The 246,365-nt window shown below is 43.4% G+C and overlaps 12 protein-coding genes, 1 long non-coding RNA gene, 1 other non-coding gene and 3 pseudogenes across 19 annotated transcripts; 12 read left to right on the plus strand and 5 right to left on the minus strand.

Annotated features, from left to right (window-relative positions):
- The first annotated feature begins 96 nt into the window (after positions 1-96).
- Positions 97-7,297, plus strand: heatr1 (HEAT repeat containing 1). The gene is made up of 9 exons (XM_056577514.1): positions 97-245; positions 790-948; positions 1,079-1,213; positions 1,535-1,639; positions 1,804-1,972; positions 2,378-2,532; positions 3,039-3,197; positions 3,517-3,625; positions 4,193-7,297. Exons 1-9 carry the CDS (start codon positions 99-101, stop codon positions 4,279-4,281), a joined length of 1,227 nt encoding a protein of 408 aa, XP_056433489.1. The 5' UTR covers positions 97-98; the 3' UTR covers positions 4,282-7,297.
- A 3,641-nt stretch (positions 7,298-10,938) lies between these two features.
- Positions 10,939-20,984, plus strand: LOC130371637 (monocarboxylate transporter 9-like). The gene is made up of 9 exons (XM_056577476.1): positions 10,939-11,421; positions 12,366-12,692; positions 13,493-13,636; positions 14,545-14,640; positions 15,356-15,725; positions 15,998-16,077; positions 16,699-16,924; positions 17,384-17,556; positions 17,874-20,984. Exons 2-9 carry the CDS (start codon positions 12,422-12,424, stop codon positions 18,110-18,112), a joined length of 1,599 nt encoding a protein of 532 aa, XP_056433451.1. The 5' UTR covers positions 10,939-11,421; positions 12,366-12,421; the 3' UTR covers positions 18,113-20,984.
- Positions 20,985-30,240: 9,256 nt separating this feature from the next.
- On the plus strand, positions 30,241-60,876 carry LOC130371008 (sacsin-like). 5 transcript variants are annotated; one of them, XM_056576602.1, is made up of 9 exons: positions 33,845-33,907; positions 34,026-34,139; positions 36,517-36,553; positions 39,585-39,672; positions 42,123-42,234; positions 44,004-44,150; positions 44,272-45,703; positions 46,210-46,298; positions 46,388-60,876. In XM_056576602.1, the coding sequence occupies exons 3-9, from the start codon at positions 36,534-36,536 to the stop codon at positions 57,253-57,255; spliced, it is 12,756 nt and encodes a 4,251-aa protein (XP_056432577.1). In that variant the 5' UTR covers positions 33,845-33,907; positions 34,026-34,139; positions 36,517-36,533; the 3' UTR covers positions 57,256-60,876. The 5 variants fall into 5 exon arrangements, with proteins under 5 accessions (XP_056432576.1, XP_056432577.1, XP_056432574.1 ...); XM_056576599.1 differs by having other exon boundaries at positions 33,851-33,907; positions 33,995-34,139; XM_056576601.1 differs by lacking the exons at positions 33,845-33,907; positions 34,026-34,139 and adding an exon at positions 30,241-30,301 and having other exon boundaries at positions 46,388-59,290.
- Positions 60,877-62,131: 1,255 nt separating this feature from the next.
- On the minus strand, positions 62,132-68,288 carry bbs1 (Bardet-Biedl syndrome 1). Its single transcript, XM_056577729.1, has 6 exons — positions 67,504-68,288; positions 66,407-66,589; positions 65,918-66,049; positions 65,096-65,202; positions 64,268-64,388; positions 62,132-63,942 (listed from the first exon to the last, which is right to left on the minus strand). The coding sequence occupies exons 1-6, from the start codon at positions 67,882-67,884 to the stop codon at positions 63,112-63,114; spliced, it is 1,755 nt and encodes a 584-aa protein (XP_056433704.1). The 5' UTR covers positions 67,885-68,288; the 3' UTR covers positions 62,132-63,111.
- An 8,666-nt stretch (positions 68,289-76,954) lies between these two features.
- LOC130371989 (U6 spliceosomal RNA) lies at positions 76,955-77,060 on the plus strand. The gene has a single exon (XR_008893298.1). It is a non-coding gene; the product is annotated as a U6 spliceosomal RNA (small nuclear RNA).
- A 6,898-nt stretch (positions 77,061-83,958) lies between these two features.
- On the minus strand, positions 83,959-84,901 carry LOC130370840 (uncharacterized). Its single transcript, XR_008893114.1, has 3 exons — positions 84,807-84,901; positions 84,363-84,490; positions 83,959-84,074 (listed from the first exon to the last, which is right to left on the minus strand). It is a non-coding gene; the product is annotated as an uncharacterized LOC130370840 (long non-coding RNA).
- Positions 84,902-88,302: 3,401 nt separating this feature from the next.
- Positions 88,303-89,103, plus strand: LOC130371491 (60S ribosomal protein L9-like; annotated as a pseudogene).
- A 3,699-nt stretch (positions 89,104-92,802) lies between these two features.
- On the plus strand, positions 92,803-93,988 carry LOC130371492 (60S ribosomal protein L9-like; annotated as a pseudogene).
- A 100-nt stretch (positions 93,989-94,088) lies between these two features.
- On the plus strand, positions 94,089-95,219 carry LOC130371493 (60S ribosomal protein L9-like; annotated as a pseudogene).
- Positions 95,220-98,529: 3,310 nt separating this feature from the next.
- Positions 98,530-98,957, plus strand: LOC130371494 (60S ribosomal protein L9-like). The gene has a single exon (XM_056577283.1). It carries the CDS (start codon positions 98,552-98,554, stop codon positions 98,855-98,857), a length of 306 nt encoding a protein of 101 aa, XP_056433258.1. The 5' UTR covers positions 98,530-98,551; the 3' UTR covers positions 98,858-98,957.
- Positions 98,958-108,110: 9,153 nt separating this feature from the next.
- Positions 108,111-123,548, plus strand: fam13c (family with sequence similarity 13 member C). The gene is made up of 12 exons (XM_056577683.1): positions 108,111-109,090; positions 113,129-113,216; positions 113,298-113,579; positions 114,907-115,045; positions 115,605-115,686; positions 117,173-117,254; positions 117,723-117,846; positions 118,289-118,372; positions 118,731-118,829; positions 119,108-119,307; positions 119,715-119,816; positions 120,492-123,548. Exons 1-12 carry the CDS (start codon positions 108,874-108,876, stop codon positions 120,604-120,606), a joined length of 1,614 nt encoding a protein of 537 aa, XP_056433658.1. The 5' UTR covers positions 108,111-108,873; the 3' UTR covers positions 120,607-123,548.
- Positions 123,549-123,695: 147 nt separating this feature from the next.
- On the minus strand, positions 123,696-140,567 carry LOC130371502 (phytanoyl-CoA hydroxylase-interacting protein-like). Of its 2 annotated transcripts, XM_056577297.1 has the most exons (7): positions 140,471-140,567; positions 130,754-130,950; positions 129,269-129,443; positions 127,823-127,940; positions 125,442-125,604; positions 124,491-124,904; positions 123,696-124,306 (listed from the first exon to the last, which is right to left on the minus strand). In XM_056577297.1, exons 1-6 carry the CDS (start codon positions 140,565-140,567, stop codon positions 124,530-124,532), a joined length of 1,125 nt encoding a protein of 374 aa, XP_056433272.1. In that variant the 3' UTR covers positions 123,696-124,306; positions 124,491-124,529. The 2 variants fall into 2 exon arrangements, with proteins under 2 accessions (XP_056433272.1, XP_056433271.1); XM_056577296.1 differs by having other exon boundaries at positions 123,696-124,904.
- A 5,114-nt stretch (positions 140,568-145,681) lies between these two features.
- On the plus strand, positions 145,682-156,015 carry LOC130371818 (transient receptor potential cation channel subfamily V member 1-like). Its single transcript, XM_056577684.1, has 17 exons — positions 145,682-145,706; positions 146,134-146,587; positions 147,101-147,228; positions 147,673-147,825; positions 148,140-148,280; positions 149,496-149,788; positions 150,067-150,246; positions 150,546-150,698; positions 151,126-151,221; positions 151,499-151,569; positions 151,881-152,046; positions 152,781-152,847; positions 153,440-153,611; positions 153,905-154,049; positions 154,393-154,523; positions 155,060-155,169; positions 155,914-156,015. The coding sequence occupies exons 1-17, from the start codon at positions 145,682-145,684 to the stop codon at positions 155,988-155,990; spliced, it is 2,562 nt and encodes an 853-aa protein (XP_056433659.1). The 3' UTR covers positions 155,991-156,015.
- A 24,132-nt stretch (positions 156,016-180,147) lies between these two features.
- Positions 180,148-199,215, plus strand: LOC130371819 (transient receptor potential cation channel subfamily V member 1-like). The gene is made up of 19 exons (XM_056577685.1): positions 180,148-180,161; positions 180,970-181,072; positions 181,617-181,796; positions 183,210-183,261; positions 186,415-186,859; positions 187,404-187,531; positions 187,771-187,923; positions 188,104-188,244; positions 188,761-189,053; positions 191,276-191,455; positions 191,942-192,091; positions 192,409-192,498; positions 192,779-192,849; positions 193,164-193,344; positions 194,007-194,073; positions 194,501-194,663; positions 194,959-195,103; positions 196,220-196,350; positions 199,089-199,215. The coding sequence occupies exons 1-19, from the start codon at positions 180,148-180,150 to the stop codon at positions 199,213-199,215; spliced, it is 2,814 nt and encodes a 937-aa protein (XP_056433660.1).
- Positions 199,216-200,866: 1,651 nt separating this feature from the next.
- LOC130371820 (chromobox protein homolog 2-like) lies at positions 200,867-205,393 on the plus strand. The gene is made up of 5 exons (XM_056577686.1): positions 200,867-200,969; positions 201,067-201,110; positions 201,876-201,941; positions 202,372-202,441; positions 202,800-205,393. Exons 1-5 carry the CDS (start codon positions 200,904-200,906, stop codon positions 204,483-204,485), a joined length of 1,932 nt encoding a protein of 643 aa, XP_056433661.1. The 5' UTR covers positions 200,867-200,903; the 3' UTR covers positions 204,486-205,393.
- An 11,324-nt stretch (positions 205,394-216,717) lies between these two features.
- Positions 216,718-218,644, minus strand: LOC130371439 (noggin-3-like). Its single transcript, XM_056577213.1, has one exon. It carries the CDS (start codon positions 218,023-218,025, stop codon positions 217,345-217,347), a length of 681 nt encoding a protein of 226 aa, XP_056433188.1. The 5' UTR covers positions 218,026-218,644; the 3' UTR covers positions 216,718-217,344.
- Positions 218,645-224,073: 5,429 nt separating this feature from the next.
- Positions 224,074-242,656, minus strand: LOC130371821 (ankyrin repeat and fibronectin type-III domain-containing protein 1-like). Its single transcript, XM_056577687.1, has 6 exons — positions 242,626-242,656; positions 241,855-242,021; positions 233,362-233,584; positions 232,238-232,430; positions 230,469-230,923; positions 224,074-224,276 (listed from the first exon to the last, which is right to left on the minus strand). The coding sequence occupies exons 1-6, from the start codon at positions 242,654-242,656 to the stop codon at positions 224,074-224,076; spliced, it is 1,272 nt and encodes a 423-aa protein (XP_056433662.1).
- Positions 242,657-246,365: the final 3,709 nt, after the last annotated feature.

Raw genomic sequence — 246,365 nt, forward strand, 5'->3', positions numbered from 1 at the left:
AACGTTCCCATGCATAATGCAATGTGTAACGATTAGTTAAAATGGGAGGAATGGAGAAAAGAAGTATCAATAAAGTTGTGTGTGTCTGTTCCAGCCTGATGCCGGCGGTGCTGCAGACGATGGAGGAGAGGAAGGACCTGCTGTCCAACGAGATCTACCTGCTGAGCGCCGTCACGGCCCTGCAGCGCGTGTCGGAGACGCTGCCCCACTTCATCAGCCCCTACCTGCACGCCACCGTCTCACAGGTCAGCAGCCACGCCTCCCCACTCACCTGAAAACGCTGCGTTGCAGGAAGGGGCAGCACACGATTATGACTTGTTGATAGAAAAAATCGATGCACAACGTTTGTTCGAATATGACTGACAGTGGTGGCGAGAACGGAAGGGTGAAGATTTTTTGGGGTGTTTAGGCGTCGTTGTTATGGCAGTGCTTCTCAGCCCAATGGGATTTCACTTAATAATAACTTCATTCATACAACTTGTAGAGTGATAATTATCACATGAGGTTTGTCTTTAGGTCTTCAAAATGTGTGAATCCTTATAGTGGAAGTCATTACGATTTCAGTTTTTTTGTATTTTTGAACTTAATACTTATACTTAATATACATTTTTATTTACATCCTTGCGATTGCTAACTTAATTTGCCACACAACTAACTATATCTTCAGAGTCTTTAATCATCTTGAAAGTGAAAGAAAATATCGTCATTATTACAAGTGCTTTCCCATAAATGCTGTGTGCCCTGCGACGACATGTCCTCAACACGTTCTTCATCGGTTCTCATCATCAGGTGTGTCGGATATCCCGGCTAGCAGAGACCTCTGCCACGTCCCCCCAGCTCTCCGCCCGCCTCACCTCCCTCAGCTCCACCCTGGCCACCAAGGTGCCCCCCAGGGTCCTGCTGCCCACCCTCACAAAGTGCTACAACGACATGGTCCCCGCAAAGCAGGTGTGTGAAACGAGTGTGACGGTGCTCGAAGGTTCATTGCTCTGATCTAAAAACGTTTGCGTCATTGTGCATTGTAATCCAATATTATAACCAAAACGCTGAGTTTAAATTGGTTTCTTTGTTTCTGCAGAGCCATCTAGGTCCCCTCATGTCAATTTTGAAGGCACACATCACTCACATGGAGAAGGATCAGCTGAACACCCACCAGTCAGAGCTCACCTCCTTCTTCCTCACTGCACTGGACTTCCGGGCCCAGCACTGTCAGGTAGTGGCAGGCCCTGTCCTCTGTCTGTCTTTACCCCTCACTTCTGTTGGTCCAGCGGGGAATCCCCGTTGGTCCAGGAGTACCTTGATTGTCCTGTTTTGTATAGTGTTCTCGTTCATAGGTTATTGTCTAAAGTCTATTGTTACAGGACTAGCAGTGCAGTTTGTTCTGAAGTGGGTGGGGTCTAGTGTAGTAGTTTTAAGCGCTCATACTCCTCAACACCCGAGGATACCATTCATAATACAACTGCAAAGACCCGTTGCCATTCCGGGGTGCTGTCACTAAGCATCCGAGCGGCCATGTTTTTTCCTCTCCTGACAGGGTGATCTGCCGAAGACGGCGGAGGTGGAGGGCTTCACTATCGACTGTCTCCTCGCCATGGTGATGAAGCTCTCGGAGATCACCTTCAGACCGCTCTTCTTCAAGGTAACAAGGAAAAACTTGATTGGTTCCAATGTGTTGAAAGCTTGCTGTTTCACCCCCATGTGTGCTGATATCGTTTTAGATTGTGCTATGTTTTACCCGGGTCCAGTGGTCAGACATCTCCTACCCTTCTATAACCTGTGGTCCTCTGGCTCCTCCTGCTGCAGCTGTTTGACTGGAGCAAGACGGAGACGGAGGGGAAGCAGAGGCTGCTGACCTTCTACCGGCTGGCCGACCGCATCGCAGACCGCCTCAAGGGGCTCTTCGTGCTGTTCGCCGGCAACCTCGTCAAGCCCTTCTCCGACCTCCTCCAGCAGACCAACGTCGCAAAGACAGGTGGGTCCGCTCTCCACGTTTTGGATTGGCCGCTTTTAATGGTCATGTGATCAGAAGACAGAATGTGCTGACTAGCCACTAGCTTCTTCTTACTTTTTTTTTGGCCAAGCGCAAACTTGTAGCAACAAACACTGAGTTATAGTTTATTGCTGAATTATAAATGACATTGATTTCTGAGTTGTGTGACAGATTGATTAACCCTGTTTTATAGAATAGCTAACAAGGAGGTTTGAGCTTTTCATCGACAACCTCCACTCATATTTGCATACAACACATTTCAATTTTCCTAACTTGTTTAAATTCTCCAGTTTTAAAGAGCTAAGGCAGGTCACAGATTCAGGGAATGTTTGGTCCGAAATGACTTCTATGTCAAATAACACGGTTGCCCCCGCTCCCTCCGGCCAGACGAGGCGCTGTTTGACTCGGCGGACGGGGTGGACAAGAGCACCATGCTGCTGCACCACGTGCTGGACTGCATGTTCAAGATCTTCATGTACGACACGCACCACTTCCTGAGCAAGGACCGCGCCGAGGCCCTCATGGGGCCCCTAGTGGATCAGGTGGGTCCGAGCATCACAGCTGGAAGACGCACGCCCAAAGTCAAACGTGAATTCAGCCAAACGTGGAGGGGAAGTAGGTAAAGCCTAAATGGGAGGTAGGATCTAGGTGAAGCTAGCCAAACTCTTTTTAGGAAACCCGATTGGCAGGTCATATAAGGTTTGCTCTACCGGTTTCTGCACTCCTTTGCAAGGTGAAACGTAACGACAGTAAAGTAAGTCGCTAAGTGAAGCAAGGGGTAAAGAAATGTGGACTGAATTCCCGGTGAATTCTGTGATGCCTTTTGAGCAAGGCAGGTCTCGCATTCATTTTGAGAATAGTTTATGAGATGGATGGGGAGAGCAGTAATTCCTCTAGTTATATTCTCTTGCTCTCCAATAGAAATATATATGGCATAATGTTTAAAATAGTAAGAAATAAGTAGGTGCACGAACAAGGGCCCAGTTATGCTTTCTAAAGCGATGAACCTATTTCGGTTGTCATGGTTATCATAAACGTTGTTCTTCAGTTGGAGAACACCCTCGGGGGGGAGAAGTCGTACCAGCTCCGGGTGACCCAGCACCTGGTGCCCTGCCTGGGCCAGTTCTCCGTTGCCATGGGTGACGACACGCAGTGGAAGACCCTCAACTACCAGGTCCTGCTCAAGACCCGGCACAGCTCGTCTAAGGTAGGAGTCCTACACAGGCGCACACCAAGTACAGGGAATGAATCTCCCTGTGGGGAATAATAAAAATATCAGAAGTTTAAATAAATACCTGCTCCTTAATAACCTGAATCTGAAATCACCTCAGATGAATTCTACATGACCACAATAGTACATCGTATTTTTCTTCTTAACAATGAATAGGAATGTTGCCGAGGTCGTTTGCTTCAGGGAAAATCAGCGTGTGTTTTTAATGTATGAAGCCAGCCAGGAGTAAATGTCAAAGTGACATTGGCTCACATCTCTGGTCACCTCCACTCACCCCCTGCTCTCCACACCTTAGGTGCGCTTCTCCGCTCTGCTGATGGTGATGGAGCTGGCCCGCAAGCTGAGGGAGAACTACATGGTGCTGCTGCCCGAGACCATCCCTTTCCTGGCCGAACTCATGGAGGGTAAGATAGCCCACCCCAGTCCCTTTGGGTCCAACGTAGGGATGCTCCAGTCCCATACCGGCCTAATATGTTAACATGTGGTGCCGGTATTGGAAGCTGAGGTCATGAGTAGCGCCGATCTGAACTTCCTAAGTCGTTAAATCGAAGCTGCTCTTCCGCCAAATGAGAGAGTGCAATAGTACATTTTGTAAGTTCATTGTCAGTTCAAAGCTTACCTTTGGAATGTGTGTGCAGGTCTATAGGATCAATACTAATGCATCTAGTAGTAAATACCCTTGTCATTTCTCACCTTTCATAAAAGTCTGTCCAACAGTGCACAGATCGCATAATTTTCATGATTCCTCCAAAAACATTTCAGATCATGTAATATTTTTCGTGCTCGCCTAAAAATTGCTGCAAAACTTTGCACAATACAAAATGATGTTAAATAATTAAAACGTTGTGTGTCCCACATAAATACATGCACGTTCTCCTTTCACGTTGAATATATGATGTTGCTTTGGGTGCCCTATAGCGCCTGCCTGTAGGATTTGGGTTGAACTACCTATGTCTGTTTCCCTTGTCCAGATGAATCCGAGGAGGTGGAACATCAGGTCCAGAAGGTCATCCAGGAGATGGAGAACATCCTGGGGGAACCTCTGCAGAGCTACTTCTAACTCACACACCACCCCATAGCACACTACACACACACATAACTCCACCTTCGGTACTTCCAGTTAGCAGTTATTGCTATATGGGTGTCCACCCCATAGCACACTACACACACACATAACTCCACCTTCGGTACTTCCAGTTAGCAGTTATTGCTATATGGGTGTCTATACTTTAAATGCCTTTAGAAGGACTTAAACAGCGGCTTGACTATATTTGCACGGCTCCTTAGCGAATATATAAATCTCTGCCGCAGCCACAAATATCTAGGTGGCCGTTTTGGAAAGACTCACCATTCCCAAGCATCATCTCAAACGTACACAAGTCTCATTGTGTATGTCTGATCACTTTCACCAACCAACAAGTAATTTTTACCTGAATGCCATTTTTCAGGTCAGTGCTGTGGTTGCATTCAGGCCTACGTATTGGTCATTTGTTTTTGGCCAACTCAAAGTTAGGTAATATTTTGTATTTTGGGTTGAATCAGTGTGACTGAGTATTTTTAATCTTTAATCAAACTATTTGTTTGCTTAAAAGGTAACTTTTTTTTTCTTAGACATATCGAAGGAATGGAGTAGGAATCATTAATTAAGAACTTTTCTTGTACCTTCCAGATGATGTATACATTTTATGTGTTTCTGTATTTGTTATATGTGAAGATGTCATTCATCATTAAATGTATGCATCTATTGGCTAAGAAACGTCTTATAGTAGCCTATAATTGTCTTTATTCAAATAATTGGATCCCATCTATACAATCCCAATTATTGTTAAAGTGGTGATTAGGCCACCAGGTGTGTGAGTATCCACCAACGTGAATGCTGGATAGATCAGTTTACCAGCCTACCCAGTGGACTAACAGATGTTGCTTAATATCTAGCCAACATACATCTAGGTGGACACTCCCACTCATGTTGTCACTAAACACAGGAAAAGGCCGATTTTCAAACGGCCTGTAATGGCTTATCACATCACATCAGGGGGCATAATATCACCTCTTTAAAGAAGTTGTTGTTCACATGAATGTGGTCTTGTTCTACCAGCCTACTAATTGACTGCCTATACATTCAATTGTGTGTCCACTAGATGGCATCCAACTACCCTAAAAAGTTGGCTGCCACACATTCACGGTAATAGTCTGCAACACACGCAGTCTAGTAAAGCCACATTATGAGCGGTCAAACAAATGTTCTTGCAACCTTGGGGAGGTTGCTCCTCCATCCCGCTCTTATGTAGAGGCTGCCCATTCGGGATGATTGAGGTTTGTGTGCAATTTAACTGATAGGCTATATAAAGAGCAATAATCCTCCTCACCAGATCCTGCTTTCAGCGAGTGTGATAAGCGATATGTTATTTATATTAAAAGATGATAAAATATTAACATTAATTACGTCAGCTTCATCCCGAATTAACAACCCCCGCATGCAAGGTTAGGATATAAGGGAACTTTAGGAATGTATATTACCATATTTGGTGGCATGTTGGAGGCGCGCACGGACGCAGCGGCTCTTGGCTCTATGATTAGTGTATTATGCTCTTGTTTGTCTTTTTAGTGTGTCTTAGGACGTGGTGTCAAGCTAAACATATTTACAGCCACACACAGCTCCTGAACATCGGGTTGCGTTGTCAGGTTGCAGTCACGAGCGACTTCCAGCGGAATCACAACATCCCGCTCGACATAGCGAGGATACCGGAGTCCCCTTGGATTGTTGTCGGCCCCGGGCCGGCAAACGGCGTAGGCGGCGCAGGGAGCGCAACCAGGAGCGGGGTTGCCGAGCGGGTCTTCTAGCCCGGCTACGGAAACAGCCACTCAAAACCCCGTTACCAAGCATATTCCTGACTAACGCAAGATTCATCGTTCACAAAATCTAGCAGCCAACAGCTTTGTTCGCGATTGCTGTGTTATGATCATCATCACGGAGACAATCAGCTGATCCCGGATGCGTCAGTTCTACTAGCGGGACGCACTATCCGCCGCTCCGACAGGAACAAGAACTCCGGTGAGAGCAGAGGAGGGGGACTGTGTGTTTATGTGCACAATGATTGGTGCGCAAGCAGTAAGAGCACAGTCACTCACTGCTCCCCGGAAACAGAAGCAATGACAGTAGTTTGCAGACCCTTCTATCTGCCCAGAGAGCTGACAGTGGTAATTATCACTGCTGTTTATATTCAACCAAATGTTAGCATAGCTCTTACCTACCTACATGATAGTGTCAATAAACAGCAGCAAGCTCATCCTGATGGGTATCATCGCTGCGGATTTTAATCAAGCATGCCTAAAGACAGTCCTTCCCAGATTTGTACAGTATGTACGGTGCTCCACCAGAGGAAACAACACACTGCCGTGTCTATTCTAACATAAAGCATGCTTATGGAGCAGTCCACCTCCCACGTCTGGGCCTGTCTGACCATCTTTCGCTGCTCCTCATCCCAGCATACACTCCTCTTAGGAGGAAAACCAAGCCGGTCACAAAGACTGTAAAAACCTGACCAGAGGGTGCACTCTCCCAACTGCAGTGCTGCTTCGCTCATACAGATTAGAGTATCCTTGAACAACAGGATCTACAGGGCTTCACTGACACCATATTGTCATACATCAAATACTGCACTGACAATGTGACGGTTGATAAGAACATCAAAGTCTATCCAAACCGTAAACCCTGGATTACAAGTGAAGTCCAGTCACTCCTGAGAGCGTTCAAAACAAAGGACAATACCCTGTACAGCATAGCGAGAGCGGACCTGAGGAGAGGCATTAAAGGTGCGAAGGAGGCCTACAAAAGGAAGGTTGAGGGCCATCTGACAAACAACAACCCACGTCAAGTGTGGCAGGGATTAAAACGTATCACAAACTACAAAAGCAGCCCCTCAGTGACCATCAGTGCCAACGCCTCGCTGGCAGAGGAATTAAACCATTTCTTTGCCCGCTTTGAGGCAACAAGGCCCAACACAGACATGCTGACCCCTCCGACCACAAGCCAACACACACTCACTATCCAGGAACATCAAGTGAGTCGTGTATTCAGGTCAGTGAACAAAAGAAAAGCCACTGGACCTGATGGAGTGCCTGGCGAAGTAATCAAAGCTTGTGCTGATCAGCTGGCAGTGATCTTCAACGTGCTGCTTTAGCGCGTGTAACGCGTCTACGCGCCTTAACCAATAGTTCCCTATGCAAAAATGCAGATTTTCAACGCCTCTAACGCACGTAACGCGTTCAGTGTGGCCGTACCATAAGATCTTCAACCTGTCCCTGACACATGCCACCGTCCTACCATGTCTCAAGTCGGCTACCATAATCCCTGTTCCCAAAAATGCAACTATCAATAACCTCAGTGACTACAGACCCATTGCACTACCACCAGTGGTTGCAAATTTTTTGTCAACCAAAATCCTACACACACACACACACACACACACACACACACACACACACACACACACACACACACACATACACAAACACACACAATCTGCCCCAGGCACACAGAAAGGGACACAATATATGGAATGATCCCATGCTGCCCTCCAACCTAGGACACAGAATATACCTTTTCATCCAAAATAGTGAGCCAACTAAAATAACTGTCAGCTGTCTGAGATAATGGGTGGTAATGAGAGTTGTAGTGTTTGGGCCATAAAGGGAAGATAATACATAAGAATGTAATGACCTTTCCTCAACAATAGCATGCAGATGACTATCATAGGAAAGTGAGAGTGCTTTGTCGGCTATTGTCGGCTGAGTTGCAGTTTTGTGTTGTGTTGTGAGCCGTCTCTTGAATGGAAGCTTTGGAAATCTGAGCTATTTGGTTCACGGCAATCGGCCACTCGATCTCTCTGACACTGCTTACGTGTCAGAGAGATAGAGTGGCCCACACACGTATGTGTGTGTGTGTGTGTGTGTGTATATGTGAGTCTCTATCTCTCTCGCTCACACACACACACACACACACACACACACACACATATCCACCAAACATAAAGACACAAAGCAAAGTGTAACTAATCATTACAGATATCTTGGGGTATCTCTTTAAGCACTGTGCAGGTGTACAGTCACATTTGTCTTTGACAATATATGAACAAAAGGAAAAATCTCAGTCAGTGTTCATGTCCATCACCAAGGAAACAGCAACAATCTTTAATTTGAGAGTTGATAAGAGTGGAGTGTTAGGGTGATAGTCATTAGGGCACTACAACAGTCAAGTCAATATCAAAAAGGAGTTGCGAGAACCAGTTAGGAGATCCTTGGAGAATGGGATGCAATAACTGGCTTGCCGAAGGAGAGGGAGGGGCTCAGAGTACAAAGAGTACATGTCACAGGTAGATGTAACACAGGTGGCAAAGGAGGCGGCACTGTGTGATATAAAATGGACACACACACAGACCCTAGATCACTGTTTCCAAAACAGTTGAGCAAGGCCTTGAGGCGAGGTGAGGTGAGAATATGTTGGAATTCAATCCATATTCCTGGCACTGGTTTCCGCAACAACACTGAGCTAGTCAACATGAATGGAAGTCGTTTTTATTGACATTATTACTAGGCCTACTAGTGCCTACTAGTATGTGCTTCATCATTTACAAATGATCCACAAATGAAGCCTACTTCATTATTTATTTTGAACAGAACCAGTAGGAAATTGTTTCCTGCAGTGATTTGAATGATCTTTCTGTGTAAAAGCGGTAATAACAATGCAGAGTTAAATACTATTAAGCTTTTTCACATTTATGGATTAAGGCTGTTTCGTCTTCACATCTCTGCTTGAAATATCTTTTCTCCCTGCATTCAAACAACAGAGACGATCCAGAGGTCTTGAGCTCTCGTGCAACTGAGGTGACAGTTGTAGACGATTCAGCTGTGTAGACAGCAGTACTGGACATAAAATTCCTAGAAAAAAAAAATAGCCTCTACCCATGACACCACCTAGGTCTAATTGTGCAAATGATGTTAGGGCCAGCATAGATTAACCAGGACAACATTATACAATATTCTGTGTCAAAATATTGTTTATCATATGTGTATTAGTTTAAAATTTGAGTTTATTAGAGTAACTCGTCAGGGGCCAAACTATTTGAAACTTAGCACTTTATTTTTATCTTTTGCCCATGACCGTTATTAATATTTGAGTCATGAAGAACTGAGCCACTTTGCAACTTTTTCCAAGGTTAGTGACAATTTGGCAACAAGTTGTTCATTCTCTTTCCAGTGTGTAAGACCAAGTCGTCTGCGTACATCAGGGTCCCACAGATGGGAGATCATTGACGGATGCACTTTACAACAGTGGTGGAACGATGAGTGGTATCCTCTGGGTAGACCTATTAACCTACACTCCCCATTTCGGGTTATTCAATTTCCCCAAGATGTAGCATAAATTTGTATATTGTGGTGATTAACATAATTCACCCACGTAACTATTGATGGGGGGGGGGGGACTTGTTTAGCACGGACACTTTAGGCAGACGGAACGACCGTCTCAGTTGTCAGTTCAGTCCTCATTGGCTTACGAATGTGCTGGTTTAAGTGGTGTTAATAAAATCTCAGTTCTGGATAGTACTCCGCCTCCCGTCTCTTGGCAATACCGATCTTTGCAATTGGTTCTCAATCGCTCTGGAATGGACACATTCTCTATTAAATTATATGATTCCATCGCTTAAAAGTTTCTTGTTCCCCTATAGCGGCGACATTTCACATGTATGCGTGTTACGTGTTGTCGGAGAAACAAGAGGAATGTCCTGAATTTCACCGTAGGCCTATAATTCGCAACCGGCCAGCTTGATTCATTACATAGGCTTCTTTTTTTACGCCTATATGTCAAATACGGCCGATGTAAAAAGCAGAAATATTAGACTCTCCTGACGACAATGATGTCATGTGTTTGGGGTTTCCTCGTGAGTGGACGACGCGCGCCCCCGCGTTGTTTTTGTTTCAAATCGTCCATATGTCGATCTTTTTAGAAAACCGCCTTCAGTCATTGTTTATTATGGTTGCACATAGTTAGAATACACTTTCAGCCCCTTTACAAATCGTATCGTCTGTTTAAGGTCACTATAGCATAACCCACGATACTCAGGTGTGAGTGGTTCATCAAGCTAGTTATATAGCTTGATGTCGCCCTCACAAGTTGCTTTAAATGAATGGGAGCGCGCACTCAGCATCTTCCCCCAGCACACGTGTGCAAGTCACCGTTGTAAAGGACTGGGAACCGGTTCAGGCTGGCAGGGATCATTGTGTTCTATGTTTTAGTCTATTATGAAATAGGGCACTCAGTGTACTCCGTATGGTTATCAAACGTCTCATTCCCAACAAACAATGTTAATATTTGTTGTGTCTTCTGAAGATTTAACTTCGTATATTTGACAATTTACATTTGACAAAACACCATAAACTAAGGAAACAAGCCCGAAGGACATGCTGTTGATGTTTGAAACAGCTGCCTATTTGACACCCACTCTTTCTCACACAGACACACACGCACGCAAACACACTGACTCACCCCGAGAGAGAGAGAGAGAGAGAGAGAGAGAGAGAGAGAGAGAGAGAGAGAGAGAGAGAGAGAGAGAGAGAGAGAGAGAGAGAGAGAGAGAGAGAGAGAGAGATGATGATGATGACAACACATCTACTCCGATGACATAATTGTTCTACAATTGCCTCCTTTTTAACCGTTTTTTAACCTTTTCACTGGGAGAGGGGGGGGGGTCAACGAGTGAGAGATATAGAGGGAGAGAGATACATAGAGATAGATAGAAAGAAGAAAGAGAGTGAGACACGGACAGACAGGCAGACAGAGCGCGCGAGACACAAGGAAGTGGCCACCTCTGTGGATCAACGCTCTGGCAAACGAAGAGAAGACCAGCGAGAACAGCTTCAAACCGGTTCACTCCCCTCTCCGTCTCTGCTAGGCAACACAATAGCGCTGCCTTCCTTCTGCCGGCTTTCTCATTCAGACAGATGATGCCACAACAGCACTGCACCTCCGCCGCGTTTCAGCGCTACCGAGGCCGATACAGCAGATTTATCGTGGTGGAAATGTGCGTGGGGCTATGATAGTTGTGTTCGGGGGGGGGCTACCGCATCTCCAGTGCGAAAAATTGGCTGGTTTATAGAGACGCCCTGAATAGAGCATCTTGCAGGTGTCTAGTTTAACTAGGTAAGTTATGTCCTTAATTTATTCCATATTGCCTAATAAGGTTCAATATTATTGTTAATGGTAACGAATAGTATCCTAATTGGCCTATCTCTCCCTCTGTAACGTTATATATATACATATAGGCCCGCTGAACGTTACTATTCTGTTGTCTATTGATGATATATATTTGAATATCAATATATTTTATACAGCTTGCTATGTTTGTGTAACGGTTAGGCAGAATCAACCGTTTCCGATTTTTTGGACACCGATATAACATGTGGAAGTGACGCTTATGTTTACCATTGAAGTTTGATTGTCATCGATGCGCAGCATGCCCTGGTGAATCCGACCACGCGCATGTTCGCGGTTGCTATCACGTGCGCCTGGTTGCGTGTAGCAGACACGCATCGAGGCGGCTGCCTCCCGTCGCTTTGTACAGCAAGCTTTTTCCATTTCATTAGTCAAATATCGTCGAAGGATTTGTTAGTTATTCTAAATAACAATGGATGAATTGAAACATATTGCGGTATTCTTATCAACGTATTACACAATTGTGTCGTGAATCGGTACGGAAACATTTCAGACAAAGAACAACTTTAACTTGAATGTTATTTTTGAAGTTATGATTGTCACAAACCAGACATAATATAAACACACCGGTTTCCTTGACTTTGTTCTGGTAACCTCTTTTTCCTTCCCTTTCACTGACTATTTTTCCGCACTCTCCTCCCCCCCCTCTTTTTCCCATTCCTCCCTCCCCCTCCCTTTATTTTCCCCCTTCTCTCTAATTCTCCCCCCTTTTTGAAAACCCTCCCATTACCCTCACCCTGTTCTCCTTTCATCTCCTCTCCACCTCCTCATCCTCTTCCTTCCCTTCCCCCCTCTTTCTTATAAAATGACCTGCACCTTTCTCTGCCATCAATTTGACATGTATTGTGCATGTAACATTCCTCTCATTACAGCCAATCAGTGGAGGCGCTTGATTCTCCCCACTCAGCCACTTTTGTCGGAAAGCAACATGGCTTCCTCAGACACCACCACCACCACCGGCACCACCACCGGCAACACCTCCAAAGGCAGCAGGAGCTCAGAGACCAGAGCCCAGCAGCCCCTGGACGGCGGGTGGGGCTGGGTCATTGTCGTGGCCTGCTTCATGGCTCAGTTCCTGGCCTACGGGTCTCCCCTGTCTGTGGGAGTCCTGTTCCCAGAGTGGCTGCACGTCTTCCAGGAAGGAAAGGGCTTGACTGCCTGGGTGGGCTCGCTGGTCTCTGGACTGGGCCTCATCGTCAGTAAGTCAGCCTCGGAGTGGGTGTGGGTGTGTGTGTGTGTGTGTGTGTGTGTGTGTGGGTGTGGGTGGGTGAGAGAGACACACTTTTTATGTATTGAGATATAAGTTGTAAAAATGCAGTGAGGGATATGGAAATAAATACCATGTTTTTTCCCCCCTGAAACGCCCTGGTCTCACCACGAGGGCGTCCCCCTTGCTCTTTCCTTCCCCACATCGCGGGTCTCTTGGCCACAGGAGTAACACATGACAACATCAATGCCTGTTTCCTTGGGCTCTTTGATACGACACATTGAGGTTGAGGAATAGGTCAGGGACTCACACACCAATGAATACACACACACACACACACACACACACACACACATAAAAACATCTTATTCAATGTCTAGGGAATCGTGAATGTACAAGTTATAATGGTCCTAGCCTCCTAGAGATATATTGCTGGTCAGGTAATCCCAGTACAAACACCATTGGTTATATTTTCTGTGCTTTTTTATTCTGTTCTATTGTATTTGCTCTAGTCATCATACGCCAGTCATGCCGAGTCATCATCTCCCTCTGTTCCTTTCTGTCTCTCCCGCTCTCTCTCTTTCTTGCTCCCTCCCCCTCCCTCTAACTCCAACTTTTTTCTCACCCACATTAGGTCTCTATATCTCTCCCCCCTTTTCTCTCCATCTCTCCCTCTGTATCTCCATCCCTCTCTTCTTCCGCCCTTTTATCTTTATATTCTTTGTCTCGCCCTCAACCCTCTTTTCTGCTCTCCCACATTAACATGGTCTCTCGTGTGTGTCTTTCTCTCAGGTCCCATTTGCAGTGCAAGTGTGGAGCACTTTGGGGCGCGTCCGGTCACTGTTTTCAGCGGGGTGATGGTGGCGGGGGGGCTTATGCTGAGCGCGTTCGCTCCAAACATCCCCTTCCTCATCTTCTCCTTCGGCATCGTTGTCGGTGAGTTTCGGAAGCAAAAGCTAAATTTGTTGCTGAGTTGAGATATTTTTAAATGTTGAGGTAAATTCAAAGGAAGGATGAACTGAAGATAACACAGGATGAAGAAAGGGAAGGAGCCCAGATTACAGTGTAGTCAGCGGAAATGAAACACACACACACAAGACCGTTTATAACTGTCAGAGAAGCCATCACAGGCAACTGTACTCAACACTGCAACACGATGAATAAGAAAGCCCAAAAAAAAAATTACTCGGTTGAAAGACTAAGACTAAGACTGTAAACGGAAATGAACATGTTCACTCACACACAATCCCACCAGTTCCAATGACTCAGTCGGTCATTTTGGAAGCGCTGACTCATAATGAATGAGCCCTCTTGATTGGAGCAGGAAGCGTGTGTCATGTGACCGGGCCATGAAAATATTCCTCTGGATCAGATGTGGGTCAGTCGGCTAAGTACGGATCAAATTCTTTAACCGCTAGACTGATCTCTTGTTAACGGCTGAACGGAAAGGCATCCCCTCTATTCCTCCGCCAAAGATATATTTGGCTATCTGTGTATTTGTTCTGTTTCTAATCCATGGTCATGGTGACTTGTTATTCTAGGATGAGAGACACGGTAATCAAATACATAGTGCCCTTGAAAAAACAGTCAAATGCTTGATAGATAAAGTAATTTTTTCTTGCCTTCTTTCTTTCATTCACTCCTTTCTGGTGCCAATGTGTCTCTGCCCCGAGCTTATGCCGGAGAGCCCCCCTCTCTCTCTCTCTCTCTCTCTCTCTCTCTCTCTCTCTCTCTCGCTCTCTCGCTCTCTCTCAAATGAACCCCAGCTAATATTGACTTTAGCTAACAGTGATTTTGTCCTGGTGGTAATTATTTTACATTTTCTCCCTCTCTCTGTCCCCAAGGTGTGGGATGCGGACTGGTGTACGCAGCCACGCTCACCATTACCTGCCTGTACTTTGACAAGAAGAAGGGCCTTGCGCTGGGAATTGTGGGCACAGGTAGATAATGTCCATACTGCAGTACCACTGTCGAACAAACAACACCAAGTCACACATAAAGTGTTGCCACTTGATCCATTTAGAAGTAATCATTCCTTCCTGGAGGTTTTTCCTCTAGATTGAGGGAGTTTTTCCTTAGGGGTAAGGGGGTTTTGTACCATGTGGGCATGTGAAGCCCCCTGAGGCAGTCAGTCTGTGGAGGGGCTATTCAAATTAGATTGCATTCTCAGCTTTTTCCCACAGACTATCACACCTCAACTCACTCAAGAACATTCCATGAACATTCTGTACTATGCCCTTCATATGCACGATAACTTATATGCAGAATAACGTATAACTGTAACTCTATGCTGCTATTCAGCAGTTTTGCACTTTACTATATTGCACCTTTATTTGGACCTCAACAACTACCTACAAACACTGTGAATATTATACTATGTACTGTCTGTATATGTTGTGATTATTTGTTGTCTTTTTGCACTATTACGTTATTATGTTATATGTAATATGTTGGTAAATATATTAATAGCACATTTGGAGAATTGGGAAACCCATTTTTGGTCCTCTGTGTCAGTCTGACACAAAGTCAAAATGTGGAGTTCAGTTGAGTTTGTATTCAATAAATCCATCGCCTTTTACCGATACTCAGACCAAAGTGGATTGGCTTATTTGGCTTGTCAATCAACGGTGCGTGCGCCAATGTCTCGTGGGCTAGGTTCCAGCATGGGCGGCTTCCTCTACGCCACGCTGCAGACCAAGCTGATCGAGCTGCTGGGCGTCAGCGGCTGCCTACTCATCGTGGGCGCCGTGTCCCTCAACATCATCGCCTGCGCCGGCCCCATGCGACCCCTGACCCCGCCCAAGTACTACCTCAAGCAGCGCGCGGCCCTCCTGGAGAGGGCCGAGGCCGCGAGGCTGTCGGAGAAGCCGGGCCCAGACGAGGCCCCGGCCAATCAGAAGCCTCTGCTGACCAAGGACGCAGTGATGCTCACCGTGGAGACGAAGGAGCCGTTCCAGAGGAGGAGGGCTCGCGACTTTGCGGACCTGGTCCGGCAGATAAAGAGCAGGCTGAGGGATTATTCAAGGTATGTGTGAGGCCGACTTCCAGTTCATGTGACACACGATCCCGCCACGCGTACAATGCTCCTTCCCCTCAGCAACTAACCACCAGGAGCACGTTTAACCCGGTGACCTCACAGTGTGGCATGGGTCACTTTTTCAGTTCACCCTCTCTGTGTTCTATGAAATGAGTTATCGTTCCCTGACATTGGTTTCCTCTGGCACTTCGCTCGCCCACACTCCTCACTCTCGCTTCATATCTCTCTATTTATGTCTCTCGAATTCTCTCTCTCTCTAGATGCATGTCCTCTACATCAGCGGTGTTCCAGAACCGAGTCTTCATGGCCCTGTGTATCTCCTTCTTCCTCTTCGCCCTTGGTAAGTCTTATTCAAAATGTTCTATGTTTTCCAGCAATGACAAAACGTTTACAAACCAAATATATTTCACATATTTTTGTGCATAAATGTTTTTGTTTGGCCGTTGTCATTGGTGGTGAATTATATTGAGGTCACAGACACTCACAGGCGTTGTTGTAGTGCGTAACCGAGAGCAAGGTGGCAGCTGGTCGTCTTCACACTTGCATGCTTAAGCTGCCATCCGGTGAACCAGTAAACCACAACCACACCCCCACCCCCACACATGTGAACAGACAAAGGGACAGGAACAAATCCTTGATCATGTGACCTTTTTCGTTACGTTCTTTATTTTGTAAGGTACCTTGACAGGCGGTGAAGGTAATTCAGCCTAAAAACAAATAAGGAGGGGCCCATCCCGGTCCAAAAACAATACTGTGTCTATACAAACTTCCTTAAACCTACCAGGTCATGGAACGGTTATCCAGATACTGCCCGGTGTGTCAATAGAAGCCACTAAATAACCGACAACAGAAAACAAACAAAAACAAATTCTAACCGCTTTCCTCCCCCCCACCCCCCACAGCTGCCCGGCGCTGTCAGTCATCGGTGGCCCGCTAAACTGCTCACCCCCCCACTCCATAGGTGCCTTCCCCACCCTGCTCTTCATGGAGGACGTAGCCCGGAGCCAGGGGCTCATGGAGGAGGGCACCGCCACCTTCCCGCTGGTGTCGCTGGTCGCCATCGCCAGCGGCTTTGGCAAGCTGGGCCTGGGAGCGATGGTGGACCTGCCCTTCGTCCACAGCATCCCCCTCTTCATCTTCACCATGGTGGGCAGCGGGCTGGGCCTGCTGCTCATACCGTTCACCAAGTAAGCACACAGACTGGTCTGGAAGCTTGGTTGTTTTTTGATGTTTGTTTGTTTCCTGCTAGCATATTGACCTTCTTTTCTTTTTTCCTTTAGTAACCTCAACTTGATAATAATCTGGGAAAAAAAATCTGCTTTTATTTTACATGAATGCTTAGTGTTAGTAAATGTGGAATTGTTTTTAATGTGATTGATTTGTCGCTGCCATGCTAATGAACGGTAGGTGCTCCAAAGCCACCATCCACACGATTGTCCACTCGTAAACGATGACATCAATCTTTATACCTCCGGGATACTTCCTGTCCACACATTAGTGGCACAGCGTTGACATGCCAATAATGGCGACGCAACCCAGCATTTTCAGAGGAGCTCTGTTCTGAGAATACCTCGGGGGCGTACATTCTCAGCATGCAAAAAATGCATGCTCAGAATGCTGAGTGACCTCTTGACCTCTGCGTGCAGGTTCTACCTGGGGCTGCAGATCCTGGCTGTGTGGATGGGCTTCCTGGGCGGCAACTGGTCGCTGACCCCGTACATCACCAACGAGATAGTGGGCAAGGAGAAGCTCTCTGAAGCCCACGGCGTCCTCATGTTCTTCGGAGGCCTGGGAATCACCCTGGGGCCTCCAGTCGTAGGTAGGCCATGGACCAATTATCTCACTCATTTGTTGACAACAACGGCGGCCCTTCCCCAGAGGGATAATAGACGGTATAGTTTGAATGTGTTCTTTTCCTAAAGCGCAGCTAGTTAACAGCTGGTTGCGGGTAATGATTGTTACGTGTTAGGATTTTATATGTTACTTTGTATGCATTATTGATGACAGTAAAACACAATAATGTTGTGTTATCAAGCTCCGTTAAATGATTTAATATTAACCCGGGATAATATTGACCTTAGCTATCTGTGTGATTTTGTCTCTCTGACGCTCATGCTTTCTCTCTCTCTTTTCTAGGTTGCTTCTACGACCTGACCCTCTCCTTTGACATTGCATTCTACTTCAGCGGGGGGTGCGTGCTCCTGGGTGGCATGATCCTGTTTACCTGTACCCTGCCATGCCTGGGTCGTACCACTTTTGAAACCCCCCTCCCAACCCTAGAAGCCGTGCAGACGGAACACATTGAGTGTGTTATTCCCGACGCAACTGATGGGTCGTACACGCCGGCGACCCTCATGGTAACGTTCGCGGCCTGACAGATATATATCATTAAATAGTGTGCATTCTTGTTCAGTTTTGACAATTGAACCACAAACCATATCCCAAATTCCTGAATCAGCTGTTTAGTTTATCAGATGTTCCTCATTCAGGATTCTGAGGGAGATAGAAATGTAAAAAAGGGTTGAGAGGTGCCATTTGTGCAACCTCAACATTGAAGCTATTTCCTTGTTTTATAGTTTCTGGTTATGCGGTCGCCTAGAAACGACATACAAATAAACAACATCCCCCACATTTCAGACAGCTTACACCACGTTTTACTTATAGAGGTGTAGCTCTCCCAAAGAACCAGTTCTAGCAATAATTAGTCATATTTTTTTACGTGGAATTTGTGTTTTACAATTGAATTGTTTTGTTCAAATATACTGCCGTCAAAAGTTACTAGTAATTATATATTAGATATTATTATAATAACTTTATATCTATACATATATATATAATAAATATCTTCGGCAAACCGTAACTGTACGGGGTTCACACACAGATATTACTGACGGACACATTAGTAAAGCATTTGAAACCGAGAAATAAATCAAACATTTATTTATAGGCTATTGTCTATGTCTAAAGTGAAGTCGAATATGTAGTTTGGTTCTATGGAGTCTGGTTACGATTTTTTGTTATGCAAAGTTTAGCCGTCCAAATAATTATTTCTTATTTCGTTCCTTATGACTTGTTTGTAACTGTTTATTATTGTTGATGATTTGATTTGTAATCATTTTTTATCCAAGTATATCCCTTTATAGTGGAAGGCTTTATATCTGTCCTATCATTTAGCTGCTATGCTGTTTTACCACTATGCTTTTTTATTTATATTCCTTTTCTTGATAGGGGTTTTTGATGTAAGATCCGCACTTAAGCCAGAGGCAACATTGATCCATATTATTTTTCTTTCTTTTTTTATAAATGTTACAAAAGTAAATAATAATAATTGAAAATACCTTTTTAAAATTAAATTGATTTAACTTTTTAAGTGCAAACCTGCCAAATTCGAACTGCCATACAACACTTTTACTTTAAAATCCTACACATAACACAAAATGCTTTTTTTGTGTATTCTCAAGTTAAGTTTTACGGAGTAATGGTTATAGAGGGATATTCAACATCAAGACTTTTATACTAGTACATTTTTTGTAAGTGTTATTTTGTTTGAGACTGTACTGTATGACAATTCTTCATTTTTTTCCACTGTGTGGGTTTACAAGGAAAACAATATGGCTGTCTTAAACAAATCTCTGTCTGTGTATTTGGAATTGAACCAAAGTTCCCGGCGTCATACACTACTGTTTTATAAAGCGCATTTCCTAAAGGTTGTATAGACCTTACTGGGGAACAAAATGAAAATCATTAACAATCGAAATAAAAATATAAAGGCTGGTCCTACAGTTAAAACGTTTTTTCATACATTTTTCATTTATATATATATATATATATATATATATATATATATATATATATATATATATGTGTGTATATGTGCATGTTTTTGTACCATATCTACCCCACCGTGGTAATTGTGACAGGGTTGGATATGAGGCATCATGTCTTGGAGTAGAAATTAGTCTTTATATCTTCTGAAAAAGGTCTCTCAGACGTAGTTTGGAAGAAAGGAAAAAAGTGTGATTATGTACAATATATTCTGTTTAATTGTTCAACTCACAAATCTTCTCAGAGTGTTCAAAAAGTGGTCAAGACTGAACTTTATGATGGATTGAAATCAAACAACTCAACAGATGAGGAGAGCCTCTTTGTCTGTGTGTGCCTGTGTTCTATTCTGCTCTGTTCTTTGGGGGTCCTAAAGTTCATTGAGTTGGTTGTGAGTTTGACAGTGTGTCAACGAGGGCACGTTTACCATCTCACACAGACAAAGAGCAATAGGGGCCACTAGTTATCTGTTGGTTGTTTGATAAAGGAATCCCAAGGTGTTACTTGAAATAAAAACGGAACTATACCTACTATGATGCTATGACACACATTGGCAATATATTTGTTTGTTTTTTGTTTAGGGGTTTCAGCATTCTTTTTTTAAATAAAAAGTTGTACTACATTATGAAGTAAATCTCTCTTTCCCGGGGATAATGGACACTGTTTTTTTGTGTGATTAGTGATGATCATCTGGAGAAGCAGAACTGAACACCTTTTGAACGGATGTTAATCCCAACCTCCCCAAACAGACGTAAACAAAGAGTCAGTCGGTTTTAATTTGGGGTCCTTGGATGTTCCATGCGTACAGGAAGTGGGCTGATGTAATCCTCACCACACTCCTAAAATCTAGAGCCAACGGCACCGCAGAGTTGAGAGGGACCGGTGAGTTCATGTCGTCAGTTCTTTGAAGCACGTGTGTGGGATTCAGAGGGGGCTTTCATGTCGTTGTTTATGTATTTTTTATGACTGGTTTAAAGTTTCAGAATTTCCGTTTGAAGAATACTATATTTAGATAATATGGGTAACACACCCAGCTCAAGGGAAGCCCTTTTTATCCAAGCTTCATTGCTTGTATACTGCAACTATGAAAAGATCACTTGAATAGGAGAATAGATTATTAATATTCCAACAGCATTACTGGACTAATAATATTTAACTTAATAATGAAACATGACATGGGTAAGTTATGAATGAAGTAAAACCAAAGTTGGGCTAAACTTTTTGTCTTTGGCAGTCTTGGGGCGCAGTAGTCGCCATAGGCAAAGTTGCCCTCTACCGTACTCAAGTATGATTGCCCCCCCCCAACTGGGCCTGATGCTGCCTTCAAAACAGCTCGGAGGTTCGGAAGCTGTTATGTGTCTTTACGCAAACCTTCCCTTCTTCCAAAATAAGAGTGTTCAGGAAACGCCCCTCAGAAGTTCGTAGGCTATGACATAAAACCGGAAAACAGATCGGTCTGGAGACTAGACTTCATAACAACTTCAAGTATGGATGCCCGCAGGGACCTCTTTGGGGGGGGGGGGGGGGTCCAGCGGGGTGTGGCGCTGCTGGGCCGTGGGGATGGACCCCGGTCGGGGCGCAGCCGGCTGGGGGGACTCCTGCGCTTTATGGCCCAGCAGGTTGGACAGGGAGCGGAAGGCATGCCCACACCTGTCACACTTGTAAGGGGAATTCCCCTGTGTGCAGGTGAACGTGCGCCATCAGCCCAGCCTTCTGAGAGAAGGCTGGGCTGCAGTAGGAGCACGTGTACGGCTTCTCCCCCATGTGGAGCCGCTGGTGGGTCTTGAGGTGCGAGGCCCGGCCAAAGCTCTTCCCACACACCGGGCTCTTAAAGGGCCGATCCCCGCTGATGATCGTTTTGTGAGCAACCAGGTGGGAGGACTGATGGAAGGACTTTCCACAGGTCCCACATCTGAACTTCCTCACCTTGCTGTGAGAAGCGAGGTGAACAGTCAAGTGGGTCAGGGAAATGAAGGTCTTGTCACAGTCAGGGCAGCTGTGAGGGTGGGCGGCGTCCCGGTGGTATAATATGTCCCCTTTAAGCTGCCAGTTGAAACGGGAGTAACCTGTAGACCGCTGTCAACGACCCCATCCCTATTGACAACGAGATCCAAGAGGAACCACGAACAGCAGAGATCTGACACCCGGGACACAGAGAAGAACGACCACAGCCCCGTCTGGTGGAACGAGCTCCCTCCAATATCAGGACCGCAGAGTCGCTCACAAGCTTCCGCAAAAGACTCAATTCTCACTTCTTGTTCAGAGTTCACGTAGACCAGGGGTCGGCAACCCGCAGCCCACAGGCCGCCCTTTGGCGCCGCCCTTATGGCGCTTTGGCCATAACCCGAAATTAACATTCATGGGATTAATTTTCCTATGATTGTTGTAGGCCTAAAGTCAACCATACATTATCAATGTGTAAAATATATATTGCTTGTATAGGGCATGAAAAATGTTTTTTCAGCATGAAATGTGCATCGCGATACTATCCTGGTGCCTATTTTCTGAGCGGGTAGCTTGCTAAAATCTTCTAGCTATGGATCCAAAGAAGGCAAAACATATATAAGATGAAAACAACACCATACAGCCCTTATATTCAGAAGCTCTGCAATTTAATTTCAGAAACAAAAATCCCATGAAACTGGATGAGAAAGTTAGGGGGTGTTTGATTATCTCATTCATTATAGCAAGTTGTAACCCTGTGTTAATATAGATTTTTGCTCATGCATGCCCCAAGTGTTGCTGGGAATCAATGCAAAAGACTACTTAGCACTGAACTGGACAGTCATAATTCAATTGTTTGAAATGTTTAACAGTGTTGTTATTTTCTATGATGCAATGATATTCATTTCATTTGCACAAACATGGACTGAAAAGAGCTAGGCCTACTCAATTTCAACTTTAAAACCTGAGTTGATTTTTCCTGCATTCCTCCATCATTTATTGTTAGATGTAACATCCACTCAAAGGCTTGTTTTGTAGCCTGTTTTTGTAGTATGTTTTATTGCAATTGCATGTATTCATTGCATAAATCCTATTGTTGTACATGCCTATACCGGCTATTTAATTGCTAAAGTAGCTAAATAGCCTATCACCACAAAAATGCAGCCCCATACAGCTATCCACACCCCATTTCTAACCAAAAATGGCCCTTACTGTACCGACAGCGTATATTGTTTTTCGTTCTTCTGACAAATGTACTCATTGTAAGTGTCTTTGGATAGCATTTAGCGTCTGCTAAATGCCCTAATGTGAATGTAGTGTTTTCTCTTCTCTTCCATTTACCCCCGATAAAAACACTAGACGAGTCTCTGAAGACAGACCAAGTTCCCTGGGCAGTGGGCTGTGTCGCCTGTGTGGAGATGGTTTGAAATGTGGCTGTTCCTATGGGCCTCATCATGGGGGATTAGGAGGACAAGGAGGACTAGAGGGACCAGGAGGACTAGGGGGACTTTAGGAGGACTAGGGGGACTTTAGGAGGACTAGGGGGACTTTAGGAGGACTAGGGGGACTAGGACGACTAGAGGGACTAGGAGGACCAGGGGGACTAGGAGGTAAGTAAGTACAATATATTTATAAGTACAACAGTTTTCACTGGCCAAAGTGCCGTACATTGTGCAAAAAAGGCATATAAAAGAACACATACCACATACATAGACAGTACATTAAAACATAAAAATAACAACATACCACAAAAGGGGAGGAAAGGCCAGGGAGAAGAAGTAAGTTTTGAGCCTAGATTTAAAACTGGTGACGGAAGGAGCGTCTCTAATTGAAGGCGGCAGTTCGTTCTAAAGGCGGGGGCCACAGCAAAAGCCCTGTCACCCCTCTGTTTTAATCTAGTGCGTGGAACGTGCAGGAGACCCATGCTACATGATCTAAGGGACCTGGGAGCTGAGTGGTGATGGATGAGCTCTGTAATGTAGGGCGGGGCCAGGCCATTTAGGGCTTTAAAAACCATAAGTAGGGTTTTAAAATTAATTCTGTGCTGGATGGGCAACCAGTGGAGGGATGCTGCCCCCGGCAGGTGTGGGAGGGCGTCAGGGCAATCACGGACTACAAGGGAAGAACACCCCCCCATGTCAACAGCAGCGCCCCTCGGTGTCGCCCCCTCTCCCCTATGATGGCTCCACCCTAGTCCTGAGCACTCATGAGGTCAGACTCAGCCTACGCAACATCAACATCAGGAAGGCGGCAGGCCCAGATGGAGTCCAGGGATGGGTGCTCAAGGACTGTGCGGCTGAACTAGCTCCAGTTCTTACCACCATCTTTAACCTGTCTCTGGCCTCATCCTGGGTTCCACTATGTCTCAAAGCAGCAACAATATTCCCGGTTCCCAAGAAACCGAATGTTTGAGGTCTGAACAACTACAGGCCTGTAGTAGCACTCACTCCTACCATCGCAAAATGCTTTGAGAAACTGGTCATGAAACACATTCAAGCCTCCATACCGCCATCATTAAATCAAAATCAGTTTGCTTACCGGAAGAACAGGTCTACAGAGGATGCCATTGCCATTGTGTTACACACTCTACTAGAATATCTTGAGCACAGGGAACACATATGGGAGACGCCTTTTTGTTGACTTTAGTTCAGCCTTCAACACTATCCTGCCAAACAAGCTACACAGCAAATTACTTTATGGTCGTATTTTGATTAACTTTAGCCTGGTTAACCTTGACCTATGCTTCTTAAAATTAAATACACCTAGTTTGGTGGGGATTGACTCAAGTTAACCCGGCATTTTGTTACAGGTTCTGTCCCCTTTAATGTCCCCTTTAAGCTGCCAGTTGAAACGGGAGTAACCTGTAGACCGCTGTCAACGACCCCATCCCTATTGACAACGAGATCCAAGAGGAACCACGAACAGCAGAGATCTGACACCCGGGACACAGAGAAGAACGACCACAGCCCCGTCTGGTGGAACGAGCTCCCTCCAATATCAGGACCGCAGAGTCGCTCACAAGCTTCCGCAAAAGACTCAATACTCACTTCTTGTTCAGAGTTCACGTAGACCAGGGGTCGGCAACCCGCAGCCCACAGGCCGCCCTTTGGCGCCGCCCTTATGGCGCTTTGGCCATAACCCGAAATTAACATTCATGGGATTAATTTTCCTATGATTGTTGTAGGCCTAAAGTCAACCATACATTATCAATGTGTAAAATATATATTGCTTGTATAGGGCATGAAAAATGTTTTTTCAGCATGAAATGTGCATCGCGATACTATCCTGGTGCCTATTTTCTGAGCGGTAGCTTGCTAAAATCTTCTAGCTATGGATCCAAAGAAGGCAAAACATATATAAGATGAAAACAACACCATACAGCCCTTATATTCAGAAGCTCTGCAATTTAATTTCAGAAACAAAAATCCCATGAAACTGGATGAGAAAGGTAGGGGGTGTTTGATTATCTCATTCATTATAGCAATGTTAATATGTTAATATAGATTTTTGCTCATGCATGCCCCAAGTGTTGCTGGGAATCAATGCAAAAGACTACTTAGCACTGAACTGGACAGTCATAATTCAATTGTATGAAATGTTTAACAGTGTTGTTATTTTCTATGATGCAATGATATTCATTTCATTTGCACAAACATGGACTGAAAAGAGCTAGGCCTACTCAATTTCAACTTTAAAACCTGAGTTGATTTTTCCTGCATTCCTCCCTCATTTATTGTTAGATGTAACATCCACTCAAAGGCTTGTTTTGTAGCCTATGTTTTATTGCAATTGCATGTATTCATTGCATAAATCCTATTGTTGTACATGCCTATACTGGCTATTTAATTGCTAAAGTAGCTAAATAGCCTATCACCACAAAAATGCAGCCCCATACAGCTATCCACACCCCATTTCTAACCAAAAATGGCCCTTACTGTACCGACAGCGTATATTGTTTTTCGTTCTTCTGACAAATGTACTCATTGTAAGTGTCTTTGGATAGCATTTAGCGTCTGCTAAATGCCCTAATGTGAATGTAGTGTTTTCTCTTCTCTTCCATTTACCCCCGATAAAAACACTAGACGAGTCTCTGAAGACAGACCAAGTTCCCTGGGCAGTGGGCTGTGTGGAGATGGTTTGAAATGTGGCTGTTCCTATGGGCCTCATCATGGGGGATTAGGAGGACAAGGAGGACTAGAGGGACCAGGAGGACTAGGGGGACTTTAGGAGGACTAGGGGGACTAGGAGGACTAGAGGGACTAGGAGGACCAGGGGGACTAGGAGGTAAGTAAGTACAATATATTTATAAGCACAGTTTTCACTGGCCAAAGTGCCGTACATTGTGCAAAAAAGGCATATAAAAGAACACATACCACATACATAGACAGTACATTAAAACATAAAAATAACAACATACCACAAAAGGGGAGGAAAGGTCAGGGAGAAGAAGTACGTTTTGAGCCTAGATTTAAAACTGGTGACGGAAGGAACGTCTCTAATTGAAGGCGGCAGTTCGTTCTAAAGGCGGGGGCCACAGCAAAAGCCCTGTCACCCCTCTGTTTTAATCTAGTGCGTGGAACGTGCAGGAGACCCATGCTACATGATCTAAGGGACCTGGGAGCTGAGTGGTGATGGATGAGCTCTGTGATGTAGGGCGGGGCCAGGCCATTTAGGGCTTTAAAAACCATAAGTAGGGTTTTAAAATGAATTCTGTGCTGGATGAGCAACCAGTGGAGGGATGCTGCCCCCGGCAGGTGTGGGAGGGCGTCAGGGCAATCACGGACTACAAGGGAAGAACACCCCCCCATGTCAACAGCAGCGCCCCTCGGTGTCGCCCCCTCTCCCCTATGATGGCTCCACCCTAGTCCTGAGCACTCATGAGGTCAGACTCAGCCTACGCAACATCAACATCAGGAAGGCGGCAGGCCCAGATGGAGTCCAGGGATGGGTGCTCAAGGACTGTGCGGCTGAACTAGCTCCAGTTCTTACCACCATCTTTAACCTGTCTCTGGCCTCATCCTGGGTTCCACTATGTCTCAAAGCAGCAACAATATTCCCGGTTCCCAAGAAACCGAATGTTTGAGGTCTGAACAACTACAGGCCTGTAGTAGCACTCACTCCTACCATCGCAAAATGCTTTGAGAAACTGGTCATGAAACACATTCAAGCCTCCATACCGCCATCATTAAATCAAAATCAGTTTGCTTACCGGAAGAACAGGTCTACAGAGGATGCCATTGCCATTGTGTTACACACTCTACTAGAATATCTTGAGCACAGGGAACACATATGGGAGACGCCTTTTTGTTGACTTTAGTTCAGCCTTCAACACTATCCTGCCAAACAAGCTACACAGCAAATTACTTTATGGTCGTATTTTGATTAACTTTAGCCTGGTTAACCTTGACCTATGCTTCTTAAAATTAAATACACCTAGTTTGGTGGGGATTGACTCAAGTTAACCCGGCATTTTGTTACAGGTTCTGGGTTTCTCAAAAATGAGGAAAGAAAATTCTCAACCCGAGGAGATACAAATGGCTACAGGATTTCATGACTGTAGAAGAACGGGTCAGAAAATATGTCTGTCCAAATTCTGCATTTTCTGTTCATTGTTATAGCTCCCCCTATGGCCCAATCTGGGTACAAATTGGAAAGGTTTCATTTTCAGTTAATTGTTTAACCACTCCCTAAAGCCCGATATGGATACAATTTGGCGGGGTTCATCTTGACCCATCTGCCTTTGACTACATCAAGTTTGATGAGGATTGGTTTAAGTTAACCTTGCCTTTTGGCATTAACTTAATTTTGGACGATTTTAAGCCTCTGGCGGCCATGTTGTTCTGTCAATCAACTTCATTTTACTTGAGCAGTTGCAACTTTGGTCCCCAACAGCAATTAAGTTGGCTCGCTCAAATCAAACATTCAATGTACAGACTTCGCTTTATGTCAGATTGCAGACATTGGTCCATAGATGATATGTGCTAAACAGATTTTTGTCTAAGTCAAAAACCTAGGATCCTTAGTGAATTGGGTGTTTTTAACAAAGTTCAAGATAGTCGTAAATCTATCAAAATAAAGTCATAGATTCTTGAGGCATATTTGTTCACCATGAGGATATGCATGTGTTTGCATTTTTGGCTGTTACTATAGCGCCACCTTTGGGCCAATCAGTGTAATATTTGCTCTCTGTTGATCTTGAGTCAGCCTTTACAGCTGTTTCTTAAAAAGCGTGCGAGCGGTTTAGGCTGTGTAAGTCAAAATAATAATAATGAATATAGCTGCGAGCACCGATGTGGGGATCAAGCAGAATAGGACTCCATAAACTAATTTCTGTGGACAGACATAATCGGTTAGTTGGCTACATGATGACCGTCTAAGTAATTTCCATTACAACGAAAGCTATTGGCAAATGGTTATCACATTGAAAATACATTATAGTTGATTTCTAAGGGCCGGAATAGACTTGCTGCTAACAACACCCCCCTAGAGGTCAAATGTCACCGATTTATTTGGGCATCATCCGGATAGGGTCATACGACTATGAGCCAAGTTTGGTTTGGATACATGAAGCCTTGCAGAGATATGAGATCACTTCCTGTTTGACGTCCCCCTGAGGTCAAAGGTCACCAAATTGTTTGGGTGTCATGAGGATGATGATGTTATGAGTCTATGTAACAAGTTTGGCTATGATATGTTAAAGAGTTGCTGAGAATAGGCTTACTTCCTGTTTGGCGGCTTTGCCGCAAAGTTTGATTGGCTGTCACAGCCAAATGGTTTTGAATTTGAAAAAGCTGTTAGATAGATTTGTTCAGCTTGGTCTGAAGATTATAAATGGCAAGTTTCATGAAGATTGGACAGAATTTGTTGCCTGTGGATATGTACTATTGATTTTGACAACTTTCAACATGGCAGCCAAATTCTGATGTTTCCATGAGAAATAATTTAGTAGCTATATGAAGAGGTCTGACAGTAACACCAGACATTGAAACTTAGTTTGAAATATACTCATGTGAAGAGAGAGTAGTTAAAACACATCTTAATTAATTACAGAGCCTACTAGAGGTCAAAGGTAATGAGTGTTCCCATGATAATGTCATGGGTCTATGTACCAAGTTTGCTTATGATATGTCAAAGGGCTGCTGAGAAATGGGCTTACTTCCTGTTTGGCACCTTCAAGGTCAAATTTGATTGGCTGTCGCGACCAAACGGTTTTGAATTTGAATAATCTATTTCATGATTTTTGTGGCCCATGGTCTGCCCATCATCTGTGCCAAGATTCAAGATGATTGGACGAAATTTGTGATAGGAAATGCAATTTGAAGGTTTTTGACATAAACCAAGATGGCGAAAAAATCCATCACAGCGCAACACAACGATTTGCCAAAGTCTTCAAGAGTTTTCGACTTACGGTATAGGCTGCAGTATGTCTTTGACAGAATTTGAGGAAAAAAAACACGTTACAGAAACAATAGGGGGCAAGCAGCTTCGCTGCTCGGACCCCTAATAATAGGAAAACGTAGAATAACAATGGTTGTCTCGCAGCTTCGCAGCTTGATCCCCAATAAAAACACTCACAATTACAATAGGTTGCCTTCGCACTTTGTGCTTGGCACCCTAATTAGCCGTCAAACAACTTGGCCCAGACAGACCGGATATTAGCATCATCCAACAAACGAAGGAAATGGGGAAATCGTACCACAGAACTTTCTCCCGATCATGGTATGAGAAGAAAAAATTGCTATGTGGTTGCTCAAAAGGTATGTATGGACCACAGTTTGAGTGACGTGAGAGACACTTTTCAGAACGAGCTAAGAAGCATGAATCAAGCAAAACACATATACATTGTTCAATGAAACTTGCCCTTCTAGGTCAAGTTAATAATGCTGCGCAGCTGGACGAGGGCTATGATGTCAGTGTGAGGAATCACAATAAGGAGGTCGACAATAACCGACACATTCTGTCAAAGCTCGAAATGTAATTCTGCAACAGTTGGGTGTTGTTTGTTCAGCGGAGAATGAGGTGGACAGAGACAGGCTGATAGCACAAACATGATGGAGCGAGTGTGATGCGAGGAGCAAGAGGTGGAGTGAGGAGGAAGGTTCAGGATGTGGTGACCCACAACTACAATGATAAGACATTCACCAAGGGACTGTACATTTTAAGGAAAAGGGTTTTGGGATAACAGTTCCGGTTTACGGCAGTTACGTTTTGAACTCATCATATGACGAGTGTTGCGGATGACACTTCAAAAGCTTGCAGTAACATTAGGCTATTTGTGTATTCTTAATTCTTACTCATAATTAGTTTAGTGAACATGTTTTAATGTAGCTCAAAATATATGTTAAAGAAACATATCAATTTTGTCTGTGGTCATACGCCCGTAGTTTCTGCCCCACTGAAATGTAGGGTCACTGCACGCTACTGTGGAGGACTATAGGAGGACTATGGGGACTAGGGGGACTATGTGGACCAGTAGGAATAGGAGGACCAAAAAAATCCTTGTGTCGATATATATATATTCCTTTTTTTTTTTTACAAAAAACAAAGACCGCCAATACAAACAAATCACACATATAATACGACAATATAAGTGCATATTGGCCTGTATTTAGGACTTACCTGTTCAAATTAGATGGGGCATTTCTAAGTTTAGTTTTTGGTTCAGTTTTGAGTTTCGTTTTTCTTTGGTTCTGTTTCATCAGTAAAAGGGAGGGGCTCAACGCTCCCTCTGTATAAAGGGACGGCGAGTCTTATCCTCTAACAGTTCACTCTTCTGCACTCCTACAACCCGGAATGAGGTAGGCTACACATATTCAACCAAACTTATCCTATTATAATAGTGCAGTTATTTTTGTATTATATTGTCATGTTCACCTTTAAGCTGCGTTCACACCAAAAGACACATTTGTCGCCCGTTTGAGTTGTCGCCCAAGTTTTGTTGCGCGACAAATCATAATCCGTCGCTATGTACATTTTACCAGGCGCATTTGTCGCGCCACATCTTCCCGCCAACAGTGCTTCATGCAAATCCATTCTCAACCATGGACGAGTAACCACCATTGCATGTCTTTACCTGTTGTGGAAGGGGGAGAGACGTAGGAGAACCCGACGCAGTCTATTCATAATATTGCAATGACCACGGAAGAGGCAGTGAATGAAGTATTGATTAGACAGCGATTTATTAGATACCATGGTGGTATCTACCTACATTAGCGGTGGTATTACGCTAATAAACCGTTGGAACACACAAGACCGGTAAGTTGGTAACCACAGCAACGCCGGTAACCTGGGGTGGACTGGGAGAAAAATTCAGCCCTGACATGTTCTCTCCAGACCAGCCCACTACATTATTAGCACTAGGGGTGGGACGAGACGAATGGGAAGAACCCTGTATATCCGAATAATAGTACAGTTTTTTGTTTTTCAAGTTTGTGTTTCTTGTGCTGCTGACAAGAAAGTTGTCAAACCCGAACAGGAAGTTAACAGACATCCTGTGGTTGCTGCATCTCCACCCGCCATATCTACTACAAAACCCTCTCTTGCAGTTATAAGTCTGTGACTGTGAAAATCGTTTGGTGTAAGCCCAGCATCGGTTAAAACCAGACTCGGACAATAATAACAAAATCTCCTGACAAATAATCTAAATAGAAACATATTACAGACAGTAACAGCATTAGAGCTGAAACCAATTTGTTTTAACGGTGACTCAGTCATTATGAAACCATAAATAGAGAATTTAATTTTTTTTCTCATATACTTCTCATATTCTCATACACGTGTATGTGCACATGTATGTATACATGTGCACATACATGTATATGAGAATGCATATCTATTCAGACCTGTAATTCGGCCTACCTGCATAACTGTTAATCATATAAAAGATATGCAAATGTTTGAAATTAAAATCAATGTGAAAATCTTCAACCAGGAAATAATCATAATCAAACCTTTTGTTTCAATCTGAGGCAAAACAAGTTGCATAATAAACTCACAAAGTCAAGAGAAGCTCTCTCTCTCTCTCTCTCTCTCTCTCTCTCTCTCTCTCTCTCTCTCTCTCTCTCTCTCTCTAACTTCTAGCAGGTGAGGAAAACCTGTTTGACAGGAGATGATGGTAGCAGAGAATATAAAGACATTTATGAATAACCAATTGTCATTTTATCACACATATAGTATGTTTCTTCACATAAACCTTTAAACATACACATATTGCATTCCTCTCGAAATAGTCATCACCACAGTAAACAATAAATTAATTGAAAGATTACAATAAATTCAAGGGCAAATATTGCAAATTAAACTGATTATTTCCAATAGGTTTACTTGTATTTTGTGCTAAAATTCAAAGTGTCACATCCGTATTTACAATACAGCTTGATTCTGCATCTCTATTTACAGCTCATTAGTCCGTTGCTATGGCAACAAGAGACTGCTAACGTTAGCAGCTGTTAGCTAGCTTAGCCAAATCATCTGAACAATAATAACCAATAATATCACAATTCGGCCTATTTAAACAAAATCAACCACAACTACCAACAGTCACAGCCCTTCAACTCTGGGCTAATATGTTGTCACAAGTATGCAGTTAATTAGGTCACATCACATTCAATGTAAAAACGTTTTCTACTTTGTTTTGGACATGTCTCAAAATGTAGCCTAGCTAGCCCTAGGCTAACGTTACTTAGCATATATGCCTCCACTCGCTCGTCTCCTGGCGCAGCAGCACCTGCTGGGGTGTGGACCCCGGCACCAAATAGGTCTGTCAATTTTGAACATTTAACTTCCATCTCCAGAGGCTTAAGTCGCCGTTTTTCAGCACCACCCGGGCGTTTTCAGCTCCGTACCGGCTCCCGCGACTCCGGCCCATGCCATGAGGTCAATAAAATAGGAATCTAATTGCGTACGTGAGTACTGAAAACAATGAAACAGGTAATGCATAAATGAAAACATGAGTTGAACTAGGTACAGACTCTCTGTACAGTGAAATGAAATGAAGTGAAGTACGAGAGTCTGGTAGAACCAGGCTAGGTGCAACCGGTAAAACCGGTAATCTCCTAGGGCGGCAAATGTGTCAGGGGCGCCCTCTGGTGGCGTCCAATTAATTAACTAAATTATACGAAACCCTCACCGTAGCAAGCAGGACAACGCGATTAGGGTTTTTTCCAAACCCCCCCCCCCCGGAATTCCTGTCCAGGGGCACAAAATAAATGTGTGCACCGGGGCATATCAACATGATGTTACGCCACTGGCCGTGATATTATATATTATAGTATATTTAAGCATAGTGGTAAAATAATAATAATATAATAATAATACATTTAATTTAGAGGCGCCTTTCAAGACACCCAAGGTCACCTTACAGAGCATATAGTCATCATAAATCGTTTTAAAAAAAACAAGACATTGTGGAAAAAAATAAATAAATAAATAAACATAATAAATAAATAAAACAAAAACAAGACAAAACAAAACAAACAAACAATCAAAACAGTGATCAGTTAGACGTTGTGTGCGAGTTTGAACAGGTGAGTTTTGAGTTGTGACTTGAAGGTTGTAATGGTGTCTGACTGTTTTATGTGTGGGGGGAGGGAGTTCCAGAGCCTGGGTGCTGAACAGCTGAATGACCGGGCACCCATTGTAGTGAGTCGTGATGTGGGGATACATAGTAGTCCAGCAGAGGTTGAGCGGAGGGAGCGGGAGGGAGTATATTCTTGGAGGAGGTCGCAGAGATAACTGGGGGCTAGGTTGTGGAGAGCTTTGTAGGTGAGGAGTAGGGTTTTGTATTGGATGCGGTAGTGTACTGGGAGCCAGTGAAGTTGGATGAGGACAGGGGTGATGTGGTCAGATGATTTGGTGCGGGTGATAATCCGGGCGGCTGAGTTCTGAATGATCTGCAGTCTGTTGATGAGTTTGGTGGGGAGTCCGGTGAGGAGGGCGTTGCAGTAGTCTATGCGTGATGTGACAAATGAGTGAACTAGGATTTCAGTGCTGGATTGGGTCAGTGATGGGCGGAGTCTGGCGATGTTGCGGAGGTGGAAGAATGCAGTCCGGGTGATGTTGTGAATATGGGGTGCGAATGAGAGGGTGTTGTCCAGGATGACGCCGAGGCTCTTGACTTTGGAGGAGAAGGGTACTGGGAATCCATCGATAATTATGAGTGGAGCTGGGGTGTGTTGTGATTTAGTGAGGGTGGATTTGGATCCGATGAGCAGGGCCTCGGTCTTGTTTCCATTGAGTTTCAGGAAGTTCCTGCTCAACCAGCTCCGGATCTCTTCCAGGCACGTGATGAGGGAGGTGGGGGGGATGGCAGCGGTGGGTTTAGTGGAGATGTAGACCTGTGTGTCGTCAGCGTAGCAGTGAAAATGGACCCCATGGTGACGGAGGAGTGTGCCCAGCGGGAGGAGGTAAGTGGTGAACAGGAGTGGACCCAAGACTGACCCCTGGGGGACACCCAGTGAGACACCTGAACACCCAGACTTGTGGTTGCTTAGTTGAACAAATTGTTGACGGCCGGTGAGGTAGGATGTAAACCAGGAGAGTGCAGCACCAGTGATCCCAATGCCAGCCAGGCGGTCCAGGAGCAGAGGGTGGGAGATGGTGTTGAATGCTGCGCTGAGATCGAGGAGGATGAGAATGGTGAGTAATCCAGAGTCGGCTGCAAGTCGTTGGTGATTTTGACTAGGGCTGTTTCAGTGCTGTGTTTTGGACGGAAGCCAGATTGGAACGGTTCGTGGAGATTGTTAGTGTCGAGGTGGGACTGTAGTTGTGCGGCAACCACCCTTTCAAGTGTTTTGGAGATGAAAGGGAGATTGGAGATGGGCCGGTAATGGTTAAGGTCAGTTGGGTCAGCACCAGGTTTTTTCAGGATGGGAGTGATGGCAGCCAGCTTGAGAGTGGGGGGTACAGTACCAGTAGTGAGGGAGGAGTTAATTATGTTGGTGATCATGGGGGAGATGGACGGAAGACATGCTTTGACAAGGGAGGTGGGAAGAGGATCGAGCTGACAGGTGGTGGTTTTGGCTTTGCGGATGAGTTCTGAAACGGTCTGTTCTGTTACTGGGGTGAAGTCAGAGAGGGAGCTGATGAGAGGTTGGCCAGAGGTGATCATCCAGGGTGGGTCATCAGAGGGGGTGCGAGATGAGGCCAGTTGTTGGTGAATGGTGTTGATTTTAGAGCTGAAGAAGTCAAGGAACGCAGTGCATTGGGTGGTGGAAATGTCTGGAGGGAGGGATTTAGGAAGCTGAAGTAAGTGGCTGACTGTTGAGAAGAGGACTCTGCTAATGTATAATGAGCACATACCACTGACTGAAGTGATCTATTGCTTTTATACAACGGTTACTATTATGGCAAAACGAAAGTCATAGACACACTACATTTAAAAAAAAAACAAGAAAGTCAAAGTAGCTGTTTTAATAAAGAATACAAAAAAGTAGTCCCTCCTGGCTGCCTTCAAAATGCACAACGGTCGCTATGCAACACACTTTAGCGTCCCTCCGAGAGAAGGCTCGGCTAGAGCGGTTCGCCGCCAATTTATCCTATGGAGCAGTTCACTCGCCGTGTGCCTCAGCTTTCGTTAGTCTCTCCATCGCCTTGCTCACTCCCGGAGTAACAACATTTACACCCTCTCCAATATCCATCATTCAACATATTTTTTACTTTGTAACTGTTACTACTTCCAGGCGCGGAGTGATATGCACAAAATGATCGGGCGTCATAGCAGTTATGTATACGCTCATTATACAACAGTTAGGAACCAATCAGATCGCTGGATTTAGGCCCCCCGTTGTATAAAAGCAATAGATCACTTCAGTCAGTGGCATGTGCTCATTATACCACTGTTTTTTTTTATACAACGGGGGGCCTAAATCCAGCAATCTGATTGGTTCCTAACTGTTGTATAATAATGTTATTTATACAACGGGGGGCCTGAATCCTGCGATCTGATTGGTTCCTAACTGTTGTATAATGAGCGTATACATAACTGCTATGACGCCCAATCATTTTGTGAAAGTATCACCCTTGAAGTGGAAAGTGTCAAAGAATACAACCGTGTTTTTACTAGTGTGTGTGTGTGAAGTCATTTTGACATAATTTTAGCAGTTGTATAAAAGCAATAGCACAGTTCACTGAAGTCTAAAATCGCTGAGTGAACTGCTCCATAGGATAAATTGCCGGCGAACCGCTCTATCGGAGCCTTCTCTCGGAGGGACGCTAAAGTGTGTCGATGCATAGCGGTAGCCAGGAGGGACTACTTTTTGGTAGTCTTTAATAAAACGTCTACTTTGACTTTCTTGGTTTCTTTTTAAATGTAGTGTGTCTATGAATTTCGTTTCGCCATAACAGTAACCGTTGTATAAAAGCAATAGATCACTTCAGTCAGTGGCATGTGCTCATTATATACCACTGTGAAGGGGGTCGCCGGCCCTCCGTTGCGCGTCGGGGCCGGACAACGCCCCTTAACAGTGGTATAAAGAGCACATACCACAGCCTGGCGTGATCTATTGCTTAAATATAGAGCTCCGGGAGCCGCAAACGGCAGCAATCACTTTCTCCTCCATGCTGCGTTTCACCCCGGACTGCACCTCTCTCAGGGAACGGTTGGCCGGTTGAACGCTTGTACTCAACGTCCCAGGCTGGGCGTAGTCCTATAATAAACTACCGATTAGAACACTACCTAGACCCTATAGGCTTGTCATAAACATATATATGTGTTTGTGCGTGGGTGGGTGCATGTGTGATTTTAAACTGTTTAAAATCAGCCATCACTTAATTCTGAAGGAAAAATTAGGAAACAATAAATCAGAATCGGACACTAAGCTAACTTGTAGCATTAATCCATTAGGATTTGGTCACATGACATGTCGGAGTCCGACGCTCCTATTGGCTCGTGTTGGAGTCATCTGTCCATAGATGTTCCCGCCAAGATCGCTAATTGCAACAAGGTTATCCTATTGGTTGATTGACCTCATCAACCATAACACTGGCTGTCTCTTTATTCTGTTCCTTTTTACAGGAATCTCGACAGAAACCATGAGTTCGACAGAAACTCGGTAAGTTCGATCTGTTATCTTCCGAAAAATAAGTAAGTGGCCTGAAAACGCAATGCATCTTACAATTCAATTACAGTACACATCACGTATCGCTGTGGTGGTGCTTAAGGGGGGAGCGATGAATTCTCATATACGTGAAGAGTTTTCAGGATATTTAACTGGGCATTAGAAAGATAGTTTAAAAGTTTGAAAACTAAATGGAATAATCATTCAAATCTGATATGATTAGAAAAACACAATTTACATTTCCATATATAATATAAATGAAAACACAATGAATAGGTTGCAACTCAGAATACCTTAAATTCATTGATTCTAAACATTATAACCCATGATCGATCAATGCACACAACCTACAAACCCATCCTGAGAATTCAGTTTTACACAACCACTTATCAATGTCTGAAGGATGGTTAATTCTTCATGTCAGATCCGTCACCTCCAGTTATTCAGTGGGGTAGTGCAAGGATAGGTTACTCCTGTGTGTTTACTCTAGAGTACAGGCTACATTCAGATTCTGCTCTCTGCACCACCTCATTCCTTCCCATCATACATGCCCCAATACATGACCTCATACACCACCTTATACACCCCCTCTACACCACCTCTACACAACCTCATACACCACCTCGCACACTACCTCATACATGACCTCTACACCACCTCGTACACCACCTGTACATGACCTCATACACCACCTTTACACAACCTCATACACCACCTCGTACAGTACCTCATACACCACCTCGTACACTACCTCATACATGACCTCTACACCACCTCGTACACCACCTGTACATGACCTCATACACCACCTTTACACAACCTCATACACCACCTCGTACATCACTTCATACATGACCTCATACACCACCTCCAGTGTTGGGTTAGCTACTCAAAAAAGTAATTAGTTACTTATTACTAGTTACTTCTGTAAATTGTAATGAGATTACTTTACTAGTTACTGCATTTACAAAGTAACTTCACTACTTATTACTTTCCCATTTCTTAATTTACTGTAGATACATGGACAAACATCATAGCCATATCATTACTGAGTGTTTTTTGTATACATCTATACAAAATAGCATATTAGATTAGATTAGATTAGAAATACTTTATTGATCCCCGGGGGGAAATTGCCGCTCCATACAACAGAAACACAAAAACAAATACCCTACAAGCATAGAAGAAAAGACAAGATTATAAACAAATAAATAAACAAATAAATAAACACAATACAACTAAACAAAAAATAAAATAAAAGTAAGAAGTGGACATCTCCCAGTGGGCTATATCCACAATTACAACCTACAATTACAATTACAATTCAACAATCACATTGCAAATAGCAATGAAAATTAAGAGTGAAAGAATAAAGTATAGTGTGTTTATTTAAATAGTAATTTGTCTGATTTTTAGAGGGAGGAGTTATAGAGTTTAATGGCCACAGGCAGGAATGACTTCCTGTGGCGCTCAGTGGTGCATTTAGGAGCAATGAGTCTCTCGCTGAAGGAGCTCCTCTGTTTGACCACAGCGTTGTGGAGAGGGTGAGAGCCATACTGCAGGATTGCCCGCAACTTCAACAGCATCCTCCTGTCAGACACTGCTGTCAAAGTGTCCAGATCCACCCCCACAACGTCGCTGGCCTTCCTGATCAGTTTGTTGAGTCTGTTGGCATCTGCTACTCTTAGTCTGCTGCCCCAGCACACAACAGCAAACAGAATAGCACTGGCCACCACAGACTCATTAAACATCCTCAGCATAGTCCGGAAGATGTTAAAAGAGCGGAGCCTCCTTAGAAAATAGAGGCGGCTCTGTCCCTTCTTGTAAAGGACTTCCGTGTTCTTAGTCAAGTCCAGTTTGTTATCAATGAACACCCCCAGATATTTGTAATGTTCAACGATGTCCACATTATGACCCTGGATGGAAACTGGGGTCATTGGTGACTTAGATCTCCTCAGATCCACCACCAGCTCTTTGGTTTTAGTAGATAGTTTAGTAGATGGTTTTAGTATATGAAACCATATGAAACAAAGAAATATTTGTTTCATATGGTGTCATATGTTTCAAGTTTCAAAACACAGGCCTTGGGAAAGATGAGAACAAAAATTAAGTGGTCAATGAAAAACATTAAAATAAAGGTTACTTTATCACATAAAATTAAAACAGAAATGCACTTAAGCGGCGGTGACACATGCTGTTACTTTATGTGATAGTCCAAAGGGTGAATGAACCTGATCTATTTCGCAAGCTATGAAATCGAAAGTGTGTCTTCCTATCACCCTCTTACAGGCAAGAGCAGCCTTCTCACGTTTAAAACTAATGCTGTCTATCCAGTGCACCGTCATTCCTAAGTAACTTTTGTTGTTGGCGGACCAAATGTCCGTGGTGGGGGACACATGATCCAGGGACTCGAAAGTTATTTTGAGCTTCGATTCCATGTCGGAATAACACTTGTCCAGGTAATGGGAAAATGTTTTCCTGTCGGATGTTGGCTTGCGAGTTGCGGGTATTTTATATAGTATTTTTCTAAATGTGGGCAATTCAATAGTCGACAGGGCAAGCATGTATTCTACAATGAACCCTGCAACCAGCCTGTGAATGTATTTCTGTGCTACCTGCTTCTGCGCTCCAACACTTAAACACTCCTTCGCACATGCAGCTACGTCACTCAAATCGATCGCTATGGCAACGTGCCGAGGCAAGCAGGCGCAGCACACACACAGGCAGCACGCATACAAGCACCATTTAAACAAATCAGAACTTTACACACAGGCAAAGCGCGTTCATATAATCTAGTAAAGTAGTGTACAGTTCCAAAAAAGTAATATTGTAACTGTAATCCGTTACTGTAATCCGTTACTTTGTAACTCGTTACCCCCAACACTAGATTTTAGTTAATCGTCACACGGGTTACCTGTTGCTTCGATTTTAATATATAATTCCTTAATATAAATTCTTCAGCTCAATCATTAATTAAGATCCATTTTGTCATCATGCCACATGAAGTTTGTGATTTTTGTTGCAGAAATTCCTTTGGGGCAACAGCGCCACCATTCATTGACTACCTGAAAGATATTCTGAGAGGATATCCAGATGGTGGACAAATTCTGAAGGTAAGTTTGAATTTATTGTAGTGTTTCAGTTGTATTTACGCAAGACTGACAACCATCTTTCCAGAAGGGGAGTATGCTGGTTAGCATTTGTATTTATTATCATCTTATCCTGTCTGGTCGTCTACACTCAGTACGTTTACATGCACAGCTTAATCCGATTAAAACAATAGTTTTACTATGCTCCTCAATCGGACAACTGCAATTGTCCGAGTATACATGGTTTCAAGATAATCGATTCATTGGCCGAAGCATTTCATACCCCGGTACGATAGATGGCGCTGTGCCCATTTCAACTAGTGGTAATAGAGACACCGGTTGACCTCTTTATGTAACTATGAACAACAAACAAATAAACCGCTATTAGCGGTGCTTCAGCGGCAGTTCAGCTCCCAGAGTACACCTGCCAGAGCTGCCGGACTGCCGCCGAAACTGCGGCGGCAGTCCGGCAGCTCCGGCGGGGGGAGCTCGGCGGCAGTCCGGCAGCTCAGCACCTTGAGTACAATCCCTTTCTCCTCCATATCTCGGTTCAATATGGAGTTCAGAGACTCAAGGCCAAAGTTCCTTTCCCCCAATTCTTCTCAACCATGGCCGAGATAACCCCCACTACGTGTCTTTACTTGTTGTGGAAGTACCAGAGACGTCAGATGCAGACTTTATGAATCATAATATCATCCGAGGCGCATATAGCTTTTGGCCATGATATTAGATATAATATTACATAAATACCTATATATTATATAATAGTATTATTATATTATATTATATTATATTATATTATATTATATTATATTATATTATATAGATATAGAGCTCCAGGAGTCCGCACAATGCAACAATAACTTTCCCCCCCATGCTGTGGTTCACTCTGAAAGCTCATTAGTCAATGTGCAGCAGCTTATTTGAATTAAAGCTAAAGAGCAATAACAGCGCATTCTGAAGGGACTGAAACAGAGGGGAATAGCGTTAGGCGATTTTCTTTTCTAAAAGCTATTTCCAGCAAACAGCTTCAAAAACATGTTTTCTGGAACTCTAATACTATGTTTAATTGTTGAGAAAATACCATAAAATGTCTCCTTTAACCAACGTCAGAGAGCGTCGTTTGAGCTTAGAGAAAGAAAATTGTGTCCGAACGGAATATATGATTCGTATGCCGTGGAAGACCATCTTCCCAGCCGTTTGATGGATGAGTCCGACCGCCCTCGTTCGGCGGCTTTAGTTGCCGCTCCTATCCGGAAGGAGTGACCAGTGTAGAGGGGAGATGGTAGGCCGCAGCCTTCTACCACCTTAGCGAAATGGACTCTGAACCACTCTTTTTTCATTGGCAAAATAAATGGTTAGGCAAAATAAACAGAGGTGATTAGGGGGACGTACGTTGCCGAAGCTTAAGAGAGTGAAGCATTGAAGCATAAGGACAGAATGAATTGTTGATCTCGTTCATCCTGTTGTTTGTGGATTCTCGAGATAATGATAGTTACACCTGCCCCCCTAAGCTATCGCTTTTAGACCGTTTTAAGAAGATAGAAAAGTGCCTAGAAGAGAAAGTGATGTCGGGGAAAGCATGGACCTATAAAGAAAAGGACAGCGGATTATTATTATTATTGCAAAAACCCATGGGAGTGTTTATATTAATGTTACAGATAGTGAAGCCTTTGTCACAATGACATATACACTGCTGCATGGGAAATTGTCAGCCACATCAATTCCATTCAGGTGAGTTTCTCGGCAGGCAGCAAAGACCACCAGTAATCCTGCCTAAATTACTTTTGCATGGGCATTGAATCCCAGACGACCGCGTGCAAGTCTGACACGTTACCTCGAGACTATCCCCCTGTTTATGAATCCATGGTCATTATTCAATTAAAGTGTGTTACGCTTAATACTACTTATGCATTCAACAGATCGACAGATTTTTTGCCAGATAGCCTCCCTGTATTTATTAATGGTTACGGTGTTCCATTTTTGAATTATAATATGCTTGTACTCCTCATAGACCTCTGCAAGCAGCTTCTGTTCGCCGCTGGAAAAGATGCCGCTCGGTTATTTTCGGACATTTGATCCATGATTCGACATTCACGGTTCTGGGCTGGTTACATATCTCGTGATCGAGCATAATCTACGATAACGTAAGCTTGGCTTGAACTATCCTGAGCAAGGCGCGGCTGAACTGCGTTGATGGAATGGCTTTAGCCTCAAGTGGAAGTTGGCGTTAGTTCCAACCGGGCTTAATAAACTAAGCAACGCCTTTGTTAGCGACTTTGATTGAATACCCCTCTGGGCTGCTTGTATCTCTAGAATTGATACGGGGTATGAATGAATGGCTCCTTGTATGAGCCGTACGCCTCCCTAGGCTCTTCACATGAGCCGGAAGCCTCTGTAGTCGCCAAAGATATATGTGGCCTGTTAGTATGAATGTGTGAATGTATGTCACACTATCGCCCATCTTTACACAGGAGCTGATCCAAAATGCTGATGATGCCGGAGCCACAAGAGTTGTTTTCATCCATGATGAGAGGAATTATGGTCACGAGAGTATTTTGACTGATGAATTTGGAAAATATCAAGGTATGTTTCATTTTTATCCATTATTAATTAGGGGCCCATGCACAATGTGCGAGGCACCCTACTGTAAGTGTTTTCATTATAAACCCGCCACTCTCTCTGGTTTGAGCATAACCACTCTGTCGCCTACCACATGGTAGAGCGCAGTTTTTCAATTATTCCTAAAACAATTTTAATGTATGAGACAAATATGAGAATGAGATGAATAAGAAAAATAAATCATTGAGCAGTTTTCTACCAATTGTGCTGTTGCCATGTAATCATAATAAAATTATCATATTAGATTGACTTAACAAGGGTTGTAGTAGGACACCTGTTCCGAACGAGTAGTGTGGTCTGAAGCCTAGGCCCTTCACCGGGGTGGCCCAACCTTTTCTGAACCACTATCATCTTTTACATTCTGCTAAGATCTACCAGTCCAAATAGGTAGCAATATTACTGATAGCCCACCAGTGATGCCGGTAACGCGTTACTGGCCTCGGAACACTTTTTTCAATAACGAGTAATCTAACGCGTTACTTTTTCCAAACCAGCAATCAGATTAAAGTTACTTATCAAAGTCTATGTGCGTTACTATTTAAAAAAAAAAAAATTGGATCACCGATTGGCGTTGGGAGCGATGGAGTGGTGTGTGTGTGTGTGTGTGTCTGTCTAGCTGCCTGTCTGTCTGTTGTTGTGAGAGTGCGTGTGCGTGTGAAGAGTAAGTCTCCAAAGACTTCAATCTATCAGAGGCAAGTGTCGACCTTGACTCTCCAGAGTCCGCGCCACCAGTTTTTATTAGCGGTGGAATTAGTCGCGTGGTGCTGCGTGTGTGTGTGTGTGTGTGTGTGTGTGTGTGTGTGTGTGTGTGTGTGTGTGTGTGTGTGTGTGTGTGTGTGTGTGTGTGTGTGTGTGTGTGTGTGTGTGTGTGTGTGTGTGTGTGTGTGTGTGTGTGTGGAGCTGCGTCCGGTGATCGCCCCGTAAAGCGCACAGTGATATTTTGTCTATGCATTAAATGTTGGCGGAAGCGGAAGCAGTTGCCGTGTGTTAGTGAGTGCACTCGGACATTCAGGGCTATTAGTACGAGCCAGAATACAGGAAGAATTGACACAAATAGAGGAGGAGGCTGCTGCGGCTGCAGCTGAACCAGCCTTGCCTGTTGCCGAGGACGAGGAGCCGGAGCGCGCCGGTTTGCTCTGTTCGCCCATAGACACTAACACAGAGTCCCTGTGCTGCAGCGAATTTCAGCGATGCCAGTTTCTTCTAGAATAAATGGCTAAATCTGGCGAGGACCGGGCCATGTGTGTACAAATCGAGGCACGGGTCCCTCGATTCAAGGGGCCCAGATGGAGCCATCTCCGTTCACTCCAATACAAGTGGGGAACAGGAATGTGTCCCCACAAAAAATTACTGGATATCAATCAAAGGCTCATAATTATCTTTATGCCATGTGCTAAGAAAATTTTACGTTTTCTCATCATTCACTATTTCCAAATGAGGGCTGCATGCCAGACACTCGCAGCTGCATTTATTTATTATTATTATTATTATTAGGCTGCAATGCACAAAGTGTGAGGCACCCTGTTTTAATTGTAAATGTTTTTTTAAGTATTATTCCTCAGCGTTTTCATGGTCGCACCGATAGACTGAAACTGCAAACTTTAAACAAGCAGCTCTCCCTTTGCCCTAGATTCATGGAACTTTGCGCACATGTGTGTGTATCTTTATTGTTATTATGATGAGAGCTATATAATGGAACATTGCTTTATTCATTTAATTATTTTGTCGTTTAGGTCCTGCTCTCTTTGCCTTCAACGATGCAAGGTTCACTTCAGAGGACTGGCAAGGTATTCAAGCTACAGGAAGAAGCGTCAAGCGCAAGGACCCAAACAAAGTTGGGCGCTTTGGGATCGGCTTCAACTCTGTGTACCACATCACAGGTACAACAAATCAAATGTGCTAAATTAGCCCCACAACTTCTGCAGGGTCAGCAGTGTTTCTCATGCATTCTACAGTATATTCTATTTCTATCTAAACTATATAATTTAATTTCATTCTCAGATGTGCCATGGATCTTAAGCTCAGACCATCTGGCCGTGCTAGATCCCCATGAAAAACTTTTTGGACAAGGACATGGGGGTTATCAGTGGTCTTTAGCCGATAATAAAGACCAGGAATCTTTGAAGACTTTCGAGGATCAATTCAGGCCATTTCAAAATATTGTCGAACATCTAGTCCAAAAACAGTGGACGGAGGTCCTCGAAGACCAGCAATTTGATGGGACACTTTTCAGATTTCCTTTGCGCAAAGAGATATCTAAAATCTCAGATAATTTGTATAATTCAGACAAAGTTGCCGAGCTTTTTGTCAGCTTCATTGCAGATGCAGAGTTATGTCTATTGTTTTTAAAAAATGTGCAATCCGTGTCTTTAATTCACGTCATGACAGACAGCTCTGTCAGTGTTATGCTTGAAGTGACTAGCTCATGTTCTGAAGGAGCAGTTTTGGAGTCAAGGGATGGATCAATCATCAAGAGCTCAACAAACTTTAAAGACATAACTGTCACATCAGAAGATCGAGAAGAAACCAAAAATTGGCTCTTGACTACTTGTTGTCTGAAAGAGGGCAATGTGCAGAAAGTGGATTCACTGGCAGAGAAGCTGTGTTTTCTACCACAAGTTGACTTGGCGTTTCCATGTGGTCAGAATAATGACAGTGGGAACAGTAGATTGAGTTGCTTTCTCCCACTTCCTAACAATGAATCACACAAGACTGGACTTCCACTTTATGTCAACGCATCCTTTGGCCTCACAAACAACCGAAGAGAAATCAAGTGGCAAGAAGAAGATCAGAAACAAGACGAGTGTGCCATGTGGAATGAATTGCTGGTCAAAGAGGTGCTTCCACAAGCATATCTCGTGATCCTTAAAGATGCCATTGAATTATCCAAAAACTCTGAGCTCCCTCTCTCCTCTGTGTATGATATTTGGCCTGACTTTACACAACTTGAGCATAAAGAAAAATGGCATTCAGTTGCCAAGAATGTTTTACAATGCTTATTTAGGGAGAATATTGCTGTGCTCTCTCTTGCTGCAGATGAAAGAATATTTGTCTGCCCTTTAGAAGCTGTGCTGCCCTGCGATTCTTCAACATGCCCTAAAGTATCAGCTGCCATTCAAAACATTTTGATTTCCTGTGGAGATAACCTTGTGAAAATCCCAGAAAGGGTGGAAAGAGCGATTGAGATGGCATACCCACATCCTGAATCCCTGAAACGAGTCACTCCAACCTTTCTCCGGACCATTCTCCACAAAACAGATTTGCAGAATGTAACAAAAGAGGAGAAGGTATCTCTTTTAGAATATGTTTTAAGCGATGGAACTTACGAAGAACTCCAAGGCCTTCCACTGCTTCCTCTCAGTGATGGCACTTTCAGATCCTTTACGAACAAGGCGGAAGACGTTGCTTTCATCGATAGCCAAGACTTTCCAAGGTAAAATAGCCGCTTTGCTTGATAACCAATCTATAACCTTCCCCTGTGTCTGTAATGAGTATGGTTTGATTATTTTTTGAAATAGCACATATATAAACCATTTTAACAGCATTCTTCCACCAGTGTTTATTTAGAGCATATTAATAACTTCAATTAAATCATTAACCCCTTTCACACTTGCAGCCACATGCTGGTAATTAACGGCAGCCGAGCATTAAATTGGACATATATTATTTTCAAATTGCAGTGATTCAGTGATGGTAAAAATTAATTTCCGGGAAATGACAACAGAGGTTTATAACTGCATTGTCAGTGCTGTTTGAATGATAGCATTCCGCTAAAAAGAGAGGTGTGTCTTACGCGAACGCAGACACTGCTATCATTTAGCGGAAATCCTTATCCGTTAATGTTACGTCATCTATGTGTGGAAAGGGCTAGTGTGCTGTTGGTAGCTGTCATCTATACTCTTAGATAGTTAACATGAAAGTCAACTCATTCCTCGACAGGTCCCTGCTGCCTGGTTGCAAACACTTGTTCATCCCTCAGGACCTGAGCACCACCTGCCAAACACATCTGAAAACGCTTGCCACAAGAGGTAGGCATGTTGTTTTTTTGTATCATGTAATTACATTAACATCCAATTTGCATGCATTTAATGCTGTTTTCCAATGGTCTATTTTCCAGATATATTCAACGTCATCAACATTGACGCAGACAAGGTCACTGAACTGGCAAAGAGGTATTTGCCTACGGATTGGAAACAGGGAATGGAGCATGTCACCTGGGAAATTGGAAGCTGCCGGCATCCACCAGCCGGATGGCTTCAAGAGTTCTGGAAATTCCTTAACACTCATTTCAGAGAGTTAATTGATTTCACTGGCATGCCTTTAATATCCATTGAGTCCCAATTGGAGCCCACGCAGCCCATGTTACTCGCAAGAATACAACAGAATACAACCCTAATTTTTCAGAGAAGCAAACAGGATAGCTTGCCACAGCAGATTGCTGAATTGGTGAGAAAAGTTGGCGGCACTGTTGTGAGAGGAGCTGAGTGGCTTAAACATGAAGACATAGGCTCTTATGTGCTGCCCCCTTCTCCACGGAGTGTCCTTCAGGTCATCGTGAACACAGATTCTGATCATCTCATCAAAGTAATTCAGGCAGTTTCTCGTGATGACAGAGAGGGACTTAAGAATTATCTATGTTGCCTGGATTCTCTCTCAGCCAGAGAGCAAGATGTTCTCTCAGAGTTACCTTTGTTCCAGACCATGAAGGGATCATGTGTTGATTCTCAATCAAAGCAGGCTGTAATTTTGGATTCCTGGTTAACGATCCCAACAGAACTCCTTATGCCTGACAATGTCATACAGTGTGTCACTGAGGCCGACCGCAGACTCCTACAACAACTCAACATTGATATCCTTGATACACCTCAAGCAGCTAGTCTACTGATTGATTGTGTTCAGTGTGATGCTTTCGGAAAGGATGCTACAGAGAAAACAATGACATGGATTTTAGAACATGGTGGTAACCTGTTCTCTCAAAATAAAGCTTTAAAAGCCAAATGTAAGGAGCTGAACTTCATTCAACTCAATGAAGGCTGGAAAAAGGCATCACAATTATTTGATCCCAGAATTGAAACCTTCAAGGATCTTTTTCCTTTGAACTTCTTCCCACCAGCCATGTACACACAAACAGCACAAATGCTTCAGAGTTTAACAGAACTTGGATTGCTAAACAAGGAAGCAGATCTCACTACTTTGCATTTGTTGGATGCTGTCAAACAGATTGAGAATTTGCAACTTAACTTTTACAAGAAGGCTGTCAAAAGGGCTGAGGTCATTCTTAGCCTGCTCAATACAAATGATGTGTTGTCCAAATTCTCTAAACCACAGCTCAGAAGCCTGTTGATGATGAAATGGGTGCCATGTGTTAAACCAGGACAACAAAACAAGGAGAGACTTTGCTTCTTCTGTCCACATGAAATAGGACATTCAAAGTATGAGGACATTGTTGGGCATGTAATGCCCCTGAAAAAAGAGCTTAGTGAGGTGGTACGCAATAAACTTGGCATCGAACACTTGCCCCCACCGCTCAAAGTGTTGGAAAACATGTCAGTGATATCATCAATTGCACATACACTAATCGATCCAGATACAGATGTGGATTTCAACAGGAAGCTGCATAGTACTTACACGTACATGCAAGGTCACATTCATGAGTTTGCAGAAATTGTGACCAAGGACACAAAGTGGCTGTGGGCACACAACAAGTTTGTTTCTCCTGTGGATCTAGTTCTTCAGTACCCTCAAAATCTAGATCTAAGTTCGTACATTGGGAAAATTCCAAAAGAATTTCTTCCATACCAGAAGTTGCTCATCCATTTTGGATTAAGGAAGTGCCTTTCAATGGAAGAAATAGTTGGAATTCTTAATCAGATCAAAGGCTCCATTGAAGAAAGGCAGATACCAGTTGGGAGTCCTGGTGAACTGAAAATGGCGATTGAAATACTCAACTGGATGGGGAGAGAGAAAAGAGTTGTTGAAGAAGACATCCCTGTTCCAGTCATTACCGATGATGAACATTTTACCTTAAAGCCACTGTCAACAACAGTCTTCTGTGACATCAGCAGAGATGGTTTGGAGGCACTCAATAATCATCAGGAAGAATTCTATGTCATTCATGCAGAGATACCAAGAGCCACTGCTGAGTGGCTGAAGATCCCACTGCTCAGCACACGGATACTTAGCCCTGAGATGTTAGGAATACAACAGTGTGGACAGTCGGAACCGATAACAATGCGCATTAAAAACATTCTGAATGAATATGACGAGGAACATGATATCTTTAAAGAGCTGATTCAAAATGCTGAGGATGCTAGAGCAAAGGCATGTAGGTTCATGGTCGATTTCAGAGTGCACAAAGAACCGCCAGAAAGTCTTTTTGACCCTGGAATGACTGCTTGTCAGGGACCCTGTCTTTGGTCGTATAATGATGAGCAATTCACGGAGGCTGATTGGACCAATATAATCAGAGTAGGATCCGCCTCAAAAGAAAACATGGTTGATAAAATTGGAAAGTTTGGCCTCGGATTCAATACAGTTTATCATGTGACGGACTGTCCCTCCATCCTTAGTGGCAGTCATCTCCTCATGCTGGATCCAAATGTAACCCACCTGAAGAAGCACATAAAGGAAAAAACGAATCCTGGAATTAAGCTGGACCTAACCCACCATGATCTCTTCAAGTGGTTTCCAGGGCAGTTCAAATCGTATGAAAACATCTTTGATTGTCATTTTAGCAGGCTCAGCACTGATAAACCCTACAAAGGTACTCTCATCAAACTACCCTTCCGAACACAAGAAGAGGCTTTCAAGTCAGAAATAAGCACTAAAGTGTATGACAGGGTCAATATTGTTGGTTTGCAAAATAATTTCATGAGCAATTCACAAATTTACCTGCTCTTTCTAAAAAATGTAAATACAGTTTCTCTACAAAATATCACAGAAAATGCCTCAACTCCTCCACAAGATGACCATATACAGACTCAATCTTATGTCTCAAAGTCCATTGTGAGTAGCATTAAGATACCAGACCAAATTGAAGGAGTTGAAAGGCTGGTCAGTGAAAATAAAAAATGCTACGAATTAATTGACTGTAACACAGCACAAATTGTCCAAATTGAACAACAAGAAAGTGGATCAGTCCATTTCTGGCTCTTATACAATTGCTTTGGAACACAAGAGTGCCTCAAAATGATTCATGACAAAAACAAGGAAGCCAAGTTCACTCTGCCTGTTAGCGGAATTGCTGTGCCTCTCGACAAAAATCCCAATTCAGAGAAATGGAGGCCATCAAAAACAGAACTAATTGGTCAAGCCTTTTGCTTCCTTCCTCTCTCCATTCAAACAGGTCTTCCAGTGAATCTGAATGGGCCATTTGCAGTGACTTCGAATCGGAAGGCTCTATGGGCAAGGGGAGTGAAAAATGAGTGGAACAAGGCTCTCCTTCAGGACCCTGCAAAATCAGCATATATCACTGTGCTCTCTGTATTGAAGAACATGTCTGAAGAAAAAGACTTGGAAGGCTACTGTTACTTCATCTATTGGCCTGATCGGGAAAAAGTGACAAAACCATTTCAACCGTTGGTGGATGCTTTTTACTCTGCTGTTGTCCATCAAAATGCACCAGAGATCTTCAGTGATGGCGAGCACTGGTGTTGCTTCAACAAGGCTATCTTTTTACATGAAAGCATTGAAGAGAACGAGGAAATTGGTGGACTTGCAATGAGAGTAGCGCAAAGCCATGTGAAACAGCCCAACCATGTGGTTCCTCTTCCAATTTGGCTGAGAAACAGCTTCAAAAAGGCTGGCTTACAAAAAGATATAGAGAGCAGAACATGGAACTGGGAGAGATTTTATGAAGAAGCTGTGTTTAGGAATCTGGCTACCATGGATGCTGAAAGTAGGAATGCTCTTGTGCTGCATGCCATTGACCTCGACTTGACTGAAATTGATGATCTACTGATGCTCCATCCATGCATTCCTACAAAGGGTGGACAACTTCAATGCATCAAGAAAGTCGTTAATCCTACTGGAAAAGTGGCCTGTCTTTTTCAACAGACAGAAGGTCGCTTGCTTGAGGGGACCGAAAATGACTTTAGTGCCCCTAGAAGAGTGCAACGCTTGTTGGAACTTGGAATGTTGAGTGACCATATCCCATTGGAAGAAATTGCACACAAAGTTGGCAGCATAAATTATGTGTGGAATAAAGACCAAAACAAAGCATGCGTACAATTGAAATGTGTTATGGAACAGTTGTGTGTTAATCTGCATGACAAGGACTCGCTCTACTGGGAATCAATCAGGAACACTGCCTTTCTTCCAGCCTTTTCTCCAGAGTCGGAAAGGGTCACACTTCAGAAGCCCATTGATGTTTTTAATGAGAAATACCGCCACCTTGTGAACATGACAGAGCATGTGCTTGATCACACCAACTTGGAAACATACGAAGTTTATACAGTCTTAAACGTTTTGAAAGTTCGTCAGAGTCCACCACTTGAGACAGTGCTGCAACAGCTGGAAAGCACTAGTTTAAAAAAACAGAGCTCCAACGAAACAAGGCTTCACGAGATAGCCAATAAATGCTATACATTTCTCAATCAGTGGCTCGAGCAGTATGGAGATACCCCACTAATTTCAGAAAGGGCACATTCATTTCCGTTCATTCTTGTTGGCTGCAAGTTTGTACATGCACAATATGTGGCAGAACAAGAGGACTTTGAGGCAAAGCCATACCTTCATGTACTTCCATCGGTCTTTGCATGTTTCAAGAGCCTATGGGAGACTGTTGGCGTTCAAAAGAAATTCACAAAAAGTCAGTATCTCACGGTTATCGAGGAATTACATGCCTCACATGGACAGAAGCCCCTTTCCAAGTCCAATCTCAATATCTGCCTCACAGTATTGAGGGGTTTGCATGAGAAGAAAGAAAAAATAAAAGACTGTCTCATCCCCAATGAGCATGGGGTTCTGCAACCTGCAGCAGAGTTATCCTTCAATGACAGTCCCTGGATGCCGCTCAATTTAGGAGTGACACTTTGCCATGAGGATATTACTCGAGTGATGGCACGCCATTTTGGAATCAAGACAACCAAACATCAAACTCTGGAAAATTCCGTAGTTGCAAACATGTCACCATTTGACTTTGAGTTTGAGCAGCGAGAGGAACTGACAGTGAGAATTAAAAACATTATTGCGGCCTATCCATCCAAGAAAGATATTCTGAAAGAGCTAATTCAAAATGCTGATGATGCAGAAGCCACAGAAATCCAACTGGTCTGGGACAAAAGACACCACGGAACAGAAAAAACCTTTGGAAAGAAGTGGAACAATCTGCAGGGCCCTGCATTGTGTGTCTACAACAACAAGGTGTTCTCTGATGCAGATCTGAAAGGCATCCAGCAGCTGGGAGAAGGTGGCAAACACAACACTCCAGGCAAAACAGGAAAATATGGAATTGGATTCAACTCTGTGTATAACATAACGGATTGCCCATCTATCTTAACTGGAGATAAAATACTCTGCATTTCTGATCCAAATCAAACATACATTGAAAGCCCATCAGGGAAAACATCTGGGTGTGGGTACAACCTTGATTCAGCTTTTAAGGAGACATACCTTGATGTCTACGAGTCATTTCTGCCCAAGGAATTTTCTCTTGAAGAGGGAACAATGTTCAGATTACCGCTGCGAATTGGTACAATGGCAAACAACTCTAAAATCTCCGCCCAGGGTATCACTGACCAAGACATTGAAGGTTTGTTCTCTGCCCTTCTTGATGACCCAGAGGGGTTGATTCTCTTCTCAAAAAATATCCAGAAAATACAACTCCATAAAATTGAAGACTCTGGAAAACTAGAAAATGTCTTCAAAGTTGAAAAATATGAAAAGGAAGAAAGAAAGGAAAGAAAAGACAAAAGCTTCAGGGAAAAAACTCAATTTCAAATGAAACTAAAAAATGCCTTGAAATCGGATGGTTCAGTAACACCATACCAGGCCATTTACAGAATACAGATTTCAACGTCCTCCAAGAGCAAAAGTGAATGGGTAATTGCTGATCAGTTTGGATCATTTAAAGGTGACACTGGTAGACGGTTCGACAAGCTGCCTCAAGCATCAGTTGCTGCATGTGTGGACTGCAAGCCTTACATAAAGGAGAATTTCAAAGGTGGAACCTTTTGTACCCTTCCTCTACCTGTTCAAACTGGCCTTCCAGTCCATGTGAATGGGAACTTTGAAGTAGACTCATCCAGGAGGGACCTATGGAAAGAGGATGGAAAAAGTTTGAAAGTAGATTGGAATTTACTTTTGAAAATCGATGTCATAGCTCCCCTGTACGCAGACCTGCTTTATAACATCTGTCGTAACATTCCAAAGAGTATCATCCGTTCCACACCTGGAGACAGTAATTTTCTCCATGATTATCTACGTTTTTTCCCATCTGTATCAGAAGGTATTGCTCCGGACTGGCAAGAAATGATCCATGAAGTTTACAGATCAATTTGCAACAAGGCTTTTGATGTCATTCCAGTGTCGAAGGGAACAGTTCGAAACCCCTCATATGTGTCATTTAGGGAGTACTCTTTTGAATGGTGTAATGTCAAAGAGGCAGAGCAAACTGATTCACCACATTTGTCACTAGAGGAAGAGACACCATCCATCAACCCCATGTTGGAGAGGCTTGGAATGAAATTGGTTCCTTTTTCTACCGATATGGCAAACATTTGGGAAAGTTTCAAAGCTGCTGGGGTGAAAGTTAGGTCTGTAAGCCCTTCAACTGTGAACGATTTTCTTCGAGAAAAGCCACTCAATGATCCTACCAAAACCACGAAGGGTTTACCATTGCCAATCAAACAAACACTAATTCAAGATAGAAAAACATGCGCCAAACTGTTGAGTTTCTGCTTGAAAGACAAGGGCTTGAATGTTGAGAAGAACAAACCTTGTTCAATTAGTGGACTCCCTCTTCTTCTAACAAATGACCACGTTTTGAGGGTGTTTGATCCCAGCGATCCTAAACTATTCACCAGATATCATTCTCTGTTTTGCGGATATGAGAAGGATTTTGTTGATTATCGGACAATTGAAATGCACATTGAAGTTCTACAACCCAAATATGTTAAAAAGTTAACAATTCCTCATGCAGAGAAGTATCTGAAAGCTATACTTCCCAGTCTCCTCAAAGACTGTGAGGTTGATCCACTTTTTGGTTTCCATGTACCAAATGCAGCAATAGAGGAGTGGTTGATAAGTGCTTGGAAGTTTTTCGCAAGTCAATTATCCCAACGTGAACACGGCAAGCAAAGTATGACATTAAGTATAGTTCGGGAGCTTTTTGATGGCTGTCAAATGCTGCCTGTTGTGTGCCAAAGGTCAAATAACAAACACTTCTTGCAAACAATGATGAGCATGCCAAGTGTGATTCAATTTAAGTCGAATGAGGGCATACAAAGCATTCTGTTTAACCTTGGATGCATGAGGCTTGACATTTCACTATTCTTAAGTCCTGAATCACAGGTACTGACAGTGCCTCACTCTGAATTTTTGAATACAAGTGATAAAAGTGCTGTGTTGGACTTTGTTTTAAAACTAAATCCTTCCGAGTTTTGCAACCTTTCTAATTACGAGCTAAATGAGCTACAGAGGTTTCTACAGTGTGGATTATTGAAATCAATGGACAGGAGTCAGTATCAGAGAAAAGTCAAATCTTTGCCAATATTTGAAACACCAGATGGAAAGCGAGTCAGGATTGATGGACCTGGACAGGTATTCATTGTCAACGGCATGTCAAACTTTCGAGACTTGTTCAATCTGAAAGAGAGCAGCAGCACTTTTCTTAAACAAAGTTCAGAAAATGAGCAACTCTCTGAAGTATTCCAGATCCCTATCCTTTCTGATCTTCAGTATTTTGTTATGTTCGTCCTGCCTGTCATGCATGCACTCACAGAGGAACAGATTCTTCGCTCCATCAAAATGTTGTTGTCACTGCAAATCGATTCAGAGTATCCTAAACATGAAGCAAACATCATCTCCTCAATGAAGGGAGTGAAGCTGATCCGCAGTGTCGAAGGAAATTTAGAGATGGCATCATTCTACTTTGATGACCATGTGGGGTTGTACACCATAATGTTGCCTCAAGGGAAATTTGTGCCTCCAAGATTTTGGAAGGCAATTTGTAACACATCCATGACAATACAAGCAAGAGAATTGGTTAAGAAACTGGGAATGAAGCATTCTGTATCAAACGATGAAATAATTGCTTTTGCATACCAAATCGAATCTGAGTCTAAAGGGAACTGTGAACTGGAAGACTTACAACTAAAAGCAACTGAACTGCTGAGTACTGCAATGAAAAAGGCAGGAAATAACAAGGCACAAGAAATTGACAAAGAATTGATCAAGTCCTTGGCTGACATCAAATTTATTTTACCAGTGCAAATAAGAAAAGATCTGTGCACCTTTCAAAGTCCAGCTGTGGTTGGGAGAACTTTAGCTCTCAGGGGGTCATTGATTGGACATCATCATCAGCATTTGATTTGGACTTCAATGCCAATCATAGCTCTCAAGCCAAATGACATCAAAGAAATTATAAAAATATCTGGAGCCTTTGAAGAACCACCCATGCTGTCTGTCACCACAAACATGGTGAACATCTGCCAGTTACCTTGTCAGTCTGATGATCTTAACAAAATCAGGGCTGTTGTTTTCAGGCATTCATATGCCTACTTACAAAACACCTCATTTCCAGTTAATAGATTTACTGGCCTGCCTGTTGTGTTAGTTGAAAATGACACACAACTTGTAAATGCTGAAGAGACTTCCCTTGGACTGCCCAACCACTTGGACTTCAGGCCCTACTTGTACAAAATCCAGCCAAAGGATGCAATGTATGCAGAGTTCTTTAAGAGAATTGGTGTGACTCAGGAACCAACAGTAGAGCAGTATTGTCACGCTCTCACAGCGGTTTTCCATGATTCCTGTGAAAAAGAAACACTAAACTCAAATCAAAAGAAAACCATCAGGCGGGCTGTTGAGCAGATATTCCTCCTACTTAAGAGACAGGAAAAGGGATCCCCCCTCATATTTTCGGAGATGTTGTACCTCCCGTCAAAAGATGGCAAACTTTACCCCTCAGATAAACTCTACTTTAATGACACAGTATTTCAGGCAAGCAGGTTGGAGAAAGCATTGGCAAATAAGCTGCCGCTACTTGAGAGCCTTAGCATATGCCATTTGGGGGACGATATGTATGAGCATCGTCAACTGGTACAAATGTTGCCAGAAAATCTTCAGCCCAAAATGCTCTCTCAGTGTACCGAGGAGCGTTTGGGAAAATCAAACATGCACATTTGTCAGGACGGAAATAGCTGTGAATTCCGTATATGGTTTGAGAAACATCTGTCATCGAGAGCCTTCCGACATGGACTTATCTGTCTCCTGAGAGAACAGTCAAAAGGCGAAATCACAAAAGAAGAGGCTGGCGACATGTGTGACCAGACGTTTGGCAGTATTCAAATCATCTGCTGCAGGAGCCTTGAAACAGAGCTTTGTTTGGATCAACAGCCACTCAATGATACAGTGGCGGAGGCTGACGTCTACGTCAAAAAAGGACAACAAGAATGTACCTTTTATTTGAAACACAACGATGACAGGGCTCCAAAATTGATGATTGAAATAAACTTGACCATGTCCAAAGAGATAAACGCTCTATTAGGGAACAAACTTGCCTCCAATCATCTACCTGTCCTTGGGCTTCTTTTGATGTGTGACAGCCTGCCGGAGGTCCAGCAAAAGCTTGCAAAGCACGGAATTCATGACAGCGCAGAAGCGGACAACTCTGCTCTCTACCCAGCAGAACCTGGGAGTGTTATCCCAGATGAATGGCTTGACTGCCTTGATATGAACATGCTCAATAACTTTGAAGAAGGCGAATATGTAGGCTATTTGAGCAATGAATTGAACATTTATGCAGTTATTGTCAAGAAAATGCCTGGAGCCACTGGACAACTATCACGCCGGTATAAAATCCAAACCAACATCAACGAGCTCATCGAAGTGAGTTCGCTTGAGCTCTATCAGTTCATACGAGAAAAGAAGCCCAAATTGAAAAAGATGAGCATTAAATCAGGAGCATCCTGCATGGAACTGGAGCTACATGAAGGATCAGAGTGGAATGGAAAAGAGGAGTTCTCTGAGGAAACATCCTCACCTGGCAGGACGTTGCCAGCATCTTTAGATGAAGCCAAAAGGGAAATTGACAATTGTTTGGAAGAAATCTGGACCCTTTCCAAGGAGGAGAAACATACAGCCATAAAAAGACTGTACCTCAGATGGCACCCTGACAAAAACCAAGAGTGCATTGATATTTCCACTGAGGCATTTAAATACCTGAAGAACAGAATTGATGAACTGACAAACGGTAAAACTTCAGAATCCTCAAAGCCTAAATGGAGCGGAAACTTCAGGGATTTCTTTGAAAATTGGAACCAGGAGGCCAGGCGGCACAGGAAGGGCCGGGAGCGATTTCATAAACAGTATCCCTCCTATAGTTACAACTTCTGGACACATCAAGAAAACGTCCCAACGCCAGATCGAGCAGAGGCCCAGCGTTGGCTGCGGCAGGCACGCTGTGATTTAGCGGCAGCTGAGAATGACATTGCCAGCGGGAGCACAGAATGGTGTTTGTTCAAGGTTCACCAAATCATGGAAAAGGCTCTCATCGCTGCAGAGTACAAAAGAAATGGGAAACGTTCTGCTAACTGCACCATCTCCATCATGGCGGCACGAGTTGCTTGCTTCGATCCTCGATTAAGGGAGCTCACTCAAATAGTGAACAGTGTAAAGTTGCTTGGAGTGGATGCAAAGAAAACTCAATACCCTGACTATGCTTCCCTTAACATTCCTCACGAACAGTTCAAGGAATGCGACGAGCGGCCAGCTGTGGATATGGCTTCAGAGCTTCTCTGCATGATAGAGGCTTATGTTCATTAAGAATTTGTGATTAAATGCTGTTTTATCTTACTTTTTAAAATAATTTTATCTTAAAATTCCATAAACAAAAGGTGGAAAAAAATCCAGAGAGTAGGATCAGATATCTTTTTTATATTTTAGATCTTTTTTATATATATAGGTATCATTTAATTAGGATAATTTTATAGTTCTATGCATCATTGTATGTTGTGTTATGGTTATGTGAACAAACTTTTCACTCTTTATTGAACAAACCTGTCGAACAAACTTAATGATTCCTTAATGACGAGTGAAATAATTTACTGTTTTGCAGTTTTTGTTTCCATATACTCCTCTTTTATTTTACCGTTAATGTCAACATTGTTATGTTTGATGCATCTTTTGTTTTTATTAAATCCTTTGAGGATAAATGAAGTGCTCTGTATACACATTGTAATGGGTGCATTACCTTTTAAATCGTCCTCGATATGCACTCTAGTGAAACATTCCAATTCGTCTTTCTATAAATGTTACTATGAATAATAAAGGGAAATAAACAAAGGATTCCCATCACATTGTGTATTTGAGCACTCTTTCTTCAACAGCTCATTGGAATAGAAATACTAGAAATGATGAATATTCATATGTTTCAAAAAGAGGAATTATCTAACATCTTGAGGCTCAGGTTCCTAGCAATACCAAGTCAATACACACAAATGAAACAAAAAAAACATTTAAACTTGTATAAGTAAAGTTTTCTTTTAAGAAGAAATTATGGTATGAAAATAATGATAACCAACCACACACCAGACAATTGCCTCTTCTCAATGAGGAGTAAGTCCTCGAGGAGCAGAAGCATTCCAGAGTCTGCGTGGGCTCTTCTTTATTTGACTGAAGCAACAGGAAGCAGCCCAAAGGTCATTCACTAGAAAAACACTCCAACCAAGTCTGCAGTTCAGGTGAGCAGGCAGTTCATGGTTCACTAGATCCAGTCTTTGTTATGAACCCAGACAATTCATGTTCATACTTACAGCAGGCCTGAAGCCTATCTTCAAGGTGGATTTCAAATATAAAATAAAAGTTATCTTACATATTACATATTAACATAACAGAACAAATAACAGAACAAAATCAAACTTTGTTGGCAACATCCAGAATGACTGATGACGGTTGAGACATCCACAACATATCCGTGACAAACCAAGTGGGACGAGGTTAACAAGAAGAAGAAATAACAGTGTTGTACACAATGATTCTTATATATAAATATATATCATCTTTATACTGTGGCAACCCATCTCTGGCACAGCGCCCCTGGAGGCCAAGGGGGCAGGTTGTGGAGGCGGTGTTCCACAGATTTCCGACAGATGGCGCCAGTAAGAACATCGGTGCCAATCATTGAAATGCGGAGCACCTGAGGAGCAGGTGGGAAGCATGCTTTAAAAAGCATGCTTCCACACTCATTCAGGGCTCTCCTGGTTCGCGTGTGCGGAGAGACCAGTCTCGTGGGTGATGGGATTCCACCCGGAGGAAAAAGACTGTTGATTCCTCCAAAGCTGAGTTTTTTGGTTTGCTTTGTTAGATATATCATTTATGAATGAATAAAAGTGCCATTTTGGCTTTAAGCAAGCTCCAGTTGGTGTGCTTATTGGAAGGAGGTGGATCACTCACCAAGCCGGGTTGCCACAATAAATCCTTATATAATGGATTATGGCAATGAATGCATTGCTGTGATTCTACAACTTCCAAATTGGTTCTATTGCATTTTATTTGATAAAATCATGGGACTATAGGTAATAATATGGAGCAGGGTCTGACGACCCGCAGCCCTCCTAACCTCGTCCTCCTGCAACGCTGGACTTCACGAAGGAGCACAGGTCTCTACCGGTGGCGCCGCACTGCCCCACGCCTCACATGTTGTAGGCCACGTCAATGGGGTCCAGCTGGTCGGCCAGGAAGCCGTTCCGGAGGTGCATGCACGTCTTCTCCCCGCGGGAGCTGATGGGGATGACGCCGGAGCCCATCACCACCACGCCCACGATCAGGTAGTGCTCCTTCAGCACCACGTTGGTGACCAGGGCCACCAGGTCCAGGGCCTCCTGCTCAGAGCCCTCCAGCTCCCCCAACACCACAAGCAGGTTGGTGCAGGTGAACACCGCGCTGGGGAGATGGATACATACATTATGAATAAACTCATCTTGCCAAAAGGCATATTTACCCCTCCACCCATCTACTGATAGTAAACCAGTTCCTACAAGCTACTACCACACCCCCCTGATGTGGATCTCCCTCCCTGGGAGCGTTCCAGAGCGTGGGCGCTCCTCACGGCGCAGATCGGCTTCCGTGCATCACCCAAGTGGGTGCTACTGGTGGTGTTGGTGAGGTCCCCCCCTTCACTGTAAAGCGTCTTTGAGTGTCTAGAAAAGCGCTCTATAAATTCAAATCATTATTATTATTAGTGTACAGAGTGGACCACACACCTCCTTCTGAAGCCCCTCATCAGCCTCTCTACAGCGCTAGTATTCAGAGTGGACCACACACCTCCACTGGCATCGGTCAGCTCCGTGTGCCGCAGGAAGCCCAGGTAGCCCGTCCTGGCCCAGTTGGTGACCGTGTCTCCAAAGCAGAGTCTGGTGATGAAGTGGTCCGTGTGCAGCGCCTCCTGTCCGTACACGGTGTAGTACCCCGTCGCATTGTGGGGGCTGCTCACCCAAATCTGTCCAACTAAACAAACACACACCCAGGCTGCTTCAGGGCTTACTCAGGGACAGACCCTTATCTCAGATGACCTGGGCCCTTCTCATTTAACATAGTACCGCTTAGTTATACTTTAACGACAGTAAATCACATACAGGTGCATCTCAATAAATTTGAATGTTGTGGAGAATGTACTTCATTTCAATAATTCAACTTTAAAATTGAAAGTCATATATTATATAGATTCATTACACCCAACGTCAAATATTTCAAGCCTTTATTTGTATTAATCTTGATGTTTATGGCTTACAGCTCAATATTTCAGGATATTAGAATATTGTTTTAAAGGTCAATATTGTAGACTCAAGGTGTCACACTAATCAGCTAATTACCTCAAAATACCAACAAAGGTTCAGTAGGCTTCACAATCATGGGGAAGACTGCTGACTTGAAAGTTGTGCAGAAGACATTGACAGCCTCCACAAGGAGGTTATGCATCCAAGCATATTAATAGAAAGTTGAATGGAATTGGCATCTTGGCACCTGCCCACACTGCACAAAGTACCAATTCCTGGTTTATTGTCCATAGGATTACTGTGCTTGATTGGCCAGCAAACTTGCCTGTTTTGAACCCCACAGAAAATGTATGGGGTATTGTCAAGAGGAAGATGATACACGAGACCCAACAATGCAGACGAGCTGAAGGCCGCTATCGAAGCAATCTGGGCTTCCATAGCAACTCAGCAGGGCCAAAGGCTGATCGACTCCATGCCACTGATGCAGTAATTCATGCAAAAGGAGCCTCAACCAAGTACTGAGTGCATATAAAATAACCTACTTTCATATCTGTTTTTTTTATGTCTTATGTAATATTCAATTTTTTTGAGATACTGAATTTGGGTGTTACTTGAGCTGTAAGCCATAATCAAAGATTAGTACAAATAGGCTTGAAATATTTCATTGTTGGTGGAATGAATCAATATAATACATGAGATTCACTTTTTAAATGGAATTATTGAAATTATTTAACTTTTCCACAATATTCTAATTGATTGTGATGCACCTGTAGTTTTGTCATTTTTAGCAGAGAAATCAAAGTATGTGAGGCTGGACTGACCTCAGAGTCCCCGAGGAGCCCCTTGGTCTCTGTGTTGGCCACGATCACCTTAACGCCAGGCAGGATCTGAGGACCCCAGGGAGGGGGGCACCAGTTAGTGGAGCCGCCGTTTAATAGAGTTGGTTGTTAAATGACATTTCCTGGTATGAAAAGGTGTGTGTATGAGGTGGTGTGACCACGCATGTACCTTCCCAGACTCCATCAGTGGAAGGCTGTGAGGTGACCCCCTCTCCACCAGACGGACCCTGCAGGTCATGCGTCCAATCAGAACTAAAACACTCCTCACCCATTCCATATCATAACGGACTGCTGATATCAATGCTAAACATAAGGAAACAGAAACATGAATCCTGATATGTTTTGAAAGCCACCGAGTTAGGATATAAACTGTATGGATTTATGTTGTAATACATTATTCTGCTGCTATACAGTATTTGTTCTGAAAGTCGATGATCACCACAGAGTTCTCCATGGAGGCGAGGGGCACTACCTGTCACGCCGGAGGGCGTGTCCACGTAAACCGTGTTGGAGTCCGGTCCTGCCGTGCCTTGGAGGTCAGACAGGGGACAGTCAGGGGTCAGACAGGGGACAGAGTGAGACCTGGATCCACCCCGACGCTCGTGTGTGTGTGTGTGTGTGTGTGTGTGTGTGTGTGTGTCTCTACAGTCCGCATGTATGGCTGGTTATATGCTTTCACACATTAAGGGACATATTGCTGAGGCTCGAGCCAACGGTTCAAAGGTTCAAAGATAAGAGTCTCCCTAATTAATTAGTTCAGGCAAAAATGGAATCGAAACACAACCCTGCAAAAAGGCCCCAGTGCTTAGAAGCCCTTTTAGATGGCACGTGGCTCATCCAATTTCCCCCCCGGAGGCGTCCACGATCCTCTCATTCTGTCGTCACTGGGGATTCGTCCTAATATATGTAGAGGTTCCACTGCTTGTTGACAGGCACCAGAAAGCAGATGGAAGAGCAGCTCTGCTATTGGCTAACCAGCTTACAGCTTGCGGTAGGGTTAGGAATCATGGTACTCGCATGACTAAAACACTTTATTTTGTATGTAATGAAAACCAATAGTTTATAATTCATCACCAAATAGCTCATGTTAAGCTTTACCAACCAGGCTACTCGCTGTGATTCTCGCCCATGTGTTATTGCCACGTGTTGAGATTGCCTAGTGTGAGGGCGTCCTTAGAAAAGGAGAAAGTTGCAAAAATAGCATTTTCAAATAGACTCTCGGAATGTGTTTAAATAGATTTATTTTATTTAATTTTTCAATAGCAGTATTTATTCCCTGAGTTTTTGGTCGCAAAACAAACTATTATACTTTGGTTGTGCGCTTCTACACAACAAATTTAATGAATAATTTTCGTTAACCTAATATACCGTATATTGACATATAGAATAACAATACATCACCTATTTATGGATTTTTCAAAAATACTAGATCCATCACATACAAATGTTGATTCTAAAACAAAAAACATAACTTCTTTCATATTGATAAAACCTTCCTATACTCAAAGTTATGATATTATTGAAATGTAATAAGATTACGATAATTATATTTTCTGCTTCTATATAGAAACTTTACATACGGTTTCACAGTGATTTTGGAAGAGTAGGGGTTCATCAGGTAGAATTACATTCAACAGTAAGCTCTCAATGGTGCAAATAAGGACCTTTCCAAAGTCTGGCTTGTCAATTTTTAGAATAGAGAAAAGCAACTGAATCAAATAAATAAGAAATAATGAATGTAGTGTATTCAACACAACTGAAATGTCATGTTTTGTCCAAATGTGTATAGTGTGAATCGTGTTTGACAATTATTAACAAAATGTATTGATTTGACGTTAAACGTCTACGCGTTGGATGCAACACTTCAAAGCAATCATGAGGACATCAAACCAGTGGCGTCAAGTCACTGCAATTTGAGTATCAGACGGCCCTGATCCTTGGAGGTGCTGGAATACCTAATACCCATAAGCATCGACCAGGTGGGCTGGCTGGCAGGTGTGTGTGTGCGTGTGTGTGTGTGTGCGTGTGTGTGTGCGCGTGAGTGTGTGCGCGTACGTGGTTCCCTCTCACTCCAGCGCCAGCCCCTCGCTGACGGGCATGTTGATGTGCGCGGTCAGCAGCGGCGCCGTCTTCCCGTCATGCAGGACAAACACCTTGATGACGTCCGAGATGCCCTTGTCGCTGGTGCACTCCACCAGCGTCTCGAAGGGGTACACCAGGCCCGGCACCAGCAGCGGGATCCGGAAGTAGGGCGTCCGCATGCTGTACAGCCCGCCGTCGTACAGGAAGCTCACCGTCAGGTTCAGGATGGGCCGGCTGGCGGCCGTGTTCTGCACGTTGAGCGTGAGCTTGAACGCCGGGCCCAGCCCCTGCACCACGGCGTTGAGCTTGAGCGGCGCCGCCGGGTTGGCCGACATGGGCGTCAGGCTGGCCTCCAGGGCCCTGACGTAGGCCTGGGCCGCCGCCAGACGCACGCGGCTCAGGTCCATCTGGAAGGCGCGGTGCATGGCGGTGGCGTGCTCGCGCTCCCGCAGCGTCTGGTCCACGTACAGCTTGGTCTTCTTGGGCACGTTGAGCCGCACGCTCTGGGCCGGCGGCGGGCCCGGGGCTGCGTCGCGCTCGTCGAACGCCGCCGTGCGCTTCAGGATCTTCACCGCCAGGCCGCCGCCCTTGGTGGTCATGACCAGCGCCCCGTCCTCGCGGCCGTAGCGGCCGAAGCGCAGGCCGGTGACCACGTCGGGGCTCTTGATGGTGCTGACCAGGTTCTTGTCCCGGTAAAGGTGCACCTCGCAGTTGGCCAGGCCCACCAGCACGGCCTGGAAGCCCCGGGTGGGGAGGTCCATGGTGGCCATGGTGGTGATGGGGGCCGGGAGCTGGGCCGTCCACAGCTTCTTACCCTGGAGAGAGGAGGAGGAGGAGGAGGAGGAGGAGGTGGAGACGTCTCTGGTTACAACCATCAGCCGCCGGGTGACACACGCTTCCGCTGTCTCTCTGCGTGTGTCTGTGTGGTCTACATGCTACAGCTTGTGATTAGAGAAACCAAATGTTTGTTAAATGTTGACGTGACGCTTGGCTGGTCGCTCCACACTCCACAACAAACTCTGGATAACACTAACATGTTGAGCAAACAGAGCTTTGCATTAATGCTAAAAAATAAGTACAGAAGCCTTGCTAAGGTTTCCATGCAGTTTTTCTGTTCAGTGCCGTCCAAAGTGTCGTTACCTTCTGTGTGAAGCCGTATAGTCGTTCTTCGGCACAGCCCACCACCACGTTCTTGCCGACCCTCACCAGCCCCACGGGGTGGGAGGACAGCTCGATGCAGTACTTGGGTTTGGATGACTCCCTGCAGAGGGGGGGGGGGGAACCTCATAATGGGCACAGGAGGTAGAGCTATCGTCTGAAATGCTGCTGGTGCGCTGCCCAGCTACTCTTAGCTACAGGTCAGGGGGGCTGCAGAGGAACTCGTTGATCCCATCCTTTCACTTTCTGGCAAAGAGCCCTGAGGGCAGACTTTGCTGCATTCTGTAGTTTGCATATTTTTATTGTGCGAACTAGCGACCTGCATAAAACCCACGTGCACACTGCACACACTGCTTTTAAAATTGTAATAGTGATGCGAGTGGCCTCACTGGTAAGATAAGCGCTGTATAAATGCAGGTCATATACCATCAAAAGCCTTTGATGGTAGTTACAAAGCGCCTGTCAAACTGGATTTACGTACCCGATAAACGATAAAACAGCAATAATATTGTACTCAAGTTTTGCATGTACTGTACGTTATGAAGGTCATTATGAAAGAGCGAACATGATCACATACGGGATCATGTTCTGCTGAAGAACACTTAACAAGCAGCGTGGTAAAATATAAAAGTGAATACAGTACTGAACTCACAGCATAATGTCATCATCTTACCAATGACACAGGGTGAATCGGGCTACTAAACGTCTGCCTTCCAGTACCTATGTATTTATTTGTCTCTCTCCTCTGCCATGATAAATCTTTACATGCGCCTACACAGGGGTTTGTGAGTGATAAAGTGACGGGTTTACCTGCGGAGGATGTAGATGTTTCCATTGCGGCAGGCCACCGTGATGCGGAACTCCACGTCAAACTGGCCCGTCACGTCCATCATGGTGGGAGCGCTGGGCAGCGACAGCTGGAGAGCAACACAAAAGCAAGAGAATACGACTACTTCTAAAAAGGCTCTTTAGCAACCAAGAAGCACGGGACAAACCAATATGCGACTGAAAGGGGAATGGGAAAATATACCCAGAACCCAGACAGACCCAGACCCCAGACAGACCCAGACCCCAGACAGACCCAGACCCCAGAGAGACCCAGACCCCAGACAGACCCAGACCCCCGATAGACCCAGACCCCCGATAGACCCAGACCCCAGACAGACCCAGACCCCAGACAGACCCAGACCCCAGACAGACCCAGACCCCAGATAGACCCAGACCCCAGACAGACCCAGACCCCAGACAGACCCAGACCCCAGACAGACCCAGACCCCAGAGAGACCCAGACCCCAGACAGACCCAGACCCCCGATAGACCCAGACCCCCGATAGACCCAGACCCCAGACAGACCCAGACCCCAGACAGACCCAGACCCCAGACAGACCCAGACCCCAGACAGACCCAGACCCCAGACAGACCCAGACCCCAGAGAGACCCAGACCCCAGACAGACCCAGACCCCCGATAGACCCAGACCCCCGATAGACCCAGACCCCAGACAGACCCAGACCCCAGACAGACCCAGACCCCAGAGAGACCCAGACCCCAGACAGACCCAGACCTCAGACAGACCCCCAACAGACACAGACCCTAGGCAGACCCATACCCCCCACAGACCCAGAGCGCCTACCTTAGAGAGGATGGTGAAGGCCTCGGGGTCCAGGATGTACACGTCGTTGCTCTCCGTGCCGATCACCAGACAGCTGACCCCGTCCTCGTCCGCCGAGCTCTTCTTCAGCGTCCCGATGCACGTGATCACAGTCTGCACACACACACACACACACACACACACACACACACACACACACACACACACACACACACACACACACACACACACACACACACACACACACACACACACAGAAACACACACAGGAGGTACTTTCAATTGTACTTCTTCCCATGGTTCCAGTTCCTGCAATGCATTGAAAGTTTAAAACACCACTTTACTGACACCCAGAAAACAGTATGACTGGTTGCAGTCTTTTGGCTAAAATGTGAAGAGGATAAGTTACAATTAAGTCCATAAATACAGCTTGTTGTATCTAAAGGGATCGGGCTTCGAACGCTGATCGGTTCACTCAATAGAGCGAATAGATAATGCTATTGTCATTACCTGTCTTCGTATGGGTTGCTGCTTGTGCAGGCTCACAAACTCCTCCATGTCCTGTGTCTCCAGACCCAGGTACCGCAGGGAGCGCACCGAGAGCGGGACGTCGGCCGTGTCGCGTATGCCCTCCAGCAGCTCCTTCAACGCCAGCGGATCGATCTGCCCCTCCCTCGCCTGCTGCCACACGTCCTGCAGGCGGCGGAGGTCGGAGGTGAAAGGAACGCGGTTTGTTGACATGCAATGAGAGACAGTTAAAGAGTAAAATGTTATTCAGGTCGTTTTCTCTGTAAAACAGCAATATAACGGGTTCAGTGTTTCCCCCAGTAAATGTCTCAGTCAAGGTGGTAAGCAGTCGGTGGTGTTGTTGGCGCGGCGAAAAATTTTGGGGGTATTTTGCTCAAAGATGCCAGTACGCATGAATGAAATAAACGACTGTTTATTTCCATATAAATAAACAACAGTAGGTACAAATGTTGTGCAAACATGCAGACACTACAAAATAAAATTAAAGAAAAGTGCAAATTAAATACAAATAATGGACAATACACTTAACTTTTGTATGCAAATTCAACTATTTACAGTTCCTTTTTTGGATCTTATTTGCGGCACAGCTGACAAGAGGCATCAGTGCATGCAATTCTGCGTGGCTGTGCAAAGAACAGTTCTAGCGCCCTGCTGTAATTGAACTTAGACACTGGTGGGCCATTGATGCTGATCTTCATGCAGGCTGTAAGACTCTTGCCCTGCAGTTTCGCAGGTCTGTCTTTATCTACACATAGAGTGAATGAAGTCAATGTTGTATATTTAATATTTTAAATTTTGAACTAAGATAGTGAGAAGATGATGGGCTTACCCTATTCATGGCAGAAAAATCTCGCTTTTTTTTTTTTTTTTTTTTTTTTTCCAACTTTTTTTTTTTTTTTTTTTTTTTAATACATTGGTAGTCAAGGCGGGGCCCTAGTCTTGTTAAGGCGGCCGCCTTAACAAGACAGTGCTGGGGGAAACCCTGGGGTTAAACCAGGGAACCAGACACAAGTACAAGAAATGATTGAACACAAACCAGATTAGAGGTTACTCAATAGGTGTAGTGTGTAGTCACGCACCTGTTCCAGAGCATTGATCTCAAGGCTTGGTAGTGTGAATTTGAAGTAGGGTCTGAGGTTCTTGTACACATAGATAAAAGGACCAGAGGCAACAGCAATAGCAGGGATACGAGGTTCGTGCAGGTCCATGAGAAATGACACCAAGCCAGTGGGCAGATCCAGTAGCGTGCTCTCATTCATCAGCGCTGTTCCGCGGTACACCTTCAGCTTCATGTTGGAGGAGCCCGTGCCCAGATCTCCAATAACAAGTCTGTTCTCTCCGTCCCCGTTTAGGTCCGCAAGGTCTATACATGATGAGAATGTGTAGAGATTCGCCACCGGATCGTAATGAGCGTCCAGCCACTTGCTCGATTCGGCGTTCATCTCGGTCCCTGAAGACATGTTTTGAGTCTGACCGTAATGTGTGTTTATCCTTTTATAAACTCGAAAACTTGTGTCTCAAAGAATGCCAATGAATAAATGTATTGTAACGTTATCTCTATATTAGAATTGTAGAGCTTCCGCGCCGTTGTCAAGGGAACCAGGGTTGTTGTGTCGTCGTCGTTGTTGTCAAGTGCTAGCGATCCGCCTAATTACATGCTAGTTCTTTTATATTAGCCAATTACATTTTCTCGAAATTCTTTAGACATATTTCGTGGATGTTATATTTAAACAGATTCGGTATTTTAAAGCCCCAAGCAATGTGCTTTTAGCTGTAATCCTACTGTTTAATCCTGAAATCGGCTTTCCCTCCGCCTTTCTCCCAAGGTCGCATACTGATGACGTTGTACTCGTCGCTGTTTACACCACCACTGGCTCCAAGATAAATCGCTCATCTCAGGGAAGACATTTGCTACTGTTACAGTACGACGAAGCTGCTTGAATTCAAATTCAAAGTACATTTTATATATAAGGTTGATATTATTTACGCTGGGGCTTTCCTGCCGTCACTTGATTTGTGCTTGGTCAAGTTGCCAAAATGGCTAAAATAAGGAAATACGTTTCCTAAAATGGGGTTACAGGGAAATAAATGTGGTCGACCCATGAATTAGAAATTAGTCGTATATTGGTGATAAGGCACCCTATAGAATGATGTGCCCCGAAATTGTGATTTTTCTTATTTTCATAAATGATGGGATGTATATTGAATTGACATAATTTAACATAAATTTGATTCACATTTAAAGCTTTCGCACTTGTATTTAATTATAATGCAAACAACGTATGTTTATGTGACTTTTGTTAGCCACATGGCCAGGCCAACAAATGTGCCCAGTGGGCTTTACAAACACACAAACCTAGCCAATCCCTTATAGTTCTGCACAATATAGATTGGTTCTCATCCTTTTTTGAGCAAACGCCCCCCTGACCTTATCCTGATCCTCTGGCGCCCCCCCAATAAAAAATGAATAAATTTACTAACAACCCCACTCACACTCGTGTTATACTGCTTAAAGGCGTCAATGCATCGTTTTTCATTGATTTTGCGGTGGTCACTAATTAATGAATGCCCTCTGAGTCATGACAGGCAAATGTCTCACCTCTGATTGGACAGCACTGTCCATCAATGTGATAAACCCAATTAAACTTCCAGAGCGACACAGGTGAGAGCGCGAGAGTGAGAGCGAGAGAGAGAGAGAGAGAGAGATAGAATGGCCCGGGCACCGCAAAAACAGATCGCGGTGCCTATATATTTTGTACGTTTTTTCACCTTTTTTTTTTGAAAACCATGAAAGTTTCACATCCTAAAAATGTTAGAAAAAAAAAAACGTTCCAAGCACCCCCCGAGGTTGTGCGAACGCCCTCCAGGGGGCGGTACCGTCCTAGTTGAGAAACCATGAAAGAACATGTACTGGAACAGTAGAGAAAAGTATGGGGTGCCGTTTGTGAAAACTCTGTTACAATTTTTTAGCTGATACATTTTCAACATTTAGCTCACTTTCCTCACATTTAGCGCATTTTCCTGACATCTGAGAGAAAAATTCATGTAAAACAACACGTTATATTATATGTAATTGTCAACAATATGTTCAAATGTACAAAATCCATGTTAGAAATGATATATACATTTTATGTCTAAATGTAAATGTTATATCTAAATATAAAGCGTCTTAGAGTATCATATTAAGCGCTATATAAATTTCATTTATTATTATTATAAATGTTAAATATAAATGTTACATTTATATCTAAATGTTACATTTTAAATGTTAAATCTATATCTAAATGTTAAATCTAAATCTAAATGATAAATCTAAATGTTAAATCTATATCTAAATGTTAAATGTTAAATCTAAATCTAAATGTTAAATCTAAATCTAAATGTTAAATCTAAATCTAAATGTGACATATAAATCTAAATGTTAAATGTGAATCTAAATGTTAAATGTTAAATGTGTCGCCAAGTGTAAAGCTAAATATTTAGAAAATATTCAAATCCCCAGGGAAACCACGCCCACTGCAGACTGCAATGGCTTCAAATCGCGCGGCAAAGATCGCAGGCCAGGCATGGCCGGTTCGTCCTAGACATCGAACGGGCGAGCAGCTGTACGGGCTGCACTCCAGGGTGTAGCTCCCCCGGTCCAGTCCACAACAGCAACGGTAAGTTAAGTTGTTTTAATTTGAGTTCTTTATGCATACTGGACGAGGGCGTTAGCCGCTGTTAGCTAACCCAGCCAGTTAGCTGTGTGACATATGCTAGCTGAAGTTTTGTTATCCACTCCACTGTAAGGACTTTCTGTAGCATAGTGGTTGCCAACTTACCAGTGACAAAACCACGTCACAAATACACGAGTGTATTACTCGGTGTGAAAATGTCCACACCGCGGCATACGTTGGGCCGAATTGAAAAAGGAAACCGCTTTAACGAAATACCGGTAATATTTCCACATTAATTGACGACGCTGAAGTTGGCATCCGATTCGCAGCATCCGATTCAGCAGCTGGTCCACTTTAAATCGGTCCTGATTTAAAACCACTACACCTAGACTCTTCAGATCTGGACTAAATTATCACAGTGAGGCTATACATTATAATAAACATAGTTACCGATTTGTGAAACCTTTTTTCTATTTGTGAAAATGCAATACAGGCTCATTTTAATGCTTTTTAGGGGTCCAGACTGCATTAGAACGGGTCCTGATTGAAAACCACTCCACCTAGACTCTTCAAATCTAGACTAAATTATCACAGTGAGGCTATACATTATGTAAAACATAGTTTCAGATTTGTGAAACCTTTACCCTATTTGTGAAAATGCAATAAAGGCACATTTTAATGCTTTTTTGGGGTCCAGACTGCATTAGAACGGGTCCTGATTGAAAACCACTACACCTAGACTCTTCAAATCTAGACTAAATTATCACAGTGAGGCTATACATTATGTAAAACATAGTTTCAGATTTGTGAAACCTTTAACCTATTTGTGAAAATGCAATGCGGTCTGGACCCCTAAAAAGCATTCAAATAAGCCTGTATTGCATTTTCACAAATAGGGTAAAGGTTTCACAAATCTGAAACTATGTTTTACATAATGTATAGCCTCACTGTGATAATGTAGTCCAGATTTGCAGAGTCTAGGTGTAGTGGTTTTCAATCAGGACCGATTTGAAGATTCTAAGTGGTTTTCAAGCCGAATCGGATGCCAACTTCAGCGTCGTCATTAATTGATATAATAACAGGGGATGGGAAGGGGGAATGGTTGTTTCAGGAGGGGGATGATTTTGATCATTTTAATTCCACAGGGGGGTGCCATGATCCCCCCCTCATTCGCCCTCAACTCGAGTGCTGTTGTATACAACAGTTAGTTCCGACCAAGTTATTTGATTGGACAAGAGGCATTCCATGAGTGCTGGCTCCATAGACATCTTATAGATAGACGGAGCATTGGCTGCTGGGACGCGAGAAATACGGCCGCCATCTTGGAGTGGTCAACCGGGAGCAGCAACAGCAGCAGAAACAGGATGCCGGGCTGTTGTTCAGCGTATTCCTGCTCAAATCGGCGGACAATCCATAATAGGAATCGGGGGATTACTTTTCACAAGCAAGATTTAACATTACCGTACTATTGGTATAATTAGTATTGAATAATACAACACGCCAAACCATGTGGCCTTTATCATAGCTACACGTATGACAAAAAAACGCATGAAAATCAGTGGTATTCAGTGAGGTATGATTAATTAAATGCGCTGACAGTTCATTGCTCCAGCCAAACGGATTACACTGAGTGGAGCGGATGACCACTCCAAGATGGCGGCCCCGCGTCTCGTCAGCGCCAGTAGGCAGTAGCATTCGATGCTCCGTCTATCATACAAGATGTCTATGGCTGGCTCCGCTGTTTATGTTCTAGCTAGCTAGTGTGTGTTAGTGTTGCTTGGCAACAGTTCAGTCCCAGTCCAGTTGCGGATCTATTTGTGTTGGCGGAGCCAAATAAATCATTAAATAAACAAACAAATGTTAACTAATTAATGGTGCTTGTAGAACTGTGCTATATTTTCCTTTAATTTTCTTTAAGTTAAAAGGTGTTAATAAATGTTTAATGGTTTTGAGTGCATTATGCCGAATGTTTATTTTCCTATGGCCTGTATTTTATTTTCATTTGAGTATGTACGTTTTGGTTGTTTTCTTAATGTGACCTTTGAACCGGAGGGTTAAAAGGTCGGCAGCTCGGCAGCTGGGTGGGAAGGAGGTGTGAACCAGGAAGAGTACGGACGGCTAGTGCGAGCTTGTGAACCATTTATACCGGCTTAGATCTATACATGCGATAATACTCTGTCTAGGATATAGACTAGAGGTATACTGTTTAGGTTGTCGGATAGATAACCACCAGATCAGTGATCGTGTATGTATTGATGTTCTTCTCATCACGAAGATCACAGGCTGCCCACTGCCCTCCCTGGAAGAGCTTGCCAGCTCCCGCTGCCGAAACAGGACCAGATCCATTCTAAAAGACGCTGCGCACCCTGCTCACCACCTGTTCGTTCTGCTTCCCTCTGGCAGGTGATACAGTTCAATGAAATCACGCACCATCAGACTAACCAACAGCTTCTTCCCCTGGGCCATACGTACGCTAAACAAAAAATAACCCCTGTGCAATACATAGACAACCACATGAACGATCACCACTACCTCTGGACATTCCTCATTATGCTTACCTTCCTGGACCTGCTGCTATATAGATATATGTGGGCAGAAGGGGTTGTTGTCTGGGAGGGAGGGGAGGGTGTAGGACACTTAAATGTGCCTTAAGTGGAAGGCAGGGGGAGGGGTTATTGGGGTTATTGTTATTGTTGTATATTTATTAATATTTCGTACTGTATTCTATTTATTATTTTTATTTTATTTTTAAAAAGCACTGAACAAGGTCTGCACCTTAATTTCGTTGTGTAAATACACTGTATTTAACCCAATGACAAATAAAGATTCCATTCTATTCTGAGGTTTACAGGAGATGCTGAACCTGCATCCAGACGTGGACGCGGCGGAGCCTGAGTGCGGTTAAGTGGGATATGTGCCCAAATAAGGATCTTGCCGGTAGTTTGGATAAGACGCCAGCATAAGGATCTTGCCGGTCGTTTTGGATAAAACGCCAGCTTGGACCAGTCGACACGAGGACCGCGACCGTCCGCTCGCTTCCACACACACACACACACGCACTCCTCCAAGTGAGGTGAAAGGTACATTTGTTGTTTGTTTGCTCCTGTGAGTGAAGCGGCCGTTCTGTTTTTGGCCTCCACGTACCCAAGCGACGACACAGGCCTGCAACGTGGGGATAAATAGTTCGTGCCGGCATAGGACTTTATATTGCTTTGTACATTATCTTTCCAAAATGCATTTGATTCCTTGTGTGAATTGGTTTACTTGTGGGTCGATGCACAGAATGATTCATGTTGATGTTTAACGTGTTAATACAATGAAACCTATCTTTCATAGTAAATTATGTGTGTTTTTATTGTAATTACCAGGCCAGTGATTCCTGTTTATTAGGGGTTTAGTTCTACAATACTCTACGAGACACTACAATACAACTAAACATAAAAAAGACGAAGCCAAGCGAAACCGGGTAGATCTGTAGAAACGCTGTAGTACACATTCCAGGCCCATAAGGGGCGCTGCTTCTGCTACAGAAATCCTTGTTGTGAGTTCTGAGACTCCGCGGGCTTAACAGTCATTGGCTAGAGGGTCGAGGGGTGGGGTGATGACGTCATGGTTTACGGTTTCAGTCGGTTTCAGGCGGCCACACGAAACCGGGTAGATTTGAAACCACCTCCGAGGGTGGTATCAGAAGTTTGCGGTTTCGGTCAGCGGATTCGCCGGCTTCGTGTGGACGGAAGGCCGAACCGTACAAGACCTTTGCGGTTTCGCCATGAAATCGGCTTCGTGTGGACGGGGCCTTAATGTGAACTTGGGAGCGTCCCAGTTAACTTTTGGGTTAATTAGAAGATCATGTCCATAGCCATGGCATGGGGGCGCTACATATATATAAGCAATATCACTCTCGAGGTCGTGCTGTTGTAGTGCTGATATTAGTGATTTTACTGATATATTGGGCAGGCGGAGTCAGACGAGACGTTTAGAAGTTGAGCCTCTGCGTGCTGCAGCCCGGACTCGTAAAAACCGCCCAATCTGGCAGCGCCGGCTGCACGTCCATGTTCTGACCTCAGCTAATCACTGAGACCAACTGAAACGAAGCCGATACGGAACGTAAACTGTGATTCTGAAAAAAGTATAAAGGTAATCGAAATTAGGTCTTCCGATAATTTAAGATACAAGTGTGTTATTTGTTAAATAGTTTGAACGAAGGTTAACGTTACGATGTCAGAGAAGGCGACGGCGTCCGCCCATTGACTCAGCCGACATTGTAAAAAAAATAAAAATGCCGAAAAAGCGTAATAGTTTAAAAAGTTGAAAGAGTTGAAAAACGCCGAGGTAGCCATCATGCGGGCAAAGAGCTGGACGTTTTCATAGTTTAATAGTTTCTGTAGCTGAAAGCATAAGAAGTATGCTTAAAAAGAACGGTAGCCTAGACGTGTTTGCAGTAGCAAACACACTTATAAGTTGGACCAATACAATATGTTGAACATTGTTACAGGCGACCAACGCAGTAACCCAGAACGAGGCAAGACGACAGAGGGGAAGATTTTCATCAGTAGCCTATTCGGTGAGTAGGCTACTACGGTTCACTTGTGTGTTCCTTATATGCACCCCCTTGATAAGCCAAGGGGTATTTAGATATAAAATATATATCTCTTTTAAGTGGTGCATTAGAAAATGTCTTGAGTGTTATAAAAGAAACAGTTAATATTATGGTACTCTATATACATTTTCTAAAGTCTGGATGATGGGATTTCAGTTGTATGGGTTTTGTCCGATGATACAACTGAAATCTCAACATCCAAACTTTAGAGACATTCTTCAAATCAGCTTATTTCAGTAGCAGTCACATTAAATGGCATAGATTACTATGTTGACGATCATATAAGACAAATGACCAAGTTTAAAATGGATCGTAAAATAAAAGTAGGCCTATGCATCTTGTCTTCACGAGGTTCAGTTGATACGGGATCAGTCCATCGCTCAGAGCCGGAAGCGGGTTCGATGTTCGGTTTTCATTTAGCCCGCAATCGGATTGATCAACAGAATTTAACTTCATCACGGGTGTCTGTACGTATGTTGAGGACAGTATAGGACACCGTATCGACCAAACTTCACGGCTGCTATCTGTTTTAGGGACCGTCTACAAAGTACACCCCACAGACTGATGGCATACACGTTACCATGGAATTGTCTCAGGAAAGAAATCACCACAAATCAACAAATATACATGTTCCGATTCCCGTAGTAGTTGCCAATGGTGCGCTTATACTTTGAAGTTGAATTTAATAATTTTTTTACGGAAGCTCATAGCATCCACAGGAGTAAAAATAGCTCTGTCTCTTAATGACGAGATAATTATCTCCATAATTACGAAATACTATCATTATTACGAGATAGTATGTCATTATTTATTCGAATTGGATCTGCTGTTTAAGTCTTGATACAGCTCTAATTGCAGGTTTGTGGTGTAGGTTTCCAACGTTTTTAATGAACCTATCCCTAGTATTCTTCAGAATTCCATTTTAAAGAGGCCAGAATCTTTCAAACACGCACAAAAAAAATCATTTCTATCATCTGTTCCAAAGATGAATATTATTTTTACATTTGCATTTTAATTCCCATCACTAATTGTTTTGATTTATTTTATTTGAATATTTGTAATTTGTTTCGCCATCATGCAAGATATAAGCAAAATGTTACCTGCAGCAAGTAGCCGCCCACCGTTGGCAAGTAGCCTACTACAGCATCAGAATGAGAACAATTGTAGAGGCTCCCTAAAACAGAACGTAGATGAAATCAGTCGGAACGTAGATACAAGTGCTGCTTTCGCACAGGTGTCGATAACAAAAACTAAATGTCTGATATTTGGTCAATACAGTGTCCTACACTGTACTCAACAAACTACACCCGTAATGAATTGCAATTGTGTTGATCAATCCGATTGCAAAACCGAATATCCGGCGAATATCAAACCTGCTGCTAACCAGCTCAGAGCCATAATAGGTCGCATGCTGACACCTAGCGGTAGCTTTTTGAATATCACTCTTAAAATGTAAAAACATTGAACAATCAAAAAGCTAATGTTAGGGGTCAGCATGGGACCTCTCTTCTGGCCAATACTGCTCAGTAATCAAATTACAATTGATCCAATTATGTATTTTATGTTTTTATACATTTGATTTTTATCATGTGTAGAATTAGATCACAGTATTAGTCCATCTATAACTGTATGTGTTCTTGTTTGGCAACAGTGTTCTGACTTGTATTCAGGGCTAGACTCACTGTATCCCTAAACAGGTTGTGATCTAGGGAGTTTGAATCGTTCCTTCTTCACCCTAGACCAGCGCCACCTCTTCCACCAACACCAGGTTGGAGCTGTGGGCTGCGCTGCCTGTTGAGAGGAACAGTCCCCCAGGGGACGGCAGCCGCGGCACCAGGAAGCAGCAAGCAGGAGGGGGAGGGGGGATTGATCCCCAGACGGCCCCACACACATTAGCGTTAAACCAACACTGTTCTCTTCTGGGTCTATAGCAGCCAGAGGGAGGGGGGAGGAATGCAGAGGGGGGGGGGGCTGGCGAGGGGGTCATGTGACGCAGCCATAGGCTTGTCTTTTGTCTGCCTCTACCAATCCCATAGCCCAGAGTCCCGTCATGTCCTACCCAGAGTGCCTCGCGCGGTGGCTTTCCAGAATAGTCTCAACAACCATACCCATAACGTCCTCTCTCCTCACACCACGTAGTGGAGCGGTGCGTGGGTCGGCTACGGCCGGGTAATGCAGCGTTAGTCTGTCTGGGTCTTTTGTTGCTCCACACCAACACAGACCCTTCGGTGTCTGAGCGGACGTATATCACTAACCCAGGATCAGGCAGTATTTGTGTTACTTCGGTATCACATATACTAAAATTGGAACGATACAGAGAAGATTAGCATGGCCCCTGCGCAAGGATGACACGCAAATTCGTGAAGCGTTCTATCTTTTAAGTTTTATTTCATATCGTAACTCTTATTATTTAATATTTAGTTTTGGTTTTGGGCGAAACAGCGACCCCTAGTGGCGGAGTGTGCCGCTACAGCGGTGAAACGCCGCCCCCTGGTGGCATAGTAGACCGCTAAAGCGCTCCTCCGCGGTCCTGGACCACCGTTTACCAGGAGGATTTACGCCAAGAGGAGTTTAACTGCTCTTTCGGAATTACTCAAATGGCCCATTTTATCATTAACTTTATCCAGTCTGTAAAAACCAAAGATAAAACAATAAAATGTGTGATAATCATAACAGTAATAACAATGATAATGTAGGCTAGAAGTCGCCACAATGCAATGAATAAATGCAATCAGGATCAAAAGACTAAAAGATGAGATAAAAATGAGGTAAAAGAAAGGTTATACTGAATTAAAGGCAATAGAGTAGAGATGGGTATTAAGATTATTATTGATTTCTTCCTTGCTAATTTCAAGGGAGTTTTTCTTGCCCTGGTGGGGGCTTGGGTAAATGGGGGTAAACCATTCCAGGGGACTACCTCATGAAACTGATCGAAAGGATGCCAAGAGTGTGCAAATCTGTCATCAAAGCATAAGGTGGCTACTTTGAAGAATGTAAAATATAAAACATTCTGGTCTGTTGAGCATTTTCTTGTTTCCCACATAATTCCATGTGTTTCTTAGTTTGGATGACTTAATGACATTAATCTGAAATGTTAAAATAAAAACATTGAATGAGAAGGTGTCCAAACTTTTGACTGGTACTGTATATCTTAAAAGTCACTTTAATGGAGTAACCTGTAATGCTTGTTTAATGCAGTGCTCGTTTAATGCTGTGTCGTGTCATTTGTTGTCATTGTAGATAGAGATGTCTTTCGCCAAGATAAGGATTACGCCGTCGTTCCTGCGGGCCTCCGATGTGGCGGCAGCCTTCACCGCCGCCATGGGGCCACGCGGGACCCAGGCTACCGCCAGGGCCAAGAAGCCGGGGGAGGTGGAGAAGGAGGCCCGAGCCCGCGTCGTCTCCGAGGGTGGTGACCCTGGGAACCCCATGCTGGTGCTGGGCTGCCACAGCATCCAGCTGGGCAAGTACCAGGGTCAGGCTCTCAGATGGCCCCTGGAGAACGACGTGGGCTACGCCTGCCATGTGGTCGCCTGTCACCAGCGGGATCGGGAGACAAGTGCCTCGGACAACCCGCTGATATTCCTGATTCTCCCGGTATTCCTGCGCCCAACCCGCTTTTGCTGAGCATCTCTATTTCCGCCGGGAGCAGGAGGAGGCCCGGCCTCGTGCCACTCTGCCCGGGCGGGGGGGGCGAGGCGCTTGTTGGCTTCGGGCTGTTCAAGGAGGACACCCTGAAGGACCAGCGCCCTTCGGTTCCGCCGCCCCCCACAGAGGTGACGGACGAGGAGCTGGTCCGGATGCTCACTGACGTTGAAATGGGTAACTGGCACCACACCGGACGTGTCGCACTGTAACATTTGCCTTCGATATCTATTCTTTAGGTATTTTTTCATTTATTCATTGCATTGTGGCGACTTCTAGCCTACATTATCATTGTTATTACTGTTATGATTATCACTCATTTTATTGTTTTTTCTTTGGTTTTTACAGACTGGATAAAGTTAATGATAAAATGGGCCATTTGAGTAATTCCGAAAGAGCAGTTAAACTCCTCTTGGCGTAAATCCTCCTGGTAAACGGTGGTCCAGGACCGCGGAGGAGCGCTTTAGCGGTCTACTCCGCCACCAGGGGGCGGCGTTTCACCGCTGTAGCGGCACACTCCGCCACAAGGGGTCGCTGTTTCGCCCAAAACCAAAACTAAATATTAAATAATAAGAGTTACGATATGAAATAAAACTTAAAAGATAGAACGCTTCACGAATTTGCGTGTCATCCTTGCGCCACCGGAATGTTGTTGTGCTCTACACCTGTGTTTCACTTGTTTCACTTGCTCCCCCGCCCTCGCGGAAAAACCACTCCTGTCTGATTGGTCTGTTTCATTTACTGGGCCAAAACCACGCATGGTTTGATTGGACTGTTTCATTTGCGTCCTGAGACGTGATTGGCTGCCGGTGGGGAGCGCAAGTTATCATAAGCTCCTCCAGCCGAAAAATGGCCACTACTTTGAAAGTTTTCAACCGTCACTGGTGTTCGACCATCACTTAAGTAAATTAATCGTGGAAACTGCATTAAAATGTGAGAGGACGATTTGGTTATATGCTATAGACCCTAGTGTGTATGTGGTATAAATGCTGGGACGAATTTCGAATTATAAATATGTTAAACTTAATGTTGAAATTACGGAGTAGCGATCCCCATTGAAAGTGGTGGCGCGGCGGTTAGCATTCACAACGAGTGCTGTTAAATCTTGAGAAATGCATTAAAATGTGAGAGGACGACTCGGTTATATGCTATAGACCCTAGTGTGTATGTGGTATAAATGCTGGGACGAATTTCGAATTATAAATATGTTAAACTTAATGTTGAAATTACGGAGTAGCGATCCCCATTGAAAGTGGTGGCGCGGCGGTTAGCATTCACAACGAGTGCTGTTAAATCTTGAGAAATGCATTAAAATGTGAGAGGACGACTCGGTTATATGCTATAGACCCTAGTGTGTATGTGGTATAAATGCTGGGACGAATTTCGAATTATAAATATGTTAAACTTAATGTTGAAATTACGGAGAGTAGCGATCCCCATTGAAAGTGGTGGCGCGGCGGTTAGCATTCACAACGAGTGCTGTTAAATCTTGAAAAATGCATTAAAATGTGAGAGGGCGACTCGGTTATATGCTATAGACCCTAGTGTGTATGTGGTATAAATGCTGGGACGAATTTCGAATTATAAATATGTTAAACTTAATGTTGAAATTACGGAGTAGCGATCCCCATTGAAAGTGGTGGCGCGGCGGTTAGCATTCACAACGAGTGCTGTTAAATCTTGAGAAATGCATTAAAATGTGAGAGGACGACTCGGTTATATGCTATAGACCCTAGTGTGTATGTGGTATAAATGCTGGGACGAATTTCGAATTATAAATATGTTAAACTTAATGTTGAAATTACGGAGAGTAGCGATCCCCATTGAAGTGGTGGCGCGGCGGTTAGCATTCACAACGAGTGCTGTTAAATCTTGAAAAATGCATTAAAATGTGAGAGGGCGACTCGGTTATATGCTATAGACCCTAGTGTGTATGTGGTATAAATGCTGGGAGGAATTTCGAATCATAAATATGTTAAACTTAATGTTGAAATTACGGAGTAGCGATCCCCATTGAAAGTGGTGGCGCGGCGGTTAGCATTCACAACGAGTGCTGTTAAATCTTGAGAAATGCATTAAAATGTGAGAGGACGACTCGGTTATATGCTATAGACCCTAGTGTGTATGTGGTATAAATGCTGGGACGAATTTCGAATTATAAATATGTTAAACTTAATGTTGAAATTACGGAGTAGCGATCCCCATTGAAAGTGGTGGCGGGGCGGTTAGCATTCACAACGAGTGCTGTTAAATCTTGAGAAATGCATTAAAATGTGAGAGGACGACTCGGTTATATGCTATAGACCCTAGTGTGTATGTGGTATAAATGCTGGGACGAATTTCGAATTATAAATATGTTAAACTTAATGTTGAAATTACGGAGTAGCGATCCCCATTGAAAGTGGTGGCGCGGCGGTTAGCATTCACAACGAGTGCTGTTAAATCTTGAGAAATGCATTAAAATGTGAGGGACGACTCGGTTATATGCTATAGACCCTAGTGTGTATGTGGTATAAATGCTGGGACGAATTTCGAATTATAAATATGTTAAACTTAATGTTGAAATTACGGAGAGTAGCGATCCCCATTGAAAGTGGTGGTAAACGTGGTCCTATTTTGGATAACATTTGGTCCCTCTCTAAAAAGAGTTAAGTTAACTCTTTCGATAGAGTTGTTTAATCTGAGTAATTTCTCTTCAATTTAGAGTAAAAATTCTACTCTTTAATAGTACAATTCACTCTATGTAGAGAGAATTTCAAATGACTCTCACTCTATTTTTACTCCTACTAGAGGAACTACAAATTTACTCCACAGCAATTTACTCCCTTAAAAAGAGTTAACATTCCTCAATTTTGAGTAATTGTTTCTCTGTAAGGAGTCCAATTTAGAAATTGCACAATTCAATATTAAGCTCGTACGATTGTTAAAAATGACAAGATCAATTATTCCACATGTCTTTATTTGGCACCAAATATTTGCTCTCAATAGAAAATTATCCTCATCACAAAAAGCATTACATGAAAAAAGAAGGGATTATAAACAAATCTGAATCAAGACCACATGACATTAAAATATCAAAACACTTGTGGTGCAAAAGGTCTTTAATTCCAAAACAATGGGTGCTTCTGTGGTGTGCATAACCTTGAAAGCATGGACATGTTCCTCTAAATAAAGAGTTTTCATAGCAGTCGTTATAAAAAGAACACACTCATCTCTTACAACAATATTCTGGATTACATGAAACACAGGCATCTCATTCTCCACTCCTATGCAAACAGCCAGCCCAGGCCGATACAAATTCCCAAAACTCTTTATCCATTTTACATTGTAGATCGTTGTCCAAACGGGAACATTGAGCTTAACAGCGATTTCTGTGTAGGATTCTAGTCTATTCAAGGGGACCATTTTGCCAGGGCCTAATTTCAATTAATTTGGATTAAATGTTTGCCACAAATATGCCACATGACATTGGTGTTTTTTGGCCAATGTTTTTGTAATGTTTTTAAAACTTTTTATTTGTCTTTTGAAGTAATTGTGTTTTCCTTCGTAGCGCATGCACCAGCTATGTATCAAAGGGCCAAGTTTCTGCATCGACGTCGGGTAGTGGATTAAGAAATGATGTTTGGGCAATAATTTCTTGTGGGGATATAGATACTTGAATAGACTGTGGTGTTCAGAAATCAGATGCTTCAAATATATAGTTATGCCACTCGATATGGCTGGAGACAAAACTATGCTGACTATTTGAAGCAGTAAAATGAATAGATACCAGTTTTGGTCACTTGAACAAACAAGATCCCTGAATATAATCGGGAGGTGGCGCAGCAAACACCAGCTTTGTGTAGCATTAAGGCTTAAGTCATTAGAACCCTCAACTAAATTAACACCTGGAGGTTTGTTGCACTGTTCCAAGCGACCATATTGAAACTCTGAATTCGTCTGTGTATTTCTGCCGGTGTTGTGTAATTCTGACCCAAGTGTTGCAGAAGGAGCTTCATCTCAAATTGGGCAACCCCTTCAAATATGTCGTGCATGATATCGACTGAAAAATTTGTCGCCGTATGAAAATATTGCAAGGAATTTAAAAGGCACGCCTTTTTCACGCCCATAACATAAGGAAGTTGAGGGTTACTCTTGATAACCTCACAATGTTCTGCGTGAAGTTCTTTGGTTCGAAGTGAGATCTTACTGCTATCTTCACTGAACTCCGTTTGAAATCTTCCTTCTCAAGTAGGCAAAAACGACAACATAACGAGCACTGAACGATTCTACAAACCAAATAAAGAATGGATACCAAGGTTGTCTCCTGTAACTTGAATGATGGTTCCGTAAACAGCATGATCATAAAGGGGAATCTGAACTCCTTCAGTTTCAAGACGAGATATATCCTTGACCAGTGGCTCAAGGATCTTATCAAATCCATACGTTTTGATGTCTTGTGCGTGAAATAATGAAACCAAATGGATGGCAAGTAATTTGAGTTATATTTTGGAGAAATATTTCTCAACGTAAAATAGATGGCTCCTAACTTGTGTATTCCACGCTTGGACCCAAGGGGTTTGAACACTCAAACTCATCAAAAAAGAGCTGGATCTGAAACGCATGGTTTTGCTTCAAGAAAAGGGCATGACTTTTAAAGAATTCTCCATCCTGTATATCATAGAGAAACGTTTCTTTCTTTTCCCAATCTCTACTTAAAAAGTCATTAATATTAGGATGCTTACAAATGAACCGCAAAGTCTCAAGAATGGGAATATATGTAAACTTATCTCGGACAACAACTTGAGAAAATGACCCATGTGTTGTATTACGTCTGGTAGCAAACCTTGTCCCAAGGACATATTCGACTGGATCAATTTTCCCCCATTGCTCAGAAAGTACTGCATTCTCTTGCTTTCAGAGTTGAATGCCAAGAATGGATTTTCAATTTTTGGAATGACTGATCAATTTGAGATTCCACAACACTTTTCATTGGTTCCTGTAAAGATAAACCGTTTTTCACTGACACTAGAGTTTCGTTTTGTATGTCATCAATAACTTCCCCAACAGAGTTGACAACATTATTAATGGTGGTCTCTGCTACCCCAGCAACTTTCAGTTCTGCAACAATTGTCGCACAACTTTTTACTATATTTTTTGGAAGGAGTTCAGATTCACAAGCTACATTTTCATGTGGAAAGGTCTACATCCCTAACTGAAACGGAACTGGCTGAAGATGAACTTTCATTAACACTTGAACTGTCACGCAAAGAACACTTAGTGAGATGCTTTCGTAATCCAGAAAAACTATTATATACATGTGCACAACCCTTTGAGCACATTTTAACCTTAGAGTTTTTCCGGGACAAAGACCATGAACCAATTTAAAGTGCTTAATCAAGGCATTGACACTGGCATGACATCTTGCACAAATGAAGCAGATCATAGGAGTTTACTTCTGCATCCTGGGCCCTCAACTCTGCAACTCTAGGATTTACCTTGGTGTTTTCCACATCTATGTCATAGACAGTGGTTTGCAGAAAGGTGTACACATGGTCAATTCCTGACAGTATCTTGTGCCAAAGACGAAATGTTGCTTTGAAAAGTTCATCAACACAGCCAATGAAGTTGAGGTCTTACAGGGTAGAGCATGTTTGTCGATCACGATGTAGTAAGACTCGATCATGCTCTTCTTGGCACCAACAGCAAGTAGGTATGGCTGGAGACTCCCAGAGATGTTGTCCAGGTGTCCTTGGATGCTGGTCCCAATCTGTGGTTGAATAAGGAGGCATGGTCATTTATTATGTTTTGGATTCTTACAAAGTTACAATAAGAGTAAAAAGGAAGAGGGCACACTATGCATAACACTTATTAGCACATACGCTGTAAAGCACTCTGAAGACAACGCCAAAACACGTAAATGCAAATAAGGTCAGTGTTATGCAACGTGTGTGGCCACCTTTTGTTAGTTATTCAAGCGTTACCCAATGGCCCAGCACTATTAGCATAATAAAAGAGGAAGTATTTTCCAACCCTTTTTGTTCCACACAAAGCTCACCTTGATGAATTTTACAAGACTGTCGCATGCTTGTCTGGCTGAGATTTTCCCTGGTCTTTTTCGGCCTTGGCTTGAAGGTGGCAGAAGGTGAACCAGCAACAGCATTGATGACATGTCACTGTCCCAGCCTGGGGAATATATAACAAAACAGAACAGTTAAGCATTTCATATTGATTCAGATTTACAGACGGAGCAGCAGACGGATTATCCATAACCAATAAAGCCTGCAAAAGGATCAATGACATGAGTTTTGAGTAGGAAACTATAAAAAACAACTTTGTGCAGTTCAATTACTGTATTCCCAGTGATTTCACATGTGAATGACGCCCCTTCCGTTTCTCAAGGCAACAGGTTGATATGTACATATAACAAAATGTGCCTTAATGCACAATAAAATGGTTATCACCCATTCCATCTAGAATAGGTCGAAGGAGAAGACATTACCATCATCTACTTCAGTGGCTTCAGCATTTTGGATGAGGTCTTGTACATCTCCAGTCAGTGTAAGCCCACGACACTGAGTAACAACCTTTGCTTGAAAGTTGGTGGTCCAATTCTCCAACATCTTTGCAGAGGTTGCGTCACCAAAAGACTCCTGACATCTTGATCAATCTACAAGACATGGCAAAGACATTTAGTGTAAGTCCCACAGTAGATGGTCAAAGTAGCTACAGAGATCATTTCTGAAGTCTGATCAGGTTCGGCAGATAGCAATCAAAACATGTAAAAGCAAACAAAGATAAATGTACATTCTGTCCTGACGAAAACAAACAATAACAAACTACACAAAACATTACTTTGTAGTTCTTTACTCACCAAACCTGGAATGTCCAAGAAACAAGGAAAAACAGATAGGATGTCGGCTGAGTTCTCAGGATCGTGCAGCAACTTCTGACGATAGGCCAGGGTTAGCCTCATTTTCCTCCTTCACTACAACTTCATCCGTGGAATGCTTCATCAGGGCAATTGCTTCTTGACACTGCTGTCCGTCCCACTGGATGTCTTCTTTCAATGGATCCCTGTGTGAAGTTGGCCCACCTAAAGGTTTGGGACAACATGCCAGTTTAATACTCAAAAGAAAACTAGACCAAATAAACTAGTGGTCATGTTCCAAATTAATCACTGGCCTGTTTGAAGTTGTCGTGACCGTTTCATTCGCCCCTCGGACACCTCTTTCTGCAGAGTTTTGATTCTCCAAGCCAAATACCCACTTCCATCTTCAGCATTATAAAAATGTTCCTTTGAAAATAAGGGGAAAAACATGTAATAAAATATACTTTTCACCCTAAAACGTGACTGATTTGAAACCATTTCACCAGAAAGCAGCAGTAACTTACATAGCCCAAGCTTGCTCAGGGGTCAGCCAAGTAAGGAAAAAGGCAGATGAGTCCTTTGGCGTATTCCTCCTTCAATCTCCTAGGGGGGCTTGTGCTATACACACAAATCAAAATTACCATCCTGTCCAAAATACAACTAAGATTAATTTAATATCAGTCTTGTGAGTTTATGAAAAAACTACCCATGCTCATTTGTCAGATGTGCAACTATATTTTCACTAGGTCACGTCTTCTGACATCTGACAATGTTTTTGTGCGAGCATACTCATGTGTTGATCTTATCACCTCCAGGCTACTCTTGAGGATGTCCTCAATCATCTTGGGAGAGGGGATTGACAGTAACACAGAGAACACACAGAGTACACAGATTAACAAGAGCATATAGATGGTTGCAACAAAGTTACAAAAGGACATAAACATCTATTGATCTTACTCGACCAGACGACGATCCTCTGCATCTCTTTTTTCTGAGGGATTTCTGATCACTATTGCTGTGTCATCAGATCCTGATGAAGGCTCACCATCGCCAATCAAACTAGAACTGAAGGAATCTACAAATAATGTTTCATGGGACACAAATGTTTACAGCATGAGCTGCACAACTCAGAAAGGTAAATGTGAACGATATGTCATTGCGGAGATGAGTAAAAAACTCATATCTAGAAGTTAAAACGTAAGTTATTTTACCATCAACGCTTGCTGTTGGATCACAATTTCTAAACCCAATATCCTGTTGTTTTAGAATGTATTCGAATGCCTCATCATCGATTTCGGTCCTGGGTTTCATCATAGACTTTATATCCAGGGTGGGTAGATCAAACTTCTTGGCAACTTAAAAGACATTTAAGTCATATTAACCCTGAACATGATATAGCCTACATAAGTAGTGGCAACACACAACCAAATGCATTGGTAACAATAGTTTATAATAAAGGCTGCATATGCAATGTTTTCTCTTACCACTTTCCAAAATACTTTGAATTGAAAAGGTGATGTTAGGGAAGAAGGTACTTACTTTCTGTCCTTATATTTCACCCTAACGTTGCCTCCATCCTAAAGGAACAGGAAAAATAGGTTAGTTAGTTTGGTTTGATTACTTGTTTTGAACTAATTAATATGAAAAACATATCAACAGTAACAGAGATTTGAGAAACTGCAGTCAGAAGAACGCAGGGATGTGAACGTTTACAAAAATGTCTAAACCGTGTTGACGGATTTTTTTTTCTTGTAAATGGTTAACCGTGACTTCATTGTCCTCGGTGTGTGTGGAGTGAGTGGTGCGCCGATACACACTCACTCACACACACTCGCCGAGGGACAGACAGATTCGGCACACTAGCTTTTATCCTCCCCAATTAGTTTATTAGTGATGTAAAATCAATAAATGCGTGTCTCCAGAACATAATTAATTTGAAGATTTTTGTTTAAAAACTGTTTTCGTTTATTGTTTTTTCCTAAACGGTTATGATTTTAACGGTTACACGTGTACACGTGAACACGTGCCACACCAGCTGCATTCATCATGAAGTACGACCCGTTCACTCTTTTAAGAGTAGAGTACACGCGGTGCACCAGAACAGAATCACAATTCTCACTTAAAATGAGTCTCCCACATTGAACAATGTGTACTGGACACAAACCACCAAAGACGATGTTCCATCTAGTCTACTTACCAAGTTTCCTAAAAGCACAAACGTGAATTGCACTGCATCGGTGTGGCGCACAAACTCTGTTGACTCTTTCCAGAGTTAAGTCCATGTGGTGCTAAATCATGCTAACGAACCAGTCAATGATACACTATGGTTAACAAAATTCTCCGCAGTCGACTAATGTGTGCATTAACAAAAAAAAAGTGTAACATATACTTATAAATGTTCCCAATTTAAAGAACAAAAAACGTGAATTGGTCAAATGACTGGCAAGCTAACGTGATACCTTGGCAGCATCTACTGTAGCAGCTGCATATAGCAATGACTAGCGTAACTTACATAATATGTTTAAATCGCGCGGCTTTGTTGAGCTCTGGACGGAATCTACATCAGCAAAAAGACAACGGTGGTCGCACAAGAGAATAATTAAATCTGTTCCTTGACAAATAAAACCCCTTTTCCCGAAACATTATGATAACCCTATTACCCAGACTCCCCGGGGGTAGGAGTCGCCACAATACTTTTATTTTTACGATCCATTTAACTTGGTCATTTGTCTTATATGATCGTCAACATAGTAATCTATGCAATTTATGTGACTGCTACTGAAATAAGCTGATTTAAAGAATTTCTCTAAAGTTTGGATGTTGAGATTTCAGTTGTATCATCAGACTAAACCCGGCATGGGTTTAGTCCGACGATACAACTGAGAATCCCAACATCCAAACTTTAGAGAAATTATTAGATTACCAGAATATTACCTGTTTCTTTTATAACACTAAAGACATTTCTAATGCGCCACTTAAAAGAGATAGATATTTTATATCTATATACCCCCTTGGCTTATCAAGGGGGTGCATATAAGGAACACACAAGTGAACCGTAGTAGCCTACTCACCGAATACTGATGAAAATCTTCCCTCTGTCGTCTTGCCTCGTTCTGGGTTACTGCGTTGGTCGCCTGCAACAATGTTCAACATATTGTATAGGTCCAATAAGTGTCCGGACCCGGCCCTTCCGCTGCCTGGACATGACCTCCACGTTCTTTGTGCCGGGGGCGGCCGCTGCCCCAGCCGTGTCCACGGATGCACCATCAGGAGTCGTCACACAGACTCCCCGGGGGTAGGAGTCGCCACACACTTTCCTCCACCACCGGCGAGAATGAAGACCATTCTCAGTAACCAGACTGTCGACATTCCTGACACTGTCGAGATTAAGCTGAAGGGCCGGGACGGTCATCGTCAAAGGACCCTGGGGCACACTCCGCAGGGAGTTCAACCACATCAACCTGGAGCTCAGCCTCCTGGGATAGAAGAACAAGAAGCTTCGTGTGGATAAATGGTGGGGAAACAGAAAGGAGTTGGCCACGGTCCGCACCATCTGCAGTCAGTCCAGAACATGGTCAAGGGTGTCACAATGGGCTTCAGGTACAAGATGCGCTCTGTGTACGCCCATTTCCCCATCAACGTGGTCATCCAGGAGGGAGGCGCGTTGGTCGGGATCAGGAACTTCCTGGGAGACAAGTACATCCGCCGGGTTCGCATGAGAGCTGGTGTGGGATGTGCTCTGTCGACGGCCCAGAAGGACGAGTTGGTGCTGGAGGGCAATGATGTGGAGCTTGTGTCCAACTCAGCGGCTCTGATTCGACAGGCCACCACAGTCAAAAATAAGGATATCAGAAAGTTCTTGGATGGTATTTATGTTTCTGAGAAAGGAACAGTATTGGAACGTCAGGATTGAAGGCAAGAAACAACTAGAGCTGCCTTGATCCAGCAGGCCACCACCGTCAAGAAGAAGGACATCAGGAATTTTCTGGACGGAATCTACATCAGCAAAAAGACAACGGTGGTCGCACAAGAGAATAATTAAATCTGTTCCTTGACAAATAAAACCCCTTTTCCCGAAACATTATGATTACCCTATTACCCAGACTCCCCGGGGGTAGGAGTCGCCACACACTTGCGCCACCTGTTACGCACCTGGCCTAGGGGCGCCAGGCTACACAACAAAAACACGGGAGACAACAGTTTCCCAATCAAAATAAGTATTTTAAATCAAACCAATCCAATCCAAGTGCTCACATTATAATAAAAGTATGGGATGTGGAAGTCAGTAAGTCCGTAGGTGTGGAGTGTGTATGCATGAGTGGATTATAGGTGTGTGTTGTTTTAACATAAGTGTTGAAAGGTGGCATGGCTATGGAGCTGAAAAGAACAGAGAGGGAAGGACTGGGGAAGCAGACTCTTATAGGCGTTGGCACCCGGGGCCCAGGTGCACGCCAATCACTTCCTAATGACCAATTAAGTAGGCCTAGGTCTCTGCTCCCCAGTCCTAAGAAACAAATGGAAGACACAACATACAGGGAACCGTCACACCCCCCCCCTAAAGACGGAGTCCCAAAGGGATCACCGGCAACCCATTTAACATAGATAAATATACATCTACTCTCTATCATACCCAACCTCTACTCCAATGGCCGCCCTGCCCACTGTCACAGGCCTCCACCCCAGCAACCGGTACCACGGAAGCACTTTAAGGGGTGCAAGACAGACAGAGGCCAAAAAGGACCAACGGAGACCGGACCTCAACTTTTGTATTAGTTTGTCAGTTAACTGGCATTATGACAAGTTTTGACAAATGCTGACACATCTCTCCTCATACGAGGCCAAAAGGAAATGCCTAAGTAGTCTATCATAAGTTTTTCTCACACCAGCATGTCCAGATTCATTATACGCTACTTTTAACACTGACTGGCGAAGTTTCTTCTCTGGCAACACAATTTGGAACACTGGTTCACCCACAAACCTTCCTTTATGTGACAGCCCTTTTCTCACCAACAATGAGTCCTTCAGAAATACCCACAAGCACTGTCAAACTAGCTCCTCCTCTGCGGTCCGTACCAATGGAAATATCTCCTTCAGATAGGCATCAGCCTGCTGTTCCGCAACCAGATCTGAACGGTGTTATGGACAATGGAAAATCAGAAAGAGGTATCGAAACTTTTCAGATACTTTTGCCTTAATGATCATTTAAATGAGATTTCTCTTTTAACTTAGCCATTGCACGGGTCACCGTACACGCTGTAAAAACCTCTGGGAAAGTCATGTCACATTCATCAGCTCCTCCGTTACCAAGGGCATAAGCAGAGGTCACCACTGCCGGCGGCGGCTGGACCCCAGCCCAGACCTTTAGCAACCCACAGGGTCGTGGCCAGGATCAGCGTCACAACCGAATAGGCAGTGCTGGGCGTCACAGCGAGCCTTTGCTTCTCCCTGGAACAGTTCACATTTTAGGACACATTATGCAAGGGAACCAACAAAATATTCATGTCTAAGCCCCGGATAGGACCTTATCACCAGTGTCAGAAACATTAGTCAAAGGGAGAATCCAGGCTTGAATGGAATGAATCAAAAGCCCCAGTGTCCCTCAAAATAGTTACCGGTACTTCTTCCCACCCTGCACCAAAGACACAGTCCCCCTGCATGATAAATGGACGGTAAGAAATTCAGAGCTATCAACCGATGTATCCTCAGTTGAACCGAAAGTAGGTGTAACACAAGTGGACACCGGACGAACTGGAGCTGCCGTAGCAACCCCTTTTGGTTCCCATGACCGCCCTGAGGGGAATTTAACAAGAAGCAATCTTTTTTCCAGTGCCCCATTTGTTACCGTGATGGCAAACCTTCCCCGAGTGCCGCACATCATCCCTACTGTTGTTTGGCGTTAGCTCTGGAATCGACAGGCAGAGGTTTATTAAATCGGCCATGCGACTCACTGGCAGCAACATAATTGCCACCGCCCGCTCTTAACCTTCCACGGTGCGTTAAAACAAAGTTCATCTGCGGAGCGCCGCCGCATCTGCTGCGTTGCGTGCTTTCTGCTCACTGATATATGTTGCCACAACGAGCTGGAACAGAATCTTTGAACTGCTCCAAAATCATCAAATCTTGTAAGCCTTCGAAATCTTCCACCTCCGAGGCGTTACACCAGCGGTTAAAGCTCGTCGTCAATCACGTGCAAATTCCAATGACTTTGTCTGTCATGTTTCTTCCAAATCGAAACCGCTGCCTATACGCCTCAGGAACGAGCTCGTATGACTTCCAGTACCACCGCCTTAACACGGGCATACTCTTGACTGTCAGCCGCATTCATAGCCGAAAAAACCTCTTGCACCCTGCCTGTTAAGACGCACTGCAGCATCAATGTGCGCGCCGAGTCAGGCCATTACGCACATCTGCCACCCTCTCAAACATGGCAAGAATGCCTCAGGATCACGTTCGGAAAACTTGGGCCACAGACGTAGATGCCACTAATGTCAAAACCCCCCTGCCGACCGTTTCTGCAGGTTCTGAAAACACTTGTGCAGCCGCTGAAATCTTGCCATCCCCTATCCAAGTCCAGTCTATTTGCTCTACCTGCAACTTAGCCAGTTCTGTCTGCTGTTTCATTTTTTCAATAGCATACTCACTATCTAGCCTAAGTTGTTCCAGATCAGTTGTAATTTCGCTTGCAAAATTATTAATTCTTTTGTTGGTCGACGTCAACCCTGACATAGCTGCTGTGAAGCACCTCCATTGCGGCACCTACTGCGGGAGAAGAGACGCCTCTTCTTTCTTATCCCGTTCCTCAGTTGAAACCGCTATCCACATAGCTCTCTTTTCAAAACTTTCCACAATTGTCTCCTTTAACCCTCTATACTAGCTCTAGCTCATTTTCCACCAACCAAACGATCTGACACGTTCAGCAATTTGGTCCTTTGGTGCATTGATTTAAGAGCTCCCCGGGAGACTGAACAACGTCATCCACTGACACCATCCTGGGTATTGTGCCTTTAAGAGCACTTAGCTTGGCAAACCAACAAACTAAATCAATAAAGTGTCCCCCTACCTATATAAACCCCAGCTAACTCCACCCTCTTCGGTGCCGGTTGCGGAGGATTTCTACGCACTGAAGGCCACCGCAAAGGCCTAGCTCATACCAAAGGGGAGGAAAGGCAACCAATAACTGGCGACCCGCATGCCCCCCTTAGCCGTGCCCCCGAGTCGAGATATTCAGTACGAACTTCTCGCTACTGCCGCACCTGACGCACCTAGCCACCCCCCGGCCTAAACCAACGAGCTATTTTACCCAGGCAGCTAAGCGCACCTACCAGGGACACTCGTATCAAACAAATACAAAAAAATAAATAAAAAATAAACAACCAGCCAGGCAACTGTTGGCGTCCCAAATGATGTTTACTTAGCTGCACAACTACCAGAAATAAACAAGTCTCCAACCGCACAAAATGAACCAAACAGCTACCGTACTGTACTGAAATAACCAAACCTAATCAAATTAACTCAAATTTAAACAGATTAATTCAACTCATAACAATTAACTGCATCTCCCCAAAGTCTGAATAACAAGCCTGTAACATTGCTTTGTCTACTCACCGGACTGTTGACCAAACAATGGAACGACGGAACCTCCCGGAAAGATTCCCAACTAACGTCACTCCATTCACAAATCCAATACAGGAGGGAGACTAAATCGACGCTCCAAACTCACTGTACAAACAATTTATTGGACGAGCCCCCACTTTGTTACGCACCTGGCCTAGGGGCGCCAGGCTACACAACAAAAACACGGGAGACAACAGTTTCCCAATCAAAATAAGTATTTTAATCAAACCAATCCAATCCAAGTGCTCACATTATAATAAAAGTATGGGATGTGGAAGTCAGTAAGTCCGTAGTGTGGAGTGTGTATGCATGAGTGGATTATAGGTGTGTGTTGTTTTAACATAAGTGTTGAAAGGTGTGCATGGCTATGGAGCTGAAAAGAACAGAGAGGGAAGGACTGGGGAAGCAGACTCTTATAGGGCGTTGGCACCCGGGCCCAGGTGCACGCCAATCACTCCTAATGACCAATTAAGTAGGCCTAGGTCTCTGCTCCCCAGTCCTAGAAACAAATGGAAGACACAACATACAGGGAACCGTCACACTTTCCTCCACCACCGGCGAGAATGAAGACCATTCTCAGTAACCAGACTGTTGACATTCCTGACAATGTCGAGATTAAGCTGAAGGGCCGGACGGTCATCGTCAAAGGACCCTGGGGCACACTCCGCAGGGAGTTCAACCACATCAACCTGGAGCTCAGCCTCCTGGGATAGAAGAACAAGAAGCTTCGTGTGGATAAATGGTGGGGAAACAGAAAGGAGTTGGCCACGGTCCGCACCATCTGCAGTCACGTCCAGAACATGGTCAAGGGTGTCACAATGGGCTTCAGGTACAAGATGCGCTCTGTGTACGCCCATTTCCCCATCAACGTGGTCATCCAGGAGGGATGACAAGTACTGCCCCCCATATCTCTCTGATCTTCTCTCCCTCTACCAACCCCCCCGGGCCCTCAGATCCTCCTCAGCTGGTCTCCTCTCCACCCTGGGAGACAAGTACTGCCTTGATTCGACAGGCCACCACAGTCAAAAATAAGGATATCAGAAAGTTCTTGGATGGTATTTATGTTTCTGAGAAAGGAACAGTATTGGAATGTCAGGATTGAAGGCAGAAACAACTAGAGCTGCCTTGATCCAGCAGGCCACCACCGTCAAGAAGAAGGACATCAGGAATTTTCTGGACGGAATCTACATCAGCAAAAAGACAACGGTGGTCGCACAAGAGAATAATTAAATCTGTTCCTTGACAAATAAACCCCTTTTCCCGAAACATTATGATTACCCTATTACCCAGACTCCCCGGGGGTAGGAGTCGCCACACACTTTCCTCCACCACCGGCGAGAATGAAGACCATTCTCAGTAACCAGACTGTCGACATTCCTGACAATGTCGAGATTAAGCTGAAGGGCCGGACGGTCATCGTCAAAGGACCCTGGGGCACACTCCGCAGGGAGTTCAACCACATCAACCTGGAGCTCAGCCTCCTGGGATAGAAGAACAAGAAGCTTCGTGTGGATAAATGGTGGGGAAACAGAAAGGAGTTGGCCACGGTCCGCACCATCTGCAGTCACGTCCAGAACATGGTCAAGGGTGTCACAATGGGCTTCAGGTACAAGATGCGCTCTGTGTACGCCCATTTCCCCATCAACGTGGTCATCCAGGAGGGATGACAAGTACTGCCCCCCATATCTCTCTGATCTTCTCTCCCTCTACCAACCCCCCGGGCCCTCAGATCCTCCTCAGCTGGTCTCCTCTCCACCCTGGGAGACAAGTACTGCCTTGATTCGACAGGCCACCACAGTCAAAAATAAGGATATCAGAAAGTTCTTGGATGGTATTTATGTTTCTGAGAAAGGAACAGTATTGGAATGTCAGGATTGAAGGCAGAAACAACTAGAGCTGCCTTGATCCAGCAGGCCACCACCGTCAAGAAGAAGGACATCAGGAATTTTCTGGACGGAATCTACATCAGCAAAAAGACAACGCTGGTCGCACAAGAGAATAATTAAATCTGTTCCTTGACAAATAAAACCCCTTTTCCCGAAACATTATGATTACCCTATTACCCAGACTCCCCGGGGGTAGGAGTCGCCACACACTTTCCTCCACCACCGGCGAGAATGAAGACCATTCTCAGTAACCAGACTGTCGACATTCCTGACAATGTCGAGATTAAGCTGAAGGGCCGGACGGTCATCGTCAAAGGACCCTGGGGCACACTCCGCAGGGAGTTCAACCACATCAACCTGGAGCTCAGCCTCCTGGGATAGAAGAACAAGAAGCTTCGTGTGGATAAATGGTGGGGAAACAGAAAGGAGTTGGCCACGGTCACGTCCAGAACATGATCAAGGGTGTCACAATGGGCTTCAGGTACAAGATGATGATAATAATAATAATAATAGATTCAATTTATATAGCGCTTTTCACGTACTCAAAGCGCTTTACATAGGGGCACAAAAATAGATAAACAAGAGAAAAAAAAGTTGATGGGGCTAGAGATAGTGAGTGATCTAGGGGTAGGCAGAGGAGAAGAGATGAGTCTTAAGGCGGGACTGGAAGATGGCGAGGGACTCAGAGTCACGAATATGTTGGGGGAGGGAGTTCCAGAGCCTGGGATGTCCTGGAGAAGGCTCTGTCACCTAGGCTGTGGCGTTTTGATGTGTGGGTGGAGAAGACCAGCTGAGGAGGATCTGAGGGCCCGGGGGGGTTGGTAGAGGGAGAGAAGATCAGAGAGATATGGGGGGGCCATATGGTGGAGAGCTTTGTAGGTGAGGACCAGGAGTTTGTAGTGGATCCGATGTGAGATGGGGCCAGTGGAGATTCTTGAGGACTGGGGTGATGTGGTGCCACGCTTTAGTATGAGTGAGGAGACGGGCTGCTGCCTTCTGGACCAGTTGGAGTCTGTTGATGGAGGTGGTGGAGATGCCGGCGAGGAGTGAATTGCAATAATCAAGGCGGGAGGAGATGAAGGCATGGATGAGTCTTTCTGCAGCGTGAGGTGTGAGGGAGGATCTGATCTTTGCAATATTACGGAGGTGATAGAAGGAGGTTTTGACAGTGTGGCGGATGTGGGGTTCAAGGGAGAGGGTGGAATCAAAGATTACGCCAAGGTTGCGGGCCTTGGGGGAGGGGGAGACCAAGGTGCCGTCGATAGTGAGTGTGGGGGGGTTTGCGAGTTTACTGAGGGTGGATTTGGAGCCAATGAGGAGGAGTTCAGTTTTGTTGCTGTTAAGTTTCAGGAAGTTATTTTGCATCCAGAGAGTGAGTGAAGACAGGCAGGTTTCAATGTGGGAGAGGGGGGGGTTGTGGGGGGATTTGGTGCTGAGGTAAATCTGGGTGTCGTCGGCGTAGCAATGGAAGTCCATGAAGAAATGGCGGAGTAATTGACCAAGGGGGAGGAGGTAGATGATGAAGAGGAGGGGGCCAAGTACAGAACCTTGGGGAACACCTTGTGTGACGGTGGCTGTGGCAGATGTGTGGTTGTGGAGGGAGATGAAGTGAGATCTGTCGGAGAGGTAGGAGTGAAGCCAGCTAAGTGCAGTTCCTTCGATTCCGAGGTTGCTGAGTCTGGTGAGCAGGATGGTGTGGTTTACAGTATCGAAGGCTGCACTCAGGTCAAGGAGGATGAGGAAGTTGAGGGAACCAGAGTCGGCAGAGATGAGGAGGTCATTGAGGACTTTGAGGAGAGCGGTTTCTGTGCTGTGGAGGGGGCGGAAGCCAGATTGGAGGGATTCAAAAGGTTATTGGCGTGGAGATGGGATTGGAGTTGTGTGGTGACGATGCGTTCAAGGGTTTTGGAGAGGAAAGAGAGGTTGGAGATTGGGCGGTAGTTACTGAGGGGGAGGGTCGAGACCAGGTTTCTTGAGGGTGGGGGTGACAGCAGCAGATTTGAAGGCAGAGGGGACAGTTCCATGTGACAGTGAGGAGTTGAAGAGCTGAGTGAGGTAAGGGCAGAGAACGGGGAGGCAGGACTTGAGCAGGGGAGTGGGGAGGGGATCAAGGGAGCAGGTAGTAGGTTTGGAGGAGCCTATAAGTTTGGAGAGTGCAGGAGGGGTAATCAGGTCAAAGTGGGTGAGACGGCAATGGGGAGGAGGTGTTGGGAGGTCCAGAGAGATGGGTAGGGGAGAGGCCATTGAGTGTGCAGGGGGGTTATGTACAGGGAATAGTGAATGGTTGATTGCAGTGATTTTGTCGGCGAGGAATGAGTTGCAGAGATCTGGGGTGGAGGTGGAGAGGGTGCTGGTCCGCGGTTTGAGGAGGTTGCTCACTGTGGAGAAGAGGGTTCTGGGGTTTTGACAGGGGTCAGAAAAGATGGCGGAGAGGTATGCAGACTTGGCGGCGGTGAGGGCGTCTTTGTAGGCAGTGAGGTGGAGTTTGTAGGCTTGATGGTGGACTGTGAGTGAGGTTTTTTTGGAGAGTCGTTCGAGTTTGCGGCCGGTTTGTTTCAATTTGCGGAGTGCAGGTGTAAACCAGGGTGAGGAGGTATTAAAGACAGTTTTGGTTTTGAGGGGGGCCAGAGTGTTGAGGGAGGAAGACAGGGTAGCATTAAGGTGGTTTGTGAGCTCATCAGGTGAGATGAGGGTTGAGTCCAGAGGGAGGGTGGAGGAGAGCAGGTCAGAGAGATGGTGGGGGTCAATGGATTTTAGGTTACGGAAGGTTTCTCTAAGGGGGAGGGGGCGGGAGATGGGGGAGAGGATGGAGAACCGTAAAAGGTTGTGATCAGAGAGGGGAAAGGGGTATGGGCGGAGGTCAAGTACAGGGAGATTAATGGAGCAGACAAGGTCAAGGATGTGTCCTTTGTCATGGGTGGGGAAGGTGACATGTTGGGCGAGAGAGACATTTTCCAATAAAGTGGTGAATTCAAAAGAGAGCTTGCAAGTGGGGGAGTCCATGTGGATATTAAAATCTCCAAGTAACAGCAGACGTGGAGAGAGGGTTGATGCTAGTGTGAGGAGTTCAGTGAGGTCAGAGAGGAATGAGGGATTAGGTTTGGGTGGCCGGTAGATGAGGATAACTGTTGTGGCGGAGGGGGCTTTAAAAGCAATGAATTCAAAGGATGATATTACTAAAGGGAGGGTGAGTTCTTTAATCAAATAGGTATCTTTATGTATGATGGCGAGACCACCTCCACGGCGAGAGGGGCGGGGTTTGGCGATGTAGCTGAAACCAGGGGGAGATGCTTGGTTGAGGGAGAAAAATTCATTGGGTTGTTGCCAGGTTTCAGTAAGTAGAAGGAGGTCGAGGTTATTATCAAGGATGAGTTCATGTATGATGGGGGCTTTATTGGTGAGTGAACGAGTGTTGAGGAGGGCAAAGTTGACACAGCCAGAGGGGGGTGGGATCGGGGCAGGTTGGAGAGGTCTGAGGTTAGTCAGGATAGCTGTGCGGGAGGACAGAGGGGAGCTCACCTGCCTGGTGAGCTGCTGCCTAACGGCAGCGTTGAAAGGTCCGGAAGCAGCTGAGTCCTGATGACGTGGTAGGGGCGTGACGGAGCGTGCAGTTGACCGGGTGAATGGGACGCAGAGACCGTGCTGGGACAAAACAAATCTACGGCGGGAGCTCCTGTGGATGTAACGGCGACGACGTCGGTGAGGCTAAAAATCAATGTCCCGAAAAACTGGAAGGGCTCGTGACAATAGCTTGTTAAGAATGAAAAAATAAAAGTGAAAAAAAGCACAGGAAAACTATTTTATCAGTCACAAAAATCGAAAAAAGTCGTGATCAGAGAAGCGGCGAACAAACAACGCCTGCGTCCTCTCTGGACGATGCGCTCTGTGTACGCCCATTTCCCCATCAACGTGGTCATCCAGGAGGGAGGCGCGTTGGTCGGGATCAGGAACTTCCTGGGAGACAAGTACATCCGCCGTGTTCGCATGAGAGCTGGTGTGGGATGTGCTCTGTCGACGGCCCAGAAGGACGAGTTGGTGCTGGAGGGCAATGATGTGGAGCTTGTGTCCAACTCAGCGGCTCTGATTCGACAGGCCACCACAGTCAAAAATAAGGATATCAGAAAGTTCTTGGATGGTATTTATGTTTCTGAGAAAGGAACAGTATTGGAACGTCAGGATTGAAGGCAGAAACAACTAGAGCTGCCTTGATCCAGCAGGCCACCACCGTCAAGAAGAAGGACATCAGGAATTTTCTGGACGGAATCTACATCAGCAAAAAGACAACGGTGGTCGCACAAGAGAATAATTAAATCTGTTCCTTGACAAATAAAACCCCTTTTCCCGAAACATTATGATTACCCTATTACCCAGACTCCCCGGGGGTAGGAGTCGCCACAATACTTTTATTTTACGATCCATTTTAAACTTGGTCATTTGTCTTATATGATCGTCAACATAGTAATCTATGCAATTTATGTGACTGCTACTGAAATAAGATGATTTAAAGAATTTCTCTAAAGTTTGGATGTTGAGATTTCAGTTGTATCATCAGACTAAACCCGGCATGGGTTTAGTCCGACGATACAACTGAAATCCCAACATCCAAACTTTAGAAAAATGATATAGAGTACCATAATATTACCTGTTTCTTTTATAACACTAAAGACATTTTCTAATGCGCCACTTAAAAGAGATATATTTTATATCTATATACCCCCTTGGCTTATCAAGGGGGTGCATATAAGGAACACACAAGTGAACCGTAGTAGCCTACTCACCGAATACTGATGAAAATCTTCCCCTCTGTCGTCTTGCCTCGTTCTGGGTTACTGCGTTGGTCGCCTGCAACAATGTTCAACATATTGTATAGGTCCAATAAGTGTGTTTGCTACTGCAAACACATCTAGGCTACCGTTCTTTTTAAGCATACTTATACTTTCAGCTACAGAAACTATTCAACTATGAAAACGTCAAGCTCTTTGACCGCATGATGGCTACCTCTCTGCGTTTTTCAACTCTTTCAACTTTTTAAACTACTTTTTTTTTTTTTTACAATGTCGGCTGAGTCAATGGGCGGACGCCGTCGACTTCTCTGACATCGTAACGTTAACCTTCGTTCAAACTATTTAACAAATAACACACTTGTATCCTAAATAATCGGAAAACCTAATTTCGATTACCTTTATACTTTTTTCAGAATCACATCGGCTTCGTTTCAGTTGGTCTCGGTGATTAGCTGAGGTCAGAACATGGAGGACGTGCAGGCGGCTTTCCGTCTCGTAAACGGTCGTTGCCATTTGAAACGGTCGATGCCATTTCCGACCATGTCCGATTGCGTCCGCTCTTGGAGTCAGTTAAAAACAGCACAGGGTGTAATGTTTTTTTCCGCTCAGTTGCCGTGAGTAATTATGAAACTATCTATGCCAGTCATACATAATGATTGATTGAATAGAGGAGACCTGGGACAGTTGCAACACTTTTTGCTATAATGGCTCTTTTGCTTAGCAACTATTTGAATTTAAGGGATGATATTTGAATAAAATAAACTTACATCTGTCAGCTATTCATCAATACAATTTAAGGATGATTACCTTAAGTACATTATTCACAGTTGGCCTTTGAATGTAAGATGCCAACAGCAACTGTCCCCGTAAAGACACCCATGATAAAGACTGATATGCTCGGATATAAATAACAATAATCGGGTTAAATAACTTCACATGGTGTGTCTGGTGTGTTTCCAGCATTCGTAGTGTTGATCAGCAGATATATAGTCCGCCAAGACGTTGAGGTTGCTTAGCAACCAGAGACTCTGTCCATGTAAGTGAACGGAGCGTTCCCTCTTCGTCATAACTATCAAACCAAACATCCTTCACATTCACCGAGCGAACATTATGAAAGTAAAATGCACATTTCTCGTTAAAAATGTTTCCATAAAAGCATTTAATGGCGTAACTATGTTACTATTTCCACACAGAATAAAGAAAGATGTCGGCCGTATGCTTCTGTCTAAGCTCACTACTCTCTGCCAGTGACGTCGGGTCAAGCTCAACGCTGATTGGGCAACGCGGCTAATCAATTCAAGATCGGAGAGCGGACGCAATCGGAAATGTTCGGAAATGGCATCGACCGTTTCAAATGGCAACGACCGTTTACGAGACGGAAAGTCGCGGCGGCGCTGCCAGATTGGGCGGTTTTTACGAGTCCTGGCTGCAGCACGCAGAGGCTCAACTTCTAAACGTCTCGTCTGACTCCGCCTGCCCAATATATCAGTAAAATCACTAATATGAATGAAATAAGCTGATTTAAAGAATTTCTCTAAAGTTTGGATGTTGAGATTTCAGTTGTATCATCAGACTAAACCCGGCATGGGTTTAGTCCGACGATACAACTGAAATCCCAACATCCAAACTTTAGAAAAATGATATAGAGTACCATAATATTACCTGTTTCTTTTATAACACTAAAGACATTTTCTAATGCGCCACTTAAAAGAGATAGATATTTTATATCTATATACCCCCTTGGCTTATCAAGGGGGTGCATATAAGGAACACACAAGTGAACCGTAGTAGCCTACTCACCGAATACTGATGAAAATCTTCCCCTCTGTCGTCTTGCCTCGTTCTGGGTTACTGCGTTGGTCGCCTGCAACAATGTTCAACATATTGTATAGGTCCAATAAGTGTGTTTGCTACTGCAAACACATCTAGGCTACCGTTCTTTTTAAGCATACTTATACTTTCAGCTACAGAAACTATTCAACTATGAAAACGTCAAGCTCTTTGACCGCATGATGGCTACCTCTCTGCGTTTTTCAACTCTTTCAACTTTTAAACTACTTTTTTTTTTTTTACAATGTCGGCTGAGTCAATGGGCGGACGCCGTCGACTTCTCTGACATCGTAACGTTAACCTTCGTTCAAACTATTTAACAAATAACACACTTGTATCCTAAATAATCGGAAAACCTAATTTCGATTACCTTTATACTTTTTTCAGAATCACATCGGCTTCGTTTCAGTTGGTCTCGGTGATTAGCTGAGGTCAGAACATGGAGGACGTGCAGGCGGCTTTCCGTCTCGTAAACGGTCGTTGCCATTTGAAACGGTCGATGCCATTTCCGACCATGTCCGATTGCGTCCGCTCTTGGAGTCAGTTAAAAACAGCACAGGGTGTAATGTTTTTTTCCGCTCAGTTGCCGTGAGTAATTATGAAACTATCTATGCCAGTCATACATAATGATTGATTGAATAGAGGAGACCTGGGACAGTTGCAACACTTTTTGCTATAATGGCTCTTTTGCTTAGCAACTATTTGAATTTAAGGGATGATATTTGAATAAAATAAACTTACATCTGTCAGCTATTCATCAATACAATTTAAGGATGATTACCTTAAGTACATTATTCACAGTTGGCCTTTGAATGTAAGATGCCAACAGCAACTGTCCCCGTAAAGACACCCATGATAAAGACTGATATGCTCGGATATAAATAACAATAATCGGGTTAAATAACTTCACATGGTGTGTCTGGTGTGTTTCCAGCATTCGTAGTGTTGATCAGCAGGGGCCGGTTGCACCAACTGGGCGTAAGCCTGGTCGTAACTACGCCTGGTCGTAACTTGGCGTTCTAAGTCCAACCTAACCGTTACGCCGGTTGCACCAACTGGGCTTAGCGTTCTTTTCACTAAGACCAGGCGTAAATCCTACGCCTGGTCAGGGGCAGGCGTAGAGTTGAAATTCCAGGCTGTTTCTATAGCAATTACATCCAATCCAATGCAGCTTTACTACCATCCTTGCAACGCTTCACTAAACTGCATTTCAAAGCACAGCCGGCGATATGATCAGTGTTCACAGATCGACTGCCTGTCGGGAAGATATCGCTGGCCGATTAGTCCTTCTCAACTTATAATCAGTTGTGAATGTTGTTTTAACTATTTTTATATATTTTATACAGGCCGACACATTAAACAAATCTCTCCTACAGAAACATTCCCGTCTAAATGCCTGCTCGTCGTAAACCAGACATTACAAATACATATTTTAATTATATTCGTTTGCAGTGTTTTATTGTTAGGCATTAACACAATTGATGAATGACAATGAGTGAACGAATGAATTATTTATTTCGGTGTCCAACAGCATGTCAAATAAAATAGTAAACAGCTGTTGTCACGAGGTATCCTAGCAACGCGGTGATATGCGCATACCATGGAACATTCACATGGCCGCGCATGGCTAAGACCGGGCGTAGTTAAGACCAGGCGTAAGTCCCGTTGGTGCAACCGGCGTTAGTTCCATTCTAACGCCAGGTCGTAACTAAGACCTACTTAGCAGTTACGACCAGTCTTAGTTACGCCCAGTTGGTGCAACCGGCCCCAGATATATAGTCCGCCAAGACGTTGAGGTTGCTTAGCAACCAGAGACTCTGTCCATGTAAGTGAACGGAGCGTTCCCTCTTCGTCATAACTATCAAACCAAACATCCTTCACATTCACCGAGCGAACATTATGAAAGTAAAATGCACATTTCTCGTTAAAAATGTTTCCATAAAAGCATTTAATGGCGTAACTATGTTACTATTTCCACACAGAATAAAGAAAGATGTCGGCCGTATGCTTCTGTCTAAGGCCCCGTCCACACGAAGCCGAAACTGGCGAAACCGTTACGGTTTCGATCTATCCGGTTTCGGAAGTATCTCCGTAAAGACGAAGCCAAGCGAAACCGGGTAGATCTGTAGAAATGCTGTAGTACACATTCCAGGCCCCATAAGGGGCGCTGCTTCTGGTACAGAAATCCTGAAGGAAATGAAATAAGAAGAAGAGGCGAGCATGCGCATAAAGGCTGCCCTTATGCGCATGCTCGCATGTGATTTCTGAGACTCTGCGGGCTTAAGAGCCATTGGCTAGGAGGTCGAGGGGTGGGGCGATGACGTCATGGTTTGCGGTTTCAGTCGGTTTCAGCCGTACACACGAATCCAAAACGAAACCGGGTAGATTTGAAACCACCTCCGAGGGTGGTTTACAGAAGTTTGCAGTTTTCGGTCAGCGGATTCGCCGGCTTTGTGTGTACGGAAGGCCGAACCGTACAAGACCTTTGCGGTTTCGCCATGAAATCGGCTTCGTGTGGACGGGGCCTAAGCTCACTACTCTCTGCCAGTGACGTCGGGTCAAGCTCAACGCTGATTGGGCAACGCGGCTAATCAATTCAAGATCGGAGAGCGGACGCAATCGGAAATGTTCGGAAATGGCATCGACCGTTTCAAATGGCAACGACCGTTTACGAGACGGAAAGTCGCGGCGGCGCTGCCAGATTGGGCGGTTTTTACGAGTCCTGGCTGCAGCACGCAGAGGCTCAACTTCTAAACGTCTCGTCTGACTCCGCCTGCCCAATATATCAGTAAAATCACTAATATGAATGAAATAAGCTGATTTAAAGAATTTCTCTAAAGTTTGGATGTTGAGATTTCAGTTGTATCATCAGACTAAACCCGGCATGGGTTTAGTCCGACGATACAACTGAAATCCCAACATCCAAACTTTAGAAAAATGATATAGAGTACCATATATTACCTGTTTCTTTTATAACCTAAAGACATTTTCTAATGCGCCACTTAAAAGAGATAGATATTTTATATCTATACCCCCTTGGCTTATCAAGGGGGTGCATATAAGGAACACACAAGTGAACCGTAGTAGCCTACTCACCGAATACTGATGAAAATCTTCCCCTCTGTCGTCTTGCCTCGTTCTGGGTTACTGCGTTGGTCGCCTGCAACAATGTTCAACATATTGTATAGGTCCAATAAGTGTGTTTGCTACTGCAAACACATCTAGGCTACCGTTCTTTTTAAGCATACTTATACTTTCAGCTACAGAAACTATTCAACTATGAAAACGTCCAGCTCTTTGACCGCATGATGGCTACCTCTCTGCGTTTTTCAACTCTTTCAACTTTTTAAACTACTTTTTTTTTTTTTTTACAATGTCGGCTGAGTCAATGGGCGGACGCCGTCGACTTCTCTGACATCGTAACGTTAACCTTCGTTCAAACTATTTAACAAATAACACACTTGTATCCTAAATAATCGGAAAACCTAATTTCGATTACCTTTATACTTTTTCAGAATCACAGTTTACGTTCCGTATCGGCTTCGTTTCAGTTGGTCTCGGTGATTAGCTGAGGTCAGAACATGGAGGACGCTACCAGATTGGGCGGTTTTTACGAGTCCTGGCTGCAGCACGCAGAGGCTCAACTTCTAAACGTCTCGTCTGACTCCGCCTGCCCAATATATCAGTAAAATCACTAATATCAGCACTACAACAGCACGACCTCGAGTGCGATCTATGCCGCGCGATTTGAAGCCATTGCAGTCTGCAGTGGGCGTGGTTTCCTTGGGGATTTGAATATTTTCTAAATATTTAGCTTTACACTTGGCGTTGGCGACACATTTAGAGTTGATTTAGATTTAATATTTTGATTTATAGATAGCATTTAGATTTATAGATAGCATTTAGATTTATATTTAACATTTAGAGATAAATTTAACATTTATATTTATATTTAACATTTTGATTTAGATATAACATTTATATTTAGATACAAAATGTATATATAATTTCTAACATGGATTTTGTACATTTCAACATATTGTTGACAATTGCATGTAACGTTTTGTTTTACCTGAATTTTCCTCAAATGTGAGGAAAATGTGCTAAATGTGGGGAAAGTGAGCTAAATGTATCAGCTAAAAGTTTTAGCTGATGGCACCCCATAGAAAGAAAGGGAATTCAATTAACATAACACACACAAGAACATACACACACCACACGCATATGCAACAAACATTAACACACACACACACACACACACACACACACACACACACACACACACACACACACACACACACACACACACACACACACACACACACACACACACACCTGGCAGAAATAAATAAGTAACCGCAATTTATTTGAGGTCAAAAGTCTGCATTTTTCTCTCAGTGAGGGTTAGTACTCTCTTCTAGTCCCTCTCTTCAAATCCCCATCATTTACAGCAGACATATGTGAGTCACGGTAGAACTGGGTCAGGGGAGAAGTCAATAAAAAATCCATTAGGCTACATTGTATACATTTATGCCATCTTGCACCGTGCCTGCCGGGTTTTAGTTTTCAATCCAGAGTGACCGTCTGAAGCCATTTTAATCAAAAGTGGCAAATCCGAATTAGATCAGGGATTGGGAAACGTAATTCCTCGATACATTTATTGCGCATATGTTCTTTTAACAGTGATTTTATTCAGCTGTGACGGCGCAGAATAGGATATTAGGATATTACCTTACATGCCAATAGATCCCTTTTATTACTTTTAACTTGTGTTTAGTCTCTTAGTGCCATTGTAACCTAACAATATCTCAAAAATATTCACGTACATTCCTTTGCAATTGCCCCTGCACATTTTGTTTGAGACATTGGTTTGTTCACTGCATTATTACTTATTCTGTAAACAAAGTATTGTTTAAAGTATGTTATATTTCATCACATATATTGCATCCCTTCTGAATAATATCAGCAAACAATGCTATATTATGTGAGAGTGTAGACAGAGGAACGGTTCTTTCTATTGGTTCTCTCTCCTTTGCATCTGCATGCGGGCGTCTCTGCCTTGCTCTCTCCCTCATTCTGAAAGATAGGATAACATGATGGGGGGAAAGAAGGATGATGAGGTTCTCTGTTCTAATTTAGTCGTCTCGTATCCAGTTCCCACTATCACCTCCACCGCAGGGGTGTGTGTGTGTGTGTGTGTGTGTGTGTGTGTGTGTGTGTGTGTGTGTGTGTGGTGTGTGTGTGTGTGTGTGTGTGTGTGTGTGTGTGTGTGTGTGTGTGTGTGTGTGTGCTTGCGTGCATGGACAGTAGCTCTGTTTTATCCTGTGGATTTGATTTAGTGCACGTGCATGCAAGTGTGTAGCTAGCTATGTATTGGCATGTGTGCTAGGCTGATATCTCTGTGTACTCCAGGATGTGCTTTAGTGTGTGTGAATGTGCAGTGTGGGTGTCTGTGGGTGAGTGTGTGTGTGCTCTCGTGTGTGTGTTCGCGGCAGCAGCTTGCGTCGACCTGCGTCAGCGAGGAGGAGGAGGAGGAGGAGGAGGAGGAGGAGGGAGGCAGATCGCCCAGAGGAAAGCAGTGTGCTGGGCGATGACTCATCCCGACATATGTGGGATACGGGAGGATGTTTTCTCCATCACACAGCGACTCCACTCTGCACCACATCAATATTCATGTCCCTGATACGGCCAGTCTGCTGGGGTGTTCCCCCTGATACCCCTGTTAAATAGGTAATAGAACCCCATTTAACCACATGAATTAAGATCGTATAGCTCTTTGAAAAGAATAAATACAATTAAAAGCAACACAGGCATACACACATTCATTAGAAGGGTGCCCCCTTGCAACAGATGCTAATGAAAGATGATTGTCTTATGAAAGGAGGATGTCATGTCCATTGTAGGCTTTGAGCTCAGCAATATAAGTCCCATATCGCACCTCCATTGATCCATCGACACGGCCATGAAGAATGGCCCTTGAGCAGGGAATTCAATAACTCCCCTGATTATTTGCTTGTGTCACATGACATATGGGAATCGTCACACACACACACACACACACACACACACACACACACACACACACACACACACACACACACACACACACACACACACAGGCACACAGGCACAGGAAACACGCATAAACGATATGGAATGTGTAGGCGTCGGTCATATACCGTCTTCTGCCTTCTATCTCCTATCGACCCTGTGTGTGGGTGTGTGAGCGTGACTGTGTGTGTAGTGTAGTAAAGGGTGTGGGCTAGGGTTGCAGCTTCATTCATAAAAAAAAAGAGCGAGCTCAAATGGGGGGAGTAAGCGAGAGAGACGATGAGCGAAGGAGCCAGGGCGGGGCATTACTCATCTAACACACACACACACACACACACGTCGAGAAGCACCCAGCTCCCACTGATGTTGGTAACATTCACACCAAAATAAAATCAGAGAATCCTTCAATCTTTCCCACGCATCTTTTTATGGAATAGCTCTTCCGTATCTCAATTTATTCCTTCGTCATGTTAGTAATTTCATAATTTCCACATTCCTTCACACTCTAGAACGATTCAATCCTATTTTGCACTCACTCACTACCTATACATTACGTACATACCATTACCTTACAGCCCCCTTCCTCACACACTGCAACTTTACCCACTCCCAGCCCTTCGCCTATCAGAGGAGTCAGACCTACGTAGATCCTCGGTGGACAGTGTGCGTGACGCCAAACTTGTCTCCGCCCCCTCCTCTCGCCTCTGCAAACCGGTGTATAAATAATCAAGGACCGAGGGGGGAGAGAGAGGGACACGATGGTAGAGATAGGTAGGGAGAGGCTGGATAGAAAGAGAGAGAGGGTGGTAGGGAGAAGAGCGATGCAGCATTAGCATCATCAGTAGCCCCATACGCGCAGTCACACGAAGGCAACCAGAGAAGACGCAAGCATTCATTTGGCGAGCGTGCGTCAGGAAAACGGATATCTTTAATGTGCATTCCAGATTCCACCCGATGGTTTTCAGAATAGAATTGAAGACTGCAATTCGTTCATGAAGGACAGAGGGGATGCAATGCGCGATATTTAGATTTGTGTAATTGGAGCGAGAGGATCTGGCAACGGCGTCTTTGACGCAAATGCGATGGAGCTGCATTGGAACTGGTTGGTGGCTTGAGTGATTTATTGGAAGCGCGCTTGCTGGATTTTTACTGCGAATGAATTTCCATTTGGGGGATTATTCTTGGCTCGACTAAAATGATTTTTTACTTCGCTTCGCGTAGGATTTAGTAATAATAAAAAATAAGTAACGTAATGACCAGCGGAGACGAACCCGTCGTGATCAGCAAATGAAAAAAATCCACATGCTCGTTTTTTCCCCGCGTGTTCTGTCAAGCCAAGGCATAAGCATCGGAAGCTTCAACAATTGAAATATTAAACCACAAAAAAATCCGAGATTGCTGCAGCCACTTTGCCTTACTGCCCTAGTTTCCGTGACAATGTGGGAACAAAACTGATTCCAAGACCGAGACCCCCACACCCCCTCCAGCAGTTCACTGGCTAGCTTATTGGCGTCGTGTGGACTCTCTAAAAGCATGTTCTGCTTTTGCCTACAAAGTTCCCTGTTGAAGCTCCAGGCGCTGGAGGTAGAAGGCGGCCCGTCGTTAGGGTCGTCTCCAGAGAATAGCCCCCCTCCCCTAGGAAGCAAAGAGCAGGGACGCTCTTCGTGTGCTATGGGCGTTCGCGGAGAGAAGGAAGGCAATACTCTGGCTCTGTGTCATAGCTGTCCTGCAGACGAAAACAGCCCTCCAGGTAGGCTACTACAGCGTGTCATGACACGGTGTCTTTTGATGTGTGGTGTTCCTCGCTGTAACGTACTTCTGTTTCTCCATCACATCGCTCCTTAACCTCTGCTCGTCAAGACTGCTCTGCTTTTGCCAGAAAACATCCAATCAGTTATTCAGTGCGTTTACGTTTCGGCTATTCGCTCATTCCTCCAGCTATGACCACCCACACCACCGCCATCAACACCACGCAAACCACCAGCACCTCCTCCCCCTGGCTCTTATTCACGTCACTAGTTTCATTGAATCATCTCTTTTTATAAATACAGATCTATGTGGATGTGGATTCTTTTTATTCAAGCCACTGGGTGTAGAAAGAAAATCTGTTGGTGTTAGCTCTTGTAACATTTGGGCTGTAGTGATGGTTTGAACTTATTGAACTTTGACCTTCCATTAGTTTATTTAGTCTTGAATCACATTTTGGTTAAAGCAATTACGTCATCCAGCCATTGACCTGTATATTGAATTGACTTGGTGTATGACTCACACCCACACAGACACCCACAGACACACGCACACACACCTACGCACACAACCACATGCACACACACAACCCTACACACACAAATACACACCCACACACCTTCACACAGACCTTTCCCCACACACACACACACACACACACAAATACACACGTACACACACAAACACACAAAGAACACACACGTACACAAACACGCACACACATATGCACACATCTAAACACACACACACACACAAACACAAAAAGCAGACACACACAGACGCACATACACAATCACGCAGACACACACGCATACATCTACACACACAAACGGCCCACATCTATACACGTCTACACACACACACAAACACAAACAGGCACACATCTACACACGCACGCACGCACGTGCACACACACACACACAGACCCACCTACAGACATGCACTGGAGATTTGAAATGCAGCCTGTAGAGTAGACATTGGGCTTCATCCCAAAACATTTCAAACAGCCTAACCAGAAGTCACCTATCTTTTCCTATCCACTCATTCTATTTCAGCCCACAGTTGACATGTTGCCAGTTCATCCGTTCATTTCTATGTTATTTACAACATATAGGCAGCCATCTGCATCACACATATAATATCACCATGCTCCTCCTAAAGACCCCACAACGCTCCATAGCACTGGTTATCCTGTTGCCCTGGGTGACCGAAGTTGGGCAAACTGCCATTCATCCATGTGGTTTTGGTTCAGCTCCTTGCTCGGGCCAGACCATTCAATCCCCTCTGAGATCAGATAGGACATCGTTTCACCGCGCCGAACACTGTTTGTTAGCTGCTTTTGAATTATTTAAATATGGTTTATGATGATTACTTGAGAGCAGTATCACTATTATAGGAGACAGTTCAATATGACGGGCGTTTGTGTTAATCCACTTAACCAGCCATATCGTCTTTATTGGTAGTTTGTCTATTTCAATCCTTCAGTTCACTAACTTCCTGTGACCATTAATTGTATCCCTGTACCCATAGGGTTCTGCTGCTGGTCTTTCCTTCTCTCTCTCGCTCTCTCCCACTCCGCTTTCACTCACTCTTTCTCTTCTGTTAGCATGGTGTGCCACTTATTTCTTCAGCGTTTTAAAATCAACAGCTTCACCCAGACGAAACAGCTGTTTCTGCTTCTGCATGGCTCTCACTAGTGTGTCATCATTACTGAGTGTCATTATATCGTGGCTAGCTGCGTTACATAGCGCTTGTTAGCAAGGCCGCGTAGCACATAAAGGCACCGACACACTTGAGTATACGGTAGCCTACATTCTGAAGGTCTGCGTGCAATACGTACAATACCACAACCTCCTTTCTTTGATAAACTCTGGTTGGCAGCGTCTGTGGTTGACCTTAATACATAATATATCACCTATGCCATTTTTTTTATATGGAACAAACAGATTTGCTTCATCTGAATTTTATAATAAGAAAGGGTTATCGAACGCATTTTAACTCCCTATTATTCACTTGACTACCCGGAAAAATAAAACCTCTGCTAGCTTTGTATGCTTATTCCTATACCCACTCTGCACTCTGTCTTTTTTAGGAACTAGCAACTTTGGTAGCTGCTCTAATGTTGATTATATGCTTTGATTGTACTTCTCTCCATCGCTTTGGATGAAAGCAAATTGACTAAATGCAAATGTGGTTTGTTTTAAAGTTAAGCAAAACCTTGAAGGAGAAAATTTGCAAATGCATTAAAAACCAAACGCTATATAAATATTTTGGTAATTATGTAAATCACATCTAGTTCAATCATTATCATTACACTCTGTAAATTAAGTGACGTTATCACACCCTCTTGGGTATGACTGAGAATTTAATTATAAAAGAATGTAAAGAATGTACGGAATGTGCAGTAAAAAAAAGTTGAATCACATCACAGCCGTACCTGGGGGACATACAAGTAGTTAAGTGTGCGGACACGATTTCGGGCACTTATTTATCGCGGCCATGAAAGCAGAGACTAAATGTCATCATTATTTCAGGTTTCAGGAAGCATGGCGCGTGCGCCGCTATGCCCCTCTCTCACGCAAGACCCACCACCTGCCTGTGCCCACCGCAGTATGCACTCTGCTGAGCCATGCCTACTCTGCTATTTATAGAACACACACACACACACACACACACACACACACACACACACACACACACACACACACACACACACACACACACAGAGTAGACAGACACACACACACACAGAGTAGACAGTCACAAAGACAGACACACACACACAGACAGACACACACATACATAGAGAGACACACACGCACACACACTCTGACTCTAAGGCTGGCACGTGAGGGCTGGCTGCTGATTGCACAGCACAGGCGCTAACGGTAGATCCTCTGAGGAGCCTTTCTCTACAAGGCTCAACACTGCTTCTTTATAGCCACTGCAAGGCTCACCGCTTGATGACGGAGCCTTTCCAATGTGCCCAACAGCTCAGTCTCCCCTCTATACCTATACCTTCCTCCTGTCTTCCTTATTCTGTCACTGTGTTATGAACGTCATCTTGTAAAGCACCATGTGCCAAACAGTTCAGTGGTCTTTCGGTTTTCTATGTATATATATATATATTTTTTTTTTTATGATGATATATATTTATATTTATATATATTTGATCTTATCTAACATGCAATATATTTGGCTCATATCTGATTATTTTTTTCAACGCTTTTCTAAGGTTGCTTTCTATGTACGGCTTTTCCATAATCATCATTATGAATACATGTGTCATTTATGTCTATATTTTCCCTTGGCATAAAGCGGCTATTGTTATGGGACAGTCAGCCATGCAGGTTAACTCTATATGTGACAGATTACACAGAATATTGTTTTCATAGCAAATTCCAAGTGAGGCTGAGAGCAGCTAATATCGGAGCAACTGCCAGATTTGCTGCTGCATGATCTTGTTTCCATAGAAAACAAGCAAATACATGCCACGGATGTCTGTAGGAGTTCTATGCCCATTTTTTTTTAATAAAAAGTACTGCCTTAATCCACTCAATTAGACTGCCGTCCGTTAGACCTCACCAACCTGCTCCCTGTTTACTTTTGATTCGGTAACTCTGAAGGGCGTCTCAGGGGGTTCATCCCGTGCTGACGGCAGTCTGCTCACATCAGTGGCTGCTGCTAATATGCGCCATTGGAATCGATGCTTCCTTCCAAAGCATCTTGCAGCATTGTGAGTGCATACATGTTGTAGCATGGCATGGCTCCGGTGGGAATCCAACGCCTTTGTGCTAAACGTGATGAGATGTGCTACATACCGGGGTAACAATAGGGTAGCCCGCGACATGGATGTCCTACTCCTGACTCCCACCCGAGAGGTTCTCGGTTCGATCCCCTGTATCTGCAGCCTCCCTAGCCTAACCTCTATGACCTGTATCTGAATTATGCAGATGCTTACGACAGAAGCATCCTCTGAAGACTAATGGGGATTAACAGCAACACTGTCTCTGTGTGTTGTGCCGTGTCTCCTCCACCTCAGAGTCGCTGAGGGTCTACACCAGACCCCCACAGTCCACCAAGCACCAGCCCTTGGCGCCTCTGCATGCCCACCAGCAGCAGCAGCACCAGCAGCACCAGCTGGACCTCAACCACCACCACCACCACCACCCGTCCCTCCAGCCTCTGCACCCCCTCACCCCCCCGCCCAGCCCCCACCCCTCGCCCTACTCCCCCCAGCGTGGCGGCGGCGGCGGCGGCGGCGGCGTCCCCGGGGCGAGCGGCGACTTCGGGGGGGCGCTGGCGCTCTACGGAGGGGAGGACGGGCGGGAAGGGGGAGGAGGGGAGGCGGACGGAGGGGCGGGGGCCCTCCTCCACCTGATTGGTGGGGGCCACAGCCCACTGCCGTCGCCGCGCTGCTCTGGCCACAGCCTGAGGTTCAACTCGGACCCCGAGGCCGCGCCATCGCCGCCCTGCGCCCAGCAGTACATGCTGTGAGTGTCTGGCAGCCTGTCTGTCTGCCGGTCCAACCTGTCTTTCTTTCTGTCTGTCCTTGTATTTTGTCTGAATATCTGTCTACTGTCTAGCTACCTTTCGGTCTCTCCTTCACTCTCGCTGTCTCTCTTTCGATTCCCTCTGTCTGTTTGTCTGCCTGTCTGTCTCATTGCCTGACTTTCTGGTGGTTTGTCTGTCTGTCTGTCTGGTGTCTGTATGTAAATCTATGCGGTCTGAAATCTCTCTCTCTCTGTCTGAAATCTCTCTCTCTCACCCTCTCTCTCTCGCTCTCTTTCTCTCTTTCTCTCTTTCTCTCTGTCTCTCTGTCTCTGTCTCTGTCTCTCTCTTTCTCTCTGTCTCTCTGTCTCTGTCTCTCTCTTTGTCTCTGTCTCTCTCTCTCTCTCTCTCTCTCTCTTTCTCTCTTTCTCTTTCTCTCTCTCTCTCTCTCTCTCTCCCTTTCTCTCTGCTCTTTGTCTGTCTGTCCGTCTGTGTATTTCCGGTACTGCCAGAGGCCATGTCTGGCGGATAACAGGTTCATCACAATGAGTGTTCAGAACAGCCCCTCAGGTCATCGGATGACTTTCCGCTCCAACGCAGCAACCAAAGAAATTCAGTTTCATTGCGATTGCCCCCATGGCGTGATATTTCATGTTCTATTTTCATCTTTGGTTCCTCTTGTCTATGTGAATTTTAATTCACTGCGTTACAGCTCATTTCTTTCGACCAGTTATAACAGGATTTTAGTTTGTAGATCTGAGTGTGTGTGGTTGTGTCCGTCCCTGTGTTTGTGTGTCTCCGTGTCTGTCCGCCTTTTCTGTGTGTGTGTGTGTGTGTGTGTGTGTGTGTGTGTGGTGTGTGTGTGTGTGTGTGTGTGTGTGTGTGTGTGTGTGTGTGTGTGTGTGTGTGTGTGTGTGTGTCTCTCTCGCTAATTTTGCACACATGCCCTATAGTCCGGAGTCATCTGTGCATGAAATGCAGTGACACTAATTAAGGCTAACTGACATTCATGATAAAGAGTATGAATAGCTTTCATCTCTTCCATTGCAGCCATGTATATACTCAGATTCTTCTTAATAAAAGTCTGAATAGAAGAGTATAATAAAAATACCAGACTTTTATTATGCTCCCTAACCCAATTCATATTAGTTTGAATAAATGACATCTTATATTTCACTGATTGTATTTATACTTTTCTGGTATATATTTAACTAGCTGCAGCCCAAGCTATCTTCATAACAGTGGTGAGATGAAGAGGAAGAGACGAGAGGAAGAGCAGGAGTGGTAGAACTATGACGACCCCTGACCTCTGACCTCCTTTCTCTTCAGGGCAAGAGGTCGCGAGCGGACCGAGGGACCAGCGGTGGCGTCTCCTTCCTCCGTACCTCTCCTCACTCGACACATCGGCACCCTGAAGAAGAAAGTCCGCCGTTTCGAGGAGCGCTTCGAACAGGAAATGAACTACAAGGTGTGCAGTCTTTGAACACAGAGCTGTGGCGTCAACAGGTTCATGCTCGAGGGAATCCCCAACAAACGCTGTGTTTATTTCTGAATGCATGTATTTTAACCGTTGTTTTAGCACCCTCTACTGGGAATGTGATGGTAGTGCTAGAAGACTGCGTTTAGAATGGAAATACATATAAATAATATATGTATACTGTACAAATAACAATGATAGTATTGGATGACACAGATGATCAGGGTAATTACAAACATAATTAGTAATTGAGAAATACATTGTGTATTCAGTTATTATACAGCAAGAAGCACACTACTACCACACAGATGCATAGGGTTCCTTTAAGAAAAGGGTGAGTTGCCTGGTGATAGTACTTTCAAGTGTGCTATTTCAAATGTGTCAAATACTGTTTTATATGTAGAGAGTTCGCTGTCCTTGTTTATTTTATAAATAAATTCAATATGTTTCAGTATTGTATTTAAATCTTAATATAAATAGTAGCAGAGTAGTCTCCCGCTTTGTTTTTCTGTTTCATTCATTTGCTTATGCTGATGTTTTTATGTTTCAGCCGTCTTACAACGACAAGAACGCCAACCCTGAGATGGTAAAAGTGATGTTGGACCTGGCCAAGTCACGCAAACAGCTCAAAGGTTAGAATGAGTCATTACTCATCAACACAGTCAAAGTCACTAGTCACGTTTCCTGCTAAAGGTGAAGCGAATCTTTAGAAAGTTCGCAAAAAAGAAATTCGAATTAGGTGCGTTTCCATCAATTAGTTGGAGCGGAAAACTACACACATTCCAGGGCTTGTCGTATCCTTCTGATAACATGCTCTCTTAGGTCCTGATATATAGCGGAATTGTGTTGTTGTTTTCCATCTAAAATAGCTGTAATGTTTTTTTCTTCGATGTGAGCAAGGAAAAGTTTTACCTCTTCAGCGGTCCACACACATATCTATTATTCTCATTGGCCATCTGTTCCATGGATGTATTTAAAGGATACATTGTAGCTACATATTTATAATTCCAAATTCGTCCCAGCCTTTATACCACAGATACTATATGGTCTATGGCATATAACCGCGTTTTCTGATTACAGTTGAATTCATTTTTCACAATTTACCAGCTCTCGTTTTTAAGGCTGAACAGACAATTTGACTGGAACTTCTTAGTAGGAGTCTATATATCACGGAATAATGGACACTGTATAATTAAAGGATATACAAACATAGACATCCTATATCATATGTATGTATATGTATGTATGTATGTATGTATGTATGTATGTATGTATGTATGTATGTATGTATGTATGTATTTATGTATGTATGTAAGTATGTATGTATGTATATATATATGTCTATGTATACGCTTAAAAATATATATATATTGGTGCTACAAGTTGATGTCGGCAGGGTTGCTATGGCCGGTGAGGGTGTCGGATTGACTCGGCTGCCAGATCGACTCGGGGTCCTAGATGCGCAATAATGACGCACTTCCTGTAAACGCTGTCTTTTAAATGCGTATGCGCGTTTCATTCATTCCCATGTTATTCCCAAGTATTAAAGAACTCCTTTTTTTTTTAATCTATGGTCGTTATGCGGAAATCGAAAAGACGTTGTCAGTCCTGTGTGTTCAATGTTCGCTACGTCACAGCTGTTTCGAAAGGTGTGTTTCCATCTTTTCGCATGAGTCAAAAACCACCTCAAGCGAGCGGATAAACCTTTCTGCGAATTAGAGGATTTTTATGCAAATGTTGGTGTTTCAATTACCGTTTACTGATTCAATGCTTCAAAATTCGCATAAAAGCAGGGGGATGGAAACACAGCTATTAAAAACAAGCATTAAAAACTGTATTTTATGGAAAAAATAAAATAAAAAGGATATTATGGCTTTTTTTACTCTAATTGAATAACAAAGTAATGACCATGAATTATTGTGGTTTGGTAGAATTCTTGTTTAATTGCTATGTGAAGCATTTATTATCCATATTTGAGATATTTATATGAAAGCAGAGTATGATATGATTATTTGACTTGCTTGACTGCTGTATTTATTTGAATCAATTGTAATAATGCATCATGAATAACACAATGTTATCTTCCATCTGTCCTCTTGGGGTGCTATATCTTCCTAGAGATGAAGCTGAGACACTCTGTGTTTGATTCAAACGACCTGGGCCCGGAGGGAACAACTGGGGACTCCAATCAGCTGTCCAGGTACCCCTCGTGTTATTAAAGGGCTTGCAAATCGCACCTCGTAATGACCACCTCCAATTTGGAAGCTTAAAAGCTTTGGAAGGATACTTAATTTGACTTATGTTGTTGTGTTTGAAACTGCCAATGCGTTTCTTACGTGAGACCAATTTTAATTAGCCTGGGTTATGTTATGGTAAAATAGGTATCACCAACAAAAAATCTCATGATGCATTTTTCTGTCCAACAATTGCTTCTTACATAGATGATTCAAATCTTTTACTATTTATCATGTTCTATTTTAATAAATAATTTTAAAATTATATTTTAAACCTGCTCTAAGTGCAGCAGACAATTTATTATTTTAGTTTTATCCGTTTCGTAATTTTAACTTTGATCAGTACACCACTGGCAGACTTTAATTGAATGTGACTCCTGAATTTAACGTTAAACTTTATTCATTGTTGATTCACTTTCGATCTTGTGTTGCAGGGGCGGTTCTAGCCAGCAGGGGGAGCCAGAGCAACACGAACCCACATTAGAGGAAACAGTTGAGTCACTATTCGGGAGGCTACGAGAAAAGAGACAAACATTAGGCTTGCCTGACAATATGAAGGTAAAGAACCAAACAAAATATGCATGTGTGTTTTTTGTGTGTGACACAGCTTGAGTTTGTATGTAGTCTGTAGTAAACGCTTACGTACATTTCTATATGTGTGTTTGTGTGTGTGTGTGTCTTTGTGTCTGTGTATGTTCTGTGCGAGTGCTGTGTGTCTTTTGTGTGCCTCTATCTGTGTGTATGTGTGCTTGTGTGTGTGTGATTTTCTATGTGCTTGTGTTTGCGTTATATTTGTTTCTGTCTACATGTTATGTGCGTGCCGTGTGTGTGTGTCCCATGTGTATGCCCCGAGTACCATGTGTGCTCCAAATGCGTGCTATGTGTGTGTCCCATGTGTATGCTTTCAGTACTGTGTGTGCTCCTACTGCGTGTGTGTGTGTGTATACCTGCTCATAGTGTCCCTGTCTCCGGGCTGACCCTGTGTGTGCTGGGTCCCTAGGAGATGACTCAGGGCCAGATGGTGCTGGAGAAGATCACGCTGCAGAAATGTCTGCTGTACTTCGAGAGTCTCCACGGACGGCCGGTGAGGGAGACCTGCAGTCCTCACATCACAATAACATTGAGTCATTTAGTCAGACAATCAAAACAACAACACAGATGCATTCAAACCCAAACCTGAAGACAAATGTCTGCGTATCTAATTTTTTTACTTAATATTATTATTTTGTTACGTTTATGTCATTTCTTCCCATCCTTTTTACTTTCGCTGTTTCCCTCTTCGCTTTCTTCTCAAATGGATATCGGTTTTTCCTGCTATATACCTCATATTGACATCCTCTCTCTCTCTCCTCTCTCTCTCTCTCTCTCTCTCTCCTCTCTCTCTCTCTCTCTCTCTCTCTCTCTCTCTCTCTCTCCCCCCCCCCCCCTCCCCTCCCCTCCAGGGTTCTAAGCAGGGGAGGAACCTGGTGAAGCCTCTCTATGACAGGTACCAGATGATCAAGCGTCTCCTGTGTGCCAGCCCCACCACCATCACAACCATAGTAAGAGGCTCATTGGACCCTTATAGCTCTTATGGGACTTGGAAATTATTATTATGTGTAATAAATGTTTTCTAAGTGTCGTCTGCGAGTTCTGTCACTTCATGCAACTAAATGTCACTTCCTTTCAACCATGTAACATCCTTTGTGACAATAAAAACAAAAAATTACCTTCAACTTGTCAATGGGTAAAAACATTGGATTGAGAATCCTATACATGTGAATGTAAATGCATTTTAACTATAAAACAAATAATGTGTCATCTTTTCCGTCATGGTAAGGAGGAAGAAGAGGGCTCAGATGAAGATTACACCAACCACCATCAACCGGCCCCGCCCCCTTGCAGAGTGACGTGGCAAGCAGCCAATGAGGAGGACAGTGACCGGGACAGTGACCCGGCCTTAGTGTCTCCCATAGTGGAGGTGAAGGACGTCCGCGAGAAGTCTCCCATCACGGTCATAAATCTCCATGAAGCGTCCAGGTACACATCATGTCACCATGGAGACACCTTACTGGAAAAAGCCAAAAGCCAAAATCTATTGGTTTTCCCTAACGAGGAAACCAATCAGAATTGATCTACCATCTATAACAGCTCTTACCATGACACAGACACATACATAATATGCATGTAGTAACACGTTAGCAGAGATATCCTTGGGTTTACATACATTTGTCTTATTGTACTGAAACAAGTGAAACAATGTTTTGTTTCGCATGAATAATATTGGAATATAACCTGAAAAATAAATGACAAAACCCACTATGATAATTTATTATCGATACATTGAAAGGACCCACATAAAATTCGGATTTACTGGATAGTAGATTGTCTCTACATCGGATTACTTCATTTCAGGAGTTTTTCTAAAACAATTTCTGACCGCGCAGGTCGGAGCTGGTGCTGAGCTTGCGTGAGACGCGGGTGGAGAAGAAGAGGATCCGTAAAGGCCTGAGGGAGTTTGAGGACGAGTTCTACAGACAGACCGGAAGGTGAGCGACCGCTTAATGCTGGACTGCTCCCAGAAGCACTGACCTCAAAGCAGAGTGCTCTGAAGCATGATTTGTCAGATTAGTTTGCCATACCATGGTTCTTAGCTTAAAGCCCATATCTTACTGAGACCAAACCACGGTTTGTAGTGCGTTTTCTTGTTTTGAAAAATGCATATATTTCGAGCCATCCGATTGGTTGAAAAAAAATTAACCCATTTTATTGGTTAGAAAAAAAAAAGTTAGTTCAAGCGATCTGATTGGTCAAAAAAAGTATTAATTTATAAGATGAAAATATATAATTATTTCAAGCAATAAAATAAATTATTTTATTTTTAGGTTATTAAAAAAATTACTTAAGTTGCAGAAAGTCTTGTAGAAAGATAAACATTAATTTAGCGCTATTGTTACAGTTAACTTATTCATAAAAACAAGTACCAAGCACAATTACTAGGTTAACCCGTTCCCTGTTTTCAACAAAGATAGCTAAGATAAGGTGCTACACAATGCTTAGTCCTATGTTGTGTGCTCTCTGAGATCAACATCTTCTGTTCATCCTTTTTTCATGCAAACAACATAGATATGTTGTTTGCGACATCGACAACGGATCTACTATTCTTTTGTGGCCGAGAACTGTTGGTTCTGAGCGACCTGTGTCTGTGTGTTTATTGTTCACAGAACGTGCCAGAAGGAGGACCGCACGCCCATGTCGGAGGAGTACCAGGAGTACAAACAGCTCAAGGCTAAGCTCCGCCTCCTGGAGATCCTCATCAGCAAACAGGAAGTGAACTAGCCAGCGACAGCAACGCTACTCCCTGGTCTTCTTTTGTAATTAAAGTACCGTACATATACAAATAGTTCATTTTTGTGCCACCAAAGTGTGCACCCTGAAAAGTGTGAATGGCATAAATGTACACTAAGTCGACTCAATAAGTGTACACTAAATAGACTCAAGTGTACTCACTTGCTGTGAATACGCAGGAAGCGTAAACGTAAAGCGACTTTATCCTCATGTCCTGTCCTCCAAGTCTTCTCCCAAGTGTACTCACCGAGATGCATACCTGCATACGTGTGAGGGGCTAAGTCAACAATTTTAATGATAGAAGTGATTTAAGGTGTATATTGATTCTCTTTAGGTGGACTCAGCAACAATGATACCTATCAACTGATCAACTCAAAAATGCCTTTGACCTTTCAACAGATTCTATTTCAGACACCAAAACCTTGGCCTAGACTTTTCTATCTATTGTGATGACCTTGAGTGTCTATGTGTGCACATGCTCAACTTCAACGTTCGATTTGTATACTCGTTATTTTCTAACATGACATTTGTTCCCGCTCCTATATACAGTATGTAGTTCATGGGCGAGTAGGGATCCATCGCTATGATTAATTTGAGCAAATCAAACCTTTTTCTGTGGTGTAAATAACATTGTGATTTATAACCCCCCTAAAAAAATGAATCCAGAGGGTGGGATTAGGTGAGGGGTGCGTTCAACACTGACACTAGAATGCACTTTAATACCGAGGAGCAGGCATGAGAAGAACAAAGGACCGCAGAGGGCTGCTCAACACATAGAAGCACTTTGTCAAGTGGAAACTTAATGTGTGATAAGTGTCGACCATTTATTGTTGTTGCTGTTGAACGTGTTGGCGCTGGTTATAGTGGGGTTCAAAGAGCAAACAAGTTTCAGTTGGACTAGTTTATTCAGAAAATTTGATCATATTGCATCAATATCACCTCTTTTTATCAACCGTCATCTAAACTACGCGGTAAATTCGCCCCCTTGATCGATTGATTGAAGGCGTTCAGTAGAAGTGTGCCTACAGAATCTGAATGATCCTGAATGAAATGGATCTGTATTCACATCACTTTGGAGAAAAGCTTCTGCTCAATGACAAGATAGAAAAGAGTTTATCCTTGTTTCACTTTAGAATGGCTCAGATTATGTTTAAGTGGAAATTAGTCAAAGGATATCTTCCTAGAATGATGGGCAAAGGTGCAATGACATGTTGATAACTTGTATATGAATCTTCAAATTATTCACTTTATTGTGGAAACTACTCTTTGTGATAGTTCCAGACAAAAAAAGGAAAAATAACCGTTCCTTATGCCATACGGGGCACATTAAAGGAGATGATATTATATTTTGCCAAAGCCTAAGAGTATTATGCATTATAATCCATATTTTTCCTTTGGATTCATATGCAATATGTGTATTCATACATACTCCTCTATACATGTTAATCTGTTTACATTTGCACACAATGTATGCAAACCATACAAATAGCAGCTAATAAATGTCTACTGTTAAATATAATTGATATAATTTAAAACTGTTAAGTAAACGGATCACATGTGACAATGAGGAAGTTTGTAAAAGTGTTTTGTTTTAACTTTTATCTTCAGGACCTAATTGACACATAGGTGTCACACACGAGGAAGAACCTGGTCTCAAACAGGCCCTTTGTGCGTTTAGTGAGGAGGCTTCCTTTATCTCCAATGTATTGCAGGGTTGGTAAAAATCTTGTGTTGCATGTGATTCTTCAGGATGGTACAGTTCACTGAAAAGTCCAACTGTTTCAACACATTGGACTGCGGTTTGTTTTATTTTATTTTTTTGTATTGTATTGTATTCTTTTATATCCATAAATGAATGTGAATGATTTATGATCACAAATCCATCCCATTTTTCTTTCTGCACGTGTGTTTTTCAGTGAAATCAGTGAAGCGTCATCACTGTGTATTATTATTATTATTATTAAGTATATATATATATATAGAATCACAATTATTGCATACTTGTCTGTGAGCTTAAAGCTGGTCGCAGGGAAGCATGTTTAAAAACCCAACGTTTAAAAAAATAAAAGCATTTTAAGTAGTGTATAAGTGAAATGTGTAAATGTACCTTTGATAACTCTTGACTTCTGGTGTGAGGTATCAGTTAAGGACTAACCATACACATTATACAAGACAGAGGTCTCAATAACCCTTATGATCCCATCCAAAATAGACCACAACCTGACCTGAAGGGAGATAGGGGATCCCTGGCACTGGCTAGACGGCTCTAGCTTGACCCATCATGTAGGAGGTGGACACACTGTGCTATATATGTCAACACATATTAGGTTGGTTGGTTGAGGTCACTGAGGGCCCTGTATACATGTGTAGAATCTACATTCCCTGGACCACTCGGAGTGGGGCTTCTTATTGGCTGGCTCAGAGACCAAAATGGCAAAAAAACAATTCAAAATGTTCATTACACCTCTATTTATGAAGAGTATTGGGGTCATTTGTAGAAAACAAGTCTTTACATTAATGACGGTCCATACTTACGTTTTTCAGTGTAAATGCAGTATATCTCAGAGGGTTTGAGGGAGAACTGAAAGTATGATTACACTGTGTGTAATTGAACATATCTGGGATTGTACAAACTACTAACAGACTTAAAAATTCCAGCAAGATTGTGTTGTAGTTTCGTAGTGGTTGGTTGTTTACTTTTTCTGTGCATGTCTGTATGTGTTGGTGTTGGTATGTTATGTTTATTTAAATAGAAAATCCGCTCTCGTAAATGACAAATGGTTGATATGACAACAAAAAATGACTTCCAGTTCATTGTGCAACAACTTTTTTTATGACTTGAAATTAAATATTTTGCAAAAAAAAACTTTTATTTTACCTGTTTATTTTGTTAGATAAGCACACCGTATTTGATATGTTCAAAAATAATTAACACTGCACCAAGCAGACAAACAGAAAAACAGAAAAATATGCTGCACCAATGCCACAACCCTACTGCAGTTATTCCAGATTGTACCGCATTCAAGTTTTAACCAAGAAAGATTCTCAATAAAACTTGGTTCTGCAGGCCTATTCCGGGTTCCGAAGATGAAGTGCTCATGTAGGTGTTAGAATTTCTATGTGTAACCATGTTATCGAAGAAGACACTTTATACTGAGGAAGGTTAGCAGTCACCCATCTCATATCTGCCTGCAGCCATTGGTCAAAAACTCAATAAAACGACAGGACCCATGGTCATTTTAATTGTAGATTAAATTTGATTCAAATCATTGAGGCAACCGATAAATGATGGTTCGGTGTTAAGCATGTGACAAATTCTTTACGTGGTTAAGGGACTGAGCATCAGAAAAATATGACATCTGATATAGGCTACACATACTGGCTAACTAGAGAAAAGCTATTTCTACACAGTGCCAAACACTTAAATCAACTCATCATGCACCTTTGAAAAGGACTTACTGACTTATATTCCTAAAATCCTAATTTTGCTTTGCTAGTAAGAAGCAGTCATCGTTCAGTCACAGTGCAGTAAAGAGTAACATGGTCGCTGCAAGATAATCCAGAAAGTCACTATGGTATGCTACATTTGGCATCAAAATGGGTAAAATACACAAATGAATGTGCAAGAACATTTATTTAGATCTCAATTTTTACATACAGCAGTTGAATATCTGGACTGCAAATTGACCCGCTGAAAATAAAGTTTATGGTTAGCAAATTAAGTTAAAACACTGGTGAACATGATAACTTTTGGGAGGGTTCAGTTAGATTGCTTGCTAACCAATATTAGCAAAGGAGTTGTTGGTTAGCTTTCGAGATAACCGATGTTAGCTTGGGATTGTTTGAGTTAGCTTGATATAGCTGACCGATGTTACCTTGGGAGTGTTCGGGTTAGCTTGATAAGCTCATCAAAATTAGCGTCCAACGCTAATATTACAGATCTTGCAGCTGGGATCCTTCTTAGCGTTGACAGTGGATGAGCTACGAAGTTGGTGGCCGCTTATTGCCGCTACCGTTCCGAGCGACAAGTCCACTGGTTCCGTGTAGACCAACTCCAGAGTGACGTCTTGTGCATGTTGGAAACTCAGAGTGCCGTCTTCCCCTTCCACACAGGTCAGGAACCTGTTGTTGGATCTGTCCAGAGCAGGCAACCGTCCTTTACAGAACAAGTCTCCTTTGGAGCCCTCAGGGGCCAAGACCAGGATGACGTAGTGATATGCCGTGTACATGCAGTAGAAATCCCCAAAGTAGAGGTTGGTGTTTTGGTTGAACAGCACCTCTGCCTGCACCTGTAAGGGACATTCTGCGGTTAATAACTTTACGTTGCCGTTTCCTGCCACCTATTGTCTTGCGCAGTTACAGTGATGCAACAGATATTTTCGACAACTAAGAAAAGGGATGGATGGATGGATGGATGGATGGACGTTTGGATGGATGGATGGATGGATGGATGGATGGATGGATGGATGGATGGATGGATGGATGGATGGATGGATGGATGGATGGATGGATGGATGGATGTGGATGATGACTTCAGTGACATTTCTCTATAAATCAGTCTTGAGATTATACCACATCAGAGATATTGATCGTAAACTATTGGAAGTACTCCGTGCTAATTCTGCATGATTGTGCGTGCGTGTGCGTGCGTGCGTGCGTGTCGGTGTATGTGTGTTTGTGTGTGTGTGTGTGTGTGTGTGTGTGTGTGTGTGTGTGTGTGTGTGTGTGTGTGTGTGTGTGTGTGTGTGTGTGTGTGTGTGTGTGTGTGTGTGTGTGTGTGTGTGTTTGTGCGTGCGTGCGTGTGTGTGTGTCCATGTGTGGGATACCTGGAAGCGGTAGGGTCCGTAGGGGGAGTCCTGGGGGGGCTTGCCCGTGTTGAACTCTGTGTTGCAGCTGAAGAAGACGCCCTCCAGCTTGCCGCTGATGGGTGAGCCGTGGCTGCCGCTGTTGTCCTTGACGGCCGGCAGCATGCGGTGACACTGGGAGTCCCTGGAACGATAGGAGGGGCTGTCACAACAACCCCGGGTTACTGCACAGAGGGCATGCCGGCGGACAGAGAGACAGGCATGCACACAGGTAGACAGACAGAGAGACAGGCATGCACACAGGTAGAGACATGGAGACAGACAGAGACATGGAGACATGCATGGAACAGAAATGCAGATAGAGACATGCAGACAGATATTGGCAGGGAGACAGACAAGGGCCTGCAGCCAGGTGTGCAGTCATGCTGATACAGACACGCAGACAGACACACACGGACAGGCATGACTGAAAGGCTTTCACACACGTACATCATTGAAACAGACAGACATGCAGACAGACGGGTATGCAGACAGACATGCATGCAGAGAAGACATGAAGGCAGGAATCAAACTGACAGATCATCAGATGGATATTACATGGATAAAGAGAAGTACAGATAGGAGGGAAGGCAGGAAGTGACAGACAGACAGACAGACAGACAGACAGACAGACAGACAGACAGACAGACAGACAGACAGACAGACAGACAGACAGACAGACAGACAGACAGACAGACAGACAGACAGACAGACAGACAGACAGACAGACAGACAGACAGACAGACAGACAGACACAGACAGACAGATAGACGAGACAGATAGATAGATAGATAGATAGATAGATAGATAGATAGATAGATAGATAGATAGATAGATAGATAGATAGATGGAAGCACTTTTTAATTTATTTATGCTCATGGTTCAGAGCTACTATTAAATGATAAAACATTAACAGAAACACTTACAGAATACAGAATGAAGCTGACACTATAGGTTAATTGCAGCTTTTGCTTTTTGACTTGTTGAAAATATAATACTCCCTTGGTGATACTGAAAAGCACTTTAAACAATTTCCACTGCTAAAAGCTAATGAGCGTCCAGCCAATTATTCCATTCAATAGAAATGATGGATAGCTTGGTTAAACTTTCCTGTGTTTCTGGGAAACTAGCCGAACACCAGCCTAGGAACCAGACAAATCCACAAGCGCACATAAGCCTCTGGCCTATGTGTCTGGCCCTCTCCCGTTCTGATAGGTTTCCAGCTGTCCTGGCCCGGGTCGGGCCAGTAACCACCGTTCATCTAATAGTGGGCGGGTCTAATACGATGTCTGAACCGAGGAGTGCCTTATGGGAGCGTTAACAACTAAGATGGCTGACACTGTTGTGGCAAACTCGTTCTGTTGCTGTGAATGGTTGTAGGTCTATCCAATTTGATCCAGAGCCAATGAACTGAGATCGAAAATAAACTGGGCGGTTCCAGACTGATACAATTTGAGTACCTGAGCACTTTGGAGCAAATTAGTTCAGCCTCTCTTAAATGCCGTGATGGATAAAAATTGAAAGCCTATCATCAAATAAATAAACTGCATGGTGGACCAATTAACCAATCAAACAACGTTGATTTGGATGAATCAAAAAAACCAAAGACGTTATCGACCAGTTTACCAATGAATTGAACCCAAGATCAGACAAGGAGCAGGCACACTATCAACATTTGTCTGAGCTTAGTTGCCGACCACTTGGGATTCTTCTCATTTTTTTTCTGTGTAATGTAATGTTGGGTAGAGTCCTGTTCAGACTAAGGTATTTATGTACCTTAGTGTGAACAGGACCCTGTCTGTAGGTGAAAGCGAGGTCCAAGTCGGAATTTTGCCAACATTTGCATTACACATTATTTCCCCAATCAAATATTTGGAAAAAAGGGAAATGGGTTAACGTCTGATGTAGCCAAAGTCAACGTGTTGAACAAGGAAAATAAGACGGAGGGTACATCTTCAAACAAGGAATGAGTCAACGACGTAGAAAGAATTCAATCATCCACAAAGAGCAGTAATAATAGAAGTAACCCAAGGTCATCATTAAGTCTCTCCAGACTTTGAACAATGTGTGAGCCTTGCCTGTACACTGCTCATAAATTCTGTAAGTGTCCTTGCACAAGTGGTTTGTAAACGAAGACAAAGGTAATCTCAGAGACAGTGGGCCTCATGCATCTCTGTCCACAGCAAGGTACTCGGACTCCTGATTTAATACCAGAAATAACTCATCAATAATACATGGATCATGTTGCCGCCAAAAAACTGCACGCACGAACGCACACACGCACACACGCACACACACGTACACACACATTCACACACACGCACCTATACTGTACATTACATCGACACACCTCCATCTTTTACCTAGCCTGGTTGAAGTATTCCTCCTCCTGGTTTCTGTAGAGGACTGTTAAGGGGAGCATCCTACCAGCGATGACCTCTGCCTTCTGCAGCAGCTGATTCAGATGCACCGAGGAGTAGTCTGGTAGGAGAGAGAGAGAGGGAGAGGGAGAGAGAGAGAGAGAGAGAGAGAGAGAGAGGGAGAGAGAGAGAGAGAGAGAGAGAGAGATAGAGAGAGAGAGTGAGAGAGACAGAGAGCAATAATAATTTGTTAAAAATTAGGAAGACAAGAGTCAGAGAAATCAACTGAAGGAAGAAAGAAGTTATAAAAGAAACATCTGGGAGACAACGTTCATAAGAAACTAGCACTTTTACTTTGTGTTTGGTATTTTCTTCAGCTTGAGGTTGGACGTCACATCTAACTTGACCTTCCAGCTTCCTGTTGCTCGTTAGAAGCTGAGTGGTGGCTGGCAGGCACTGTCTGACGTTCCAATTTACTCTCCATCACAAACACTACCTCAGTCTGACACCCGATGCCGTCTCTGTCTCTTTCAGTGTCTCTCCAACCTATAAGTCTGTCACTCTCTCTCTCTGTCAAAACAATATTATTTGAGTTCTTGTTCGAACAAATAAGATGCAAAATTCTCGCTCCTTGTTTTACTTGGGCTTCACCCTCTTTCACCTTTTCCAATCTGACATTATCTCCTAGGTGCACTCTATCACTCAGTCTCACCCTCGACTCATGACTCATCTCTCCATCAGGGCCAGTCTCGTGGCGGAGAGAGTCCCAGGTGGACACAGCCATCAAGCACCATCCGTCTCCCCAAAATGGCTGCCCGAAAAACCGCTTATCATTCTGAGCTTATCTTTACCCCTTCACACCCTGGTCTGTTGCCTGCATAATGCAGCAAATCCCAAACTGAACTCGGAAAACCAGGGAGGAGATACCCTCCCACACGGCATCCTATCTGCATATGTTTCAGCAGTTGATTGTCTTTCTTCCATTTGCTTTCTGTGAATGTCTGTATACTGTCTCCATTGTCTGTACCCTTTGAGTTGTCTGTATCATTTGTATTGTCTTTATGCTTTGCATTTTCTGTATCGTCTGTATCTTCTATATTGTCTGTATAGTCAGTAATGTTTGTACCCTTTTTTATTGTCTGTATCGACTGTATCGTCTGTACTCTTGTATCATCAGTACTGTTTGAATTTTCTGTACTGTCTGTACTGTCTCTATCATCTATAATAAGTGTACCATCTGTAACGTCTGTGATGTCTGTACTGTCTGGACCATCTATATTATGACTGTACCGTCTGTAACGTCTGTGATGTCTGTATTGTGTTGTAAGCGTGTGAGGCTGCCAACCAGGTGGCCCTCGTCGTGAGAGGAGTCTGGCCTCAACCACTCCAACCTGTGTGGATGGGGGTCCCCCATCACCCAGACCCTGACCCCGTGCATGTGGTCCCCACCTGCCGTGCAGAACTCGATGACCTGGCTCCACTCGGACACGGCGTAGTCCCCGTCCGCCTGCTTGGTGGCCGTCTGCACAGCCACCGTGTAGTCGGTGCGCGGGCTCAGGAACCAATGGCCTCGCACCGTCATGGGCAGGGGGACGGCCCTCGCCACCAGCTTGGTGGGGACGTCCTGGAGGCATAAGAAGCACACACGCACATCACACTTCACATTTGGTGGCAGTGGTGGGATATTCCTCTAGCCGAGTGGAGGGGACCCACATTTCGAAAAACATTGTTCGAGGAGCTTCGTGGTTGGAGCGCAGTGAAGAAGAGCAGGTAGACGAAGAGGTCCGCTAGGAGAGGAGATCACTGGGGAAGTTGAACTGCTCTCTCCTGTGGGGTTGGCCAAAGCCTGAAGGAGGAATAGCTCGGGAACTCCTTGTTGCTGACGTGAGCCGGTGGGGAGCTAATTGCCAAGCCTTGGCAGAACAGCAGTGGCGGAGGACATACTGCGAAGAGTGCAGTGTTTGGCCAAGAAGGAGGGATCGTTGAATGAAGATTGGCCGTCACCAGAGACTTTTTGAACTGTTTATTTAGCACAAATGAGTGTCTTGCACAATATTTTACCTTTTATCTAATGCGCTTGTAACTGTGTTTACAAGCGTAAAGAGGGGGAAGGTAAATGTGAAGATGTGAATGCATCTACACTGTTTTTAAACATGTTTTAAAAGATTCACCGTGCTCCTGTCTGGCTGGTTTAGCCGTGATAGCCGCAGCTGTGGCTCATAGGCTAATTGAGCCACACCCATTCTGGTGCTCTTTAAGAGGGCCAGAGTTTTAGACTAGTTGTGCAAGTGACTTGACAGTTGTGCTGTGTTTTAAGTAAAGAGATGCTTTTTAACAACAACAATGTGCGTGAAGAAAGCTAGTTTGTTGAATTTATCCTTAAAAAGACTAGAAAATGAGAAGCAAAGAGTAGGCTAGGACTACTGCTGGGACTGTTTGTTTGGTCCACAGCAGTGATTAAGTCGGCTGATTGCTTTTAGGGCAGACAAATTGTTTCATAAAGGGAAGCGGGGAGAGTGCTGAATTTATTAAATCATTGAGTCATCAAATCCCTGCTGTGGTAAAAACATCAGCATTAATGCGAGAAATAAAAGTGTATGAAAGAGCTTCTGAATAATAAAGAGAGATTACTGTTGGTTGTGTTTGGCCTTTAGTCTGGCTTTTGTCGTTAAAGTTAGCACTAGTACAAAAGTAATAAAAGGTTTTAGGAATTGTGTATTCCTGTAGTTGTAGTAAAAGTAGTAGTAGTAATAGTAGTTCATGATCATGGTCATGGGTAAGATTTAAGAGCTGTGCCCTCTTGTGCACTTTTCTGCTCCCTCTCATACAACTCTCAAATCATACCTATAGCAGCCTTAACTTAGGCCTACTCAAAGTGTAATTAGTGGGAGCGAATATAAAACAATGTAGTCGTCACAATGTGTATGGGTCTACCTTGTGTTTGAACTTGTTCTCCTTCTTGTTCTCCTTCTTGTTCAGGTCTATGAAGTAGTGCGTGATCCTCTCCTTCCCGCGTGCGTCTGAGTCCCAGCTGATCTTGAAGGAGTCGCAGGTGATGTTGCTGATGCTGATCTGGTGGGGGACCGGCAGGTCGTCCAGCTCCCCGACCCCGCTGTCTGCCGACTGGGTTCCTGGGAGAGGGAGCAGGGGTAAGGGTCATTCATTGATACCATGCGATGTCCTTGGTATTATCTTCACGGCTTTCGTTGTTGTTTGTTAATCTGTTGAAGGCCATTACGATGCATTAAGCTCATGGGTTTGCATTCACTCTTAATGTAATACATTGTTAAAAATGTTTTTAACTTAAGGAACAATATAAATATTTGCACACCTTCTTTCCCTGAAAGACAGAATGAAGGATTTAGTTCTCTATTTTTTTTTGTCATTAACCCACAAGATCTTGTTGCCACATTTTGACCCACTATGATTAGAAAAAAGATGAAATGTTTTAGACATTTGCTTCACTTTGTTTAGGACCATTTAACCACATAGGCAGCATTTCTTTTTTCAAATGTATACAGAAAAGAGATGGCTATGGTTTATGTGGTGCCCTCAATGTGTGAACATTTTGTTTTCATCATTACATATTTTCGCATTAAGTCTTTTAGGACATTGCCAATATCACACACACGCCAGTAAAACACACACATGCCAGTAAAGCACAATAAAATAGGCTTTCCTTTCCTTTAGTATTTGGGTCACAAAATGTGCAACTGGATGGAAGGATTGCCCGCAAACTGTTGTGTGTGTGATTGTGTGTGTGTGTTCAGGAGTTAAAGGGTTCCTCTATCTAACTGTTTATAATTTTAAAACATCTTAAAGCAATGAATCTTTAATCTATAGTAAAACAATGTGGGTCAATGAATCATCTGTAGGGCCAAATAATGTCCTGAAGTAATCCTCCTTCCCTGAAAAAAGTTACATTTTAGTGGATATTTCTTTCAAACCACTCTCTACTTTATGATTGGTCTTTCAGAGAGATTGTACAACGATTTCTACTCTTTTGGGGTGGAAATGGCTTCAACCCCGACATCTTGGAATTGCCTTTACGCATAAAGTACTGATGCTAGTTATCTGGATCATTTTATAGGCCTAGAGCATGAAAAGCTTGGCTCAGGAGAACCATTAACTATGTCACTTATGTGACAAATAAAATTGGCCACATTTTCTTGGGAGCAATTTTACGGCAGCACTTCAGAGGTTTAAATGTCTCACCATTCTGTAACTTTCTCGAATTACCTACTCATGCGTGCAAGGGCAGGGAATAAGGATTCATACTAAAGGACCCCTTTAAAAGGATTAGATAGGTATAAGTAGTTGCGTAGTCAGACTTATTGACTCACTGAAGCAAGGAGGGCTCTTACAAGCAGTATCTGACCTTACAATACAACACTGGTCGCTTAAATATGTGAAAAGGTTTTGGAGGAACCAAGAATGTCAATACAATCCATGGAGCTCACATTGAAACCACAGCGCACAGCGACCATACAGACTGGAGTGATGCATTTTACTTACATTGTTCACAATGCATGATATCATTAGCTCTGCAAATAACATTCTCATATACTCCGTAATCACTCTGATGGGATATTTGTTCTTTTGCATGAGCCCCATTGTGGCGGTTAGAAAGAAGCAGTTGGCCCGACCCAAACCTATTTGCATAGAAAACTGCTGGAGAACCACAGGCTAGCCAGTGTCGGGCTTACTATTAGCATAGGACTGAGTGGTGTGTTCACAACACGCACTATAGAAGCCTCTAATTGGTTCATCACAGGAAACAGAAGACAACAAAAAATTTGCTCTGAGCTATTATTGGAGCTCCAGCTTTGGTTAGTGGTTATGTGTATTTTCTCTGTGGCATCTGGGGGGGGGGGGTGGGGGGGGGGGGGGGGTGTGTGTGTGTGTGTGTGTGTGTGTGTGTGTGTGTGTGTGTGTGTGTGTGTGTACGGGTGTGGTTTGTTAAAAAAAACCACCTCAATCTCTTGTTCTATATGGTAAGCATGTGCTTTGCTTATGTTTTTTATGTACTCAAATGGTTCTTGCACTTTTTCGGTTATATCATCATTGTTCAATTCGCTTACTCTAAGTCACTTCAGACAAAAAAAACACTGCTAAATAAAAGGATGGTAATGTGAATCTTGTGTGTGTGTGTGGTTGTGTCTAACCACGTCACAGATAATACACACTTTATCTCCTGTCAGGTGGATTCTATTAATTTGACAGAGACACAATGCCCTCACTGTGACTTAACCAGGCTACCATAATCTATCGCTTACACAAGTCACATGTCTACTGGAGTGTTAGCCTTTACCTCAGTGAGATAGGTTACGAGGAAATGTGTCTCTGTCTGGGTTTATCCTGGCCTTTCAAACACACTCAGATTATTGAATATATCCTGGGGAAAGTAGTTTTTGTTTGACATATAATCTGTTCAAAATAATAGAAAAGAGAATACATTAAAGTCACAACACAAACACAAGTAGAGTATAGGACAATAGAAATAAAGAAAATATAGACTTACAAGAAGTATGCAAATAAAGAATGTGCAGATCTATACAAAAAACCCTCCATATGCATACACTTAAAATAGACAGAACTATCAGGGGGGTCAGGTTAATGCTGAGTCTGGTGCTCTTTAGCATAGGATCATTTGTTCCTCTGTATTCTACGACATCTTAACACCCCTGTTTACTTATTGATCTAAAGAAGAAGGTGAGGCAGCTGGGAGGGCCATAAGCCTGCTGTTAAGTGGCCATAAGGAACGATATCAGCTGAATGTTGCTACTATACTCTGCATTATAAGGTCCAAAGTCTGTGCTGTTAAATGTTGTGATCTAGCACAAATGTAGTTCTGGAAACGCCTTTGTCACTGCCTCAGGGGACAACTCTTATGCCAAATGTGACAGTGGTAATAATATTTTTTTTATATTAGCTTTGTATTTCTTGTATTCATATTTTATATTGTTTTTTGATTATATCTGTTGTTAGTTTGAGACAAATACAAAATGGTTTGATTTTACTCTATTTTATTTCATGGTGCACCAAAATATTCACCTGGTGGCTACCAAAACAACCATAACATCCTGACCAAGAAAAAACTATTTATTCATAACTCTGATCTTCTATAAGCCTGAAATACAACCATGTTACAAAGTCATTATCCAATAAACTACATTCTGAAAAGAGGACACTAACTATGCAGTCGTCTAATCTTTAAATTCAGCAAAGAGGATGACAGAAAAACAGTCTGCTGCACCAAACAACACAACATACAGGATAAACTCACATGCCCGGTAGGTAATCTGATGGCGGAATACGGTAGCGTGTATCATAATCTCATTGAAACCCTGTCACCAGAATATAATCTGTAGATTAATGTTTCACCATTTTTTCCTGATTGATAGTTTATCCTTTGATACTTGATAGTATAAACATTATACTTGAACTCATATCCAACCGTCGATCCATCTATGTGTGTCTATTTATATGTCTATATATATTCATCCATCCATGAAATTATTTATCATTCACCTTTCTATTCATCTCTCCATATTCCATCCATCAATCCGTCTATTTATCTATCCATTCATCCATCCATCAATGCGTCCTTTTATCTATCCGTATGTCTTTCCATCAATCCATCTATCTATTCATCCCTCCATCCATCTATCTATCTATTTATCTATCCATCCCTCCATCCATCTATCTATTTATACATCCATCACTCTGTCTATTTATCTATTCATCCCTCCATCCATCCATCCATTCATCCCTCCATCCATCTATCAATCTATCCATTCATCCTCCATCCATCTATCTATCTATCCATTCATCCCTCCATCCATCTATCAATCTATCCATTCATCCTCCATCCATCTATCTATCTATCCATTCATCCTCCATCCATCTATCTGTTTATCTATCCATCTGTCAGTCCATCTACACGTCCCTCCATCCATCTATCTGTTTATCTATCCATCTGTCAGTCCATCTACACGTCCCTCCATCCATCTATCTGTTTATCTATCCATCTGTCAGTCCATCTACACGTCCCTCCATCCATCCATCTATCTGTTTATCTATCCATCTGTCAGTCCATCTACACGTCCCTCCATCCATCCATCTATCTATTTATCCCTCCGTCCAGGAGGAAGGAGCAGAGTGCAGATGATGTAAGAGGATCACAACCTGCTAAAGATTAACTCTAAAAGTGTTCTGTGTTTACAGTTGAGAGGTCCGTATCCGCCTCCTTAATCCCTATACACAATAGTATATTTATTCTAGATACCATTACCAATATAGAATATACTATATCAATATATATATATATACACTAGTATATTTATGCTAGCATATACTAGTATCATTTACTTTATATACCAGTATTATTAACTTTAAATACTAGTATATTCAATGAATGCATATTGTTGTATATGATTAAAATGCCAGTGAAAGTGAAATTTGCCAGTATGTCCGTTTGTCTATGTGTATGTGTGTTCGTGTGTGTGTGTTCGTGTGTGTGTGTGTGTGTGTGTGTGTGTGTGTGTGTGTGTGTGTGTGTGTGTGTGTGTGTGTGTGTGTGTGTGTGTGTGTGCGTGTTTGTGTGTTCACTGTATAGTGTATCAATTTAGTTAAGTCAAGTCTGTGTGTATAAGCCTTAATCAGTTACAGTCTCACAGGATTTCACAGACCACGTTAAACTGCTACAGACTACAACAAACCACACAATTGGATTGATGCTGATTTTATGTGTTAAAAATTGTATCTTCCAATTCCCCGCTCTCTCAAGTCATTGATCATTTCCACCCTCCCTCACTCTCTCTTTACTCATCCCCATTTCTCCCCCTCTGAATATTGCTCTCTCTCTCTCTCTCTCTCTCTCTCTCTCTCTCTCTCTCTCTCTCTCTCTCTCTCTCTCTCTCTCTCTCTCTCTCTCTCTCTCTCTCTCTCTCTCTCTCTCTCTGTGTATATATATATATATATATGTATACATCTTTCTCTCTTATGTAAAGTCCGGCCAGCTACACAGCCATCCCAGGACAGACATTAGTCTGAAACAAGATCCAGTAGATCGAATGTGCTTTGAAAACAATATATATATTTAAAACGGAATATGATAAGCATGAAGGACAACATGGGGCAACGAAGACTATTTAATGTTAGCTTTAACTCTCTGACATACATATAACTCTCTCTCTCTCTCTCTCTCTCTCTCTCTCTCTCTCTCTCTCTCTCTCTCTCTCTCTCTCTCTCTCTCTCTCTCTGTGTATATATATGTATACATCTTTCTCTCTCTCTCTCTCACACACACTCTCACACACAGCAGCGTCCACCACGCAGGCCCTGCCCCCCATTATGCATGCTGTTCTACACCCAGCAGCCCATCAGAGGGGGGCCTTCTGGGCCAGAGGACAGAGTGCGTCTTCACTACACACACAGGGGCCACTCACACAAGGGCCGTACAAGGGGCCCATTGAGACGACTGAGAGAGGGGAGACAAAGAGGGGGATGGAGATAGAAGGAGGAAATAGAGGACAAGGGGGAGAGGGCAGGGATGGAGAGAGGAGGAGAAGAGAGGGATGGATAGTCAGACAGACGGCTAAAGAGAGAGAGAGCGAAAGAGAGAAAGACTTAGAAATACACACACACACACTCACCATATCCACACATCCCAAATGTTGCTTTTATTGTTGCTTTTTATTTCTTGAAAAACACATTTATTATATTATTAATTATTTAGATAACACTTTGACAGGTTTGTGAACCACAGAAAATAAAGATTAATCGCCAAGGCCATGCAATCACCAGAAGCAGCGTGTTGTGACATTATAAAACGAAAGAAGTACCTTTCCGAAACCACTTTGTGTCGCCGGCGTTATTTTAAGCACTAGGATTAGCATCTATTGATTGAAAGTAATTTGGGAGCCATCTTTTTGCTATTGCGCTGTATTTTCGTGATATTATAGGGCAGGTATGAGGGCTGCATTTCTGCGTTTATTTTCCGAGTCAAGAATATGCTAACGAGTTGCTGAGTTCACTTTATGCTAATCGTCTGTTGGTGATTGGAGGTCTAACGACCTGCAGTTTTGGCCCTCAATTAATCTGCAGATGGAAATACGCCAACGCACACACACACACACACGCAAACAGCTGCCCAGACATAAACATGCATATTTATGCCAATTTAGGCATATGTTCACACACACACACACACACACACACACACACACACACACACACACACACACACACACACACACACACACACACACACACACACACACACACACACACACACACACACGCACAAACACTCTCTCACACACACACACACACAAACTACTCACAGATGGAATTAAATTAAGATTGTATTTTATGCCAATTTTGATCATTTAATGTTTGGTTTTAATGCTTTTATTACACAGACTATCAAATTCCTTACAAATAACTGGTCAGGCCTTTCTTTTTCACGAGATCGGACTCCAGGCGATTGTACATCACCTGGATTTGCCCTCAAACACAGGATGAAATTGGGTTTTTGGTAATATGCTAATTTGGCATACACACAGTTTCACACACACACACACAAAAAACAAAAATGCATACACGACTAGGAGGCAGTACTCAGAGTCAAGAATGTGCACCCGCAGTACAGGGCCAAGGCCAAAAGGACACTTGCACGTATGTACACACTCACACAGTCACACACACACACGCACAAACAAACACACACGCACACATACACACACATGCACAAATACACACACACATAAGCACACAAATACACAAGCAATCCGTCAATGAATACGCTTCTGCTTGAAGCATGACATTCAACTTTAATGAGTCTGGACCGGAGGGGCCAAAAATAGTCTCATTTTCACAGCCCAACACAACGTGATGAAGCATTCAAGAAAGCAAGTGTGTGTGTGTTTGTCTGTGTGTGTCAGAGAGAGAGAGAGAGAGAGAGAGAGAGAGAGAGAGAGAGGTGTATGTATGTGGGGTGTCTATGTTTGTCTGTGTGATGTTTCAGCAGAGAGTTAAAGCTAACATTAAATAGTCTTCGTTGCCCCATGTTGTCCTTCATGCTTATCATATTCCGTTTTAAATATATATATTGTTTTCAAAGCACATTCGATCTACTGGATCTTGTTTCAGACTAATGTCTGTCCTGGGATGGCTGTGTAGCTGGCCGGACTTTACATAACCTTTCCCATTCAAATGCTCAAGACATCTCTCTCATAATCACACACACACACATACACACACACACACACACACACACACACAGACACGCACACAAACACACACACACACACACACACACACACACACACACACACACACACACACACACACACACACACACACACACACACACACACACACACACAACCTTGCCAGTGAAAATAACTTAAATACTTATATGTTAGTAGTAATACTCACAGAGCAATTTATGAGGCAATGGCATTCAGACTATGACCTTCATTTCAACTTTTTGGATACATATCAAATATCAGGTCACAAACAAAGGGACATGATAAACAAGGCAGAATTCTCCTCCATCTGCTGCACCATGACGTAACCACATTTATTTCCGTATTTTTTTTCCATTGCATGGGTAAAATGCAACAAAAACCAACAACTAAGCACTCCGCTTTTCCGCCTTCTTACCCCCTTTCCTTGTTCCCTTCATCATTTCACTTCCACTCATTAACAATGACTATATCCTCTTTTTCCGATTAGCTCAGACATTTAACAAGCAGAGTCCCGAAAAGCCAATGTGGTCAACCAGCTGATCCCCTAAACAAAGGACCTCCACCCCCCAGGGGAGCGCTCCATCCCCTGGGGTCCCTTCCATCACCGGGCCTCATCATTGTGGATCTGTTTGTGGTGCCCTAAACAGAGTCAAATATGCCTTGAGACGACTACATTAAGCGTACCCCTTCTGTGTGTGTGTGTGTGTGTGTGTGTGTGTGTGTGTGTGTGTGTGTGTGTGTGTGTGTGTGTGTGTGTGCGTTTGCGTGTGTGTGTGTGTGTGTGTGTGTGTGCTATAGCGTAGCCTCCACAACCAGCTTCTCAGCATCATCCCCTTAAGGCTGTGGTGACCAGGCAGTAAGAAACACCCGTAAATACACCAGAGGCCTTCCATAGCAGAGATAAGAGTCTAATTTCCATGGTTAACATCTAGACAGGAGAGAGAGAGAGAGAGAGAGAGAGAGAGAGAGAGAGAGAGAGAGAGAGAGAGAGAGAGAGAGAGAGAGAGAGAGAGAGAGAGAGAGAGAGAGAGAGAGAGAGAGAGAGAGAGAGAGAGAGAGAGAGAGAGAGAGAGAGAGATATCGAAAGCAGCCTTCCAACCTTGATGTGCATGTGTCACTTCTTGGGACCCCCCCCCCCCCCCCCCCAAGCTAAACAACCATCCACAGGATGGAGGCCCAGGTCAGGGCAGCACTTAGACACTAAAGCCTGAAGACAGAGCTCTGTATCTGGGTTAACTTTAATTAACCTCCACCGGCCTGGAGAGGATGGTCGAGGGGGGGACTGCTGCCTCTCCAGCCCAAGGCTTGTGCCTCGTCCCTGGGGTGTCTTTCAAAGTTCTTCCACCGTCGTCGACTTTTCATATCATGAATGAATAATACATAGCTGTATTTATTGTGCACTGCATCTGAAGTTGAGTCGGTAATTACTTTTATTTTGCCGACAATAATCACATCTGGGTGTGCTACATGATTCCTGATTTAAAGGAAGTTATGATTGGTTATTATCACTTCTGATTCCTTGCATATAGGGGGGTCTACACATTTTGTATCTGTATCGAATACAACGAATTAATGAAACAAACAACAATAATGTTCCAACAATTGCTACTATGTCATCAATGATTGCATCGAAGATCCAGAATAGGCTCCCTGAAAATAAAATCAGCTCAGTTGTGTCAGTATTAATGGGGATTCAAGTTGATAACAAGTTTCAAAACACATAGGATAGCAAACGACATAAAACAAAGTTGCCACAGAGAACATGGACACAGAACAAAATCGCCTCATGACTAGGCAAAATCCCGCTAGCCTGCTTTCACTTTCTCTCTTCTCATCCCCCTGTTTCTTTCTTTTTTTTTTTCCACTATACTGGTCACTATCCCGGCTACAATATAAACGAGACAGACACCCTGTGATGGGAATTGGATGCAGAGAGAGAGAGACAGACAGACCGACAGACAGACAGATATATATATATATATATATATATATATATATATATATATATATATATATATAAATACGTAAATGGTCGTTGCTGGGATCTTTTTCTTAAGATGTAGGCCTATTCATATCGCCAACATTTTTTTATTATAGGGGCTGGTTGGGACAAGAGAGACACAAGGACATCACTTCTGAAAAAGGCTATACCGACACCGGGTTGACATGACTTCCATTGTTTAATTGAGTCAGCATTTAAATAGTCTTAAAACAGCCCCATTGTTCACTCAACAGGAAAACATACAGCAGACTTACAAGCATTAATTAATATGGTCCCAGGAAGAAATGAATATCACGTCCATGATGTTGCCTTGCCAAACCTATATTGCGCCCTGCACATGCACGCGCAGACACAAACACGCACGCACAGACCAACGCACTCGCAGCCACTTGCCTTCTCTGTCGCACAGATGTAGGTTTTCCAAGGGTTTCAGGTCCACGCACGGACTCGTGGGACTTCTGAGATTGTGTTCCACGTGTGGCACATCCATTTTCTCCATAAACTGTTAAAACCCTCTGTCTAATGTTCGGTTCCGACCCCCTGTGCTTCCTTCTGTAGCAAAATGGTTTTCGATAAAAATCATCCGACGCTGTTGTCCCTTCTACGGCGAAACAGCGGTCTGGTGCTGCGCTCACTACTCCCTCTAGCTATGCCCAACATCACGCCACTCATCTCTCTCTCTCTCTCTCTCTCTCTCTCTCTCTCTCTCCTCTCTCTCTATCTCTCTCTCTCTCTCTCTCTCTCTCTCTTCTCTCTCTCTCTCTCTCTCTCTCTCTCTCTCTCTCTCTCTCTCTCTCTCCAACGTGAAAGCCATGCAGGACTAGGATCATGCATCTGTGACCTTGTGTGTGTGTGTGTGTGTGTGTGTGTGTGTGTGTGTGTGTGTGTGTGTGTGTGTATGTGGGGGGGGGGGGGTGTTTGCATGTGCATCCATGTTCACATGGAGGGCAAACAAAAATAATGTGAAATAATAATTAACAATAATAATGTTACGCTACAACTTAATTAAAATTGCGACTGTTAAATAAAGTAATAGAGTAGCAGAAGCAACAAGTGTCAATTATTCTTCCTCTGGTGATGAAAGGAGAATGGGACAGACAGAGCAGGAGCGAGAGAGAGAGAGAGAGAGAGAGAGAGAGAGAGAGAGAGAGAGAGAGAGAGAGAGAGAGAGAGAGAGAGAGAGAGAGAGAGAGAGAGAGAGAGAGAGAGAGAGAGAGAGAGAGAGAGAGAGAGAGAGAGAGAGAGAGAGAGGGGAGAGAGAGAGAGAGAGAGAGAGAGAGAAAGAGAGGATGAGAGCAGGAGGAAGGAAGGATTAGGACGGGAGTGAAAAGTGAATTAAATGAATGCTTATATAAGGAGATTATCTGGAGAGGAGAAAAACAGCATGTCCAGCGAAGCATGCACATGCACACGCACCCACACACTTATACACACACGCACACGCACACACACACACACACACACACACACACACACACACACACACACACACACACACACACACACACCTCCAGTAATCCCTTCAAACATTTTAATTAGATGACCTATTGGAAACGACTCCCTGATGCACACACACAGACACACACACTAACACCTATACACACACACACACACACTAATATGTGTAATTGGAGTGGAGCGATGCAGGTATAGTATATTAAACTCCCGGTCACTACAAACCCAGTTAGCTCTCTGAGAGTCTCTTTCTGCATCGGTGCAATAGCACTGCACCATGCAGGAGATGTGAGCTGCTGGTAGGATAACTCACAGCGGGAGCTCTTCATCTGTGAGCTGTCACAGTTGGAGACTGCTCTGTGTGTGTTTGGATGTCATTTGGTAATCTTACATAACAAATGTTCATTTAGCACAGTGATTCTGATGTAGTTCCGTTGCTGAACTAAGAACCGACCAGACAGTCAACGAGACTACACACGATTCTAGGAGCCGCAACCCGACTAAGCCTAAGGAACTCTTGTAACCGGTCGACAAGACAGTGTGCATGATTTTATGAGCGGCCAAACATAAGCCTCGGGAACACGGATTGTGGAGCCTAACATGCATCAATATTTTTTTATTTGTCCCATTTTACAATGCTTTGCCTTTACTGGAAACAACCTGCACCATGATCTGGAGATTCGATTTTGGAGTGGAAGTGTTGCTAGGCGACAAATTAAATACAGTGAAAATCACGTTTTGTTCCCAGTGGTTAAACTTTGAATTCCCTAGGGTTAAATCGGACAGACCATATTCCTGAACCTTTTCAAGTACTTAAGATTTAATAAGGACTGAATTCTTTTTTTTTTAATGAAATTGTTGAGATATAATGAAGATCTTTTTGTGATTAGAGGACCTTGAGTTTATTTAAACAGTTGGAAATGTGTAAATATAATGAATGTTCCATTTTGATCACAGTTAAAGGACAGAAACCAAAGAGAACCTGATTGGAAAAGTGTTGATTGCTTGACTCACTGATTTGCTTACTGACTCTGCCACGCTTGTGATCCAGGGTGAACAGTACTTCAGAAGCAAGGACCACGACAATGATGAGGTCATCAGACTCAAACAGCTGAGAAAATAAGTATTATTTGAACCAAGCATTACAAGTGAGTGTGTGTGTGTGTGTGTGTGTGTGTGTATGTGTGTGTGTGTGTGTGTGTGTGTGTGTGTGTGTGTGTGTGTGTGTGTGTGTGTGTGTGTGTGTGTGTGTGTGTGTGTGTGTGTGTGTGTGTGTGCGTGTCCATCTGTCCATGTCTGCGTTGTTCGGCTTTCTAACCTTGTGATCGTGTATGTGCATGTAAATACACAGTGTAGGCCTACCCTTGGAGCATGAAGTATTTTATTGTGCGTCTTTGGTAAGGCCATGAGATCAGGGTATATATCCTTCTAGGTTTATGTGTTTGCAATATTGAACCAGTTCTTATAATTAATGATAACAGCATTCATATATGAGGCAAAAACAGATAAGTTCATTGTAAAGAAAAAAGATGACGGAGAAAGTACATCCGGCAAGGCTCGATATGTGAGTTTATGTGTGAGTTCAAACATGTGATTGAAACCCAGGGGAGCCAGAACCAGACCACAAAGACAGTTTGAATGGTTGACTGGTGATGTTAGAAGCCTAGAAAAGTGAGGGACCTGTGTGTGTGTGTGTGTGTGTGTGTGTGTGTGTGTGTGTGTGTGTGTGTGTGTGTGTGTGTGTATGTGTGTATGTGTGTGTGTGTGTGTGTGTGTGTGTGTGTGTGTGTGTGTGTGTCTATGTGTGTATGTTTGCGTGTGCGTGTGTGTGTGAATTTGTGACAGTGGTTTACAGAGCTGAGCAGCCTCTTCATAATGACGTGAGAGCCTAACACATAAAGACCAAGGAAAAGAGGCTCAGAAGGGACTGAATCCAGTCACCCGTCTACCCATTAGGCCTGATCAGTCTTCCAATTCATAAAACACACCACAATGACACTACTTCTTGCCAAACTGCTCTATTTATTAAAGAACAATTGTACACCATCTTGAAATCTAGAAAGAAGATACTTTGGACCCATGAACGCCACTAACGTAGTTAGACTGTTTGATGATCTGGCGATGAATGGTTGAGAAGCCAGAGTAGATAAACAGGAAGTGTTGATTATGTTGTTGATCCTCAGGTGTGTCTGGTTGAGTCGGAGAAAGGAGGACTCCGGAGAAGCTGGAGTCCGCTGGCTCGGCCCATAACATGAAACAAAGACAGTCAAAATCCATACAGAGTGATCCTATAGCTCCTGCTAGGATCCACGGCAGACGCTGTAACAAAAAGTCTAAATGGAGTAAACAATGTAAACATGCACACCAAAAAAATATGAAAATGAAAAAATGTAAAATTCTTTCAAACATATTTAGCGAACAGTTAAACAAATAGCTTAAGTGATTATACAATTAAGGTAAAATATAGAATAGCTGAGCTTCTCCAATAAGGTTTGAAATGATTGAATCAATAAATGTTAGTCAAGTGTGTGTGTGTGTGTGTGTGTGTGTGTGTGTGTGTGTGTGTGTGTGTGTGTGTGTGTGTGTGTGTGTTGCAGTAACCAGCAAAAGTATTACTGATGTTATTCTTTCACATATAGTTAATCGAGATAAGCTCACAAAAATATCACGCTTGTACTGTTGGACTCCTTGGAATCTCAGCTTTCGTATGACATATCATTTGTGGAGATAGCATGTCTTGAAAAACATATTTTTCAAGAACTTGGGAATTAAAGTTCTGCCGGAAGAGGCATATTGGCGATCTGATTGGCAAAAAGGAAATTCTTTTTTCGAGCGATCTGATTGGCTAAAAATATATATTTTTAAGAGCGATCCTATTCCAACAGAACAAATACAATACCACTTCACCAGAAGCCAAGTCCTTAAAATAACACCATGAACACAACGCACAACACAACATCATAACGGCATGTGTGCCTTGTCGTAGTATGGTCCTGACATTTTTAGAGAATAAGAAAGAATAAAGAAAGAAAGCCTAAGAATAACAATAGTTGATAGCTGCTTGCACCAGTCACCTAATAACTTCAGCACAGCAGGGAAGTGCAGAGACCTTCAGTACGGCATTTATTTTAGCATTGAGCTACTGCTCTCTAGTGGACAAACGGCTGCATCTGAACATGGAACCACTGGATGAATATAAAGGGTTGATCGGAGTGACGTTGTTGTTGCCAAATTTCGAAGGCCTTATGAATTAGGAAAATGATAACTAACAAGCTATTCAAGTCAGTACAAAAAACCTCTAGAAAAGGTGCAAACATGGCCGCTTTAAGAATCACACAAACACACACATATAGTTGCGTGGACACGCATGTTTGAATCAGAAATTGTTGGCTGATTACATACTTACAAACGTCACTTTTTGCAGAAGCAAAATGATGAAACCGCACTCTATAGTAACAGTACACACACACACACACACACACACACACACACACACACACACACACACACACACACACACACACACACACACACACACACACACACACACACACACACACACACACACACACACACACACACTTCCATAACACTAAACTAAATCATCAAACACACTATGGCCAAGCACTCAATAAGGAAATAAATAAATAAGTGAGGATTTTCCAAGACATTGGGTGTGTGTCTGTGTTTGTTCTTGTGTGTGTTTCCGGGTGCGGTTAGATGTGGAGCCCCAGTATCTTAGTGTGCTGTCCATTAGAGCGCCTTAATGGTCTGTGCATTACCCTAATGACTTGACGAGTCAGACTCCCACCATCACCAGCACCACACACACACTGGGCACACACACACAGACACATACACACAGACACAAACACACACTGGGCGCAGGGACTCACACAGACACATGCACACACACTGGCCACACACACACACACACACACACATTGGACAAACAACACACACACTGGCAGAACAAACACTCACAAACACACACATGCCATGCTGGCTTTCCTCTTCCTCCTATTCCTCTCCTTCTTACCGGCAGCACAAGATACTCTTTAATGGACCAACGATTGATGGGCGCACTCCTTAACGCACACCGTCACAACGCAAATAAATAAATAAACTAACAGAGGATGATAGGGCACAATGCTGTTCACACGGTCAGACCAGAGTAAGAATGAATGATTGGATGGATATGTAGCCCAGCGTTGAAGTTCTGAGAAGATAAAAACAAAAAAAGGTAAGAAGAACATTTAATATGCTATCATACATTATGAGTAATGTTCTGTTACTGTACTGCATATCTATACTTTTTTTGTAGTTCTCAAAACTCCAAATATCTTCTGATCATACTCTCTTTGATTATTAATAAAGCATTATTGTTATTAACGTTATAATTATTAGCAGTATTCATATAAGATTCATCCCATTTATTTACAAAAGGCTAACTTGTTCCTCATGTTTGTCTGCTGTATCCTGGATACAGGCGGTATCACAACGACTTTTTAGACTTCATCAATCCAGTGGGAACGACCACAAAAGACGATGTGTGGCATGTGAGACAACATCTTCTTGTCTTCTGTGTGGTTTCCCCCCAGTATTACACAAAATGAACCAATCAGGTACCAGCGACAACCTTCTGGGGTCTGACGGGGGTGCTCCTCCGCAGTTCCGTCTCCCAGACTCAGACCCAGGGGGTGCTGCCCCCCCGGAGAGGGCCGCTGCGGGCTCCAGGTGGGGGTTCGTGGGGCCCGCTGCAGAGGAGGAGATCACGGGGGACCCGTGTAGCTCTCCGGAGAGCTGCAGTGAGGAAGACGGTCTCCCGGTCCCAGGGGAGAAGGAGAAGTTCCCGCAGCTGATGGAGGTGGACGACCGGCCGCCCGAGGAGAGGGCACGGCTGAGGGAGCAGTGGCAGAAGCAGAGGACGTCCTCGATCTTGTCTGTCCTGACCATGGGCTGCCTGCGGACCGAGAAGCCCCCCATGGACTCTAACAACCAGGAGGAGCTGGCGCCCGACAGCCCCGTGTGCCGCTTCAGGCTGGAGCCAATCCCGTAAGTACCACAGAACCAAATGCACTCGCTCAGTTGTTAACGAGGATTAGACACAGGTTACATACATGTAGACGGATAATAGCAGAAATACAGAAGGTTGATTAATTGATTGATTGGATGGTGAATTGAATAATGGATGGGTCGATTGATTTTAGAAGAATTAATTAATTACTTACCGTAATTGATTGCTTGGCTGATCGATTATAGATGGAATCATCTATTGATTAATTGTGTCATTGTCTGAGAGGGTTGATTGAAAACTTGATTGATACATTGAGTGGTTGATAATTTATACATGGATTCATTCTGATTTTATTTGAAACAGAATATTCATTCCTAGAAGGGGAAGTAGAAGCCACAATAAACAATTGATGACCTATTTGTCAACAAACATGACGGACAAACAGTCAAAAACATTTCAAGGCAGAAACAAGAACACAATGCACAAGCCTACACAACCACAACAATCCGATAATAATTGTTTGATGGATAATTGGTTTGTATTTTCCATAGTGCCAATGACGAAGAAAGGTTTGACATCGACAAACTGTTTGAAATTGTAGCGAGCGGTGATGTTGAGAGGCTGCATGGACTGAAGGACTACTTGCATAAGACCATGAAACCACTCTCTCACTCACTGTGTAAGTAGACCAAAGATAACCCTTTTTTGATCAAATTTTCGTTCACTAGATTGAAAACTCCAGTGGATGGTGTTTCAGTGTTTGATTCTATACATTGATTTGTTTATTTAGGTTATGTAATATAAAAAATAAATAAACAGTCAAACGGTTTCAAGATTCAATGTTCATTATTCAAGGTAAATTAATTGGTAATTCTAGTTGCCAGGCTTGATTTTATTATCTTATCTAAAAAGTAATGGAGGGAAATGTTCCCTAAAATATCAGTTTGGCAAGGTTTGGTAAGTAACTATTCATTCCAAGGGCCTGATATGGCACACCATGATAGCAGACAATTTATGATTACTTTTTTTATGACCCTGGCAAACAAACTGTAATGGATGTGACATCTCAGTTATAATGTGTAGAAAGTTTAAGTACCGTGAAATACTTCCCTTGAATCCTCAGATCAGTCCCATGGGAAGACAACCCTGATGAAGGCTCTGCTGAACGTGAGCAGTGGCGAGAATGAGATAGTGGACTGCCTGTTGAACATTGCAGAGGACATGGGAGACATCAAGAAGCTGATAAATTTGTCCTACACAAGCTCCTACTATAAAGGTAGTCATAACTCTAAAATCTGTTTGCCTTTGAGCCCTGAATTAGTTAATATGAATAAAGTGGTCAGTAAGTGAAGCGATTCAAATCAAATTAAAAATTTCCATCTGGGATAAATAAATTACCTCTTCTCCAAATGTATTAAGCAAATGCACATTTGAACAATTATTAATGAAGCTGGTCAGTGATTCAGTGATTAAAATTTTTTGTATAATAATTATAATAAATGTGCTGAAAAGTCCAAAAAAAATATGTCCTTATACTGTACAGTTTGTACTTCAAAAACGGTTTGAACTCCATTAAAACCTCACCCGTAGGTCAAACGGCTCTCCACATTGCCATCGAGAGAAGGAACACGTATTATGTGAAGAAGCTGGTGGAGAAGGGAGCAGACCTCTACGCCAAAGCCTGCGGGAAACTGTTCCAGCCTGACAGCTCTGAGCCCAGCTTCTACTTTGGTAAGAGCATGATTAGATTGTCATTACTACTTTTGTGAATTCTCAAGCTTTTGCTTTAAAGTCAACGAAACCAACTGAAAATATACAAAGCGGTTTGAAATTAAACTGTTGATTGCCAAAAAAAGTATGATATCGGTTTAGTTATATTGGAAGATCAAAGTGTGTTGATTTTTTAAATGTTTGAACAAAGTTCAACGGTTAAAAATATAAGTTGCGAAGTCGGAAGTAGTTGAAGTGTCAGAGAATTGGCGGATGGCTTCGATGTCCTACCATGATTCCCATTATACAATTTACGGTTTTAAACTTGGTAAAACCGTGTGAAAAAAGCATGCGATTCCAAGCTAATATGAACATTATAAAAGTAATGTAGTAATGGAGACTCCTGGTGAAACATTTTGGAAGGAGTAGTGCCCAAAGTTTGTAGAGAATAAGAAAGAAAGAAAGAATAAAGCCTAACAATAGTTGAGCGCTGCTTGCAGCATTCACCTAAAGATGTTAACTATTGTTATTATTGTCGTGTAATGCTAAAGGTAGATCTCTGCATGACCAAAGTGAGGGAAATATTTGGGCTTTTGTTGTGTATTTATTGTGGATAAAAAGCGCAACACAATGAGAGGCAGGACATTTCACAAACCCTTGTTTGTTCATGTAGCCGACTAGCAGATGCTTTTACCCGAGAGGCTGAGAAGCATATAATCAATATTGGAGTGACAATGCAGAAAGATCAAGTTTCTAATTGGGACAGAGTGCCAAATAACTAAAATGAATTCATCATTTTGCATGGGAAGTAACATATAACGTATATCTAGTCCCTAAAGCCCCCAGAATGATGAGAATGATGATGACCAATCTTCAATACGTTAAGTCTTAGTTAATTTTTAGTCCTTTGTTACTCTTAAAGGTTTTTCAGTAGATTCCACTTCTGTTTGGGTCTCACAAAGTGTTTTTGCAAAGTGCATTTTATGTCGTTTTTAGCTAAAATTTTAATAGTGGTCCAAAGTGGTGAAGTGAAGCAAAACAAAACACAATGGGGGCTGCTGCTCCCACCTAACACACTTTTCCAGGTAGTTTTAATCAGGTTTCTATTAGCTTTTTAAATCTACTGGATCTCCAGGTATCCTACTTAAACGGGGGTCTCCTCAGCCTTTTAAAGACACAAGAAGAGGCTGCATCAAAACAACAACAGCACGTTGCCAGCGACTGCCTCCCCTACAGGGGAGCTGCCTCTGTCCCTGGCTGCCTGCACCAACCAACCTGAGCTGGTGGACTTCCTTCTTGGCGCGTCGGCCAGCGTCGTGGAGCAGGACTCCCATGGCAACACGGTGCTGCACGCCCTGGTGATGGTGGCGGATGACGACAGCCATCACAACACCAGGTTCATCACGGCCATGTATGACCACATCCTGCTCGCCACCGCCAAGGTCAACACGGACTGGAGGTTGGAGTCCATACAGAACAAGGAGGGGCTGACCCCCCTGAAGCTGGCCGCCAAGACGGGCAAGGTGGAGGTAAAGCTTGCTAGCTAACGTTGCTCTCTTTTGATGCAGGGGGGGGGGGGGGGGGATTGTGACAAGGTGACACAGGATCAGCAACGCCTTGACAGCTGAATGACTCTGAAAGAGTTCCTTGTTTAGGAACAAAGAAGAGGGATCCCTCGTTTGCGATGGTTAAAACATGTGCCGGCGAACGTGGCAGAGATAGAACAACGGCAAAAAATCAAAGCGGGAACGTCGTCTGCTCTGGTTCCCTGGCACACCCTCACAACCTCCCTCTCTGTCCAACACAGCTGTTCAAGCACCTCCTCCAAAGGGAGTTCAAGAACAAGGACACAAAGCACCTGTCCCGCAAGTTCACAGAGTGGGCGTATGGACCCATCAGCTGCTCCCTGTACGATCTGGACTCCCTGGACACCTACGATGACGACAGGTCCATCCTGGAACTGGTGGTCTATGGCAGCGACAACCCCGTGAGTTGAAAGGTCTCTCTTGATGAGCTGCTTGACAATATGACTACTTCTACTACTGCTAGATCAAATGTCTAGGTGGACCTTTATCAAAGGGCTTCACAGGTCCACAGGTAGCCTACAGATCCTAGAGATTATTTCTTCAAAAGGTCCATATTGTTGGATCATGTTAACGATTGGTGCAGTTGAGCAGGTGGATGAATAAAATGTGTGTGCGCATGTGTTTGTGCGTGCATGGGTTTCTGTTCTGTGCATGTATGTCTGTGTGTGTGTGTGCCTGCGTCCGTGTGTGTGTTCTGCAGAGGCGTCTGGACCTGCTGCAGGTGGAGCCTCTGTGTGGCCTGCTGAACGAGAAGTGGAACCAATTCGCCGGCCGTCTCTTCCTGCTCCACTTCCTGGTCTACCTGCTCTACCTCGGGGCCTTCACCACCATCGCCTACAACAAGAAAGACATGGTGAGGATCGGAACTATGTTCCTAGGGTCCTTATAATCTGGCAGCCATATTAGTCTCAGAAATTGGAGTCCATTGGTGAATTGTTTGTAGTTCCATGGTGGCTAAATCGAGTGCTGTGTAAAGGTCATATCACCTTCAATTTTTTTTCAGATAACGATGGGTTCCTTTACAATAATACAAAAATACATTATTTATTCACAGTGTTAAATAACTATTCTGAATAACAATCCTATTTGCTGTTATGATTGTGAATATATTTTATATATATATATTTTTTTAAATTGCCTTAAAAGTAAAACAAAGTTTGCATATAAATGGAAACACATTTACAAGCTTAAAGAAGAGGAACAGGAAAATTGAAAAAGGGAATGATTCATGAATAGTTGAATACCTGTTAAAGCCTATGTGGATACTCTCTGGCCTACAGCATCCATTCCAATCAGTGAAGACCGCCAGAGGATACATGTACATTGTCGTTCGTCTGATTACAGTCATAGCATCTATTTACTTCTTCCTCCGAGGGGTAAGTAAAGGAATGATTTGATTCTGATTTCGAACGAATATTCAGGCGAAGGGTTAGGAAAGTCAATTGTAGTGGCTAGTTTGACTCCCAGACAAAAGGAACTGGGGCCGATGTCTGCATGATACATGTAGGCACCAATGCGATGCATCAACTCTACCTGCTCCATAGTGAACTGTATATTAATTATCTTTGGATGAGTGCCTCTGCTAAGCATCTGTTTCTTTTAAGCTTATAAATCTTATAAAATGTGAACAGGTTTTTGGTTTTCTATTCATAGATCGTGGACTTGATGAGAAAGCGCCCAAAACTAAACACATTCCTGATAGATGGCTACTATGATGTCTTGTTGTAAGTTCATTCCTATTTTTGTTGACATGGCAATATAACGGTAATACAGTTAAATTATTGCAATGGTACAAAACTTTTCAAAGGACAAAACTCGAGCACTTTAGATGAACACTCAACACTCTTTGGGGACATTTAAACAAATGCTAAAATTATGAATTAATAACGAATTTATGAAGATTCCTAATGACAATAATGTGCATACATGCATGCGTGCGTGCTTGCGTGCGTGCGTGTGTATGCATGGGTGCATGTGTGTTTGTGTGTCTATGTGTGTGCATGCGTGCATGTGTGTTCCTGTGTTGTGGCTCCAGCTCCACTCAGGGCTTGCTGTTCCTGGTGTCTGCGGCTCTGTACCTGGTCAGCCGCTCAGAGTATCTGGGCTTCATGATCCTCAGCATGGTGTTGGGCTGGGTCAACCTTCTCTACTTCACCAGGGGCCTAGAACGCATAGGCGTCTACAGCGTGATGATACAGAAGGTACTCCCTGGATAGGAGGATGACGAACATATATAGGGGTGTATGTGCCATGATGCAAACATAGCCAATACCTGCCACTACTGCTACGAGAGGGGAAGCAGTTAGGCTGGTTTAGGCTCTCATAGTTCACAATACATCCCTGTGTACATGTGTTTGGGTGTTTGGGTTAATGGCACCCACATGTTCTGGTTTCTGGTATATGGTTCACAAAACATCACTGTGTACATGTGGGTGTTTGGGTGAAAGGCAAAAAGACATTGCTTGATTGTTAACAATGTTTATAATTGAGCCCCAGCTAAAAAAAAACAGGCATAGAGTATCTTTATGATGTACACATGATAAAAATCCCTTTTGGAATAATTATCTTTAGAACAAAATAAAACATTGCATCATATTGTAGTGTGTGTTAGATTTGGTCCCCGAGAGCTATGACTCCAACCACTGAATCATATTACAAGATTAGTTGAACGTTGGGGCATTAGTGATTCCGGGCACTTAACAATCCACTGTGAATAAATCAGGCACACAAGGAGAAGGCAAGCTTTTACTAAGAGTGTCTGCCGAACAAAGCACCACAGCTGAGTGTGTTATTAAAAACGTTAGGCAGCTCATAAAAGCAAAAAATCATCTTAAATGAAAAAGGTTTCAAAGAAGAAAGCCTGGTGCAGGTCTCATTGGTTGCCATGGTTTCTGTCATGTCAAACCTCATACCTTCTCTCTGTCTTCTCCACGAGGTCCTCACTGGTGACATCATCCCCTTCTTCCTCATCTACGTCGTCTTCCTCTCTGGCTTCTCCGCAGGTGCCCCTGGCTGGTTGTAACCGCCACAAAGGAAATACAATTAAGACACATAGTATATGCATATGATTGTCGATGCACTGATTTATATGATTATGGTTATTTTAGTACTGCTGCTGGTATTCTCTGCATTACCTTCAGTTTACCATTCACATATACATTTCATCTCATTTTCAGTTTCCCTTATTTCTCCAAGTATATTAAAACAAATATGGCAAAAATGTGAATCTAAATATATATATATATGGATCAATGCTGATAGTATCAGAGTGAGGAATTGGCTGCTTAATATGACAATCATCTTCTGGAAACATCTTTAATAATTCAACGTACAGGGATGCCAACTTGCATATAGTGCAGCTACGACTGTCTCTGCATCAACAATGATTTAACCCAAGGTTAGGAAAGAAGGCACCTCAGCGCTTCCACTGGAAAATCCAACCAGGTAGCCGATGCAGACACAGAACATCTCACATTCGTGACACTAATCCCAACAAGCTAAAACCCACCAAAACACACAGGTGAGTTCAGAGCCTGTGCAGCAGCTGCCCTGATGTGATGGATGCTCCCCTCCTCTGCCCCTGTCCCTCCCCAGCCATAGTCACCATGCTCACAGACCAGCCCCAGTGGATGGGGGAGGAGTCGGAGCCTCCGTCCTGCACTGTGGAGGCGGACTGCAAGGGGCCGGACTTCAGGGACATCACCTACACCGCCCTGGAGCTCTTCAAGCTCACCATCGGGATGGGAGACCTTAGTTTCAGCAAGGGGTATTCATGTGTGCATGATTCAATACAGCATGGAGTATCATGGTTTAAAGTCTTATGTTTAGTCAAGTTGATATGGATATATAATAATAATAATAGGAACTAGAAAATGCATTTCATGCAGGAAAAGCGGGAGGTGCTATAGTGCAAAGTGTGGTTGAACATGTTTTAATAAAACCACATAGTGCCTGAGTGGCTCCACTGCTGCTGGATCCAACTTTGGGAGAAGCAACAGCCTATAGAGAACCCCCACACAGTAACTCTTATAACCAGCCTGTTTCCAATTACTGCTCCAGCTATAAGTACGAGGAGTTGCTGTACCTGTTGCTGATTGGCTACATTGTGCTCACCTACGTCCTGCTCTTCAACATGCTCATCGCCCTGATGAGTCACACGGTGGAGGAGACCGCCAAGGAGAGCACCCGCATCTGGAAGCTACAGGTATGGGGGGAGAGACCGTGATGGGGGAGCATCCCCCCACATACACACAGAGTCCAAAATGAACACATTCCACCAGCCAATGGCGGACAGATTTGTCCACCAAACCTGCAAACTTACTGTCTCTCAGACGCCCGAGTGCAAGTCATCCTTGTAATCCTTATATACGTGTGTTCATGTTTGTTTGTGTGTGTGCACACACGTGCAAGATTGTGTGTCTGTCTGTTTGTGTGTGTATGCATCTGTTCCGTGCATGCTTTCCCTATGTGTATATATGTGTGTGTGTGTGTGTGCTGTCCTGTGTGTGTGTGTGTGTGTGTGTGTGTGTGTGTGTGTGTGAGACCAGAGAGCCATCACCACGCTGGACCTGGAGTGGGGCCTCCCTCGGTGTGTGAGGAGCAGGCTACGGTCCGGGGTGGAGAAGGACCTGTCTGGGGGCGGCATGGCCAACGAACAGGGCCGGCGCTGGTGCTTCAGGTGAGGTCCTGTGGCCCACACACACATCCCTGGAAGGACGGATCCCTCTTCTGTGTTCCTTCTCCGGGTTTCTTTCTTGATAATTAGGGTCTAACTTCTTAATTACGGTTACAGGCTATGCTATAGGTTTGCATTGAAATGTTACTGGATTTGATATTCCCAACAATACTTTGAGTGGCTCCAGTGAACAACACAATACAATACTGAACGTTTTTTGTACTATTCATGATATGCTTTTGTTAGTTCATTATCGATGAAAAAGTTTGTGAGCCATTTCCATAGATACAGTAAAGGCCTCCATCTGATGGCTTTTTACAGTGTGAAATTTTGAGATAATAATATATATTGTAATAATGTGTGTAATATCTTTCCATAACCCTTCCCCACAACAAAGCAGCTTCTGCTTAGAATTTATTATTAGGATCATGGTATGACTTTAACTCAAAATAGTTTAGGAACCAGTGACCCCTGATTTGGACATACATTACCAATAGATTAGAGACCTAGTGATTATTTTTCCATTATGGTGTCTAAAGAGTGGAGGAGGTGGACTGGAGCGAATGGAGGGTCAATCTTGGGAACATTAGGGAGGAGCCCATGTCTACACCGAAAACACCAACAGCACCACCAGCTCCCATGGACAAAAGTAAGAGGACTGGGTAACATTTGCAAATTTTTATAAGCAATGTAACAACATGTAACCCTGTTTAGTTGTTATGTTATAACTGCAGAAGCTGTGAGAAGGCGACCCCCCCCCCCCCCCCCCCCCCCCTTCTCACTGTCTCTCGATTATCAGGAAACTGATTGTTGGAATTGTACATCCGCCACAGTAGGGAGCAGTATTTCATTCCATCTAGCCTTGGCCAGGAAATGTTCCCCCATGTAAGTGGTATGGGCTAACTGGCCTTGATTGCTTATTTAAGGGGTGTCTAATTTTGTGGTGGGAGGAGGGGTTGAGGGTAGGTGCTGGCTTGATGTGAGGCCAGTACTGGAAACGCTACGCTATGCTTAAATTATGCTATGCTATGCTAAATTACGCTATGCTATGCTAAGTTGCTAAAAGCTCTTTTTGAAACATTCATTTATATCTTGTACTCTGGATTAATTTTATTTAACTTATTTTGTGTAATTAATGTGTAATTAATGAGGTTCCATAACATTATTACATATTAAGTACAGTTACAGTGCTTATTACAATGAACTTTCTTGCCTAAACTGTTAAACCGATACGGGACCCTGTAAGGTAAAGTGTAACCAATGCATGGAGCGTATTTACTGTATAGATGGTGTACATTGCAGTTTGAACTAAAAACCTTTCAGTTCGGAGTCCAACCTCCTAACCACTACAATATTAAATAATAATCCTCTGACTCTATTTGACCCTACCTAGGCAGAAGAATCCGAAATGTCCTGTGGCTGTTCCGTCAGAGATCATCAAAAGAACAACAGCTGGAGAATGAAGCATAACAAGAATGCCTGGTCGCTGGGGTTGTCATTCACTATACATTTAAATCATAATCAAAAAATCTTTTACTGCTCTGTCTATTATGAAAGTTGAATCATTGAAGTATGACCTTTCTGGGATTTCAAATCATCGTAAAGAGAACAAGGAAATTATATCTGCTTTATATGCTCAAAATGCAATGTTACCTTCTGTTAACCACAGTGGCTGTTAAATGGCATTCAAAAGCCACTTTGCAAAGAACTGTATAACTGATGTAACCTGAATGTCCCCACAAATCTCTGTCTGCTGGATGTTTGATCGGCAGTTTTTCCTCAAAAGATCTGGGTCACAGCACTAGATGTATCCTCCCCTTTCTTGCTCAAATCCCAGCAGACTGAAGAGACAGCTGGACAACTTTAACACATTAATTTGACTGGTGGGGATCTGTAACTATACAGCTCCTGCACAGCCTATCAGCAGCAGCCAAAGGGCAATGTACTTTTTACATTGTGCTCGTGTAGTTCTGTTTTTGTTTCAGAATTAAAAGTTAATTAATTCTATCATAGATGATAAACAACCTGTTTGGACAAATAACGTGACAATACCATGGACCTATTAAAGATTTACCACTCTTTCAATTTTGAATGAAGTTAACTTCAAAATGTAATATTAGAAAAATATAGAATTATAATATACTATATATTAGAATATTATTATATTAGGGAGCTGTTTTCAATACATACCATGGCTAAGAGATTATCAGCAGCAAAATAGAGCTCATAAGTCCGCCCCTTCTGGTAGACCCCCATGGGACCTCTGAGGTCATAAAATATGAATGGGTTTCAATGGAGGGGAAGTAATTATTTTCTGGTCCCAGTCTTTATATACCCCGGATTACACATATTTTGTTTGTTGATTTAATTGATAATTTTTCACGGCCCCCAACCAGTCCGAGTTGACCTTGGCGGTGGCTGGATGTGGTCATATATGGCCGTGATGAACCTGGCGTTGTCCTGGCTGTCGTCATCCGCCACCATCACCAGGGAATGCACCGTGTGATAACACACACGCACACACACACACACACACACACACACACACACACACACACACACACACACACACACACACACACAAACACACACACCCACACCCACACGCACCCACACACACACACACACACACACACACACACACACACACACACACACACACACACACACACACACACACACACACACACACACAGGAAAACTACACTGGGACCATCCAAGCAGACCATTAAAATACATTGAAGGACACTTGCGGCATGTTATTGCAATAATTGGGGGGAGTTCAGTTGAACTAAGTAATTTAATTTGACATAATGTAAGATACCCAAATCCGTTGTAGGATGCCCTCTTGTCTACTTTCAAGACTCCAGAAAGTAAGAGTTTGCTTGGATGGTCCCAGTGTAGTTTGAATAATGCACCCCCTGCCGGCGACTTTCATTAGTTAATGCTGCAATTTTGTCCCCCCCACGGAAGCTCTGCTTCATACGGATACGAATCACTTTTGCTACACTTGTACCACATAGACTGTTGCAAAAGTATCCGCAAGAAAAACAACAGCTGAGACTTGTAGCAGGAGATTCGAGCAGTTGTATCGATGGACTTGTGCTCGCTCATTAAAATGCTCATTGAACATAGCGACAGGGACGCGGGAAGTCAGTCCGAGTGGGGGGTGCTGAGAGAGAGTCTATATAATGACGTCATAATAAATGCTGCGCAACATCCATTTTACAGAGACGAGATGACGGATGACGTCACATTCAGGGCTCCGCTCTGATAAACACTCTACTGGTGTGTAAAAAGAGTTCTGCCAACTAGCAACTGTTATTCACAAACGTTAGCAAGTAAACAATGTGGAAATTATGCCTAACCCACTGGAGACCGCGGCTCAATTTCTGTGGAAAACACATTATCTTTCATTTTAAACGTAATGCTATCAATTCAATTCAATTCAATTCAATTTTATTTGTATAGCCCTTAATCACCATTACAGTCTCAAAGGGCTTAACAGGCCAAATATTTGTGACACCCCCCTTTACCCATGCCCCCACACGGGCAAGAAAACACTATCATGTCATATATAACCACAGACATTTTTAAATTACATAGCTCAGTGGGAGGTGGAGAGAGCTGTGAGCTAACCTCCTGTAGACCGGGGTTCAAGTCTGGTTGATGTCCTCTGATGGAAGACTCTTATCTCTATTTCATGCGAATTATAGAGTCAAGTATAACCTTTGTGATGACATTTTCAGGTGTCTTGATGGTGCTTTGTTAAGATCGGAGGTTAAACACTCTAAACAGCGAAGGTTCGGATCTGGGGTACCACAGTCGCTATTTATTGGTCAACATGAAAAAAACATGAGGGGTAAATGTCGCTTTTTTATCGGCCGTCATGAAAAAAAACACAAGGGGTAACACTGTCGTTTTTTATTGGTCGTCATGAAAAAAAACATAAGGGGTAACACTGTCGTTTTTTATTGGTCGTCATGAAAAAAAACATAAGGGGTAACGCTGTCGTTTTTTATTGGTCGTCATGAAAAAACATAAGGGTTGAAAAAACCCATAACTGTTGTTTTTTATTGGTCGTCACGAAAAAAAACATAAGGGGTAACACTGTTGTTTTTTATTGGTCGTCATGAAAAAAACATAAGGGGTAACACTGTTGTTTTTTATTGGTCGTCATGAAAAAAAACATAAGGGGTAACACTGTTGTTTTTTATTGGTCGTCATGAAAAAAAACATAAAGGGTAACACGGTTGTCTTTGTCGAATAAAATATAAGGGGTAACACTGTCGTTTTTTATTGGTCGTCATGAAAAAAAACATAAGGGAAATAATAGAAATACACACATACATTTTAATGTCATGTATATCCTCTTTATTGATGTTTAATTATTGTGTATTGTCATCGCCTCAGTGGTGCAATGGAGTGCACTCTGCCTAACCCACTGGAGATCGTGGCTCAATTTCTGTGGAAAACACAATATCTTTCATTTGAAACGTAATGCCAACATGTCTATTGCTATTGATATTTATCAAATAAAACATGCGGGGTAACACTGTTGTTTTTCTTTGGTCGTCATGAAAAAAAACACAAGGGGTAACACTGTCGTTTTTTATTGGTCGTCAAGAAAAAAAACATAGGGGTTGAAAAAACCCATAACTTTTTTTTTTTTTGGGTGTCATGAAAAAAAACATGTTGTTTTTTATTGGTCGTCATGAAAAAAAACATAAGGGGTAACACTGTTGTTTTTCTTTGGTCGTCATGAAAAAAAACATAAGGGGTAACACTGTCGTTTTTTATTGGTCGTCATGAAAAAAAACATAAGGGGTAACACTGTCGTTTTTTATTGGTCGTCATGAAAAAAAACATGTTGTTTTTTATTGGTCGTCATGAAAAAAAAAACATAAGGGGTAACACTGTTGTTTTTCTTTGGTCGTCATGAAAAAAACATAAGGGGTAACACTGTCGTTTTTTATTGGTCGTCATGAAAAAAACCATAAGGGGTAACACTGTTGTTTTTCTTTGGTCGTCATGAAAAAAAACATAAGGGGTAACACTGTTGTTTTTCTATGGTCGTCATGAAAAAAAACATAAGGGGTAACACTGTCGTTTTTTATTGGTCGTCATGAAAAAAACCATAAGGGGTAACACTGTCGTTTTTTATTGGTCGTCATAAAAAAAACATAAGGGGTAACACTGTCGTTTTTTATTGGTCGTCATGAAAAAAAAAAGTTGTTTTTTTTGGTCGTCATGAAAAAAAACATAAGGAGTAACACTGTCGTTTTTTATTGGTCGTCATGAAAAAAAACATAAGGGGTAACACTGTTGTTTTTCTTTTGTCGTCATGAAAAAAAACATGTTTTTTATTGGTCGTCATGAAAAAAAACATAAGGGGTAACACTGTTGTTTTTCTTTGGTCATCATGAAAAAAAACATAAGGGGTAACACTGTCATTTTTTATTGGTCGTCATGAAAAAAAACATGACGACCAAGAACTGTCGTTTTTTATTGTTCGTCATGAAAAAAAACATAAGGGGTAACACTAGCCGCGTTTACATGGACACATCTATGCCGCATAGATTTCTATGCGGCATAGAAAATGGTCATGTATACGCCTCATTCGGAATACAATTATCTGTGCGGCATGGATTCTATGCCGCATAGAACAGGTGGTGTAGTCCGTTTTAAATCGCCATGTATACACTTATTCCGCATAGATTGGGGTTTAACTTAGAGCAGCCGCAGTAGTTCGCAACTGAGCTCCGTCTGTACTTTTAAGCAGACCGAACTTCATCGCTGTCAAGGAAAGTGGATTTATTGCCTGATTCACGTCTTTGTTATCACTCCGTAAAAGTAGTCCGGTAAGCGTGTCCGTTTGCTAAGCGACGGGACATGGCTGTTTATTAATGAGGTGTCCGCGCGCGTCCGAGATAACTGTAAATGAGTAGGCTACTACTGGTACTATTGCAGGCTGAACGTTAAAATACTTCTTAACTTAGAGAGATGGCAGCTGCAGTAGTTCGCAATTGGACCTTCGAGGATTCCTGGTCACTAAATTCCCTTAAGACCACTCTCCCACCAGTCTTGGCTGCGGACTCGCATCCAAATTCCTCTTGTTTGCGGCGGCGCTTAGGGTAAATATAAAGATCTGACGAGAAATTGACGTTGCTGCGCTGTCTTCCTCCTTCTTATTTGAAGGAGCAGGCAGAGAAAACCTCTCTCCTGCTGTGCTTTCATTAAAATCAAATTGAAAAATCCCCGATAGTGATAAGACATCCATTATGTCGCCGCCGGTCCAGAGACGTGTCAGGTGTGCGCAAGAGACATAACGGACACTTTTGTTACTGCCATGTATACAGTACATTCGGAACACATTTTAGGAACAGATCTATGCCGCATAGAAATCTATGCGGCATAGATCTGCCATGTAAACGCGGCTACTGTTGTCTTTCTTTGCTCGTCATTAAAAAAAAAATAAGGGGTAACACTGTTGTTTTTCTTTGGTCGTCATGAAAAAAAACATAAGGGGTAACACTGTCGTTTTTTATTGGTCGTCATGAAAAAAAACATAAGGGGTAACACTGTCGTTTTTTATTGGTCGTCATGAAAAAAACATAAGGGGTAACACTGTCGTTTTTTATTGTTCGTAATGAAAAAAAACATAAGGGGTAACACTGTTGTATTTCTTTGGTCGTCATGAAAAAAAAGATAAGGGGTAACACTGTTGTTTTTCTTTGGTCGTCATGAAAAAAAACATAAGGGGTAACACTGTCGTTTTTTATTGGTCGTCATGAAAAAAAACATGTTGTTTTTTATTGGTCGTCATGAAAAAAACCATAAGGGGTAACACTGTCGTTTTTCTTTGGTCGTCATGAAAAAACCATAAGGGGTAACACTGTCGTTTTTTATTGGTCGTCATGAAAAAAAACATTAGGGGTAACACTGTCGTTTTTTATTTGTCGTCAAGAAAAAAAACATAAGGGGTAACACTGTTGTTTTTCTTTGGTCGTCATGAAAAAAACCATAAGGGGTAACACTGTCGTTTTTATTGGTAGTCATGAAAAAAAACATTAGGGGTAACACTGTCGTTTTTTATTGGTCGTCAAGAAAAAAAACATAAGGGGTAACACTGTTGTTTTTCTTTGGTCGTCATGAAAAAAAACATAAGGGGTAACACTGTCATTTTTTATTGGTCGTCATGAAAAAAAACATGACGACCAAGAACTGTCGTTTTTTATTGTTCGTCATGAAAAAAAACATAAGGGGTAACACTGTTGTCTTTCTTTGGTCGTCATTAAAAAAAAAATAAGGGGAAACACTGTTGTTTTTCTTTGGTCGTCATGAAAAAAAACATAAGGGGTAACACTGTCGTTTTTTATTGGTCGTCATGAAAAAAAACATGTTGTTTTTTATTGGTCGTCATGAAAAAAAACATAAGGGGTAACACTGTTGTTTTTCTTTGGTCGTCATGAAAAAAACCATAAGGGGTAACACTGTCGTTTTTTATTGGTCGTCATGAAAAAAAACATTAGGGGTAACACTGTCGTTTTTTATTGGTCGTCAAGAAAAATAACAGAAGGGGTAACAGTGTCGTTTTTTATTGGTCGTCATGAAAAAAAACATGAGGGGTAACACTGTCGTTTTTTATTGGTCGTCATGAAAAAAAACATAAGGGGTAACACTGTCGTTTTTTATTGGTCGTCATGAAAAAAAACGTTGTTTTTTATTGGTCGTCATGAAAAAAAACATAAGGGGTAACACTGTTGTTTTTCTTTGGTCGTCATGAAAAAAACATAAGGGGTAACACTGTCGTTTTTTATTGGTCGTCATGAAAAAAAAAATAAGGGGTAACACTGTCGTTTTTTATTGGTCGTCATAAAAAAAAACATAAGGGGTAGCACTGTAGTTATTTATTGGTCGTCAAGAAAAATAACATAAGGGGAAACACTGTCGTTTTTTATTGGTCGTCATGAAAAAAAACATGTTGTTTTTTTTGGTCGTCATGAAAAAAACATAAGGGGTAACACTGTTGTTTTTCTTTGGTCGTCATGAAAAAAACATAAGGGGTAACACTGTTTTTTTTCTTTGGTCGTCATGAAAAAAAACATAAGGGGTAACACTGTTGTTTTTCTTTGGTCGTCATGAAAAAAAACATAAGGGGTAACACTGTTGTTTTTCTTTGGTCGTCATGAAAAAAAACATAAGGGGTAACACTGTCGTTTTTATTGGTCGTCATGAAAAAAAACATAAGGGGTAACACTGTCGTTTTTTATTGGTCGTCATAAAAAAAACATAAGGGGTAACACTGTCGTTTTTTATTGGTCGTCATGAAAAACAACATGTTGTTTTTCTTTGGTCGTCATGAAAAAAAACATAAGGGGTAACACAGTCGTTTTTTATAGTTCTTCATGAAAAAAAACATAAGGGGTAACACTGTTGTTTTTCTTTGGTCGTCATGAAAAAAAACATAAGGGGTAACACTGTCGTTTTTTTTTGGTCGTCAGGAAAAAAAACATGTTGTTTTTTATTGGTCGTCATGAAAAAAACATAAGGGGTAACACTGTTGTTTTTCTTTGGTCGTCATGAAAAAAAACATAAGGGGTAACACTGTCGTTTTTTATTGGTCGCCATGAAAAAAAACATAAGGGGTGACACTGTCGTTTTTTATGGTCGTCAAAAAAAATAACATAAGGGTATATATATAACCTCATACCTAATTAAATTACAATTCTCCTTGGGAAGTGGAGAGAGCTGTGAGCTAACCTCCTAGAGACCGGGGTTCAAGTCCAGTTGTTGTCCTCGGATGGAAGGCTTTTATCTCTATTTCATGCGAATTATAAAGTCAAGTATAACCTTTGGAAAGACTTTTTTAGGTGTCTTGATGGTGCATTGTTAAGTTCGGAGGTTAACGCTCCAAACAGCTCTGGTTCGAATCCCTGGAAAAATGTCGATAGGGTTACCACTGCCGCTATTTATCGGCCAAAATGAAAAATAAACATAATGGGTAACAATGTCGATATTTATCAAATAAAACATGTGGGGTAACACTGTTTTTTTTCTTTGGTCGTCATGAAAAAAAACACAAGGGGTAACACTGTCGTTTTTTATTGGTCGTCATGAAAAAAAACATGTTGTTTTTTATTGGTCGTCATGAAAAAAAACATAAGGGGTAACACTGTCGTTTTTTCATTGGTCGTCATGAAAAAAATCTAAGGGGTAACACTGTCGTTTTTATTGGTCGTCAAGAAAAAAACTAGGGGTAACACTGTTGTTTTTCTTTGGTCGTCATGCAAAAAAACATGAGGGGTAACACTGTCGTTTTTATTGGTCGTCATAAAAAAAAATAAGGGGTAAAACCGTGTTTTTATTGGTCGTCAAGGAAAAAAACATAAGGCGTTAACACTGTCGTTTTTTATTGGTCGTCATGACAAAAAACATGTTGTTTTTCTTTCGTAGTCATGAAGAAAAAACTAAGGGATACACTGTCAGCTTTTTTATGGTCGTCATGAAAACAAACCATACGGGGTAACGCTGTCATTTTTATGGTGTCAAGAAAAATAACTAAGGGGTTACACTGTCGTTGTTTTTGGTCGTCATGAAAAAAAAACATAAGGGGTAACCTGTCGTTTTTTATGTGGTCGTCCTAAAAAAAACTTGTTGTTTTTTATTGGTCGTCATGAAAAAAAATAAGGGGGAACACTGTCGTTTTTTATTGGTCGTCATAAAAAAAAACATGTCGTTTTTTTTTTATTGTGTCGCAAGGAAACTAACCATAAGGGGTAACACTTGTCGTTTTTTATTGGTCGTCATGAAAAAAAAATAAGGGGTAACACTTGTCGTTTTTTATTGGTCGTCATGAAAAAAAAACATCAGGGGTAACCACTGTCGTTTTATGGTCGTCATGCAAAAAAAACATAAGGGGTAACACTTCGTTTTTTATTGGCGTCGGAAAAAAAATTATTAGGGGTAACACTGTCGTTTTTTATGGTCGTCAAGAAAAAAACATAAGGGTAACCACTGTTGTTTTTCTTTGGTCGTCATGAAAACAAAAAAACATAAGGGGTGACACTGTCTTTTTTTATGGTCGTCAAAAAAAATAACTAAGGGTCTATATATAACCTCATACCTAATTAAAATTACCAATTCTCCTGGGAGTGGAGAGAAGCTGTGAGTAACTCCTAGAGACCGGGGTTCAAGTCCGTTGTTGGTCCTCGGATGGAAGGCTTTATCTCTTTTCATGCGAATTATAAAGTCAAGTATACCTTTGGAAAGACTTGTCTTGACTGGTGCATGTTAAGCGTGAGGTTAAAGCTCCAAACAGCTCTGGTTCGAATCCTGGAAAAAATGTCGATGGGTTACCCCTGCCGCTATTATCGGCCAAAATGAAAAATAAAACATAATGGGTACCAATTGTCGATATTTATCAAATAAAACAGTGGGGTAACACTGTTTTTTTCTTGGGCGTCATTGAAAAAACAACACAAGGGGTAACACTGCGTTTTTTATTGGTCGTCATGAAAAAAACATGTTGTTTTTTTATTGGTCGTCATGAAAAAAAACACATAAGGGTAACACTCTTGTTTTTTTTTGGTCGTCATGAAAAAAACCATAAGGGGAACACTGTGTGTTTTTTTGGTCGTCATGAAAAACATAAGGGGTAAACTGTTGTGTTTAATTGGTCGTCAGAAAAAATATAAGGGGTCGCTAGCACTGTTGTTTTTTTCATTGGTCGTCATGAAAAAAAACATAAGGGGTAACACTGTTGTTTTTTATTGGTCGTCATTAAAAGAAACATAAGGGGTAACACTGTTGTTTTTTATTGGTGGTAAGGTAAAAAAACATGAGGGGTAACACTGTAATTTTTTTCTTGGTCGTCATGAATAAAAACATACGTTCTGAAATACGTTCAGGCTCTACCACCGGGGTTGCGCTGGCACAGTGGTTAGCACTGCTGACGCAATGCAACAAGGTCCCCGGTTCAAACCCAGTGGGGGACGGTCTTTCTAATTCCCCGTGTGGAGCCTGTCTCTCTCTCCCCGTGTGGAGCCTGTCTCTCTCTCCCCGTGTGGAGCCACTCTCTCTCCCCGTGTGGAGCCTGTCTGCCTCTCTCTCCCTGTGTGGATCCTGTCTCTCTCTCTCTCTCCCCGTGTGGAGCCTGTCTCTCTCTCTCTCCCCGTGTGGAGCCTGTCTCTCTCTCCCCGTGTGGAGCCTGTCTGCCTCTCTCTCCCCGTGTGGAGCCTGTCTCTCTCTCTCTCTCTCCCCGTGTGGAGCCTGTCTCTCTCTCCCCGTGTGGAGTCTGTCTCTCTCCCCATGTCCATTGTTTATTATTATTATATATGCAGAGATCATTCTGTGTTGAGTACGCAATGACTAATAAAGAGATGAACCGTCTTAATGTAACGCCAAACAGAACATTCATAAGAAGACATTTGATTGTATAACTATAATATAGAAGAACACTGGGATTGAGCTGGGAGTCAATCTCTGGTTAGATGACCTTATGGAAGAAGGGACCTAGGATATGGCCCCCCCTAAACACACTCATGCTGCGGCCCCCCCACACACACTCATGGCAGGGGCCCGACCAGACCACCATGGCTGCGGCTCCCCAGACACACTCATGGCTGCCCCCCCAGACCAGCTTGGCTGTACCTAATAACTTAACAGTGAGGTTCAGATGCTGGTGGAGGAAAAGCATTGTGCAAAACCCCAGTTGGAGGAGGAAGAGGAGGAAGAGGAGGTGGAGGTAGAGGAGGTGGAGGGGGTGGAGGAGGTGGAGGAGGAAGAGGAGGAGGAGGTAGAGGAGGTGGAGGGGGTGGAGGGGGTGGAGGAGGTGGAAAAAACATAAGGGGTAGGGTAACACTGTTGTTTTTCATTGGTCGTCATGAAAAAAATATAAGGGGTAACACTTTTGTTTTTTATTTGTCGTAAGGAAAAAAAACATAAGGGGTAACACTGTAATTTTTTTCTTGGTCATAATGAAAAAAAACATAAGGTGTAACACTGTTGTTGTTTTTTTGGTCGTCATGAAAAAACATAAGGGATAACACTGTCGTTTTTTTTTGGCCGTCATGAAAAAAAATATAAGGGGTAACACTGTTGTTTTTCATTGGTCGTCATGAAAAAAATATAAGGGGTAGCACTGTTGTTTTTTATTGGTCGTAAGGAATAAAAACATAAGGGGTAACACTGTAATTTTTTTCTTGGTCATAATGAAAAAAAACATAAGGGGCAACACTGTTGTTGTTTTTTTGGTCGTCATGAAAAAACATAAGGGGTAACACTGTCGTTTTTTTTTGGTCGTCATGAAAAAACATAAGGGGTAACACTGTTGTTTTTCATTGGTCGTCATGAAAAAAATATAAGGGGTAGCACTGTTGTTTTTTTTATTGGTCGTCATGAAAAAAAACATAAGGGGTAACACTGTTGTTTTTTATTGGTCGTCATCAAAAGAAACATAAGGGGTAACACTGTTGTTTTTTATTGGTGGTAAGGTAAAAAAACATAAGGGGTAACACTGTATTTTTTTATTGGTCGTCATGAAAAAAAAAATAAGGTCTGAAATACGTTCAGACTCTATCACCGGGGTTGCGCTGGCACAGTGGTTAGCACTGCTGCCTCAATGAAACATTGTCCCCGGTTCAAACCCGGTGGGGGTTGGTCTTTCTAATTCGCCGTGTGGAGCCTGTCTCTCTCTCCCCGTGTGGAGCCTGCCTGCCTGTCTCTCTCTCTCTCCGTGTGGAGCCTGTCTGTCTCTCTCCTCATGTCCATTTTTTATTATTTTTATTATTATATATGCAGAGATCATTCTGTGTTGAGTACCCAATGACTAATAAAGAGATGAACCGTCTTAATGTAACGCCAAACAGAACATTCATAAGAAGACATTTGATTGTATAACTATAATATAAAAGAACACTGGGATTGAGCTGGGAGTCAATCTCTGGTTAGATGACCTTATGGAAGAAGGGACCTAGGATATGGCCCCCCCTAAACACACTCATGCTGCGGCACCCCCACACACACTCATGGCAGGGGCCCGACCAGACCACCATGGCTGCGGCTCCCCCAGACACACTCATGGCTGCCCCCTCCAGACCAGCTTGGCTGTACCTAATAACTTAACAGTGAGGTTCAGATCCTGGTAGAGGAAAAGCAATGTGCAAAACCCCAGTTGGAGGAGGAAGGGGAGGTGGAGGTAGAGGAGGTGGAGGGGGTGGAGGAGGTGGAGGAGGAAGAGGAGGAGGAGGTAGAGGAGGTGGAGGGGGTGGAGGGGGTGGAGGAGGTGGAAAAAAAACATAAGGGGTAACACTGTTGTTTTTTATTGGTCGTAAGGAATAAAAACATAAGGGGTAACACTGTAATTTTTTTCTTGGTCATAATGAAAAAAAACTTAAGGGGTAACACTGTTGTTGTTTTTTTGGTCGTCATGAAAAAACATAAGGGGTAACACTGTCATTTTTTTTGGCCGTCATGAAAAAAAATATAAGGGGTAACACTGTTGTTTTTTATTGGTCGTCATGAAAAAAATATAAGGGGTAACACTGTTGTTTTTCTTTGGTCGTCATGAAAAAAAACATAAGGGGTAACACTGTTATTTTTTATTGGTCGTCATGAAAAAAAACATAAGGGGTAACACTGTTGTTTTTCTTTGGTCGTCATGAAAAAAAACGTAAGGGGTAACACTGTTGTTTTTCTTTGGTCGTCATGAAAAAAAACATAAGGGGTAACACTGTTGTTTTTCTTTGGTCGTCATGAAAAAAACATAAGGGGTAACACTGTCGTTTTTATTGGTCGTCATGAAAAAAAACATAAGGGGTAACACTGTCGTTCTTTATTGGTCGTCATAAAAAAAATATAAGGGGTAACACTGTTGTTTTTCATTGGTCGTCATGAAAAAACATAAGGGGTAACACTGTTGTTTTCTTTGGTCGTCATGAAAAAAAACATAAGGGGTAACACTGTCGTTTTTTATTGGTCGTCATGAAAAAAAACATAAGGGGTGACACTGTCGTTTTTTATGGTCGTCAAGAAAAATAACATAAGGGTATATATATAACCTCATACCTAATAAAATTACAATTCTCCTTTGGAAGTGGAGAGAGCTGTGAGCTAACCTCCTAGAGACCGGGGTTCATGTCCAGTTGTTGTCCTCGGATGGAAGACTTTTATCTCTATTTCATGCGAATTATAAAGTCAAGTATAACCTTTGTGAAGACTTTTTTAGGTGTCTTGATGGTGCATTTTTAAGTTCGGAGGTTAACGCTCCAAACAGCTCTGGTTCGAATCCCCGGAAAAACGTTGATAGGGTTACCACTGCCGCTATTTATCGGCCAAAATTAAATAAACATAAGGGGTAACAATGTCGATATTTATCAAATAAAACATGTGGGGTAACACTGTTTTTTTTTTTGGTCGTCATGAAAAAAAACATAAGGGGTAACACTGTTTTTTTTCTTTGGTCGTCATGAAAAGAAACATAGGGGGTAACACTGTTGTTTTTCTTTGGTCGTAATGAAAAAAAACATAAGGGGTAACACCTTCGTTTTTTATTGGTCGTCATGAAAAAAAAATAAGGGGTAACACTGTAGTTTTTATTGGTTCTCATGAAAAAAAACATACACTGTCGTTTTTTATTGGTCGTCATGAAAAAAAATAAGGGGTAACACTGTCGTTTTTTATTGGTCGTCATAAAAAAAAACATAAGGGGTAACACTTTCGTTTTTTATTGGTCGTCAAGATAAATAACATAAGGGGTAACACTGTCGTTTTTTATTGGTCCTCATGAAAAAAAACTTGTTGTTTTTCTTTGGTCGTCATTAAAAAAAACCGAAGGGGTAACACTGTCGTTTTTTATTGATCGTCATGAAAAAAAAACAGGTTTTATTGGTCGTCATGAAAAAAAACATAAGGGGTAACACTGTTGTTTTTATATTGGTCGTCATAAAAAAAAAACATAAGAGGGGTAACACTGGCGTTTTTTATTGGTCGTCAAGAAAAAGAAAATAAGGGTAACACTGTCCGTTTGTTTATTGGTCGGCATGAAGAAAAAACCATAAGGGGTAACACTGTCGTTTTTTATTGGTCGTCATGAAAAGAAAAGCATAAGGGGTAACACTGGTCGTTTTTTTATTGGTCCGTCATAAAAAAAACATAAGGGGTAACACTGTCGTTTTGTAAGTGGTCCGTCAGGAAAAAACAGGTTTGTTTTTCTTTGGTCGTCATGAAAAAAAACATAATGGGAAACACGGTCCTGTTTTATTGGTCGTCATGAAAAAAAAAACATAGGGTAAAACTGTCGGTTTTTTATTGGTCGTCAAGAAAAATAACAGAAGGGGTAAAACTGTGTTTTTCATGGCGTCATCGGAAAAAATATAAGGGTACAATGTTTTGTTCTTTTTATTGGTCGTCAGAAAAAAAAAACATAAGGGGTAACACTGTTGTTTTTTATTGTCGTCATCAAAAGACCATTAAGGGGTAACACGTTGTTTTTTCTTGGGGTAAGGTAAAAAACATAAGGGGTAAACTGTATTTTTTATGGTTCGTCATGAAAAAAAACATAAGGGGTACCCTGTTGTTTTTCTCCTTGGTCGTCATTATACAAACCTAAGGGAATAACACTGTCGTTTTTTATTGATCGGCATGAAAAAAACATCAAGGGGTAACACTGTCGTTTTTTTATTGGTCGTCATAAAAAAAACATAAGGGGTAACACTGTCGTTTTTATTGGTCGTCAAGAACAATAACATAAGGGGTAACACTGTCGTTTTTTTATTTGGTCGTTATGAAAAAAAACATGTTTTTTTTGGTCGTCATGAAAAAAAACATAAGGGGTAAACCTGTCGCTTTTTATTGGTCGTCATGAAAAAGAACATAAGGGTGTAACACTGTCGTTTTTTTATTGGTCGTCATTGACACAAACAAACATAAGGTGGTAACACTGTCGTTTTTTATTGGTCGTCATTTGAAAAAAAACATAAGGGGTAACACTGCGGTTTTTTATTGGTCGTCATAAAAAAAATCATAAGGGGTAACACTGTCGTTTTTTTATTGGTCGTCAAGAAAAATAACATAAGGGGTAACACTGTCGTTTTTTATTGGTCGTCATGAAAAAAACATAAGGGGTAACACTGTCGTTTTTTATTGGTCGTCATTGACAAAAAAAAATAGGGGTAACACTGTCGTTTTTTATTGGTCGTCATAAAAAAAAAAAAGGGGTAACACTGTCGTTTTTTATTAAAATATAAGGGGTAGCACTGTTGTTTTTTTCATTGGTCGTCATGAAAAAAAACATAAGGGGTAACACTGTTGTTTTTTATTGGTCGTCCTTAAAAGAAACATAAGGGGTAACACTGTTGTTTTTTATTGGTGGTAAGGTAAAAAAACATAAGGGGTAACACTGTAATTTTTTTCTTGGTCGTCATGAATAAAAACATAGGTTCTGAAATACGTTCAGCCTCTACCACCGGGGTTGCGCTGGCACAGTGGTTAGCACTGCTGACTCAATGCAACAAGGTCCCTGGTTCAAACCCGGTGGGGGTCGATCTTTCTAATTTTCCGTGTGGAGCCTGTCTCTCTCTCTCCGTGTGGAGCCTGTCTGCCTCTCTCTCCCCGTGTGGAGCCTGTCTGTCTCTCTCCCCATGTCCATTGTTTATTATTATTATTATTTTATATGCAGAGATCATTCTGTGTTGAGTACGCAATGACTAATAAAGAGATGAACCGTCTTAATGTAACGCCAAACAGAACATTCATAAGAAGACATTTGATTGTATAACTATAATATAGAAGAACACTGGGATTGAGCTGGGAGTCAATCTCTGGTTAGATGACCTTATGGAAGAAGGGACCTAGGATATGGCCCCCCGAAAAAAACATAAGGGGTAACACTCGTCGTTTTTTTTATTGTCCGTCATAAAAAAAAAACATGTCCGTTTTTTATTGGTCGTCAAGAAAAATAACATAAGGGTAACACTGTCGTTTTTTTAATTGTCCGTCATGAAAAAAAACATAAGGGGTACATGTCGTTTTTTTATTGGTCGTCATGAAAAAAAACATCATGGGTAACACTGTCCGTTTTTTATTGTCGTCATGAAAAAACAAAGGGGTAACACTGTCGTTTTTATTGGTCGTCATGCAAAAAAAATATAAGGGGTAACACTGTCCGTTTTTTATTGTGTCGTCATGAAAAAAAACATAAGGGGTAACACTGTCGTTTTTTATTGGTCGTCAAGGAAAAAAAACATAAGGGGGTCACACGTTTTCTATTGGTCGTCATGAAAAAAAATATACACTGTGATTTTGGTCGTCATGAAAAAAAACATAAGGGTAACGCTGTCATTTTTATTGGTCGTCATGAAAAAATAACATAGGGGTAACACTGTCGTTGTTTTATTGGTCGTCATGAAAAAAAACATCATTGTTTTTATTTGGTCGTCATGAAAAAAAACATAAGGGGTAACACTGTCGTTTTTATTGGTCGTCATAAAAAAAAACATAAGGGGTAACACTGTAGTTTTTATTGGTCGTCAAGAAAAATAACATAAGGGGTAACACTGTCGTTTTTTATTGGTCGTCATGAAAAAACATGTGTTTTTTTTTGGTCGTCATGAAAAAAAACATAAGGGGGTAACACTGTCGTTTTTTATTGATCGTCATGAAAAAAAAACATAGGGTACTGTTTTTTATTGGTCGTCATGAAAAAAAACATAAGGGGTAACACTGTCGTTTTTTATTGGTCGTCATAAAAAAAAACATGTCGTTTTTTATTGGTCGTCAAGAAAAATAACATAAGGGGTAACACTGTCGTTTTTTATTGGTCGTCATGAAAAAAACATAAGGGGTAACACTGTCGTTTTTTATTGGTCGTCATGAAAAAAAACATCAGGGGTAACACTGTCGTTTTTTATTGGTCGTCATGAAAAAAACATAAGGGGTAACACTGTCGTTTTTTATTGGTCGTCATGAAAAAAAAATATAAGGGGTAACACTGTCGTTTTTTATTGGTCGTCAAGAAAAAAAACATAAGGGGTAACACTGTTGTTTTTCTTTGGTCGTCATGAAAAAAAACATGAGGGGTAACACTGTCGTTTTTTATTGGTCGTCATAAAAAAAACATAAGGGGTAACACTGTCGTTTTTATTGGTCGTCAAGAAAAATAACATAAGGGGTAACACTGTCGTTTTTATTGGTCGTCATGAAAAAAAACATGTTGTTTTTCTTTGGTCGTCATGAAAAAAAACATAAGGGGATACACTGTCGCTTTTTATTGGTCGTCATGAAAAAAAACATAAGGGGTAACGCTGTCATTTTTTATTGGTCGTCAAGAAAAATAACATAAGGGGTAACACTGTCGTTTTTTATTGGTCGTCATGAAAAAAAACATCTTGTTTTTTTTGGTCGTCATGAAAAAAAACATAAGGGGTAACACTGTCGTTTTTTATTGGTCGTCATAAAAAAAAACATAAGGGGTAACACTGTCGTTTCTTATTGGTCGTCAAGAAAAATAACATAAGGGGTAACACTGTCGTTTTTTTTGGTCGTCATGAAAAAAAACATAAGGGGTAACACTGTCGTTTTTTATTGGTCGTCATAAAAAAAAACTTGTTGTTTTTTATTGGTCGTCATGAAAAAAAACATAAGGGGTAACACTGTCGTTTTTTATTGGTCGTCATAAAAAAAAAACATGTCGTTTTTTATTGGTCGTCAAGAAAAATAACATAAGGGGTAACACTGTCGTTTTTTATTGGTCGTCATGAAAAAAAACATAAGGGGTAACACTGTCGTTTTTTATTGGTCGTCATGAAAAAAAACATCAGGGGTAACACTGTCGTTTTTTATTGGTCGTCATGAAAAAAAACATAAGGGGTAACACTGTCGTTTTTATTGGTCGTCATGAAAAAAAATATAAGGGGTAACACTGTCGTTTTTTATTGGTCGTCAAGAAAAAAAAACATAAGGGGTAACACTGTTGTTTTTCTTTGGTCGTCATGAAAAAAAACATAAGGGGTAACACTGTCGTTTTTTATTGGTCGTCATAAAAAAAACATAAGGGGTAACACTGTCGTTTTTTATTGGTCGTCAAGAAAAATAACATAAGGGGTAACACTGTCGTTTTTTATTGGTCGTCATGAAAAAAAACATGTTGTTTTTCTTTGGTCGTCATGAAAAAAAACATAAGGGGATACACTGTCGCTTTTTATTGGTCGTCATGAAAAAAAACATAAGGGGTAACGCTGTCATTTTTATTGGTCGTCAAGAAAAATAACATAAGGGGTAACACTGTCGTTTTTTATTGGTCGTCATGAAAAAAAACATCTTGTTTTTTTTGGTCGTCATGAAAAAAAACATAAGGGGTAACACTGTCGTTTTTTATTGGTCGTCATAAAAAAAAACATAAGGGGTAACACTGTCGTTTTTTATTGGTCGTCAAGAAAAATAACATAAGGGGTAACACTGTCGTTTTTTATTGGTCGTCATGAAAAAAAACATCTTGTTTTTTTTGGTCGTCATGAAAAAAAACATAAGGGGTAACACTGTTGTTTTTCTTTGGTCGTCATGAAAAAAAACATAAGGGGTAACACTGTCGTTTTTTATTGATCGTCATGAAAAAAAACATGTTGTTTTTTATTGGTCGTCATGAAAAAAAACATAAGGGGTAACACTGTCGTTTTTTATTGGTCGTCATAAAAAAAAACATAAGGGGTAACACTGTCGTTTTTTATTGGTCGTCAGAAAAAAATATATAAGGGGTAACACTGTCGTTTTTATTGGTCGTCAAGAAAAAAAAACATAAGGGGTAACACTGTCGTTTTTTATTGGTCGTCATGAAAAAAAAAATAAGGGGTAACACTGTTGTTTTTATTTGGTCGTCATGAAAAAAACATAAGGGGTAACACTGTCGTTTTTTATTGGTCGTCATGAAAAAAAACATGTTGTTTTTCTTGGTCGTCATGAAAAAAAACATAAGGGGATACACTGTCGCTTTTTATTGGTCGTCATGAAAAAAAACATAAGGGGTAACACTGTCATTTTTTATTGGTCGTCAAGAAAAATAACATAAGGGGTAACACTGTCGTTTTTTATTGGTCGTCATGAAAAAAAACATCTTGTTTTTTTGTCGTCATGAAAAAAAACATAATGGGTAACATTGTCGTTTTTTATTGGTCGTCATAAAAAAAAAACATAAGGGGTAACACTGTCGTTTTTTATTGGTCGTCAAGAAAAATAACATAAGGGGTAACACTGTCGTTTTTTATTGGTCGTCATGAAAAAAAAACATCTTGTTTTTTTTGGTCGTCATGAAAAAAAACATAAGGGGTAACACTGTCGTTTTTTATTGGTCGTCATAAAAAAAAACATAAGGGGTAACACTGTCGTTTTTTATTGGTCGTCAAGAAAAATAACATAAGGGGTAACACTGTCGTTTTTATTGGTCGTCATGAAAAAAAACATCTTGTTTTTTTTGGTCGTCATGAAAAAAAACATAAGGGGTAACACTGTCGTTTTTTATTGATCGTCATGAAAAAAAACATGTTGTTTTTTATTGGTCGTCATGAAAAAAAACATAAGGGGTAACACTGTCGTTTTTTATTGGTCGTCATAAAAAAAAACATAAGGGGTAACACTGTCGTTTTTATTGGTCGTCAAGAAAAATAACATAAGGGGTAACACTGTCGTTCTTTATTGGTCGTCATGAAAAAAACATAAGGGGTAACACTGTCGTTTTTTATTGGTCGTCGTGAAAAAAAACATAAGGGGTAACACTGTCGTTTTTTATTGGTCGTCATAAAAAAATATATAAGGGGTAACACTGTCGTTTTTTATTGGTCGTCAAGAAAAAAAACATAAGGGGTAACACTGTCGTTTTTTATTGGTCGTCATGAAAAAAAACATAAGGGGTAACACTGTTGTTTTTCTTTGGTCGTCATGAAAAAAAACATAAGGGGTAACACTGTCGTTTTTTATTGGTCGTCATAAAAAAAACATAAGGGGTAACACTGTCGTTTTTTATTGGTCGTCAAGAAAAATAACATAAGGGGTAACACTGTCATTTTTTATTGGTCGTCATGAAAAAAAACATGTTGTTTTTCTTTGGTCGTCATGAAAAAAAACATAAGGGGAAACACTGTCGCTTTTTATTGGTCGTCATGAAAAAAAACATAAGGGGTAACACTGTCGTTTTTTATTGGTCGTCAAGAAAAATAACATAAGGGGTAACACTGTCGTTTTTTATTGGTCGTCATGAAAAAAAAACATCTTGTTTTTTTTGGTCGTCATGAAAAAAAACATAAGGGGTAACACTGTCGTTTTTTATTGGTCGTCATAAAAAAAAACATAAGGGGTAACACTGTCGTTTTTTATTGGTCGTCAAGAAAAATAACATAAGGGGTAACACTGTCGTTTTTTATTGGTCGTCATGAAAAAAAACATAAGGGGTAACACTGTCGTTTTTTACTGGTCGTCATGAAAAAAAACATAAGGGGTAACACTTTTGTTTTTCTTTGGTCGTCATGAAAAAAAACATGAGGGGTAACACTGTTGTTTTTTATCAGTCGTCATGAAAAAAACATAAGGTGTAACACTGTCGATATTTATCAATTAAAACACAGGGGGTAACACTGTTGTTTTTATCAAATGAAACATAAGGGGGGACACTTTAGTTTTTTCTGTGGTCGTTATGAAAAAAAACATAAGGGGTAACACTGTTGTTTTTCTTTGATCGTCATGGAAAAACGTAAGGGAAAAACTGTGGTTTTTTATTGGTCGTCATGAAGAAAAACATCAGGGGTAACACTGTTGTTTTTTATTGGTCGTCATGAAAAAAACATAAGGGGTAACAATGTCGTTTTTTATCGGTCGTCATGAAAAAAACATAAGGGGTAACACTGTTGTCTTTGCCAAATACAATATAAGGGGTAACACTGTCGTATTTTATTGGTTGTCATGAAAAAAAACATAATTGAAAAAAACACAAATTTGTCCTTGTCAAATAAAATATAAGGGGTAACACTGTTGTCTTTGTCAAATAAAATATAAGGGGTAACACTGTCGTTTTTTATTGGTCGTCATGAAAAAAAACATAAGGGGTAACACTGTCGATATTAATCAAATAAAACATAGGGGCTGACACTGTTATTTTTATCAAATGAAACATGAGGGGTAACAATGTCGTTTTTTATCGGTCGTCATGAAAAAAACATGAGGTGTAACACTGTTGTTTTTCTTTGATCGTCATGGAAAAACATAAGGGAAAAACTGTGGTTTTTTATTGGTCGTCATGCAAAAAAACATAAGGGGTAACACTGTCGTATTTTATTGGGCGCCATGAAAAAAAACATAATTGAAAAAAACACAAATTTGTCCTTGTCAAATAAAATATAAGGGGTAACACTGTTGTCTTTGTCAAATAAAATATATGGGGTAACACTGTTGTTTTTTATTGGTCGTCATGAAAAAAAACATAAGGGGTAACACTGTCGATATTTATCAAATAAAACATAGTGGGTGACACTGTTGTTTTTCTTTGGTCGTCATGAAAAAAAACACAATGGGTAACACTTTTGTTTTTATCAAATGAAACATGAGGGGTAACACTGTCGTTTTTATCAAATGAAACATAAGGGGTAATAATGACGTTTTTTATCGGTCATCATGAAAAAAACATAAGGTGGAACACTGTCGATATTTACCAATTAAAACATAGGGGGTAACACTTTCGTTTTTATCAAATGAAACATGAGGGGGGACACTATCGTTTTTTCTGTGGTCGTCATGAAAAAAACCATAAGGGGTAACACTGTTGTTTTTCTTTGATCGTCATGGAAAAACATAAGGGAAAAACTGTTGTTTTTTATTGGTCGTCATGAAAAAAAACTTAAGGGGTAACAATGTCGTTTTTTATTGGTCGTCATGAAAAAAAACATTATTGAAAAAATAAATAAATGTGTCCTTGTCAAATAAAATATAAGGGGTAACACTGTTATCTTTGTCAAATAAAATATAAGGGGTAACACTGTCGTTTTTTATTGGTCGTCATGAAAAAAAACATAAGGGGTAACACTGTCGATATTTATCAATTAAAACATAGGGGGTAACAATGTCGTTTTTATCAAATGAAACATGAGGGGTGACACTGTCGTTTTTCTTTGGTCGTCTTGAAAAAAAACATAAGGGATAACACCTTTGTTTTTTATTGGTCGTCATGAAAAAAAACATAAGGGGTAACAGTGTTGTTTTTTTATTGGTCGTCATGAAAAAAAACATAAGGGGTAACACTTTTCCTTTTTATTGGTCGTCATGAATAAAAACATAAGGGGTAACACTGTTGTTTTTTATTGGTCGTCATGAAAAAAAACATAAGGGGTAACACTGTTGTCTTTGTCAAATAAAATATAAGGGGTAACACTGTCGTATTTTATTGGTCGTCATGAAAAAAAACATAATTGAAAAAAATAAAATTGTCCTTGTCAAATAAAATATGAGGGGTAACACTGTTGTTTTTGATCAGTCGTCATGGGAAAAAAACATAAGGGGTAACACTGTCGTTTTTATCAAATGAAATGTAAAGGGTAACACTGTCGTTTTTTATCTGTCGTCATGAAAAACCCATAAGGGGTAACACTGTCGAAATGTATCGAATAAATCATAGGGGGTAACACCAGGGATGCGGGAAGACAGTCATAATAAATGCTGCGCAACATCCATTGTTTGCAGAGACGAGATGACGGGTGACGTCACATTCAGGGCTCTGCTCTGACAAACACTCTACTGGTGTGTAAAAAGAGTTCTGCCAACTAGCCACTGTTATTCACAAACGTTAGCAAGTAAACATTGTGGAAATTTGAGTCAACTCGGCTGATACTGTGCTGTATTTCCCACACTAACAACATGCCGACAAGCTGTTGCGGTCCTGGATTATACGCAGCGTTATAACAAGGATTCAGGAGGTTATTTCTAAAGGTTTACAAAGGAAAGTGTCAATAATAGAAAGCCTTCATTTTCGCCCAGAGTTACGAGTTGTCTGATATGAGGAAAGTGACGCTTTCTCCGTCAAGTGAACCGTCCGTCTTTGCTCTTTTTTTGCCAACCAGTTTATGTGCGGGATTCCAGAATCAAAACGATAACATTCAACGTGTCTATTAATATGGCAGCAAAATTTTACACCAGTTTTAGAATGTTCGCTACAACAGATGTTGAACACCAACATGCATGGTACCATATTCAGCTATGGACAGTTCTGCGTTGTGCGTCATAGCCTACGTCAGCCTACGCAGACAATGTTCTAAATAAAATGAAAGGATAATATGATAAATATCATAAAAAGGGTGGATGTCAATAATTTAATGAAAAATCATGTTGTATGATAAAATGATACAAAAAAAAAGAAGAAAGTATTGATTTGATCAGAAAACGTTCTCACTTGCAGTTACAGCAAGGGGCCGCCAGGGGGGGGGGGGTGCTGCAGCACCCTAAGCACCCCCACTACCCGCGTCCCTGCATAGCGATCTATATAATTTCATTTGTGAGGAATTATTTCCCAGATGTGCAACTTCTGATGCATTAGTTCACATTTGGGTTTACAAATGCACAACTTTCGTGCATGTTCTCAGATTATGAAACACGGGTGTGTGAATGTGCTTTGTACCAACTGCGCTGCAAAGATTGTAGCAAAAGTGTCAAGTGCATAACTCTTTGAAGTTGTGATGCACAGGATAGGATTTGTGCACCTGCAATACAGACTTGTGAACTCGTAGACCCGATTTAGTGTTAGAACAATGGTAGAAAAAATATTTACGACATCAAATTTACTGTTACCCATTTGTGACTTTAGTGTTCGCATACAAAATCTGCAGTTACAGGTGCTAAAGAGTTTTGCTACAATAATACCTTCATAGTGTTTCCGGGTGCAGTCAGATGTGGAGCACCAGTGTCTTCTTTTTCAGACCGTTACAGCGACTTAATGGTCTTTGCATTATCACAATGACTTGAGTCAGGTCATCGACTCACACCACAACCTTCCTGTCTGGACAAACACACACACACACACACACACATAAACTGGGCGCACTAACACACACTTACACACAAACAGACACACACATACACACACACACACACTAATGCACAACAAACACACACACTTGGTGCATGCACAAAAACACACGTATTGGACACGCAACAAACACACACACACACATACACACACACACACACACACACACACATTGGACACACACACACACACACACACACACACACACACACACACACACACACATACACACACACACGCACAAACACACACACACACACACACACACACACACACACACACACACACACACACACACACACACACACACACACACACACACACACATACACACACACAAATACACACACACATTTGGCCACATAACAGACACAAATACACACACACACTGGAAGAACACACACTCACAAACATACATGCTGGCTTTCCTCTGGCTTTCCTCTTCCTCCTATTCCTCTCCTTCTTACCGGCAGCACAAGATACTTTAATGGACCAACGATTGATGGGCGCACTCCTTAACGCACACCGTCACAACGCAAATAAATAAATAAACGGACAGGATGATAGGGCACAATGCTGTTCACACGGTCAGACCAGAGTTTGTCGAGAGAGGAAGAAAGAATGAGTGGATATATATGTGGAGTTTCATAGCCCAGTGTGGAAGTTCTGCGAAGATAAAGATAAAAACAGGTAAGAAGAATATTTACTCAACAATTATACATTATGACTAGTGTTCAAAAAAATAACTCCTTTAAATATTTTATATGCATTATTGCTATTAACGTTACAATTGTTAGTTGTATTCCCATAAGATACATCCCAGATATTTTCAAAAGGCTAACTTGTTTCTCTGCCGTACATGCCGTATGTATGTCTGCCGTATCCTGGATACAGTCGGTATCAGAAAGGCTTTGAATGACTTTATCAATCAAGTGGGAACGACCCAGCATTACACCAAATGAACTAATCAGGCACCAGGGACAACCTTCTGGAGACTGGATGGGTGGGGGGGGATTCTCTCCCGGATTCGTACCCCACGGGATTGGGCTGATGGACTGACAAAGTAAATTATTTTTGCCTTCAAGCCCTGAAAAATAATGAAGTGTTCAGTAAGTGAAGCAATTCAAATCAAATTAAAATGTGGTGTTTCAATTAAAATAATTGATTCATTTGATTAATAATTCAGTATTTCCAGCTCGGATTCGTAAAGTACATCTTCTCCAATTTTATTAAGCAAATGCACAATTGAACAACTGTTAATTGTAGGTCAGTGATTGAGTAATTATTATCATTAATGTTGTGCTTAAGGGAAAGGTCCTAATAAAAGATGTCCTTATACTGTACAGTTTATATACTTAATAAACGGTTTGAACTCCATAAAAACCTCACCCGTAGGACATATTATGTGAAGAAGCTGGTGGAGAAGGGAGCAGACCTCCGTGCCAAAGCCTGTGGAAGAATGTTCCAGCCAGACAGCTCTGATCCAGCTTCTACTTTGGTGAGAGCATTACTTTGACATTAGATTATACATCATAACAACGTTTCAGTAACAGTATAGCGTGATGCTGCAGTGAGATCTGTGCATGATCCATGTGTGTGAAATGATTCGGGTCATTATTATGTATTTACTATCATAAAAACAACTGTTGTTTAGTACTTTTTTATTCAGGATTGTGACAAGGTTATACAGGTTCATTGACGCATTGACAGCTGTGTATTACGACCAGCCGTGATACTTTTGGTTGAAAAGTTCCCTTTTGTAATGGTAATGGAATACGTTTGAATGAGAATGTCTTCTCAAGGCAAAGTAAACACTCCACAAATCTAAAGGAAAGGTGTTCCTTGTGAAGGAACACAGAAGAAGGTTCCCTCGGTTTTGGGATGGTTAAAACATATGCCGACGGATGTGGCAGATATAGAACGGTAGCAAAAAAACAAAGCGGAAACAAAGGTTATCTAAGATGACTGTACCGTGGTCTGCTCTGGTTCCCTTGCAAACTCTGTCGGATGGAGACGTCTGTCTCCCTCTCTGTCCAACACAGCTGTTGAAGCACCTTCTTCAAAGGGAGTTCAAGAACAAGGACACAAAGCACCTGTCCCGCAAGATGACTGAGTGGGCGTATGGACCCATCAGCTGCTCCCTGTACGATCTGGAGGCCCTGGAAACCTACGGGGACAAAGGGTCCATCCTGGAACTGATGGTCTACGGCAGCAACAACCCTGTGAGTTGTAGGATCTACCTTCAGAGTAGATCACAGTATCTATTTCTCCAAGTTTGTTTTTTTGTATTGAACCAGTTCATACTGAATGATTATAGCATTCAGCGATGAATCCATAGTTGTCAAACTATTACAGATGTGTTATTTGTGAAAGAGAAATGAAAGAGGAGAGTCAAAAAATACATCCAGCAAGCCTCAATATGTGAGTTTGTGTGTGTGCACTGTTAACACATTTGATTGAAGCCTAGGGGAGTAAGAACCGGTCAACAAAGACAGTTTCAATGGCAGACTGGTGATGCTAGAAGCCTAGAAAAGTATGTGTGAGTGTGGGTAGCTAGTCCCCTCTTAGTGCATGTGTGTTTGTGTTCAAGGGGTTAACAGACGGCTGTGTGTGTGTTCATATGTGACAGTGGTTTACAGAGCTGAGCAGCCTCACTGCGTATCAATGACGACATGAGAGCCTAACACATAAAGGAATGTGTTCCTGCAGGAAATGTATTTTCTAGTTTAGCATTGAGCTACTGCCCTCTAGAGGACAAACAGCTGCCTCTAGACGTGGAATGAAACCATGGATGAATATAAAGTGACTTGCTTTTGCAAAAGGGTCGAAGAATTAACCAATTAGGAAGGTGATACCAAACAAGCTATTCAGTTCAGTACTTGACCCCATGTGACATAGAAAAGGGGCAGAATGTGCAAACTTGAGGGTAGCTTTTAGAATAAAAAATATAATCAAATAATGATTATATTTATATATATTTGAGATTTCTTGTTTTAAAATAAAAAAATGTATTCATTTATTCTAGCATCCTAGAGTCCTAGTTCTGGTCTGTGCTCAGCTTGTTCTTGCAGCAGCGGAGATTCGACTGATTAGAGAAGTCACGCTCAACTGGCCGGCAGCACATTCTGCAGGTGCTGCTCGCTCCTGGCTGCTGCCACAAATTCTGACGTCAGTTTGACACCACGCTCGGCGCAGTCATGGAACATTTTTATGCAACGTACATTGACCACAACCGCTTGGAATGGTAGCCCAGTCCTCTACATCGTGTGAGAGAAATGCTGGATCAATATGCAGCTGGTGCATGCTGAACCAGCAGTCTGGGATGGTGAGGTTGGCCAGGCTCTTGGCCAACTTCCGAACCTTCGGTACCGCTGCCGTGTGGTGGAAGAGCCCTGGGTGCTGCTTCATCAAGGTGAACGTGAGAGTATAAAGCAGCTTGGCCATCCATCGTACCCTGTATGCTGAACCACAGTCTAGGTTGGTGCGGTACGCCAAACTGGTGTTCGGCAAAAGGGAAGAAACTTCTGGTAGATCGACTGGCTTGTGCTCCAAGATGTCAGGTACCAGAGGTGCCTCCCCAATGCCTTAATCGCAGACTCTTCGATTCCCTTGTCAACTGACTTGTATGCGTAAAGGTGGCGGTAGATTGTGAGGTCATTCCATCTGGCATCTACTGCTGTGTCACAGGTCAGCCACCACGTGGTGTCGGTATGTGTGATGAAGTTGGCAAACTTCTTTGCACCAGGAATGTAGCAGCTAACCCTTGTGGAACCAAGGTCGATTTGTCCCGCAGACTTGTAAACAGGGTAACCTCTGAGCGTGAACTCTCCTCCTTAAGGTTAGTGAAAATGTAGCTGAGGAGCACCTCATCAAAGGGAATGGTCGTGCACACATCCAAGACACCTCCTACACTCAATTGCACATTCATCAGAGGACAACCAGTTGAACTAGTCAACGGCTTTAAATACCTAGGGCTCACCATAGATAACAAACTCAACTTCAACAAACATGTCATTACCACACACAAACGTGAACATCACAGGCTTTATGTCATACACAAACTGAAATCACTGTCTGTGGACCCCCAGCTCCTCTTACTCCTCTACAAAAGCATCATCCAACCCATCCTTATGTACTGTTCCCCCTGCTTCTTCACCCTGCTCACTGTCACCAGCATCTTATCTGTGTGCCTCACAGTGTTGCTACACTGTGTTGTGTATTTTCAAATGTATGCTGCCCTGAAACCGTTCTCCAATGTCGGGAGGTCGCAGTCATGTCCTGCAGCTCCTTGGAAAAGCTTCACCTTGGATGGCAGCTTGGCATCAAACGCTCAAAACTTGGTCACTCTGTCGCCCTTCATGTCAGCCAGCAAAGCAATGTTCTTCTTCTTTTTTTTTCTTCCAACGCTATTCTGCGTTATCCAGTCTGTTCTCCATTGCGTCCACCTGTCCAGCTCGAGCCTAACTGGAGCACCTGGCTTGCAGAATGCGCCACAGCCAAGCAACGACCAGGCTGCGGCTGCAAGGGTCGGAGCCTAAGTGCGAGGGCTGCACTTTGGGAGAGCTGGATACTGTGGCAGGAAATGAAGCTTTGTGGGAACAGAATGCCCGGAAATGTAAAGTGGTTTAACCATGAAAAAAACAAAAAAAAAATGATTAAAGAGCTGTGGTTTCTACAATCAGATGACAAACAACACTATATCTATATATATAAATATCTATATCTATATCTGTACCTATATATATATATAAATATATTTATATGACAAATATACTCTAGCATGCAGTAATATTTCTAAATTATAATAAGACAAACCATGCATAGGCCTACAAATATTAACATGGTCTAACTAAGAACAGCAAGATGATAGAAACTTGAGTAGCTAGCTACTTGAAATCCTAGTTCACTCATTTGTCACATCACGCATAGACTACTGCAACGCCCTCCTCACCGGACTCCCCACCAAACTCATCAACAGACTGCAGATCATTCAGAACTCAGCCGCCCGGATCATCACCCGCACCAAATCATCTGACCACATCACCCCTGTCCTCATTCAACTTCACTGGCTCCCAGTACACTACCGCATCCAATACAAAACCCTACTCCTCACCTACAAAGCTCTCCACAACCTAGCCCCCAGTTATCTCTGCGACCTCCTCCAAGAATACACTCCCTCCCGCTCCCTCCGCTCAACCTCTGCTGGACTACTATGTATCCCCACATCACGACTCACTTCAATGGGTGCCCGGTCATTCAGCTGTTCAGCACCCAGGCTCTGGAACTCCCTCCCCCCACACATAAAACAGTCAGACACCATTACAACCTTCAAGTCACAACTCAAAACTCACCTGTTCAAACTCGCACACAACGTCTAACTGATCACTGTTTTGTTTGTTTTTTTGTTTTGTTTTGTCTTGTTTTTGTTTTATTTATTTCTTATTGCTTATGTTTATTTATTTATTTATTTTTTCCACAATGTCTTGTTTTTTAAAAAATGTATGATGACTATATGCTCTGTAAGGTGACCTTGGGTGTTTTGAAAGGCGCCTCTAAATTAAATGTATTATTATTATTATTACTGTACTATCATTGTAAATAGGTGAGCTAATATATCATCCAGCTTTGAACATTTTGATTTATAAATTAATCAAGTACAGTGGTGCTCTCAGTAAACATGATAAACATAGTTTAGGGACATCAATATTCAGAATAGAGTACTTACTTGTTGGATCACAAGAGAGATACCTTCAATGGATGCTGGTAACCCCTTTTAGTCGTTAAAGTTTATGTGCCGTTGCACCTCTAGATCACCACGCAGCAAAAATATTTTGCATGTGTTGTAACAACATGAAATGGAACACTTTGAGCAACCAGCCAGATCAATATGCTAGAAATGTGTATTTTGATGCACCCTAACAGACGGGCGTGTGTGTGTGTGTTCGTGTGTGTGTGTGTGTGTGTGTGTGTGTGTGTGTGTGTGTGTGTGTGTGTGTGTGTGTGTGTGTGTGTGTGTGTGTGTGTGTGTGTGTGTGTGTGTGTGTGTGTTTGCACCCACATACTGGGTGCAAAAACACACACACACACACACATTGGCCACACAAAACACACACACACACACACACACACACACACACACACACACACACACACACACACACACACACACACACACACACACACACACACACACACACACACACACACACACACACACACACACACACACACACACACACACACACACACACACACACACACACACACACACACACACACACACACACCCCTCCTAACCAGCAGCACAAAACACTCTTTAATGGACTAACGATTGATGAGCACACCCCCCAACACAAGCAGATAAATAAATGGACTGACAGAGGATGATAGGGCACAATGCTGTTGGTTTTATATGTGGAGTCTTGTAGCCCAGCGTTGAAGTTCTGAGAAGATAAAAATATAAACAGGTAAGAAGAATATTTAATATGCTATTATAAATTATAGATAATATTATGTAACTGTACTGCATATTTATAATTTTTTGTAGTACTCAGAACTGCAAGGAAGAACTGCTTTGATATATTTTCTATTCATACTCACTCCTTGATTAATAATGTATTATTGTTATTAACATAATAATAATTAGTAGTCTTCAAATAAGATTCATCCCATATACTTACAAAAGGCTAACTTGTTCCTCATGTTTGTCTGCTGTATCCTGGATACAGGCGGTATCACAACGACTTTTTAGACTTCATCAATCCAGTGGGAACGACCACAAAAGACGATTTGTGACATGTGAGACAACATCTTCTTGTCTTCTGTGTTGTTTCCCGCCAGTATTACACAAAATGAACCAATCAGGTACCAGCGACAACCTTCTGGGGTCTGAGGGGGGTGCTCCTCCGGAGGTCCATCTCCCAGACTCGGACCCAGGGGGGGCTGCCCCCCCAGAGAGGGCCGCTGCGGGCTCCAGATGGGGGGTCGTGGGGCCCGCTGCAGAGGAGGAGATCACGGGGGACCCGAGCAGCTCTCCGGAGAGCTCCAGACAGGAGGACCTGGTCCCAGACCCTGAGGTGGAGCAGAAGGAGCTGGACGACCAGCGGGCCGAGGTGAGGGCGCGGGTGCGGAGGCGGTGGCAGATGCAGTGGCAGAAGCAGAGGACGGCCTCCATCCTGTCCTCCCTGACCATGGATTGCATGCGGACCGCCAAGTCCCCCACGGACTCTGACAACCAGGAGCAGCTGGAGTCCAGATGGAGAAACTTCCACCCAGATGCTCTCTCGTAAGAACGGCAGAACCTGTTGAACCTCACTCATAGGTTATCACGATGATTAGACACAGGTATCATACATGTGGAAAAGAGCAGACTGACTACTATAGAGTGCAGACTGTTGATTAATTGATTGATTGGAAGGTGAATTGAATACCGGATGCGTCCATCGATTAGAATAAGGATTCATTGATTACTTAATTTATTGCTTGCCGATACAACTGTATTTATAGATGGATTCATCTATAGATTAATTGTTAATTGTGCCATTCTGACAGGATTGATTGAAACATGAATTGAAACATTGATTAGTTGATCAATTATATATGTTAATTATTATATGTATTAATTTAGATTTGTTAGTTTTGATAGACAGATTATTAATTCTTAGAAGAGGAAGTAGAAGCCTCAATAAATATGATTTTCCTATTTGTCAACAAGTATGTCGGACAAACAGGCAAACACATCTCAAAGCAGAAACAAGCACACAATGCACAACCCTACATATACACAATGCAATAATAATTGTTTGATGGATTGACTGACTTTTTAATAGTGCTGAAGTCACGGAAAGCTTTGACATCGACAAGCTGTTTGAAATTGTGGCCAGCGGCGATGTTGAAAGGCTGCATGGACTGAAGGACTACTTGTATAAGACCATGAAACCACTCTCTCACTCCGTGTGTAAGTAGACCAAAGACAACCCTTTTATATCAACTTTTCGTTCAGTCGATTTAAAACTCTGAAAGAACTGAGTGGATGGCATTCTTTAGTATTAATGTTTGAATTTATCAATTGATTTGTTTATTAAGGTTATGTAATATAAAACAAAATTAATAGTCACAAGTTTCTACACATTATAACTGGGATGTAAGAACATTGAATCTTGAAAGTACCGTGAAATACTTCCCTTGAATCCTCAGATCAGTCCCATGGGAAGACAGCCCTGATGAAGGCTCTGCTGAACGTGAGCAGTGGGGAGAATGAGATGGTGGACTGCCTGCTGAACATTGCAGAGGACATGGGAGACATCGAGATGTTTATCAACTCATCCTACACCAGCGACTTCTACAAAGGTTAATAAATCTATTTGAATAAAGTGTAATTCAATTCAGCAATTCAGATCAAGTTAAAAAGTGTTTTGATGATTATTAATGATTCATGTGATACACAATCCAGTATTTCCCATCTTGGAACAATAATGTACAGTTTATACTTCCTAAACGGTTGGAACTCCGCAAAAACCTCACCTGTAGGACAAACGGCTCTCCACATTGCCATCGAGAGAAGGAACATGTATTATGTGAAGAAGCTGGTGGAGAAGGGAGCAGACCTCGGCGCCAAAGCCTGTGGAAGAATGTTCCAGCCAGACAGCTCTGATCCCAGCTTCTACTTTGGTGAGAGCGTGAATTTGCTAATAGATTATACATCGTAATATTGTTTCATTAACATTATTGTGTGATGCTACAGAGAGATCAGTGTATGATCCATGTGTGTAAAATGATTTGGTTTATTATTATTATATTATTATTATATTATTAAAAACTATGAAAGTGCAACACGATCAGAGGCAGGAAATGTCACTTACCATTGTTTAAGACGTGTTCATGTCGCCGACTAGCAGCTGCTCTTATCCGAGAGGCTGAGATTATTATCAATATTGGAGAAACAATGCAGAACGCTCAAGTTTCTAATCGGGACAGAGTGCATCGTAGCCAAAATAATAATATTACATTTTGTAAACTTTTTTAGGTTGATACCAGTTTGGTTCTCACAAAGTGTAGGTCTCAAGGGTAGCTACAATTTCTAAATTGGTCAAAAGGGGTGAGTTTGACGTAAAAGACGAGCTACTACCACCTAAAAACCTCCTCAAAACAACAACAACACGTTGCCAGCGACTGCCTCCCCTACAGGGGAGCTGCCTCTGTCCCTGGCTGCCTGCACCAACCAACCTGAGCTGGTGGACCTCCTGCTGGGCGCGTCGGCCAGCGTCGTGGAGCAGGACTCCCATGGCAACACGGTGCTGCACGCCCTGGTGATGGTGGCGGATGACGACAGCCAGGACAACACCAGGTTCATCACGGCCATGTATGACCACATCCTGCTCGCCACCGCCAAGGTCAACTCGGACTGGAGGTTGGAGTCCATACATAACAAGGAGGGGCTGACCCCCCTGAAGCTGGCTGCCAAGACGGGCAAGGTGGAGGTAAAGAGGATCAACACTTTTATTGCAAATATAATCTGGGTACAAAAAGTATACAATGCTGGCATCGTTTGAACAGAGAAGTTTTGATGCTACTTAGTACTGTAGCAAGTCGTTGTGTATTAATATGTAACGGTAACAGTTCAGACCTATACACTTACCAGTGGTGCAAATAACGTACACCTATTATACGTATACTAAAACACTACACTACTACTGAGTATTTGATATTAAGTGTATATATTTGAAGTGAACTAAAGTACAACTTAAAACTTACTTCGAATAAAGTACTCTTCATGTAAGTGTACTTCAAAACACTTTTGGCAAAATAGATTTAAGTTAGTACACTAACACTTAACCACTGTAAGTATTTGCAATTTAGTATACCTTTTCTATGTACACTGAAATACAGCTTAAAATGAACTAACATTAAAGTTAACTTTCTGTAAGTATACTTAAAGGCACTTCTAATGAAGGGAAATTGAGATACATTTTTATAAAGCAGTGTATTACAAAGGACTTGAAAATAATTAAAGTGCACTCAATTACCACTATAAGTATTTGGAATTTAGTATACTTTTTCAAAGTACACTTACATACAATTTACAATACACTCGAAACAGTGCACTTAAAGGAGACATATTATGGCGTTTTCACAGCAATTAAACATAGTATTTGAGTTCCAGAAAACATGTTTTTGAAGCTGTATGCTGGATATAGCTTTTAGGAAAAACAATCTCACCTACCGCTACTCCCCTCTGTTTCAGTCCCTTCAGAATGCGCTGTTTCTGTTGTCTGTAGCTTTAATGCAAATGAGCTGCTGCCCATTGACCAATGAGCTGACAGACTGAACCACAGCATGGAGGAGAAGGGATTGTTGCCGTTTGCGGACTCCTGGATCTATCTAAGCTTCGGCGGCAGTCCAGCAGCAGAGAAAGGGATTGTACTCCCAGAGCTGCCGCCGAGTTCCCCCCGCCGGAGTTGCTCGTCCGCTGGTCCAAAAAATCTTAGCGGTGCTCTGATTGGAGGGGAGTGGGGAAGTGGGAGGTAATAATCAACTGTGCCCCCTTCTTACGTAGGAGGGGGTGCCGAGACTGACTCGTTTGGTGTAGGCGGGGTACTTTCAGAAATGCATATCTCACTCAAAAAATCATATACAGACTTTTTCACAGTATGCGTGTTGGAGCATCAGAGACCCAAAACAACACCCCAAATCCCAGGAAAAGTGTTGTTCTCATAATATGTCCCCTTTAACACTTTTTATAAGAACAATGCAGTACCATTTCTTTGAGTATACTGAAGTTAAACTTAAAGGAGAATTTCACCGGTGGAACCATGAATCTGTATTGAAAGTGGGTCATATATGTAGTCGAATAGTAACGTACATTTCTAATTTGGGGACTTCGTGACAGAGAAAATGCAGACAATGACTTTTTGGCGCTTGTGGATTGAAGACGACAACTCCCACAATGCCAATCAGCGTTCACTCCCTGAGGAACATAACATAACAGCCAATCAGCGTTCACTCCCTGCGGCATGTGATTGTTGCCGTTTGCGGACTCCCGTAGCTCTATATCTAAATAATATAATATATAGGTATCTATAAAACATGGCCAAAAGCTGTGTGAGCCTCCAGATGATATTATTAATTAAAGACTGCGTCTGGTACTCGGACGTCTCTGGTACTTCCACAATAAGTAAAGACTCATAGTGGGGGTTATCTCGGCCATAGTCCTGCACAGGTTTGGGTACACGACGGGTGACCCGCACAATTTGGATGAAATGGGTGAAAAATAATACTGTGTCGGATGAGGGAATGATGCAAGACCATACAAAAATATGACTGGGTTTCTAACGATAAAAAGCTTAATGCAAATGGGTGAAGCGTCCCTTTAATGATATCTACTGTGCAGTACACTTTTTAAAAGTATATGTTCAACATACTTACAACAAATAAGCACAAAAAGTTGAACTATGCCTCACCTGGAAAAGGAAACACTCCACAAATCAAAAGGAAAGGTGTTCCATGTGAAAGAACACAGAAGAGGGATCCCTCAGTCTTGGGATGGCTAAAACATGGGCAGACGGACATGGCAGGTATTGAACGGTAGAAAAAAAACTAAGCGGAAACAGAGGTTATATAAGACGATTTTAATGTCGCTGCTCTGGTTCCCTTGCACACTCTCTCGATTGGAGACGTCTGTCTCCCTCTCTGACCAACACAGCTGTTCAAATACCTCCTCCAAAGGGAGTTCAAGAACAAGGACACAAAGCACCTGTCCCGCAAGTTCACAGAGTGGGCGTATGGACCCATCAGCTGCTCCCTGTACGATCTGGAGGCCCTGGACACCTACGGGGACAAAGGGTCCATCCTGGAACTGGTGGTCTACGGCAGCGACAACCCTGTGAGTTGAAAGGTCTCTCTTGATGAGATGCTTGACAATATGACTACTTCTTCTACTGCTTGGATCTTTATCAAAGGGCTTCACATGTCTTGTTGGAGCATGTTGACGATTGGTGCAGTTGAGCAGGTGCATGAATAAAATAGCACTGGGAGCTAAAGGGAACAAATGCGCTCCATTGCTGATTTGTTTTATGTTGATGTCTGCTCTGACTCCCTTTTGGGGAACTTGTTGTTGATTTGATTGATGGTTGATGTAGTAATAGTGGACGATATTGTCACATTTGACGTACAGGGTATTTGACTCTCAACCAAAAGCCTAGCAAGTCAATGTGAATTGATTTGGATGAAGGCGTTTGTTGAAAATAACATATAGAATGCCTATGTAATTATTTTCATTTCAAGGTAAAATATTTTGTGTGTGTGTGTGTGTGCTTGCATTTGCATGTATGTATGTATGTGTGTGTTTGCGTGCGTGTGTGTTCTGCAGAGGCGTCTGGACCTGCTGCAGGTGGAGCCTCTGTGTGGCCTGCTGAACGAGAAGTGGAACAAATTCGCAGGCCGTCTCTTCCTGCTCCACTTCCTGGTCTACCTGGTCTACCTCGGGGCCTTCACCACCGTCGCCTACGTGATAACCTCTGTGAGGATAAGAACTGTGTTCTTAGGGTCCTTGTAATCTGACAGCCATATTAGACTCAGAAATTGTACTCCATTGGTGAATTATTTGGAGTACAAAAGTGGCTAAATTGGAGTGCTGTGTAAAGGTCAGAAGACCTTGCAGACTTTTTCAGATAATGATGCGTTTGTTCAGAATAAATTCACACAATAAAGAGATTATATATTCAAATGTATTGCAAAACATTCATAAATTATTCAATAAATACATCTCATAGAAATACATCTGTAGAATTGCTTCTGAGTAGTTAAACATCTCTGTTGATACTTTCTGTCCTGCAGCCAAGTTTCCTAACGGAGAACGTGTATGACGCGTTCCCTTTCCTCGTTCTGATTACAGTCATAGCATCACTTTACTTCTTCCTCCGAGGGGTGAGTAAAGGAATGATTTGACTCTGATTTCAATTGAGTATTTATTCAGGAAGGGAATGGCATTCTAGTAGCTAGTTTTACTCCCAGCAAAAAGGAACTGGGGTGATGTCGGCATGATACCTGTAGGCACCCATGAGATGCCTCAACTCTACCTGCTCCTTAGTGAACTGTATGTGAATTATCTTTGGATGAAAACACATGCTTAGCCTAAGCATTTGCGTTTGTTATAAGCTTACAACGATTATAAAATGTGAACAGGTTTTTGGTTTTCTATTTGTAGATCCTTGACTTGATGAGAAAGCGTCCAAAACTAAGCACATTCATGGTAGATGGCTACTATGATGTCTTGTTGTAAGTTCATTCCTATTTGGTTTATTTGTTGACATGGTAATGTTACATAATTGCAATAGTACTATTATTTTCAAAAGACAAAACTCTTGCACTTTGGCTCCCACATTTTGGGAACATATTTATTGAATACTAAATTGATGAATTAATATTGAAATTATGAAAATTCATAATGACAATGCATGTATTTGTGTGCGTGTGTGTGTGTTTGTGTGTGTGTGTGTGTGTGTGTGTGTGTGTTTGTGTGTGTGTGTGTGTATGTGTGTGTGTGTGTGTGTGTGTGTGTGTGTGTGTGTGTGCCCATGTTTTTGCTGCAGCTCAACTCAGGGTGTTCTTTTCCTGTTGTCGTTGACTCTGGCCCGGCTTAAAATTCCTTTTGACCGCCGCCTAGAGTACCTTAGCTTCCTGATTCTCAGCTTGGTGTTGGGCTGGGTCAACCTTCTCTACTTCGGCAGGGGCCTGAAACGCATAGGCGTCTACAGCGTGATGATACAGAAGGTACTCTCTAGATAGGAGGATGACGAACATATATATGGGTGTATGTGCCATGATGCAAACACAGCCAATACCTGCCACTACTGCTGCTACAGTGGCAGTTAGGCAGGTTTAGGCTCTCATAATTCACAATACATCACTGTTTGTGCATATGGCTGTTTGTGTAAAGGGAACAAAGACATTGCTAGATTATTAACCTTTCACAGTGTTTATAATTGAACCTCAAACTTAAAGCCAGGCATAAAGTATTAATCTATGTTCACATGATTAAAATCCCTTTTGGAATGATCATATAAAACATTGCATCAAATTGTAGTGTGTGTTAGATTTGGACCCAGAGATCTATGACTCCAACCACTGAATCTCATCCCAAGATTAGTTGAACGTTGGGGCATTAGTGATTCCTGGTAGCCACTGTGAATAAATCAGGAACACAAGGAGAAGGCAAGCTACTCACATTGTCTGTGGAACAAAGCACCACAGCTGAGTGTGTTATTAAAAACGTTAGGCAGCTCATAAAAGCAAAAAAAACATCAATCTCAAATGAAAAAGGTTTCAAAGCGCCGAAACAAGGGCAAAACCTTGTGCAGGACTCATAAGTGTCATTGGTTGTCATGGTTTCTGTCATGCAACACCTCATACCTTCTCTCTGTCTCCTCCACGAGGTCATCACTGGTGACATCATCCCCTTCTTCCTCATCTACGTCATCTTCCTCTCTGGCTTCTCCGCAGGTTCAGTTTCCATTGTATCTCAGTATTTCAAAACAAGTATTTCAAAACAATTATGCCAAAAATATGATTTTATATATATACAGTATATATATATATACTGTATATTTATATGGATAACTGCTGATAGCATCAGAGTGAGGAAGTAGCGGCTCAATATGACAATCATCTTTAATAATTCAACGTACAGGGATGCCAAATTGCATATAGTGCAGCTATGACAGTCTCTACATCAACAATGATTTAATCCAAGGTTAGGAAAGAAGGCACCTCAGCGCTCCAACCAGGTAGTCAATACAGACACAGAACATCTCACATTCGAGAACCAAACCCAACAAGCTAAAACCCACCAAAACACACAGGTGAGTTGAGAGCCTGTGCAGCAGTGATGTGATGGATGCTCTCCTCCTCTGCCCCTGTCCCTCCCCAGCCATAGTCACCATGCTCACAGACCAGCCCAAGTGGACGGGGACCGGGAACAAGGCTCTGCGCTGCGAGTCCTGCAGAGGGCTGGACATCAAGGCCATCTCCTACACCGCCCTTGAGCTCTTCAAGCTCAGCGTCGGGATTGGAAAACTTGGCATAAAAAAGAAGTAGAACATTAACATCTGATGCCTTCAAAACAACTTTATTTTCACCCTATAGAATTTTCACCCTAATATCTGCTGTGATTGCTAGACACAACGGCTGATATGTATCTCTATCTATATATTGTTCTTCAATACAGTATTACACTTTCAATCCCCCTTTATTGAGACCATCCCTCAGCCTACATGCTCCACTGCTGTTGGTCCCCACTTCTGGGTCCATGGTTTGGGAGAAGCAACAGCCTAAAGAGAACCACCACAGCAACTCTAATAACCATCCTGTTTCCTATTACTGCTCCAGCTATGAAAACAAGGAGTTGCTGTACCTGCTGCTGATTGGCTACATTGTGCTCACCTACGTCCTGCTGATGAACATGCTCATCGCCCTGATGAGTCACACGGTGGAGGCAACCGCCAAGGAGAACACCCGCATCTGGAAGCTACAGGTGGGTCCAAAATGAACACATGCCACAAGTTAATGGCGGATAGATTTGACCACCAAACTGCAACCTGACCCCCAAACTGCATACCCTGGCCCTCACTGGTTTGTGTGTGTGTGTGTGTGTGTGTGTGTGTGTGTGTGTGTGTGTGTGTGTGTGTGTGTGTGTGTGTGTGTGTGTGTGTGTGTGTGTGTGTGTGTGTGTGTGTGTGCTCTGTCCTGTGTGTGTGTGCTCTGTCCTGTGTGTGTGTGTGTGTGTGCTCTGTCCTGTGTGTGTGTGTGTGTGTGCTCTGTCCTGTGTGTGTGTGTGTGTGTGTGTGTGTGTGTGTGTGTGTGTGTGTGTGTGTGTGTGTGTGTGTGTGTGTGTGTGTGTGTGTGTTTGTGCTCTGTCCTGTGTGTCTGTGTGTGTGCTCTGTCCTGTATGTGTGTGTGTGCTCTGTCATGTGTGTGTGTGTGTGTGTGTGTGTGTGTGTGTGCTCTGTCCTGTGTGTGTGTGTGTGTGTGTGTGCTGTCCTGTGTCTGTGTGTGTGCTCTGTCCTGTGTGTGTGTGTGTGTGTGTGCTGTCCTGTGTCTGTGTGTGTGCTCTGTCCTGTGTGTGTGTGTGTGTGTGTGTGTGTGTGTGTGTGTGTGTGTGTGTGTGTGTGTGCTCTGTCCTGTGTGTGTGTGCTCTGTCCTGTGTGTGTGTGTGTGCTCTGTCCTGTGTGTGTGTGTGTGTGTGTGTGTGTGCTCTGTCCTGTGTGTGTGTGTGTGTGTGCTCTGTCCTGTGTGTGTGTGTGTGTGCTCTGTCCTGTGTGTGTGTGTGTGTGCTCTGTCCTGTGTGTGTGTCTGTGTGCTCTGTCCTGTGTGTGTGTGTGTGTGTGTGTGTGTGTGTGTGTGTGTGTGTGTGTGTGCTCTGTCCTGTGTGTGTGTGTGTGTGTGTGTGCTCTGTCCTGTGTGTGTGTGTGTGTGTGTGTGTGAGTGTGTGTGTGTGCTCTGTCCTGTGTGTGTGTGTGCTCTGTCCTGTGTGTGTGTGTGTGTGTGTGTGTGTGTGTGTGTGTGTGTGTGTGTGTGTGTGTGTGTGTGTGTGTGTGTGTGTGTGTGTGTGTGTGTGTGTGTGCTCTGTCCTGTGTGTGTGGGAGACCAGAGAGCCATCACCACGCTGGACCTGGAGTGGAGCCTCCCTCGGTGTGTGAGGAGCAGGCTACGGTCCGGGGTGGAGAAGGACCTGTCTGGGGGCGGCATGGCCAACGAACAGGGCCGGCGCTGGTGCTTCAGGTGAGGTCCTGTCTCTCTCTCACACACAAACGCACACACACGCACACATTCCTTAACACCAGAGGTTCCCAACATGTGAGCCATGCAGTGGCATGGGGTTCCTACTTAAGTTGGGGTGGCCCCTGAAAAAACGACCAGACACTATCGGCCACTGCTTGGAAATGAAGACTTCATGGTCATCCTCCTCTCCGTCCAGCCCTCCAGGCTGTGGAGCTCCAGCCCCACCACAGAGCTGGCCTTCCTCACCAGCTTCTTTACTCTGCTTGCATCGTCAGCCCTGGTGCCGCCTCTCACGCACATCTCGAGAACATCTTGTGAAGAACCGTGGACTATAACACAGACTGACAGCACGTCTGTAATAGAAGAACCGTGGACTATAACACAGACTGACAGAACGTCTGTAATAGAAGAACAGTGGACTATAACACAGACTGACAGAACGTCTGTAATAGAAGAACAGTGGACTATAACACAGACTGACAGAACGTCTGTAATAGAAGAACAGTGGACTATAACACAGACTGACAGAACGTCTGTAATAGAAGAACAGTGGACTATAACACAGACTGACAGAACGTCTGTAATAGAAGAACAGTGGACTATAACACAGACTGACAGAACGTCTGTAATAGAAGAACAGTGGACTATAACACAGACTGACAGAACGTCTGTAATAGATGTTATACACATTGAAAGATCACATTGAAGAAATGACACATAATATGCAAAATATCGATAACTATATATGTATTGAAACTGCATGAATGATAATTATATATATATATTTATACAACGGGGAACCTAAATCCAGCGATCTGATTGGTTCCCAACTGTTGTATAATGAGCGTGTACATAACTGCTATGACGCCCGATCATTTTGTGAAAGTTTGCATATCACTCCGCGCCTGGAAGTAGAAACAGTTACAAAGTAAAACATATGTTGGATGATGGAGAGCGTGTAAATGTTGTTACTCCGGGAGTGAGCAAGGCGATAGAGAGACTAACGAAAGCTTAGGCACACGGCGAGTGAACTGCTCCATAGGATAAATTGCCGGCGAACCGCTCTATCGGAGCCTTCTCTCAGAGGGACGCTAAAGTGTGCTGCATAGCGACCGTCGATGCATAGCGGCAGCCAGGAGGGACTACTTTTTTGTATTCTTTAATTAAACGGCTATTTTGACTTTCTGGGTTTCTTTTTAAATGTAGTGTGTCTGTGACTTTCGTTTTGCCATAATAGTAACCGTTGTATAAAAGCAATAGATCACTTCAGTCAGTGGCATGTGCTCATTATACCACTGTGAAGGGGGTCGCCGGCCCTCCGCTGCGCGTCGGGGCCGGACAACGCCCCTTAACAGTGGTATAATGAGCACATGCCACAGCCTGGCGTGATCTGTTGCTTAAATATATATATATATATATATATATATATATATAAAAAAGCAGGCTGTCATTCAATCATACAGTTAAAATTAATAAAAAAAATTGTTACTTTAAAATTGAGTAATTTAAAGGGTAAAAAAAAACTAATGTGTGGAAGATTACATTATCCCTGCATCGAAAATATTTTCGATGCAAAAATATGTATCAAAAAACAACCAATCGCTGTGGTTGATACACGAACACGTTTAACCGTAAAAGTTTTTAAATTATAACTATGAGGCTCGAAACATTATGGGAAACTTTGAATATCGAAACCAACATAGATATATTTTTTGAACTACAAGCAAGCCTATGAGCCATCAAAAACACATGTTGAACGGACTTTTAGATTTCCAAAGATGTATGATCACACTTTCAATGTGCCACATAACCATATTAGGAACTAGCCCACTGTCATGAGGTGGGCTAGAACGCTCCCTCCCATCCCGGGAGGGAGCGTTCCCTCTTCTGTGTTCCTTCTCCAAGTTTCTTTCATGATAATTGGAGTCGTTTCTGCAAACTTATAGGTTAATGGTCCCATTGCATGCTACTTTATGGATGCTTATATATAGGTGTTAGTGGGCCCTCAATACAGTATTTGAAGACGTTCAAGAAATTCAGCCTTGGTGCAGAATTACTACTATGAGCCAGTCCCACAATGAGCTCCCCACAAACAAGTTTTTTTGGCGGTGTTGCCTCGTGGCGGTGGTGCCTCGGCAGCAGGCAGCGTAAGCAAATTCTCTGGGCGGGCAAGGTAGAGAAAGGGGAGGTAACTTGGCGACATATGGGGCCAAATTCGAAATCGGGGCATCTGAGCTTTCATTTTTCAAAGGCGGAGCAAGATACCTAGTGCTCTATTTATACCTAATGCCATTTCTAGCTACTGGGGGACCATAGGCAGGCTAGGGAAACTCATATTTATGTTAGAAAACCTCATAAAGTGACAATTTCATGCCAGTGGACCTTTTAGTTTATAAGCTAGGCTATGGATGTGCAGTGAAAGGTTGTTGGATTTGATATTCCCAACGTTGCATTGAGTGGCTAGTGAGGCACTACAATACAATACTGCAAGTTTTTTCCAGTTCACAATTTTTTTTTTTTTTACTATTTATATATATTTATGCATTTGCTTTTGTTTGTTTTTTTGATTCATTATCAATGTAATGCAAGTTCTTGAGCCATTGCTTAGCATTTTATTGTTAGCATCATATATGTCTTTATCCCCAAATAGGTTTGGCACCACTGATTTAGACATATATTACCAAGAGGGTTAACCCTAACCCTAACCTACTGATTATTTTCTATGATGGTGTCTAAAGAGTGGAGGAGGTGGACTGGAGCGAATGGAGGGTCAATCTGGGGAACATTAGGGAGGAGCCCATGTATACACCGAAAATACCAACAGCACCATCAGCTTCCAAGGAAACAAGTAAGAGGACTGGGTAACATTTGACATGACAATGTGTTCTTGTTACTGTGTAATTGCAATATGTATATATAATGTGGGAAAATATAAATTATGTATATGTAATAAGCAATGTAACAACCTTTAACAGTGTGTACTTCTCATGTTATAACATTATGGAACCCCCTGTGACGGCACAGTGTGGTTAGGATTAGTGTGGAACTCGCTTTAATCCCCTTTTCCTAAAGTTAACCCTAACCCCCTAAAACCTAACCACACAGTGCAGTAACATGCTGTTCCATAACGTTATTACATATGAAGTACATGCTGTCACAGTGCTTATTACACTGTACTTACTTGCCTAATTAAACTGTTACAGGACCCTGTGATGTAAAGTTAATCAATGCAATGACTGTATTAACTGTATAGATTGGGTACATTGCGGTTTGAGCAAGATCCTTTCCGGTTGGGAGTCCAACCCCTGCAATATTAAATAAGAATCCTCTGACTCTGTTTGACCCTACCCAGGCAGAAAAATCCAAAATGCTCTGTGGACGTTCCGTCAGAGACAACCAAAACAACAGCAACTTGGGAATGAAGCATAACATGAATGCTTGGCCGCTGGGATTGTCATTCACTCTATACAATATGCATTATAATAAAAATAACTATATTGATCTGCGGATGTTTACTGGTCTGTCTATTATGAAAGTTAAATCATTGAAGAAGGACTTTGCTGGGATTTCAAATCATAATAAAGAAAACCATGAAATTATATCTGCTTCCATTTTTTTCTACGGAAATCTTGCGACTTTTTTCATTAACAAATCTTTTTTTAGGAGGTGGAGTCAAAATCAACCGGTCTAGGTACCCTACCCAGTAAGGGTTTTAGAGCCATTAAGTGTTACTTATCAACGGTAAACCCATTGGACAACGACCATAAGAATATATAATTTAACTTTTTAAAAAAATGTTCACTCATCCCGACTTAAAACAAGGCCAAAAAAGTCAAGGAGATGATAAATAAAAGGCATAGGTCTACTATATAGCACCAAACTATTAAGTCATATTATTATTACTGTTTGAGTTATAACGATTGACGCAACCAAGTTGCCAAATAGTTGATCTCATTAAAAAGACATAAGGACATCACACCGTTGTAAAACAAGGAATAGAAAAAACCGGTGCGTTTGATGTGTATATATATATATATATATATATATATATATATATATATATATATATATATACAAACTTATATAATACATAGTATTACCTAGGACAACTAGCATGTTAAATAAAAACCAAGTGTTTATGAGCCCAATATATATATATATATATATACATATATATATATTGGGCTCATATTGTTTTTTTCACACACACACATCCAATATTTATATATATATATTATATATATATATATATAGGCCTATCTATATATATATATATATATATATATATATATATATATATATATATATATATATATATATATATATATAGGGCTCATAAACACTTGGTTTTTATTGAACATGCTAGTTGTCCTAGGTAATAATATATATTATATAAGTTCGTTTTTACATTCTTGGTGTAAAAATAGGGAGGGCATCAGTGGGACCAAAACAAAAAAAGGAGAACTAAATGCAGACGGGTACGGCGGCCGTGCTGGGACACACCGTCGACAGCACCTCTTTCTACTCGTAAATAAAGAGGCGCTGCTGTAGCAATGGAGGGGGTGACTGTAGGGCAGGTATTTGACGCGGAGTGCATTCTTAGCAAACGACCAAGAAAGGTAGGAAAACCTCATAATGATGGGAACACGTCAACAATTCCGACTCTCGTGTTTGTTTGTTTTCTTGGGCTAACAAACCTTTTTCTCCTTTTCCCAGGGCAAGTTTGAATATCTGGTGAAGTGGAGAGGGTGGTCTTCTAAGTAAGGAGCTAGCCTTTCTGTATTAGCCGACATGGCTAGCGTTCGTGAGATGGAACAAAAAGGGAAACAATAACATTGCTCTCGTGTTCTTTTTGCCTTGTAATTGATAGCTCTAGGCCATTGATATCCAACCAGAGGGGCAGAGTAGCTGGTTTTAGGCTAAAGTCCTTGTGTACTATAACGATCGCGGATGAGAGCGATTTAGAGACAGTCTCGGCTCTCCTCCAAGCAGCTGATACCATCGATAGCACAACAAGGAGCACGAAATGAATTGCATGGAGGGCAATTAAACTATGCATTTATATTTGATATAGCACGTCTTGTGCTGTGAATTAAACGTGCTTCTATGCAGCGTTGCAGATTATGGTATTTGGCATATGATCAAGAATGCTTGAGAATGTGAATGTGTTTTTTAAATCACTCCCGTTTTTGATGCAAAAATGCATTCAACAAGCTCATTCAGAAGCTATTTTTTATCCCTTTTTAATAGCGCTTTCGTAAAAGCATGAGTAGCCCTTTGCACTGTGGTACCATTCATTCAGACGCTTCAATACACTGTTTATGTTCATTAGCCATAAAGCTAATAATAACTTGCTTTATTTTAACTAGTCTATTACAACTAATTTGTATTCACAATTATTCTCAGTTACAAAGCAGATGTCTTTAGTTATGTTATAACCAATGAGTTAAGTAGCAGAGGTTGCAGGCAATTTTGAGCAATCAAACCCGATTTAACATTTGTTATGTTTGTGTTTATGTTTTCAGGCACAATAGCTGGGAGCCAGAAGATAATATATTAGACCCTCGGTTACTGGCAGCTTTCCACAAAAGGTGTGTGTGTGTGTGTGTGTGTGTGTGTGTGTGTGTGTGTGTGTGTGTGTGTGTGTGTGTGTGTGTGTGTGTGTGTGTGTGTGTGTGTGTGTGTGTGTGTGTGTGTGTGTGTGTTTCAGCAGGGTCATTAATGTTATTTTGCCAAAGACCCAGTGTTAAAGAAGTTATTCAAGCCATCATATAAACTTCTGTCATTACAGCTAATAACATTTGTAAATACTTTAATACTCAACCTTTGATGCAAGTGTGTTCCAGACGTGCAAAACTTTCAGTAACCAATATACCTGTATGTGTTTATTTACAAAACTACAGACCTAGTGTTTAATATACACAATGCCTAAAATTGTATTTTGTTTCTTGGTCAATGCACCAAAACAAATATCTTGTTTGTTAATGTTGTCCGGATTCTGGTTGGGATGTCTGTCTTTAGGGAGCAGGAGAGGGAGCTGCTGTTCCAAAAGAAAGGCAAGAGACCCAGGGGCCGCCCACGAAAAATATTGGTAAGCCCTCACTCCTCAGAGAGTCTGTTTATACTGTATTGACATAAATGTAATAACTAGCTACTAAATAAGTTTGGCAGGATAGTGTAGAGAATGGTGTGTTAACTCCCAGCCTGAAAGGTACTGGGTCGAGACCAATCCCAAACGTCTACAGGCTAACCTGTAGGCATCCTTGAGCAAGATACTCAACCCCCTACTTGCTTCTTAATCACATCTGAATTCACTTTGGACAGGTAGCTTTGGTAAAAGTTAATATATAGTAACACTAGTAAATCAAAGTAACACCACTGGTCTAATGTTGTCGGCCCCCATGTACTAAGAGTACCGTGAATGAACATCCAACCTGTTGTGTTGCCAGGAAACCGCACCTTCAGCCAAAGACAGCCCCACCTCCTCGTCCCCCTCCTCCGGCCTCTCCTCGTCCGCCTCCTCGTCTTCCTCCGAGGACGACGACGATGAAGACGACCACGCCAAGAAGGCCAAGCCGGGCCCCCGGCCCCTCCACCCGGGCCCCCAGAAGCGGCCGCAGATCCTCCTGGCCAAACCTGACCCTGTCCCGAAGAAGCGCGGGAGGAAGCCCCTGCACCCTGATCTACGGGCTCTGCGGCAGGCCAAGGGCAGGCCGTCTCCCTCCCCCCCACCCCCTCCTCCTCCGCCACCTCCCCCTCCGGCCACCGCTCCTCCACTGCGCCAGCAGCCGCAGGCCCTCAGGCCCCACCGGGACGGCCCTAGGGAGGAGTCCAGGTCAGGGGTGAAGAAGCCCCTCCAGCCGGCCAGCTTCACCTACACGGGGCTGAGCCGGGGGTCCCGGGAGTTGGCCCCCCCGGGCTCCCAGGGCCCCGCCGGCTCCTTCACCCAGTCGGCCTCCTCCAAGCCGGCCTCCCTCAACTCCATGTGGGCGAACCGCTCCCTGTCCAACTCCTCCACCTTCCACAACAAAGCCGCCGCCTCCGCCCACGGCAAGAGCTCGTCGGACCTGAAGCGCTCCCTGTCGGACACGGGCAGCGGCCGGGGCGAGGGGCTCAAGACGTGCCCCCCGGCCTTGAAACATCAGGTGGGAGGCGCGGAGGTACCCGGCCTCCACGGAAGCTCCAAGCACTCGGGCGGCTTCGGGAGAACCCAGGGAGGCGTCGGGGGCTCCTCCTCTCAGCGCTCCCTCCTGGGCCAGAGGAGACAGGAGGGAGTGGCGGGCCAGCATCAGCACAACTCCTCCCCCTCCTCCGTCACCTCCAAGCTTACGGCCGCCTCCCCCGCTCCTCCCGCCTCCTCCCTCTCGGCGCGGGACAGAGTCACCCAGGCCCTCAGCCTGCGGGCGCTCAACCTGCAGAGCGTGGCCAAGCATGGCAACGGCCATCTCCACGGCAACAACGACACTAGCAGTGGCGCCGGCGCCGGAGGCCACGCCGCCTCCCGGTCGAGTCTGAGGAGCAGCTCCGGTCCCGTCGGGAAGGGTGGAGAAAGAGCCAAAGAGACACGCACCTCCTCCTCCTCTGCGGCGGCCTCGGGTCAGTTCTCCAGTCCGCCAGCAGGGGGAGCCGCCGCGGAGCAGGGCAGCCGTGTGAGGGGCAAAGAGGCGGGGGCGGAGATCGGAAGGGACGCCAAGGGTGCAGGCGGTCACCCGGGGAGGTCCAACAGCCGGCTGGAGAAGGGGAGCGGGGGGGGAGGCGGCGGCGCGGGTGCAGGGGGAAGCGGCGGGCGGCAGGAGGACAGGAAACACGGCGGCCAGAGCCAGACGCTGAAGGAGCTGAGCACGGGGGACTCGGACGAGAGCAGCAGCAGCAGCGGGGGCAGCGGCAGCGAGTCGGAGCGCAGCGGCGGCGGCGGCGGAGGCGACGATGGCGGCGGCGCCTTCCTGTATCCCGGCAACCGGCCCAGCCTCGGGGAGGTGGTGGCGTCGGCGGGGCTGGACGGCGAGACGGACTGGCGGCCCGCCCGGACCCTCCTGGAACACGTGTTCGTCACGGACGTCACGGCCAACTTCATCACCGTCACTGTCAAGGAGTCGCCCACCAGCGTGGGGTTCTTCAACGCCAGGAAGCACTGAGGTTCCGCCGTCGCCGTCGCCGGGGGTAACCACTTCGTTGACCCCGCCCCGACACACCGCCCAGCATATCGTTCGGTACATCAGTGGTGCTTTGTTCCCCCCCCTCCCCCCTCCCTGCGTATACAAAGTTGTTTGGGTGCTTCGAGATATGTGCCATCTCTGAACTCCATGGGCAGGGGCACCGATGAAGAGATTAATGCCAGATTAAAATGGCGGCAGAGCGTACGATCCGCCACTTTTCAATACGGTGACAGTGTTTTGAGTGGTCGAACAGACTAAGGAGCGTGGCTTTAGCTGGGGGTGAGCATGCAAATGAAAAAGTGAAGTTGTACACACATACAGACACACCCACCCACACTTATTCAGTTCTCATTGGACCAAAGGTGTCAAGAATGTGAATATTTTAAGTTTCAATTTTTTTACTCACAGTATTCCTTGCACTACCACGGTGTAAATCTTAAGTTATGTATTGATTTCTTTCATCTAAAAAAAACATTTTATTATGGATATTTTTACTCTTACAATTTTATACCATTGTAATACAATCGTACTCATTTTCAATTATGATACTATCCTAGGGGTGAGATGTTAAATTGTTTAATTTATATTTGTAAATATGTTCTTTTTTTGTGTTATCTCGTCTATCTGGTGCTTTTATGGCTTATTAGCTTCAGATACTCGTAGCCTGTGTGCCTCCCTGCTATTTTGAAGGTATTTGGAATAAACTATGATTACTTATTTAATGTGGTTGTTGTTGCTAAATCGCCGACTGTCTCTTTGGAGACTCAAGTCAAGAAGACCGCGGGCCATGAAGTCCATCTTACAAATCTACCAGCTGGTGTCGCTGTCACATAATAAAATAAACAAGCACGTCCATATTCGATAATTGGACGAAGATGAGTAGAGCGAGTGTCAAATGCCGTGCTTTGATATTACGTTCTTCACATTTTATTAATGAGAGAAATATGCTAATATTTAAAGAGCGGGTGGTAGGCTAATGTGCAATTTTAAACTTGGTTGGTACAGTCGAGTGGATTGGGTTTGATCCAGGATTAAATACAGGCGGAGCAGGTGACTGTGCATGTGTCAGGAAGATAGAAATATAAGGTAGAAGGACGCTTCCTGTTAGCAGAAAGTTCTTGGCTTAGGCTCATACATTTTCCTAAATTGTTATCGTTTTATACGGTCGCTTATTTAGGCCTAGTTAAAAAATAAAATACATTGTAATGACATGTTATACTTTTGAGCAATATGGTCGGTGTGAGTCGTGTGACAATCGAATGGAATCTGGCAAGGCGCGTCGCACAAATGCAATATTCAAAGTAAAGTAGCCTACACGTAAAAATGTACCTCCCATACAGACATTTAACGAAATATATAATAGGCCTATTGTACTGAATCTTGGCCTGTATAAAACGAACCACATGCCTCAAGACAAACCACCTGTAACAACACATAGACCTACCTACTCGTGAAATACTCATGCACAAGCAACAGTAAGCCCCCCCCACACACACACACACACACGCACACGCACACAGCACACACAGCACACTAAACAAAGCAACACATTACGCAATGCCATACGGGTCGGGGGAACTCGCGGTTACGAGGTCGGCGTGGTTTAGCGACAGTGTGCGCCGCTGAGAGGTGTGCGACGTGCGTGCAGCCGTGTGTGTTTGCGTGTGACTGACAGCATCTATCATTCCACAAAGCTGCAGATTCAGTGATTTATGTTCATGGCTCGTTCGGAGAGGTGGAATTTTCCCAAAATAAGTTTGTGTAAACAGGGCCGCGACAGAGGGGGAGCTCAGAACACGCCGGTATGCATAAACAGTTTCAACAGTGTGGGCTAGTGTAATCCCCCCCCCCCCCCCCCCCCCCCTCACCTCTCCCTCTCCACGTTCAGCTCGCTCTCCCGCGCACATACACGCGTCGCGGCGGACAGTACACAGTACAGTAAGACGTTGAGACAGCCTCTTGGAGGCAGACAAATATACATTGACGGAGGGAAACACTGTGCACAGACCTGGTCTCTCTCTCTCTCTCTCTCTCTCTCTCTCTCTCTCTCTCTCTCTCTCTCTCTCTCTCGAATTTGCATCTGTCTCTTGCCATTCACTCACTTTCTCTCTCTCTCGCTTACTGCTTCTGTCTGTCACTCTTTCCCCATGTGTACACACAAACCCACGCACGCACACACACGGACAGCCTTGGGATTACCTAACAGAAGGTCTGTCTGCATCTGTCTGGGCTGCCGACACTGTCTTGGCACAGACACCATAATACACACACACACACGCACGCACGCACGCACGCACGCACGCACACACACACACACACACACACACACACACACACACACACACACACACACACACACACACACACACACACACACACACACACACACACACACACACACACACATAGGTACACACACCAGGCTGTTATCAATCGTCCTTTACAGTGCAGCACCAATACCTGTCATAAAAGCACATACACGCACAAACGGGAACACACCGACACAGACACACAAACACACACAAACAGATTGAGGCACGGTCAAACGCACACACTATATGTTCAAGCTGTGTTTTAATGGACATCCTGCTTGTTTGATGCAGAGCTAAGTGACAGGGAGTTCTCCCCCGGGACGCTGGTGGGCTGTTGAGGAGCGTGTCTGTGACGGTCACACACCACATCGCCAGGCTATCGCTCCATCTGGACCATGGGCCGGAGTCAACAACACACACAATCACGGACACACACATCCACACACAAACACAACACATACCTAGGCTACACACATACATGCTCTTGCAAATACAACCAGATATATTAACACATACATAGGAATACCAACCCAAACACACACACACACACAAACACACACACACAAACACATTGAGGTTCACTCATGTATATATTACGTTACAATTATACATATGCACAAAGTAAGCCAGACACACACACACAGATATATATATATTTTTTTTTATAAGTGTGTGTGTGTCCCTCTATTAGCCTTCACAGGTATTCATTAGAAATAATCCTCGAAGCAGCCACCGATGACCACTGAAGAGCATCCTTGAGATGTTTGGACAGAGATTTAGGTCTGTAGTGTGCCTGGATCACTTAGACATGCAGGCACTTCCAACATCCCACCACAACACTGCATGAATCACTCAGAGGGAGGTTTCCTTACAAACGCTCCTACAAACGCTTTCAATGTCTTTCGCACCGAAATCCAAGAACCTAACCATGAGGATTGAGAATGATTGTCGTTTAGTTTCCATTTGTTTTTATTCATAGTTAACAGGTAATAATATAGCAGTTAGTTTGGTATAACATTCACTTTGTAACACATTGTCTTTAGCTCCTTGTGCTATAGTATTTATGAATAAAAAGAAAAAAATAATCAAATAGCTCGACAGCATCTACATGCAACAATTCCATCTCTCCCTTTGTCCCAACCCTCTGCCACCAGAGAAAGTTATTTCATATTGACATTGCAGGCTGGAAAGCGGTGTTTTAAAATAAAGTGTCAACTAGCCTCCATTTCGACAGAGGGCTGGTGGTGGTTCCCCTGTCTGGCGGTCAATCCCAGACCAGACACCAGACGCAGGGTAGGAGACCACAAAGCATCACACAGAGACAAACAGGATCTTCTTGTGTGGAAGATTGACTGCCTTCTGTATATGTATGAAGTGTGAGAGTGCATGGGGTTTGGTGACTGTGTGTATGGAGTGTGAGTGTGTGTATTGGGAAAGCACTAGTGGTGGGTGTAAATGTCTCTCTACACAAAGAGTGTAGAGTGTTTGACTTGCATGTACACAAGTGCGTGTGTGTGTGTGTGCGTATGCGTATGCATATGTGTGTGTTTGTATGTGTGTGTGCGTGCGTGCGTGCCTGCGTGCATGTATGCGTGTGCGTGCTTGCGCATGCGTGCGTGTGTGTGTTTCTATCTGGCGGCAGGATGGCCAGGGCGTCGGGAGGTAGGGATGCAGACTGTCTCCTCACACCCAGGTGAGAGTGCTGGAACGCCTGGGTGACTTCCCCCCAGCGGACCCCCAAGAGCCCCAGATCTCTGTCACCCCCACCCTTCCAGACTACCACCTGAAATTCCAGGACCCGTCAAATGTCTTTGGTTGGAGACAGTTGGAGCCATGCTGTGCGTGTTTGTGTGTGTGTGTGTGTGTGTGTGTGTGTGTGTGTGTGTGTGTGTGTGTGTGTGTGTGTGTGTGTGTGTGTGTGTGTGTGTGTGTGTGTGTGTGTGTGTGTGTGTGTGTGTCTGCGTGTGTGCGCGTGTGTGTGAACTGATGGAAGGGTTGAGTCAGTGTCTCCATATAAACACTATTCCAGTAGATCGTTTCTCGAGATTCATACTTCCCCACCCTCCACACACATACATACACATGCACGTCCACACACACACACACACACACACACACATTCCAGGGCCATGATCGCATCACACAACCACAATTAGGGGTGATTGGTCAACGCAGGGCTGAAAGACAGAGACATGACACAACAAATGCAAAAGTAGCAAGAGGAGGAATTGCTGCAATTGCATTGTGGGTGAGGGTTGGGTCGGAGCAACTGGTTGTAAAACCCAACCCATCCCTTTTTGGCAGATTCAAACTATGCGGCGTACGCTTTGACTATGCTATACAGCTCGAATGCTTGCTTCGCTTTTCATGTTTAAATACGTTGACTAAACCGGATTAAACGTGGTTATATTTACATATGTGCTGATAGCATAGCTACATATGTGGTGATAGCACAGCGAACATGCTGAGCATGCACGCGCTGTGCTATGAGGTTCTAAGCCTTAATATTCTATGAAATGCAATGCTGTTTGGCCTTATGTGGTACTAGGCTATGTAAAGCAATGCTACGTGATGCTATGCTACATGAGCCTTGGCCACACGGTCATTTCTATTCCTGCTATTCTACGAGAAACTTTGCTATACTACGTGTAGCACTATGCTACTTAATGAAATGCTACACAATACCATTCAACCTTTATTTGAATGGTCTCCAACCCACTTCAGAAATCATCAAAATCAGACCAGAGTACAGCTCCAAATCGTCTTGACCCATGTACCGTGAATAATAAACACGCAGCATGCAGCAGTCTTGGCAAAGGTATACTGCTACAAATGCTATGCACGCTTTAGCATAACCCCTCCCCCCGGTACGGTCTAGCCCCCCTGTTGCCAACTCCACTCAAACTGAACGCTTTCCCATGCATCCAACCCAGAGGGTAATCATCCTGTTAGCCCAGAGCAGGGATGAGGGTCACCCAGAGACGTGGACTTCCAGGATGGGACTGCTGGGAAGCAGCTGACCTCCCCGGGATCAGGAGCCCCCTCCTGGGTTTCTAATATATAATATATTCACATCCATGCCAGCATAATGCAAGTAATGTGGACCATTAGGAGCCAGGCAGCGGTCAAAGACATTGGGCTAATGCTGTCAGACATTGACGTTTCGTATATAGGCCCATGTGTACTCTGCAGATATATAGGGAGACATTCCCACACACCCGCACCACGCACGCTCATACACACACACAAACACACGCACACACACACACACACACACACACACACACGCATACCCACACCCACACACACACACACACACACACACACACACACACACACACACACACACACACACACTAATATGAAAATGAGTCCCTATGGTACACTGTATATCTATTCCTTCTATTGAAAGATTACAGTCCATATACATCTGCCAAAGGAGTGTGGTTGCGTGGTTGCGTGTTTGCGTGTAGTTATGTTTGCTTTGTCCGTGCTATATCTCACCAGTCCCTCCCTTTGACAGTTTTCCTCATAGATCAATCAATTCTGCTTGGAGCCATGTTTTAGTGTTTGTGTGTGCATGTGTGCGTGTGTGTGTGTGTGTGTGTGTGTGTGTGTGTGTGTGTGTGTGTGTGTGTGTGTGTGTGTGTGTGTGTGTGTGTGTGTGTGTGTGTGTGTGTGTGTGTGTGTACGTGTAGATTTGGCATACATTCATGCAGAAAAATATGTTTTATAGGTGTGTGTTTGCGGGCCTGCCTAATAGAGGTGCATGATTGCTTGCTTGCGTTCTTGGGTGCATGGTATTGTGTGTGTGGGTGTGGGTATCTTCTAAAGATGGGGCAGTGATGTCAACAATAACTCTAATGGTCGAACACATTTAAAACACATTGGGTCTCACTGGCGGGCTATAAACCAAGCACAGCACGACACAGCACAACAGTGTCTGACTAACCTTATTCTCTTGAACATAGTCAGACTTCAAGCTTGGCGACCAAAATAACTGTTTACAACAACAGTGTCTCCTTTTTTGTCGACCGAGCATCGGCTGAATAGTTTCATGTTGACCATTTGAGTGGAAAGTAATTTTACTGGAGAACTGTACTTTCGTAAACAGTGAGACTCACACCCAAAAAGAGACTCTCTTTTTGGGTGTGAGTCTCACTCTCACACACCAAACGTGACTAACATTATAAATCACATTCAAATTTCATAACAAACTACATTTAGTATTTTATTTACCGAATAGGATCAGAGGCATATAGATGGGTCTACATTTGAATTGAAATATGCTTATTGACGTCAGACTTGTCTTTTCAGTTGGAAACTCACTTAGGTAATAATCCAGTAGAAGAACATTACATATAAGACAGCTCTATAGGTCTCTATTCAGCATGAGGCAGTGCTGTTCACCTCCAGCATGTGCTCCAGGTAAAGTGTCTCCCTTTAGCTCATACGATTTATTTTACACAAAACCAAATTCCTACTAAAAATAAAACCAGTGTACGAGCTCAGCAGCTGGGCCAACATCTATTCCACTAGACTGTACCTTCTGTGACACACGCATGCACACACACACCTTCAACACACACAGACACACACGCACACACCACAAACACACACACACACACACACACACGCACACACACACACACGCACACACACACACGCACACACACACACACGCACACACACACACGCACAAACACACACGCACACACACACACGCCCAGACACACACGCCCAGACACCGAACAGACTCCAAACCATACACTGCTTCGCTTCATGAAACTGCTCGATGAAAGCTTGTTTCTGGACATTTTTACTAATTCGATGCTATGTATATTTTACTGTTAAAGTAGTTATTTTTTGGGGAGGGGGGCAGGTGAAGGAGATTAATTGAATTAGCTGTGCAACCGCCCGGCTCAGAGCCGCGTCTTGTTTTTCTACGCATGTCAGCGTGCTTAGCGTGCGTGTCGTTTAGGAGGTGTTGAAAGCGCGGACACACCTCTAAATAGCCCCTCCAACCTCCCCAACCCACCCCACCACACAACCCAACGGGTCGCAGCGAAGCCCCCTCCTCCGACCCCCCCCCCCCCCCCTCACTGGGCTCGCTGAGCACTCTTTCAACATGGCTGTTTCCTGACGAAGGTAGCAACTAAAGCCTCCCGCTTCGAGAACGTGGACAGAATCAAAAGAGGACGGTAATTGGGAGTGACTGAGTGCTTGGGCCCAGTCGTTGGCTCCAGTCATGATGGAAACTATGCTTGTTGTGACGAAACGCTGCAGCAGACTCCAACATCGACCAACGGCGCACGCGTTGGTCGCCACCTTGACGTCCCTTGTCAAGACCCGAATGCTGCTGTAGACTACAAGAGCCTTAACAGGCTTACACCGGTTTGACTTAAATTATAATTTGTCACACAAACCAGTACCTCATAAAGAAAAGTATAACTGCAACTGTTGGCCAGACTATAACACAAGTGGTGGACCAAAAGCTATGTATACATTTGTTATCTATCAATAGTTAGACAGCTGAACTAAATGTGTTCACAGTTACACCCACACATATTTAACCATAGACAATTCATTGTCTATGGTCTACAGCCAAAATATGATCTTAAAGATGAAAATAGGATGTGATTCTTGCTCCCTCGTAGTTTTTTTTATGTATAGAAAGATGCGGGACAGTGTAGCTTATCTTTTTTAAATCAAGCATGCATCTATGCAGTTGCACACTGTAAGTATACTTAATTAATGTTAGTGGACCGACAGCTAGCCTTCTCCCAGTGCTACAGATACAGAAATAGATTACTCAACTGATCCAAGAGGCAAGCATTTGAGCTGCTCAGATCAGACAGGAAACATCAAAGTAAATCGAATAGAATAAACACAACTAGCAATACAAACACTATATACAGCATAAAGAGCCTACACTACAACTAAAGCATGTGTTGGTGTTTCCCTTCCACCTGTTTGATGCCAGCTACGGCAGCAGGACAGCCATTGAGAGAGAGAGAGGAGAGAGAGAGACATAGACAGAGACAGAGCGAGGTAAAGAGGTAGCGCAAGGGTCTTTGGGCAGGGGGATTAATAGTTAATGACCTCCATTTTCAGATTCTTAGCTTTAAGCTGCACGGCGCCTGACATACATACTGGGCACACGTCACATGTAGAAACATTCTTGTTTGCCCAAAGAGAGAGCAAGAGAGAGCAAGAGAGAGCGAGAGAGAGAGAGAGAGAGAGAGAGAGAGAGAGAGAGAGAGAGAGAGAGAGAGAGGTGCGTATGAGAGACACTGCATGCACATATTCAGTTTGACTGGGCACAAATAGCTCTAGCTAACTGACAAAAGATGATACATGCACACAAAACACACACACACACACACACACAAACACACACATGCATACACTCTCTCACACACACACACACACACACACACACACACACACACACACACACACACACACACACACACACACACACACACACACACACACACACACACACACACAGAGTCTCCGAGCACTCCATAATAGAGAGGTACAGGGCATCTCAAGGCTGAGAACGAGAGGTTTTAATTGGGCTCTTCAAAGCTTCCAGGATCTGCTCGTCACTCTCCTTGTGTGCTCCACAGGCATGGCAGACATCTCATTGAAGTGAAACCTCCCAAGTTCTAGCCCTGTCCTTGAGTTTCAGGTCCAAAGTACATTAATGACGGTTTGGAGCCAAGATGGCCTCTCTGTTGGCTCTTCTGCACGATAAGGAAGATGTTGGCGACTGGCCTCATGAGGTAACGAAGCGCTGACACGCATGTTCAGCTGAGATGGAAGGTTGGAAGAGGCAGAAATATGCTTAATTGGGAGGGTTTATTAACCGCCATAAATAAAGATAACGAAGAGGAAGGACCCGCAGTCGACAAGCACAAGACTTAAATCACAAGCTTGTAAGACCAAAATAGACCAAAATACCAACATATGATTGCTGCTTGGAATGAGGGTTATGAACCATGAAGATCACGTGGGAAGTTGGAACAGAAATAAGTAGCAGTCACTTATTATAAAATGTTATTAGTATGAGTTCACTTCTTACAACATAGATATTTCAGGCTAGAGCCCTTTTTTGTTACGAAGAATAGGGGATCAGGATATCAAGTGATTAAGGGTGTTTGACTCCAATCTACTTGTGGATACCCTTTGGCAAGAAGCACAACTTGTACCTGCAGGAGAGGTGGAGAGGAGATGAGGAAGACCGAAGAGGAGAGAGGAGTAGAGGGGTGGAGGAGAGGTGGAGAGAGAGGTGAAGATGAGGAGAACGGTGGAGAGGAAAGGTGGAGGAGAGATGAAGAGAGATGAAGAAGAGGAGGAGAGTGGTTGAGAGGAGTGGTGTAGAGGAGGAGGAGGAGACGAGAAGGGGAGAGGGATGGAGGGGAGGTAGTGACGGTGCTGTGCTGTGGGTTGTGGGGCAGGCTGGCTGGTGGGTGCTCTTGGGTTTCAAACGGATTCTTATCAAACACACGGGGGACAGGTATGTGGGCTGAGGTCAAGCCTGGCTTTGATGTCTCTCGCTCGCTCTCCTGCGCTCTCTCTCTCTCCTTCTCTCTCTCTCTCTCTCTTTCTCCCTACTGAGGTGAAATTGTCCTCATGAAACCCTGTGTCTTCAAACAAGCAAACAGACATATAAAGGAACAAATTGTCCCGAAACATTATAGTATAGTAAGAATGTAACCTTTTGTGTGTTTGTGTGTGTGTGTGTGTGTGTGTGTGTGTGTGTGTGTGTGTGTGTGTGTGTGTGTGTGTGTGTGTTTGTGTTTTGTGATAGCTTAGGTGACAGTACACACCCATAGCATAGTGTATCCTAGCTTACTGTAACCGCAGCATAGTGTAGCATTTATTATAATGTAAATGCTATAATGTAAATGTACAGTACCGAATAAGCAGTGATAAGATTTGACACATTTGGAATTGGAATTCAACAACTCAGAGACCCCGAACAATAACACAATCAATTATAAAACACAGCCACACTTAAGTCGAGTTGCGGTCGAGTGTGACTGGAACTAAACTCTCCAGCCCACAGTAGCAGAAACACAGCCCCTGGCTGTTAACCTCCAGCAGATAGCCTCTGGCCCACAGCTCAACGAGAGAGAGAGAGAGAGAGAGAGAGAGAGAGAGAGAGAGAGAGAGAGAGAGAGAGAGAGAGAGAGAGAGAGAGAGAGAGAGAGAGAGAGAGAGAGAGTGAGAGAGAGGGGGGGGGGGGCCTCAGGGGACCACATAGGAGATGCTGCTGAAGCCATGTTCGGGGTCAAACTAGTGGGGTTTGTTTACAGGGAGAGAGACGCGCTCAGAGTCTCTGGTAGTTAACCCTTAGCCTCTGACAGACACACACGCACACACATATCCACACATATACACTGAGACACGGGTACGCCAAAACACACACACACACACACACACACACACGCACACGCAAGGAGACACGCACACACACACACACACACACACACACACACACACACACACACACACACACACACACACACACACACACACACACACACACACACACACACACACGCACCAATACACGGACATGCTAATCAAGCCGATTGCTGTTGTGTGCCATATTTATATTAATCTCTGCTCTGCGGCAGTGAGAGAGAGAGAGTGAGAGAGTGTGAGAGCGAGAGAGAGAGAGAGAGAGAGAGAGAGAGAGAGAGAGAGAGAGAGAGAGAGAGAGAGAGAGAGAGAGAGAGAGAGAGAGAGAGAGAGAGAGCAAGAGAGAGAGAACATTGTGGGACCGGGGGAGAGAGAGGGGGCGAGTGACACACCTAATGGCTACACATTAAGCCCTTCCTGCAGGCAGCGTTCAGAATGTTCCACTCTCTATCAGATCTGGAACACGCAGGAGGAGAATTCTGTGTGTCTGTGTGTGGGTGCGTGTGTGTGTGAATGGTGTGTGTATCTAGATTTTTGCAAGCGCCTGTGTCTGTGTGTGTGTGTGTGTGTTTGCGTGCGAATGCTTGTGTATGCGCATGTGTGTGTGCATGTGTGTCTTTGTCTGCGCACACGTGTGTGTGTTTGTGTGTGTGTGTCTGCGTTTGTGTGCACGTTTGTGTGTGACGTGTGTGTGATATGTATCTGTGTGGGTGCGTGCCTGCGCAGGTATGCATGAGGTATACAGAGGCAGGCTGGAGCTGAGGATCACCCACCCAGGTGAGGGTTGGTGGGAGCGGTCAGGCTGTGGGTGCATATTGAATGGTTCAAGGGCGTGTGTGGGAGGGGGGTGTGGCTGCAGGTCCAGGGCGGGGCCGGTCGTCACCTGACCAATGGGCATCTGAATTGGAATGAAAAGGGACATGTAATTATGTACAAAAGGTATGAATCATTAAAGCAAAATACAAAATTGTATTATTATACCAGATTATTAAACATAATTTATTTATTTTTTTTGACTGAAAGTTCGATTTTCTATATAGGACCATGGAATGAAGAGCTTGCATATGGAAAAATTGGGATTTATGCGTGGTGTCGTCCATTTATAATCATATTGAAACGCGAAGGCCCCAACACAATGACGATGTCACACAATGATGTGTCCTCTCCTGTTCTCCCAACCTTGACTGTCCACATGGAGGATGACCAGGTATTTGCTTTTAAACTTACATTTAGTGACGTGCAATTAGGATGGCTATGCTTGGGATTGGGAGTTATCATAAGCACTGGGGACATTATAAATATGAAGGTGAGTGACACATTCAGGACAAAAGCAAACGCGGGCCGTGGTGGGTCATTTGAGTGGTTTTATTGTAAAGTCAAGACTAGACTACATGAAGAATAAATACAGACACATCATCTTAGTCACATGGTTGGCCGTCCATTTTTCCCTGTGTGTGTGTGTGTGTGTGTGTGTGTGTGTGTGTGTGTGTGTGTGTGTGTGTGTGTGTGTGTGTGTGTGTGTGTGTGTGTGTGTGTGTGTGTGTGTGTGTGTGTGGATATTTGCATTCAAAACGCCTCCAGAATATTTGATTTTATCTATATTATTCGATATTACCTGGGCACTTTATAGCGTTGAAATATTTCAGTATTTTGTTATGTATGAGTTTCCTCCGTTTTGTAATACATTTGTATAAATTGTATCAAATCACATGTATAAATCAAGTTAATCTGGGGTAAATACTACTCATTCTGCAGTGAGATTATTCTATTTCCTCTCAGAATGGAAAATAGCTCAGAGTCCTTCACAAAACAGCACTTCATTCCTCGCAAGGCGAAGTTCAGTATAAATATACAAAAACAACAAAACAACCAACAAGCGAGATACACAAAACAACAAATACAGTAGAAATGATTATATTAATAATACTGACCATTTATACAAAGTTTTTTTTTATCATAAAATAAAATGGTACAACATGTACATCAAATATACATTCTTACACTTTGGACAGTGCATATAAAAATAGCAATACAATACACTATGACTTCTAGAACTTTGAGAAAAAAAGAATTGTCCAAAAGTCACTGTGTCAGTTTGGACAGGAGCATTTGCACTCCGATATGACGGGGTACTGCACGGGTATCCAGGCGCACTTCGGCCCACCCTTTCTCTGCATGCACCGCCATCGTAGGATGGTAAAATGCGCCGATTTGGCAGGTTTGCAAACCATCCCTTCGGGCACCGAACAAGAGCGCTTATTGTTGCAGCTGCCCTCCTTCACGTAGCGCGGCCAGAAGCGGTGGCCCAGGTCGTGCCACGCGTAAACCACCGGGCAGGACGCGTAGGACCAGAGCCACAGTTGCAGCCTTCTCCGCAGCTTTTTGCTGGGCTTCTGTTTCTTCCCGTGCTGGATCTCGAACTCCATGGCCTTGATCTCCTTGGGCATCAGCCCGGTGGGCTTCTGCTGCAGCCGCGTCCCCTCCGAGTCGCTGGTGTCCTCGTTGCCCACGTATCGGTCCTCCAGCGGGGCGACGGACATGAAAAGGGGGTCGAAATGACTGCCCAGGATACTTCGCAGCTCCGTTTCGTTCAAATCTTTCTCCTTAGGGTCCAGCTCAGGGTCCCGATCCTCTTTAATCCCCACCAAGGGAAGCGTGTCGCTCGGAATGGGACGCAGGAGATAGTAGTGCTGGCACATGCCCTCCTCTATCCTGAAGCCCAGCGAGAGTACCAGCATGTACACAGCCAAGAAACAGTACGAGTTATCCATCGCCTCGATGTCGGGTCCCAAGTGATGAGTATGCCCACTGGTATGGTTTCAGGTATCCTAGGTCCTTCTCGTTTTCGCCTCGGGTGTGGTGCTTAAAAGTGTTTTTTTTTTTTATTTGGAATCAAAATGATAACAGAGAGCGCGCAAAGACGCACTCCAAAATCCTCGGTGCGCAAAAACGCAGTGATGCTCCCCAAAAAACTTCTCAGAAAGTTTCAAATCGCTGCTGGCGGATTACCATAGCAACGCTCAAGTGAGGGAGAGTCAAGTTGATGTTGAGGTTTTCACTTAGAGCAGAAATGTCCTTGCGTTTCTGTTTCCCAGTCCATGACCTGCCTCCCTTGAGAGAGAAAGTAGTCCTCCTCGGCGATGCACTCACAAACGCTCCAATCTTGCGGGACGTCGGCATCAGAGGTGGGATCTGACGGGGGATGATCTTTCCTCCGGGACTCCTACTGCGCGCGTCGCGGTCAGCGTCAAAGAGCGACGGGAGCGCAGCGACGTGTGATGGTTAGTTACCGTCCTCATGTTTCCCTGACAGACCGCCACGGTGCGCTGCTGTCCGGGTCCCTCCCTCACGGCAAATTGGGGGCGCCTCTAAGCGGACCCAAATAATAATAAAAAAAATACACTGATGTAATTCCGGTGATTTCTCTCTCTCTCTCTCGCTCTCTCCCCCTTCTGACACATATCTCCTCACAGAAGCACGCACGACACACACGCGCGCACACACACACACACACACACACACACACACACACACACACACACACACACACACACACACACACACACACACACACACACACACACACACACACACACACACACACACAAACCTTATATAGCCTACTACTTAAATCCAGTCACAGGTAAGCCATCCTAAACACGACAGCGCGGTCCGGACCGGTACTCGGAAAGTGCGCAGGGTATTGAAGTGCGCGTCATTTCCCGCCGCTGGCTAATTGGTGATCTCTGATCAGTGATTTGATCACTGAGTCGTAAATCACGGCCGGGTTCTGGTCCAGCTGCGGAGGTGAGCGCCTCTCCTGCTCTCCGGGACAGACGCGCTGCCAGGGAGGTTTTTACGAGGGCGCCGATCCCCAACACGCCTGGTGCCAGAGTTATGTCTGTTGTATAACTCTCTCTCTGGCTAAGATGCTCTCCACGTTTGTTTATCCAGGAGGACCAGGAGGAGGGAGTGGGAGCAGAGGAAAAGTGTGTCTCTTCAAACACAAATATGAGCCGTCTTCAGCGCAATTGTTCTGCTGCATAATTTTCGAAAACACAACGTGTTTTTTTCAAAAGCCTGCTTATTAGAACATTTTGTTTTAGTTGCTTGCAAAAAAGGGTAAACTATCCAAGGGTAAACTATCCAACTATCCGTGCATTTTCAATGGAAACGCGGAGTTGATAAACTAAGCAAAATGACATCAAATGAAAGGTGGATGCAGAGAATCGCAATCCAATCAGTCCCTAAAGCGGTGTGGGAGCTGCAGGCCTCACGGCGACGCGCAGCGCGCCACGAGGCAAACCATCGGAATGTTTGCGCATGTTGTAAAGCTTGAATTATGGGCCAGATAAAAAAACAACTCTTGTCTACGCCGTTAAATACTGCAAATGCCGTCCAGATAAAGGGCCAAGTGTACTCGACTCTACCGCATGAGGACAAGGACAAATAAGCCCTGGTTGCCGGGAACTTTTCTCCCTATTCCGTGCAAGCGTGCGCACCGAAGATCCCGGTCCGGATAAAACATTTAGCCACACACAGCCACGCAACACTCAATCTATGGGGTTACCTATGACCAGTAGGCTAATGGCTTGTATGACTTGTATACTGCACCTCCTTAAAGCAATTAATCAGACTCGTCATAGACTGCAAGGCACAGGCCCGCTCGGTCCAAACAAGCCAGCCTGTGTAGATGCATGTAGACCGATAGCATTCAGTATTGCGTGATTCTTTTTAAAAACGAAAACATTTACTAATTCGGACGTTGCTTATCAACCTAGAGTGAATGGGCAGAGAGATTAAAGCCGCCCTGTGAGGAGTGCTGCATGGAGGAGCACTGCACTCATGTGGAGTTTAAAAGTGAACCAATTAAAATTGAACGAGCGCCTCAGTCGCCGCGGCTACAGTTCCCTTTTGTGCTTAGCCTTTTTTTTTTCTCTCTCTCTCTCTCTCCCCGCTGCCATGGCCCCCTGCCGCTTCCTGTGGCCGTCGTGGTGGTGGTCCGGTGACACGCAGTATTGGGGTAATTTTCTGGGCTGGTGATGTGACGGTGTGTGTGACGGGCGCCGCTAAACTATCTGTCCGCGGCAAGGAAGTGGAGGCAAGAGAGGAGATGCTCAGATAAAACTCGCTCTCACTCTCTCTTTTACTCCTTCCCAATGCTCTCTCTCTCTCTCTCTCTCTCTCTCTCTCTCTCTCTCTCTCTCTCTCTCTCTCTCTCTCTCTCTCTCTCTCTCTCTCTCTGTCTCCCTCTTCCCCCACTTTTCTGCCCTGCCGCTGTCATTCTCACCTTCTCCCTTCCTCCCCCCGCAAACGCACACTCTGTCTGTCTCTCTCTCTCTCCCCCCCCCCCCCTCTCTCTCTCTCTAAAATACCCACTAGGGACACATGTTTGTGCCGTGACGGGCAACAGGGGTCATGCGGCCCGGCTATCATGAAAGCCACAAAGGAGGCCCCGAGGGGCCCATGAGCGCCAGTCAGAGTGGCTACAGGAGAGAGAGAGAGAGAGAGAGAGAGAGAGAGAGAGAGAGAGAGAGAGAGAGAGAGAGAGAGAGAGAGAGAGAGAGAGAGAGAGACAGAGGAAATATAGTCTGCAGCGCTTAGCCCTACACACACGTTAGTATTTCTCTGTTATTCTCTGGTATTACTGGAAACCACATTTTATTTTCAACAGCTATTTAATTGTAAAAAGATAACAAAAGGACGTTGTTGCATAGGTTCACAACACATAGTTAAACATAGGGAATAATTATAGGGCTGGGGCGGAGAAGGGAGGGGGGCATAACAAATGGCAACAGTGGCGAAGTGTTTGCACATTTGTAAGTGTGTGTGTGTGTGTCAGGAATGAGTGTGGATCCACGTGTGTGTGTGTGTGTGTGTGTGTGTGTGTGTGTGTGTGTGTGTGTGTGTGTGTGTGTGTGTGTGTGTGTGTGTGTGTGAGTGTGTGTGTGTGGTGTGTGTGTGTGTGTGTGTATGTGTGTGTGTCTGTTGAATGTACCCCCTCTGTGCAACAAGTCAGTATAGTGAAATAAACACACACGCCCAAACAATGAATTCCATAGTCATTCTATGAATACCTTTTATGATGCTTGGCGAAACTAAAATAAATTCTCATCCAATAATTAAACATAACTGTTAAGTGGATCATGCTCATTGAATGCCCAATTAAATCTATGTTAGGTTTAACATCTTCATACAATACCTAAATGTAGATATTTCCACAAACATCTTACACATCAATTTCAGTATGTGTAGTGCATCATGGGAAAGAAAGGAGCAGTGCTCTAGTACAACCATCTCCATCCAAACAAACACATTCCTGGCCTAGCTAACCTGGGAGTACGACCGCTCTGCGCTCCGATAAAGCCCCGTAATCAATGTGTTGTTGTTGTCCTCCTTTTCTTTTCTCAGGCTCTCAAACATTACGTCATGGTGAGCTCACACAATCACGTTCACTTATCATCAAAAGAAGCGCACGGCCATTACTGTTTTCCCCCAGATTCCAACTGGCTCTCCGTTTGTGTGTGTGTTTGTGTGTAGGTGTGTGTGTGTGTGTGTGTGTGTGTGTGTGTGTGTGTGTGTGTGTGTGTGTGTGTGTGTGTGTGTGTGTGTGTGTGTGCCTGTTCCACCACAGACAGGGATGCACATGTTTTGAATCACATTTTCCTTTGATTTTCCAGAACACGATTGCGATACGGCTGAGCAAAGTAGATCACTGGTATTTTCCAGATTTCCAAGCCGCAACTCATATTCCTAGATCTGCGTGTGTGTGTGTGTGTTTGTGTGTGTATATGTGTATTTGTATGTGTGTGTGTGTGTGTGTGTGTGTGTGTGTGTGTGTATACGTGTGGTCCGATTGTACATGTACAAGGATAGTTTAATCTACATTATAAATCAGTAGGGGCCTCCCAGGATGAGGGGGCCACTAACAGGGGTCCTTTTTTTATTTTGGTCCACGGTGAGATGAAGAAAACGACCCTGTCATTTGTTTGTTTGTGAGTTGAATTCCCTCGACAGCCCGGCGTCTTTGATGCTACGGAGACAACTGGGTAATTTGGAGCGCTCCATTTGCGTGGAAAAGACTTCAAGGTGGCAAATAGGGGTCAGACTGTCGACACAGGGCATGCTCACAAGGAAGCTCTCTCTCTCTCTCTCTCTCTCTCTCTCTCTCTCTCTCTCTCACTCTCTCTCTCTCTCTTTCTCTGTCTCTCTCTCACTCTCTCTCTCTCTCTCTCTCTCACAAGTGACCGATTCCCTGTGATGCTTCATGCTCCTCATTTCTTAGCCCTCCTCCCTCCTCCTCCTCCTCCTCCTCCTCCTCCTCCTCCTCCTCCTCCTCCTCCTTCCTCCTCCTCCAGCCACTCCTTACTTCAGGCTCCAGGTTGACAGCTCCCCTGTCCCCTTTGACCATAGACAGCAGGGGATCTCTTTACGACGTCATGACAACCGGGACCTACCTGCGGAGGTCACCTGAGCCAGGACCCACACACAACATACAAACATGCCAGCAATGTATATATACAGTATATATTCTCAAGGACAAGGAGCTCATAATAATTATTAAGCAGTTATTGCATATTCATATATATTTATACGGCGAGAGAGAGAGAGAGAGAGAGAGAGAGAGAGAGAGAGAGAGAGAGAGAGAGAGAGAGAGAGAGAGAGAAAGAGAGAGAGAGAGAGAGCGAGAGAGAGCGAGAGAGGGGGGGGGGATTACGTATGAATCAGGTTTGCAGAGTGAGAGTACTGAATAATTTAGTAAAATGAGCCAGACGAGACATCCATGGTGACTGCGAGGTAAAAAGCGCAACAGAATTATATATTTTTCACACACACACACACACACACACACACACACACACACACACACACACACACACACACACACACACACACACACACACACACACAAGAGTATTGGCGAAGAAACTGCTTTTGTGATCGAGAAGAGTCAGGGATTTCATCATAAACAATCCAAACATACAGACTGAGTCCAACATAAGGTGGGAGGAGCCGGACAGACCAGAGGGGGATATCAGTGTGTCGGAGTCTCTCGTCAGAATAGATGTGTGGGAACCGGGGAGCAGCAGGGCTTCTGTCAGAAATGGACTGCCACGCAGCACCGGAGACAGGGTGGGGGAGGAGGGGGGGGGATGAGGACAGAGGGGGAGAGAAAGATGGGTAAGAGAGACAGAGTAGGGGGGAGACTGGGAGAGAGGCAGGGAGAGAGGGTGAGAGAGGCAGCGAGAGAGTGAGAGAGGCAGGGAGAGAGAGTGAGAGAGGCAGCGAGAGAGTGAGAGAGGCAGGGAGAAAGATAGGGGCAGAGTGAGAGAGAGAGCATAAGACAGGCAAGGTGCTCTGAGTCTCTCCTTGATTGAAAAAAAAAAAAAAAAAAACCTCTGCATTCATACGGCGGCGAGCCCACGCTCCCCCCCTGTCCCCCTTCACCCCTCCCCAGCACACACCACTCCTGGCGTCTGCGCCAAAAGAGCCTCCGTGTGTGGAGGGAGGGAGAGTGGGGTGTGTGTGTGTGTGTGTGTGTGTGTGGGGGGGGGGGGGCAGCCATGGGCAGCCACCCTTGTGGCTTGGAAAGCCTCGCTACACCAAATATGCTGGGAGCGTACACCAGAGGGCGAAGACCAGCGTCCAAACCCCCCACCCCCACCCCTCGCCAGCAGGCGGTGTGAGATTCCAGTCGGTTTGACACCCGCCCACATGGTCGGGTGGACGGCGACCCCCCCCCCCCCCCCCACAACGCACACACACACACACACATACACACACACACACACACACAGACATCCGCCCTCCACCCCACCTTAGCTGCTACTGCTGATGCTGCCCAGGGGGGCCCCAGCCTGGAGAGAAAGCCCACCGACCTTGAGCGGCTGCCGGGTGGGGCCCGGGGCGGTTGGGGGGGGGGTGCGGTTGGATGTGTACCAGCGGAGGGGGAGAGGAGGGCTGTGCGCCCGTGGATGTTCCGAAGGACACGCGCCAAAGGCCGGGGGGTGTAGGGCTGTCGCTGTACAAGGGGCACGGAGAGCAGAGCCATAATCAACTTACAAATTATAAATGACCTCATGAACTATTATGTCTTTATCTTATTCATTTGTAGCAGATTATGAATTGCTTTCTGATGAGTATTAATTTTGGAACAATGCTTTATAAATGATGAATTCACTTTTTATTAATGCTTCAAAATTACAATTCTAATGTGCGCACCTACAAACATATCTGAGCTAGAAAGTTACAAGAAAGAGTAAAACGTCCTCATCCAAGTCAATCATCGTGGGAATTTGTCCTCTGTAAATCGTTTAATCGTAACCACTTTTGACAGTTACTCAAAAGTGATATAGCTATGAGAGCTATGAGAGCGAGGTTATAGCTATTACTGTAAAAGAAAACACTCATCCTTCGACGCTGTTGCCGTCTGATATGGGGGACTGTGATCTCGGTTTCAACTGACAAGTCAGTTGGAGAGGCTACAGTCAAATCGTCTTTGTTGCTTAGGAAGGTTCTTAGCTGGTTGAAATATCCCGGAAGTATCTGAGTGGCAGCCATGATGGGAGCAGTTTGAATTCGCTAAACGCTTAGGAAAGGTGCTTCAATGCTTCATTTCTTATCTCCTTTGGTTTAGGACACATCCTTGTAAAGTAACATCCTTTAAGACAATAATTCTAAGAAGGAGATAATACCGTCCAAAAATGCCTTGCGGTAGCAACATTCATACCGTGCACTATTAAGCCGTGCACGAGAGGCATTCCCCTGAAAAGCACATATAGATCTAATCGTAGGTCAGAGGAGCGGAAACAAGCAAAGTCCTCTCCTAAATAAATCCCTTATAAACCTCGCCGCCCTTGGAAGACATGCGGGGGTGCCCCAAGGATCTCTTTGACATTCTGGCAGCAGCAGACAACAACATTTGTTTTTCATTGGTTATATAAAATAAATAGCTCCTTCTGCAGGCTTGTGTGTTAACGTGTCCTTGAATGGCCCAAAAATGCAGCGCTCTGAATTGAATGGCTGATTTTGATTGTCCTTTGAATGTTTAACGGTATTTCTTCCTTTGCCAAGCAATACTTGTGTCTGAAGTGCGCTATATATACTGTACATGCCTTAGAATACTAAATATAATGAACTAGAAAAACAAATTATCTTTTGCCCCCCCCCCCCCCATCCCTCCAATCCCTTTATCCCCTGGTCCAGGGTACCACCGTTGCGTTCCCATGGCAACAAGTCGGACCATATCTCACGGGCGGATGCTAATGCATGCCATGGGAACCAAGTCAGACTTCCTCTCCGCACATTGAAGCAACAGACACATGGTCCATTAGGGTTCATCAGTGATCACTGTGTTAGGTGTTATGATTGGATATGCACCACAGGGACCGTTCTGCCAGGTGAGCCATGATGTCGCTGATCATGATGCCATTGTGCAGTCGTAGCAATCAGGAGGAACGAAAGTGAATTCGAATTCAGTGGAGATTTGCTAGGCCCTGAACATGATTAATGATAATTATGATCATATTAACTATAACGACATTCATATTATTTATAAATAAATAAATTGTTTATTAATTTGATTAATCACCATTAGAGTGGCAGGATTAAAGTAAAAAAAAAATGAACGACAAACTGCAGTGGATGCAGATGGTGTTTCTGGCTCCTTCTCCCCGGCTCCTACACAAGGGGCGGAGATCCAAGGCGTATCTCCGCCCCTTTCAGTTTTTGGTTTCCGGCCACTCTGTGCCATCTCCTCGCAGAAGTACTGCTAGTAGAACTGCTGGAGCCAAGATTAGCCTAGCCCTGATCCAAACCCTGATCAGAGGGAGGTAATTAAAAGATAAGAAGATTATCGAATGTTACACTATATTACCATCACATTATATCTTTGTTAAATAAAACTCTGGTTATACCGGCACTGTGTAAGTTTTCCCATTAGCATCCTCTAGTGGCTTAAATTGTAACTACAGTTAACATCGCTAACATAACGACACTAACTGTCTACAGTAACTGTTCAAAAGTGGACTAGATTAAAACGATTTATAGAGGAAATATTCCCTGGATGACTGACTTGGATGGAGACGTTTTATTCCTCTTCACACTTCATAATAACTGGAACTTTGAAGCATTAATAAAGACGTAGTTAATAGTGAATTCATCATTTATAAAGCATTGTTCCAACATTCCTACCTTGAGAAAGCAATTCATAATATGTTATAAATTATAAATAAGATAAAGAAATAATAGTTCATAGGATCATTTATAACTTTTCAGCTCTTTTTTTACAATGTGTTAATGCTTTGTAAATATTTCATAATCCTTCAAATCATGATTAGTTCAGGTAGTTAGAAAGCAAGTATTTTGTGTGAGCTCATCTAAAATGAGGACTGTCTATTCCTTACTAGTTGTTACTACTCATAATTTGGTACTGCCTGACAGGGATGCATGTCATAATGCATTGTAAAGCCTAGAGCTCACACAAAAGTCTTCACTAATGCTTTCTAACTAAAGGGGAGCTGTGTAGGTTAATGGCATCTAGCGCTGATATTGCCTTGTTTCTTTCAACGATGATGGGGAAGCTACAGTCGCCTCTACTGGACTGTAAAGTGCCAGTATATACTTCCAAAAGGATATAATCACAAATGAGTAATTGTCTACGACAGAATCGAGTAGCAAATTGTCAAGTAATGAGGATCCTTGATATATTCATTAACGGCATGTAGTTATGTCAGTAAAACTATAGAATAATAGCATACAAGTAAAACAGCGGTGCTGAAAAACGTTAGAAGAGTTAGTCTGTTCTGGACTATTGTAGAAACATGGTAGTGCAAAATGGCAGGCTCCGTGGAAAAGGATATAGAAAGTGCTCCTTCTTAGCTAGCGAAACCACAACAATTATTATTTTCATGGGAATAAACACTTTGAATATGAATGTTATAGTCCATTTCGTATTCTACACTCACTAAATTCTACACACTGGCCCTTTCATCAATCTAGCCTTAACAGGTAGGCTAATTTAAAAAATGCTTTGTAACAACCATGCTAGCTTCAAGTATTTCGAGAGAACCATGAGTACCACTTAACAGGAAAAAATACACCTAAAAATAGGTCACAACTTTCCAGATTCTCTCTGCAAGAAGGACACATGGAACAAAGATATTTGTGTACAACTTCCACATGGGGCAACATTTATTTCCATTTCTGAAATAAATCCATTCATGTGAGACTGAGACTATAAAAAATAAAACACAGGAAAAACCACGTACGCACTTCATCCAAAATCAAAACCGCCCCAAAAATATTTTCTTTACAGCAAATAAGTTAAAAGCACAACTTGAAGCAAATATTTTAGGGTACAACGGCACTGAGGATAGATATGTGATTGTGGTGGAGAGATAGAGGATATGAGGTTCTTCTCAGTTTTTGGCTGTTTGTATGTGCAAAGGGTGATCATGTAAAAATAAGGATAGCATTGGTATAGCTTGAGTGAATCGTCACACTGCAACAACAACATATGCAACGAGATATGAACAACATGAACGGTTGCTTAAAATGACTACCATCCCTACGCATTGTGTTGCATAAAGGCGCAACATACTTAAGGTTGACTTAAGATCCAAGTTTGTCAGACTTTTTGAGATAATTCATATTAGTGTTAGTTAAATAAAGTTGTTTCTTTTTTCTAAATTTTATGTAAAGTGTCTTAGAATGATAACCTTTGCGTCCTATTCCAGACATAAGGAGAGTACTTATAGATTTGATAGGACTAAGTCATGATCACCTGAATGATGGAGGACAGTGAAGTCCGACATTTAATATCAAATATAGAATCAAATAAATTGAATTTTCCTGAATGCCATTAAAAAATGTGATCGCTATTATCTTTTTACTACTAAAACAGCTTAACCTGATAGGAGCCCCATATGAGCAGGTACCCAAAATATGTTTGGTCAGACGTGAATAATGCAAGCTGCCCCATTAGTAATGCCCCATTGCATCCACAACAACAACACAATGCAAGTTAGCTTTCATTCCGTATTGGCTAACTATGTGCAAATATTTAAGACAGCAACATTAAAAACACAATTCCGTTGTGCATCAGTTGAAGAGGGTGCATGTTCGACAAGCTCTCAAACCGTCACAGAGTACTGGGTGCTGGGGTGGGCGTCTCTCTTGCTGTTTTTTTTCTAAATACCCCCCAAAATGTAAAGGTCACGGTTGTTGTCTGTGGTGCAGTCTGCCATGCGAACACAGCCAGGGTGTATCAAAGCCCCTTTGATACAACTGTACAAAATAAACAAGAAAAACCCCAATGAATCAAACGGTCAAACATAATTAAACCCGGCACACCCACGGATGCACACACACTCACTCTCACACACACACACACACACACACACACACACACACACACACACACACACACACACACACACACACACAAACAACAAAAACACGTTCAAAATTTGCCAACACACAAGTCCATAAGGCAAAGTGCAGACAGTTTTTTTTTTTTTCTCTCTTTTTCTTTTTGTGAAACGGTAACCACGGAAATGGACTCGGAGCATCTCCTTGATGTCGTCATGCGAGGACGAGGAAGAGGCACAAGCGGACACTAAGCTGTTAAGTCCCAAGACACACACGGGTAACACAGGTAATCCACAAACCCAGTGAACATCATGCCTACTGAACACGCAACACAACCTCCACCTCTGGATGCTGACGGGACCATGGAAAATAGCAACATCTGGGAAAACGCGATAAAAAAATACTTTCATATAAACAGGGCGGACGGCATGGGGGAGGAGTCATCTTTAATAAATGCAAATCTTTACGGGGTTAGGGGATTATATATATGTTTTATAGTGTAATAGTGCTGTGTTCATATCCTTTAGAGGTGACTCGGCTGGCTCCTCTCTTCTAGAAGAGGGGCGGGGGAGTAAGGAATATACTGGATATTTATTTTAATACAATTGTGCCATAAAAATATAGTGTCGGACATGGAAAGAAAATACGAGTAGATCAGAGCAGCAGCAGAAGCAACACCAGAAGATATCGATAACACTTCCAAGCAGAGGGAGAGAGAGAGAGAGAGAGAGAGGGAGAGAGAGAGAGAGAGAGAGAGAGAGAGAGAGAGAGAGAGAGAGAGACAGAGGGAGAGAGAGAGAGAGAGAGGGAGAGAGAGACGGAGCGACAGAGAGAGAGAGGGAGAGAGACAGAGAGTCAGAGGGAGAGAGAGAGAGAGAGAAGAGAGAGAGAGGGAGAGAGAGAGAGGGAGAGAGAGAGAGAGAGGGAGAGAGACAGAGAGTCAGAGGGAGAGAGAGAGAGATCATGATTTGATGCAACAACATCCACAGAAAACGACGAAATTAAATGTAGGAAATACATTCACGTCACTGGAGCGAGCGTTGGGATCAGACTGCATGCTCTGATGTTAGTGATGGGGTGAGGGGGGATTCCTCTGTAGAAAACGTGTTTACGGAATACTTTACAACCGAATAAAAACAAAACAAAACAAAATGTAAAACGCCATGAAAACCAGTCTTAATCTCCTTCAGCTCCTTATACGTATATCTATATAGACATATACCTATTGGTAGTAAATCTTTTTTTGGTGGATGTACAGTCTTGTGCAAGTTCCTGTTTGGAGAAGCAGTGCTTGTTTTTTCCTTCATCATTGCATTGAAGAATCGTTTCTTGTATTATTACCAACGTTAACAGTCGTGCCATGGGAGTCTTGAGACGGACAGGGAGTTGAACCTGCAACTTCAGTTTGTATCTTTGTTGAGAGTGTGAGCACCCCCTCTGCGAGAGGTCTGCAGTGGTCCCACCTGGAGCTCATGCTGGGGGTTTGATGCAGGGCAGACACATTGCAGAGGTGGATGAGTGGATGAGTCTAATGCGGTGCGCCCCCGTCCGACCTTTGACCCTTAAAGCGTGCTGCTCAGAATCTCTGAGAGCTGCTCATTGCTCTGGTCGTCTGAGTCCTGGTCGCCGCCGCCGCCGCCTTCCGCTTCCGCCTCGTCCGGCCCCTCCCCTTCCCCTCCAGACTCCGCCTCCTCCAGCACCACCACCGACACGCCCGCGCCCCTTCCCATCACCTCCATTCTCCCCTGTTCCTCCTCCCGCTCCTCCCCCTGCTCCCCGTCCTCCTCCTCCTCCTCCTCCTCCTCCTCCGGCTCTCCGTCCCTCTCCTCCCTCCAGCGCTGGCTCTCGTGCCCGGGGGACGCCTCCTTGCAGGGCTCCACGAAGATGCGGCGCACGTGGGGCCGCTGGTCCCTGTGGCGGCCCCGCCGGCTCTCCAGTAGCAGGCAGGACGACTGGCTGACGAAGGGGGGCCCCTGAGGGGACGCCAGCTCCCCGGGGCCGGGGAGGTCCGGGTTCCTCTGCCGGGTGTACACGCCCTCCGACAGGGAGCCCGTGTAGCCCTCGCCGCCGCCGCCGTGGCCCCTGAGCCAGCGCTGGGGCCCGCTGAAGTATTGGCCCCTGTGGCTCCGGGAGAGCAGCTTGCGCTTGCTGGGGGGGTTGGCCAGGGCGCGGAGGGGCGTGGCGGGGGGCCGGGGGTCCGGGTCGCCGGGGGACAGGGAGAGGGTCTCCAGGGTCTTTGCGGCGGCGTCCACCGGGGAGGGGGAGAGGGGGAGAGAGAGGGGCATGTCTTTGGAGAATCTGGGGGAGAGGGGGAAGGAGGGTGAGATAGGGCAGGTTTTGGAGAGCGAGGGGGAGCGGCGCCGGGTGCAGGGGGAGAGGGCCAGGTCCTTGGAGAGGGAGGACGAGTGGGGGAGGAGGCAGGGGGAGAGAGGAGCGCCGAAGAACGGAGAGAGGGGGCCCACGCTGCCAGGCAGCGGGGGGAAAGGAAAGTCTTTGGGGGAGCAAACACTGTACCTACGAGGAGACAGACACTAGTTCATTAGAACACATCCTTCAGGGAAGACTCGGAAAAGGGAAACAAGAAGAAGCCATTTTGAAGGTCAATTGAGCACACAGTTTACTGCGGGTCCGTTCGGTCGCATTGAGTCCCCTCAACCAAAGGAGAAACCGTCGCATCTCGGGCTAATCAGGAACTCCAGTCAAAGTTCTTCCTATTCTCATGCTGAACCTTTGCCTTATTGTAAGACTTTCACAGTGCACAGCAACTATCATATACTGCATTCCACGATATACTGCACACTTTGCACAGATTGCTTGAGATATATATCTTTTTGATCACTCAGATCACTTCATTTCTTTTTTATTTTCAGAGCGGTCTGATTGGTTGAAAACTACAAATTTTGTGTTAACATTAAACAAATATTAACTGTATCTATCGGATTGAAACATATCGCATTAAATCGCACCGAATCGTTAGAACATTGACTCGAATCGCATCAAATCAATCCATATTAAAATGTTTTCGTCCCTGAATCGTATCGTAGCGTACGTATCGGATCGTCCAATAAAGGAGAGGTGCACATTAAATATGGAACCAAATACTATCTAAATTCAACTTTGGTTAATTGGCCGAGAAATGTTATTGTATGTCTTGCCCACTCATGAACAATACATAACTACCTCCCCCTCCCCCCCACTTACCCCTCCTCTCTCTCACTCTCTCACTCCTTCCCTCCCTCCAGCATGCCTCTCTCCCCCCAACTACTCCCTCCGGTTCCCAACTCTGTCCCTTCTTCCCCCTCCCTCCCCCCCCCCGCTCAACCCTCCTCTCCCTCACTCTATCTCTCCACCAACTCTTCATCCCTCCCTCCCCACTCTCTCCCTTCTTCAATCTTCTCTCTCTGTCCCCCCCCACCCACTCCCCTCACTCTCTTCCTCGCTCCAACACCAACATCAACATCCATTCTCAATCCCTCCCTCCCTCCTTCACGCTCTCTCCCTCTCCTCTCCCTCCTTCCCCCCCCCCTCCCTCCTCCCCCCTCCCCTCCCCAGTCTCCCCCATCCTCTCCCTCCTTCCCCCCCCATCCTCTCCCTCCTTGCCCCCCGGTCTACCTGATCTCATGGATCTGGAGCACGTCGGGGGCGCTGCCCCCCAGTGAGTGCAGGGCCTGGGTGGAGAGGTCCTGGGCCGAGGAGTACAGCAGGTCCATGTCCCGGGGGCTCAGGGCGTCACTGGAGTCGTAGTCGCTGTCGGTGGGCAGGAACACCTCCGAGGAGCCGTCGTCATCAGAGCCCAGCGCCGTGTCTGGGGCGGGACACACACACACACACACACAAACACAAACACACACACACACACACACACACACACACACACACACACACACACACACACACACACACACAGGCACAGAGACACACATACATACACACAGGCAAAGAGACGCATATAAAGGCAAACACATACAATCAAAGGTAGACATACACACATACACACACAGAGAAATACACACACACACACAAATAACACACACACACACACGCACGGATGCACACATACACGTGTACAAGCACACACACATACACAGTGGAAATATTTAAAATGGAAATATAGTATCAAAAACCTACATAGAAGCCAAATGTGAATGAGTTTAATATTTGGCTCAAGGTGCTTAAGGAATCTAATAGTCTGGCTCTGTATACGTACACATGTGCACATTCATGTCAATAAAGGTAACGAAACTACTGCCAGCAAGGTATTTTTTTTTTTTTTTGAAAAGCTACCATAAGTTATTTACTGCCACTACTGCTCTATAAATAAAAAGAACCAAAGAAAAATGTATACTGCTGTTTGCTCTTCTCATTCCTCCCTTTCCTCGTATCGTAATGCGCATATTTCAATACTAGCTGTTGCTTGTAGCTGGAGTGAGTATAACTTTCTTACTTGAGCACAGAAGCTAGCGATGGTTTTGCTCTCTTGTTTCAATAAATAACATAAAACAGACTACAAATCGGTTCAAACCATTTTCTGTACGAACATACTACAAATGACAAACCTGAACCTTAAACAAGACCAAGACATGCAAAAACATCCTACGAATGATCGTAAACGTTAACCCTGAACAATAACAGGAGCTAAGAAAAAAAACGGTGCAAGCTTCCTCTACGAACATTCTACGATTAACCAAATACCGGAGAATATATCGGAAAAAGATATCGGAGAGGGAGAAACCCACCGTTGGCGGCGGTGCGCCGGCGGAGTTCGGGCGAGGGCGACGGGGTGGGCAGGTAGTCCATGGTGGAGGAGGTGGAGTCCGTCTTGGGGTCCTGAGGGTCGCTCTCTGTCCGGGTGGCGCTCACCAGGCAGGTGATGGGCACGCCGCCGCGCGGGTGCTTGTAGCGGGCGTACTGCAGCGCATCCGTGATCCACCGCAGGTCCCGCCACATCTCGTCCAGTTGCTGTGGTTACCGCAACGACAACGGGGGGGGGCAAGAAAACGCAAATGTCAACGATGTTAAGTAAAGGATATAGTGTTAATTAAACGATGTAGAGGAAATTGTAGAATGTAGCAGACGATAAACAATGGGATTTTAAGTAAAGGATGCAACGTTAAGTGAACAATGCGACGCAAAGTTAACTATGCAATGTAAAGTAAAGGATGTGACGTAAACATATGTTTTTTTAAAGACAGCAATGTAACGTTAAGTAAACAATGTGAAGACTTTTGCACGTCATTGTGTATTGGGGTCAGGGGTTTCGACCTGACTCTCAGCCAAAAGGCACTGCGTTTGATCTCCAATGGCGGTACTGTACCTGTTGGCATCTTTGGATACATATTGGATTCAAATAACTGGCTTTGTCTAACAAGCAGGCAAGAAAAAATATTTTGTGTCACAATTCAAAACACAGAAATGCAACCAATTATTTCCGAAAGTATAAGCGATAACTGTTTTGTGTTTTAATTCGATAATGAACAACAAACCATTAACTATTTCTGTCAAAATGAGAAACACAAGACTTTTTCAGTTGGACGGAGAACTGGTTTCCTTTACAGATACAGTAAATTGTTATCTATTAATATGAAAAACCTGGCCGGGAGAAAAGCCTCAGGAGCAACAATATGCAAACTCACAGACTATTAAAGTGTTTTATGCTACTCCACAGAAGTCATTAACTTGAGTCCTTCCAGGAGCCGTCCACTGTTTAGTGCATTGTTTACTCATTAAAACCGGCGCCCAGTTATGACTCTAAAACTTAAACAAACCATTCGAGCAGAACAGAACTTATTTTACTTCCCTATATTATTCTGCAGAAAAGAAAGTGTACCATTAAAACTTATCCATCAGGGGAGGACTAAATCGTTATTTTTTTGTTAATCAACTAATCATTATAATAAAGATATATATGCTTTTTTAGAGTTTTTAAAGGCGTTCTCTGTTCCACATCAGTTCTGGTCTTTCTGCTTGTCAAGCAAAGTAAGCCATTTCAGACTTTTTAAGCCCCTTTCCTGACAGCTATGCCATTATGGACTAAATAATGAATGGATGTAGCCTTAATAAATATATATGCATCTGGATTCCCCCAAAGGTGGCGGCTACCAAATGGCATTTCTATTGGAACAAAGTGTGATGGCCAGGCAGACTATATTTAAAGAGCATACATCACCAGAGACCCTTCAGGGAAACGAATCTCCGCTCAGTAAAGAACTAAATGTCAAGGGACTAACAGAAGGCTGGGGATTGATCTTAATAACCTGATCCAACACCTGACTCACTCTTATATAAACCGCTATCAAGTCATTATCTGAATCATTTCCTTCCACCGCGGGTTCAGAGAGCACTCTGTGAGGCCGGCGCCAGGGGAGAGATTGAAAGGAGGTCTAGCATGAATAATACATGGGGCCAGGCAGACGTTGACCACACCTTCCTTAACCTCGTTGGGCTGTCACAGAGCGGGCGTTTCAGATGAATCCGTGGGGATGAGTGGAGGTTTTTATTCTGAACCATAGTGAACCTGAATGAGGCAGACTTGGAGGGGGAGGCTTTTATAATAGTCTTGGTGGGAGAGTGTGTTACGTCAATTAGTGTGTATTAGTAAGAGCAACTAGAGAAGAAGAAATTACCCCTTTGTGTAACCGCAGCACTATTGCAAGGTATTAAGGAATATGGATGCAAAAGTAGTGTAATCAAGGGTGTGTTATTAAAATGGAATACACAAAAAGTAACGTATTCCAAAAAAAGACCCAGTTATGCTAATGAATAACATTGAAAGCCATGCTCTCACTGTGCCTTTCTCAAGGTAAGATGAATACTTTGCAGCCTATCGCTGAACAGAGACTACATCCAAAAAAAGGAGAGGATTCTTCACTTTGTTTTACTCTCTCTCTGGCATGTGTGTTTGTGTGTGTGCTTTTGCATGTGTGTGTGTGTGTGTGTGTGTGTGTGTGTGTGTGTGTGTGTGTTGGAGGTGGAGGGTGTGTGTGTGTGTGTGTGTGTGTTTGTGTGTGTGTGTGTATCAGTGAGTGCATGTCTTTGAAGAGAATGAAGCATGACAAAATGTTAAGGAGCTATTAGATGTCTGTCTGGAGGAGCCAAGAGAAAGAGAGAGAAAGCCTACTGCCAGACACACACACACACACACGCGCACACACACACGCGCGCGCGCGCACACACACACACACACACTAAAGCAGGGAGATGACTTGGCTGGAAGGAATGCCGGGGCTCTGATGGCAGACACAGAGAGAGAGAGAGAGAGAGAGAGAGAGAGAGAGAGAGAGAGAGAGAGAGAGAGAGAGAGAGAGAGAGAGAGAGTGCGAGAGGGGGGAGGGAGAGGGAGAAAGAGAAAGCGAGAGACAGAGGGCGGGGAGAGAACGAGGGACAGAGATAGAAAGAGAGGGGCGAAGGGGGGCAAGAGAGAGACAACGACAGAGAGAAAGATAGAGACCGGGTGAGAGGGATAGGGAAAGAGAAAGACAAAGAGAGAGAGAGAAATACAAAGAGAGAGAGAGAGAGAAAGAGAGAGAAAGATAGACAGGGAGAGAGAGGGAGAGTGAGAGAGGGGGACAGAGAGGGGGACAGAGAAAGGGAGGGGGGGAGAAGGAGAGACGGGAGGGAAAAAGTGGGAGAGAGAGAACCACACAGGAAAGAAAGGGAGTTTCCGGCAGAGGGAATAACTCAAATCCAACCAATGTCCCTTTTGGCCAAAAGAGAGAATTTCTTCTCCTCACAATTTATGAATTCATACTTCAGGCCTGATTTATTCTAGTCTTGTTTAACTAATACCACGCTACTGCAGCTCATCCCCCAAGAGTGCGTGTCACATAAATCAACGTTCAATGACAAAAGGTTACATATATCTATTAAAAAAATTGCTTTTCAACACATCCTCACCCAGGTCTGTGTCATCTATTTTACAAAATAGATGGAAAATACAAAAATACGTTTAGCAGAAATTCCATCCACAGCTACTTACAGTAAATCCAAAACATGTCATTAAGCAGACTTAGGGGGGAGGTATCTTGCTCATGGATACGTTGGACTGTAAATACATGTCTTGAACCTAGAACCTACTGGCTGGGAGTAAAACACTACGTCAACAATGAGCAGCGTCATCCCACATAAAAGTTTATATATAGGTTATGATCCTCTATAGAACATTTTCACAGAGGTGTCTAGGTAAAACCAAAGGTATATCTCATAACAATAGTCATAACAAGCTAGTAGACTGAACTGGTCTACCTTCCATCCCTGGTACGTGAAGGTAGCAGACGTATAATTAGTGTATGTTTATTGGCAGCATGTCAACAGACAGAGTGATTCGTCCAATCGTCAAGTGGCTACGTCAAATGGCTGAATCGCGATTAATTTGGTCAATATTCAAATCACGATCATTCAAACGATTATTTTTGAGTTTGAAAACTTGATGCATTTATTGAGCATTTCTCTCCAAAGAAACACTTTGTACCTGAGAACTTTGAAAATTCCCCTTAAAAAAATACACAAAATGTTCGAATCCAAAATAATGTATCAAACTGTTCTATTTCTATAAAAATTTAAGAAAAAAATAAAAATAAAAAAAATAAATAAAAAGATTAAAATAAAAATGTTGTTTCAACTTTATTATATTAGTTTTGAGATCGCAATAAAATTTTGATTATTCCGAAAGCCCTAGTGTGTAGTAAAGGCAAGGTTTCCATTGAAAACTAGGGCAGGGTGAAAGACATCGCCACCACCAACCCCACCACCACCTCCACCACCACCTCCACCACCCCTACCACCACCCCTACCACCACCAACCCTACCACTGCAGTGAGCCGATTGCGTTTGAGGACACGCACTCCTACCCTTCTGACGGGAAGCTTGCGCACGGCTGATTCGTTTACACGGGGCGATGGCTTTTGAGAATGCTCGGTGTACCGTCCAACTGCCAGCCTCACACGTCACATGACTGACGTCAGGGAATTTCCTATTGCGTTTAGTCCGAATTTTAAAGGGGTTTCGCAGCACAGTGACTCAAGACAAAGTGATTCACTGATTTGAAAGCAAAACAAGGACTGCCCAGCCCGTCGGTGTTGCAAGCCCCTGTGCGTATGTGTGTGATGCTCTGTGTGTAGTGATGTGTGTGTGCCTATGTGCCTGATTCTCTGTGTGAAATGATGTGTGCGTGTGTGTCTGTGATGCATTGTTGGTAATAATGTGTGTGTCTGTGTGTGTCTGTGTATGATGTTCTGTTGGTAATGATGAGTGTGTGTGTGTGTATCGCTGTTTGTGTAATGTTGTGTGCGTGTGTAAGTAATGATGCGAGTGTGCGTGTGTCTGTGCAGGCATGCCTGCGTGTGTGTAATGAAGTGTGTGTGTGTGTGTGTGTGTTGTAGTGTGGGTCATTATCTAATAGGTGACGAGGGAACCGCATAACTTTAGGAGACAGGGCCAGTTGAGCTCTCTCTCTCTCTCTCTCTCTCTCTCTCTCTCTCTCTCTCTCTCTCTCTCTCTCTCTCTCTCTCTCTCTCTCTCTCTCTCTCTCCACCAGAGGAAGAGGTGAGTAGCATCTGAACTTGTGCATTCATAAAGAGAAGGGACATCATCCTACTGTTCCTTCCCTACCATGTAGGCCACAGTTACGTACGTGTGTGTGTGTGTGTGTGTGTGTGTGTGTGTGTGTGTGTGTGTGTGTGTGTGTGTGTGTGTGTGTGTGTGTGTGTGTGTGTGTGTGTGTGTGTGTGTGTGGATGCGAGCCAGAGTGGTAGACTATAGGGTGGTGGATTTGACACGTGATGTTGCATGGAAGGAATGCGTAGCAATTGAATGTGTGTCTCGTTGTGCGCTGTTGCGTGTGCTGTATCTATCCATACTGGATGTGGTTTGGTTTCATATATGTTTGCTGCGCATCTGGGTGTGTGTGTGTCTGGCTAGCGTTTTCGAAACATAGCCTCTACATAGATATATTATTAGTTACTGTTGCAAAAATACTCATCTATTTAGGTTCAGAATAGGAATATTGTTCTCATCGTTTGTTTTGATTTATTGCTATAGAATACCACCATAAATAAAATAAATAATAAAAAATAAACGTCAATACAAATATTAATGGCAGCGCATTCACAATAGATATTAAAGGTAATGGTAGAAATATTGCAATTAAAGTATCATGCCATGGTTTCAATAACATGGTTTGTTTTTATAATTATCAAAAAGTGAAAAACTCTTGTTCATTTGGTTTATTTAATTATCTCCCAAAAACTCTAAACTAGTGGTCAATAATATAAACCGGTATATCAAACCATTAAACAAAGCAAACCACAATATAATCCCTTTTTTATCAGCAATACATTTGGATTATCTTTGTGTCCGGGGCCTCAGAGCCTATAATATCCAATATGTGAGGCTAAATATGAATAATGACGTATCAGGTTCCATTAACAAAAACGCCCTTAGCTAGCTCGACACTCTTTATCTTTATTGCTTGAAATATGACAATAATCGCGTTCCAAATCTCTCTCCTAGTGGATCAGTTGAGCACGCAGCTGATTCATGCCAGATTGGACATTTGCCGACACATTTTGAGCTCCATCAGTCATATTGTCTACCGCTGGCGTCTGGGCTACAGAGTCACAGTATATTTTCCCCTGCTAACACGTGGCGAGTCTAAACACACTGTGCCATTAAGACAGCATCACGTCAGGGTCCTGTTAACTAGGACAACACACACACGCAGAGATAGACAACCACACGCATGAGACACACAGACGTGTGCACGTACACGCACGCGCGCATAAGAGAAGCACAGACACATACACACACGACCACACGAGTACACACACATGTAAAGCAGGAAGACACACACGCACAATCACCCATTCAAGCACACACACAAGGACCTCCAAGATATCCAAGACAGACTGTAAACTAACACGCATACACACACATGTGTGTGCACTAACACATGCACACATAACCCATGCAAATGCAATCCACATACACTGATCCGTGTGTTTGTATGCATGCATGTATGTGTGCCTGTGTGGGTGTTGTGTATGCGTGCTTGCGTGTGTGTGTATGTGTATGTGTGTGTGTGTGTATGTGTATGTGTTTGTGTATGTGTGTGTGTGCGTGTATGTGCGTGTGTGTGTGTATGTGCATTTTGTGTGCTTGCATGTGTTTGTATGCGTGCGTGTATGCGTGCGTGTTGTCTGTTGCGTGTGCGCGCGTGTGTGCGTATGGCACTGAGCGGCTACTAAACCTCTGTACCTTGACAGACGGGGTCTGCGCTCCGCGCTGCCCTCCCATTTAACAGTTCACTCGCTCTAATAAGAGACACATTGCAGAGCTCAGCGCAGCAGACATGCAGACGGACACACAGCCAATCCGTGCGCGTACGCACACACACACCCTCATGATTATTATTATTTTTTCCCCTGCCCTTCGAAGGAGCAATTTGTGGTTGGGTTGGAGGGGGGGGGGGGGGGGGGGGCAGGGGCGGGGGCAGGACAGGCCACTTTTTTCCATCCTCTAAAATCACAAGCAGAGTTGGACTCTTGAACACACACACACACACACACACACACACACACACACACACACACACACACACACACACACACACACACACACACACACACACACACACACACACACACACACACACAGTAACACATGAAACACACACACGCCCACACTGACAGAAAGACAGACACACTCTCACCACACCTATTTGAGTGCGAGCCTCGGAGAGCAGTCTTGTGGCTTTGTGGTTGGTCTCCATTAACAGCGGTGGCTAGCACCGTGCTAGTGCACTGGGCTAGCAGTAGGCTAGCAGTAGGCTGAAACAGCAGATGGCTTTGCTTTCATGCCTTTAACTTCTGACACGAGGGTAAGTTATAGGCTTCTTTAGCGCTACGAAAACAAGCTATTTAAGAGCTAATACTGCACGCAGTGAAGACTTTATGGAAACAATAAACTTCTAAAGGTGAATTACCGACTTTGGTAGTTTGAACTGTTTTTGTTTTGTTTAAAAAAATTATTATTATGGACTTAGAAATTGAACATACAATGAAAAGATATTGAAAAAATAGTTTAGTCAAAGCATTGACTTTGAAGACAACTTAACGATGAGTCATGCATTGTTTTGTACTAATTAAAAAGTATTAAAACTGTGCGGTGCAACTTCAAAGCGGCATGCAATGACGTTATGCTAGATTCGAGTTTAATATGTCTCCCACGAATATGTAATATGTTATGCGGATTGGATTGAAAACCTTTCTACTGCTAACCGATTACTATGGGCAAAGAGTTGTTCCTTCAGCTTGACAATCTAAAGCAATCTCTGAATCCATTGGCTATTATCTGATGACGATTTACCCCTTGGGATATTGTTCAAATGTTTCAGGGGAAGAGGACATTTCAGCTCTATGTACTGATATCAAAGCTAATAAATGGCTAAACGGTTTTCAGACTGTAGTCGATGGTCTCCGAGCTTGTTACTCCCCACATGGACTGTTTGCCCTGATGCAACCAAAACCCGCTCAAACGTGATTGGTCAATACTTCTAGTGCGACAAATGTAAACCAGATCCCTTCCGCCACCAAAAACATGTCCCCCTGCCTACATGTTCTGCATTAATATCAGAATCAGATTATGGAGTTTCCATCTAAAGAAACTGTTAGTTGGAGATGCTTTCTCAGGTCTCTGAAATTCTAGTGTCTAGAATAGGGAATCTTCGCTTGAGGATGCCTAGAGGTACGGTATATTGTGGACATTGGGGAATCAAACCCAGAACATTTGGCGAGAAGTCAAACAACCCTGTGGTTTTACCCGGGACCCCATTTATTTATTTGAAATCAAACCACCATCATAAATAAGCAATATATCATGCTTAAAAGATGTTGAAAAATTATTCAAATGCTCTTTCGAAAAGTGTTTAGTTTATCGCAACCAACTGAAAATAAAGCGTTTGATTTCTCCAGTGGCATTCATATTATTCTCGTGTCTTGCTGTTGAAAACCATGCAAAACACAAGGCCCATTCCCTGCTCGACCATCAGCGATCAAAGCTTTCCGCGTGTCTTTGCGTACACGTAGATCATTGACTGGCAAAAGGGGGCGGCACTCTACCTGAGGAGGGGTGTGGCCTTACGTCAGCTTTCTGCTGCCCCCCCAGCTGCATGTCAGGTGACCCCAGGTAGGGCGCCGACTCAGAGGTTGGGATAGACTGCACTACCCAGAACGCACCTGTATGTAGTCCAGGATGAGCTGGTGCCTCTGTTTGGCTCCGGACACCTCCACGTCGGTAATGGCCTCCCGCAATGCCTGCTGGGTAATGAGGGCGTCCAGGTCCAGCACGGAGGATAAGCGACAGTACAGGCTGATGAATTTCTCCTTGTAGGCCCAGAAGTGGACTAGGGGGTGAGAGTGAGAGAGAGAGAGAGAGAGAGAGAGAGAGAGAGAGAGAGAGAGAGAGAGAGAGAGAGAGAGAGAGAGAGAGAGAATAAGAGAGAGAGAGAGAATAAGAGAGAGAGAGAATAAGAGAGAGAGAATGAGAAAGAATGAATTTCATTGGTTAACAGGAGTATCGCATCCAACAAGAAACCACAATCCACCACATTGGATTATTCCCTCCCTGACACATGTAGGTATGCAGTTTTAGTATGCAGTTATTAATAGAGTGATCCATGTCCATGCTGTTCCATCCACGCAGCAGACCAGACCTGCGGTTAACGAGTGATCACAGCCAGCACAGAGAGGGTAGGGACTTGGAAACACGCATGGATATCAATAACCAACCACCATGATTTGGCTGTCAAAATACTAATTAATCTTCATCACATCATCCAAAGAGCCGTAATGTTGTGAGAAAGTCAGACACAAAGAGGAACAAAAAAAGTAGACGTTGGGGAAACTATTTGCCTCTTCAAACGGCTCAGCGCAGAGTGGAGTCGAGAGCCAGCAGGGTCTCAAGTTGTGAGAATAGTTTTGGATTCAGCATTTGTGTCAATCACCCACCCCCACCCCCCAGGTCGCTAGGCTCCAACATGGGCACAATTGATCTTCAACTTCTCTGAGAAACTAAAGCCCTCTGCTATTCTACAGAAAGTCTGGTAACAGTTCACAATAAGGGTACACTAACTTCACCTAACCCTAACTATTAAGTTACAAATGCAGTAAGAAGCATTCAAATATAGTGTTAGCCCAAGGAGTAGGGTTACGGTTGGGGTTTTGTGTGTGGAGTTCGTTAGGGTTTGGGTTAAGGTTGGGGTTAGGGTTAGGGATAGCGGGTTAGGGTCGACCCCAACACCCAATAATGTGTCAATGAGGTCAGGGGGTCAACATGAACCCTTAGTTAACATGAACATCATTAACTTACTTAACTTGAGCTCTATTTGTAAACATAAACAACATTACTAAATTATACTAGACCAGGGGTGCCCAACCAGTCGATCGCGGTCTACCAGTAGATCGCCGACAGATCCCAAGTCGATCGCGAGGGGTGAAGAAAAAAAAAAAAAAAAGTTTTTTTTTTTTTTTTTTAATGAAATTAAATTTGCGCGGGACATATACGCGCGGTAGCGCATGTGCTGTTAATTACACACTCCTAAACGTTGGCATGGCTGAGGGGAAACAAGCTAAGACCTACCATTTTCACCCTGAGTGGGAGGAAGATTATTGATTATCGTTGAGAAGGTGCCGTGCGCAGACGGAATGAAACCCCCACTGAAGTCCGTAGGTTCACGATACAACCCACCCCCCCCCCCCCCGTCAACAATTGTTCTCTACCCCCCCCCCCCCGTCAACAATTGTTCTCTACCCCCCCCCCCCCCCTCCCCCCCCCCCCCCCCCCCCCCCCCCTGGCTTGAAGGTAGGTTTGCTGGTAGATCTCGGGAGGTTGGCTACTTGAAAAGTAGATCTTGGGTCAAAAAAGGTTGGGCACCCCTGTACTAGACCAATAGTTAACTGTTATTTAACTGTTGGTTAAAGTTGCATCTTGTACAATTGAGCTCCTCCCAGTTGGGAAGGGGGACTTTCAGCATCCAAAGAATTCAATAACAGTGTTCCGTCCGCTCTGACTGGCTGTGAACTGTACGCTTGTTTTTAAGAAGGAGAGAGATACGGTCTGGCCAGCATTTGTTTTTTTGCATAATAGATCAGTAATAGGATGTGAATTTATGATTAATGAAATCACTATTGATCAGCATTGACTACAGATACGTCCATGTTATTTTATGTTTGAGCTCGTTGAAACGATACACCTTTGCCACTTGGAGGCTTACTCCTGCATTAACTGATGTAAATGACTGTTTACTTCATGAGCCCATTTTGTAAAGCCTCCCTCTCTCTCTCTCTCTCTCTCTCTCTCTCTCTCTCTCTCTCCCTCTCTCTCTCTCTCTCTCTCCCTCTCTCCCTCTCTCTCTCTCTCTCTCTCTCTCTCTATCTCCCTCTCTCTCTCTTTCTCTCTCTAAGAAAGAGGAGAGGAGTTGTGCTGTGTTTGTGTTTAGAGCAGGTCACATCCCAGGTAGGACCATCTCTTCTGCCTCCGCAACAGATGCTGTTCATGAGGACTTGTGTGCAGAGTGGGATAGAGAAGCTCCGGTCATACGTTATGCATTTAGCGAACAAATTAATCTATTTAATTCACAAAAAAACTAAAGTATGAATATGCATACAAGACAATGTTTGTTAATGATTCACAGAAGGATAGGACTGTAGTAACAATTCATCAGTTTGGATATTTCTATTCATATACATACTTTTAATTATTGTGGGCATATTTTAAAATACTATTTAAATCATTATATCCATCTATCATATATATATATATATATATATATATAAAAAAAATATATATATATTTATATATATTTTCTCTTTTAATTAATATTATTTCAAAATCAGACATGAGGAGAAAGTTGTAGCGAGCAGAGAGAAGCCACAGCAGTCTCCAGTCTGTCTGCTGTGTAAAGCAGGGGGAGATATGGACGAAGCTGTTGATTCGCCCACAGAATCCCCAGGAAACCCACAGGGTCCACCAGCCTGGTGGGCAAGACCCAGGGGGTACAGGGGGAGGGGGGCATGCGGTAAAGTCCAAAAGGGAGAGTATTGTGAGCATGGACGTTAATGAGACATTAATGTGCTGTGTGTGAATGTGTGTATGTGTGCGTACATACGCCCACATTTTGTGTGTCAAGCAAAGGTACGCATCTCTTTATGCTTGCCGACCTGTATATGTGTTACGACTGTGTCGCTGTGTGTGTGTGTGTTCGCCTTTGCGTGACTGCGTGCAAGCCTGCTTGTGTTTTTTGTGTGCACGACTGTTTACATGTGCAAAGTGAGTACTTGCGCACGGGCATGTGTGTTTGTGTATGTGCGTGTGTGTGTGTGTCCGTCCCGCTGGAGACTACAGACTGATTTAGTGTGTCTCCCGCTAGACTGCGGGGGGAACAGATAGGAATCTGTGGATTCTCCACTCCGCTACCGTCACTGAGCTAACACAGTGCAGCCTGTGCACCTACACTGGCGACCATTGTAGGAGCACACCTACTCCCCCCCCCCCCCCCCCCACAGACACAACCCCACCTCTCTCTCTCACACACACGCACACACACACACACACACACACAAGCGGGTGCGGACACACACACGAACATGTGCGCATGACAACACACAAACACACATGCAGACACAAACACATACGTGCAGACAAACCCACACACAAATATGCATGCCGACACACACACACACACACACACACACACACACACACACACACACACACACACACACAGCACACACACACACACACACACACACACACACACACACACACACACACACACACACACACACACAGGCATTAATCCTCCACCTCTCTCTAAAAATGTATCCTGCAGAGTGCCAGTCCTAAATTTGTGTATTTGTATATCATTTGTACACATTAGTTCGTTTTTTAAAGCATACAAATGGAGCCTGAGTGAAGGGGTTGGTTTCTATTACTAATCTGCTCTCACGCTCTGGGTGTTTAAAGTGGTGCCATAGAACTAGTCCCCGTTTAAGGAGCTGCTCAGAGAGAGAGAGAGGGGAGTACTGGGAGAGGGACTGAGATGGATGGCGAGCCAAGATAGAGGCCCAAAGCACCTTGACAGAGATACAGAAAGATATACAGCAAGAAAAAATGCCTTACAGACAACCCCGAGACATGGAGCGAGGTAAATACCAAAACCTTGCCAGATAAAGAGTTGGAAAAAAGGCTGGGACAGACAGCAAGGAAAATGGATAAAAAGGTCTCGCTACAAATAGTGAGGCAGGATGGAGAGAAAGAGAGAGGAAGGGAGAGGAAGAGCAAGAGAGCACGACGGGGACAGAGACACTAAGATAACGGATAAGAGAAACCCAGATCCAATCCTATCCTCCGGCGAGAGACGAGAGGAAAAAGACCTCACACCATGAATTCCCTCACACCACACACACCACGGGGGTCCAGCCGCCCGCCCCCTGCAGCAGCGGAACAAGCACGGCTCGGCCAGAAACCAGCACGCCCCTTCAGGTCGGGCCCCGTCCCGCTCCCAGGGTGAGCTGGGGGGGTCACGCATCGATCGCTCCGGTCAAAGGGTCCACCATGGACGCCGATAAAAACTACCCAGAGTTACTTATTGAAGCAGCTGCTGGGTGCCCCGTTGCTGATGCCTTCTACGTGCATGTTGCAAGGAGCTCAGTGTTCAGAAGGACCCTGTGTGTGTAGCGCTGTGCAT

This window comes from Gadus chalcogrammus, chromosome 18, assembly GCF_026213295.1.
Source record: "Gadus chalcogrammus isolate NIFS_2021 chromosome 18, NIFS_Gcha_1.0, whole genome shotgun sequence".
Lineage (NCBI taxonomy): Eukaryota > Metazoa > Chordata > Actinopteri > Gadiformes > Gadidae > Gadus > Gadus chalcogrammus.

What these genes read in the sequence shown, in the direction of transcription:
- LOC130371818 (XM_056577684.1), top strand. Translation starts at nt 145,682, where the DNA reads ATGCTGTTCACACGGTCAGACCAGA. An exon ending in GTTCACACGGTCAGACCAGA is followed by an intron (nt 145,707 to 146,133) that starts GTAAGAATGAAT and finishes GTTTCCCCCCAG; the next exon opens with TATTACACAAAATGAACCAA. An exon ending in GGCTACTATGATGTCTTGTT is followed by an intron (nt 151,570 to 151,880) that starts GTAAGTTCATTC and finishes TTGTGGCTCCAG; the next exon opens with CTCCACTCAGGGCTTGCTGT.
- LOC130371820 (XM_056577686.1), top strand. Translation starts at nt 200,904, where the DNA reads ATGGAGGGGGTGACTGTAGGGCAGGTATTTGACGCGGAGTGCATTCTT. An exon ending in TTAGCAAACGACCAAGAAAG is followed by an intron (nt 200,970 to 201,066) that starts GTAGGAAAACCT and finishes TCCTTTTCCCAG; the next exon opens with GGCAAGTTTGAATATCTGGT. An exon ending in TGGAGAGGGTGGTCTTCTAA is followed by an intron (nt 201,111 to 201,875) that starts GTAAGGAGCTAG and finishes TTATGTTTTCAG; the next exon opens with GCACAATAGCTGGGAGCCAG.
- bbs1 (XM_056577729.1), bottom strand. Translation starts at nt 67,884, where the DNA reads ATGTCTTCAGGGACCGAGATGAACGCCGAATCGAGCAAGTGGCTGGAC. An exon ending in AGATCAATGCTCTGGAACAG is followed by an intron (nt 66,590 to 67,503) that starts GTGCGTGACTAC and finishes CGCCGCCTGCAG; the next exon opens with GACGTGTGGCAGCAGGCGAG. An exon ending in AACATCTACATCCTCCGCAG is followed by an intron (nt 64,389 to 65,095) that starts GTAAACCCGTCA and finishes CCCCCTCTGCAG; the next exon opens with GGAGTCATCCAAACCCAAGT.
- LOC130371637 (XM_056577476.1), top strand. Translation starts at nt 12,422, where the DNA reads ATGGCTTCCTCAGACACCACCACCACCACCGGCACCACCACCGGCAAC. An exon ending in AGGCTGAGGGATTATTCAAG is followed by an intron (nt 15,726 to 15,997) that starts GTATGTGTGAGG and finishes CTCTCTCTCTAG; the next exon opens with ATGCATGTCCTCTACATCAG. An exon ending in CTTCTTCCTCTTCGCCCTTG is followed by an intron (nt 16,078 to 16,698) that starts GTAAGTCTTATT and finishes CCCACTCCATAG; the next exon opens with GTGCCTTCCCCACCCTGCTC.
- LOC130371819 (XM_056577685.1), top strand. An exon ending in CACCAGCGACTTCTACAAAG is followed by an intron (nt 187,924 to 188,103) that starts GTTAATAAATCT and finishes CCTCACCTGTAG; the next exon opens with GACAAACGGCTCTCCACATT. An exon ending in TTTACTTCTTCCTCCGAGGG is followed by an intron (nt 192,499 to 192,778) that starts GTGAGTAAAGGA and finishes TTCTATTTGTAG; the next exon opens with ATCCTTGACTTGATGAGAAA.
- LOC130371439 (XM_056577213.1), bottom strand. Translation starts at nt 218,025, where the DNA reads ATGGATAACTCGTACTGTTTCTTGGCTGTGTACATGCTGGTACTCTCG.
- LOC130371008 (XM_056576599.1), top strand. Translation starts at nt 33,866, where the DNA reads ATGGACCCCATGGTGACGGAGGAGTGTGCCCAGCGGGAGGAG. An exon ending in GATCGAGGAGGATGAGAATG is followed by an intron (nt 34,140 to 36,516) that starts GTGAGTAATCCA and finishes TCCTTTTTACAG; the next exon opens with GAATCTCGACAGAAACCATG. An exon ending in CTCTGTGTACCACATCACAG is followed by an intron (nt 44,151 to 44,271) that starts GTACAACAAATC and finishes TTTCATTCTCAG; the next exon opens with ATGTGCCATGGATCTTAAGC.
- LOC130371494 (XM_056577283.1), top strand. Translation starts at nt 98,552, where the DNA reads ATGCGCTCTGTGTACGCCCATTTCCCCATCAACGTGGTCATCCAGGAG.
- LOC130371502 (XM_056577297.1), bottom strand. Translation starts at nt 140,567, where the DNA reads ATGGATGTGCCACACGTGGAACACAATCTCAGAAGTCCCACGAGTCCG. An exon ending in AGAACAAGTTCAAACACAAG is followed by an intron (nt 129,444 to 130,753) that starts GTAGACCCATAC and finishes TTATGCCTCCAG; the next exon opens with GACGTCCCCACCAAGCTGGT. An exon ending in GAATACTTCAACCAGGCTAG is followed by an intron (nt 125,605 to 127,822) that starts GTAAAAGATGGA and finishes CTATCGTTCCAG; the next exon opens with GGACTCCCAGTGTCACCGCA.
- LOC130371821 (XM_056577687.1), bottom strand. Translation starts at nt 242,656, where the DNA reads ATGTTGGAGCCTAGCGACCTGGGGGGTGGGG. An exon ending in TAGCGACCTGGGGGGTGGGG is followed by an intron (nt 242,022 to 242,625) that starts GTGGGTGATTGA and finishes CTCACCCCCTAG; the next exon opens with TCCACTTCTGGGCCTACAAG. An exon ending in GGCGTCCCCCGGGCACGAGA is followed by an intron (nt 224,277 to 230,468) that starts GCCAGCGCTGGA and finishes CCCCTTGTACAG; the next exon opens with CGACAGCCCTACACCCCCCG.
- fam13c (XM_056577683.1), top strand. Translation starts at nt 108,874, where the DNA reads ATGTTCTGCTTTTGCCTACAAAGTTCCCTGTTGAAGCTCCAGGCGCTG. An exon ending in AACAGGAAATGAACTACAAG is followed by an intron (nt 115,046 to 115,604) that starts GTGTGCAGTCTT and finishes TTTATGTTTCAG; the next exon opens with CCGTCTTACAACGACAAGAA. An exon ending in GACTCCAATCAGCTGTCCAG is followed by an intron (nt 117,255 to 117,722) that starts GTACCCCTCGTG and finishes CTTGTGTTGCAG; the next exon opens with GGGCGGTTCTAGCCAGCAGG.
- heatr1 (XM_056577514.1), top strand. Translation starts at nt 99, where the DNA reads ATGCCGGCGGTGCTGCAGACGATGGAGGAGAGGAAGGACCTGCTGTCC. An exon ending in ACATGGTCCCCGCAAAGCAG is followed by an intron (nt 949 to 1,078) that starts GTGTGTGAAACG and finishes TTGTTTCTGCAG; the next exon opens with AGCCATCTAGGTCCCCTCAT. An exon ending in TGGGGCCCCTAGTGGATCAG is followed by an intron (nt 2,533 to 3,038) that starts GTGGGTCCGAGC and finishes GTTGTTCTTCAG; the next exon opens with TTGGAGAACACCCTCGGGGG.